General features: G+C 40.3%; 4 protein-coding genes across 12 annotated transcripts in view; 1 reads left to right on the top strand and 3 right to left on the bottom strand.

Annotated features, from left to right (window-relative positions):
• Window positions 1-13,872: 13,872 nt before the first annotated feature.
• acot7 (acyl-CoA thioesterase 7) lies at window positions 13,873-119,362 on the bottom strand. Of its 4 annotated transcripts, none has more exons than XM_072682269.1 (10): window positions 118,906-119,362; window positions 107,761-107,878; window positions 104,096-104,252; window positions 88,907-88,998; window positions 83,523-83,637; window positions 82,581-82,595; window positions 82,232-82,318; window positions 48,911-49,027; window positions 40,526-40,710; window positions 13,873-14,323 (listed from the first exon to the last, which is right to left on the bottom strand). In XM_072682269.1, the coding sequence occupies exons 1-10, from the start codon at window positions 118,956-118,958 to the stop codon at window positions 14,225-14,227; spliced, it is 1,038 nt and encodes a 345-aa protein (XP_072538370.1). In that variant the 5' UTR covers window positions 118,959-119,362; the 3' UTR covers window positions 13,873-14,224. The 4 variants fall into 4 exon arrangements, with proteins under 4 accessions (XP_072538370.1, XP_072538369.1, XP_072538372.1 ...); XM_072682268.1 differs by lacking the exon at window positions 118,906-119,362 and adding an exon at window positions 117,877-117,950; XM_072682271.1 differs by lacking the exon at window positions 118,906-119,362 and adding an exon at window positions 109,564-109,671.
• A 1,238-nt stretch (window positions 119,363-120,600) lies between these two features.
• Window positions 120,601-121,604, bottom strand: LOC140557641 (transcription factor HES-2-like). The gene is made up of 3 exons (XM_072682278.1): window positions 121,449-121,604; window positions 121,151-121,238; window positions 120,601-121,015 (listed from the first exon to the last, which is right to left on the bottom strand). Exons 1-3 carry the CDS (start codon window positions 121,602-121,604, stop codon window positions 120,708-120,710), a joined length of 552 nt encoding a protein of 183 aa, XP_072538379.1. The 3' UTR covers window positions 120,601-120,707.
• A 13,128-nt stretch (window positions 121,605-134,732) lies between these two features.
• On the bottom strand, window positions 134,733-135,528 carry hes2.1 (hes family bHLH transcription factor 2, tandem duplicate 1). Its single transcript, XM_072681046.1, has 3 exons — window positions 135,439-135,528; window positions 135,245-135,340; window positions 134,733-135,131 (listed from the first exon to the last, which is right to left on the bottom strand). Exons 1-3 carry the CDS (start codon window positions 135,526-135,528, stop codon window positions 134,733-134,735), a joined length of 585 nt encoding a protein of 194 aa, XP_072537147.1.
• A 15,298-nt stretch (window positions 135,529-150,826) lies between these two features.
• espn (espin) overlaps window positions 150,827-205,938 on the top strand; it is a 55,194-nt gene continuing 82 nt past the window's right edge. The window contains exons 1-15 of one of the 6 annotated variants that reach the window (XM_072682261.1): window positions 150,827-151,755; window positions 156,641-156,834; window positions 166,290-166,476; window positions 167,273-167,455; window positions 170,517-170,648; window positions 171,038-171,058; window positions 172,499-172,730; window positions 174,176-174,447; window positions 183,133-183,291; window positions 185,680-185,917; window positions 192,094-192,239; window positions 193,285-193,686; window positions 201,982-202,062; window positions 202,709-202,728; window positions 203,931-205,938. The exon at window positions 203,931-205,938 is cut by the window's right edge and continues 82 nt beyond it. In XM_072682261.1, the coding sequence (XP_072538362.1) occupies window positions 151,462-151,755; window positions 156,641-156,834; window positions 166,290-166,476; window positions 167,273-167,455; window positions 170,517-170,648; window positions 171,038-171,058; window positions 172,499-172,730; window positions 174,176-174,447; window positions 183,133-183,291; window positions 185,680-185,917; window positions 192,094-192,239; window positions 193,285-193,686; window positions 201,982-202,062; window positions 202,709-202,728; window positions 203,931-204,078 (2,709 nt within the window). In that variant the 5' untranslated portion in view covers window positions 150,827-151,461 and the 3' untranslated portion in view covers window positions 204,079-205,938. Of the gene's footprint in view, window positions 151,756-156,640; window positions 156,835-166,289; window positions 166,477-167,272; window positions 167,456-170,516; window positions 170,649-171,037; window positions 171,059-172,498; window positions 172,731-174,172; window positions 174,448-183,132; window positions 183,292-185,679; window positions 185,918-192,093; window positions 192,240-193,284; window positions 193,687-201,981; window positions 202,063-202,708; window positions 202,729-203,930 lie in introns of all 6 variants that reach the window. The other 5 variants (XM_072682260.1, XM_072682265.1, XM_072682262.1 and 2 more) reach the window with 5 other exon arrangements.

Raw genomic sequence — 205,938 nt, 5'->3', positions numbered from 1 at the left:
GATCAGTTATTCATTTTTCAGGAGATACTGTATTTGTAAGGAGTTGTGAGGCGCTGCACTTCAAAGGACAATAGGTGGGTTTCCAAAACTGAAGCTGAAAAAATGATTCTAAGAGACTGAGGAAGTGGGACTCCTAACAACCATGCAAGACAAGGTTGGGGCAGCTGTGGCCTAAAGGTTAGAGAAGGAGGCTAGAAGGTCACTGGTTTGATCCCCAGGACCTCCACAGATGAGGTGCCCTTCAGCAAGGCCCTCCCAACCCCCACACCTGCTTCCTAGGTGCAGAGGATGAGGATTCTGCCTACAGTTCTCGGTGTGTGTTCTCACTGCCCTCATCACTGGTGTGTGTTAAATGAGGAGGCTGAATTGTAATTCTACTGTAATCTTAAGCTTTCATCTTTGGGAGAGAGGAGAACATCAAGCTCCATGCTTGCTCTAGCTCTGGTGTAGCAATTTTGGAGGACCAAGTAAAAGACAGGAGTGGAGACCACTGGGTAAACAATTATACATGTCTCAGGTCCTCTCTGGCAACAGTAACTACAGCTGGTCCCTGCAAACTGTGGCTTCGTTGGCTCCTTTCAAATTTCACATTTATTTTGACCCATCTAAGAAATCTAGGAAAAGACTGGGCATATACATTGTCTATATATACTATATAGACAAAAGTATTGGGACAACTGCTCATTCTTTGTTATTAAAAAAATCCTGATCCTGCTTTTGTTGGCGTAACTGTCTCTACTGTCCAGGGATGGCTTTCTACTAGTTTTTTTGGAGCACTGATGTGATGATTTGATTGCATTCAAGATTGTTAGTGAGGTCAGTAGTTGGATGATGACCACCTTAACTCTATCCCCCAACTCCCCAGCTCATCACAAAAGTATTGGATGAAGCGCCACCGTCATTCCAGAGAACACAGTTCCACTGCTCCACAGCTCAATGCTGGGTTGACGTTATACCCTTCTAGCCCACACCTGGCATTAGGTTCATGTTTATCTGCTCCAGATAGTCCTATTCTATTGGCAGTACTTATTTACAGGGATAGACAAGCTGTGTGTGTGCATTTGCAGTTCTGTGTCAGCAGTTGGTGCAATTTAGTAGCTGAATGCATTCATTAGAAGGGGTGTCCACAAACCTTTTGTAGTATACATATATTGTATGTCACCTATACAGTATTTTCATACCACACAAATATATCTATGGGATATTTCAGATATTGTAATATATGTCATATATTTGATATATATGTGTGTGTGTGTGTGTGTGTGTGTGTGTGTGTGTGTATTTTGCTGTATAACAGATTTCTGTATGGACTAGCAGCACAATGTGAGACATCATTCTTGCCATGGGAGGTGAGGGATCTATGCATCTTGCATAGTTAGCATATAGCAAGAAGCAGCACGTTCCAAAAGATCATGCATGCTCTTCATCCTCTTCACTGATTCCTCATTACGCTCATCAGCGGGATCAGAACTCAGCTCCTGAACTGGACACAGAAGATTGAAGTGCAGCCTGTGTGAAGCTCTACCAGATGATAATACTAAGCACTCTTGACAATGAAGATGCCAAAAAAGGTACTTTGCTCAAAGCCACAGAAGAACCACTTACGGTGTCCTGAAGAGCCTTTCAGTGGATGGCTTCGTCAATGAGATGTGAGGGTGATGGAAGCTCCATTAAATGTAAAGATTCAATGAAGACCCCCTTAAACTGGCAGAGAACTTTTACATTATGTAAAGTTTCCTTTTTATTTAACGGGAATATTTTAAAGGAAACCAGTGAAATGACTGCTCACGGTAACCTACCCAACACTGCAGATGCATCGGATGGAGATCAGGCTGAAATATGCTGGAGGAGAACTTCTTTAATGTGAATCTCACTTCCACACACAATCCACACGCACTCCTCTTTTACACTGCATGTTTCCATTGACATTGTAGCACTGTTACGTAACTCAACTTCTTCACGAGTTGGTGAATGCATGAATAAAGCTTCCCTGGAGGCTGCGGTTGCAGCCAGTGAGAAAAATACGCAAAGGACCCACTCAATGAACTGGGGCGCGAGAGCCAGCGATTTTAAATAGCAGCTCAATTATATTGAGCTTATTAATATCAGCTTGAGCAGCGTCAATCTTTCACCAGTGCTGATTAGTTTAGTGCAGTATTTTGAGGCATAATTCACAAAAGAGAAATCCTATTGAGAGCCTATTAATGTCTTAAGTAGTGACGGATTCAAGACACCCAAGAATTTAAGATATGCATTTTTATAATATTTATTTACGTTAATTTCTTGAATCAATACTTATGCAGCTATGCTAGCAATGCAACCCAGTATTAGTATTTACACTGTTACGCATTACTTAGTAGGTGGTAATGCTGTAGATAGACCTAGGCTATAATAAGTGGCTACACCGCCAAATAACTTATGTACAGTTGTTTGAACTGATGATTTTGGGATCTGCATTTGTTTAAAAATGGCTCCAATAGACATTCCTGATTTGTATAAATCTACAATCATCCTCCTCGTGTCTGCGCTGAGCTCCTTGAACTTTCCCATTGTACTGCGTGTGGCACAGAGAAGCTGCCAGCTGTAGTCAATCATGAGCAGGATGTTAAGAGGCCTCCGCCTGGGCAGGATAATGGACACTTCAAGAAAATTTCAGCACCACTGAATACTTAATAATGTGAGTGGAAGTATGTATACTTTCAGCCGTACTATCTACATATAGACGATGTACACTGCATGTCCAAATGTTTGTGGACACCCCTTCTAACGAATGCATTCAGCCACTCTAAGTTGCACCCATTGCTGACACACATGTGCAAATGTGCACACACCCACAGCCAGTACAGTCCCTGTATAGAAGTACTGCCAATAGAATAGGACTCTCTAGAGCAGATTAATATGAACCTATTGGCATCATGCCTAATGCCAGGCTTGCAAGTAGCAAGATAAACTCTTTTCTTAATATCCTTGATTTTGGAAGAAACAAGGAATGAACAGGTGTCCCAATAGTTTTGTCAATATAGTGTATGTAACAGACAATCACACAAACTCATGTTTCATGTATTTCATTTGTGCTTTTAGCTTTTCAAAAACACATTTAATGATGTTAAGGTCTGGACTCTGGGGTTTTTCTTCACCAGCAAGTTCCACAGTTTGACTAAATCAAATGTTCTTATTTCCTTTTCTCCACAAAGGCTTCTTGATCAACTCCACAGCATTGAGTTTCTCCTGTCCTTCAAAGATAACAATGTTTTAAATGGATTTATGAAATATGTGATGTTTGGGATGCCTGAAGTTCCATCTCCTCCCAAACTAACATCCTATAAAGGACCATCTCTACCTTCCATGACCCATGGCAAAGCTTCCCTTTAACTCAGTCATACCTCTCATTCCTAACTCCACTTATCAAGAGGGATCTGGCCATCTAGCTCATAGCAGAAGCTACCTGACCTTGAACCAGCCCACGTTCTCAGAGTTCTGTCCCTTTTACATTCATACATTCTCCTTACATACCATATATATACTGAGGGCATGGTCTGAACTCGCAAATAGCTGTTTATCTGATGTTTATCTCATGATATCATCAGTTGTACTCAGTCTCCTATATTATCATCATCTTTTGTGATGTGTAATAGCCCCCCCCCCCCCCCCGGCATGCACATTACTCTCAAAGTTAATTAAAAATATGAAAGCACTTAGGTGGTCCTTTTTTCATTTCAGTTAAGGAGCAGAGCGCTCCACATTGAAGTAGGCCGAGGAGCATTTAGTAGCGCATTAGCATTCGCCAGCATTTGTGGAAAGGTGTGCTGCTGCACCTCCATCAGCCTCCTGAGGTTTGAAGGAGGTTGGTGGTTGCGATGGTGAGAAAAGAAATAATGGGCTATGCAGCATCCACCCAGGCTCACTTAATGATCCCAAGGCAGAGGCATTTATGTTTAAAACACCATCCAGCTTCCAACACATGCTGCTCATTTGCTGCCTGATATATAGATCCCATCCCTTCACAGGTGCCACAGGTACCAGATAATCAGTGTTGTGAGGTGGGTCCTCCATGTCAGTTTAATGTTTTAATGTTATGGCTGATCGCTATATAGACTGAGAGTGTTGTTCTGCACTTCTTCACAGAGCTTTGTGCAGAATAGGACTATATGAGTCTGAAAGCCAGCGACTGTGGAAGCCAACAGCTCTGGAAGCCTGGCTGCACAAGTGTTACATAATAACACAGAGGCGCCCCCTGTGATTCACACAGATATGTATGTATATGTTGCATGAATGGACTCAATGTCATTCATGGTAAGGAACAAAGACAGACCAGTAGTGTTCAACGCTGTTTTAGCATTTCATGAAGTAATACCTTAAGACAGATGTGAATCAAAATATTACACTATTAACCAAGTATTAAAACAAATTTATGATAAAGAAGGGAATATCATATTAGCATCATTTTAATCTATTAGAAACATTTTATCTGCAACCAAATTTGCTTAATATTGTTGATAAAGGTTGATTCCAAACGTCAAATGGTATGTTTTGTTCACATGCATTTGATGAAAATTTTGCTAAATGCTTCACAGAGAACAACCTTTTGTACATTTCAGTGCAAAATGACGGTTTATTTTCATTTTTACATATTAAAAAATAAAAGTATGCAAAAAGTATGGCACATTTTATGTCGCTGCTGTCCAATGAAAAACAAATTCTGGATGACTTGACCAATAGAAATGCTCTAAATGACTTAGAATAAACTCTTTACATTGACTTCCATTTAAAGTGAAGAACATTTTTGCCTTTTGGAGATAGCGACAATATGTTATATTTATTATTTTTTTTTAATCTTAATAAAAAAAAACATTCAGCAAATGCATAGAAACTGTGCTCTAAAATGTGTTTACTTTGTTTTTAAGGGTTTAACTTGTTTAAATAATATTCTTGTTTTTTTTTTATTTTTTTGTTGAAAAAAACAAACTGTGTTATTTGAACAGGGGGATCCAAACTTTTGCATTCAACAATAAACGCACTGATAAGGAGCCAACGTTAATGCTTTGTGTGTTTCTAACTTAATTTAGCTGGACTGGCGCCCTGTCCAGGGGGTATTCCTGCATTGCGCCCACTGATTCCGGGTAGAACCGCAACTCTGACCAGGAAAAAGCGGACAAGAAGATGAGCAGATGGACGGATAACTGGATTTATGAAGAGGGCAGTTGAAGTCCTGCATTGTAATTGGCTGACCCACTCTTACAACTGCTTTCATAAAGCAGCAACTAAATACATTATGACGGAAAAACTCCACCAGTGTTCCATAAATGATGTTTATTATGGTATTTGTGCATTGCAAAGCCACCATAGCAACACCATGACAACCACTTAGAAACCACCTGGGATACCATAGCAAATGCCTTACAAACCTCCTAACAATAGCCTAGCAGCATCATACCAACCAGCTTGCAACACTGTAGCAATCCCTTTGAATAGCACAGCAACTACCTAGCAACAACCTTACAACCACTAAGCAACTCCATAGCAACCACAATACCATAATAACAGCCTAGCAACTACCTGGAAGTGGGAACAACATAATTTTCTCACTCCATCGCATGAATCTTCTCATCTAGCCAAAATGTTGACAGAGAACCCCTAAGAATTGCAGCAAAGTTCACTTAATAACACTCAAAAACCAATTTCCGTATCCCACAATAGTGACGAAGCAAAGGTGGAACAAAGGTGGAATGATCTTCCAAAGGTCATCACTCACAGAGATATTGCTATGATTGAAACAGCCTTTTAAAGCAGGTGGTGGCGTATCCCTTAAACTGCAACTCTGCAGCTTTTGGACTGCAGACTTGAATCACACCAGACAACCCATTTCACCGCTGTGCAATAAAAAACAAAACAAAAACATGTATCTACATTTTGGTCTGTTTTTAGTTTTCTCCATGGTTTGAACCCTGCAGCTGCTCTTTGTACACTGTGTACATGATTCTGGATGAATGGACCAATAGAAATGCTCTAAATTATTTGAAATAAGCTCTTTTCAAAGTTAAGAGCCTTTTCCTGTAAAGTCACCATTTTGAAGATACATGCTTTTTTTCCATTGGACAGCGATGAATTGCACTGAGAGGACGACTAGATAGGTTTTCCTAAGACTGGAAAAATTCAGGCCTTCACCACCTTAAATTGTTTTCAGCTGCCTGCTGCCTTGCTGCTGGCCTGTTGTGTGCATTTGTACCAGACAGTGATACAAGGTTTTCGTTACTTTTTCAAAAAGAGCAAAATACAAAAAACATTGTACATCTCTCTCTCTCTCTCTCTCTCTCTCTCTCTCTCTCTCTCTCTCACACACACACACACACACACACACACACACACAAAGAGAAAATCCATTTAGAAGGTATAGGGTATTGCAGTAGATGAAGAACTAAGTCTCAGGGCTCTTAATCATGGGGACATTCAGAGAGTATATGAACACTATAAGTATCCAAAGCTACAGTTAGACCACCTGAATGTAGAACATAAGTGTATGCCTGAGCATAGATGTAGTGTATAATAATAATAATAATATATTAGTATATAATAATAATAACATTAAAAGGCCCACCTTCCTACATTTTTCCTACATTTGAATATATGGCATGTGACTGGCGCTAGAATAGTGTGAGGAGTGTTAGGAGCCTTGACAAGGACAATTACTGCTATCATGTGTTGTGCTAATCCAGCCGGGGGAATCAAACCCTAGTCTACCGGGAAAGGAAAGGCGGTGCTGTTACCCGCTATGCTCAAGCAGCCCTCTTGCAGTTTGTGTTGCCTCCCTGAGCTTCACTTATACTGTTTGTTCTACGTACCAAAAATGTTCATTAATGCTTGTTCACATTAAGACTCACATTAAGATACACTCCTGATAACGTCAGCATGAATGGGCGGGGCTAAAGTTCTGTATGATGAAATATGGAAATGTGCTAGATTTATAAAACAGCACATCATTGCTGTCCAATGAAAAACATGCATCTCCAAAAAGATGCTTTCACAGGAAAGCAAAGATACTCTTAGAGCATTTTTATTGGTCCATTGTTACAGGGCTACAGGGTTCAGACCATGGAGACAGATGTTTTTCATTAGACATCAGCGATATAAAAAGGTAAGCTTGGTTGATGCTTTACCCAGTTCTCCACAGTTCCACACTCCTGTGTGTGTTTGTGTGTGAGACGGGTGCAGTTTCAGGAAAGCTGCCAACACAGCAGAGGAAAAATGAAAGGCTATTAGTAGTGTAATGATTCGGCTGTATGCTATTACTGGTAGATCCTTAGCTGATGACAGCTCACTCATAATTCCAGGGCCACCGCTGTCATTAGGAAAGAAAGAGAAAGGGGCGGCAGTAATGAAGGACATTTACATCCTGCAAGTTCACAGAGTACAGCATTAAGCAACATTAGCATTTCAGTCATTCTCATAGGTGTCCATTACTAGGAAACTACACTCTGCAAAATGGCATCCAGGCATCATAAAGGGCTCTTTGGAGCAATAACATGGAAAAGGACCATCAGAGCTAATTAATTTAGTTAGGAATTTAGTTTATTTAGTTAGTTTGTTTCGAAATAAAACGTTTGACATCATTTAAGGTTTGAACCTTAACAATAAAAAAAGTAAAAAACTGTGAAAAACTTTTGTCCATTTTTTCTGATTTCCTCAAATGTCAGGTGATGCATCAGACAACAAAGGACTTTTATTTTGACATGCTTTTTAAAATTATATTTTGGGATAATATTTTGTTTTGATATCCTTTCACAAATATTATATAATATTATAATTTGTACATTTTCAGGCTGGTTCAGTTTACCATGTCAGTTATAAAACACCACTGTTTTTATAATATTGTAATTTTAAAAGGTTTATTTAGTAAAATGTGTCTCAGGACTAATATTTATTATGACTATTAAGACTAGTTTTATTTATTTATTATTTTTTTTATTTAAAAAGTAAACAATATGTATAATGTAATTATTTTTGTTTGCCTAGAAGAGACATTTTCTTGTACTGATGCTCTGAGGATGCTCTGAGGATGTACATCTAACAAGTACATGTGCTGCCGAGAGAAGATGTACTTATAGATAAGCTGAGGTTGTGTTTTCTTGCTTGGTACGAAGACATACTGTGGCATTAATGTGTGTGTCAAGGTCTATATCGATAGCATGTCGACTCGCCCAGCATCACTATCACTGTGTTAGCGTGCCGGCCGTTAACAGCACTACCACAACAACAGCTATCGTGGAGTTAACATCGCTACCGCACAGACGTCCGCCTAGGCCAGCATTGCTTATGCTATGTTCATAAGGTCCTTGGCTCTTTACATCTAAAAACTAGTAAATATGTGGTCTACGCATTAAGACTCTGAGGGCAAGGTGTGAGTGTAAATGGTGAAATTGACGATCTTGTTTAAAAATGGAAAAAGCTATTTAACAGCGTCAGCATCAATGTAGATTCTGGCAGATACAAAAATGCACATTTACATTTAAATGTATTGGAAATTATTCATAATTAGAAATTATGTAATTAACCCTATTAATGTTACCTTATACACTTTTAATTTTACTTTAAATTTCTGAATGTTGACTATCTGCTTTCTTTACCTGCTTTTTTCCCCATTCATTTTCATCTCATTGTGTTGCAGGTGGAGGTGTTATGTGTGATCTTGTTAAATACATGTTCCTCAGCTGGAGAGAATAAGATGGAGATTATTCGGTATGCTGATATTCTGTAAAATATCACACAGAAAAGCACATATGTTATAGATGATGGGAATTTTGCTCTGCTGTGCAAGCCAGGTGACCTGTGAATGAAATTTAGAGGGGAAAAAAACGGTGGCAGAAGGCAGCCACCCCATATCCTTGCCTGGGGCAAAGTATAAAGTCCTCTTCTCTGCTTTGCTCTGTGGAGCTCTGGGGAACTCTTCGGAAGCTCCAGCAGCAGAACCAGGCAGCCACACACACATACACATATACACACACACACCGCCCCACCACTCCACCCTGTAGAGACTCCGAGGATATCCTCTCACCTAGATTCACTTTCATGTTGACATTTCCGTAGCGGAGCCACCATTTTCCCATCAGTCCCCTACAAAGCTTTAAAACACAGCCTCAGATGGATGAGCTCTCCTAGGTTTGCTTGAGTATATTTAGCCTCGGAGTTTCCCCCTGTCTCCAATAGCTTCTATTTTTAAGTGTTGGTATTTGGTATTTAGCAGTTAGTCAAGTAGCCTTTGGGGCATATATGTGTGTGTATTTAGCTGGAGAGTGTGTATTTCCCATTATTGGCTTGTGAGATAACGGAGATAATATACTACTTTTGTTAATAATAAAAGCAAGCTCCTGCATAACAGTTAACATGCTAGTGAGATCATCCTAGCAGTTTAATCATTGTTATTAGCAATGTTGCCATTTTTGCCTGAAATGGTCTTGGGATCAAGTAGCTATGGAGCTCTCAGACGCTCTCTAATGCTAACTGGTCTCCATTAGCCACCATTTATTATATTTATTATTGTTGGTATTTTTGTTTGAAGTAGTCCTTTAATTAGCCATCGCTTTAAACGACTCATTTTCCTTGCTGTAACAAATACCTTTAATCCAGAAATGCTGATCAACTCGAGTGAGTGTGGGACACCTGAAGTGGTCTTACAAGTAGCTATGGACAACTTGCACAGCGTAGCATGACGTATATCATTTGTTTACCTCTGTTTGTTTGAATTCATTTTGGACATATTTAGCATCACGTTTTTTTTTTTGGCCATTTAAATCACTTGTGTTTAGCCCCTGAATGAAAACAGGCTAGTCGTTGTTACAGAAAGGGGATATTGGGCTACGTCATGCTACAGGCTACATGCTACAAGTCTCACAAGGATGTTTCAGAAGCTTCAGAGGTTCTCTACTAAAGACACTTGCGAATCTGAGGAAAACTTCAACCATATATGTGAATAAAACTGCAAATAATGAATGAAATCCTGTGCTAGTGTAGTGATTAATGTAGTCCTTCAAGTAGCCATTGCTTCAGGTGACACATTTGACCTGGCTGTAGGGGTTTGGTGTTGTATGTTGACACCAGAAATGGTAATTTTGCTAATAATGAACACAAGAGAGTGTGGGACAATTAGCATGCCATGGAGATCATGCTAACTGGTCTCTATTAACCTCCATTTATTATTAGCAATGTCCGTATTTCTGGTTGAGGTAGTCCTAGTAGTAACAGTGAAGCGTGAAACTGTGAGACTGCCGTTGATGTACAACAACCAAACACTGGTCTATGACTAATAAATGTTTCATGCCATGAAGTAAGTGAACTGTCATTTTTGTCTCGCAACATTAGCACAGACAAATTGGGTGCTTTTGCAGAAACAGCAATTATATTGTCTAAATTCTCTCCAATTAGTTTCAAGCAGAGCTCTTCAAACCAGTCCCCAAGGATCTTCAGACAGTCCATATTACATTACATTGTATTTCCCTTCTCAAAACACATCAGTCAGCTCATCGACCACTATAGATTCTTTATTACCAGGCCAAGGTGGCTCTAGCTCGTCGAGTCGATCGTATTGAGTTTATACGTCAAACTAATTGCCATATTTCTCCGACAACAGAAGCACAAATATGACTTCTGTATTTGTGGGAAAACTTAGCGGCTCGGGCGCAGCCTGGATGATGTCATCCATGACTTTGCCGGCTAGTTTATTTTCATCCAATCACATGGTCTGTTTTCCCAGCTCATCCGAATTACTCTCTCACCCCAATTCCCTTTTGTCCAATCCTATGAGGGTACTATGAAGTTCACTCCGGGATATAAATAGCCCGATTCCTTCCCTTTGATTGAGCTGGAGAGGTTCTATTTAAAGACAAGGGAAGATGCATGTGCTTATCAGGGGTGACACGCAACTCACAAAAGGTTCATATTATGTGCTTCGGCGTTACTGTTTCCAAATGCTATTTTTATTTTGCTATATTATGTCTCACTGTTGTTGCCCTCAGGCAAAGTACTCACACTGTGTTGCTGAAAGAATAGGAATCTGATGTATATGTACTTGTGGTAATATTAAAAATCATTAGTATTATAAACAGTGTTTCATATACAGTGACTGAACATTTCCAACCAGTCCACTTTCATTTGTTATGTCATTAAAAAAAATGTCCTAGAATGTAAACTCTATTTTCCTTGGCGTCGCTGAATAATGAGAGTTCGGTATATGGACGTGACATACAGCGAATCTCAAATACAGTTGTTTCCTCCTTCAAAAGAAAATCCAGTATAATCAAATCAGGGTTAAAAATCAGTCTTGTATCCAACGTGACTTGTTATATATGCCCCCAAAATCTGACATACACCCAGCCCACTAGCAAAAGCCCGAACCAAAGCTGGTGAAGCGCTAAAACACGACGGTACTGGAACAGCATGATGTTGATGATAATGGAGAGCGACACATCACCTCCAGACTCTATGTATGACAATATGGGTTGCTATGTGAACCAGGCCTCATGACCGCAGCTTTTCCTGTGCCAGTGTCCATAGAAGGGAGCCGCAGAGGCAAACGTGGATCCCCTCTAAAAGCCTAGAGTGTACTCTCCAGAAAACCAAAACTGGACTACCTCAGCTGATTACTAAACTGGAGATTAAAAACACATTAGAAAGTTAAGCACTAGTCAAAAGTCAAACATGAGGCAGCGAGTGGAGGCAAGGCTAAAAGCTGACCTGGCTACAACCTCTTTAGCTTGCAGCACACAGCACTGAGAGGACACCATGAGAGGACAGCAACATCACAGTGTTTCTGTTCAAACATGGCTATAATGTTTGGGTTCTAAGCAGAGCTTATTGTTTTATGTGTTTTATTTGGAGGTGAAATAACAGGGTTGTTAATAAGTTTGTAGAGCCACATATTTTCTGGCCCAATTAAAGTCACATACTTAATATTTATATTTAAGAATACTAACAAAAATGCATTATTTGGCATCTATAATCTATTTAGTTTTTTCTGCTGTATCTGTAGCATGCAGTAATTTCCCTGTACTGAAGACCAAAGAAACACTCACAAGCTAACATGCAGTTATTTCAGATAGAGATTTGGTTAAAAAATGCATGAGTGCTCCTTTAATGTCCTCTGAGAAGACCTAAAATGACTAATAACAAACAAATCCCTTTTATATACCCAAGGGGTATGTAAGAATTGACTACAAGTATTATGTTGTTGACTGTACAAACAGAGATTTTCAGCCTGCCAGAACATCTACACAAGTCTGTTTATCAGGCTAATCCGATACTATGGGAATTAATGAAACATCTCATCACAGGGCAGCAGTGTACACACACTGAGGTGCGGACGTATTTACTACTACCTTCCAAAACCTCCAAAGTTCTCTGACTGAATTCTAGGCAGGGCCTGGCCCCCATCCATTCCTTTTTTTTTTTTTTTTACATAATTCTCTAAAATGTCCCTCGCCCTGACTGACATCAGCTTGAGCTATTGAGCTACTTCTAGGGATTCGCATGCAGTAATTTGCCCAGTTCTGTCGCTGGGGGTTGGGGGTTGAAAAACTGCGCTTCATCAATCATCGGCTGTGGCAGAAGGATGAGTCAGCGGAGCTGCATGTTAAGTTATGATCTCTGTGACTGGCAGCGCAATGGGAGTGATGCTGATGGACTAGCTAGCGGATAGGCCCCGGTGATAATGCTCTGAAAAGAGACAGCAGCAGACAGGGGCTCTGTTATGTTTTATTACATTTGTACATCGAGTTCACACCCTTCACTCCGACTGCTGCTGTTCTAGCCAGACAGAACGAGGGAAATCTAACTGGCTTTCTCAGAACTAGTACATAATCATTACCATTAGCTTATTATTGTAACTGCAGTCTTCATTAATAACGGTGCCCAACAGGGTTATTTGGAGTAACTCTACTCTAAAATACCTTTCAGTGGATAATTTAAAAGGATGCATTTTCATAAATGACATGTGACTGAGTGTGAAGAAACTTTTTAAAGTTAAACTGTGTTTTTTTGCACTAGAACTTCTAGTTCTTAGAAGTCTCCAAGCCAAGAACCAATCACTATTTAAGCAATAATAAATGGGGGAGTGCTGTAACAGATTAGTACACCGATGCCAGTATCTCACGGTATAGCACAAACTTCGAGTTCATACTACGGTCACGTTATTGCTGTTTACTGCTAGATTCTAAGAGAAAGAAGACAGCTGGTTGGTTGACCAACATTCCAGCAGGTAGAATAGTCCCATTCTATCAGTCCCCCCACTGCTACAACAATGCCATCAGACTACGCAACCAACGCGCCTGGAGGGAAGCACCGCTTACCCAGCTTCAGCGCATCAGCCTGCAGACGGCAGACGCCATTGCTAGGTATGTGTGTATGTGTGTCTGAGTAAGACTTTACACATCTCCTCCGAAACGGGCGAAGCCAGCCATTGACTCTTTTCGCCTTCAGAGGAAAGTGTTGGGTCTCCAGCTCCACCAGCACCAGCTAACAGACGTCTGAGACGAGAGAGAGAGAGAGAGAGAGCGCCATCTACCCACCCGGAAAGAGCACGGCTAACTGTGCTCTCACAGATTTCAAATTAGCGCATTAGACCGCTGAGCCATTTAGAGCCCACAATGCTACAGCTTTAAACTGCTATGAAATCAACACTCTATTGTAGAATTACATAGAATAGAGTAAAATGTAGAGTAAAATGGGTGTACTTCAGTTTTCATGGTATTTTAAGTTCATTTGTTGGCAACTGCTTCACACTAGATTTTCCATCGATTCCACTGTGTTCCAGACAAATTTTCACCATCATCACGGGAAACAGATTTAGTCAGGTTTAGTCAATAAAGAATTTCTATGCCACACAGGTGACGTTTACGTGCGCAAGATTTTATTAGTGCATCATGTTAATTTCCATTTTTCCACACAGAACGATCAAAGCGCTTCATAAATAAATCTCTTTAGAGTTCAAATAAGCTTTACATTATAGAATATTCTGTTTCATCAAACCTCCACATACACAAAGTGCTTTGGTATGCAGCAGTCAAACATCTGAAGTCAAAACAATGGTTCAAGTCAAGTAAAACTACATAAATGTTCCCCTTCCAACCAGTCAGCTACAAGTAAAAGAGTAAGTTATTTAAACATGACGTAGGACGATATTTTCCTATTCCGGAATACTCCTCTACAATACCACAGGATGTTCTGCTTGTGAGACGTGTCATTGTTTCTGCTCCTTATCCGCCAGCCTCTTTGCCTTGTTCTGAAGGTACCGCGCCTTTCCTTCTTCAAACCGCTTCTGCTCGTCTTCACCTTCCAGCTACAGAGAGAGAGAGAGAGAGAGAGAGAGAGAGAGAGAGAGAGAGAGATGACTCATTTTAGCACACAGAACAGTCAGACAGATGTGAGACCTTTCACTGCCTGCTTGATGAAGTTTCCGGGAACACTTCATCTGAAGGTCAGCTTATAAGGTATTTATAAATCAAGTTAATAGATAAAGTGTGAACTGCATTTATAAAGGTGATGGAATAAAGTGCATTCATAGACACACTTTATTAGAAACACCTCCATTTACTGGCCACCTTATTAGAAACACCAACCATGCACTTCAACACACTGGCGACTGTATCAGAAACACCTACCATGCGCTTCCTCTCACTGGCCACTTTATTAGAAACACTTAGACTGCACTGCCTCTAACTGGCCACTTTATTAGAAACACCTAGACTGTGCTTCTTCTAACTGGCCACTTTTTTAAAAACATGTACCATGTACTTCCTCTCACTGGCCACTTTATTGGAAACACCTAAACTGCGCTTCCTCTAACTGGCCATTTTATTAGATATACCTAGACCGCGCTTCTGCTAACTGGCCACTTTATTAGAAACACCTATTGCATTTCCACTCACTGACCACTTTGTAAGAAACCGCTGTTATGCACAATAAACAAGCCACTTTATTAGAAACACCATGCACTTCAACACATGGGACACTTTATTAGAAACGTGTATTTTGTACTTTATTACTGGCCACTTTATTAGAAACACATACCATGCACTTAAACACACTAGCCAATTTATTAGAAGCACATCTACGCACTTGCACTTGGCCAATTTAATAGTAAATGACCTACAGCACTTTTATTGACTCGCCACTTTATCAGAAACACTTTCCATGCACTTTTACTCACTGGCCACTTTATTAGAAACACCTACCATGCACTTTAACACACTAGCCAATTGATAACGTCCACTTGGCCAATTTATTAGTAAATTACCTACAGCACTTCTATTTACTGGTCACTTAATTAGAAATACCTACTATGGTTGTTGACTCACTGACCAATTTATTTAGAAACACCTATCATGCCTTTTTTCACTCACTGGCCACTTCATTAAAAACACTTTCCCACCACACTTTCACTCCATGTACCTCAACACACTGGCCATTTTACTTTACTTTATTACAAACATCTGTAAGTGCATATAAGCGTGTTAGAAAAGTGTTCCAAGCAGTGATTCTCAGTGGTAAACTGACTGTATGCTATAGATGCTGTAGATGAAGAACAGATCTTAAAACTCTAGAGTATCTCCTGAAGCATCCTTAGTCTATTGTGCTGTATTTTGATCATGGATTTCCATCAGTTCTGCAGCCTGCAGAGAAGCTCTGCCACATAATCTCATACAGAACCTTAGAGAGACATACAGTGAGTGTCATTAATTATTACTAGCCCTAGCCTCTGGAGTAAAATCAGATGGCGAGCTTCGTCTACTTTCCCACCTGTGTGAAGAACACCTGTCAGCTTGAGTTGAATGTGTATGTGTGTGTATTTGTGTGTGTGTGTGTGAGCATCAGCTGCATCCTCACTCTGTGTAGTCAACATGGTGCTAATTAAACCGCAAGGAATTTGACTGGAAGAAACATGTCAAACACGTCACTTTCACTGCGCTGCCACAGTGCGGCTCTGAGGCCGAGGTGTAGATTTCCTCTCAGCCGCAGGAGTGAAGGAAAATTCCCAAAGGCACTAAGGAAAAATTCCAGCTTTTGGCTCCCCCATTAACTGCTTTATTCATTCCACATATAACGTATTTAACATAATTCCCTGTGTTTGCCTCTGGCATAACCAACAACAGGGCTGGAAAACATTTTCCGAAACCCTAAAATGTTCAGAACAGTCTTGACTCACTTAATTTTTACCCTCATAACTGACACAGACCCAGTGCACTACTGAAAGCCCTACTCTAAGCTGGTGAAGCAGTAAAATGTGATGGCGACTTCGGAGGGGATACTGTGTTGTTGATACTGGAGAATTGCACATCACCACCAGATTTGTGAACCAGGCCTTCTGCTGTGGCTTTTCTTATGCCAGCGCTTAAACTTGATCCACAACAAAGCGTAAGCCAGGGAGAACAAACAGAAATTCATGCTAGGCTAAAAGCTAACATAGCCGTTTACTATCTCTTCTCTTTATCGTCTGCTCGTTCAGAAACAAACCTTTCCCTTTTCCCTTTCGTTAAAAGTTAAATCAGCATTTCAGCACAGTTTCCTTCTGGGGCAAGATAACAGGGTTGTAAATAGGCTTGTAAAATCGCATCTGAGCCTTTTTGCTATAGAGACAAAAAGTATTGGGACACCTGCTCAATCATTGTTTCTTTTCAAATTAGACTGTCTCTACTGTCCAAGGACAGCTTTCTACTAGATTTCTAGAGCATTGCTGTGAGGATTTGATTGAATTGAGCGACAAAGGAGTTAGTGAGGTCAGGATGTTGAATGATCACCACCCCACCTCACTCCTGACTCTCCAACCTATGTCAAAGGTATAGGATTAGACCATCGTTTCAGAGAACACAGTTCCACTGCTCCACAACTCAGTGCTGGGGGGGGCTTTATCCCCTTTAAGCCCACACCTGGCATTAGACAGGTTCCAATAACTTCATGTTTATCTGCTCCAGGGAGTCCTATTATACAAACATAAGCTAGTTTGTTCAGCTAAGGTGTTCAGTGTTAAAATGACCATGATTTATTGGCTGTATCTGTTCTTTTACACACAACAAGCTCACAAAGTCGCGTATATCTGGCTATACTGTGCTTTGTGGCAGCCCCCGCTGGACTCCACGAATCCACATCCTCTATCTCGCCCCCTCAATGAGAGCAGTGGCCATTAATTTAGAAAATCAACCCACTGAAAATGAGCTTTTTCTTAGAGAGATAATGGATGATGGGGTGAATGCATTCAGACTGAATTACAGTGGTATTTGTTTTGGTTTGTTCAAAGAACACTGGGAACTAAAATGAACTGGAAACAATAAGTTACATATAAAGAGTTTCCTTTAATCACATCTACAATCCAACCCTCCAAAAAACAGACTACTTTAAGCACAGCAAGACATGCCAACAGTTTCCTGTTGTTCCACTAAGCTACCAATTACACAACTGTAGTTCTCCAACTGAGCACATTTTATGTTGAAATGAATGATTAGACTCAGGAGGAAGCCACTTTTGGCAAATTATGTGAACATAAGTCTATATGTATGCACAAAAGACTTAAACTGCTGTGGAACTGCATCAGAGATCATACATGCATGCAGACATCCCACAGCCATGCTTTCCTGAGATGTAAGCCACATGTGTGGGCATGCACATACACACACACACACAAACACATTACGCATGCACGAATTCATGTTAAATAAACCATACATGTGGGTGCACACACTCTTGTTTACTGTTCAGTCATTCACATTGGAATTCAGTCATTCGCTTTCATTCTGAGCTGTTCGCTGGTTAACTAGCTCATCATCATCATCGCTAACCACCAGTTTCCTATCATGCCTACAAATGTTAAATCTCAACATAAACAAGAGAAAGCATGCAGTCATCTCCTCTCTGGTTTGATGTAGTAATGACCTCTGGCATAACCAACAACAGTGCTGAAAAACAGGCCAATTCCAAAACCCTAAAATGTTCAGAACAGTCTTGACTCACTCAATTTTTACCCTCATAACTGACATAGACCCAGTGCACTGAGCTCAAAATGGACGAGAGACTCAAAGGCTTTCTCACTGGGAACCTAAGGCCCATTGATGCGATCCATGGAGGCCCCACCTTACAACTTACAGGACTTAAAGGATCTGCTGCTGACATCTTGGTGCCGGATACCACAGGAGGCCTTCAGAGATCTAGTCAAAGTTTAGTTTGTTGTGGCGGCACAAGGGGGACTTATTCAGTATTAGTCAGGTGGGGCTAATGTTTACATTACATTACATTAATGGCATTTAGCTGACGCTCTTATCCAGAGCGACTTACAAAGTTACTTGTATCACAGAGGTGGGCCAACGTAGTGCTAGGAGTCTTGTCCAAGGACTCTTATTGGTGTAGCACAGCATAGTCACCCCGACTGGGAATCAAACCCCAGTCTCCCACATGGTGTGGTAGCTCAGTGGTAGGTAGTGGTGTTATCTGTTGCGCCACACCAACCACTGTTATGTAATGTTATGGCTGATTGGTGTGTGGTGTAGGGTAAAGGGTGTGGACAGCTCAACAACGGCTGCAACAGAAAGTCTGAATGGACCAGAGACTTAAAAGACTTGCTTCACTCGCATTTAGCAGGCTGAAGATTCTCCATGAGGGGGCGCTGTTAGTCCTCAAATCTTTTTTTATCTTATTTTAAATCAATACTGGCAATCATAGGAATAACCGAATAGACTCATTAATTAAATAGATGCTAAAAGCTTAGTTTAAGGTGCCCTAGTATGGAAAACTGCAATGTCCTTTTTTATTTAACTCTAATGAGGGTCCTCCTTTAAAAGCAAATCCCATGTTATCTAGAAAGCGGAATACTCTGTAGAGGCAGAAAAGACCTAGCTAAGGCCGGCCGGTGCGGTACTCCGCACTGAAGGACTGCATGGCAGATCACGAAAGCAGAAGTGACTGAAGGAGCTACAAGCTATCCCAGCCAACTGGCTACAATCTCTACAGCTAGCTAAATGCACACTGTGTGTAATGGACACCAAAAATACATATATCCAAAAATATATAATAATTGGTATCAGTTTTGGTTAACACTTAAAATTTCAGTATTGGTCAGGGAAAAGAAAAAGAGGTGTTATGCCAGCTCTACTTGGAACACTAATATAAATCATATTTCCTTCTGTTCTTCGGTAAAACATCTAATTCAGGAAACCTCACAGTTTTACAAGCTGAAAGCTGCAGTAGCATCAGTAGATGTTAGTTCCCAGCTGCCCTCTGCACCGTGGCTATTTTCATCATTGGCTATAGGTCACCAAGCAGTCATGCACAGCAGTGGCAGATGGTAGGAAACCTTCGGGAAAGAACTGTGCAATGACAACAGAAGCAGACTGGCTGATGAGGACATTGGCTAAGAATCTGTATCACAGAGGAACATGCTACAGTAATACTGTGCTTTAAATAAACACAGTACATTGCTATTGTTTAGCTGGTTGCTACATTTAAAGGTATTTATTAATAGGGATTTCACATATGATTTGGGCTGCTTTTTGAAAATGTCAACAATAAAGGTTTGAGTGTTGATGAGTGCTAACATTACAAGGAGGGGATGTGTAGGGACTGACGTTACTACTAAGAAATGCTGTCATCAACATCAACCAAAAAATAAAGTTGCCACATCTACACCGGTCAGCCATAACATCACCACTGACAGGGGAAAAACATTGATTATCTTCATCTACAGTGGCATCTGTCAAGGGGTGGGATACATCAGGCAGCAAGCGAACAGTCAGTTCCTGAAGGTGATGTGTTGGAGCGGCATTATCGCATATTATGTCCCACACATCGGATTTTGGCCCGTCTAATGCAGAGACGCAATTGGCTAAAATCTTATTAGGATACTTATCAGCTACTATTTACATGAAGTGACCAGGTGTAAACGGGGCCTAAGTTTTACATCAATTAAAGTTATAGCAAAAGGTGAACTTTATCTGATTCGCTAGCATCCATCCTTTGCTCAGAACTCACCAGACAGCATAACAACATCTTTTTATGGGCCATTTAAATTCAGGCCAGACCGGATGACCATGGACTAGATCTCACGTTAGTCGGTGCTCGTGGGTGGTTGGCTTTTATGATCAGGACGACACTTACAAATGTACTAATAAGGCATGGTATGGGCTGGAGCTGTTGAACGCTATTTACAAGCTGATGCAAGTCAACAAACGGGCTGATGTAAATTCACAGTGAGCTTCAACGGTAAGCCGTTTAATCAGCGAAGGGTAGAACAAAGGCAACTGAATCAGGAATAGGCTTAGTGGGCAACACTGGTGAAGGTTAAAAGGGTAAAAACGAATAACAGTAAATCTAGTAAATACCATCAGGGAGACGGAATGCTGCTGCTTCCTGTGGAGGTCTCCCATACCCTCAAAATTTATTTATATATTCATCTCAGGCTGGATATGAAATCCAGACGCTTTTAATGCGTGAGAAACAGCCAGCTGCAGAAAAGAAAAAGAGAAGCTCCCCTTCCCCCATTTTTCTTGCGAGCAGTATCATCTGACCTTGAAGGAACTCCTTCCGGGGTCACTGGCTGCCCTGCTGGGATGAGTTAAGGGAGGAATGTGTGTGCGTATGTGTGTGTGTGTGTGTGTGTGTGTGTGTGTATGTGTTGAGGGGTAGGGCGACCATGCTCCATGCTTGTCTTGAACAAATTGAATTAAGTTGAAGGGGCACCCTGTGCTTTAGTCAGAGAGGACAGCTGGCACCAGGCCAAAATGACCGGCTTTCACAAAGGCTGTGAGAGCGGGAGACCCAATCAGATGGGAGCACCGATGGGAGGGGGGGAATAATAGCTGTTAAGAGCCGCTATTAAATCCAAATGAAAGTGAAATTGCCCATCTGATACTGTACGCAGATAAAGGTAGCGAGCAATCAATGCTAAGTAGCTCTGTAGTTCTTTATTTCCTTCTCCGAAGGAGTGACCGTACCACCAGCTGACATTGCTCACCATTAGCAAGGTTAATAACTCCCACCCCTAGAGGTCTCACAGTTGACTATGGAATTTAACCTACTACCCAAAATTATACACAGTGGGCCAAGACTGATGAAAGGAGTAACACCGCTAAGCCACAGCACAGTATTTAATTCCTCCTCATAAACGTACAGTGACGTTTTTCAGTGCTTTGCTCTCTCTTTACCACTGCAGTGTTTTTAAAAAATATGCATATTAATGCAGCGTTCCATTTGAACTGGGATGTTGAGTCTTTTCTGAGTTTCAAGTAGGAAATTTTAACTGAAGGGTCTCCACGGATTTTCTACTTTGAAGGTCAGGATAGCCTCACCAACCAACATCAACAGTTGTAAAAGAAGTGGTATCATTCAGTTCATTAGCACCTCTATCCATGAGTCTCATTAAATCAGTCGTTCACACACAGTTCTGTCCTACTTCTATTTGTGGACGTGTTTCCATGGTGTTTGGATGGGTAAAATCCAGCATAATCAACTGCTAACAACATTAACCTGGGACATACAAAGTGAGACATATTTTGGTTAGATTCACCATAATACACAGGTAAGAGATTGTCAAACCAGTGGTAAACAGTGCTGAACTCTGCTGCTTAACACTGCTTACTGTTTTATTGCAAATGTGAAGTAGCGTCCAATACTGAAAGTTTAACTATAACATGGTCAACTCTAGTGTAATGTCATTCCCAACTTCCAAGTCAAAGTGGACTGGGTCCATTTCCAAGAATACAACCCAGTATTGCTAGAAATGTCAATAATTCTATATAATTTTTTTTTTTTTTGGGGGGGGGGGGGGGGGGGGGCAGAATCAGTGTACAGCATACAGCATACATCTTTGTAACAGACAAAACAAGAATTTGGTGAACATGTTTTCATTTTTTGACTGGGATTGTATTAATTCAGTGGTGCTGAAAGTTTCAAAATGTTGTACCTCGCCAAGGTAATGGCCTCTTAACTTCCTGCTGGTGATCATGATTGAAGCAACTGGGAAAGTCCAAGGAGCTCAGAGCAGATCTTGAAGAAGACCCAATCTGTCTCCTCAACCCAATCGAAAATATATGTGGACTGTGCACATTGAAAATTGAGTCTGCAACAAAAAACACGCTTGCCACACCTGAAAATCCTCTTTTATTAATGCAAGAATGTGTGCAACTCTACTTCCTTCTAACATTCATCATGGGAAATGGTGGTGGCTTTAATCAAATTGGCCCAGTACATCTACTGTACACTGACCGTCAAATGTCTGAAGTCACCATATTCTAAAATGTTAAAACAGCTGTTTGCTAATACTTTGGGTGTATTTGTCAAAACACAGCTTAGTGTTCAAATCTCCTCCTTAGTATGAAGAGAGAGATTTGTCTATAAAGTTTTCTATTCAAAAAGCACATTATGATTTTTTTCCCAACCAAATGTGGCTTAAAGGTAAAGGTGCACGTTTTTGTCACTGTACAGTGTACACGTAAATATGTCCTCACATTTAACCCATCTGGTAGTGAACACACACTCACACACACATGTGTTAGGGGCAGTGAGTACACACACACACCCAGAGCGGTGGGCAGCCAACTCCAGCGCCTGGGGAGCAGAGAGGGTAAAGGACCTTGCTCAAGGGCCCAACAGTGGCAGCTTGCCGAGCCTGGGAATCGAACCCACAACCCTGTTATCGAAATCCCGGCGCTCTAACCGCTGAGCCACCACCACTTTTGGAGCATTTCTACTATTCCATTCTACATGTATTTTCTATTTTTTATTTCAAATTTTGATCAGCAAATAGGAAGATATTATTCCATGAGTTTATCGCATCACAGTGACAATATCCTAACGAGTTGTGACATATGGCATGATTTCTATAGTAGTCCTGGTGGAAAAACTGACAAAATGTCATCTTAAAATAACCCAGTTTGTCTGTTACAGGTTAAGCTGACAGGGAAAAGCTGCTCATTTGTATAGCATTAGCATAACATTAGGTAAAAAGTATGTGTCCACAAACTTTAGACACATTTGACATGACGATGGGAGTTTCTCTGTAAACCTGCAAGTCAGCAGATAAAATCTGATTTGTAATGGCCCACAAGCTCCATGAATACAACCTATTTAATCTAAGCTGACACTCATGAGATTGTGTCAGCAGCAGCCACAATGGTGTTTTACTGTGGTGATGGAACGTTAGCCTCTGTTAAAGCATGTTAAAGCTGCTTTCCCTACATTCAGCTTTGTGACGCAGCATATTTTCGGGTAGGCAGTAGGGCAGGCAACTAACCTCACTTTGACCTTTGAGCGATCCGATTCTATTATGAATCTTCAACAAATGATTCAATGTATCAATAATTTCTGCAGGATTTGATACAATTCCAGTAAATTAGTAAATACACAAATGAGAAAAAGACACTCTGCTAGAACTCTGGGACATACACACCCGTAACATTGAGTTTCCATTATATCAACAATCTGCATTTCTGTAATTACAGACTGTAGTCCATCTGTTGCTGTGCATACTCTTGTTAGCCTCTTTTCACCCTGTGGAAAAACTGACAAAACGTCATCTTAAAATAACCCAGCTTGTCTTTTACAGGTTAAGCTGACAGGGAAAACCTGCTCAATTGTATAACATTAGCAAAACATTAGGTAAAAACTATGAGTCCACAAACTTTAGACACATTTGCATTTCTGTAATTACAGACTGTAGTTCATCTGTTGCTGTGCATACTCTTGTTAGCCTCTTTTCACCCTATTCTTCAAGATTTGGACCCCAAAGGACCACCACAGAGCAGGTAGTATTTGGGTGGTGGGTCATCCTCAGCACTGCAGTGACACTGAAATGGTGGAGGTGTTGGCATGTTACTGTGTGTTACACTGGTACAGTGATTGGATCAGAAGTGCGGTCTTATGCATAGTGTTGATAATGGTGAAATAATGGTAAATCTGGTAAATAAAGGCAAAATGGATTATAAAACTACTGTAAAAAAGTATCAGGTATCAGACAATGTCTTTGTAACTCTTTCCTGTAATTATTAAGTACCTTTTAGAGGTGTCTGATTGCGATAATCATCCCCGTAAACAACCAGTGCACGTCAATGTTTCTCTAGAACAGAGCATTTAAAGTTAAAATACTCTGAATGTCTTTGTTTACACCTTAATTGTTTAATTGCAGAGAATTTCTGGGAAAAAGTGGGAATTGTAAGGTCACTCTGGATTAGAGCATCTGCCAAATGCCATAAATGTAAATGGCTAACAAGATAGACCTTTTCAGGATTGTTATATTCAAAAATAGGCTGAGAAATTCTGCCAGTTGATTATAATCAATCAAGAAGCACTAGTATATTATTATACTCCCAGTAGGCAGGACTTCTGCTGAGGCTGTGACTAAAAACTACAAACTGCAACGGGATGCCGTGCTCAGGATGCTAAGCTGCCGTGTGGGCGCACAGCGAGATGCCTAATTTTCGCCGGATGGCACACGTTTTAAATCAGCAAGGATCACCTGACCTGGCCACGAGCACACACGTTCACGCCAGAGAGAGCTGACGCCGAGTGGCCTGACTATTAATTAGAGAAATGGATGTGGTCTGGGAGGGGTCCTGTGGAGGACATAATCATCTCTTGCCGCAAAGCCCCCGAGCCTTTTGGCTCCTTAATTACACAAATTACACCGGAAGCCGCTTTCAATGAACCAACAGCCGCAAAGTGGCATCTTTATGCAATCAGAGAGGCAATTAATCCAGCACTAGCGCACAGTTTTCTGGACAGAAATGCGGCCATTCTGAGCCGTTCTGTCATTAGCGAAGGACACATTACATAATGTGATGATCATGCAATTTAAAAGACTGAGGAGGTCAGTCAGCTTGACTTCGCTGGAGGTTGGTAAATGGGTGTGCATTAGGGCTGCTTTGGCATTTGTAACACAGATATCGCGTAAAGGCCAGAGCACACCGACCAAACTTTATAAGACAAACCCCAACATTTTAATGTTGGCAAAATAACTGTCCGTAGCACACGGGTCAAACAACACCCATCAAAACGGCAGATCTTCAATATTAGAAAAATGGGAAATGATGATGAACTGAACGGTTTTAGTCTATCATGTCTGGATTTCCTCGTTATCCTCTGAGAAAATTACAAATTGAATTACCTACTGTTTTACGTTGAACTCAGCGATCGTCTGATGATTACACAACTCTATATTAATACCCAATCTTACCATAGCGTCTTGTGCCACTGGTCATTCAGGCAAACTCTGGTCCTTAAGATGGTTAAGCCACCTGGCCACTGAGCTCAGTGATGTCCAGTGTTCTGGAAACAGCTGAGCTGACTGTGTCTCTAAATCACTGACATCCGCCATGACTGGAGGAACACGCTCAGCTTGCCTTTTTTTGGGATCTCCAAAGGACCTAATGCTCAGAAAATGCTCCCTAATTTTTGTTATTTAATAATTTTTCTTAAATTGACTTCACTTCAAGGGTTCTGAGTGGTCTTCAAGGGGGCTTAGTGGTCTAATGCGATGCCGATTTGGCCAATTCAAATCCAGAGCCATGCCGCTTTGCCATCAGCCGGCAGAGAGAAAGTCAGAGGGAGCACAGTTGGCCGTGCTCTATCCAGGTGGATATATGGCGCTTTCTCCCCCTTATCACTCTTAAGCCATGTTTGCCTACACAGGTGTCTGTGAGCTGGTAAGGTGACATGCTGGGTCCTCAGTTCCACCTGCAGACGGCACTCTCTAAGCTGCCTGGCAATGCAGCATTGCTGGCAGTTTCGAAAAGTGGTGGTTGGAGTAACTGTCTCTACTGTCAAGGGCACGCTTTCTACTAGATTTTGAAGCACTGCTATGAGGATTTGATTGCATTTAGCAACAAGAGCGTTCACCAAAAGTGGGATGGAGCACCATCAGTCCACACAAGATCGACAGCGTTTTCTCCCCTCATTACTCTTAAGCGATTTTGGCCGGCACAGGCGTCTGTCGGTAGAGCCGAAGACCCGGCATGTGTGTCGGCTGCCCGGCAATGCAGCATTGGCGACAATTTGAAAAAAAGTGATGGCTGGCTTTGCGTGTATCGGAGCAGACATGTGTAAGTCCTTACCCTCCTAGTGTTGGGAGAATTGCTAGTGCTAGGGGAGAGCTATGAACGAGTGGGTTAACTGACAGTACCAAATTGCGAAAATTGCAACATAAGAGCACACAAAAGGCACTACACAGTCAGACAGGCGAAGCAAAATAGAATTTCTAGAAAATCTTTTCCCTAAAAAGGCTGCCGAAGGGGACCAATTAGACTAATTATCTAAGTTTGTAAGAAAGACATGTTAATTACATTTTTAAAAGTAGGCCAATAAAAGAATCAAGAGCTGCTCCCTCTTGAATTCAGTGATACCGTAAAATGTGCTGCAGGATGTAGCATTCAGATGGTTGTTAAACGGAATAGGTCAGTAATCTCACAAGAGTAGATGTCTAGTTGCTTTCAAGCCCACTGCATCAGGTACAATCCGTTCCAGAATAAAACAACGTATGTTTGACATGACACCCCAGGATCTGTATAATATTATCTGAATGCTCCTCATGGTCCATTTAAAGACTCCCTATCTGTGACAGACAATTAAAAAGACTCCGCTAGCAGTTGCGGTCCTCCTGCTGATAGGGCTACCGACGCTGTCATACAAATTAAAAACACAGTTTCCTGTTGTCTCACGGTGTCTCAGTTAACTTGTTATTGGGTGACCTTTGCAGACCTACTCAGACAGCATCAGGGTGTTACGGCAGAATGCGCCGTTCGGGCAGCTCCACTGGGGTTGAAAATTTGCTTTCCTCTAACTTTCTCCTTGGCCTACCCAGCTTGTACTGACATTTGTGAACATGACAGCTGCTTGATTTTTTTGTACCATATTTCCCACCGAATGCAGCCTTCACTTGCACAGGGTGTCCATGTATATGAATAGGATGTTCATGCACAAATATATGCACAAAAGTATTGAAACACTTTCTCATGCACGGTTCCTTCTGCTCCTTTTGGAGAATTGTTCTGAGGAATTTATTGTATTTAGCAACAAAAACGTTACCCAACTTATCCCAAAAGTGGGATAGAGCATCCATCTGTCCAGAGAACACAGTTCCACTGCTCCACAGTTCAATGTTATTCTTTATACCCCTCTAGCCCATGTCTGGCATTAGGCATGTCTGTTCCAGTTCTATTCTACTGGCAACAGTTCTCTACACTGACTAGACAAGCTATGTGTGTGCACTTGCACATCTGTGTCAGCACTGGATGCAACTTAACGTAACAGAATGAATGTTCTCTGGAATGCTGGTACTCCATCCAATACTTTTGGGATGAGGTGGGGTGAACATCCTGACTTCACTAACACTCTTGTCCCTGAATGCAATCATACTCCTCACAGCAATGCTCCTCCAAAATCTAGTAGAAAGTCTTCCCTTTTTAATACCCTTAATTTCAGAAGAAACAATTTATGAAGGGGCTTATTTATGATTATTATTTATGGTGGACAGGCTGTTCTTTGCTCAGACTTTCTGAACATATCATGCCCTGACAGTCACAGTCATCCGAGGAAAAGCTGATCTTGTGTTTTTCTATATCGCACGAATGCAGAGCATCAGACTCACTGAATGTATGCTTTCACCTGCAGTTTCCCCATCTCATTCACTGTACAGTTTCCCAAAGATCATCTGGAACACGAGCCAGTTAGGGGTCTTGACTGAAGCTACTGACAGACGTGCCAAATACTCTTGTTATATCCCAGTCATTCCAATCGTTCCTCCATCTTGCTCTAATATTGAGCTGCGCTTGCTCAGCATGCTTATACATGTCACAAAGCATGGTAGGATGTTAACCTGCTTTACGTTAACGGGGCCCTAGAGTATCAAACTGGATTTTCCATTAGGTTCAGTACATGGAGCTGACATACTGTGAGCCTCAAACTTTCGACCTCCAAAATCTAAATCTGGCATGGAAAACAGGCCAATTCCAAAACCCCAAAACGGTTATTTAAGTCTAGTCTCATTATATTTACAGCCCCAAAATTGACAAAAACCCAGCTCACTAGCGAAATCCCTAGTCAAAGGTAGCAAAGTGTGGTATAACAGTATAACGAGATGCTGATGCAGAATGTGATGTTTCTGAAACTGGAAAGGAGCATATTACCAACGGGCTTCACCATCATGCCCGTTGGTAATATGGTGGTTGGTGTGGCGCAACAGATAACACCACTACCTGCCACAGAGTTACCACACCATGTGGGAGACTGGGGTTCGATTCCCGGGCTGGGTGACTATGCTGCGCTACACCAATAAGAGTCCTTGGGCAAGACTCCTAACACTACACTGACCCACCTCTGTAATATGAGTTACCTTGTAAGTCGCTCTGGATAAGAGCGTCAGCTAAATGCCATAAATGTAAATGTAATGTAAATGCCCACTCCCTCTAATGTCCACTGCCCTTGGTACTTCAGTTGACCACCAGAATGGAGCTAAACACACATCACCAGCTTATTTGACCAGTAACACTCAAGAAAGCCAAACCTGGGGAAGCGAGTTGGCGCAAGGCTAAAAGTTAACCTGGCTACAATCTCTTCAGCTTGTATGTTCTGTGAGCTCTCGCCAGTGCTGTAAAACAGCCAAAGGCAAAGTAACAGGGTGGTAAACAGGCTTTCTAAAATACTCAGTCAATGCCTTGGCACCTGTAATTGTAATTTTTCCCCAATGCTCTGTATGGCTTGTCCCAACAGCAGCTATGGAAGAACAAATTTGTGGAAGGAACGCGGTCAATTAAAAAGTGTTATGAAATTTCCATGTTAATCAGCCACTCCACAGAGCGAAAACACACTGTGTTGAGGAGCTGATTTACCTCATCAAGGTGTTCTTGCACATGGCTAAAACTCCTTTATTGAATACAGTAGCTTCATGTGACAATGCTTACACACTTACCATGAGGTGCTAGCTTGCACAGTGATGGAGAAATGCCAGAAAGTCTGGACTGTCTTGGCACTGGCCGCTGCTGGAGCAGACAGGGGCCTCAATTGCGTGCCAAATGCCAATCTCCTCACAGTGGCACTAAATAGTCAATGGCGGCATACAATGGAAAATAGGCACCTGGACGTGAGCCCAGGGACATGCAGCCATTGCTTCAAACCTTGTTTGAATAAACCAAGTACTGTTTGGTCTGTGCGTTGGGCTGCTTCTATCTTTCATTACTTCATTTCTGAAAATTGTGGCCATGACTGTATATAGCAGCTTCACTACTGATTACTGACAATGAATCTAGTAATCTGAGTTTTTTTTTTTTTTAAAAGGCCAAACACAAACAGACTTCACTTAAGAGTAACAAACGATGTATAGCACTGTATGGATTCCAAAGTATTGAGGAAAAATACCTATAATACCACTTGTTGGCAACCCCCTTTAAAAAAAAAGTGCATTAAACATGTGCCCCCATCAGATAGACAGCACTTCAAGCTTTTAATCAAGCTCCACTCTCGCTTCAGATCTGAAAAAGTCCTCAAGTGTATTGTCCGTCCTTCCACTGTTAGAAGACAACCCAACAATGTGGGTCTGAAAGGACGTTGAGCTGATAAAGAAGCTCTTACTGAGAAAATGGTCTGACCAGCCCAGAGTTCAGACCTTTCTGTGAAGTGATGTGAGCTTCACTCTTGTAGTAGTGTTTTGGTACAGTATTGTTTATTGATCTATTTTTTCCATAGACAATGGACCATGTGCATAGTGTTATACTGTGCTTCTGGATCCAGATTATCTTCATCTACAGCGACATCTGTCAGGGGGTGGCTATATTAGCCAGCAGGTAAACATTCAGTTGAAGGTGATGTGTTAAAAGCAGAAACAGTGGTCAAGCATAAGAATTTGAGCAACTTTGACAGGAAATCAAACTGTGACGGCTTGCCAACTGGGTCAGAGCATCTCCAAAAGTCTTGTGGGTTTTTTGTTTCTGGTATGCAGTGGTCAGTACCTACCAATAGCGCTCCAAGAAAGGACAACTGGTGAACTGGTAACAGGGTCACGTAGACACCTAATGGTCACCTCATTGATGTGATCCATGAAGTCACTACCTCACAACTTACAGGACCTAAAGAATCTGCTGCTAATGTCTTGGTGCCAGATACCACAGGACACCTTTAGAGGTTGTGTGAGGTCAATGCCTCGAATGGTCAGACCTGTAGTGGCAGCACAAAGGGACCTACACAATATGAGACAATGGTGGTAAGGTTATGGCTGATCAGTGTGTGTGTGTGTGTATGTGTGTATATATATATATATATATGCAGCATCCATATTGCATTGTTCTATATACACACAAGGCATTGCATAGATGTTTTGCACCTATAATTATAAGCTGCGGTAGTGGCAGCGGCGCAATACACGAAGCGAGGGGATCAGCGCCCACTTTAACCTCATAGTGTACACACGCTACATGAGCCGTGCCTAAAAATAAACATGAATTTCACATTGCCAGCCCAGAGGTTGCTACGGTAACGCAACTTGTTTTGTGCGGCAGGGACCGCGCTAATGGGCCCGGAAAAAAGACGGCGACTGAAAGGAAAGAATAAAATCTCCAGTATTCCCCTTTATCTCGTCTCGCTCCAGTATCCCGCCTTGTTCCTCGGGAAGCTGTCCCGAAGAGAGGAGCCTCTATTGTTGACGGCGGACGCAAAAAAAAGAAGAAAAAAAAAAGGCCAACATGTCCCTTTTCAGTGATCCTTACTGTGTTTTTGTGCTCCGCCATTGTGTGTAGCGTGGCATTCAAGGCCACCTGGGATAGGCCTAGACCTCGCTCCATCCCTCCATCGCTCCCTCACTCCACTGCTCTCCTCCCTCCTCTGACAACCCCCCCACCCCCTCACACACTTCTGTGAAGGACTAAATCAGGAAAGCCTAAAAATAGACGCAGATCTTTCATTCGGGAGGGGATGAAGAAGAAGAAAAAAAAATCTCAGGTCAAAAAATAGCACAGCCTTGTCGATATACTATTTATAACCCGCAACACACTTTCCGACGGCCACATATGAAAAGTCCATTTACGTGAAGGGTGCTCAGCCAGCCGCCACGGAAAGGGGACCTCGGCGGAATACGCTTTTAGATAGTTATTTTTACACCAATCGCGTGTTTCGGGAGTCTGCACATGCATTGCTGAGCAGCGCACGCAGATGGCTTTAAGTGTGTGGTGTTTTAATAATGCACAGTATGGGCATTCTGGATTTCAATCAGGCTGGGGAGGATGCTAGCACCTACAGAGCCGACCTTCTGTCACTGGCATCTCTGCTGGATTTATGTCGGTATAAGGTCAAAACTTTGACGGAGAAGCCTTTTATTCAAGGGTGTCCTCTTCAAGCCAGACTGCATTAACTATAGAGCATTAAAGCATCTTCAGCGCTTCATTATTCTTCGCAAGAGATACATGATTAAAAATAATAAAAGTAATACAAATTACTGACCTGCGCTAATCAGCAAGATCAGCTGATTAAAGGCTAAAAATAAAATGCTGCCTATAGCAAGATCAAAAGGGCGGTAGCTGCTCTTTTATTTTTTTGGGAATTTCCAAACAAATGAAAGGTATTTGTTATTATAAATTATTGGCATCCTCAAAATTGGAAGAAATAGATTTAAACCATGTTATGCATATTAATTTGTATTTGTGGCAAGTAACAGATTCTGACAATACAGAAATCACATGTTTTAGGGGTTGTATACACTTTTCTTAATACCATACAGCCATACAATCTCAAAGTAATACTCAGGTGGTAATATGGTATTATTAGGAAGAGAGTGTGCTAGGGTAGCGTAAGCTCTGCAAATAACGCAGATGCTTCTGCGCTAACGTGGATTCCATACAGTCTCATTCTGTTATTTTAACCCAAAAACAATCAAATAAAAAGTTCACTTTGCTCACAGGATGACAGACTAAATGACACAGTGAATACTGTGCGCATTTTATAAACATTAAAATGTCAGTCTGACAACAAATCCAAATGTTAAACTGCTCTGAAGGAGAGAAAACTAATTCACGTCCTTATGTTTTAGATCTGCAGCCCATTTACTAGCATCCCAGCTATCTTTGCTTAGCTAGCTCAGCTACAGCGTCACTGAGTATCAGACAGCCCAGTGCAGCTACTCTGCTGGCTAACTGCTGAGCTTCCAACACAAGTGTACTAGATAGAAACAGTGTGATGTTGAAACAGCTCCAGAATTGATACATGCTTGTCAAGAAACAATAAAGGAACGGGTCACACCTGGCCATAAAACTGCTCATCATTTAGTTGTCCAATTACTTTTGCCTTCTACATCTTAATTACTTAATTTCAATCCAAAGAATCTGTCACTGTCCAAAGTTAAATGGGCCTGACTGTACGACTTCTGTTTTTGGTTTAGTATCTTCACCACATTTTACTGACAAGGTTATGTACTGAAGTAACTCGGTTACTTTCTTTTCCTGAAACCACAGCTACTGAAAGAGAAAGCTCATTAAGTCTGAACTTTTTTTGAAACATGCCTAAACTACTAGCAGCAATCCTGCTGTGCTCCTGTAACGTTTGGCTAATTTACCTTTAATGCTACGGCACAGTCGTTTGGACCACCGTCTATAAATGTGTTATTTTTACTAATCAAATTCTGCTCTAAGCTCTGGTAGAAGAGATACTATCAAATGAAATATCTGAACCCTCCTCCTGCTCCCCTACACTACAGGCAGTAAAGTATGCAGTACGCATATTAACGAGACCACTACATGCCCTCCAAGCGCCTGTATCAAACTGATGAACCAAAATACAAGGAGAAACAAGGTAAAAAAGCAGCTACTTCTGCCTCTTAGTCTTTAATACTTCATATAGAACAGCATACATATATATAGTCCAACTGTTGTTGCACAAATTTATCAGCCCCCCCTTTGCCCATGTCCACCAATAGGAAGGAACCACAGGCAAGATATTATCTGGGAACAGCAGTGACTCCAACAAGGCCATGGCATGTTAGTGTGTTGTGCTGGTACGAGTGTATCAGGCATTTCAGCACTGCTTGGTTTTTTAACACTTACCGGTTATTTGCCTGTTGGTATACACTGGGCCAGACTCCACTACTAATATAATTAGGGGGCAAAATTTTGGTTACAGTTACACGTAATGGCACTGACAGTCACTGATATTCAGCACACCGCTACTTGTTTACTGTTGTGGTAGTTCTGTGGTACTACCAGAATAAGAGTCATGTATTCTAATAAATCAATATTAAAAGACTAGTAAATGACTTTTTCAAAAGGACACTAAATTATGTTTTTATTCTGATTAGCTGAGATAAATGCTTAATTCAAACACCAGAATGAGTCTTTAAATATATGAGTCAATTAACTGAATGCGTGTATGAGCTTCTTACTGGGACATTTAGCACCAGGTTCATCCATGGAAGTTTTTTTTTTGCATGACAGTGTGGTTTGTTAATCAGTAAATGCCAGGGCCCTATGGGCCTACGGCCACCATTAACAATATTCTTAACACCCTCTTGACTAACCTTTGTTATGATAAATCTGGTGGTGTGTTTTCATAAATCTGGTTCTCTGTGTTTACAGGTATTCAATTAGAAACAGTAGAACAATGCACAGTTTCTGTCAGGCATCCTACAACCCTTTATCAGTGGCTTCAATGGTATCCGAGCACTTTTTACTGGATGTTTTTGATGGGCTGGCTATTCCTGACCCAGCAGTGACACTGACACATTTAAAACCCCTTAAAATGTGTCTAATAAACTCGCACCACCACCACCTCAAACACTACCATGCCACTGTGATGTAAGTCCCACTGCTGTGCTGAGAATGGAGGCAAATAACATCTGGACAGTGGACGTCCTATAGTGTCCCTCTGCCACTGATTCATACTTCGTACTTCAGTTGCCCTTTTACTGTTTAAGATAAGATAAGATAAGATAATCCTTTATTAGTCCCACAGTGGGGAAATCCTCGGTGTCACAGCAGAAAGGGATAGCAAGACACTCAGTTACAAAAACGTCGATAAATTACACTATATACACAAAATAAATAATAGAAGTAAAAAAAGCAATAACAATATTATTTACAGGTTATTTGTTATTTACAGGTAATTGCAAATGACTCTTAATTGCACGTGTGTGTGTGGGGGGGGGGGTATTGCACATTGTATTGTAACACATTGTATTTTCGTTACTGTTTACTCTGCTATAACAAACCAATAAGGTTCCAACTCATTTCTATAGCCTTATTGATCTGAATTCTGTTGTGTTCTGGTGTTTCTTACAATTGCACACCAAAAGTTCAGCGAAAAAATAAAGGCATATTTTATATAGTGATAGAAAACTCAAATAATAACCTATAGAAAACTCTAATTGTATATTAATATGTATAAAATAAGCAGCACTGCTAATGGTGCTGGGACAAACAGAAAGGCTACTGTGAGAGCTACTGCAAACGTGGAGATATCAGAACAGCTACATCTGCTCATCATACTGTCCAACCAAAGAAACTGACTAAATCTAAACTTGCCATGCTCTGATAGGAGACCACAGTGCACATTTTAAAAGTACTGATTCGCATGCTTCACATTCTCACCAGAACCCCCTAACCCCCAAAACATGCAGACTATGGCTTTAAAATGTATCAAATATAAACATCCATCAATGCAGCAAAACATAAATAATACAAATACTGATACATTTATTACATTTATTAAATAATAATCTAATAACATTGTTTGCATTTATTGTAATAGTGGTGTTGCTAAACAAATGTACACATACTGCACTGATAAACAGCCTTTTCTATATAATTTTAAAATAGAAAGTGCCCTAAAGTTACAGTGTATAGGACTGTATATAGAAATAAGGCAATACGGCACCACAGACGAAAGAGAACACAGAAGCAGAATCAGACTGACACATAGAGGGGAGGGGGTCTATAATGAAAACAAGTACTGCTGAAGCCCCTGGGACATTTCAGGAAGTAAAGCTGTATAGGATTTATGCTCCAGTACTGACCCAGGAACAACTGCGCTGCAGAGAAGAAGACATATTGACTTGATTTCCAGGAAGGCATGTTACTCTTAAGGATGGATTTCACCTTCTGGAAGACGGAAAGGCTAAACCTATATCAGCATTCAACTGTAATTACCAGCCGTGACCTTCAGAAGCTACTGCGACTGCATTTTAAAACCGGGGAAAAAAACGTACCTTGAAGCATGGGAATGATTTCAGCTGTCTCGATTTATAGGAGAGACTGAGGGGGTGTAATTAACCTCACAGTTGAGTGTCCTACCCACTTCACCATTATCAAGCCATTAACTTTCACTTTGAATTCTCTTGCCATTTATACAGAGCTATATAGGCATCCCTATACCATCCCGTATATGCCAAACCTTACGTGAGTAGTGTAATCATAAACACAGTCATTAGTAAAAAAAAAACAAAAAAACAGCAAGGGTTTAAATACCATGTATTTAACCACAAATGATACACTAAATGTGTTCAACACTGCAAAAACATCTTTAGTATCCAAGTATATGAAACTCTGAACAAAGTAGCTACAGCTTACTAGGGACTTTTTGTATGATACCTTATATAAAACACACAGCAAAGTTTGGATTAAAAGATAAATAAAAATAATTTAAAAAACAAGACAAATCACAGAAATATCTGGGTGTTGCCATACAATTCTAATAAACACACTTGAAAAATGAATGAAACATGCTCTACACGGTCAGTTCTAGAATTAGGGGGACACTACATGTCTTTTGTTATTTGTCCAAAGATGAATCTCTATTAAATCGGTTTTAAATAACAATAATAACAATAGACTTTTTCAATTAGATAATACATGGTGTGTGTTTTAGGCATATTACAACATATTCACAAAATATATACTAAATAACCCCCAAAATTAATTTGATTTTTTTTTTTTGTTGTTGTTTTTTTTGCTAATTTGAATGGAATGTATGAAGCAGGAGGTGAAGACAGTTGGTAATGTCTGGGATTACCAACTGTCTTCACCTCCTGCTTCATACATTCCATTCAAATTAGCAAAAAAAACAACAAACAAAAAAAAAAAATCAAATTAATTTTGTCTAATTTAATTAGTCCAATTTTCAGTTTTTTTTTGTGCTAACTCTAAATCAAATTCATCAGTTGCAAAGAATAACAATTTTCTGTATAATAATGTACAGTGTGATTTTAGCAATTAAAAAAAATATTTTATGTCTGTCTTAAAGTCCATGGTTAAGCACATTGCTTCTGCTATAAAACAAATATTCAAAATAATCCAGTGATGTCACTTCCTCTGCCGTGAAACATGTTGAAGGCAGTGAGGCATGTCAAACAAATTTTCTCATTATTTTGTACTAAAAGTTGAGGATACAATTTTTTTTTTCCATCAGATCTATTAGTGATATTGAGTAAATTCTAATTCAATATAAAAATTAAATGTTAAAAAAATGTTTGTAGTCACGGGGTATCTAGTTTAAGGTTAATACATGGAGTTAAGGCTCAAAATAGTAGAGGATTTTCAACTTTGTTACTGTCCGCCTGTCTGTGGTTTAAATGGTTAAACAGTTAACAGTATATAGAGTTGACAACGCATTAAAACCTTCCATACTTTAAATGTAGCTGCAATCCTAGGATGGGCAACATATAAACACATGGTTGTGTTTTAGATCCTAGAAGCCTTAAAAAACAGTATAGGCTACCCAAGATTCTAGCCTACCTAAACATTTTTTGATTTATTGATTGTTAACATTATTTATGGGCCATATTTTGTATGCTGTGCACCCATAAGAGCAAGATTAACCCTAATTAGACAGACAACACACATGTTCTACATGTTCCATGAAGTAACTGAGTGTAGATCATCACTGTAAATCTCTGACCTTCTAATTCTAATGATTCAAATACAGAAAATACACAAATATGGCTGGAGAACGTATTCATATACTAGAGGGAAAATATGAGTGCATACTATACTATACTGATAGCTGAATATTACTAATGACAGATTATTAATGAATTAATTTGCCATTTTCATTTACTCAGCCTGAATGCTAAATTGTGACATTCATTTACATTTTTAATTATGAACCTTCCTGTCAATCAAGACAAGAAGACAGCAGACAGCAGCTCTTTTCAACATTGGTCCTTAGTGAATGGCATAATGCTTCCAGCACGGCCAAACTACGCTTATATGATTGTCTTTCCATGTTCTCACGTTACTCTCGCTTTCTGAGAACCATTACTTCAAATGAAACTGCTGGTATGCTCTTAGCCACTTGACCACAGTGTTGCTAAAGAGACAGAAAGGTAAAATTACAGAAATCTAAACTAAACATGCAGTACACCAAAGACTGTGGCATCGAACAAGAAGAAATTGTCATGAATAGTGACACCTTGGAATCATGCCCACGAGGTCAGCAGACTGGGCCACGAACCTTTGAATGTGTTGCTAAGTCCTTGTAGCTATGTATCAAGTTAATGGCTGCCATAATTCACTAAGAGCAGTAGTGCTTGGAGAAAGCACAGCCTTGAACCAGTATGGTGGAAAATAAAAGAGTCAGGTTGGAAAGGTTTTCACTTTCTCCAGACATGTGCATCACTGCCAACAAATCAGTTACACTGCTCCTTACTAGAGCCGTAGACCATAGAGTAAAATATATCCAGCTCCAAAGCAAAGCAAAGTAAAGAAATGAATCATTTGAATCCTAGGTTTTCTATTCAGTTATTAATCCTCATTCAGAAACTATTGTGTCTTTTTTTATTTTTTAGATTTAGTATATCTTATGGCATCCCACCGGGTTCTATTTTAGGGCCTATGAAACTGATTATGAAAACTTATGAAACTTAATTATGACTTAGTGTGAAATACAGGGTCCAAGTGGCTAAACAAGCTTTTAGGTAGATAAGGCTGGATCACTATATCACTTCAGAAATGTGAAGGATTAGACTGGGAGTGTTGTTGGCCAATATGTCTATTCTATACTGGTATACTGGTACTACTGGTATTTATAGTAATAGCAGTATTGATAGATTTAGTTAACTACAATCTACAATACATATGGCTTGGGGTCGCTTTGAAAGAATAATTGAAAATATGTCAAAAGTATATAAACATTAAGTTTCCTGTCTGGAAATCTGGATTTTGTCAGGTTAGCGTTTATAATACTGTCGTCCCAGAATGGGTGAGCGTTAGCCTGTTTAATCAGCTTCTATTAAACAGACAGAATGTAAAACAAACAAAAAAAAAAACGTTAAGGTCTTTCACAAAAGCCTTACATGTACATACTGTACCTTACACTGAGGTAATATATACCATTATTAATGTATACCAATTCACATTATAGCAAAAGTATTTATTGCTATACTTTTATTAATGGTATTTGTCTGTTATATATATGTAGAATTGGTCAATTGATCAAAATATTTTCTTGACATAGTCTGGATATCTGTCTAGTTTGGCAAATGAATGTCTAATTATGTAATGCTGTTAAATCAGGTGATGGAGTTGAACAAATCCACATGCTGGCTGGGGGCGTCCAGAAACCTGAAACCAAGCTTTGCTCTTCAAACCAGCTCTCAGATCTCAACTACTTTCTTTATTAAAGTATGAAAAATTCTTAGAACTCTTGACTGTATTTATGTTTCCCTGCATCCTTTCAAATGCAATATGGTTTTTAGAATCTCTTAAAGCCAGAATTAATGGTTTTAAATAATAATAATAATAATAATGTGCTTATGTGTCCAAAATCTGTGCAGTATTGTAGTACTGTAGTACAATAATGTGCAAACAACTGTGACAATATTTTGGCCATATCTCCTAGCCCAAAGTCTAGGTAACATGAAAGTACAGATGCACTTGTCCATTACCCCAGTATAAGCCTGCAGTCATATTAAAACATTCTCTCTAATACTGGAAGACTTACTGTAACTGTAATGTCATTTGGACCATTTCCATTGGCACATACAAAGGCCATCTTGCATTTTTTTAATGGTAGAGTACGGAGATATAATGTCTTGATACGACCGCAGTTAACTATTCCTACAGGTTAACAACATGGACAAATGTACAGGGACACCGGCTCATTCAAATTTTCTTCAAACTCTCTTAAAAAAAAAAGAGAGTTTATCCTTCTTTTGTTGGAGTAACTGTCTCTACTGTCCAGGGAAGAAGACTTTCTAGTAGATTTTGGAGGAGCGTTGCTATGAGGATTGAAATGTATTCACAGACAAGGGTGTTCGTGTGGTCTGGATGTTGGATGATCATCACCCCAGTGCATCCCTAACTCCCCATCTCATTCCAAATATATCAGATGGAGCGCCAACCCTCCTCCCAGTTAACACAGTTCCACTGCTCCACAGCTCATTGCTGGGGGGCTTTATACCCCTCTAGCCCAAGGGTCTTATATTCTACTGGCAATATTTCTCTACAGGGATTAGACAAGTTTGCCTTTGCACATTTGTATCAGCAATGGGTGCAACTTGTGTAGCTGCATTCATTAAATGGGGGGTCCACAAACATTTTGCCATATAGTGCAGGTTTACTTCTAAAACTCCTACTGACTTTCACGTTGTGAGATCCTCTTGATGAATCATTTGAGAGCTGCAGATGTCTCAGGAAGACGGTGACAACGAGCAGCATGCTAAAGTGTAAATATACCTCTGGGGTGTCTCCAAGTCTGTTATATAACAAAAGGACAGATACTGAGCTTCTTGAGATGCAAACAAATCTACAGGAGCTCTCCCGCAGCTCAGAGCCCATCTGGCGGAGGAACAGTAGGTTCTGAAAATGGGCCTTAACCTAACCACACCCCACCATCTGTAATTCTAACATACAGACCCCACCAGGGTCTAAGTTCTGAAAAATAAAAAACTTCTAGAAAAAACTGACTGGATAAGCTACTTGCCGGGTGAACTGCTGTGAAGGCATTAACTGCAGGAAAACATAGAAAAATACAACAGCCATGCTAACATGTATGCTGCTGCACTAAATAGATACAGGCCTACACTGAAAGCTGTGGCTCTGCTGTTGGACAGATAAGCCTGGTTTTGTTCAAGTGTTCAGTTTGATTCAATGAAAACCTTTGGCCCACAAAACTGACTGATTACCCAGTTGTTAGACGTCGACGAGAATGTGTGTTAAAGTGAGCTGGCAGCTTAAGAATGCTCCCTATGCCTTTTAATTTATTTGGAGTTTTTTTTATCTTTGCAGTCCACAGACACTGCAAAGTACACCGACACCCACCTGAGGTCAGGAAAACTCATATCTATGAGTAGACCAATTCTGTGGCACATTGGCAAGGCAATAAATATATGTTTGAGGTAGAGCACACAACAACACAGTCATTGATATAGCCATTGATATAGACCTATTTCCGTACAGTTGACAAAAGATGTTGCTAATCTTGCAGGAAAAAAAGAGAACCTCCTTTCTTACAAGCTGTAAAAGAACCAGAGCTACGAATCAGTCGAGCATACTTTACACTTTACACTATGCAAAAAAAAAAAGACTTCTCTACTGCCTACCTTCAGCGGGGGCACGGGCAAGGGCTTGTTCTCCTTGTCCAGAGAAATGTAGGTGAAGAAGGCGGTGACTGCCCGGTATTTCCCTTTCTCGGCTTCCACCAGAGGATCGGCGTCCACAAACACTTCGATCTCCATCGACTTGTTGCTAGTGAAGGTCATCCGTCCAGATATTGTGATCACACAACCTGCAGGGGTGCCACAGGGTCAAGCATTAGGCCAATCGATTATTTCACTGTAGGAGCATTTGTTGTCTGAGATTGGGGTGTATGTAGACAATTCCATCTACTGCACCAGAATAGAGGCCTTTTTGTACTAATATGTGCAGCTTGGGACATAAACACCAGCTAATGCTAATAAAATATTATGGCCTTCAGCATGGAGAACCGGTGATTTAGTGCAGCTGGATCGCGACTTGATGTGTGTGTGTGTGTGTGTGTGTGTGTGTGTGTGTGTGGGGGGTGGGGGGTTGTATGTGTGTCCTGGTGACACTGTGTTCACTACCAGGGAAAAAGCAGCCCCTTCGAAAACGCACAATTACTGCTTGCAGCTTCATGTCTGCCGACTTTGATCTTATCATCCAAGGGTTTTTTTCGTCCCTTTTTTGCCCCCAGAGCGTCACTTTGGCTCTTTTATTTTCCATTACACAGGCCCAGCGCTGACTGCCCTGCTTCAGTACCTGCCCTATGAAACACGGCCCTGTAATGGAGGCGCTTCATTATTGCACTGCGCTTGTAATGGATGCTAGATAAAGACACCGTATAAATGTAAATATACTCCTCTAATCAAGTGCTGTGGTACATGAGCAGGGCCTGAGAATTGCTTAGTGGAGAAGACCATGACTCTGCCTTTTTACTAGGGTCATGATCATCTGGCATTCAAAAGACCAAAGAATTGGAGAAGAGCTGATTTTCTGTCATTCTTGATGAATGCAAACATTAGTACCACCTGCCTTACATTTAGTAGGTACCCCTTGTGTCGCCATAACAGATCTGACCATTTGAAGCATGGACTCCACCAGACCTTTGAAGGTGTCCTGTGGTATCTGGTACCAAGACGTTAGCAGCAGATCCTTTAAATCCTGTAAGTTGGGAGTGAGGTGGGTGGTCTCCATTGATTGCAATAATGAGCCTTAGATGACCATGACCCTGTCATCAGTCTACCGGTTGTCCTATCTTGAAGCACGTTTGGTAGGTACTGACCAATGCATACAGGGAACATCCCACAAGACCTGCCTGATGTTTTGGAGATGTTCTGACCCAGTCCTCTAACCATCACAGGCTGGATCTGTGCAAAGAGGCTCAGATCCTTATGCTTGTCCAACTGTCCTGCTTCTAACACCCCTGGACAGATCCCACCCCTAAACAGATGCCACTTTAGATGAAGATGATCAATGATTTTCACTTCAGCTGTCAGTGGTGCTAATGTTATGCCTGATCGATCAGTGTAGTCTTTTTATACAAAATAAGAATTGAGGCAAGATGTTTAATATACATTTTAATACACTAAATGTCCAAATGTTTTGGACACCCCTTGTAATGAATGCATTTAGCTTATTTACGTTGCACCCACTGCTGACACAGATGTGCAAATGAACACACACAACAGCTTGTCTAGTCCCTCTAGAGAAGTACTGCCAATAGAATAGGACTCTCTGGAGCAGATAAACATGGACCTACTGGCACTATTCCTAATGCCTGGTGTGGGCTAGAGGGCTATTTAGGCCCCAGCATTGAGCTGAGGAGCAGTGGGACTGTGTTCTCTGGAATGATGGTAATGCTCCATCCAGTACTTTTGAGAATAGTTGGGGATGATGTGGGGTGGTGATCATCCAACATCCTGACCTTACTAACTCTCTTGCAATCGCTGAATGCAATCAAATCCTCACAGCAATGCTAGAAAGTTATCTGGACAGTTATTCCAGCAAAAGCAGGATAAACTCTTTTTTAAAACCCTTGATTTTGGAAACATTAGTAGGTGACCCAATACTTTTGCCTCTCTAATCTACATTCCTCCCAAGGGAAATGTTCTGTGCTGGATAGTTAAACACTAACTCTTCTGAGACAGCTGTGAAGCCCCTGTTCCCTCCAGATGTTTTTTTTTTATGCATATCTTCCTACCTAAATTATTAAGTAACATTAAGTTTTCCTTTTTCTCTCTTTTGTCTTGCAACAGTTTAGTTTGGATTGCTTTCATAACTGTTCCCCCATGTGTCCCCAATTAAGCTATAATCGGTCGGTAGAGCAGACCTTCTGTGAAAGAGACAGCCTATTAGTTGAGATCAAACAAATATAATAAGGCTCGTCTGGGAAGCAGGAATGCTGTAGTAACTTTTTAAGCATTAGTACAAGCTCAAAACTTTGTTAAACTTTGCTTTTAACAGAGAAAAAAAAAACTTCGATAGCATAGAATAAACATCTAATTTGTCCTGAACTTTCTCAATGTTCTCATCATTACATCACACCTTGTTGCACATCAAGTTTGTATGTGATGTCATACACTAGCCCTAAACAAAAACATTATATACAGCAGTACACCACCCTCAGGTTATCACTATATAAAAGAAGCATGTGCTGCCTTTATTGTTGGATGCACTGTATTGTTTGTTACTGAACGAGCGTAAGCACACATAGAAAGCAAATCAAATGGCTGATTGGATGGCTAGGGAAACGGGTGGACAAATGGAGGATGAGCAGCAGGTTGGATTAGCTTTAGCTCACAAGGTAGCATTGGCTTGCGAAGATTCAGTACATCACCCTCTGAATGTTTTTCTCATCACTATATCTAAGAAGCATGTACTGCTTTTATTATTGGATGCGCTGTATTTTTTTTTATAAAGCTGTGTGGGCAGATCAAACCAGAGGTCAACATTACGAATGGAAGAGAACTGCTTACGTTAGCAGACTGCCCAGTTTAAAAGCATTTACATCGGTTAAGCTCCAAACTTCGCTAAACTTTTTTTTTTTACCAGAGGAAAAAGGTAGCATACTGTACGTGTATTTCAGGTGTCTCTAAGACTGAAATTAGGTACAAAACATGGACTTAGGTTCCCTGGAGAAGTATTAATAGATATGAAAGGTAAAACAGCTGCATTTTTTACCTCAGTACTAAAAGGTTAAAGGGATTTATAAATTGTATGAGTTCCAAGAATTCCAAATAATAAAACACTACCAATCACTTTTTCAGCAATATACCACACACTGTGACCCTTTCTTTACTTTCAACCCACCTCAATAAAGTACACAAACAGCATCCTTAGCTTCAAATAGTCAGCAGGCCTTAATAAAAATAAATAAAGAGAGGGAACGAGTACAGTAAGGGCACAGTAAACCAATGTGCCTCAGTGGAGCCCAGGACAGATGGTTGTATTAAACAGCACAGTCACCCAGTCTCTCACTTTCTCTCTCTCTCTCTCTCTCAATCCTCAACTCAAAATTGGAAAGAGAAAGGCTGGAAAGAATACTGACAATTAGGCATGCACCAATATGGTTTAGTCACACCGCTATTGTGGGCCAAAGCTGATGTCCACTATTTTCTTTCTGTCGTACCCAAGTGGCTGTTATTTCCGCCGTTTAATCCACTTCTCTCTATTAACAATGTGACGCCGCACTGAATGTTGTTTACCTGATGTGTAATGAACAATATCTACCTAAGCCAAAAAAATAAATATTATCTATAGACAGTTTTTTCAAACGGTCTATAGCCTCTGAAATAGCCGCTTGGGGGGGCTGGGGAAAGAGGTTAAGCAATTATCTGACTTTAACGATATCATTTCAATATCTGCATGCGTTCTCACAAAAAATCCCCTAATTCACATTTTGAAATATGGTCTTATGTGATGGTTTGGTGTTCTTTATTAATAATTTTTAAATATCTTTTGATCAAAGGAGAATGGGTCTCCCTTTTAAGTCTTCTCCCAAGGCTGGAGGTTCTTCTTTCAACTCTGGGGGAGTTTTTCTTGCCACTGTCGCATTTGGCTTGCTTACCGGGAGGTCTTAGGTTCTTATGTCTTTTTTTATGTTGTTGATCTCTTGTCCTTTTACTGATTACTGATTCTGTAAAGCTGCTTCGTGAAAAAGCACCAGTTGTTAAAAAGCGCTATACAACTTAACTCTAATAGCTACCAAGGCTAACAGATTAGCTGATCCAGAACATGATCTTAAATCAGCCCTTGGATTATCTTAATTAGCTAGCAAACAGGCGTTCACAGTAGGACACATTAGTCATTCTTTATATTTAGCCATTAGCTATTTAGCTAATATTATTAAGCCATGACTTAAGAAAGGACTTTCTTGGGTTGAAACTTTGTAGAGTTGTAAGGTTTTATTGTGATTTTATTGTGAAGAGTACACATGCGTATCCACCATAGACAGGATGTCATGGCTGGGGGATTTCAAGTAGGCCTAAGTTGTGTGTTGGACGGAAAGGTGATGACTGGATCATATAGGCTATTAAGACTATTTATTGGCCTTGCTAAATGAGGAAATGGTGATGTGTTAATGTACATTAACTCTCTGTAGTTGCAAAATTTGAGAGGTAGTCCCACCCATACACACACCATTCCCATTGCCATGGTCCTACAACTTAGGCCTACTGGAAACCTTCCAGCTACAACATACTAACTACAGTGAATCCCAAAATTATGGTCACCCCGATCAAATGTGTTTAAGATGACGGCCAGCACACATTCAAGCAGAGCTCAAACTATTTATAACAAGACAAGTTGTAATGTGTGTGATCTTTTTCTGCCATCTCTGCTCAAAATATAGCCCTGATTCAACCCCGATGTTAATCAAGTTAAGTGTTTGGTTCAGTCTTCTGCTGTCGAACGTAGCGGATACTTTATTTATGTATGCAAATGAAACAAATTTGGCTTTATTACAAAAAAGAAGAAAAAATAAACATGACTGTCTGATAAATGGTTGTACTGATACTGAAGTCATTTTCTTTTTATGCCTGCAAATGAGGAAAGCAATAATGGCATGTTCCCACTGGCAGACTCCACTCTGACATAAACCAGCAGTCGGCACAAGAAAGCACGGGTGAAGCCAATCTCCGAAGCGCCCCGCGGGTCCTAAAATATCAACAGCATTGATGGCTGTTCCTGCTGCCGCTGCCATGCATAACCACAGTGTGATTTAATTTGCTGTTTACTGAACCCTAGAAACTAATTTATACAGCACCTCCCCGTTCCAAGCAAAGTTCAAGATAAACAGCCATTCCAGCTGATATGCTTAACAGCAAAGTACTTGAGCGCAGTGTGACATCTGTGCAGTGATGATGTCATGCTTGCTATAACGGCTGGTGAGACCACTCCGGTAAACCAGGCTGGTTTGAGGAAAAGCTTGCTGCTGCAATGCAAGAGGGTTCTGAGCAAAGTCAATAATTCACAATGATAAAAAGCTTTCGCACGTTTACGTCAATCTTTTTTTATACCTATGACACTCTTCTAAAGATGCGGATGTGAACGAGACATTAAAGTCGTCGTCAGTCTCTTTTTTGCATTTCAAATCCGACGTCTGAACGCCTGTGGCCGAGCATCAATCAAATGACCATGTCAGCCGTTTGAGCCATTTGATTATCTGGGCTAAATCGAAGATGAACGTGATCACAGATGTCTCCAGACATGAGCAATGCAAGGCTGGAGAAAGTAAGTGTCTCAATTATTAATGGGATCAATTATTCATCTTCGCTCACTGGCTCGCTGCGAAACAATAGCCGGTTCTGGAGGCCTTGTGTGTCGAAGGCAGGGGAAATAGCAGTTCGGCTTACAGGCTACTGCAGTGAAAGGCAAATTCATCCAAATATCCTGACATATGGACCACTAGGAATACTCCAGATCTACTACACTGACTTCCATTAAGAGTTAAGAAGGTTTTTTGGCTCTTGTGAAACAATAGTCGGTTTTGGAGGCCTTGTGTGTCGAAAAGGAAGGCAGGGGAAATGGCTGTTCGGCTTACAGGCTACTGCATCTCACATCAAATTAGTCAGCCATTGTAGCAATACTGCATTTCTAGTCCTGACTATACTGACTGGTTCTGTTTTATACTGTATTGTAGGGTTATCACTATTAATTATTAGAATTCTGTCTTTAAAGGTGCCAAACAGTGCATATGTTAAGTATTTTAACCCATTCTTTAATTAATAGTAAAATAGTAAAACGCTCAGATGCAGTTTAACAAGCCTATTTACAACCCTGTTATGTTGCTTCACCTTGACGATGGGAAAAAAGAATTTAGAAGTTCTCTGCTTTTACTGGCTGGATTTGGGCACTGCGGCGGCTCACAGCCGCATAGCATCGCCTTCCCGAGCCTATCTTAGCACTGCATTGTAAATTAAATTAATAAATGAAACACTCAAATTATTCCCTAGTCCTCACAGATAGTGTTGCTGTCCTCTCAGGGTCCTCTCAGTGCAGTGTGTGGATAGCTAGCTGAAGACATTGTACCTGGTCAGCCCTTCTCTTTTGTTGGCCAAGTGTTTTAAAAAAAAAAGCTTTTAGCCTTTTAGCCACTCTCCTGGCTGCCAAGACAGTCCTTCATTTTGTTTGCAAGCTGCGAAGTGATAAATCAGTGGCACAGTACCTTGGCTTTCCTGTGACGCTGCAACACAGTCCATCGGCTTCCCTAAGCGGACACCATTGGAGACAGTACTGTTCTGTAACAGTTTCGTGGTTTGGGAAGTCTGTCATGTCGGAGGAGACAACAATATTTGAGGCTGACAATTGAGGTTTCTTGTACTTGGGTGCTATGGTATCTCAGGTGGTTGCTACTGTGTTGCTAAGCAGTTGCGAGGTGGTTGCTATGCAGTCACTAGGTGGCAACTACAAATTCATCAGCTGATTCACCTGCACCAAGGGCCTACGCTACTGAGGTCCTACTGATTTTCCGGCTCTAACATGCCTACTAAACCTGGAAATTAGCAGATAAGCGGAATCTAGTAAACTTGAGCAAGAAAAGCACAGAACTCTGCAGTAATATGATCCTCTAGGACTTAACTCTATACCCCTGACCTGTAGGCTGAAAATGTTGTACTGGGAGCACACTGAACATCAGTGCTGAAATGACTTCTTCTCGAGTACTACTAATAATTATCCATTGCCTTATGGAAACTGCTGCTATCTATGATCTTTTTCTCATCTTTGGGGGGAGGCTGGCTGAACAGAGAGCGATCAGATAACAATCTCATCCTGTACAGGTGGAAGAAAATAGCAGCAACGCTCTGTCAATTCAGTGGGTGGCGTACTTTACGTCTATTTAATTTTCCACTGCTCTGTTTGCTTTGTTTATCTAGGCAATTTCTTAAGGGCACTGTCAGTACTCGTATATACCTTTACCCATCAAAGCAGTCCTGGAAGCATCTTAGATTTCGTCTCTGGAAACATGATACTCCAATCTGGCATTTTGTAACGTAGGATATTGCTGGGTCGTCTGAAATATAAATATAACCAGCGCTCGCTATGGATTAGCCGAGCAGCTCATTTAACCGGTTGCTGTCTCCCAGCGCTGAAGCTCAGGAAGAACCTTATATGGAAGCTGACAACTAGGCTCCAGCCAGTATGACAGTCCAGGGTGGTCATTTAGATCCATCAGTTTTAGACATTCCATGTGAGACATTAACATGGAAAGGACGATGTGGTGGAACACATGGATGGAATCCTTCACTTTGTTAGTGTGTGTATATCGTCACTGTCAGACAAAAACAAAACAATAATCTTAATTTTTACTGTTTTTCACTCCAATACTCTAAAACTATTTGAAATAGAATCTTGTTACAATGACTTCCATTTCCCCGCCTCTCCTGTACAGTTGTAATTTTGGATATACAAGGTTTTTGTGAGACAACAACAGGGTATGAATCTCTATAAATTATAGGGCCTGGCCCACATAAGATATTTTTCACTAATACCTTTGTAATGACACATTAACAATACATGTAACAACTATGTATGATGTAATCGCTGCTACACAGGGACTACAGTACTATAACTTATGTAATTACACATGAATCAATCATGCGCTGTGAAGATTTGACTGCATTCGGCCACAAAAGCATCAGTTAGGTCAGGATGTTGGATGATTACTACCCTACCTCATCCCAAACTCCCCAAAACATCTCAAAAGTATTGGATGGAGCACCAACCATCATTCCAGAGAACACAGTTCCACTGCTCCACAGCTCAATATTGGGGGGCTTTACACCCCTGTAGCCCACGCCTGGTATTAGCATGGTGCCAATAGGTTCATGTTTATCTGCTCCAGAGAGTCCTGATCTATTGACAAAACTTCTCTACAAGGACTAATCATCATATCAGTCATGCCTGAAAACATGCTGCTATACACATTATTAGTGGGTTATCATAATGTGCTTATCTATTTTCTTTTTCACCTTTCTTGATCTTGCGGTGGAAGTTGATGGCATCCACAGATGCAGTCACAATGTTGGTCTTGCAGTGACGAGCGGCCACAATACCCGCTACCTCATCCATCAGCTTCATGGTCACACCTGGGAATAAAGGAAAACTCTTTAGACTAGATGAAAAAAGGGGAGGAAACATTAATACATTAATGAAACTTCGTGACCAAACAGAAGCTTAGAGATTGTGATGGCTGTTGCATCTAGCTTTTAATGTTTAAAAAAAAGAAAGAAAAAGTAATCTTTACAAACGGCAGGCCAATGAGCCATCTCGATCAGCATAAACATGTCAATTAACTTCGTAATGACTTTAATTATAAGCAAACTGAGTTTCCATTCTATACGGTAATTGCCCAGACTTCCATGTGGAGCACCCATTTCATGCGTATTCCCAGCTGACATACCACATTAATCTAAGGCATGAATATGGAACTACTTGAGTGATGTGATGTTAATTACACAACTTCTGGCCACACAGCAACATCAAATTAAATGCAAGAATTAAAATGGAAACTTTCTTAGCTAAAAGAATACTGATATTTAGGAGGATTTTCCTTAGTCCACAGTAGCGAAAAGGGTTCTCTGACTCAACAATAGTGGAACCCTGAAAAAAAAGTTTTTTTTTTTGTTTTTTTTACAGAATCATCGTCAAGACGTTTCCCATCATAGTGAAAGTGCCATAGAACCATTTAAACAATCCAATGGTCTACTGGTCTACAATGCTCTACAGTTGTCAGGGTTTTTGAGTCTTTTCCAATAAAGAGTGTAGTGTAAACCTTCTGGCAAGAGACACAAAATGTCTTTAGTCTATTTGAATGGGATTAGTGTATCAGGGTCTATAATAAAAAATGTATACATGTATCCACAATGATAGCAACTGTAGCTGGCAATACAATCACGACAGGATGAGCGAATCTAGTACCATAATATTTGCATCACGTGATCACACATTTGAAGAGATGTTGGCTCTTTCAGAACAGGGCTAAAATTTAACTTTTACACTTTTTTAGCCTGGGATTAGGACAGAATTATATTTACATGGGTTCCTGGCTTTTTCTCTTTTGCGGTCTTTCAAAATTCCTCTGCAATTTTATTTATGTCTGGATTGGCTGTATCTGTGTTTTTCTTTCTGATAATCCTTCTGTTGGGGGAAAAAGGTATTTTGGCCGCTGCTATGCATCATATTCAGTCGAGCATATATATGAGATTGTCCAGTACACAGTAAACATTTTCCAAATCTAAATGAAACCTTGCAGAATCAAAGAAAATGTGGAAGATCTTGTTGGTGAAACTTTGAATTCGCCTAGAACTGAAATAAGAGCCAGGTTTCTTCAACTAAGTGAGTTCAAATCTCACTTATTATGTGGTGATTTTATTTCTGTCCTGATGCCAGAGCTTTGTTATAGAGGAGATGTCATTTTTTATTATGGACATCCCCAATAATAATAATAATCCAATCTGACAAGGGCTTAAGACACAATTTCACAGAAACAAAAACAAATGTAGCGCATCAGCAAAGATACACTATACCAAAATAACAGGACACTCTGGAGCAGCCTAAAGTCTAAAGTCACCATGCCCAAAATGCTGGTTGCATAGAGCTAAAGTATCATGCCCAATGCATGTTGCTTAAGTATAGAGCCCCACAGCAAAGGCCTATGGAGCAGTGGAACTGACTTCTCCACAGTTTTGGAGCTCAAGCGAATACCTCTAGGATAAGTTTGAGTGGTATTTTTGCTTCGCTAATGCTCACGTACACAAATTTCATTAAATCCTCAAAGCAATGGTGCAAAATCAAATGCAAGGCCTCTGCAGAAGAGTAGCGGCTCATACTGCGACAAAGTGGAAGCAAACTCTATAAATACATATAGTGTGCATTTGGTGTCCAAGGTTGGCTGCTGTGATAGAAAAGTAGACAATTAGTCCCATTTCAGTACTGAGTAAAAGTGCAGACTAGCTCGTCAGCTTTTGGACACTGCCCAGTTTTTAGATGAGTGACAACAAGTGGGACGAGGAGAAAAATGGCAGAAATACACAGCAGTGCGATGTTCTCGCAGTGACAACGCTGCTGGCTTTGCTACAGTGGCAAATGAAAACATTTACATTGGCCCAACATCAGTGCAGAAACACCACTGCCTGAGTCATCTACTTTTTCATTATCTCCTGTCAGGAAAGCTGTTAAATCAGTGCCAATCTGGCCTGACGCATCCACAGAGTTTGATTTCTGAGCCACTGCTCATGTGACACGGTTCCAATTTCCAAAAGCCACCGCTTCACTTTCTATCTTTGTAGCTTCACTTTGTATCATTTATTCTCAACCCCAGCCTGGTGTTATCAATTTCACAGCATAGTGCTGGGCTTACGGAGTTGATATATCACCCATAGGCTTCTAAGCTTCATGACTGTCTTCAAATGACAAGTAAGCAGTGGTAGATGTTATCATTTGGTCGGGGCATGTCCTACTCTGTGGAGTAGAAGAATAATCCACTAAACAATCAATCGCCTGATCTCTCGGGGAGGACAGGCTGTGGGGGGGCTAAAGACTCGGATTAGTAAACCACTATCCAGATTCATATTCGACTGGCCAAAGGCTGAAGGTTGATGAGGATTTTATGAATAATTACTGGAAAACTGTGAAGCCAGAAATGGCCAAGGGTTATTATTATTATCTACATTTCTTGTCGGCCCGCGTTGGGCAGGCTCCTTTCTGGCCCTTCAGTGTTCTAATCAATGCCATCAATGAGGAAAGAAGCCGTAAAACGAGAAACACTTGCAGTCCATGTCCAGTACAAATTTTCCCCGGACAGAGCTGTGAATCACACACAGACAATTTGTACCCTTAGCTAGTTGAAACATTGGGTTACTAAAAAAAAACATGTGTGCAAAAGTAATGGCACAATAAATACTTTGGCCGCATCCCAATTGTGTACTACACACTAATACTATGAGGCACATTATTTAATAGTGTGGGCATTAATAGCTGCACTATTAATAGTCAATAGTGTGAGTATTAATGCGGTGTGGGTTTGGCAACTTACACAAGTACACACAGTAGTTTGTAACTTGTTTTGTACTAACAGAAAGTGATGAAGCGTCGCTATGCCAACATACATCACTGCTACATACATCCCCAGCCCCTTCTTCCGCTGCACATCCTTTTCGCCATTTTTCCCCTAATTTTTCCAGCCATGAGTAGTAGCTCCACCATGCACTGTGGGATAACAGTGACCACTGTAACCACACTCAAAAAAAAAACGATTGATTCTGAGTAAGTAACTTGGACGTTTGAGGACACTCAACTTTGACTCTTTTATCTATACTACATTACTAACACTAATTTTTAAGTATTAGTATGAAATTGGGACACAACATTTTTTTCCCCAATATATTAGATTCAGAAAGTAACTAAACTAAAATATGCAGAGAAATACCATATTTAAGTTTAAATAATTAGTTTAATAAAATAATTAGCCACTATATATATATATATATATATATACACACACACACACACACACGTATGGACATTCTGTGATTATTAGCTTACTGCACTAAGCTAATGACCACCCGCATTTGGAATGTTGGCATGTCTCATGTATTTCTGCCTGTTACCATTAAAGGCAAACATGATTTGCTCAGAATAGCTGCCATGCTAAAGAGCTGTCAGAGATTTGGAAATAATGTTATACATTTAAAATCTTTATTAAAGCACACACACACACACACACACACACACACACACATATATATATATATATATATATATATATATATATATATATATATATATATATATATATATATATATGCACAACTCTGGCATGACGAACTGGGCTGAAACCCTTCACATTTTCTACAATATAAAGTGCGTCCTTTCCACCAAGTTTACCATGCACTACTGTGCAGACATTTAGACACCTAGGCACAGTAAGAGTGTCTTTGTTTGATCACATTAGAACAGATGAAGGTAAACATTAATAAAATAAAAAAAAGAGATAGAGCTCCTTTCTCCTGGACGCCCCAAGCCAGCTCAGCGTGGATGTGTTCAATTCCATCATCGGCTCACCTGATTTACCATCATTAAGCGCTGATTTACCAAACCAGGTGTTTGATAAACAACTATAAATAACACTAGACTCCCATGAGAAGAGCTTAGATGATGTTTAAATGAACACAGTGATGGAAAACCACAACTTTTTATATTAATGTTGAATTTTATTGAATTATTAGTGCTTTGCTGAGTACATAGACACTTACTGTCCAGAGAAGGAGCTTTTTATATTCTAAAAGTGTCTAAAACCTTTGCCCAGTACTGGATATTGCTACTATCAGTTTCAAACTTATACGCACACTGCCAAACTACAGCTTTAGCACCATCAGCAAGGCTGTCTCTAGTGCATACTTTCACTTACAATCAGGCAAAGGCCAGAACACACTTTTATCAACTGTAATTGACCTACTTTTATAGGTTTTGAGTTCTACAGCAGTAAATAAAGGTAAGGTCCACCTGGACCTATAGAAGTCTACGCTGTAGCATCACAGTCTATGTCACTGTGAAAAGTACGATTCCTTTTATTAACTAAACACTGTTCGGATGCTCGGTCATGCTATTTTTACACTCCATTCATGCAAACCAGAGTTCAGTCATGGCCCAGTAGCTGACATGGGAATTTGCAGATCCACTGGGATGGCAGGGTTTGGACGAAGCAACCACAGACAGGAATAAACTCACCAGCTGAAAATGCTCTAGGTTTGCCCTAGATGGGCAAATAATGCGGCACATCTTATGGATGGCTCTTCCGGGGATCTTCAAGCATTCCAGAGCCTGAATAGATCGCATCATTATTAAAAGGAGGAGGAGGATGGAGGTTTTGGGCAGGGGTTTACCGGATCTTCCATGCAGCGCATGTAGGCTGTGGTATACTGTATGTGCCAAAGAAACCTAGAGGAACACACTGCCCGTGCCATTAACGTGTTCAGAGACTGCCAGCGCATACACACTAGCCTGCTGACTGCTTAATGCCGCTCCCGGCTAGCTTTCCTGCAGCAGCTCCAATGGCCAGAGGGAACCATTTTACTGGAACCTCTAGAATCAACAAGATCTCAAAATCCCAAGACATTTGTAACAACATTTACATGAAGACATTTGGACATACATATCAACTGACCAGATGTAGCCTGACCTTTGCATATGACTGTTTATAGTTGCTTAGTCTGATGTGTAGCTGTATATGTTGACAGTGTTGACAGAGTCTTCTTTGAAGAAAATAATGTCCCTCTAAGTTGTAAAACAGTCCTACGTAGGCACAGATTGCTAGACAGTCTCCCAAATACTTGGGAGAAGGCATTTTTCAGAGGAAACGCCTGGATCACAGTGTCGAGTTTCAAAATTGAGGTTCCATCTCTGACACATTTCCTAGGCTAAAAGCAGCACATTAGATTACTGCATCCAAATACAGCAGAAAAGCTCTACGGGCAGCCTAGTAGTAAAACCAGCTACGACAGAAGGCTGCTGCAGCATGAATACATCTGTATTCACACCAAAGCATCAGAGTAATAACCTTCTAGTCTAAATAATAACAACCAAAGGCAAAAAAGAAAGAAAAGAATGATGGCGTTATAACTCCATATGCAGTATTTTACACGTATTCTGCATTCAGAAAGAGTCAGCAGGCTTGTGTGGATACCATCCTCATATCAGTGAAATATTGGCCTCCTTGCACTTTTATTAAAGGACAGAAAAGAGTAAATGCTTATCTTGTTACGACAAAGTGGCCTGCCGGCAGTATTTCCTCACCTCTCAGGACAGACTCCGTAAACAACCTGACTAGTAGTGTTGCATGCTCAAACCACCTTTATGATCCTTATCTGATCTCAAATCACATTTATTAAGTGGTTTAATTAGGCAGTTTTTATTAAGAATCTAGCAATTTGAATACTAAGCTAATGCTAATGCTAGGACGAATCTATAAGTTCGCATGTTAAGGTAATGCTAAGGCAAAGGAAGAATCTAGCAATCTGAATGCTAAGCTAATGCAAAGGCAAAGGAAGAATCTAGCAATCTGAATACTAAGCTAATGCTAATGCTAGGACGAATCTATAAGTTTGCATGTTAAGGTAATGCTAAGGCAAAGGAAGAATCTAGCAATTTGAATACTAAGCTAATGCAAAGGCAAAGGAAGAATCTAGCAATCTGAATACTAAGCTAATGCTAATGCTAGGACGAATCTATAAGTTCGCATGTTAAGGTAATGCTAAGGCAAAGGAAGAATCTAGCAATCTGAATGCTAAGCTAATGCTAAGGCAAAGGAAGAATCTAGCAATCTGAATACTAAGCTAATGCTAAGGAAGAAACTAGCATTAGCAATTTGAATGCTAAGCTAATGCTAAGGCAAAGGAAGAATCTAGCAGTTTAAATGCTAAGCTAAACATTAGGGTAAGGGAATAAACTAGCGATTTAAATCAGAAGCTAAAGTGATTAAACAGTTTAAATGATTTTGATGAGTTGATAACTAAGTGGGGTAAAAGCAAAGGAACAAGCAGGCAGTTTAGATGCTAAGCTAAATACTAAGGCGAGGGAGGAAATGAGCACTGAGGATTTACTGCTAGACATTACACTCCATTGTCAACAGATTATATAGTAAAACTGCATGTCCTTAAGCCGAGAGTTAGTCTTGTACTGAACTGAAGGATGTTTTTTTAAGCCAGTAGTGGCTGCTCTGGGTTTAAGTGAAGTAATCAAGACGAAAGAAAAAGAGAAAGTCATTTTTGTTATATGCTAAACGCCCTGAGCTTCATATGGTCAGTTATTGTGTTGATGAGGGAATAAGAGACACATGCTGAACCAGTGACTAATGAAGCAGCCACAGAGCATTAACTCTCAGTTAATCGCCTCTTGCAGGGAAATGTGGTTACCTTAATGAGGGACAAATGCTGCTAAAACTGCTGGAGGCAAGATACTCAAAAGTTAGAGCTTCAGACCTTTTGGTACTGAAGGCAGACCGCATGTCTGTGAAAAAAAAAGTTTTGTGAAGAACTTTAAGTTCCAAGTCTTTCAATGTCTCAGACCCTTCCTCCAGCGTCTTTCTTCCTCACGGGTCTGGTACAAAAGGTCTGTAACTGAGTGGGTTTTACGGGACTAAAAGTAGGATGGTAGGTATGACCAGTAAAAAGAAAAAAAATGCTTAATTTTAATCTTATTTTAAGCTTAATGCTATAGAAAGATCCCCTTAATGCTAAAAATACTCCAGTTGAAGTGCTAAGCTGAACGCAAAAGAAGAATCTAGCAGTTGTGCTAAAAGTACTAAAAGGTAAAGGTACTGAAGATATACCCTTGAGGGATACCGCACCAGTCTAGCAGTTTAAACGCTAAGCTTAATGCTACAGTAAAGGTAGAATCCTCTGGTTAAAGTGCTAATCTAAACGTTAAAGCAAAAAGGTACTGAAGATACCACACCAGTGACTTGAAAGGTAACCAGCTTAGGTCATTTCTAGAACCTTTGGCAAAGCAACCATCCTTCATTATGCATCATTAGAACAAAATGGAGCATTATATGCTAAAGATCTGCATATTAATCCACCCAAATCTTATACTAAAAGTACTATACAGTAGTAAAGTAGCAAAGGAAGAATCTAGCAGTTGAAATGCTAAGCTTAATGCTAAAGAATCTAGCAGTTTAACAGTGAGGTGAAGGTACTGAAGATACACCCTTAGAGGGATACCACATCAGTGACTTGAGGGGTACCAACACAGTTCCTTTCTAGAACCTTTTTTAAAATTGGCAAAGCAACAACCCTTCATGCACTGTTAGCAGAAATGGTGCAATCTATGCCAAAGTAAAGGTAGATTCATGTTAAGGTAGTATTCATGTTATGTATACAATTGGTACCCCTGGATTTGAAAGATACGCTCATGTCTTTATCCAGAGCCACTACCTCTTCACCACCATTTACATTTACATTTACAGCATTTAGCGGGATGCTCTTATCCAGAGCGACTTACAAAAGTGCTTCACTGTTTACTCAAGAAACCAATAGATAGTTTGAATAGATAAAAAATTCAAAAGATACCTCTAATACCGGAAGATGTAAGTTTTCAGTCTGCGTTTGAAGACAGTGAGCGACACCCAGGGGAAGTTTGTTCCACCACTTCGGTCACGGGACAGAAAAAAGCCTGGACGCTCATCTTCTGTGGATTTTACGGGATGGCGGGTCAAGCCGAGCCGTACATGAGGGCTCTTGGTGCAGATCAGCTTTTGACCATTGCCATCAAGTACGGGGGGGCTGGTCCATTCTTGGCTTTGTAGGCCACCATGCTTTCTCTGGATTCAGACAATTTGGGTAATGTTAGCTTATGTCCCTCAACCTCCCATCTTCAGAGCCAAGATTCGTTATTAAATTATGGATATTACATGGAAAGCCTCTTTATGCTATCCAGGCATGCTCTCTAAGTTAGCGAAACTTCTGCTCCTTCACCATCGAGGCCAAGCAGAAAACGCAGGGTCTTGTTCGGGCCTCGGCAAGAACAATGACAGATGTTTCGAGTCTTCCCACGTTTTGTTTGTCACACAAAGCGGGGCGTCACAGTGAGACTGCAATGACCTCACCATCTGCTTGGCTTCGCTCTCCTCCACCGAATACAGATTGCACAGTGTTCGGGACCACTTGCTCACGAACTCACTGCAGGCTGCCTTCGCTCCGCATACATTAAGATAAAAAAATCAATACCTTCACTGTACAAATCTGCTAGACTGTTCCAAAGGTCATGTCTCCTGTGAAACTGCATATGTGAGTCTTTTTCTATGCAAAAAGTTACACAGTGCGTGATGTTCTCTTCTAGATAGAAACATTGAACTTTTGCTCATAATGAAAGACTGCAAGGTGCAAGACAAGGCCTGCAATCTTCAACAAACCAAGAAAGATGTTAGCTTTATGTACAGAACATGGCATCCACAGAAGTCTAAATATGAGGCATAAAACACAGAGCAGCTGCATTATACCTTCCTTTACTTATTTCATATTGTCTTCTGTTAGTTTTAGCTAACATTGCATTTGAATTGTTTATAATGGAAAGATGTTCGTTATGGACCGTAATATCATAATAAGTTTTTAAAGTAGTACTAGTCTTAGGGCTAGGCGATATATTGTTCAATATAGTTCTTCACCATGATATTGATATTTTCAATATCTTTAATATTTTTAATAGAAAATAATATTATATATTTAATGCAAATTATCTGTTTTTATTTTATTTTTCTAATTTGTGTGCTAGTGTCATTCACTGGGTGCTCCAGATTGTTATTGTTGATTTTTGTAATTCATAGAAAATAACATTTCTTTCCTGGAAATGTAAATGTGGATTGTGTCTGTTTAAACGTACTCATAAAAATGTTAATATAAAAAAAATATGATACATTTAGAAATTATTGTAACATAAAATTACACAGAAAATAGGTTCTACCTTTCTGCATTTAATGTTCTGAACTAACTGAACCTACAATTTGTTTTTTTTATATAATAGAATTTTAAATACTTAAAACTTAATTAAATTACATTTCAACACTAGTTTTAACTTCAAGTTAAAGCTAATTTTTTCAGAGTATATATAAATTATTATAGCCCATAGTCCAGCACTTTTATACTGCATTATACACTATTATACTTCTTCTTTAAGGACAGCTTACATGTCATGGCAGGTTTGGAATTCATATTATGTTTGTAACATGAGCTAATGTGTACTTTTTTTTAGTATGATGCATTATATATATATATATATATATTGTAATAATATGAATTTGTATGACACTTTAAAATTGAATAGTTATTTTAAAAAAGTAAAGTGTTAAAAAAAGATATTTACAGAACGATGCTATAAGATCTATTATTGTACAAACACAACACATTGTCCTTAACCAGGCAGAAAGCTATACCACTCCAAACCATGTACTAAAATTATTCAAGTTATTCCAAATGCTTCAAGGCAAATGTTAGCAGGCACCTGCTCATCTCATCTATTGTTCACGTGAAATCAATAGTATTAACTGGATGTGGCTGCATTCAGCCACAAGAGCATTGGTGAGGTCAGGCAGATACTTCTAGATTACAAACACCAACTCTAGTGTTGGTCATTGAGCAGTTTCCGATGATTTCACGTTTTTTAATAAATGCTTTTCAGCAGTGATTATTTATAATCCATGTGTGCAGAATTGGTGCGCCATGAACAAGCTGAATTCAACATTATTCCAACAGTTGTAAAAACAAACATATTTACATTAATGTCTTGTGAGGTTTCCTGGCAACACTCCAAAGCAATGGTAAACTTGACGAAAGCCAAAAATCAATTCCCTGTTTGCTTGTACACAGATTGGATCACAAAGACCCAAATTTCCCCAAATCTAACCCATTGCGAATAACCTCTCCAGTAGATTGAGGCACAGCAGTAACTCTTCAGTCGGAGACCAGCCAATATCAGAAACCACAGTGTTCTCATTATAGACACAGGACAGCCCACGGAGAGCTCATCAGATTCTGTACTGAGATCAACTGGCAGGCCTGACACTCATCCTGGACCTGGGAAAGCATCTGTGCCTCTCCAAGCAGTCAGGAACTCATCTTGAGATTCCTGGAGAATTTCAAGCGAGAAGAATCTCAACTTGTTTGGATTCGAGGAGCTTTTATTCCTTTTGTATTCAGCCTTCAGGCTGATGTGCTCCACATGGCCATGAAATCCATTAACGGTCGAAAAGATATATCTGTCTTCAACTGATTCAAGCACTTCATTCTCTCATGTGGGAAAATCTGTCCAAAAAAAAAAAAAAAAAACCCACTGTTGTGAGCTTTCACAGGTAAAATTAAAACGCAATCTTTCACACCTCATGTCTTAAAACCGGACGAAGGGGATATTTTACTGATGTTTAAAACCTCAGATGTTGAAAGAAAGGATGAAAAAGTCTTGGGGTTTCAGTGCGAGAATAAGAAGGAACTAAATTAGGCATTTGAGGCCTGAGGTACATACATGAAAAGCCCAAGACTAGCCTTGGCGTGATTGCAATCTAACGGCACAATTCCCAATTAGCTCAAAAAGCTTTTTCCCAACAAAGTATTGAACAAGGGAATTCAATTCTTTGGGAGACAATAACAAGCTGAGTCAATTATGGTAGGTGCTTTTCCGTTGGGCAGTACAGTGTAGCACGGTACCCCTACAAATCTGCAATGCCTCATTTTGTTGTCATTTCCACTGCCAAGCAACTCAGGCTGTACTTAAGTACCTGCAAATTTGGTTAACCAACATGGGGAAGTACCAATTGTACCAAACCAACATGTGGAGCTAGATGCCTAATTAGGTTCAATACGAAGCGAATCGAAAAACTGTTGCACAGATAAACATCCATATCACTTTCAAACAGAGAATTGTGACTCCATCTAGTCACTATAGTTTCTGCCATTATTGAAGGGGGTCTACCAGCAACATGCTTTTGAGACAAGACCACCAATTTAACCCTGTTTTTTTTTTTTTGTTTTTTTTAAAGAGAAGCATGCACAACTAACACAGGCAGAAATTTACTCAACTGACTAGAATACCACCAAGTCCATCTACAGCAAGTGGTGCTGGAACAAGGCCAAGAGGGACTGCCAACAATTCTACAGTGGACGTTTCTCTTTTCTCTGTTGTGGTCAGGGACAAGCTTTTACTCTCTGAAGGCCATCACACAGAGGATGAGGAGGAGCTTCTTCACACTGGACATTTGGGACCTGAATCAGGACACTAACTAGGACTACCTCACATACATTAATACATCACGCACAAGATATTTCACTTCAATATAGATGATATATTAAAATATATAATCTAGCTTTAATCTATAAGTATGTATATTTATGTCCTGCTCAAACGGCAAAGCATTTTTTGCACTTCACTCTTTTGCACACTACCATCTCTTACATTACAATTTTACAATGCAAACTTCAATACCCTGTCCAAGTCCAGCAACCTTAAACTGTACAAAGGTAAGGAGTAAACCCGGCCAAGGTGGGTGAAAATAACTAAATAAAAATAAGAATATTGTATAAAAATAAAGGGAACAAGTCAGTGGTTCATGACAAACTTTAAGGCGACCACCACTGTAATCCACAGATCGCTGGTTCGAATCTCAGGTCATGTTGCCTGCCATCAGCAGCCGGTGCCTGAAAGAGCACAAGGCACTAGGTGGCTTTATACATAATGCTAACACATTCACTCTTATCTGCTTCAGCGAGTCCTATTCTATTGGCAATACTTTACTCTACAGGGACAAGACAAGAAGCTGTGTTCGGCAACTTAAAGTATCTGAGTGCATTAATTAGAAGGAGCCTCCAAATACTTGCACAGTATCAGTGCAACCTAGCCTAAGTGAATGTTTTTATAAGAAACGCCACCCGTTTGACAGAGCTTTGACTGCTTGTTTTGTAAAGACATGCCTTTGCTTTAGTGGGGACCGTGTGAGCTGTACCCAAGGGGAGTCTCATCTCGAAGTGAGATTCCCTCAATTTACACGTGCCTCCCAAAAAAAAAAAACGGCTCTCAAAGCGTCTCTCGACAATTTGTGGCGGATGCTTCCCCACCATTCACAGATGCTGGGCTGGTGTCACCTCCAGAAGTGCTGCTGGGTTAAAAAATGGGAGTGGGGAGATAAAAAAAGGCACGGCAAGCACTCTGTGCACTAGATGGATGAAGCCATTTTGCAACTGAACAGGCGAATTTGGTGGAGGGAGAGCGGCCTCCACCTGCAGCCTTCTAGAAATGATCTGTCATGTCTGGACTCGTCTGATTTAGCAGGGAGTCCATTCTAAAAAGGAGCTCCAGCAGATTTGTCACCCGAGCCACAAGTCTGCAGCCCAAATGCCAAGCCCACACCAGGGAGTAGAGCAGTTTTTAGCTACAATAGAACACTTTCACCATTTAAACACTGCAAAAATGCTGCTATATCTGTGGGACTGTCTGATAGCATCTTGCCCTCCACACACTGAATGCCAGCCATGCGTCTGGCAGCTGCTTCATACGCTCACTGTAGGCTAACATCCTGACCTCTGGCCTGGAAATCAAAATGAATCAGACATTTCGTTTTTGGTTCCTGAGTAGTACGTGAATCAGTGCTGAGGCCTACAGACAGCGCTGAAAATGTCTATTTTCAGGGATTATTTGGGTTGGTGGCTACGAAGCCTTTGCGTACATCTGCTGTCATAACAGAAGTCACATTCTTTTTTTTTACATCGTTTGAAAATGGCACTGAAAACATTGTGATGGAAGGATCTGAACCAATGGACAAATTCAAATGGACCAAGGGAAGCATTGGCATTGAATAATCTTCTCCTCACTGTCACTGTTCTAGACTCACTGTATGACATGTGTCTGAGTGATGCTAAGGACAGTACTGCAACAGGATCTGTGACTGTAGCCCTCTCGTTCAAGTGATGCTCTTAACAAAACCAATGTTATTTCCAATTCCTGCCAGGCCGTCAATCTGAAGGCTGGCATATCTTCACCAACCCACCACATCCCCAACTCTCTAGTTCATCCCTACAAGCATTGGATGGATGGAGCATAATCATTCCAGAGAACACAGCACAATTCTGGGGGCTTTATACCCATCTAGCCCATGCCTGGTATTAGACATGGTGCCAATAGGTTTAACATGTGTGTCTGCAATGGGTGTAACTTGAAGTAGCTGAATGCATTCACTTGGACATATAGTGGAGACAGTGCCTAGACAAGGGCATCCCTCAAAACCCAAGACTGGGACATGGCAAGAAAGCCACAAAAGCTCAAATTTGGACAAAAATAACTACACAACACCACAAAACTTTTTTAATCACAATTAAATAGTAGACATTTTGACATTCTGTCCTAATTTGAATATGCTCTCTCTTCTGCGTCCTTACTTTCCTAGGTCTCTGCATTCAGAAGGAACTCATCTCCAAAGATGTTTTACATGTTTTTTGAGGATATAATAAAAGACTTGGCTAGCACAGGATGTACTCCCTCAAATAAAACTGTAGAATCCAAAATGTGTTGCATATAAAAACCCAGCTTTTAAAGGAGAGGCTGCCCGGATTTACAAAATGTGTTTATTTGCTTGACTTAAAAGTAGTCACTGGGATGATATATCACTTTATATTGAGATTATTAACACTACCTCCTTGCTTCTGCACTCCTCGTCCATCATAACAGCTCCACTTATCAAATAGGAGAACTGTGTAGTACTATAATTACAGACTGTAGTCCATCTGCTTCTCTACATACTCTGTTAGCCTCCTTTCACCCTGCTCTTCAATGGTCAGGAATCCACAGAACCACCACAGAGCAGGTATTATTTGGGTGGTGGGTCATTCTCAGCACTGCAGTGACACTTACTGACATGGTGGTGGCGTGTTAAGTGTGTGTTGCGCTGGCATGAGTGGATCAGACTGCTGGCTGGAGTTTGCTTCTTTAGTTTTATACTGAAGCTACAAGGATATTACCTAATGGAAGTTGACAACAGAACACAAAGCAGACTTCAACATAGCTGTCACTTCTGTTTTAGCTAAAGAAAAGAACTTTAGACTTATCTGGTTAACTAGGGTAAGAATGGGAAAGTGTGCAAATGAGACTTTTTGCCTAACTACTCTTAACTATTACTATTTAAGGACAATAGCCACTAGTTCTAGTTCCTACTGGACAGATGGTTCTTTTAAAATCATCATTTTACATCAAGCGCAGCAGTCTGAAGCAATCATGCTCCTGCTCGAGGTTCGAGAGCCTGGAAAAGGACAATGGGAATCCAAACAATGAATCACTGGCATTTGACGTTTCATAAAGATGAGATGACACTGTCAGGTGTTGAACTGTGTTATTTAAATTTATGAAAGCCCCCTCCCGCACCACCCCCTACATCTATCTCTGGCTGCTAACGGTAGGGTGAAAAAAAGTCTCTCATTGAGTCACTCGGGTCCTTGCTTCGAGTCCTTGAATTACAGTAAAATTCGTTTGGGCCAGCAGTCTCTTTGAATTCTGTAAACTGTAAACCTGGAGAAGTTTGCCTAAACTTCATTTATTTACATTTACATTTACGGCATTTAGCAGACGCTCTTATCCAGAGCGACTTACAAGGTAACTCGTATTACAGAGGTGGGTCAGTGTAGTGTTAGTCTTGCCCAAGGACTCTTATTGGCATAGCGCAGCATAGTCACCCAGACTGGGAATCGAACCCCAGTCTCCCACATGGTGTGGTAGCTCACTGGCAGGTAGTGGTGTTATCTGTTGTGCCACACCAACCACATTTATTGTATTAAGTTTTTAAATTAAGCTTCAAATTTAAGCAAATTCAATATATTAGAGTAGAAACACTCATAGGACCCTATCTTATCTATTTTTATTATTGTGTATATTGTACACTGTCCGAAAACAGGTACCGAACCTCGCTTGTGACTGGGATGGTGCTTTTAAAGGGACACCTTCAGTAGTAAGAGAACATAAGAACATCCTTTTTTTTTAGAAATACGTGCACCTTTTTTAAGTGTAGTACAGTCATTTGCAGTCTTCATAAGCTGCATTTGTTCAATTGTATAAAAAAAAGATACAAATTTGCACCTTTTCCCTTGTGAAAGTAAATGCTGTGAACCTTTAAAGGGCCCACACATCATAACAGTTTTCTTGTTTTTTTATGTTTTTCCTCCTGAGATCCACTTATAACATTTGTATGGGTTTCTGTATAAAATCAATTCCCTTCTACACACTCATTTTCTAGCCTCTCTTTATCCCTTAGAAGTAAACAAGCTGTTTTTGCCACTGTGCCTTTTACATACTGTATGTAAATGTTCTCTTTCTGACTGGCTCTCTGTCCTGTGTCGAGCTTTATTCCACAAGCAGTCTGAAACACCCTGTATAAAGCAAACATGATCAACCTTAAACTACACCACTGTGAACTCACTGGGAGCTCACTGATGGTTTCAATATTTTAGAAGGTACATTGCAAATGCAATATGTCTAAAATTCTGCGGCTGTTACGGTCTTATGGCATTTTCACACCTAAAAGTCTGGCATGAGTTCTGAACCAAGGTTCATGTTTTTTGGGCTCATTTGTGCTTCCTTTCTAGGTTCTTCTTTCCAGTATTAATTCTTGAACTACTTACTGAACTCTATGGGTGTGAAGACATCAGAGATGCTGTGGTTGAGAATTAGAATGATTGCTGGTAGGCTAGTGAGTAATAGTGATTAGCATTAAGCTAGCCATCTGTAGACTTAAGGCCAATGTACGCTTACAGGTAGTACTTACAGGTAGACTAAGAGTGAACTAGCTAGCTAACTAAACAGTGTTCCAGGCATGAACGTGAAGCCCCAACCTGACCTGTATCCGACAGTTTGGGAGTTCTCTCCATCAGGCTTGATTGGTAATTATAAATTCAACCCAAAATTGCAGCTATAGACTCGGGGAAGGGAACGACAGTGCTCACATGCTCTCGCTCTCTCTTTTTCTCTCTGCCTCTCTAGCTAGCCACATACCAAACTTCTTTTTCTTCTTTTATTGTTTAAGGGGCGATGACAGCCTGCTTCAACTTCCTGTTCTTGATCGGAAAGTCCAAGAACCATCCAAAGAAGCATTTTCACACCGCAAACAAACCAAACTACGGTTCAGTTTGATCGGTAGTCCGAGGCACCCTTTCGCATCTGCTATTTTAGTTCTGAACAAACCGAAGGCTGAAGACTGAAGGCCTGGACCAAGCAAGGTAAATATGAAAGCACCCTAAAATGTACCCTCCAAAGCTCAAAAATGGATCTTTACGTGGGTATATTCTTGATTTCCTTTCCTTTATGTAATGTTTATAATGACAACACACTGCACTTTTACATTTTCAGGCCTACAAAAAGCCACCGTGCTCAGTATTATGGCTGCGCACGGCAAGCTGCAATGCTACAGTCGCTCCAGCCCTGCTCTTACTCAGCCAGGCACTGAGTGACTGCAAAGGGCAGCGCTCCCTCTGTTCGGAGACCAAGCCGAGGACAGGCAAGGCCAGGGCAGCCTAAGGGGGCCTCGACTGCACAATGAAAGAGTGACGCTCTGGTCCCGAGCCCCGGCGAGCTGAGAGAAAGAGAAAAAGAGCTGGGCGCACAATGGAGGGGAAAAGGGCAATTAGAACGCCACTCCCGGAAGAGCCCAGTTCGCTGAAGGCACCCGGCTCAGTGATTAGATTCCTTGTGACGATTAGTCTTAAATCTTCTTCCACAATACACTGATCCAAGTGACCACTGAAAATAACAGTTTGGGGAACAGTCTAATTTGCTTAATACAGAATCTTATATAATTGTGAATACTGGGGGGGGCTCAGGGGACTCTGCGTCTGTGTGTAACACTAAAAGAGAAGGACCTAGGCATTTTATCCACAGCAGCAGGATCTCAGAAATGCAGCTATGAATAGAGCTATGCTACTAATGTAACTAACAAGTAACTGAAGATTATGCCGAGCTGGAATGTTGGATTGTCCGAGTTCCAAGTAGGAAACGCCCCCACAAGTGGGACTGTACCATACCATAACATTGCATAGCATAGCTTTGTTTTTAGCACTGTAAGAACAACATTGCAATTCGTTGTGTAAGTACTCTTACCGAATAGTGCTGCTATTGTGTCGGCATGCTGCACTGTAATGTGCCGACTTTGCACTAAGGTTAGCTTTTAGCCTAGTACAGATACCCGTTCACATTCCACGCTTCAGTTCCAAGTGCCCTAATTTTGACTCATGGCCACAGTCACAAGGCCTGATTCAGCGCAACTTTACGCAGCTGTTTTCCGATATCTCTCTAGTGGTGAGGCATCAAAAAACACCACCACATTCTTCCAAAGCGGTCGTTGCGTTTTATCGCTTTGCCTGCTTTGAGTAGGGCTAGCAGGGCTCCTGTAACCATACAACATATCACACAGCATCAAACGTTATCATAACATATCTTACTGTATTCTACTATTATGACTAGCTACCATGTCTTAGCTTGTGGCTTGAGGCTTACATATTAGCAAGTAGCTAAAGTGTAGGAGCTGGAACACTGCAAAGTCCAAAGTACATCTTTTTGTTTTACGGATATTTCGGATATATTGACTTCTGGAATGCTGCATGGTGAAAATGGGAAAGCTGGAAAACGGAAACATCAGCATATTAACACGAGGCAGATTTTCAAATGATAAATAGAAGGATCTCATGGAAATGCCACCACTGTATCATATCGAATATGAATGCTAATTAGCACAGTAAGCTTCCCTTACTTTTGCACACCATGTGTAAAACTGTCCCCTTCCTCTGCTCCTCTTTTTTGCATTTGTCAAATTTTCCACTCCAATTCAGTCGGTTTTAACAGCAGGCCTATGCACCGAAACAAGAGTGCTCATGGCTTGCAAAGAACCTTTGCTGCCACTCTACTACTCAAAAATGCACACCCCCTCCTCTGCCTGCATCTCCCCCCACTCTTCCCCTTCTGTGCCAGTGTTTTAATCATAGCGGTATAATCAAAAGACCTGAACCGAACTGCTTAGTAATGAAACGTTGCCATGGCAACAGGTTCTGGGTTATTGTAGCCGATGGGCCGAAGAGGAGTGCGTTTTATGTATATTCGTACATTGTCTTAATGCTTCCGGCTGCTTGCATGGGGCCTGCTGGAACAACTTTATTTGCATCTGCAGTATAAAGCAGCAGTGCGCAGACTCATGATCTGCCGAACCACCTGGGAGTCATTAACGAGGCTCTAAAACAAGCTTGAATCAATCACACACTCCAGAATTTTTAGACAACCAAGAGATAAATGACCTAATAGGGGAAACTCAAACCAAACAATCTGCTAGGAATAACAAATGGCAGGAGCAAGCTATCATGGCTGGATTTGCATGAAGCTAATTGGTGGCTAATCACCTTCATTTATTGTTAGAATCCTTTTGTTTTCTTTAAAGAGGCCAAAAAGTAGTCAGGTTTATGAAAGAGTGGGAATTAGGGTAATCAAACATCCTCACAGGCCAACTTTGGACCACACTTTAGGCAGCCCTGTTTTAAAACCCTGGTTTGCGGTGCTTACGGGCAAGTAGCTTGCATTAAATCTTTCATATTAAATAGGGGGTGTTAATCATGCCTGAATCGTTTTATTCAGGTTCCTACCAGACAAAGTAGGGGGCGCTAATTATTGCAGAACCATTTTAATTGGGTTTCCTACCAAACACAGTAGGGGGCGCTAATTAATGTAGAACCCTTTTATTGGGTTTCCTACCAAACACAGTAGGGGGCGCTAATTATTGTAGAACCCTTTTATTGGGTTTCCTACCAAACACAGTATGAGGCGCTAATGTTGTCAGAACAGTTTTTTTCAGGTTCCTACCAAACACAATAGGGGGTGCTAATGATTGTCGATTGTAGAACCATTTTATTGGGTTTCCTACCAGATACAGTAGGGGGGCGCTAATGATTGCAGAACTGTTTTGTTCAGGTTCCTACCAGATACAGTACGGGACGCTAATTATTGCAGAACTGTTTTATTCAGGTTCCTACCAGATACAGTAGGGGGCGCTAATGTTTTCAGGACTATTTTTTCCGGGTTCCTTGCCAAACACCCTAGGAGGCACTGTATAAGATTAAGTAGTACTAAGTAATAAAACAAGCTGTAAATGCATCTGTGCAATTATATACTACAGGTCCAAATGTTTGTGGACACCCCTTCTAATGAATGCATTCAGCTACTTTAAATGGCACCCATTGCGGACACAGATGTGCAAATGCTAGGTGTAAGCTAGAGGGGTATAAAGCCCCCCAGCATTGAGCTGTGGAGCAGTGGAACAGTGTTCTCTGGAATGATGGATGGCGCTACATCCGATACTTTTAGGGATTACTTGGGGAGTTGGGGATGAGGCGAGGTGGTGATCCTCCTGATGCTCTTGCCAATGAATGCAATCATATCCTCACAGCAAAGCTCCTCCACAATCTAGTGGATAGCCTTCTTCCCTGGACATTAGAGACAGTTACTCCATCAAAAGCAGGATGGACTCTTTTTAATACCCTTGATTTCAGAAGAAACAATGAGTGCGTCCCAATATGGCAACAGATCCCACAAACGTCATGACACGCCTTCGTGTGTAATAGGCCTTTCTGTGTTTGTTGAGGGCCAAATATTAGAAAGTTGAGTTAATGGTCTTTTTGAGCACGGCTGAGCCAAATCAAACGCCCTCAGGCCAACCTTGGACCACACTTTGGGCAGCCCTGTTTAAACACTTGATTTTTTTTTTGCTGGGAACGAGTTCACTTATCCCTTTTGCCCTCTACTTTCAGAGTCCAATGAAAGTGCCGTATTTGCAAAGAGATTCAGAAAAACACACACTCACTCTCTCTCTCTCACACACACACACACACACACTGCAGTAATGATGGATGTAGCTTGCCTGCGTACTATAATCATTTGTGGAGGAGCCAGGCCAGAGAAAATCCAGATGCGTTTATGCCCCCATTTGTTTAAGGTTTAAGGACACCCCGCCTGTCCAAACAGTCTCTATCTCTGGCCAAGCAATTTCTCCCCTCAAACACACACATTTATACACGCACACACAAACACACACTCAAGCTTCTGTGTATGGGAGCAAATCCAGTGTAAGCTATTGATGGCGCTGTCTAAGAGCTGCTGGAACAGGCATGCTTTTAGAAGTTCTGGCTCCAGTGTTCTAGTGCAGCGTTGTACTTTCCACTATAAGTCAGCCTCTGCCGGGGCAGATCAGCAAAGAGGTTAGAGAGGAGTGAGGGAAGGCCAAAGTGGTCTTAAACAGTGCTTAGATCACTTGTTAAAGTGTGCGGTAATAACACAGCGTATTATGAGATTGAGAAACACAGATAAACTCCTGCTGTCCTTCTTATTACCACACTCTGCTTTTCTGGTCTTTTTTCAGTGAGTTGTAGAAGTAGAAGCCATGTAGAACCCAATGCAAAGGTCTCATACTGTACATTTTCAGCTCTTTTATCCTGTTCTCTCTGAAGACCTGAAGACACCTGAAACCACTGGAAGCTGCAATTTGCTTCCCTACAAGTCCTCAAGTCCATCCTCAAGTCCAATAACCTTGCAATCATCTCCAATTACAACACTCCTTATCACTTCAGCATGAATGGGCGGCCATATGTAAATCGGTTCATGGTTTTGACATCACAAACATTATAAATATTTATCACTGGTTTTGACCAGAGGAGGATGGGTCTTGCTTCCTCCCAAGGTTTCTTCATCCAGCTTTGATGGAGCTTTTTCTTGCCAATGTCACAAACATTATACATTTTTATAAGTGGTTTTGAACAGAGGAGGATGTCCCACCCCCCAGCCTTGTGGGGAATGACATGCACTTAAAAAAACAAAGATGCTACAAAAGGTTCTGTGAGCGAAGCCATAGAAGAACCACTTTTGGCTGCACAAAGAGCCATGGACATTTTAACCCGTTCGCAAGTATGTTCCCAACCTGTGGAAGCCATGTGTTCAGGCGTGAGGCAACAATCAGCTTTAATTCTACTGGTTCAACGTATCGTCTGTTGATTAGTCTTCCACAACATACAGCGCATCCCTAAAATGCAGAATTTCCCCTTACACAGGAATTACAGGATCCTACAGAACTCTGAGCGGACCGTTACAGGTAGCCAGGATTTCATTTGCAAAAGGGTTAAAACACTCCCATAGCTCACAAAGAAAGTCTGACAGCTTCTTCTTGCTCTTTAGCGCTCTTGGTTCAGCTGGTGCTCATCATCCAGTTACATGCCTTGATTTCTATTTCATCCCTTGTGCATTTGGACAGACTGCAAATGAGCAGAAGCAAACATCGTTAGCTTAAACTGAGGCGTTCCACCCCCCATGTAAATGCAGTGCTAAGGCAAAAGCAAAGGCGTGCGATGGCTTTGGAAATGCTGTGTACAGTGGGGGTGTGGGAGACGCTGTGCTGTTGGCTCTAGCGTAACTTTATAATGAAGGGTAGACATGATCCTGCATGTCATGCCTACACACGGAGCCTATTTTTAGCAGCCTGTCACTTAGGCAGGTCGCATTTGAGCGGGGAATGTTTTTAAACGCTCGCTTGTCCTACACAAGTCTGCTCGTGCGCGCTCCAGCGTGGACTCGGATAGCTCCATGCTCGATTATTTATTTATTTATTTTAATCACTTCGGTTTCATTTCTACTTGGATTCTGCTTTCTTCCTAGTCTTTAGCGATCAACCTCTGTTTCCACAGAAACGGACCAAACCCCCCCCCCCCCCCCCAATCTACCCCATGAGGACAACAAGAAAAGGACAAAGAGTGGGAGGAAAAAGGAGAGAGAGAAGAAAAGGAAAGTAAGGCAAGAAGGGAACAAAGAAGGGGAGGGTCTTCCCTCCTAGACTGATTCCACTCTGACTGAGATCCATACAGTATTCTGAGCCAAAGGTTTCAGATATGTACGCAAGACTGCTAACTAACTACATCCATCAAAGACCCCGTTTCCACCTGGTCACGTCATGTGACTAGTATCTGGATAGTATCCTGAGAGATTTTTGCCACATGCATTTACGCTCGGTAGTCAAACCCATCTCTGGTTAGTCTGGAAAGAGTGGTTTTGTATGTAAACTGTCTGTTTTCATCTATTATTAATATACATATTTTGATATTTGCATGAAAATAAGAAAAATATCACACCAGGCAGACCAGCCGGCCTGGGTTCAGGTTCATTTTCCCCATACATCGGGCTGCGTCAGGCTCGGGTTTGTTTTGAAGGTGATTTCCTTTTATGTAAGCTCTTACAAATAAAGGTTCTGCAAATGGTTCTTTGACATGGATCTCTGTTTCAAACATGGTTCTACATGGGACCAAAAGTAGTTCTCTTTGCATATCCCAGCTTCGAAAGCCAGTGTCAGAGCGCAGGGTCAACCATGATACGGCTCCCCTGTAGCAGAGAAGGCTATGGGCCTTGCTCAAGAGCCCAACAGTGGCAGCTTAGCAGACCTGGGTATCAAACCCAAAACCCACAACCCTGTGACCAATAGTCCAGAGCTCTAACCACTGATCCACCCCTGCCCACAATGTGGATGAATGTGGCTCAAGTCTGACATTTAGGCTTCTGAGATTTGTGCCACTTCAACTCCGTAATATCAACGTAGCCATAGAGACGGCATATGAAGGAAGAAGAAAAAAAAGAAAAGAGGCTGAGAGTATTAGCGAGACGAGGATGACAAAGGGACAGGAAGACGAAGTGAGCGGAAGATGGACGGGCTGATTCGTTTCCAAAGAGGTGTGTCACTCGCTTTCATTGTCCGAGCAGCCGTGCTGCTGGCTTTGTGTCCGGTAACAGGCTGCCAAGGGCCAGACACAAACCTAAAGACCACCCCCCCCTTCAGACGTACGCCTGCTCTCTCTGTGATCCTTTAGAAAAGCATTCAGGACGTTCAGGAGCTTCCATTTACTTTGATCCTTTACAGTGGGGCAAGAGACAGAGAGATAGAGGGGGAGAAAGAGAGAGGGAGAAAGAGTGAGAGACATACAGACAGGGAGTGAGGAACGGAATGAGAAACAGAAGCAAAGACAGTAGTTTGTGTGTGTGTGTGTCTGTTTGTGTGTGTGTGCGTGTGCCAGATGTCCTTGCGTAGAAGACCCAGCTGTGAGAAAAGGCTCAGGGGGGGAAATGTGTTATTTTCTCCAGCACTGGCCTGCTCATAGCCCCCATTGAGCTGTCTTTCAATCACAGCACCACCCCACACTTCAGCCTGCAAAACAAGCTCTTCCTCCTCCTCTTCCACTCAAAATCCACAAACGGACATCAGTCCACATGTCATTTGTACAAAAGGCACAGCATTAACATTAGCAGACCCTCGTAGCACAGGGCAGATTCAAGTGCTGTGAACTGATGCTCCATTGACACACATTCAGAGGCTCAAATCTGAGCGTGGAAGGTTGCTTGACTGGCGCTGGAGTGACAGTAATCAAGAATGTTAGCTTACTAGCTAAGCTAGTACTCTAGCACCACAACCAGCACTACTCCACTGTCCTAGTTAGGGTTATTTAAATCAAACAGCTACTAAATACACAGATCAGCCATAAATTTAAAACTACTGACAGGTAAAGTGCGTAACATTAATTATCTGGTTACAGGGGTGGTATCTACATATTAGGCAGCAATGAACAGTCAGTTCCCGAAGTTGACGTGCTAGAAGCAAGAAAAATGGGCAAGTGTAAGGATCTGAGCCACTGGGTCAGAAAATCTCCAAAGCATCAGTAAGTCAGTAAGGCTTGTGGGGTGTTCCTGGTATGGTCAGTATCTAGTGCTCCACCACCATGTTACACTGCCCAACCCTACTATATACATAACTGTATGTCCCATGTTTATGAGCCTATATTGGCAATGTTTTTGGAGTATATTTATTTTATTTGACAAAACAAGCGCTCTACTAAACTCGTCTGGATATTAAAGGCATGTTAACATCATCAAACATTTGAATTCTCCTATAATGATTTTATATATTGATCTTTACCAGTGTCACTTAATCACAACCCTATCTCACAGTGGGGAAAAAGCCTACATGGACTGAATAGGGAGGATGCTGATTAGCTGTTAGTCATCTACAGCTACACGTTTAGACACTTCAAAGGTTGTATCTATGTGAGAAACGATGGGAAATCTTCATAAACCGCTGCAATGACCTTGAAGTGGATACATCTCATTGTACTGTACTGGTGATGCTAAGTGGCTGATATGGAGTTGCTAAACAGTTGTTGCGGTGTCCCTGGTGTTTGCTATGGCCCTGATAAATGATTCATATGGTATTTCATGTGGTTGCCATGATGTTGCTAGGGTGGCTGCTGAGCAGTCGCTATGGTGTCTCATGCGGTTGCTCAGGTATTGCCTATTCCTATAATTAGTTTATCTATTGATCATTAACAGTGTTACAATAATAGGTATCTTAACGTTCGGCACTGACGTTCAGCCCTGCACTTCCTCACAGCCCTGTAGCACAGAGAGGAAAAAAGGCTACATGGACTTTGAGCTTAATGCTTATGAATGATGAGCGGTTAGTCATCTACAGCTATAAGTTTAGACCCTTCAGAGGAATTCATGTGAGAAATGAAGGGAAGACTATTCTCATAAACCTCTAAAGTGTTTTATATAATATGGCGAGTGAGCTCATAGACGGTTGGTCAAAACAGCAGCAGGGTTTTTCAGCTGTCGTTCTCAAACTGCAGTATTCACATCAACTTCCTCCTCAACTCTACTCCCATCCTCTTTCCACCACTGTAAAAATCAAATGTAATGTAACATAAAAAAAACATGATTCTAATAAACTTCTAAAATTCTGCAAAAATGGGATCGAATCGGTAAATCGATCGATCGAATTGGTAAAAGCCCAAACCACACAACCAGACCAAACCTGTTGGAGTCAGAATAGTGCTGACAACTTGAGAACTTTGCTATATGCTCTCATAATAAAAGTTTATTATTAAAAATTATAATTATTATTATTGTAACCCTAAATGCATAGAAAACTCAGATTTAAATTCCCTGTGGCTTAAAAAGAACTCAAAAAGACTTTGGTCAAGCTTAATAATAGGTTTAACTGGTACAAACCAGGCCAGGTGTTCTAGGGTAGAACACTGGGACCAAACTATGGTAGTCCCACCCTAATGAACAGTCACGTAATATGTTTAAACTTCATATTAGCTTTCACCTCAACTTTACTCCCGTCCTCTTTCCACTACCCTAAAAATCTAATAATGTTGCTGCCCTCCTTTGCATGCAGCCATTAATTCAATTACCTCGAAATGGCTTCATTTGTCTCTGACCAGTCTTCAGCAAGGGCAAATTAATTAGCAGGGATTGATTTGAGCCAACATCGTTAGGGCGTTCTAGAACATCTTTAGCTGAAAAACACTGGGAGGAGGAAAGAGTGGGGAAGATGATAAGAAGGAGCATTTGCAGTTGATGGATTTGGCCCAGCCAGCAGGCAAGGTGTCTTCTCCCCTTGATATACCCAGCTTTTTTTGACGGCACTAATATGTCGGTATAATTGAGCCATTCTTTTTCTCTGCAACGGATCAGCCAAGACAGCGTTTGGGCCTTTAAGTTTGCATCTTTAATACCAACCGATCAGACATTTTCCTCAAAGCACACTGGCTACTGTGGTGTCTGGAATTATATGACATTTCTAAAAATGGCCAAAAAATGTCTGAAAATGCTGGAGGCCGAAATACTTGACCATTTGTACTTGGTACAGACAAAATAAATGAATTATAAAAAAGACTAATTATGTCATGAAGCTGAAAACAGCAGTAAGAGTCATCTTTAAGCATGAATTTTGTCCACTTTTTGGGAATTTTGGGTCAGTAAACTGCTCTAGTCCAGAATTAAAGTGGCAAACTCAAACTCAAAAAAACTTCCGCTCATCATCTCAACTCATCGACTATGTCTGGTAGATGAAAAGTATGCATTTGAACGGCTAAACTACCCCTTTAACCTTTACATATTACTTTCATATGAGTTACAGAATCATTTATACCAGTAACAGAATCATTTTTAGCAGCATTTTTAGCAGCATTTATAGCATAGATACTGAATCATTTCTAATTAGCTACTGAATAATAATCAGTAATAGAAAATAATTAAAAAATAATTCATAGTTGATACAGAATTATTGATAATAGATACTGAATCCATTGTTATATGTTCTGAATCATATATAGCACTTTGTGAATTATAAACAGACGAGGCACTTTTATAGCAGCCAGTTCAAATAGGCACTGCATCATTTTTTAGCTGTTGTTGAATCATTTATAATAGATACAAAATTATTTATACTATACACTGAATCATCAGTCGTGAATAGCACTTTCTGAATCATTAACAGAAGGCACAAAATCATTTATAATTAGATACCGACTCATTCATAGAAGACACAGAATCATTGACAGCAGTCAGTGAATCATTTATCGTAGTTTCTGAATCATTTAAAATACACATATAATTGTTTCAGATACTGAAACAATTACACAGATACTGAATACTGAATTATTCATTGCATTAACCAAATCATTAATAATAAATATAGAACCATTTATAGTAGATACTGAGTCATTTATAGAGGTTACTGAATCATTTATAGTAGAAACTGAGTCATTTATAATAGATACTAAATAATTTATCTCAATAACTGAATCATTTAGAGTAGTTACCACATAAGGGTTCAAGGGCTAAAGGGCCTCAACAGTGGCAGCTTAACGGACATGGATATCGAACAAACAACCATGTGATTAAAAAAAAACCTGGTGCTCCAGCCATCAAGCCATGACTGCCCTCCATAAGTCGAAGTTGGACATAGTAAACCACTCTAAAGGTCTTAAGTAAGGGGGAGTTACAGGGGAAAAAGCCTAAGTCTCTAAACACATCACTGATGACAAATTAGGCAATACAGGGTTAACGATGCCTATGCTCAAATATAGCAGGACAGAGCAGAGAAGTTCTCCATATGGAGATGGGAAAGTGTGACACAAACTGTAAAAGAAATGCCACACACTAAACTCCTCAGAGCTCACAGGCTAGCTTCACAGCAGTGAGAATTCACGCTCACCACAATAGCACAAGACGGAGAGCTGCTTTCCGAATTATTACCACTCTAGGTAAACATGAACTGCAATGGCTACGAGAAAATAGCTGTGTTGTGTGTCAGCTTGAACTCTTGAACACATACTTCATATGTGAGAGATCATTTATGAAAAATGTAACCTAAAGGTATAACACTTAAAGACATATTTTAAACAAAAAGGATTTCGTTTTTTTTAGGGATTTTCTTACTGTTAAAAATGTTAAAACCATTAAAAATGATAAAACCATCATTAAAAAAAACAATAACACTTGAATATCACAATATTATGCTTTTAAATAATGTATCAATTGTCAAAAACACAGTATAGATTTTTTGTTAATAGTTTACATGCAAAGATTCGTGGCAGACAGTGGTTCACTTTGTGTTGTGTTCAAATCCAGACGGCTATACGGCAGTTATACTCCATAGTCTTCAGACTCCACTGTTCTGACTGGATAAAAAGTCCAATTTTCTTTTACTCAGATTTCATGTATATAATGGTGCGATTTTTTATTCTTATTTTATTATATATTTTAAGTTATTGTAAATTTCGATTTATAAAAATCACAATATATGGCAATTGTGGTACATATTGTAGCTCCCTAAAATGTATTGTAGCTAGCTAAAATGTGTCAAAAGTCATTAATGTCATTAATTAGTGAGGGTATGGAATGTAAGTTAACAAACGTTTTAGTAGGGCTGTGTGGTGGCCAGAACCAGGCGATGTAACATACTACGACACAGGCGTTACGACTCAATATACTGTGATTATTTTAACAATAATAATCACCATTTTAGAAAATCTATCCCTAGTATAAAAACACACCCCCATATGCATACAATATGAGTAAAAGAAAAGTTGACTTTTTATCTAATCAGATCAGTGGGATCTGAAGACACTGTAAAACTTTGTAAATATCACGATACTGCAATATTTTGATATTTTCGTACATCCCTGCTTCTTAGCATGATCTCATTTAGCATGTACTGGTTTCCATTTATTATTTACAACATGTAAGCAAGTAAAGTGTCAAACTGTGATGACTGACCCCTTAACCTTTACGGATCTGCCAGCAGGTCCAGACCTCCGTTCTTCACTCCTATAACATGTATGTAAGTGATGAGCTTTACATACTGAATGACAAGCATTCTGCTCCCCCTTAAGCCATTATCTTAGCTGTAAAGCTTTCTGACAAAGGCTAGCCCTTTGTTGTAAAAACAACAATAGCTAGGGCTTGTGCTGTCAAGACTACAGCAAGACAACAAGTACTAGGTCCACCGCCCCTCAGAAGTTTACACATACACATCCACCCTAAAACCAGCAGCTACGAGTGCATACCATAAACAGAGTAATACTGCTCTTGAAAGACTGCTGAGCCGTTGTACATTTAAAGGACAAATGGAGTCGTTTGGCTGTCTACATCTTTTATCTGCCAAACGCTTAGATTTAGAGAAGCTTTTCAAAGCCCTAATCTATGTGTCAGTGCTGTTTGCTTCTTACAGTACTATGCCCTTAAGAAATGCAACTCTCAAAAAAGCCTGAGCATCGAGCAGTGACTGCTGAAGGAAACGTTTGTTGCTATTTTCGGTGGCATACACAGATGCGAGACCCTTCTCACTGGTAATGGCTGGGGTGCTATCCTACCTCCCAAGACAAAAATCAGCAAGTTAGTGATACAGTATATGAATATATACAAAGATATTACTAGGAAGGCTGTAGTCTGCACCCTCTGCTGCAGAAACAGCTTCTACTCTTCAGGCCAGGGTTTACACCAGATACACTAGATGCTGGAACATCTGCTGTGGGGATTTGACTGCATTCCACTACAAGTGCATTAGTGAGGTCAGGTACCAATGACGGATGAATAGGTCTGGATCACAAATGCTACAAATGCCAGGTCAAATGTACCGGATAGAGCTCCATCAGTCCACAGAACACAGTTGCACTGCTCCAAAGCTCAATTCAGAGGGTTGTATAGTCCTCCAGTCAAAGCTTGGCATTGGGCATGGTATCTTTAACTCAGGTAAGGAAGATCCAGAGAGGCTCCTTCTACTAGCAAGCAGTGCTTTGTTAGCAATGGATGTGTGAATGGAAGTGTCAGAATTCACCAATTGGGAAGGGTGTCTGAATACTTTTGGATAGATATAATGTATGTTTTTTCCACAAGAACACCAAGTCAAACCTCTACACTACCACAAACTCTTTGCCAGCTAAAAAAAAAACTCTGTTGCTTGCTGTAGAGAATACCACCCTATTTCCCATTCAACAATGGGAAGGGCATCTTTGTTTACTTTGTGTAGAACCTCTGGTGCAACAGAGGACTTATTGATATGGATATGGACTTCCATCTGAACAACAGTGTTACCAACACAGCACCAAAAGCCCAGTGTGCTGCGGAACACCATCTAATTTATATCCGCCGCCTACCAAAGAAGAGGACTTGAAGGAGCCTCAGCTGGTTGAACTTGAAAACATCTACCCAAACAGTTCACACATCTGCTCTTACCATTTTGTGAAGGGGAAACCAACACCAGAACATCCTGACCCAGGGAAATAGCTTGATTATGAAGCTCAGGTGAAGCAGATATGTTGAAACCGAGCCATTTCTCTGGGTCAGGATGTTGTGGTGTTGGTTTCCCCTCCCCAAAAATGTTAAGATCAGACGTGTGGTTGTTTGGAAGGTAGGGCCTTCAACCATAGACGCAGGTCATGTTCTTCGTTGTATATGGTGGCCTACAGAACTGCCATCTTTTTGTGTTGTGTTGGAAAGCTAGTTAGCTCTGCTCTAAGCAGCTCTAAATGAGCTGTAGCCTACCTCAGACGGCTCACCTCAAATACAATATGACCACAAGCCATTTGATACAAAATGACTGTAAGTTCTACTCAAAAGAGGAAGATGCAACTCTTGAAAGTGGCAAAGTGGCAAAATATAGCGGCCATAGAAACATAGACTTCTTTGCCTGGGAATTGGTCTAGATATATAATGACAGACAGAAGTTACACATAATAATAATAATAAGAAGAAAAAGACAGAGAAGAAGTAGAAGAAGAAGAAGAAGAAGAGGATTAACGCTAACTAACAACATCCGTGTGATCGATAAACCAGCTGGGATTGTCGAGGCACTGTTATTCTTTCCCTATTCCTCTTCAGTATCTTCAGTATGGGGGGGTGGGGGGGGGTGAAATCCTAAAAGAGCACAGACATCAATGCTGCTTTTCTAGCTCTGCTTTTGAAGCTCTTTTATTTGAAACAAGATAGTTGTTCAGTTTTTGGTTTTTTTTTTTAAGGCATTTACTTCAATGCTTTGTTAATAAAACAGAATCGAGCAGAACAACATAACAACAAACTCCACTGGCAATTTACTCTAGCTCACAATGGACACAATAGAGAAACAGGCTGCTTTGATCACACTAACCTACATCTTACATGCCTCAGCTTTGATATGTCCAATTATCAATACTAAATTCTGCCTGAAATCGATCGAATAATAAATCTATGTCTGGTCTTCATCCACAGCTTGTGCGACCTCTATGCAACATTCTAAACTGACCACACGGTGCTGAAATACGATCACGTGAACGAACTTGAATGGTATTGATTGACCTTTAGGAGTTTATGAGTTATTCTTGATGTCTTCCATTTGAGACATGACTCCTCCATCCATCGCTCTATTTCCTGTCTAATTCCCCTCCTGTCTCTTTTGGAAATATATTCTCCCATGCACAGCTCTCTGCTGTCCTTGGTTCTGCTCTTACCAAAAATATCAAAAATGTGTGTTGTAGCGCATGCTTGGAATTATCCTTTGGAATTATTCGGATTTCACATAAAAAATGTGGTCTGACTGTAATCTACACCACTAATATAGATAAACACAATCAAACTAAACCTATTACCAAACTGTAAAGCTGTGTTTGTGTTTTTATTGAGAACATTGCCTAAATATCCACAGTGCAAATATCTGTTGACTTTAACAGTCTGCCTTTAGCAGCAAACAACGGTCTAGCTTTGAGCTTTCCTCCCCAATTTGGACTGCCAATTACCAAACACCCCCACCCCCACCCCCGCCTCTTTGCATTGCAACATTAGTGAGGGCGGACCAACACGTCCCCTCTGACGTGTGCACACTCAAGCCTCTCATTTGCCAATGCAACATCACTGGGCAACCAACCGGGCAACCAAAGCGCTGCATACCCAGTTTAGACCGCACCAGCCTGTAGAGCGTCATCTACCCTGGAGAAAGCAAGGCCAGCAGCATGACTAGGATTCGAACCAGCGATCCTCTGATCATAGTGGGGCCCCCTGCTTCAAGCTTCTTTATAACTAACCTAAAAAGAAACTGACCTGTCTTTATTTATTGGGCAAAGCACCAGCAAATCCCATACTTTTAATCTCCAACACTACACTCTAACACCCTTTTAGTCAGTTAGCTCTTGGAGAACTAATTACCACAGATATTCACTTACTTTTTCTAGCCTGCACTGTGGATGTTTACTGAGTGTGCTAGATAAAAGTCATTAACAGTACAACTGTTTGTATGTTATCAGTTTAAGCAGTAGATGATGTGCAAATGCATTGAAATTCTGCAAGTGTTGATTCAGCTGCACCAATTTTGGAGGTTTAGAACGGATTAGAAAGATATTCAAAAGGATGCACTCATTTCAAAATTCCTGGACCGTTTTGAAACACTAAAATAATAGAAAATATAGCCGCAAGCGGTGATTCCCAGGGGTCCAAGCACGTATCAGCCCATGGAGGCCCAATTTGTCTGGAACACAGTTTTAATTGTCTATATTCCACTACAGGGCAAACAGCTCCTTTCAGTCACATCTGTCTATTCAGCATAATCTGTAAAAACAACTCGACAATTTTTATTGGTCAAATCAATCTGAGATTTTATGATGTATCTTCTAAACCATCAACCTTGAAATAAATGGTTGTAAAGTCAGATATACACCCCTGCTAGGCAACAAATCTGTCCAATTAGAAGATAAATATTCAGCATTCATTTACATTCTGTTTTGTTTCTCTCTCTCTCTCTCTCTCTCTCTCTCATTAGGGATGCTGTGTGTGCATGGCTGGGCTGCTGCTGATGTTGTTGTGTTTATGTAACTCATTCAGGTCAGCGACTTGGACTTCTCGCTCTGTGCGTGTGAGAGGAGGTTACAGGACATGACATGAAGGTCCCACTCCAATACTCTTCATCTGAATTCCTCTCTATGCTGAACTACAGTGCTTTGCTCCCATTTCTTTAATCCTATTCCAGTAATTCTTCTCCTTCTCCTTCATATTTCTTCAAATTAAAACACATGTTCTAAAAAAAGAATCCAGATAACAGCAGCATCTTCCATGGTTACTTTAATTCATAGCCATGTTACTTTAAAATATATGTTCTAAACCTGGACATATGGTTCTTGGAATCCCTTTTTTGTAGGACCCTTTAGGTTCTTTAATAAATTGTTCATTTAGATGTTTTTTAGGTAATCATCAGTTTGTTCCACTGCCCTGAAACAACATATTTTAAAGGCGTATAATCAAGAGTTTTTAATTCCAAGGTCCACTGATATTTACTAGTCTTACATTGATGATTCTGGAGCACATTCCTCACCACAGCTCTACACCCACTGGTAGCGCTCTTGTCTTTAAGAATATCCAGGGAAGGTTGAATATAAGTAGCATTAAAAGTTCCTTACCGCCATGTACAAAGCCATGCAGAGTGCAGTCTGAAGGGCCAATCAGGTGGATGAGACTCGACTGGCTGAATCCAACAGTATAGGGCTCTACAGCACGAACACACACAGCCATGAAACAATTACTGTAAGTTTCAGCATTTTTCCCAATTAGAACAGATTCTGTGTTTTCCCTACTAAATCATTAAGTCTGTCTTCAAGATACACGAGATATACTGTCAAGATACTTCAATAGTGGAAAAAACACTGCTGAGGAACTCATTAACAGAACAATGAGCAAACCATTTGCATCAAAGATAGAGGTGGAAAATGTTCATTTTGAAGCTTAAGCTAGATGCTAAATTGTGTTTACCTTTTGTGTGTCTTTCTGCAAGCGTCCATAAAAAAGAAAAAAAAAAGAGAAACACTTAGAACTTTATCTGAACTGCTAAACAATATATGGTAATGATTTGGTAATACATTTAGTTCGCTGCTGTCCAGTGAAAAACATATATCTCCATTTTTGTCTGTGTTTAGTTTTCTCCAGGTTTGAACCCTGTAGCTGCTCCCTGTACACTGTGTAAATAATTCTGGATGAATGGACCAATAAACTCTCATTTTATATTGACTTCCATTCAAAGTTAAGACTATTGTTGCCTTCTCCTGTGAAGTCACTATTTTGGAGATACATGTTTTTTTACCGCACAGCTATGATATGTAATAGCTGTGTAGCTTTATGGACCACCTGCTTCATAGGTGTTGTATTGAATAGAACCAGGAAAATATTATTGTTAATGTATGTCTATGCAAGAAGTAATTATGGAGGTACCTCTTAAACTTCACATAACTGCCAACACATACATTATCGCTTTCCGCCTTCCTATAAGGTTAAATCTACTCTGCCAGTTTGTATTGTTTTTAATGCAATTATTGCAATAATAAAGTTGTTATAACAGCAGCAATATTTATCTCTTATTTAAACAAAATACCCTACATAACTCTCTACATAACAATTATGTACTAGAAAAAATGTTTTCACAGATCCTTCTTTCAGTTCTTTATAAAATGTAAAACAGTCTGATGTAATGAAGTTGAGAACAGTTATAACCAAACAATATCTATAAACATGTTTCCATAGTGATCCAAACTGTGATACATATAGAGAATGCTTTCTATAAAAGAGATGATAGACAGAACAAAAAAGCAAGATATGAGGTGCGTCTATTATATTAAAAGCATACTGTCAACAGAAATATTGTAATAGATACACAGGTATTCATTACATTTCCATAGTAAGTGTAATGAAGGTTATTACCAGGAAGAGAGACTGGTGTAATGACCTCTCCGTTCCTCTCTTTTGTCTCCATTCTTTCAAGTTTCTGAGCCTCATACCTCTTCTTACCCATCTCTTCAAGTTCAGTGCTGGTGTACTGAAATGGGACACACAAGCACACAGCTTTCATCACCAAACACTCAGCAACATTTTAAGACAGCCTTCCAAATGGCCACCAGCAAGCAAACACATGGATAGCCATATCTTAGTACGCATATATATATATATATATATATATATATATATATATATATATATGCTTATACCTGACATATCCAGTAACAAACATAATATTTATTTAGGATATCAGGTACACTATTTGTTTCTTTAAGTAAGTAATGTGAGCTCAAAGATGGTAGTGTGCTTAACGTGCACAAGAGCTTAATAGGTTTGTTTACCCCAATGTGCATATTATATTACTTTAAGAGTGGCAATTTAAAAAGCATACATACAGGCCCTTAGTAAAATTATATGTAAAACTGCATACATCATTGTATGTAACCTAAAGAATGAAGTTACGTCGCCCAAGTTGCTATACATTCTGCTCATTGTCAAAAAAATTTCTGCTGTTTCATGATGTTTTTGCTTGCTAAATATTGTTGTTATTGGACAAAAACATTGTATCTCAATTTTGTGAAACTGGCAGTTGTTCATTGTTCTAGCATCAGAATATCAAGATGTAAATCTTCATTTGATAGAATGCAATGCTAGAACTGACAAACCAGAAACAGTAAAACTTAATACAGGTAGAACACGTTAATTTTAAGACAAAAACAGAGGCTATTAGTTTTAATCCCTATTTCATGGCATTAGCACAGAGGCCGCTACTTAATCTAGTACCTAAATTGAACAATATTGTTCCCACATAGTTGACACATCAAATACAGTCACTAAACATCACTGTATGACATACAGGCAAGTGAGCAGTTCCTGTCGTCTGCCAGTGGATGTTTAATATAAGATAATGAAGAGGAGCTGAAATCGGCAGTGCATTATTCACCACAGCGCATTGCATAATGCCATCCTACAGCACAACCAACCCCCATCATGCAGTCCAACAGTCACTAAGGAGCTGAGAGTAAGTGTCCAGCCTGTGTCCTGAAGACTGCTATGACCTTGCACTCATGCCTCACTCATACTGTGAGCAATGCTGACAGGACAAAACCCCGACGTATGCTCTCAAGGAGGCCACTGAAACCATGCCATCTCTCTGCTATCATATATCCAGACCTGAATTCGGAAGGACAGTTACGCACTGAAGCGCAGAACCGAGACTATGACACTTCAGAATAAGGCGGACCACTGCCGACAGCTTATCAATTATACATTCCTTGGCCTCAAAATGACATTACGGGCTAAAGAAATATGGTGCTTTGAATTGACATGAATAAAACGTGTCAAACGGTGGCACATTAATAAGGGTGTTACATCAACACAGTTCCTGCCAAAAGAAGTAAACTGAAAGACAGCAACTGAGTTGATGTAGGATGTTTTATTCATGTTCGACCATCCAACACGTTTTATTAATGTGAATTCAAAGCAGCAATGCTGTCGGGACACTATTCTTGTCGTTTACCTAGCACTACAGCATATAAAAAAAATTAACTCAACCTTAAAAGATTAAGTAATGGATTATAGTGTTTTTAAGTTAGTTGACTCATTTTTTTTACTTCTGCATCTCAATACATATTGTTGAGCCTAAAAACATCAATAAATGAGCTGAAACTGATTTTCTTGAAATTTGTCAGAGCTCCCCCTAGTCCCCAGTCTGGCAGGCTTCCGACAATGGAGCCCTGACACTATGTTGGAATTTCGCCATCACCTTACTTCAACGGTCCACTGCAGATGCCTTATAGATGCTCACCTGCCACTCAACCTTAACCTAAACATTGAATCTAACCATAAATCTAATCCTGAGGGAAGGGAAAGGGTATAGTTAGGGATAATGTTAGGGTTGGATGTAGAGTTACATTCAATAAACAATCACTTACATTCAATTTCAGTTCAGTTGCATTTCAGAGACATTTAGTTGAGTGTTAGCTGGATGTCAGGTGAGCATCTACAAACCATCTACAATAGACCATCCAGGTAAATTGATACCATGATTTCTCATACTTCATGAGCAGCAGTTACGACTTGTGGTCCTCTTTGTATTTTTAATTTTGAAGTATGGTGTTATTCCACGACCACGTCCATAAAATAAATAAATAAATTATATATATATATATATATATATATATATATATATATATATATATATATATATATAGTAGGTATACAAAATCTGACATCAACATAAGCCTCTTGTAAGGTCCCCAGGTGTTCCAGCAGCATTTTGATGATTGTGGTTCACTACAGTGTAACAGGTCTATTTGTATGATAAAAAAAAGCATCTGGCTCAACCGTGGTAGTGGAGGTATTGTCATACTAGCTGTCACTTTCAAACAGTACATAAATGGATGCGGCTGCCAGCTTGTAGTCAAAAGCAGAGGAGCGGTTCTTGATGCAAGATGAGACTTTAATGATGGTTACAGGAAGAATGTAGCACATCACACCCTGCTGCGTATTGGGCTGCAGAGCCGTAGACCGGTTAGAGTGAACATGCTGACCCCTGTCCATTTGTAAGATAAAAAGCATCTCGTTCAACCATCTCTTACAGCATGGAGCAGTAGGAGACCTCTGTATTAGAAGGCCTGTTGCTGTTTGGCAGATAAAGAGAGGGATTTAACAGATTTTATGAGGGACAATTAAAGATTAAATAAAATGAAATAAATAAGTGGGACAAAGACCCCTCAAGCATTGGGCCGCTGTGAAATTACTCTACATGAATACACAGTTCTGAGTAAATGTACTTTTCCACTCTTTCTTGGGCACAGAACTGTACATGGCTTCACAGCTCTAGAGTGGCGCAACTGTTTAACTGCCTGCTTGTAAAGGCAGGAGCTCATAAGGTTTGAATCCCATCAACATCACATCCCTTCATGGTCAGGAGTCTGAGAATAGGAAGGGCTCCCCTCATGCAATCGAGGGGGTCCTAACCTACGGATGGAAGTAAACAGTAAACAAACTGAGGGGGACCAAACTGAAATCATGAGCAATTAGGAGTGTTAGGAGAACTCCTAACTGCGGCTGCCAGCCTGTAGATAAAAGGAGAGGAGCAGGTATCGATGTAAGATGAGGCTTTAATGATGGTTATAGGAGGAATGTAGCACATCACACCCTGCTGTTTATTGAACCTCGTAGCTGTAGACCAGTTACACTGACTATGCTGACCCCTGTCCACTGCCAAAAGTGCTTCTAATGTGTCCTCAACAATTACAAGACTGATGTGGTTTACGTTCCCCACCGTTTCACTCAGGTCAGAAAAACGTAGGAGGCAGAATCCCATTTTTCATAGAGTTAAAGCTACTCCAATCAGCATAACCGTAAGCTAGCAAGCTAGTTAATCTGTTTATCTCTCTGCCTGTCTGCTTTCTGTCCGTCTGTCCCCCAACCAGCCATGCCAGCATTAAATGGTTGTATTCCTGGGATGCAGACGCGGCAGTACAGTGATTAAAAACCTTAACTTAATTAAGCCTCGGCACCCAAACGCTGGACAAGGCGTTTTTTTGGCAAGCCAACACAGTGCAGCCTACAGCTGTACCTGCATAATATGTAGAGCTTATTGTGCTCATTTCTAATTCCATGCGCAAAAAAGTAGTTCCATAACGAATGAGTTATAGCTATGTAACGGTAACTTCTATTACCAAAGAATAGCCCCATCAGTTTGTACAGGGGTCCCTGTAGTTACTAATTATTTGCTAATTATGTTACGGGGTTAAGCCCTGTATGCAGGTTGAGCCCTGTACGCAGGTTGAGCCCTGTACACAGGGATGTTCTCAGTTAAGTACTCCTACACACACAAATGATGCAAAAATCAGCTAGAATCTATATTAATGCCTTAGATTATTGAGAAAAACAAAATGATACTAACAGTTACTATTTTCGATGTATAAATGTATAGTAGTGTGATAATGTGGTTGGTGTGGCGCAACAGATAACACCACTACCTGCCAGTGAGACTGGGGTTCGATTCGTGGTCTGGGTGACTGTGGGTGCTGTGCTACACCAATAAGAGTCCTTGGGCAAGACTCTTAACACTACATTGGCCCACCTCTATAATACGAGTAACCTCGTAAGTCGCTCTGGATAAGAGCATCAGCTAAATGCCAGAAATGTAAATGTAAATGTAAAATACTCATTTTATTCATTATTATTCCTCCATTTTTATCTATAATATATGCCACAGATAACTCAAAAAGTAATAATAATAATAATAGTGGCTATTTATGATGTATAATTGTATAGGTGTTTGATCATACAGATTCTATTTATTAACATTCCTTCATTTTTATCCATTTTTATGTGGTGGCGTAACAAAAATGGGGGTCGGTGAGCAGATTTGCCAGCTCTGTCTTTTTAATTGTAGTCAATTCGTCAGTGTAGTTATCAGCAAATATCAGCACAGTTATAATGCTACTCAACCAATCAGATGATGAGGTCGGCACTAACTATTCTATAAGAACCTATAAGATCCTTCACACTTACGCTCATTTCTCTACTACAATGGTTCTTTACATAACCAAAGGACATTGCTCAAAAGGAACCCTTTGTTGCACCTTTATTTTTAAAGATTGTGAGAGCGTTGGGCAGAAGGATGTCAATCAGGAGAGCTCATTAGAATTGTAAAACCACACAGACAGTTCTTAGACAGGCCTGAAGCAGTGTTTTATTGTATTTCTGCCTCACTTTTTTTCACCAATCTTGCTGAATGTTTAATACAGCACTCAATTTTAACATCTCACAAACACTTTTAATATTTACACTGTCTTCCCTGGTGGTCTAAGAAGTAAGCATTTTCATTAGAAATCGAGTATCTACATTTATTTTTGGTTTGTTTGTTTCCTGAAGGCAACAGAAGATAGAGTACTTAAAAGCCTCCAACCAGAGACCATATTTACCCTTTTATTTCTTTCTTCTGTTTGCTTTCCATCTTATAACTAGTCTTGGTCTTTCGTCTCTAAATATTACAGCCGTGGGGAATCCTCTTGCAAGTCTAATTCTTAATTGATATCTCTCAGGTCAAAACAAATTGTGTGTTTTTGAAACTTTGAAACTGTAATTTTAGAATATTACATGACCTACTTTGTAACAAAGTGAGTTTAGTATTCATATTTAGTCTTCATTTCTGTGCTCTTGTGAGTGTACACCATGTACGAATGGTCTGTAAAGTTAAAATATATATAAAAAAATAATAGAAAGCTGTAATCAGAATGTTAGTGAAGGGTAATATGGCAAAGCTAGCTCAGAACAACAATGGATCTTACCTCAATTGGTGGGACTTCAATAATTTTGTCCACATTCCGAAGAGAAAGTGGGACATACCACAGCGTTGCCTTGTTGGTCACCTTCTTGGCACCTGAAAACGAAATGTATTAGTTACAAAGATGTCTCCTTTGGGCACAAAAACACTTACATTTTATCTATTTTTATAGACAACAATATGTCATGCACCAAGTATGTATTTTCTCTTCAAAAGTCAGGATTACTACTCAAAGTCTTCCAGTCAGATTTTTGCAAAAATACCCCAAACAAAAACCAAATATATAAAAACCACAAAATATGTAATGACCTGATTCATACTCTTAATAGATTCACCAAAAGCATTTGACACAGTCAGTCATGATACCTTATTGTTCCTTCTGGCAAGTAATGGATTGTATGACAGTGCTATCGGTTGGTTTAAACATTACTTCAGTAACACAACATTTTGATGGGGTACTGTCTGAGAACCTGGTTGTCAATGCTGGTGGTGCCTCAAGGTGCCATTTTAGGTCCCCTGTTGTTTACCATATATATAGCAACAACCTAAGCAAAAACATATAGAAGCATTTGCGATTGCGATCAGCACTGGTTCATAAGATTAGTTCTTAATGATCAAAAAATCTAAATATATATTCTCCACAATTTTGACACAGTGATAACTTGCATCACAAATTTCCATACTGTCTGGTAAAACAAGAGAATTAGTTTCACCTTAAATTGCATGTTGATAATATCTGTACGCATGTGTATGTGTAGGTCTCTATTTGTTGTTATTTAGCTTGTAGTCTGTACTCTGTTGTATTGGCCAGGGCACACTTAGTAAAATTTATTTTAATCTTAGTGTGACTACCGTGGTAAGGTAAAATAAAAAAAATAAAATAAATAAAAATAAGTAAAAAGTGTGTATTCTAGTGTTTATTATTCAGGCACACAATTTGCATGGATAGAGAACAAAATTACACTCATAGTACAGAAGCACATTGTTTTAAAATAATTGCCTTTTATTTTAATAGTAATCTGACCAATAACTTAAAAAAACAAATTGACACTTTGCATATTTTACTAACACTTATACTTACATAGAGTTTACATTTTGCAAGTAAGCTTAGAAATCTGTGTGTATTTTTCTGATGCGTGCAGTGCTCAGGTAATCCACCAGGGGGCAGAAAACATGTATCTTATTTTATTTTCGTAAGTATGAAACTATTAATATATATTTATATGTGTGTGTGTGTGTGTTTGTTATTAGTAATTATTTTAAATGATCAATTATTTAATTATCACACTGATGTTGCAGAGGTCTCAATATTGAGGTCAACTAAAATATGCATTAATTATGATACACTTGGCTTTAAGGTGCTAACATATCTTGGCTGATCAACTACATTCGGGGTGCAGGGAATCTTACGGAAATGAGATTTTCCATAATGCGTGTTGAAAATGATTCCTCCCAGCTCTCTTTATTCTAAGCCATCATTTAAAGTCCAAAAAAAAGGACACTGATTCCGAAATGAATGACCCACGCTCAATAAAAGCTATTCTGACTTTGTAGAGGGCTGTCCTGAGCCACTCAGAAACAAACCCATCTTCCAATAAATTGTCCGCAAAGTGGGTTGCTGGCTGCTTAGTGTTACTTTAGTTGTCATGGAGACTTCCAGCATCTCCAACCGAAGCTCGCTTGCTCGCTCGCTCGCTCTCTCCAAAGTGCAAGTGAGGCTATTTTGGGTAGGCTGCATTTATGTGGCACTGGAGCGATTTCAGGGAGAGAAAGCGACGTGCGAGTGCTGCTGAACACTGTTATGAACCTTTCACAGTCAATGATGGAAAGATTTAAAAATCCACACTGAACTGTCAGAACGAAACAGAGACTTTGCTTCCAGGCAGTGTTTGTTGTTCCGGGCAACCTGTTTTGGCTATAAGTAGAATACATGTACTACTATAATTAGCTGCAACTAAAATAGGAGACAAAGTAAATTATGTAGAAAGCTTATTTAATTTCAAATTCAACTCAAATGTTCTGGTAGTCCTGTTGCCAGGGCCAGATAGTACACCCAGTAGAAACCAAGCTTTTAGTTTAGAAACAAACAAACTATTTTAGTTTATTTTAGTTTTAATTTCGAAATTATTAAGTCTAATTTTAAGTCATGTATTTTTAAGGTTTTAATATTTTAGAGCTCATATTAATGGCTAGCATCCCTAAACACAAAATAAAAATTGTTATATTTAATAACACTTTAATATCTGAAATTATAGAAGGATTGTGTCTCTTTTTTCCTTGAAATGCATTTTTAATTTATTTATTTATTCAATTTAAAATGCTGACAATTTCACTGATATAACATTTGTCTAACTAATCAGATACAGTGCAGTGTGTGCATTTAATATGGTTTCACCGCAACTGAGGTTGAACTTAGAACTTAGAGTACTTGGGTGAAGTGCAATGGAGAGTATTGTGGTCTCCATATTGACTTTTGTATTTAGTAGCTCCAGGACCAAGGTTGGGAAACACTGCTCTACACTTTCAGAACTCACCTTGATGGAACACTTGTTGCAAGCCCAGCTCTCCAAAGAATGTTAATGTGAGAAAAAAACACCAGCGTGGTTTGCCGAAAGACGGGGTGACACTACGAAAATAGGACTGGGCTTACAGTCAGTCAACACGGAGCAAATTATTTCTGAACCCAGTCTGACTGTACAGAATCAGCGGAAAGTGAGAGATGGGTTCTGACAGGCCGCGTTTGGGAATAGCATTTGCATTTTTACACTCCGTTCAAGGCACCCAGACGAGGCCGGTTGCCGTGGCAACCACGCAGGGATCCTTGTCGCTACCATGGTGAGAGAATGGCTCCTCTAATTGGTTCCCGCGGCAGCTTGTCTTCTGCTTCCACATATGAGGGATATTTACATGTCTACGGCTAGCAAAGATTGGCCTGCTAAAAATAGCCCGCACGCCGGACAGATGGAAATTAGATAGCGGCGTGCGCCGTCGGGCTTCTACCCCGCTACTCCAAACGAACGCGATAAGGAGAGCGTTTCCAAACCTCTTCCGGATGGAGCGGTGACCTTTGGCGTGGAGATGTCGAGCAGGGAAAGTTTGAGAAACAGATAACTTTTTAGTCTTGTGACGCCTCAACCAATCTCCAGAAGCTGGGGGTTCTTGGAAATGGAGAAAAAGACTAATCTAGCTCTGCAGCATTGACTAAGAGCGTAATTAGATGAGCCGAAGACCCACTGGAGAGAAGGTGTAGTTCTCATTGGCTGCCTCCATGACATCATCATCTCCCTTTACTTATTGCTCTCAAATATTAAAGCGAGCTGATTTTTCTTCTCTTTAAGGGGCCTCTGTGAAGTGAAAGATACAAGAGCCATTTTCTCCGATGTTAGGCCACTGGCCTCTGGTGGTCTCAGAGGTAAAATATTAGTATGAGAATAAAAAAAAAATTTAATAAAAAAGTATGTGAATCTAATCAGGCTGGAAATGCTCAGATGTGGTTTTACAAACATATTTGTCACCCTGTTATCCAACCTGCTATCAAACAAAATGATAAAAATTATGCTTTTACTGGCTGCTTTACATCACGAGGACAGCCCACAGCTTCACAGCCTAGCCTAGTCTAGCCATAGTCTAGCTTTGATAGTTTCTGCTAGATAGCATTGCTGTCTTTTCTGGATACTCTCTACAAGGTGTTCAGTTAGCAAGCCTGGAGAGTGGAGAGTACTTGGCTGGCCCTTTCCCCCCTTCTTTGACCGGCCTAGCATTAGGTTATAGCCTTCTGGCTGCTGCGTGCCACTATCCCTCAGCAACATGTTGCCTTGGCATCCATGCGGCACGTTGCAGTCCATCTGGCTTCAATTAGTATAGAATAGAATAGAATGCCTACAGTGGCGTTTGCTGTGGTTGGCCCTTCTCCATTCTCTGGTCAGCCTAACATTAGCTTTTAGCATTTTTAGCCTCACTTCTATATTCATCTGAAGTAGCTGTTGCCTTTATCTTCGAATATCTTAATGTAGTGGACTGGGTGTATATACATTTGAGATAAAAAAAAAAACAGGTGAAGACTGTTACATAACAGTCTTGGGGTTTTGGAATTGGCTCGTTTTATAGCTCTGTTTGGTTTATTCCGAATTTTTTTTTTATCATTATTTTTTTTATTTAGAATGAACAGACAACAGTGTTTGAGGTTCAGGGTTTAGCATTCCAATGTACTTACTGTATTCAACAAGGTAAATACATTTTCCATTCTGGGGCACCTTTAAGAATAATTAGTGGATAACACGGCTACAGATTTAGGGGTTAAATCACAGTCTACAGATAAAAACGCTTTAGCCTAGTGAATAGCAGAGACCCCTCAGGAAGAGTTTGTTGCCAGTAGACTGAGACAATAGTTGGCTTGTTTGATATGTTAGGACATCGCATCACCATCTCAGAGTTTCCATTACGCTTGCCAACAATGTGCACGCTGTTTTCAATTTTGCAACAATGCTCAACAATGACGCGCTTATGGTTTCCAGCAATGGGAACGTTTTCAGATGGTGCGGTTCAAGTACAGTTTGTTTACAGATCGTCTTGCTTTCTAAGGTGTACACACATACACACACGCGCACACACACACATACACTCGCCCCAAAGGCTAAAATCAGTGTCAGTGTCTGCTGATCTTGCAGAGTTTGCAGTACAGCAGTAATTAGCACAAGCTCTGCTGAACCTGAATATCTTTCTTTGGTCATTAGGGAGATGTGTTTACTGTGTGTTTACTGTGTGCGCTCACGTGTGCGAGCCTAATGCGATTGGAACACTTGACTTGTGGTGGTCTTTGTGACATATGGTGTGTGTGAGAGTTTGTAAACGCTCCCTCAAAATGCTCTTTGGACGTGCTCTCTGAAAAAAGATTTAATTAATTCCTGTTTTAATTAAGCTCTGTCCAGAAGCCACAGTCAGCTCCACATGTGGGCATCTGTTACTCTAATCTCACATGCAGTTCTCCACTTTCAATGGCCATAATGCTTTTTCATGTCCTGCTTTATTTAAGTGAGTACTGCAATATATACAATATATAGTACGACATACAGTTTATTACATTATACGCAGTGTTATGTAACAAATCTGTGTATACATATATAACACGTTCCAGTTAAAAAATATTTTAAAAAGTTAAAAACATAAAAAAATACATTTGTAGTATATCATTTTGCAGATCAGCATTAGCATATTCAGTGATCACTATTTGTATTAAATAGTTACTCACACTAGGATTATAATTCTAATACATCTGGAAGACCTATTTAATCTGTGTTCACCTCCCATATCAATAGCAATGCCCCCAACAGTATGAGTGATGTGGGAAGGAGTGCCATCAACCCACCCTGCAGATCGCTGGTTCGAATCCCGGTCATGCGGCTAGCCGTTTGGCAGCCGGGGCCCCGAGAGAGCACAACTGGCCTCCACAGTGGGTAGATGGCACTATCTCCCCACATCACTCCGGTGCAATGCTGGACGGACCTGGCGTCTGCTGGCCGATGCATCAGAGCCAGGCTCCACAGCGCTTTCCTCCGAGCGTGTTGGTTCCCTGTACGATCGGCAGCAGTGCGGAAAAAGAGATGATGGCTGACTGCGTATATGTCTGAGGACGCGTGCTTTGGTCTTCATCCTCCTAGTGTCGTGAGCATTGCATGTGATAGGGGGAGAATATGTTTGGGTTGGGTTTTGCGAAAATTCCCAATAACAAATTCAGAAAAATGTAAAAGCGTCTTTTTCTCCTTATTCTAGATACACTTATACACTTAAATACTGGAGTCTGTACCTCAGAATTCTTAGCTAGACTATACTTTATAGTCTTTCCTCTGTATATTTTTAAAGTAACCATAGATTACAATTGTCTCTATGTCTGATAATGTTAATTATCAGCCCACAGCTTATAACTGGCAAGACAAATTCCTTGTGAGTGATGGGCCATTAAAACCAGTTCTCATTGTACTTCTCATTGTGACCGCACACAAACCTAAATGCTGTGCTTCATGCCACTTAGAAAGCAAATGTGAGACTACAAGCATGCTTGAGTGTGCATTCGTGCATAAATGCGTACACTCGTATGCGTTCACAGTTTTGTGTGTGCATGTATGTGTAAAAGAGTGAGAGCGAAAGAGGGAGAGAGAATGAGAGCGCGAGAGAGCGGCAGAGAGCTAGCTCAAATGTGTCCTTGCATTTTGTGACTTTGTATGTGTGCACAGCTCGTAGTTGTTTGTGTGTGTGTCTGTGTGTATGTGTATGTGTGGAAGGAAAACTAAGAGAAATAGATGGGGGCTGGGGGGGGCAAGCTGCCCTGCGGTAACAATCATCACGGCCCCTGCGTTCGGAGCCAGGAGACCCCTGAGGAGTGTGAGTGAGACGAGGCTGACAAGATTGGCCCTGACTGTGTATGTGTGCATATGTGTATGTGTGTGTGCACGTTTGGAACTGGGAAAGGAGTCATGTGATGGCCCTAAGCCCAGCCCCAGCTCTCACACACAGTGCGCACAAAGCCCTCGACAGCAAGGTTTGTGTGTCATTCCAAGAGACAGGGCTCCATGGGCATTTTTCTCAGCAATCAACAATACAGTTGCTTTACATTCAATAAACATATATATATATATATATATATATATATATATATATATATATATTAGTGCTTAAGCAAATACTCCAGAATTTTTCGTCTTAATATGTATCTACCACAAGTGTAGCATATGAACAGCTACCATGGATAAGAAGCTCACAGCGTTTCCCTGTACTTAGTAAAACAACACAAAATTCACTAACTAAAAATACACTTATAACTTATGTCGGAATGGAAAACTGTCATAGCATAAAAACACACCATCATATCCATAAAATCTGAGTAACAACAAAGTTGAGATCAGTGGGATCTGAAGACAGGGTTCAACACTGCCATCTAGCGGTCAGGGTTTAAACACAACACTAAATGTACCACTGTCTGCCACCAATATTTGCACGTAAATTATTTATTAAAAACTGATACTTTGGCTCAGAGTGGTCCGGCGGACAAAGGCACTGCCACTATGCCGCTGGTTCGAATCCTGGGTCATGCTGCCTGTCATCAGTGGCCAGAGCCCAAGAGAGCACAACTGGGAGGTAGATGCCGATTTCTTCCCCTTATCATTCCTAAAGCAACACTGGCTGGCTGGGGACCATGTCGGCTGCCCAGCAATTCGTTCGAAAAAGCTGGCAGCTGGTTGCAGTAGCGTTGTAGGAGGCATGCGTCTCACCCTCCCCATCTCTCTTTTGGGTGATGCTGGCCAGCACAGGTGTCAGCTTTCCACTGCATCAGAGCTGGATACCTGGCACTTTCACCCGAGCGCACTGGTTGCCTGGTAAAGCTGCATTGGCAGCAGTTCGAAAGTGTCGGAGGGGGCATGTGTCAGTCCTCACCCTCCCAGTGTTGGGAAGGAAAGGAGGAAAATTAGGTAAAAATAAAAATTATACAATGAAACAAAATCGATAAATCGATACATTTTTGAGAATCGATACTATTATTAGTATTAAACCAAATAATATCACAATACTTTGATTAATCCATATATTTTCTTACACCCCTTGTGTCTAAAACAGAATAGAAAAGGATAGAAAGAACAGGAAGAAGAAAAATCCTATCAATCCCAAAAGGCTTGAAGTGCTTGGACCCCTAAAAAAGCTAATGGGCAGATGCTGAAGCAGCTTCCCACTTGTTTTCTATTATAATGTGTACATGTTTCGGATCAGTGGATTTTCTGTTCCTTCAGAAAGTACACAGATGTGTTTATTGTCTGTGGCAATCAACTGAAAGCAACAGATCATGATTAGATTGAGAAATGCTGGATATTCCCTTAAAGGACCTCTTAAGGACAGTTGACTCATTCTCTGAATGCTGCCGAGCCACTTGTTTGTTAGACTTTACTTGTATAGCAGGCATATTGAGCTCTTGAGAGTGGACTAGTAGAGCCATTACAGCCAATAACAGGACGTAGAGTCTACCGGATCTACAGGCGAGCATAGCATGAGGCCATACACTAGTCAGCACATGCAAACCTGTTCTTTTCTTTCTAACTTCCTGTATGAATATGTACGCACATATTTGCAAAAGGCCGCAATATTTCATACTTTAATTACTAAAACAAAATAAAATAAAATAAACTTGAGGAGATGCTAGAAGCGTATGCTAGTGCTAGCGCCTAATATGCAGGAAAGCAAAGGGAGTCTGTGTGTGCAGGTGCTGCTCAGCAACTGTGGCCTGCGTGTGTGAAGTGTGATGCTAAGCTAACATGACAGCGGCACATAAAGTCTGCTCCCGTTCCTCGCGCTCCCCTCTGGCACAGCGGGAACCTTTAAAGGGGCAATGCTGACACAAAACGGGACCACCCCGTAACACAGCACTGGAAAGCCCAATGACAATTTTAGAGCCCATTATTAATACTATAGGCTACACGTATGGCCAACTGAGGTATGGTGGGAAAGGTCTGATCACTGAAAGCATCAATGCAGTATTTGCATGTCTGGAAGACCTGGATCAGAACCCAAGTCATGGGTTTATTGTGCTATGTCCCGATCAAATCATAATCATCTAAGCTACGTTGCATGAGAACCTACAGGAATACCGCAGAATTTTTAACAAAATCTCCACAAGCCAGATCTTCATTGTTCTGTTAATGGCTAAAGATGATTATTCTGACGCATTTTCCTGCACTTAGGAAAAGAGAACAGGGAACCTGCTGACTCAAAAACAGCCCATTGGCTCCTATTTTAAGAGGGCAGGTCTGATGCAATCGGCCATCGGCTTCTATAATAGCAGGCTTTGTTTCGAGGGCTTCTGTTCCTCTACAGGAAACTACGTCATTTATGTTGCTGAAAAATGCAGAGGTCTAAGTGAATCAGTAAAAGCTGTTTTATAGAAGGACACCTGCAGTGTTGCATACTGAAACAGTACACTTTGTAAAACCTCTGTGAATTTACAGCAGAAGTCCTGCATTCCTTAATTTAATAGCAGATTGCAGAAACAAGTTGTACATTCTGGGTCAAATTTCCTGGTATTAAGCATTTGTTACTTTCTGCAAACCAGTTTTGTTTTTCTTGATGAGTTATTTTTACCCCCAAAGATAAGTCTAAATGCATTTGACAGTTTTTTTTTTGTTCTGATGCTGTTTTGTGTCTTAGGTGACATGTTCTTCCCATTCTTTTACATTAAAACAGGCAGTGTTGCTCTCATAATGACCGTTACTACATTATCTAAATTAGGCAAAAACAGTGTTCATGAAAGGAAAAAACATTGTGGCCAACCTCAAATTTGCCCAAGACCACCCTGGTTGTTCCACAATACTTCTGGGGAAAAGGTTAATGGACAACTCAGACAAAAGTGGAACTTTTAGTACAAATGCACAAAGCTACGTTTAGAGGGAAAAAGAGCCTCATCACCTCAACACCAAAACCCAACTGTGAAGCCTGGTGAAGGGAGCATCAGGAGTTGGGACTTCTTTGCTGCCTCAGGGCATGGATACCTTGCAAACATTGAAGGAACAATGAATTGTAGGTGTATCAAAACATTTTACAGGTAAATCTAAGAGCAGCAGTGACCTCAAGCTGAGGAGATGTTGGGTAATGCAACAGGACAATGACCCAAGCACACAAGTAAATTAATTAAAGAAAAAGAAGAAGATTTATGTTTTGGAATGGAGCCCCGACCTTAACTCTATTGGGATGCTATGGCGTGACCTGAAGGGGGCCATGTTGATAAACTGAAACACATTTGCAGGGAGGAATGGCCCAGATCCTATTTGGGATCTTGGATATTGCTGTTTAATCGAGGTGATCAATAAAAGATAAACTGCTTATTTGTCATTTAGTTGGAATGTGTTTGTCTATAGCTGTACTTATAATAAAGTAATGATAATGATCAAACCAAATTTTATTTCATCTTTAACATTTAAAAGACCATTTGACAAATGTAGAGTAACCTTTTTCCTATTGTCTTCAAATCAATGTTTACTCATTTGTTTTATTGTGATATTTGTGCTTAGGAGTTAACATGGATACATGAACTTTATAAATAAATGTATTTATTAATCTTACATACTTATACATGAAAATATGCCCACAAACATACACAAAACATATATACATACACACACTTACAGGTTTTTGTTTTGTTATATTGAACACAGAAATCCAGGTCCTCCAAAAGGCTTTTTTTTTTTTTTTGCAACAGAAGCTAGATTTGGCATGTTTATAAGTTGTACTGTACAACGTAGCAAAACTGAGGGTTCTCAGACAGCAGTGGGTGTACATTAAAGCAATGTAGTAATCTATTGGATTTAGAAATACAGTGAAGCACTGTAAGCAAGCATACTGCAAATACACATTAGTGCCTGTAAAATGACAGTCATTTTTAATGTGTAATGAAATGGATAATGTTATTGTATAATTTACTAAATGCTTCTCAACTATCTAAGGTTTTCACAATTTACTTATCTTCACTGTTCCTGCTGACTTCAGCTGTGTGATTAAGAGGACGGGGAACGGATTTCAATCAAAAGTGTTATGACTTTCTATCTGAGGTCTGGATCTTGTTTAGGCAGTGGAAAATCCATAAATTACAATCTGGCACTCGGGCCTGATAGAAAGGCCATTTTCAAAGGACACTGTATTCCACTGTTGCTTAATGTCTGTCAAATGTCTCCATCAGTGAGCGAGCCAATATCTTATTATAGCCAGAATGCAAAACAAGACCATTTTAGTATTTTCTGCAGTAGACTTAGACTCGCTTGCCAAAAAAAGGGTGTAATTATTCACAAAATTCGGAATTTAAATCAACGCGATATGGTTGTGTCTCAGTTTAATAGATTGAAAAGTGCATTTCCTGAAGTAAACACAGAATGGTTGCACAGCTTAAGTGGTTTCCACTTCCAGGCAGTTGCAAGGCTGTTGTTATGTGGTTGCTAGGCTATTGCTATGTGGCCACTATGGTGTTGGTAGGTGGTTGCTATGGCAGCGCTAGGTGGCTGCTAGGTGGTTGCCTTAACGTTGCTAGATGGTTGCTATTGTGTTGCTAAGTCGTTACTGTGGTATCCCAGGTGGTTGCTGTGGTGTTCATAAGTGATTAAGAGGTTGCTAGGTGGTCGCTATGTGCTCTTCCTCCTTCCTCTCATTATTAGGAACACTAGCACGTGTTTAAAACATTTTTGTGGATAGAATAGTGGCAACCAGCATCACCCTGCAAACGGCAAGGCACTCCACAGTGATTCCAGTGATGCCATGGCAACAAATGTTCCTGCCGGTTGTGTACGGCTATGAGGCACGGAACAATGTTTGGTGGTTGCTAGGTGGTTGCTATGATGTTGTTAAGTTGTTAGTATGGTGTCCCAGGTGGTTGCCACGGTATCCCAAGCTGTTTCTGTGGTGTTCCTAAGTGGCTGTTATCATATCCAGGGTGGTAGTTACTCTGGTGTTGCTAAGTGGTTGCTATGATAGCCCCGGTTGGTTGCTATAGTTTTGCTAAGAGGCCGCTAGGTGGCTGCTATGTGCTCATTCTCCCTCCTCTCATTATTAGGAACACTAGCATATGTTTAAAACACTTTCAGGATATAATAGTGGCAAACACCATCCCCTTGCACACAGCCCACTCACTCCACAGAGATTCCAGCGATGCCAAGGCAACAAAAGTCGCTTGTGTACGGCTATGAGGCATGGAACAACTTTTGGTGGTGAGTAAGTGGTTGCTATGATATCCTGGGTGGCTGCTATGGTGTTCTTAAGTAGCTGCTATCATATCTCAGGTGGTTGCTCTGGTGTCGCCAAGTGGTTGCAATGATCGACATGGGGGTTGCTATGGTTTTGAGGTTTAGAGGTTGCTAGGTTTAGAGGTTGCTAGGTGGTTGCTATGTGGTTATTCTTCTTTCTCTCATTATAAGAAACACCAGCATGTCTTTAAAACACTTTCAGGATATGCACACAGCCAGTCACCGCACAGTGATTCCAGGGATGCCATGGCAACAAACGCTCCTGTCGGTTGTGTACAGCTATGAGGCATGGAGCAACGTTTTTTCAGCTGTAACATGTAAACGAAGGATAAAGATAGGCTGGATAATGGTTGTGTAATAATGAATGATGACTACTGTTGGTATATAAATCCATCCTAAGGTCCAAGGTAGATCTACATAAAACCCAACAGAAATACAGGGTTGGGGCCCTAGAAACTAAGTACCCAACATGCTCCAGTCTTACCGCTCTATTCCCCTGTGTACTGAATCGGGAGGCTCATACTAAATACGCTGCATTATCCCCATTTAGGGAATACTCCACTCCCAACTCTGCTAATAATGACTGAACGCTAGTTTGTATTGTGCTGCTCCAGCTCGTTTTTCTTCACCGCTGGTCTTTGCTTCCCTCTCTTCTCGCAAACAAAAGAAAGCAGTCCTTTCATCTCCCATGACATCATTCATCTTAACTTGGAAGGACCCTCTAAGGTGTGTCTTCGTCACTGCCTGTTCTTTCTAATGCAATCGACTCTGTAGCCCGCACTAAGCCCTGCTTCCTTGACAACTCTGTTGCTGTGGTAACACCATGCACCTCGGGGATGCCTCTTTTGTTTTGTCCCGATCTGTTTTCCGCTTTCCCTTTCCTTCTCTTTACCTGCCACTGATTCATTATCTCCCCTCAAAGATGTATCTCTCAAGGTAAGCATTTGCCATTTCTATAGCCCTTGCTCATGCTTTTCAACGGGTCTATGTTTAGAATCGCATCAGATTCAGAGTCGGCCAGAGATCTGAGATTGTAGAGAGTTCCAGCAGAACTGCTGGCATGTTTGTTCATAATGTTCTGGCCCCCTCCTGAGATAAGGCCTGCCTAAGGACTGAACGTGTCTTCGAGTCGAGACAAATGGGGGCTGAAACACTGGTATTGCCATGAATTTCAAGCTATGGTGTACAGAATAAAACTAGCATTGGGTCAGATATGAGTCTTTATATATTCTGCTCTGTTTTGCTGAAGCTTTCTAAAGCTAAAGAAGAGCCGAAATGTTGAGTCATTTTATGTGAAGCAGCAAAAGCATCTGTCTTCCATTCAGATTCTGAAAACGTCGGGAAATTGGAAACAAAACAGCATCAATGACCAACTGCTTTGGGGGTATTTCTTAAATCCAGTGATTCATCCACTTCAGTCCACAGATGCCTATGTAGTACTGTACAAGACTACCAGTCAGCCAAGGCTTCTGATTTCTAGCACTAGTGATGTTCTGCCATTCAGGCTGGTCAAGCCAAACTGTACACTCTTAAAAATAAAGATGCTACAAGGAGTTATTTGAGCGATGCCACTGATAGATGTGTACCTTTCCAGACACTTCTTCAAACTTTTAAAAGGTTCTTCACACACATCGCCTTTACAAATATTGTTCCTCTAAGGCAACGCTCAAAGAACCCTTTGTAGCACCTTTTGACATTTTAAAGAGTGCACCTGCATCAAAGCAAATGTCTTCTGCTTCACAAGTGCCTTCACAAAGCAGCACACAAGCGCCTTCATCTTGATTACCTTCAGAACATTCAAAAGCTGATTGGAACTAAAGATTTGATCACATTCCTTCTTGAAAAGAATTTAAAACATGACAAGACTGGTGCTGTAAACAACCTTTTGTTATTGACATCTGCACAACATGGACAAATGTATTGGGACACATCTCTTAATCATTAAATGTATAAAAAGATGTATAAAACCAAGCACCTAGCCATGCAGTCCACCTTTACACACATTAGCAAAATAATCTGTGGTTCTAAAGAGCTCACTGGATTCCAGTGTGGTACTGTAATAGGAGTCACAGATTAAGCAAGTCAGTTGGTGAAATTTTAACTGTGAGTGGTATTACTGAAAAGTGGAAGCGTTTAGGAACCGCAGCAACGCAACGTTACCGAGCAGGGTCATTGAGTGCAGAGGAGCAGAGTGCATAAAAGATGCCAACGCTCTCCAAATCTGCTCTGGCATAAACATTCGCAAGAAAATTGCGAGCAAAGAGCTTTTAAGACATGGGTTTCCATGGCTAAGCAGCTGCATGCAAGTCTTACATCTTAAAGCACAAGGAATGGTGTAAAGCACACCACCACTGGATTCTGGAGCACTTGAAACATGTTCTGAGGAGTTATGAATCACGCCTCCCTATTGGTCAGTCTGACAGACGGTCATGGTTTGGCGAATGCAAGGAGATTATTCCCTGTCTGACTGCACTGTGCCAAGTGTAAAGTTTGGTGGAGGAGGGATAATGCTATGGGGTTGTTTTTCAGGGGTTGGCCTATAGGCCCCTTAGGTCCAGTGAAGGGAAATTTTTCATACTTCCAACTTTGTAGAGTACACAAAGCAAGGTGCATGAAGAAATGGTTGAGTGAGTTTTGTGAAGAAGAAGCTGGCCCGCGCGAAGCCCTGACCTTAACCCCATCCAACACCTATGGGATGAACTAAAATAAAGACTGCGAGCCAGGCCCTTTCGTCCAGCATCAGCATTGGGCATAATAATGGGATGTCACAAGAGCTCCTTTAGGTGTAATGTGTAGGTGTCCCAATACTTTTGTCAATATGGTGTAGTAAACGCTTTCCAAAAGAAAACAGCCAGGTCAAAGTCTGGTCTGACTCGATAAGATTCACATTCTTTCAGACCCGCAGCACAGAGTGGTCTTCTGTCAGATAGCCACAAATACCTGTGGATTCTTTCAGATCTGAAGAGAGAGTGGAGCTTTTCTCTTAAAGGTTCTCTTTTCTCTTAAAGATAAAGGCTTATCTGATAGGGACAGTTTTTCTGGTCTACCAGGTTTTTGAGAGCATTCTTTGTGGGTTTTACTAATCTATTTTCTTTGGACCTTCTACTTTCTCATGCAAAATAATTATCCTGTATCCAAACTCCTCAGTAATCTATACTGCAAAAAATCCTCCAAAACCTCTAAAACAGAATCTTTACAAGAGAAGGAAAAACCTTCTTCACTTTCTACTGGTTCACTCATCATGCAATTTTGACACAATGAGCATCCGCCTGATTCTAAGTCAGAAATTGAAAAAAAAGTCCAGTCTTAAACTAAATTGCACAGCCATTAAAATTTTAGTCCAAGCTTAGTCTTATTCCTGGTCTGAAAAACCAGCCTATAATGTACAGGATATGCAATAGGACTAGCATTCTGAGAATCGGACTAACCTGTAAGTATGTTTTCAGACAGGACATTGACCTGCACCTCCACGGAGTGCTTGGAAGTGTAGGTGATTTCAGCGCTCACGTGTGCCACCTCGCCGATGAACATGGGGTACAAGAAATCAGTGCGTTCCACTCGAGCCAAGGCAGCCACACAGCGATCCTGCATGGACGAAAGAAGAAGTCTTAGCATCCCTTCTGAGACTTCTCAGGTTATTTTGTTTATGTCTTCTTGATTCCATATAGAGGGTATATAAGCCCTAAAAGAACCACTTTTGGTTCCATTAAGAAGCATGTTCGCCCTTTTAAGGTCTAAAGAACCATCACTTGAAGCAAAGGCTCTGTACTAATTTAAAGGTAATTCTTCACACTCTCTATTCTTAACAGGGCTCTTTGTGGAACCAAAAGTGTCTGGATCTTGTACGGCCTCCCTCAAAAGAACCATTTGCGGCACTTTTATTTTGAAGAGTATGAAGCTGGTTTGTACAATTTATAATTATGTGCTGTCCTCTAGTGGCCAAATATGAGCATGACATTTTCAAGCCAGCAAATTTAGTATTAGATTTAGTATTACTTGAGCCATTTTAAGGGCCACTGTTGATTGCCTAAACACAGCTATAAGTCTTCTTCCTGGAAATTTAACACATCGAGTGCCACCAACACCAAAGCAGTGTAAAAACGCCCTTATAAACGTAACTGGAATCCCCCTAATGCAACATACTATTCATTCATATTCACATTAGCTTACTTCCTCAGCTTTCAGTCTTGCAGAATAGCCTACTCTGACTATCTCCTCTAAGGATAATAATCATACCTTACTCTAACCCATATTTCCTTGCACATAGCCCTAATCTACACTCGTTAGCTAATCAAACATATGAAGAAGAGCCTCTGCACCTTCAGAATAAATGTTCAGTCCAATTGGGAAGCTGCCCATTCTTTGAAAGGATAGAGACGGTAGGCATGTTCTACACTGCCTGCAAACTGTTCTCAAGGGGTCTCATTTGAACTGTTACGCCAATCAGAAGTTAAATGCTAATTAAGGAAGGTTCGAAAAAATGTAGCAGCAAGCCAACTGACATGACTCTCCTCCCTGACTGGGCTAATTTAGCTTCCTTATCAACCATGAATTCCCCACCCTAAATGGTGCACTCTGAAGGCTCTTGTCCAGATTTTTTTGGGAAATAAAAGGCTCTGGACTAGGTATGCATTCAAGCAGTAGATGATAAAATGGGATTTCCTGACACTAGCTTTGAACATTTGTAATAACTTATCATATTAGTCATTACTCATTTTTGTAATTTTACGATTAATACAGGGCAGATTACAATATTGTAAACTAGATTTCAATGTGTTTTTAGACGTTTTACTCAATATTTCACTATTTTTTATACAAAAATAAATGTTTCCACCTCATGATCAGCACTTTATAAAGACATGGCATTCTATCACCTACATCCTTAAAAAGTGGGTTCTTCAAAGTGGGTTCCTCAAGGGTCCATTAGCAAAGGCACTTGTTTTATTTTGAACCATGGCAAATGGTTATATGCTTCAATGGTTCTTTGCAGGGTTAAATGGTTCTCTGGAGTGTTCTATATAATACTGAAAAAAGGTTCTCTGACTCCTACCAATAGTGGAACCATTTTGATTATACATTGAATCTTTCAACAAACATTTCTTTAAAAAAAAAGAAAAAGCATTTAACTTGACCAAAAACCATTTAAACATTCAAATGAATCTTTGTGCCATCATGTTCTACATGGAACCACTGCCTTTACTAAAGAATTCTTAAATAACATTTTTCAGAGTGTATGATTGAGAATCCTTTGCATATCGTCGCTGTCCAATGAAAAATGGTGACTTTACAGGAGAAGGAAAAAATTCTTAACTTTGAATAAAAGTCAATGTAAAATAAGAGTTTATTCCAGGTAATTTAGAGCATTTCTATTGGTCCATTCATCCATGATTACTTATACAGTGTACAGAGAGCAGCTACAGGGTTTTAAACCATGGAGAAAAGCTAAAAACTGACAAAAATGGAGATACATGGATTTCATTGGACAGCAGCAAAATGGTTTTTAAAAGATTCTTGCTTCTAGACAGCACTATATTAACTATTAATAATTTTAGGTTGTTGTTTTTTTGAATTCTTAATAAGACTAAGAATCATTATAATCAGTTTATGCATTTATCTGCAAATACAAATTTATTTTATTGAAAACACTAAATCCAAACTTGATTTCTCAACTGGACGAAGCCATAACTATCATATTAGCAATTAACTTTTCTTGTTTCCCACTAAAAAATGTGAATATACACAAAGAACAATAATTTAATACATATATCTACAACCAAATAAGATTTATTTAATTGAAATCCCAAATCCAAACCTTTACACAGGTTGAAAACAAAGAAACTTATTATTATTTTTACTTTTGTAATTCTACTTGACATCTACTTGCTTACTTAGCTCCCCAGTGAAGTGCGACTCCACACGCTAACTATGCTACTGCTACCAACCATTGAGGTTCTGCACTTTTTATTACTACACATGAGTCAGCACTATGCTCTCACCAGTATAAATGATCACATAACTATGTGTACTTTGTGTTTTTACTGCTTATGGTTGGTGAGCAGGCTAACATCTGAATGTTAACTGCACCAAAATAGAGAATTACTTTAAGGGCAGAGCTTCAGGCCACGCTCATTTTGCAGAACTCTAGTGTGACTAGTGGGACTGTGGCTTTGGTTTATGGTTCTATGGATCACAGTTCTAATTTTGCTGCGAAAGGCACTGGCACAAAATCGTTCGCAGCAGCAAATCAAATTGAAGCCAATGTAATTACACTGAAAATTCGTTGACAAAAAGCTCATGCACATGTACAGTACATACAGATGTTCATGTTCATTAAGCTCCTAAAAAATACTGTTAATAAAGCCTACCATATTCATTTTGGATTAAATTAAAGCCTCTAATTCGGCTATGTGTTGAGCAGCTTAATCTAAATAAACTGTTTCCCATGTATTATTTTCTGCTGGCCACAGCACATCCAATGACTTTCAAGCCAGGTGATTCTGATGACTTTGTCACTTCCTCTTTACCCCGTTACCTCCTCTGCAAACTACTTCTTCACAGGATGAGCAGTGAGGACAGTCTTGCATTATCACACTGACAGAGTTCCTGTCATCACTGTCACTTTTCACGACTACCAAACCACGTGCTCAGAGTTGGATAAAATATCAAGCCTGTGTGGATTTCACTGGCGAGAGTCAAATCCATCTGAAACCCATATGCACTTCCGTTTTACTATGTAGAAAACAAAGCTACAGTATATGTCCAAATGTTTTTGGACACTCCTTCTAATGAATGCCATTTAGCTACTTTAAGTTGCACCCATTGCTGACGCAGGTGTGCAAACACACAAAAATACAACTTTACAGTCTAGTATCTGTAGAGAAGTACTGCCAGTAGAATAGGACACTCTGGAGCAGATAAACATATTGAAACTCATATTTTGGCGCGTTGGAGTGAGGTGGGGTGAGATGGGGTGGTCATCCAACCTCCTGACCTCACTACAGCTCTTGCCTCTGAATGCAAATCCTTACATAAAGGTTCCAAGGCTAAAATATCGTGGGTCATGACCCGCAGGGTCCATAAGAAAGTAACTCACCCCTGTCTGAGTGTTGCAGTGGCGCGTTCCTATGATGCACCCAGCTTCCTCAATCATTTTCAGGATTGTGCCACCATGGACATTACCCACGATGTTGGCGTCATCAGGACCCATGATCCTGAGGAGAACATAAGAATCAATGGTTAAGCCAAGTCAGGTCAGGTCAGGTCAGGACTCTCATATAATACAGATTCTTTGATCTCAATGGAACTTCCTGGTAAAATTTAAAAATAAAAGTTTTTTAACCAAACAAAATGGACACGAGTGAGGAAATCCTGCATTCCACAAGCTGAGCTTCAAAGGGATGAGTCAGAAGACCAGCTCTGAAGCTCTGAGCTGTTTTGTGTTGCCTTCTAATTTCATCATTAGCTACAGAACGTAAATTAGAAACAGCAGAGCGGATCTCAGCACACTGAGAAAGTTCTAGTACAGCGATTTACTGTACAACTGGTATTTTCCTTGCCTGGCCATGCCCAGTCTGGGAGCAGCAGAAGAGTGGCAGGCAGAGCGGAACCACCTGGGGCAGTGGAGAATTTCTCCAAATGTCTGCATATATTTTTTATTGGTTGTATAAAAGTCATTCTGAAGTGGTCTAAAGTGGAAAGTTCCATTCTAGAGATAGGTACCACATCAGGTTTTTTACTGTGGTGACGATAGAAACCAGATGACTGAAGCGTTTAATGTTCCTAAAAGCTTCCTCAACATTACAACAAGAAATGGATATGAAATATGAATGGAGAACCATCTAAATGCATAAAGGCACATTTGTCTGGTACAGTGGTTTTTCATATACAAACAAAATTTCTACAACCATTCAAATAAGGGTTCCACTATTGTAACAACTCAAACAACCCTTTATCAGCACCACAAAGAGCCATTAAAAACCGAGAAGAAATGTAGTCTCACTGGTCATTCTGGACAGTAGACAAAGTGGCTAAATGGCTACATTTGAGGAGCTGGCGAAAGCGTAACACTTGGTTCCATCACCGCTGTCAACCAGAATGACATCCTAGTCAGGACTGAGATGTGAACACACACATCTACTACAGTCTTTTATATATATGCCTAATGCCCCCCAGCATTGAGCTGTGGCGCTCCATCCAGTACTTTTTCCTGGAGAGTAGAGACTAATAAGTCTTGAATGAGCAATGAATGTGCAGGTGTCCCAATTCATCTGTCCATATAGTGTACTTGCTAGACAAAGTGAAATCTGCTTTGATGAACCTAGTCATGCTTCTCAAGGTCACAAAACAGGAATACCTAGTCGGTCCTGGGATAAGAACCCACAACATTCCTGATGCTGGCTTACTTCTGTTCCCACAACCAAGGTAGTAAGGTTCTTCTAGCTACTACTATACTTTGCATAGAGAATACAAAGTAAAGGCCTGGTAGCTACACATGTACGTAGTAAATTGGAGAGGGGAATGGCTACACTCATACTTGCTACACAACACTGACTCTATTTTGATAAACCCAATAATACCCAACCGTCTGCTGGTCTAACAAGTTCATTAGCAGCAGAACAAGGCCAGTTAACATTTTTAGCATACTTGGTCTTGGGTAACCTGAGCATCGTCTAAAGTATAAACAGTACACTTTGAATTAAAAACAACTTTTAACTCAAAGCAGACGTCTCATGACTAGAATCTGAGTCAAATACGAGACACCCGGTACACTGGAAAGGTAATAAGCTCTTACTAACCAGCAGAAAACACAAGAAACTAACATGCTGTGAAGAGAAAGGCAGCACACGTGTGAGCAGTATCACTTCTGTTTACATGGTTTCCGATACATATACAGTACCTGCTTAGCTGAAAAACAGAAGCCATGTGTGAGGTATCAGGTGCTGGACGAGAGACTAGGAAGAAGCTGTCTGAAGCAAGCGTGTCTGAGCCAAAGAAAGCTCATTAATTCATCTCTCCCTCTACTAGGCACCGTCAGCCATGACATCATCACTTCCTGCACCACTAGCACGGCTCCCGACCTGACTGGCCCACCCAGATTCAGGCCACAGTGCCTCTTAGCCAATCGGAGCGGCCCAGCAGCAGGGGTTGCTGTGGCAACCTTTTGAGTGAAAAGAAAAGCACAGGAAGTGTATCTGAAAGAGCCTGGTGCAATGTTAGCATATGCTTATGATAAGAGGAGTGGAGACTGATTTCCTTAACCACACGTTGCAATTAAGCCACTGAAGTCGAGCGAAGGCAGTTGCATCATTTCACTGCTATTGTGACAGTGACGGACAGTGCAGTGAAAACAGTGAGGACGGTGACGCAGGTTATTACAAGCACAGCTGAAAACCCTGAACCCCACTTACTACTTAATAAGCAGTAACTATTCAGTGGCTACTATTTAATAGTCATTATTTAGCATCTACTAATTATTCAATCAGTAGTAATTATTTAGTATCTACTACATACTTAATAATTAGTAATTATTTAGTGTATTTACACATTATTCAATGAGTAGTAAGTATTCTGCATTTACTACTTAAGTCATTATTTAGTATCTACTGCTTATGCAATGAGTAGTAATTTAGAATCTATTTAATTAGTAGTCATTATTTAGTATCTACTAATTATTCAATGAGTTGTAATTATTCAGTATCTACTAACTATTAAATACATAGTACTTATTCAGTATTTACTATTTTTTCAATAAGTAGTAATTATTAAGCACCTACCAATTATTCAATAAGTAGTAATTTCAGTATCTACTATATAATTTACTGTATAATATTCAGTATATCCTTACTTCTTTCTATGTACTCATTACTCAATTTATGCATGCTATTTTTTTAGTATCTAATTAGTCAATACATATACATTATTCAGTACCTTCTAGTTCAGAATCAGAATCAGAATCTCTTTATTTCACCAAGTATGTTACACATACAAGGAATTTGTCTTGGTGAGAGCAACACGTATGACAAGTAACAAAAAACACAGAACACAGTCTTAAACTAAAGGAAAATGACACTAAACAATAAATAGGGTAGGGGATAAATTAAAAAAGTAAAAAGTACTAAAGGTAATAAAGAGCTAATATTTACAGAAAAGAACATCTGTACAGTGTGCAAATAGACATAGTGCGAATAGGCAGAGTGCAAAATAGCTGTTTGGTACAGTTCAGTTGTATGTTTTGAGGTTTACAGTGGGAGGTGTTCACTGTGGTTGAGGAGCGCTACAGCTCTGGGGAAGAAGCTGTTAGCATGACGTGTTGTGCTGGTTTTGATGGACCGCAGTCTTCTACCAGAGGGGAGTGTCTGGAAGAGGAGGTGTCCAGGATGTGAGGGGTCAGATGTAATCTTGCCAGCCCACTTCCTCACCCTGCTGGTGTAGATCTGCTGAAGTGATGGCAGGTTACATCCAATGATCCTCTCTGCTGTCCTGATGATGCGCTGGAGTTTGGCTCTTTCTTGTGAGGTGGAGGAACCAAACCAGATAGTTATGGAGGTTGTGTGAATGGACTCGATCGCTGTGTCATCAGGGTCTGTGGCAGGTTGAATTTCTTGAGCTGTCTCAAGAAGAACATTCGTTGTTGAGCTTTCTTGGTGATAGAGAGGGTGTTTTCCTCCCATTTCAAGTCTCTGGAGATGGTGGTGCCCAGGAACTTGAGTGACTCCACCATGGATACTGCAGTGTTGTTGATGTGGAGGGGGGGAAGGGTGGGTGGACTGCGTCGGAAGTCCACCACCATCTCTACAGTCTTTTCTGTGTTTAGCAGCAGGTGGTTGTTGCTGCACCAGAACACCAGCTGCTCAATTTCCTTACTGTAGGCAGACTCATCACTGTTGGCTATGAGGCCCACCAGAGTGGAGTCATCTGCAAATTTCAGGATCTTTACAGCTGGATCTTTGGAGACACAGTCATTAGTGTACAGGCTGAAGAGAAGGGGTGAAAGAACACAACCCTGTGGGACTCCAGTACTGAGTGTCCGGAGGTCTGAAGTGTGCTTCCCCAGCCGTACCTGCTGTCTCCTGTCTGTCAGAAAATCCACGATCCACCGACACATGGAGTCTGGCACTGACAGCTGGGAGAGTTTGGCCTGAAGAAGCTGCGGCACAACAGTGTTAAAAGCCGAGCTAAAGTCCACAAACAAAACCCTAGCATAGTTTCCATGGCTGTCGAGATGTTGCAGGATAAAGTGCAGGGTCAGGTTGACCACATCATCGACAGACCTGTTTGCTCGGTACGCAAACTGCAAGGGGTCCAGCAGGGGGTCTGTGATGGACTTCAGGTGGGCTAGGATCAGGCGTTCAAAGACCTTCATGACTACAGAGGTCAGGGCGACAGGCCTGTAGTCATTCTGTAGTTATTCTGTACCTACTTATTAGTCAATACGTATTTATTAATTTAGTTAATTTATTCAATAACTACTGCTTACTTAGTGTCTATTGATTATTCAGTATTTACTAATTATCAGAATCTACTATCACACTTACATATACCTTGTCATTTGAAGTATATGCCCACATAAAGGCCTTTAAATGGGCGAAAGGGTTAATATGGTGTAAAGCTTTGGTGTTAGTTCACACAGGACTGTTTTAGTAATCACACTGCCATTTTTCAGAGGCAGACCAGGATAAACCTCATCCTAGGTCAATATAGAATGTGTAAGCTTTTGCCAACTACGGTTGGGTGTTTCCTCCTTCAGCTAGAGTGAGTTAACTCAGACCAGATGGCAATCATCTGGCATACTGAGCTGATCATTAACAAGAAATTCATGACATTTCTGCCTCTTCCTATTTATCACACCCGAAAACAGGTTTACATTCTTTCAAGCAGATCACAGATCATCACAGATCCTGTACATAATGTACAGACAAGTGCTCCTCAACTCATTCTCCTGAATAGGTGGGAGAACTGGCACACTGCTTCTAAGGCCAGTACATACTTACACTTACAACCAAATTAGAACCAAACACCATAATAACCACATAAGGCCTTTAGGGGGGCTCTGGAATGTTGAAGTGTACTTTCTTTGGCATAGCTGAATAAGAAGAGTCCAGAGTTCAGAACATGGAACTGACACAGCATGAACCTCAAACACTGTTAAAAAAAGAAAAGATAATACAGTATATCCAAAAAAGGACAGGAAAACGGGCCAATTCCAAAATCAAACTCCAAAAAGTGTCCGCCAAAGAAGTGCTCAAACCCGGCACACAATGAATCAAAAGCCAGGGGGAGCTGTTAAGGATTGGCACTAGCCATCTCCTTTTTTTAATGTCCGCTCTCTAAAAAACAAACTGGTTCCCTTTTAGGTTAAACCTTTTTTTTCTTCTTCTCAGTAAGACTTCAGAAAGTCGAACCCGGGAAAGCAGGCAGGGGCAAGGCTAAAAGCTAAAAAGCTTACAAACTACAACCTCTTCAGCCTGCCAACAGCACATCATGCTGAGAGGAATAATGCAAAGTTTTATTAACATCGGATGTCGGAGCTGGGAATGACACCACACCAGAGTTATCAGCGTTCCAGTTAACCATTCCCATAACATTTAATAACATTTGTGATGGGCATTTATCCCATCCGTGCAGTGAACACACACATACACACTAGTGAAACACACACAGTGTGTGGACAGTGAGCACACGTGCCCGGAGCGGTGGGCAGCCATTGCTGCGGCGCCCGGGGAGCAAAGAGGATGAAGGGCCTTTCTCAAGGGCCCAACAGTGGCAGCTTGCCGAGCCCAGGTATCGAACCCATAACCCGGTCATCAATAGCCCAGAGCTCTAACCGCTGAGCCACCACTGCCCGTAACTGTACACTATTTCTAAACATTTCCAAAACCAGTTAGCTGAAGACTCTGGAGTATACCACAACTGGTTGGCCAATTCTTCACCAGTGTTTTACGATGAATCTAACCAAAATATGTAGCACTGTTTATGTCCCAAGTTAGTATTGTTAGCATTCAGTAAGATTTTAGAACATGAACCTCAAACACTGTTGTTTAAAAGAAAATCCAGCCTAACCAAAACAGGACAGGAATACGGGCCAATTCCATAACCCAAGTGTCCGCCAAAGGGGCGCTCAAACACGACAAACAATAAAGCGAAAGCAAGGGCAACAATTAAGTATTCGCACTAGCCTAAAAGCTAACGCTAGCCAACGTTAGCTTTTACCATCTCCTCTCTTTTATGTCCGCTCTCTCAAAACCAAACTGGACACACGTCACGTTATGTTTTTTTCCCTACGAAGACTCAAGAAAGTCAACCGCGAGGAAGCAAGTGGGGGCAAGGCTACAAGCTAAAAAGCTAAAAACCTTACAAGATACAACCTCTTCAGCTTGCCAACAGCGCAGCACGCTGAGAGGACACAACTGAGAGGAATAATGCTGAGTGTTATTAATGTTGGATGTCGGAGCAGGGAATGATGCCACACCCGAGTTAACAGCGTTCCAGTTCCAGTAACTGTACACTATTTCTAAACATTTCCAAAACCAGTTAGCTGAAGACTTCAAAGTTCACCACAACCGGTTTGATAATTCTTTGCCAGTGTTTTACGGCGAATCTAACCAAAATATGTCCCACTGATAACCACAATATGTTTAGCATTCGGCGTTCCAGTTGAAATTTCTTTCTTGAGATCTTGGAAAATTTGACATCCCAGTTCAAATGGAACGCAGCAAAAGTACAGTGCTTTTTTACAGTGTTAATACACGAGCCCTCTGTAAAAGGAAAACCTGTGTGTTTTACTCTGAGGCAAAATAACAGGGTTGTAGGAAGGCTTGCTTTTCGCCCCAACCAATCAATAAATGTTTTATTTGGCTCATCTAACCCCTTAAACAGCCTAGGGCCCATCGGCTGGCCCGAAAGTGTTACCAAAGAATAGCCCCACCAGTGTGTACAGATGTCCCTGTAGTTACTGAATAATACGCCTTAGCGTGTAAAAAGCCTTTCTGCGTTGAGGGGCTAAGCCAGCTGATCTGATCGCTGTACACGACAAACAATGTTCAAGTCGTTTGTAAGATCACTCTTTGATAGTAAAGCTTTCGGTTTCAATCAACACCTCCCATCACCTTTCAGGATTTGTACCTGATGTATTCCTACCTGAGTATATTGCAGTGGAGAAAGCATCTCAAGCGTTTCAGAAAAATCCTGACATGCAGCATCTCGTAGCAGAAGATCGGTCGGAAATTAAACCCTGGTGACCAACACCTGAAGTTACTCAGGCTCAATATATGCACTTGACGTAACAACATCTGCCTGGTCCAGGCCACCTGGTGAATTCAGTATCCGTGCAACGACTGCGAGGGCAGAAAATGTGTGTCCAGGCCAAACAAATACACTGTTCATGCTGTTCTGTCTGTGCACCGTTTCTGTAACATACTGATAGAAAACTGAATCAGTTCGTGAAAAGGCCTAAAATACAGAGTAAATATGGCCTCATCGAAGCAGTACTGCAGCAATTTACTCATAATTCTATATTCAGGCTGCTGCTATCTAATACATGAGCAAATAATTACTGGACACAGTACATGACGTTAATCTCATGGTAGCTTATTTAGCTCAACGACAGCACAGCGCAACCTCAACACAATCTGCCGATATATCGAGCGGAATCTAAAGGATCTTAGTTCAGCTGAAAGTAGCAGCAACTCAGCATGTTGGATCACTGAGCCACAGATTTTAAGGTTGTCAAGTATATTGTTGCTGCTGCCATCATTAAATGGTCAAGCCAGCATCAGTTTGAATACTATCTCTCTCATAGAGTGATGAGCTAGATCATTTTTTTTATCTGGTTACGCATTTGGAAAATAATGGTATTAAATTATTATTATTATCTGTTAGAAAATATATAATCTTTAGGAGGTAACTCTTTCCTGCAAGTTGCAAGATGGTTTCCCCACCAAATACATTAAACTGAGAGAACATTTCTGGTTCCTTAGAGATGTTTAAATGCTTGTGCTTGTGACCATACTGTATTACCCACTCTCTGACCAAGATCCAAAATGACCACCTCACAAAGAAAACTATCTACACTGTAAAAAGCATAAATCCTTGACCAACTTTTGGAGGTCCTTTAATTTGAAACTGTGGAGGAACGTTCAAAAAAAGGGTTTTAAAAGAAAAATGTTCCTTGAAGGTTCCTCTACAGTTTCAAATTAAAGAACCCCTAAAAGTTCCTCAAGGAAGTTATACTTTTCACAGTGTAAACAAGCCCTCAACAAGCGATTTCGGACAACACTACAAAATGGCAAAACCCCAAAGTAGTGCACGATATAGGGAATAGGGCAGCATTTCAGACACTGCTCTGGATTGACTGAATTAGGTTTGTTAGATGTCGGTTAGAGGTGAAACCTGCAGAAAGGTGGCTCTCCAGGTGGAAGGTTGGAGACCACTGCTGCAAAAGATGATGTATACGTCGTTGGTCAGTGTTTGGTTGGTTTGGCATACCTTTCTTTTATGACATTTCACACAAATGCTGTCAGGTGGAAGGAAGTGAAGTACACCTGTCAGGCCTTCAGGCAGTTTTAATGTAAATCAAGCACTACTCACTACTCTGTTGTTGCGCCTTGAGCCTTTATTGAGAGACATTCCTGGCTTACAACGTGCTACACATGTGGGCTATATTAAAAAAAGGGTAATACCATCATTATTCCCTAATGATGTTGCCACACAGGTGGAAGTATGGCCTACAAATTCGAAAAGCAGACTTGGGAACAGAATATTGGTTGTTTGATCCCCTGGACTGGCAGGAAGTGGTGGAGTGGGGAGTGAAAAAACAGTGCTTTCTTCTTCCCCAACATTCCTAGCTGAAGTACCCTTGAGGAAGACACCTATGGCGGCCCACTTCTCCAGCCGAATGCTCACTACCCTAATTCACTAGTGTGTGTGTGTCTGTGTGTGTTTGTTTACAGATGGGTTAAATGTGGAGGCTACATTCTATTGGACCGCTGTGCAGTGGCTGTAAAGGAACGATCTTAATCTTAAGGTTTGATAGTAGTAGCGTGCTGGTAGTTATACATACATCATTTCTGGAATCTTGTCTTAATAGACATTCTGTCTCCAGATTCAGCTTTTACAGGCTGTATCCCAATCGGGATCCTGCCCATTTTAATGTTTACCCTGCCTATAAGCTACTTGACAAGTCCTTCCTGAGTTGGAAGTATTGAGTTAGAGCAGAAAAGGGAGTCCTCCAGGATCAGGGTTGGGAACCACTGCTCTACACAGCACACTGAATATGAAAAAACTGCACTGGGACCTTTACCGTGACCTGTGACGGTGCAATGACATCTATGTGAACATCAAATAAAGCACTGGAGGATTCATAGCGTGACGTAGGGTAGTGGGAGCTTGTGAAATCTGGTGAAGCTGCAGCTCTGACAGTTCTTAACAGTATATCCAGGCTTGAAAGCTGCGCTCTAGGCCTAGGGTGAGTCATTCTGTAGCGTTCCTAGAGTAGAAAGGGTTCTGGGCCTTGCTCATTAAACCTAAACCCCTGTGATCAATAACCCAGCGCTCCAACCACTGAGCCTGTACTACCCCAGAGGTTATCAATCAATCTGTAAGCTGTTTTGAACTACATGCACTATATGTCCAAATGTTTCTGGACTTTCTGGCTAATAATTGCACACAGCTACTTTAATTTGCACTCATTGCTGACATAAATGTGCATGTGTGCGATGTACTGCCAACAGAATGGGACTCTCTGGAGCAGATAAACATAAACCAATTGGCACTATGCCGAACACCAGAGCTGTGGGGCAGTGGAACTGCTTCTTCTGGAATGATTTTGCTCCATCCAATCATTTTGGGATGAATTGGGCAGTTGGGGACTTGAGGATGTCGCTGAATGCAATCAAATCCACACAGGAATGCTCATAAAAAAAATCTAGCAGAAAGCCTTCCCTGGACAGTAGACACAGTTACTCCAACAAAAGCAGGACAAACTCTTTTATTTAGAGCCACTGATTTCAGAAGGACCGGTGAATGAGCAGGTGTCCGAATACTTTTGTCCATATAGTGTAAAAGTTAGGCTACATTCCACTGCAGCTGCACCTTTTGACCCCGCCCCCTTTGGTTGGCCAAACAAAGGTCAGGTTAAGTCCAGTACTCGCAGGAAGTACTTGGACATCGTGACGTATCGTTAGAAGTGCATCTAATTATGTAAAATACATACCTAGATGCGACTACCGACAGACGGGACACCATTTTGCTGACAGGAAGACGAAACATTTCCAAGAGAATGCACACGTGTTCCGCTGGATGACGTCAGGCGCGCTGACGCAGTACGCAGCGAGCTAAGGTGGACGCTGGCGGAAAACGGGTGGGGAACAAAAACAACAGCTTTGTGTCGTCGCCCTCTAGCGGCGGCCGCTTGACACAGCACTGCTGTTCTGAGTCCCCACCCGTATACCGCCAACATCCACCTTAGCTCGCTGCGATTGGCTAGATTCTAACGGCTAGCCAATTGCAGCGCGGAGCAGAGATATTATCAGCCAATTGCCGCTTAGGAGGCGGGATTTGTCTGAATACAGGCGCTTTAAAAAACAAACATGCACCGGTGATGCTGCGCTCGGTTTTTTTTTGTCCCCAATAGCTACCTTTTATTTTACAGTTATTAGTTATGACTCTTTATTTATTTATTTAGTGGTATTTTTCTTATTTTGTGCTGGCCTGGTTTTTAGGGTCGTTGTTTTAGTGTTCGAGGACATCCCGTCATGCACAAGCCTTCCTCACACATTTCACCTCTGTGGACCTCTGAAACGTGCCCGGTGCTCTCTGCTAAAGCTGAATCGCCCTCTGTATAACCTTGCTGGGTGTCTCCTCATCATGCCTCAGCCCCAGCATCACTCGTTGAGGTCATCACATACGACATACGACATGCTCGGTAATGCCTGGTGTGGAAATGCACCGGCAAACCGGCTTAAACGCAGTTCCTCCCCCCCCCCCTAATGGCTCCTATACACTGCAGTCCAGCATGGCTGTGTCCGCTGAACATGCTGTAGGTTAGGTATGTAGCTAGCTAGACAGCGGGCTCGCTCTCTATCTAGCTAGCTAGTCCGTTTGTAGCCGCAGGTGCTGGGGGTTAGACTCTCCAGCATGTCCGCGGTGCGCGCTCCAGACGTAGGCTAAGCTGGGTGAATAACAGCCTCTCGCTGAAGGAAAGCCCCGACACAATGTCCGAGCGAGCCGGGGATAATCTTACCTGCAGATCTGGATGGACGGGGAGATTGGTGGAGGACCGGCGGCAGACATCATGGGCAGCTCGTGTCGACCCCCGGATCAGTAATGATGATGATGAGGCAGGCGGAAAGAGCTGCTGCAGCCCGGCTAGCTTTTGCTCAAGCCTGGACCAAATGTTTTTTTTATTTTTTTAAGGACGAATCGATTTACCACACACACACACACACACACACACACACACACTCACTCTCTGACAGGACAGTCGGACACCCGAGCGCTGCAGTGAATTATTCAGGAAAGCCGGCGACCGTTAGAACCGTTTATTAATTCGAATTTGAAGCCGTTCTAGAGCGTGCTGCTGTCGTCACGACTGCGTTCCGGTCTGTAGCTAGTAGAGAAAAGGCGGGCTGGTGTTTGGGTGCAGTTCTAGTGATTCAGGCTTTTATTTTTAAGTCGTTTTAAGGCGTTTTGAACGAGAAGTACTGAGAAGTTCCTTGTCGAATGAGGCCTAAATGTTTCACATGTGATAAGACTCTTATTTCGTTCGAGCGTGCATACCCCAATCTGACCACACGGTGGCAGCAGAGACCGCGCTTCACCAGCCTGCACTCCTGAGCTCATATTTTGGTCTCCTCAGTCCAGGCGGTGGCCTTCACTGCGCTGATCAGCGGTGATACTCGGAGAGCTTTATAGCCTAGATCATATAGAGGAGGATAGATGATAGACTCGTGCTGGTACTGACAAATACTTGTTCAATTATTACAACGACTTAATGCTTTAAGAATGACCAGTAAGATTATATGTCTCTTCATGTGTTTTTATACTGTAAATAATACAGGACCAAATAGTGCATCTAAAAAAAACAAGCAAGCTTTATTTGGGGCCTATTTTGTCTTATAACCCCCTGTTGGATGTTAGAAGTAGCAGCCTTCTGCATTTGGAAATGGCCAAAACCAGCAAACAGGGCACTGATATACCAGCCCAGCTTTTTAATATTGGCATTAGCCAATTTTCACATGAGTTCCCAGATCTTTTAGACAAGACAGCCATATTAACCCATCTGTGCAGTGAACACACATATACACACCAGTGATGAAACACACACAGTGTGACAGTATGCAGCCATTGCTGCTCAAGGGCCCAACAGTGGTGGCTCAGCAAGCTGCCCCCTTTTTTATGATTGCATTTACCCCCAGCAGCTGTGCTGTTTTTGGACAATGGCAGGGCCTAACAGACCTCAGTATTGTGGCATGGGGTACTTTTTGTGTTGCCAGCACTAGTCATGGGATCCTTCCTGGGTTAAACCTCACAATCATTGGAGACACAATCATTGGGTAGCCCATTCCTTTTATTCAAAAGTACTGAGTAACATATACAGCGATATAACAGCACATCCCTCACAAAGAGACTTTACAATCCAAACACATCGTGCTTACATACGACCAATCTGCACAAACCCAGAATACTGAAGTCCAACGTGCAAATGTCTTACATTGAACAACCCGTGGGGTTTTACATAGGCGTTTTCCACAGCCCCCACCCATTTAACCCCCCCTCGAAGAGGACCAAACAGAACCGCGTTATTTACAGGTTACGCGCAGGATCTAGAAGAAAAACGACCGTTTCGGACGAACCCGACGAGACCGGCTAAGCAAAGTAGCACAAGTATATAATACTCAGGGAAATGAGACTCGCTTGGTCCTGACAGGACATCGAATCAACGTGTTCGAAGACGAAGGCAGACTGGGTCACACCAGCTGCGCCTATTTACAGCCACTATGTACAGTTTTGCTGGAAGAAGGTGAAGAAGGTGTCCCGGCTGAACTACCAGGGCCTCCACACGAGGGCGCCAGAGATCGGTGCGCCGACTCTCGACTGACTTTCGCCTCTGGAGACGCTAGCCTGGAGGCTGCGGAGGCGCTGCTGCTGCTGCTGCTGCTGCTGGGTCTGCGGGGCCGCGGGGCTGCTGTGGCCGCTGCAGTGCTGGCACGACGGGCTGGCGGAGAGCATCGCCCGCTGCATGAACTCGGTCACCCGGAGACCTGCCTCTCGGTCCAGGCCGGTGTGCGGGAGGAGCGCCGAGACGCGCTGAAGACAGGCTTTATAGCCTTCTTTGTAGCTGTCTTTATCATCTGAGGAGAGACAAATAGCAAATGCTGCTTAGATTCTGATGTTAAATGTTTTATTCATTTATTACTTACTACTATTAAACTAATGTTCAATGCACGCATTAAATAATATTCTTATATCTAGAATATTGGATGTACCTTTTTTCGGAGTGTCTGGGATATCAGTCAGGAATCTGACGGTCATTTCCAGAATATCAGCTTTCTCCAGCTTGGAATAGCGACATTTCTGCAAGAAAACGAAGTAACCGTGAGCTGAAATCGAAAACTACGTTTCCCACAATCCACAGCAGACTGAAAAGGTGTTTGGCTGCGTTCAAAACCGCACACTCTAATACTAGTGTGTCCAAATAGTGCACAAGCATCCGCGGTGTGTGGTTTAGGACGCAGCCTTTGTTAATAAATAAAGAACAGGAATCAGCTCAAACTCTCAACTCACCTCTTTTCCCACCAAGGGGAGAATGAGGGTCTTCAGCTGGTGCAGGCTGTCGTTGATTCGCGCTCGCCTTCTCTTCTCTACCAGCGGTTTGAGGGTCTTTCTCAGCTCGAGCGCCTCTTTCCTCATGGCGACAGTGCTGGGCGCGTGGGGAGTCATGTTGAGTTCGCAGCGGTTGAAGCTTGTGCCGGTGAAGCTGCTGCGCGCGCCTTATATCCGTGCAGAGCGCGTCTCGCGCCGCCCACCACGCGCTCGGGGGCGCTGAAGTTTGGGCGAGAACAATAGAGGTAGCGTTTGAAGTCTGTACACGTCACCGGTTTGCAAGCGTGCTTTTGAAATTGGCGTTAGAGTGAACCGCTTTTATGACTAATGCGTTAATTCGGTTTAGTTTAGTTAAGTGAATTGTAATAGTTTTATTTATTGTATGTTGTTTGTTTTAACGCACGTGCTATTTAGACATTTTCCAGAGTAAACAGTAAAAGTTAGACGATTTTTAAGCCTTGTTTTTTATTCCATTGTATTTTATCTTTTTTTTTTAATAAAACAATTATCATAAACACTTCAGATCTCCACAGTTTAGGGTTTTGTGTTACAGTGCACTGATTTGTGTGCTTTTAAACCAGTAGAAATATGCGTTATAATATGCTTTCCAATCTCCAAAAAAAATTTTCATTTTCTTTGTCTTCATATTTCCAAGCTCTTTGTCTCATTGCAAACCATTTAGACCCCAAATCTTACCAATGTGTGTCCTCTATGCTTGAACTGAGCTATTTGAGTTATTTAAACGTTATACGTTTTAATATAAATAACATAAATAACAAATCAATTTTAAATATATATAATCTTTACATTTTCCTGTACTGGGGAAGATGGGGGGGGGGGGGGGGGCAAGAAAAAAAGGAGGGAAAGCCACTGAAAGGGCTTTGAAAGATGGGGGTGTTATCCAACTTTACGGTGGGATTGTAGGGAGGGGGGATGTTTGCACGCGCATCTATAATTTAAATTAAAAGCACAGATCCCCAAGCCACGCTACGTTTGAACCAACATCTGCTTGCAAACGTCGATCAACAATAGTTTCAATAGTTTCTCTGACGTGTGTGTATGACGACGTTCAGGGATCGTTCACCTGCAGCCGTGGTGCGCGCGCGCGGTGAGGGGGAGAAGGCGTGGGGGATGCTGGCGAAGTGTGTGTGTGTGTGTGTGTGTGTGTGTGTATGGGGGGGGAAGCTTTCTTTTTGCACTAGACATACTCTCATATCTGTCACGAACAGACTGCGTCATTTGAATGCATTAGGATTGCATTTGCGTGGGAAGAAAAGGCGCGTTTCGATGTTGGTGCGTTTTGGGTGCTTGGGATTTTACGCACGACGCACACAGCAAACTGGAGCGTCGTTCGATGTAAAAGATAAAAGATGAGGGAAGGGGTGGTCTGAAGGGTCTGTTGATGAAAAGCACTGCCTTTGTGCACCTGTGTTGCGTTGCTTTGTTCACTATGATGGAAGGAACCACTTGCTGGGTCTCATCTAAAGTACATCATTTAGTTTGTCTGAATTAAGGAGAAGATCTTTTTTGTTTTTACAGACGTTTCAGCCTCGTTAAGGATTAAGATGGATATGGCATCGGTGGGGAGCTAAGAGGAGTTGCGGTGTGTGTGTGTGTGTGGGGGGGGGGGGGGGTGAAATGGAAAACCGTCACATATTTTCAGTTCTGGTCCCCAGTGGCCCCAGTGGGATCCACGCGTCCAGCACGCGCCACGGGCCCACCAGATGGCCTCCTCCGTGTTCAACACCCCCCTCTACCCTCCCCTCCCACCTCCGCGTGCCCGTCGTCTCACGAAGTTTTTTGTGCACGTATAGTTCTTCAGTTTTTTTTTTTTTTTCCTTTTCAAAAAAAATATTTGGCGTCATCTGAGGCATTGGGTTTCAGACGAGGAGACAAAAGCAGAGGCGCTTTGCGTTTGGGTTGGGGGGCTTTTGCGCAACGCGATTGGCTGGGAATGTTTATGAGGAGGAATGGGGGAATATGAGATTGGCGTCGCGTGTGCGTCATTAGCAAGCTTTGGAAGCAGATGTTGTTTGGAGAATTGAAAGAGGGGGATTTATATTGAAATAATGATAAAGATTCTCAGATTTGGGGTGAATAGGGACATTTCTGGTTCTTTCCAGTTTGCTAGATCCAAAACGAGTGTAAACACATATGGGATAGAAATAAGAAATAAGAACCTAGAAATTGCTGTAATTTCTGCAAGTAAGCCACAAAATATCCAATATATTTGATTAAAAATAAGTAGAAACATCTAAAGAATGCCATCATACTCCAATATTAATAACATCATATTTGCTCTTAATTCTGTAGATATTGAACACATTTAACCCTTTATAGAGCGAATGCATTGTGTACATGCATCTAGAAGCGTTTCTTTGTCGTATTGGTTGAGAAGGGCACTCCTACAATTGACCTTTTTTAGAGGACATGAATCCATGGACAATGGACCTTGAAGACAGTAAGGCTTGTATATATGGATATCTGCACTAAGAGACCCATTGCTTAAAGTATTTTCTTTAATTATCTGCTATTTTAAATATCTCTAAATGTTTTTATTTGCTTATAAAAAGCAACACGTCTCCAAGCTTGCAGTAGCACCGCTAGGAGGCGACAGGCTAGCTCGCCTCCTACGAGCCAGCAGAAGCGCGTAACAGATCCTCCCCGCACGCGCCCCCAAAGCTCCCCAAGGGGCCCGTAATGACCGAGAACCGTGAGAGCGAGAACTTTTTTTTTTTTTGTGGAGATGAACGGCGTTCGGTTGGGCCTCTCTTTTGTCCTCTAAAGCTCTGATTAGCGTGGGGTGACCCATCTGCGCGCGCCGAACGGGACAGGCAGCTTTTGTTCAAGGTTTCTGCTGTATGTTGAGAAGGTCCATACAAGTATAGCGCACACACACAGCAGGACAGCATGTAGCCTAGCTGCAGGACTGTATGGATTCAACAAAGAAGATTCCAGAAGCTCGTCTCCTCAAGCCCTTATCAGTGCATAGCTTCTTCTACTGGTTTCCATCAAAATAAAGGTTCCAAAAAGGTTCTGGACATGGACGCATGGTTACATGAAAGTATTACATTGGTGAAGGACTTTATTTTCCACTACGTGGAGCTGGATTTAACTAAATAAAGGTTTTCAAACTCATATGTGAAATCCACTGGTCTTTAGGGAACCATAAGTGGTTATGCTCCAGACACTTGGCTCCAGAGAACCCCTTGGCTCAGTGCCTTTGCTTGAATGGCACTCGGCACTCTTTCAAATATAGGCGTTTCGAAGGGTTTCTTGGAGTGATGCTACAGAAGGACCATGAATGATTCCCTAAAGAACATTTTTAAGAGATGTGTGATTGGTAAAGATTCTTTTTTTATCAAGTGTAGGTTCTTCAAAGCTTTGAAAGGTTCTTCACAAACACATCTGTATTATAAAATATGGCACCAAATGCCACTCTTACCTTGAAGCAATTGTGCAAATTGGCTTCAAAATCAGTGGTTTTAGTAAAACCTCTTTTTGTTATATGTAAATAAGACCCACACCGTCCCCCATCGCTGAGAGGAAAATGCTTTGGAACAACTCAAAAACCACCAAGGTACAGACATTTACTGGAAGCTGCTGGACCACCAGCAAAAGTTTTACTTTGCCCCGGACCAAAACGATGCCATACAGGAAGACGCCCCAGCTCTAAACCATAAGTGGCTTGACAAAAGCTAACCACATGAACAAAGAAAAAGTCTTCTGGAGGCAAATAGTTATGATCAGAAGGGACAAAGATGTTTAGAGGAGTAAAGATCATCAAGAGACAATCATCCCCAAGAACACTGCACCAGCTGTTAAGCATGGTGGTGGGAGCATTATGCTCGGGGGCTGTTTTGCTGCAGGTGGAACTGGTACAATACTCATAGTAGATGGAATGACGAAGAAGAAAGACTGCTACTAATTCTTTGGCATCATTTCAAACCAGCAGCTAGACGGTTGAAACTTTGAGATAAATGGGAGTTCCAACGGGACAATGAGCCCAAACACATATCGAAGGTGGTTGAGGAATGGATAAAGCCGGCTACCATAGAGCTTTGGGAACCGCCTTACCAAAGTGCTGACCTCCACCATATTGGAGATATGTGGACTGTGCCAGGGACTAGCACAACTAGCAAATTTCATTTAACTCCACAAAGAAGAATTCTACCAAAAGTATATAGTCAAGGTGCAATCTGCTAAGTGGCACCTAATTGTGCAAGTAGTGCACAATTTGTACTTTGCAAGTACTTGCACAATTGCACTGTGCAATAGTGCAAGTACTAAATTCTCTGCTGCTCCACCTCCCACTTTACAGGACTCAAAAGATCTGCTGTAACGTCCTGGTGTCAGATATCACAGGGCACCTTCAGAGATTGGCTTGCAGCATGCCAACAGCATATTTGTCAGTTGGCCCTATTGTTTTGGCTCATATATACATATATTTTTTACTTTGTGGGAAAAGTGACAAAATAGGACAGCAGTATATTTAACACAGGGGAAGAGGAAAGGGGTTCACAAAGGAACACAGCAGGGGCTTGGTTTGGAGGTCAGTTAAAGCAAGCATTGAAATCCCCCCCCCCCCCCCCACAGCAGTGTTTCTCAAGTTCAAGTTTCAAGTATCAAGTTTATTTGTCATCTGCACAACATGTCAGGACATTTATGCATTGAAATGCTTGTGGTGAGGCTCGGGTTTATGATCTACAGGAGGACAAACTGTATATAAACTAAACATATTAAAAATAAAGTTATATAAAAAAGTATTGTAAATAAATACAGAATATACAAAGACAGAAGGGATTTACATGTACATGTGGGACAGGTATAGTCTGTTGTATAAAGTGACTTAGTAATGTTGCCCATAGCAGTGATATATATATAGTATTAATAATAAAGTGACCGAGTGCAGTGGTGTTGGTGAAAGGTTCACATCTTGTTCAGGAACCTGATGGCTTGTGGGTAGAAACTGTTCATTAGCCGGTTTGTTCTGGCCTAGATGCTGCGGTGCCTCCAGCCTGATGGCAGTAAGGTGAACAGGCCGTGTGCTGGGTGGCTACAGTCCATCAGTCCAACCCTGGTTCTGGAGGCACTATTTGAGCAGGTTGTGAACGACCTGATTAGTTGAATCAGGTGTGTTGGTTTGCTGGAAAGCACTAAAATGCGCAGGGCAGGGTGCCTCCAGGACCAGGGTTGAGAGAAATGGTTTTACAGGGCACATTTCATAAAAAAATTTGTTGTTACATTTTTTTCAATTACAAGTAATTTTTGGATGTTACATGTAAACACTATAAAAAGCATATGGATCAGCCCACATATGGATTTTTTAATCAGCTATTTTAAATATTTTTTTATATTTACAGTACAAATCAAAAGTTTCGATACAAACTCTCATCAGAAAAGGATGACCAAGAGTTACCTCTGTAGCACAGGATAAGTTCAACAGCCTCAGAGTATTTTGGTTTGTTTAACACTTTTACTTTTACTAACGCTTACAACATGATTCTTACAACATGATTCCTTGTGTGTCCCTTCATAGTCTGGATGACTTCAGTATTAATTTACAATGTTTTTTTTTTACATTGTAAAATAATAAAAACATTGAACGAGAAGGTGTGTCCAAACTTTGGACTGGTACTGTATATAAACATTTATACAACAGTTTGTATTTGAGACGTAAGCTGATGAATGACAGTGAAACTAAACAGACTAAGACAAGAAGACACAATAACAAAAAGTGTGTAATTAGTTGGTCTGTGTAAGAAGCTGGAAGAGGAACGTCAGGCTGTGCAGTGAGTATACAGTGAGGGTTGTTTATGTGACGTAGCAAATAGCTGCTTGTTAAGGAACTATAACTTTGCTGTAGGAAATGTTATCATAATAGCATCAAAAATACCACATTTACGGCTCAATTTAGTTATTTCATACTTTATTTATTTATTACGGCATAATTACAGCCAATCAAATCTGAGCTCAATACTAACACAGGAGGGAAAACTTTTAATATACCAAGATCCTAAAGCTTTAATTCTTTTGGGGTTCCTGTGAAATTAAACCTCTTGACCGTTCATGAGACAGGAAACTGTCCTTTTTGTTAGCAGCTAGTTGTTATATCTCATTACTGTGGCCTTACAATCCATACAAGGACCACCAGACATCAGCCAGTAATATTAGAGCAATAAGTGAAGTGTGTTTCAGACCTGTAGGCCAATTAGCAGACAAAATGAGATATGAAAAGGAAAGTAAAATGTATGTATTGGTAATGATTTGGTCTTTGTGCAGTGACAGTTGTTTCTGTTAACGTCTCATCATGTAGTGTGCTTTACATTTATCAAACATGATGTACCATGAAGTTCATTTGTACTGTTTTTTTTTTTGCCAGTGATTTGGTTGCATTCAGTGACAAGTGAGTTCAGAATGTTGGATGATCACCACCTCACCTCATCCTCATCTCCCTAAGTATTGGATGGAGCACCATTATTCCAGAAAACACAATTCTAAACAGCTCAATGGGGGCTTTATACCCCTCTAACCCATACCTGACATTAGGTTCATAGGTTAATCTGCTCCAGAGAGTCATATTCTTTGGTAAATTCCTCTCCACAAGTACTAGACAACCTGTGTGCATCTCCAAGTAGCCAAATACATTTATTAGAAGGGGTGTCCATAATCATTATGCATATTCTGAAACAATGTTTAACCTACTATGGACCTTGTTTTTCCTCTTGGTCTTCTCAATCAAAACCTTGGATCTTCTTCACCTAATACATTTAAGACTATGTCATAGGAATTCATGAATACTGCTATATGTTCTTAATTCTTCTTCTTTTTCTTTCATTCTTTCCAACTTATAACATCTTTCCATACCTCTGTTTGCCATTGCCTCACATTCTGTATTCTCAGACCCCCTGAACCATAATCCTGTGTCAGCTTTGTAACTGGATTTTGGAGGCACGCTGTATCAGATGTAGTGGGGGAGGGGTGATGTCTGCTATCTTATGGATGCAATAGGCTTACATTCAACAAAGAAGCCATTCAGTACATTTTACTCTGGAAACGTACAGAAACCAAGAAAACTGCCTTTGTTATGAACAGTATTGATATTTTCATTTGAAAGGCCATTTCACATCCATGACATAACAAATTTCATGAACATAAAAAGATAAAGTTGCATGCGACAATCAAATAAAACAACAAAAGAACAACAAATTAAGGGAGAAAAGGAGGCAAGAAAAGAAAGAGAAAATCAAGACAAAGATAAGACAAAGGAAACAAATGGAAAAAATGGAAAAATAGATACAAGGGTGCTATCTTGAGAAAAGCAAGATGTTGGTAGGGTAAACCACATGGGTGAAATGCTTAATAAATATCATAAAGTTAATAAAACAGTGATATTGTATATGTACAATAAATAGCAGTGGACCAAGGATGGAACCTTGGGGAGCCTCCCAATAGAAACAAATGATTGACTGGTCCCGTGTCGCAGGTGAGCCTTAATGGGGTGACACAAGGAGTCAAAAGCTGCTCCCAGTTGCAGTACAATGAAAAGTGTCTTACAGTCTGTAGGATTTAGTAAATTATTAATAACTATGAACAGGCCTGTTTAGGAGCAGTGTATATGCTAAAATCCAGGCTCATTCAGCCAAACAAGGATGTCTGGAGGCAGTAAATAGATGGATCAAGTGGAGTCAATGAGGGTTGGAGGCAAGGTCTGCAAGAAGGTAGATCTTCAAAAGTAGTATTTTTAAACACACCTATTATTAGCTTCCAACAGGGATTGTATGCAAAATTAAAATGTAGATGACTTGTTTCTTCAGTAGCATTTAGTTTAATTTTGTTTTGCAATAGACATTTCAACTGCTAAATGGATACATTATGTTTGCATTGCAACATTGTGGACAATATAGGTTTCCAATATTTCATACCAGTGTGTATTTTATACCGTACCATTGGATTTCAATTTTGTGAAATGAGTACATGTAGTATTCAATAAATCAGTAGTTGTGAAAGTGGTGTAAAGGTTCTTTATTGCGGTGTCAGGAGAGAAAAGCCTGGACTGGGATAACCAGCTGCTGTTCCCCACCCCCATCAAAGCAGGGGGCTGTCAGACGCTTGGTGTTTGGCTAGTGGACAAGCTTGGGTATGGTAGAGTTTTTATTATTACTGGAACAGAGAGAGACACGTTTCCTTTGAACAAACTCTAAAATTCTACATTCATAACCAAAAGATCAAACATGCAGATAATGTAGAGCAGGGCATGCAATCCAATAAGTATACAAATTTAATATTGCATGGAGTTCTTTAAACTCATTCTTTAAACTCATGCATTGCACATTAGAAGGTTCAATTGGGAACATAAAGTGGTGCTTCTATGGCATTGCTTCAAATAACATTTTTGGTACTTTTATGTTAAAGAGCTTAGCCTACAGCATACATTTTACACACTCTGAACATTAACATGCATGCCATTCCAGTTTCAGGCTTTTAATGATTATATAATATGAAAAACATATGATAAAGTTAGAACATCCAATGAAAACCTTTTTTTTATATATATCTTATTTAAACATATGGGCATTTGGTCTTCACTTAGACTTCACACTAGTGAGAGCTGAATGTAATATAACTAAACATAAAAACGATGAAATATCTTTTGTAAAATGTAATTAATAAAAATAATATTTTCCTGTGAGGAACAAAAGTTAGGACACCCCCACATTTCGTACTACTTGAAATGCCTAAACTTAGAATCAGGTGCACCACATTAGCTGCAGATGATTGTCAGTCATCATTAGAGGGGCTTTTTGAGGATGCTGTCTCATTTAGACCACCAACATTTAGTTTGGTTTACTGTTGATTGTTAAAGAGCTTTCTGAGACCTTCTGAGAGAAGGTTGTAGATGCATATGAGTTTGGGAAGGGTTTTAAAAAGATCTCAAAACACTTAGAAATCAGTCGTTCCACTGTCCACTGAGTAATTTGCAAGTGCAACAACTGCCAACATGGCCAGGTCAGGCTATCTTAGCAAGTTCAGTCCAACAGCAGATCACAACATGCGGAAAGAAGTCTTCAACAATCCTAAAATGTCATTACAGGATCTACAGGTAGTTCCTGCCACAGTTCAGCATCTACCATCAGAAAGAGACCACACATTTTTGCTGTTCATGGGAGTTGTGCAAGGAGGGAAATTGCTGTAACATCAAAAACATCAGAACAAAACTTCCAGACTTCCTAGACCAAGACCAGGACATCTGGAACAATGTGCTTTGGACAAATGAATCCAAAGTTGAATTATTTGGACAACGCATTTGAACACAAGAACTCTTATCAACTGTGAAGTATGGAGATGAAAATGTTATGGTTTAGAGCTGATTTTCTTCAGTAGGGCCTGGAGAGCTCTCCAACATAGAATCATCTAGGAATTCTTTGTTGTATCAGAGTGGGCTTGGAGAAAATGTGAGACCATCTTTGAAACGTTGCACAGCTGAAAGAACTCTGCACAGAGGAGTAGGAAAAACTTTCTCCCAGTGATATCAGAGACTGGAAGATCCTTATAGGAAATGTCAACTACTATTATTTCAGCCAAGGGGGGAAATACCAGCTATTAGGGCATACTCACAAGAAAAAAATCATTTCCATTAATTACATTTTACCTTTTTTTAATTTTTAAAAGCCATTTTTCAGTTTAATTGGTTTAGTTACAATACCTCTATCTCTTAATATTGTTTAAACCATCGACCTGGTTTAAGGTTATGCTAAAGAATTCTGAGGTTCTTCTTCATTGTTACATCCACTTCCATCCAAGATGCCTCAAGTCTACTCCTCCTAACATACGCTATATGTCCAAATGGCTGTAGACACCCCTTTTAATCAATGCATTCAGCTACTTTTTGCAGCACCAATTGCTGACACAGATGTGCAAATGCATACACACACACACAGCTTGTGTAGCAGCTGAGTATTGCCAATAAATTGCCAATCCTACTGGCACCATGCCTAATGTCAGGCGTGGGTTAGAGGGCTATAAAGTTTTCCAGTATTGTGCTGTCGAGCAGGGGAACTGTGTTATCTGGAATGATGGTGGTGCTCTATCCAACACTTTTAGGATGAGTTAGGGAGTTGGGGATGAGGTGGAGTGGTGATCGTTCACCATGCTGACCTCACTAAAGCCTTTGTTGCAAATTCTTACAGAAAGGCTCCAAAAGTAGAGACAGTATAGCCATCTCTGTAATTAAAATGTACACACTGCTACTATATTACATAAAATGCATTTCTTTTAATGTATCAATCCACCATTCTCCCCATATTTTAAAGGTGCACTGTACAGCGAAATGGGTCCTCCGCATTTAACCCATCTGTGGTAGTGAACACACACACACACACACACACACACACACACACACACACACACACACACACACACACACACACACACACACAGCCAACTCCAGCACCCAGGGAGCAGAGAGGGTAAAGGGCCTTGCTCAAGGGCCCAACAGTGGCAGCTTGCCAAGCCTGGGAATCGAACCCACAACCTTGTTATCGATATTTCCGCGCTCTAATCGCTGAGCCGCCACTGCCCCTATGCATACAGCATGAGCAATGTCAAGTTAGGTCAAGCCACATTTTTGTGTAGTGCTTTTTACAATCTGATACTGTCCCAAAGCAACTTTACAGAAATCTGGAAAAAAGAAGAAATGTCACTGGCAACTATGGCAAGGTACAAAGTCCCTTAAAGCTGGAGAAAGACTTAAAGACTGACTCTTCAAACTGGAGACAACCTCAAGACTTACAGGGGATAGGCCGACCCTCTTCTGGAGAATAAATTACTAATAAATGGTATAGTATAAGCTTATTAGTCTATTGTAATGCATGTGTGTACTAATGTGTTCATTGATGTGCTCAGCAGTAGTAATAGTTCTAATAATGATGAATCAATGCTGGTACATCAGGATGACACAGAGATGTAGCTTGAAAGTGTGGTGGACAGGCTTTGCATCTTCTTTATATAATTATGTACAGTTCCCACTCCCTAGCTAGAGCTCCAGTGTCACATAATTCTACAAGGGGTAAAGACTTGCAGGAGAACTTGGAGGAGTTTCTATGGCCACACCATAGAAAGCAAAGAAAGCAAGCAATTGTGCTCTCTGGGACTTCCATATATGATTGGCTGTGGGGGGATTAAACCAGAGATCTCCCTTATAGAACCAGCAGTTAGATGACTGCCCCACCCAGGAGCCCTCATTTTCTTGACAAAGGCAAAAACAATAGCCATGGTAGTCCTACACTCAATGGTTCTTTAAGCAATGCCATGGAGGAACATTTTGATTACAATAAAGAACATTTTGTTTACATAGAGGATTTTTTGATTACATAAAGAACCAAGTTTAAATAGAGTTATGCATGTGTGAAGAACCTTTAAATTGGTTTCATCAAATAAATGCTTTAAAAGTTTATTCACATTCACACATTATTTTCCATCTATTTTACAAACCTGGTTCTATATGAGACCAAACATGGTTATTTTATGGCAGTGCTTAAAGAAACACTTGAAGCACCTTCATTTTTAAGAGTGTAGAATTCATCATTTACTGAATGGTGTTACCATATGGCATCAATCGCTCCTCTTTTGTTGTTTGATCCAATATATGTGTTCTTCGGTTTTACACACGATGGCCAATTAATATTCACTACAGCATTTTATACAGTATTACATTTTTTGAACTTTTGATGAAAGTTAGTACCAGCTGATATTTTATCAATTTTATATAAAATGATTAAATGTAATTGCTGTTATGTGGCACCTCCATACACATGGCACTGCAATCTCCAATATAATGGGAGTCATGTTAAATATTGCACATTCTGCCTCTGTGTAAGAGTATATGTCGCTGCTGTCCAATGAAAGACATGTATCTCCATTTTTGCCCATTTGTAGTTTTCTAAAATCCAAAAATGGTTTGAACTCTGTAGCCGCTCTGTACTCTGTGATGCTGAATAGACCAATAAAAACTACTTGGAATAAACAAAAGTTAAGATAATTGTTGCCTTCTCCTTTAAAGTCACCATTTTGGAGATTAAAGTTTTTTGTTGGACAGTTTTTCGTTATGGTTTCTGTGTTCCTAAACCATGTATGTTGTATGTATTGTTATTATTAGGCCATTAAGCATGAAAATGATTTTTTATGATGAATGTGACTTTATATAGCTTATTCTCGTTCTAGCTTTTTGGATGGTGGTCAGTCCAGTCCCGTAAATGACCATAAAACAAATAAACGTTTGAGTTTTATGTGTAAATCTAATTGCCACACGATTGTCAAAGCCAGGAAGGCACAGCTGTTTTCAACGCGTATTAATCCTCAGCACATTTCGTATTAGTCTACTGTGACGTAACAAACGACGCCGAACTGCAACAATGGAACCTGAAAGCATTAACCGCTTTGATCTTTTTGTTTTGCACTATTCTAATAGCGGTCTTCGAGAAAACTCTCTTTGTAGTTGGGGGTGCGTTGGTGGGGGGGGGGGGGTTCTCAGCCAAACTTCCCGCGTAAACTGATGGATCATTCTCTATTGACCATTCTGAGTGGTATACATTAGTTTCGATATCCAGATCTATTCACGGCTTTCACGCACGTTTTTTTCGTTTTTTTTTGTGTGGTTATACGTCACAATGAAAATCCATATTATAATTATGTCATTTTTTATGTATTTTTTTTTCAAATGTCTATATTGCATTGCCTCTGTTACTGGTTCCTGGTTCATCAGTTACTTGAAGGAAACACCACCCACAACAAGTTTCAACGTTCATTAGCGTTTATTTTGTCGTTTTCAGCGTCACAATAACTTATCATCACGTCACAATCAAAACGTTCAACACACAGTGTTTACTGCTCCTTTGCACAGACCAAATATACAAAAGTCAATCGTGCAAACCTCACCAAAAATACATTATAACCCTTGGGGTTTACAATTGTGTTGTTTACAACCCATTTTCCTTGAAACCCCGGAGAGGATTGCATCAAGTCACTTACATGGTACCATCTATAGACCCATGCATGATCTGTGCTCATGGGCTTATTTCACCCATTATTTGTTCAGTACAGCCAAGCCTTTCAGCAAAATACAGCCAACAATACACACCTCGAGGTAATCTCTCTAACAGGCTTCACATACTTGTGCTGTAGTCTATACTAAGAACATCAAAGTCAAAAAGTTAAATGAATCGAGTCTTTCAGCTGGGCTCCAGTCTACCAGGGTCTCCACATGTTGCTGGTGAGGGCCTGTGGAGCGGGCTGAGGGCGGCTGGAGCTGGGCGCAGGAGCTGCGCTAGCCTGGAGGCTGCGGAGGCGCTGCTGGTGCTGCTGCTGCTGCTGGGTCTGCGGGGCCGCGGGGCTGCTGTGGCCGCTGCAGTGCTGGCACGACGGGCTGGCGGAGAGCATCGCCCGCTGCATGAACTCGGTCACCCGGAGACCTGCCTCTCGGTCCAGGCCGGTGTGCGGGAGGAGCGCCGAGACGCGCTGAAGACAGGCTTTATAGCCTTCTTTGTAGCTGTCTTTAACTGGAGAGGAGGAGGATGGAAGATCTCGGAGAAATCTCACGGTCATTTCGAGAACATCTGCTTTCTCGAGCTTTGAATAGCGTGAGGTCTGCAAATATAGGAAAGAAGCTGTTAGATCTCCATTCCGACCCAATGAATCCATGAACTTCTACAAACGCGTGCAAACGCATGACTTTCTGATCTTAAAGCTGGTCTACTTACATCTTTGCCCACCAGAGGAACAATGAGCGCCTTCAGCTTGTTGAGGCTGTCGTTGATGCGAGCGCGCCTTCTTTTCTCCATTAGTGGTTTGAGAGTCTGCGAAACAGAAGCAAAACAACGATTAGACTCTGTGCAAAAGCAAAGCTTTAAGCCGTTGTAAGTAAGGATCTCTGGTTCTGTAAAACGGTCCTCACCTTTCTCAGTTCGTTGGCCTCTTTTCTCTGGGCCACCGTCATTGGCGAGCTGTATGAGTGGCTGGAGGTGCTGAGAATGCTGGGAGTCATGATTGGACCTTGGTCTGGCTGTGTGCTCGTAGGATGCACAAGTGCGCTTTGTGGCTGGAGTGCCCGAGCTGTGGCTTTTATGGGGGTCTCCGGCTTGGAGGGAGCGTTGCTTTGCTTCCTCCCACCCGTATCCAGGCCCACTCGTGCGCAGGGATTGGCTGGCGGTCTCCGCTCCTGCGCCAGGATTGGTTATTCGCAAGCTGTCCGCGCGCAAAACGCTGGAATACGGGTGGGGTGTGAAAACGCTTCGTGTGTATTCCCACTGGAGGTCAACGACCATCTGTTGAGTGATGTTTGAGTTTATTCAGGACTGCTGGCACGCGCCGTGCCTGATTCTTTGGACTACATTGGACTACTATAGTCCAGGCTACAGGCTACGAGCGATGAAATAAAAGGCAAATTCCACCAATTTTTCAAAGTTTCTACAAAATACAATGGTGATCAATGTAAACAAACTTAGTGGTCTGGTGTTAATTGGTGTATTGTAGAAAGACATGACTAATTCATGATTATTTACAATGGTGGTGATAGTAATGGGGATAGTGATGTCTGCAACACAAATATATTTTATTTATCATTAAAAGTTATTATAGGTCATATTTATTCATCTTCAATACCACCAGCATACCTACACGAGTCTTCTGGCTTTTATACGTATGGTTAATAATGGTGCCTTAGTTTAATGTTGCATGACGCTTCTCAGACCTCTGGTTCCTTTCACCATCACTATGAACAATCCTGGCAATTTCACCAGAAAGGAGCATTTCACATCAAAACTTTCAGGATGACTTTGTGTAGATCGTAATCTTTAAACTATGTACAAATTTTGGATTTCTCCTTTAAGACGCTTAATGATACATGTATGTGGTTGGTGTGGCGCAACAGATAACACCACTACCTGCCACTGAGTTACCACACTATGTGGGAGGCTGGGGTTCGAATCCCGGTCTGGGTGATTGTGCTGCGCTACATCGATAAGAGTCCTTGGGCAAGACTCCTAACACTGCATTGGCCCTCCTCTGTAATACAGGTAACCTTGTAAGTCGCTCTGGATAAGAGCGTCTGCTAAATGCCATAAATGTAAATGCAAATAAATGTATGTTAAACGTGTGTACTCAGTACAGTTTCTATTGCTTTAATCATATTACGTATCATAATATGTCACAGTATATTGTGTATATCTTTCAATGTGTTTGTATGTGTATATAAATAACATATCTAAATACATAAATACATAATGCTTTCAGTTTAGTAGTCATTTATCATATAATTCATATGTAGGCCTATGGTTTCTACTGACTGGTCTACGGTTGTGTTGTAAGAGAAATGTGTTATTGTTAAGAAGTCATGTTATATATAAACAGACATTATGGGCCGTAGAGACACTTTAGCTGGTGCTTAGTGGTGTATAAAAACAGCAAAATGCTTCACATATATTGTTCTATAATATTCTATAACATGTGCAATTCAATAAAACAGAATAGCTGTTTTAATCTCCATACAGCCCTACCACCCAGTACGTCATGATGTCCCATAATACCTGAATCCACGCTGCTATAATAAACAATAGCTGAATAGCTCGATATGGCTGTAGAACAGAGCTGGGGGTGGTGTCAGGTTTCTCGATTTCCATGTAGCTATACCCAAGCCAAGCTAGGAGGCTGAACACACACACGCTTAAACTTTACAAACAGGGACTGGATGCAAACGAGGCTGTGTTTAATGACGTTCAGCTCCCATATGAACACCGGGGTCCAAACAAATGTGTGTGTGTGTGTGGGGGGGGGGGGGGGTGTTGGGGGAAGGGACCAGGGTCTACCGAACAACACAAAACTCAATATGCCCCAAGCCGAGTCTTAAAAGGCTAGCTTTGTGCAAGGAGAAGAGTTATGGCTATGCTTCTGTACTTTGGCGATTGTGCGCTTTGGTGCGTTTGGCGCATTTTTGCGCACAGTTCTGAAGCACATATTCACATATGAGCTGATTCTCTGAAGGCTTGTATGAACCAGTTGACTCAGAGCCCTCAATAGGTTTTGTCAAATGCAAATATGCAAGTCTCACGCGCTCGGCACGAGCCATGAAAAGTAACAGATGGACGTCTGTGACCTCGACCAAAGCGCGCCACCGTTACCATCACCACCATCACCACCACCCCCACAAATCTGTCCCGCCAAACCTTTTTGGAGTCCGGACTGTCTTATCAACATCATTATGTTTTTAGCTTACTATTTTTTTCTAAATGCTGTTGTAGCGTCCAAGCGGCATTAGCCAGCACTGGGGAGGGGATGGTGACGCACGAAGCTATGGCTTGTCTAGATGGCTTCTTTCTGCATAATCGCTCTATTACGAAGCCTTTTTAATCAAGCTTGGGTCTACACCTCTCTTTGTTACCAACTCTAGTGGCACATTTATTAAAACGTGGATTCATGCAGAACACGCCGCTATGTTGTTGCAAGTGGCCGTTATTACACTTATCTTTCAATTGTATAGAATCGTGTATGTATATAATCGTATATCTCAGTAATTATTAATACATAATAGTAATATATAAAAAAACTATAATATTCGTTTTAGCAGTACCCAAAAAACGCACAGGGGACAGCTTACAATTGGGTGGTTCGCGCTGTGCACGCGTCATGCCATTCACCAGTGGAGTGATTAAGCTGCAGCCTCTCCCTGCTCCACTCCTGGTGAAGGATAATTTCGGTTGAGTCTGTCTTTGTGTATATTTACGGCGTGGGGGTCCCATCTGTGCTCGCTTCAAAAAAGAGGACAGAATCTGAATCGAAGCTGCTGCGAATCTGAAGGAGTTAGATTACAGCTATTTCACAGATTCAGCCTTTTCCACATTTAGAGGAAATACATGGACTGCCTACATTAAACATGCAAGTTGTATTTCTTTCAAGAGGTCTAATCTTTCATTAGGTTCCCTTAGTCAGTTAGTTATCAATTATTTATTCAGTCTTCTTGAGCCTAAGGCCACCCCCAGTCACTACAGTATGAAAGTCTGGCTCACAATGCCTGAATCTGCTTGACTAGAGGTTGGCTAAATCTTTTGAATGCCACCGATTTTTAAACCAGTGAGCCCATAATGTTAAACAATAATTTAACCAGTGAAAAGTCAAGAAAGTAGTTGATGGTGGTTCGATGTGGAATGGTTCATTGTAGAAATATGTAATGCCAGATAGGAACTAAGGGGTTGCGATATCTACAACACAAATATCTGTTTTATGTTCAGTCAAACACAATCAATGACCCTATATGTCTCTTTGTTTTGTTTTGTTTTTTTTGTAATATTGATCACAGTAAAGTAGTGGAAAATCTGAAAAAAAAATTTGCCTTGGGGACTATCTGCCTTACAGCATGAATAAAAAAAGAAAAAAATATTATTTAAAAATATAAATTATAATATATATTAGTTTTAGGCCATAGCCTCATCTCCAAATGATTATAAAATGATGTCTCGGATATCAGGCAACATACTTCTAATGATTCCATATTATAAGGTTCTGTCAGGAAGCTTTCAGAGGCAATAAACGTCAGATCACCACCACTGTGAATTATTTTCCTTGAATGAACCATTCAATCATTGAAATCATTTTCAGAACTAATGACGTAATTCCCCTTAAAGTTACACAAGCCATTGCAAAGTTAAGCACTTACACCTTATTAACATCCACTAACTGGGTGAAAGATTCTGGAGTGGCCGTCACTTTGTCTAACATGAACCCCAAATAAAATCTTTGGTGGAATTTGAAAAAGGCAGTTGTATCACGTAAACCCAAGATTGTTAGCAAACTGAAGGCCACTGCCCAGGAGTAATGGGCGAAGATTCCTCAGAAATACTGCCAGAAGCTGATTCTCTGGCAACCTACAGAAGCTGATTCTCTGGCAAACAACCTAGGCCATGATGCTACCACCACCATGCTTGAAATTTGGCACAGCGTTCTTGTGGCCAAACAACCAATAATGATGTACTTCCCCTTAAAGTTAGAAGCTGATTCTCTGGCTATGACTCAAATTTGCAGCAGGTCATAACAGCAAAAGACTGCTCTACTAATATTAAAGAGGCTTGTCATAAAAGGGGTTGAATAATTCGGAGACTGCAGTCGTCATTAAAAGTGGCATTTTGTGTTGAATTTAAAGAAATCACAGTGTTGTATTAACTGTGTTGAGCTATTTAAATTGGTCAGCTGAAAATATGTACATTTTGCTAATAAACCTAATTTGCAATGGGGGTTGAGTGATTTCAGTTGCAACTGGAAACTGTGTTCTTTTTCTGGGATGAAATTAACCTACATGGTCAAAAACATTTAATTTCTAATATTTTGTTCAGTGGCCCAAGTTGCTCCTTGAACAGATGCTTTTGGTAGCCATCAACAGGCTTCTGGCAGAATTAGTAAACTTCAACTAAGTTGGTTGGTTTATTCCTGGCACAATTCACATATTTACACTCTATCCATTCCACAACCACCTTTAATGTGTGTTTCAGGTCATTGTCTAGATGGAACATTGTGTTCAACCACCTAGCTGATAATTTGAGTTTACACTGAAGGAGGTAGTCTTCCTTCTTCATTATTCTATTCACTTTGTGCAATGTACCAGTTCCATCAGCAGCAAAACAACCTAGGGCATGATGCTACCACGACCATGCTTACAATTTGGCACAGCGTTCTTGTGGCCAAACAACTCACATCTGTATCACATCTGACCATAAAGCCTTCCCTCCAGAAGGTTTTTTCTTTGTCTATGTTGTTAGCTGTAAAGTTTAGCCAAGCTTGAGGGTATTACTGTTGGAGTGGGGCTTATTCACATGACTACAGTGACTGGTGTTCAAGTAGCTTCCAATTCAGGCAGGTCTGTGCCTTGATATTTCTAGCATTGTTCTCAGCTGAGGGAGACAACCGAGGCACGATATTGATGATATTGGAAACTGCAGTTGCTCTGAAATTGCTCCAAGAGAGATTCTTAACTTGTGTAAATCTACGATCATTCTTCACAGATCTGCACAAAGCTCCTTGGACTTTTCCATTCTACTAGGTGCTTTTCAATCCAATCCAGTTTTTATATGGTCGTTCAACAAATATACATAACTATAAATGCACAACAAATAAGTATATTTAATTCTTGCATACAAGTGACTGTGTCAATGACTGCCTGGTGTCTGGAACCCATGAACATCACCAATTTTGCTCTATTGTACACTTGTACACGGGTGAAACGGCAATAAAAACTTTTTGACTTGATCTTCAGTTTTGTCTTCAGTAAACGAAACACTTCTTGGTTGAAATCAGGTGACTGGCACTTACAGATAGAATTAAAAATTTTCAATCTTTATTACAAATTGAGTTTATAATCAAAAATGTTAGGCTGTTTGCAATAAACCAATCAAACAATTACAATTTCAATAGCTCAACACAACTAAAATAACAAGTGCTTACTCCAAATTCAACAAAGAATGCCACTTTGCAGTCATAGAATTATTCAACCATCTAAATAGAATCCCCAATAAGAGCACATATTTACAAATCAGGTGGCAAAACAAGGGCATAATTAGTATTAGGTGTGTTTGAGATAAAACACATCAAATACCTGAACGGGCTAGGAGGTTTGTTGACTGTGACACGTTTGGTTGCATGTTAGAAATATGGCTGTATTGTGGTCAAAAGACTTGTCTAAATATGTCAGAGAAGTGATCACTGCCTTGCAGAAACAAGGAAAAGGATCCAAAGTCAAGAGAGCAAAGGTGCCAAATGTTCCTAGAGATACACATGGAGGCATTGTTTGTTAGTTCAAAGTTAAAGGAACACTGGCTTTGCAATATCTGGAGGAGGAAGAATGAAGCATACACTGAAAAGAACACCCTTTCTACAGTGAAGCATTGCAGTGGCTCAGTGATGCTCTGGGGTTGCTTTGCTTCCTCTGGCCCTGGAAACCTGTAGCATGTGGAGGTCATGATGGTTTTAATCAATTATCAGCAAATCCTAAGAAAAAACCTCATGGCTTCTGTGAGGAAGCTGAAGTTTGGGCGTCACTAGGCCTTCCAACAGGACAACTATCCCAAGCTTACCTCACCAAGTACACCCAGGCTTGGTTTCAGAAGATGTAATTGAAAAAGTCCTGGAAGGCTGTCACATTGTCTGGCATGAATGAAAGTTTTTGGTGGGATTTGATAAAGGTGGTTGCAGCTCGCAAACCCGAGAATATCAGTGAACTGGACACCATTGCCCATGATTTCTCAGGAACGCTACCAGAAGCTGATGTCTGGCTATGCATCACAATTGCAGCAGGTCAGAACAACAAAAGGGTTTTTCTAAATATTAAAGATGCTTGCCATGAAGGGGTTGAATAATCCTGAGACTGCAGTCATCAGTAAAAGTGGAATTTTCTGTTATATTTGGAGAAAACAAATTAAAATTATAATTGCTGTGTTGAGGTATTTAAATTCTTCTTGGTTTATTGTACACAACTGAAAGCTTGTAACTTTGCCTAACAAACCTTATTTGCAATGGAGGTTGAATAATTTTGATTGGAACTGTACATACATTCCATCTCTGCCTTAAGAAGCTCCAGAATTTCTTTTACAGTATGTGTAGGGCCATTATCCAGCTAGTGCCATCCTATCAAAATCTTAAAATTGGCAAAGAACCTTTATATCAAGTGAAAAGTTCTTTAAGCCTCACATCTTTTAATTTTTTTGCGTATAGTGTATATTGTCCTTTAAAGAAACTTTATAAAAAAAAGGGTTTAATATAACAATGAAATGGTTCTCTATCTGTTTGGTACTTTATTAAACCTCTTTTTTGCCATTCTTTGTTGTGATTACTCCTTACGTTTAAGGTTCTGTTGACCAAACATACACTTATTTAGCATATGTGTGTATTTTTTCAACCAGTTTGCCTCGGCTACACATACTTGTTAAGTAACATCACTAAAAAAACTGATTAAAATCAAAAGAGAGTGCTCACCAAAGCTTTAACATCTGTCAAACTGGTGGTGCAGATGCGATGTACAACATTTGCAGACAATTGTTGGCTGTTTATCACATTTCCAATTCCCAATAAGGGAATGTACATTTGCTGCAGAGCTTCCCAAGCTGAAACTAACGCTGTTTGCTGAGCATCTGTTACAGTGTTCATCTGTGATGTGGTGTAATGGTGTTTGGGTGGTAAAGACATGGACTGTATGGGTGTATGGCGTCCTATTCACGCCAAGCTAGCTCGTATGCGTACATGTGTGTGCGTGTGTTGAGGGTGGGGGATGGGGGACTACTTGTAAATCGAGAGTTTCATGATCATTTACAACAAAAGAAGTCGATCGAAGTTTTATTTTACGTTTATCACCGCGGATCTGACGACCCCAAAGAGGCAATAATCAATGAACGTTGTACATTTATATAGAATTATATTATATTTAATATTATAATTATATTTAACTATTTTTTAAGGTATCCCTCATTCCTGTTCTCTTACAGCCCTTTCTGTAGCTTGCTCTCAGCCAGTGTGGAATTTCTAACAACTCTAAATTGTGCCTATATCTAAGCAATTCATAGCATTTCATGGTGTTTTCCTGTCTCGTTAATTTGCAACCCAAACGAAGCTCAGGAGAGGATCAAGCCCTCTTGCGTTGCACCAAAACACGCGGTGTGAACGAAACTTGGTTTTAATTAAGGGTGGAGAAAAAGCCCCACGCCAAACACCAAGCCCAATACAGTGAACATCTGGCGAGGACACTTTACGCACAAACACTTCGCGCTGCGCTCTCGATGACGTGGAGCAATGCTGGACCCTTCTCCGCCAATAAGTGCTTCTCAGGACCAGAGCAGGACTTCGCTCTCCAGTCCGCTCAGCAGAACACTGGACGCGTAGCTTCAGACTAGTGTTATTATTGTTGTCAGTAAGTCTGATTTTAAAGTACGACCTTTACGTTTTGGGGTTTTGTTGTTTTTCGTTTTTCCACGTTTCGTTTTTTTTTTTCCTGTTCACCTTCACCTCGAGGTGGTCCTCGGTAATCTATGAGGGTCTTTGTCTTCGTGTATCGCGGTTTGCAGGTTCGCAGTCCTGCTCGCTCTTGAGCGCGTGCCTGACAGACACAAAAGGCGCGTTTTTTGAAACTCGTCAGCGGGGTCCCTGGGGGGCTCGCTCGCGCTGATATTGAGAGCACGAGAACGGCACGAGCCTAGGAGACAATAGAGCAGATGGCTTCTCAATTAGAATAAATTATAGAGACGAGAGGACAGCTAACTCGTGCTCGGTTCATTCTTAGGTGTAGTGCTAACTACTAAAACGGTGTTAAATAAGGATGTCTACTCTTAGGAAAAGTAAGAAAAACAACTAGCCAGGTTTAGAAATTGCTAGCCATTGTGTGGGAATTCAATAATCGCAGCTTTTATCGGCAACAAAATATTTATCAGGGAACAAAAAACATATAATATTATTTTTATTATTCCAAATGGTCCCATGATCCACTGTAATTGTCTTAAATGATAATACAGAAATAGCATATTGTATTGTGTTTGCATTGAGAAATAAATTGCTGGTGTAAGCACAGTGTTTTTACTAATATTTACTAATGTTTTGTTATAATGTTCATACAGGCTCAGCAGACGCGCTGCCTACAGGCTTACGGATTGATGGAGCAGGCTAAGGAAAAGTGGAGATGGTCCCCGCCCACAAAGCGCGTGCCCTCAGCTCATTTGCGCTCGAGCAAAAGGGCGCTCGATACAAGCGCACGCGCCTGATTCCTCTGTGCCACGCGGTTCCTATCAGTGCTGCAGGAGCGCTGCCGGGAGAAGAAGCACATGCTCGGTGAGTCCCATCAGATTCAGCAGTGTCTATATTTCATGATTTTCTGTGTGCATTTGTGCTCCAGTGTAAACCTGCATTAGCCAACGCTCTTAAAAGAAACTGTTCTCTGAGTGAAGACATTGAAAAAGCTTTTTTTGCTCTATGTGTGAGTGTGAAAACCCTTTCAATGGGCAAAATAACTACTTCTAATTTAAAGCATCTTCACAAAAAGTCACACCAAAAGTGTGTCTTCTATTACATTGCTCAAAGAAACCTTTGTAGCACCTCTATAAGTTTAAATGAAGAGTGTGTGTAAGCTTTGGCAAATTGTTCATTTATATTTGTATTTTCATGTTTGTAAGATTCACTAATGTTGTGTATCTACATTTACGTTGCCATTAACCTAGTTTGAGTGAATGCCAACCATTTGAAGCAGCAAATCGTTTTTACGGAGTAAAGTTATATACATTTTAGCCTAAAAGTACCAGAGATGTGATCACATGATCTGTAGAGCTACTAAATGACTGTAATTTGCATGGCTGCCTAAAACCTTTGTACAGTAGAGTATGTTTCCACAACTTATTCGCACATTACAATAACAATGGCTTTAATTAGGACTTCCAGGACTGAAGATCTTATTCAGTAATTTTATATATGGATTCATAGCAAACTGCCTATGAATAATTTACCAAATTATTCCACAAGGAGATTCATTGTTGGAAGAAACGAGGCAGCGGCGTGAGAAACTTCAACCATGAATGTTCCCATACAGTCCAGCCCAGCCCAGCCCAGCCCATTTCAGCCCAGCCCAGCCTATCTCAGCCAAGCCCCAGCCCCAGCAAAGACCCACATCTGGTAGGTTTCTAAGAAAGTCATAATATGGCCTAGATGTAAGATGTATTATTTCTTCACTTCATTAGGCTGATTTAGTCTCTGTCACAGTCCGTCACTGTTATTGTGTTTAATTGTCCTGAACCAAACCATTCAGCTCAGTCAGACATAGGCTATGTGTGCAGAACTAAAGTAGGCAACAAAGTGAACAGAACTGAACCTCTAAATTTTAGGCATATTATTCGGCCATTAGTCTAAAGGCTTATTAACCAGTTACTCTTTTGAATGATGAAGTAACTAATATGAAGCTAATATGTAAATGACATGGTTCTAAAAGTAAGGAATAAATAAGTCAGTTAACATCACATAACACTGAAGAATGATGTGTTAACTGACTTCTGGTGTTTGTGTTAATATATTATTGCTGTTATTCGGCCCCATAGATACATATTCTTTATCAGCATATTACATGAAAGTGTATTTTAGTATAGAATATAAATACCATAGACCCATAGAATGTCATAATATTTCAGGCCACAAATTCTTTCTTGCAAATGGACGGCTTGTCTTTTTCAGAACTCCCCCTTACAAGCACACATTCTGTAGTCTAAGCTAAGCCCCAAACAGGTTACAGTCACAGATAAGATAGACAGAACCTGCTGCTGTAAATTTACTACATATTTTAGGCCATGTCTTTCACATTTGGTGCACCTGGAAGGTTTTTGGACACTATCTTAACAAATTCAGGCCAGTTCATTAGTGGGTTAAGGACAGGTACGCTGTTGGTGTATGGTGTAAAGAAATGTACACATATTTATAGGCTGTTTGAACTGGTAAAAGACAATGAGGGCTGGTTAGATGTGGCATGAGTGCACAACACCACATTTGCTATGTTTTAGACATCAAGAATTTAGATTACAATGATTGTCTATAGCATGCTTTTAAATTAAATCCAAGAGGCATCTGCCTTTTTAAAACTGTAGTCCAAAACACACTGAAGCAAATATTCCCTTGCACTGAAAATGCACAGGCTAATCCTAAATGCCAGAACAATAAAAGACAACACTGAAGTTTCAGCAGAGGGCTATAAATCCAGCGTGAAAAGAATAGTCTTAGTTAGCTAAATGTACTCGAAAGAAATGCGGCTTCAACATAATAATACCACTGTACCGTAAACATCCTGTTTTTCTCTATTATTTATTATTATTTATTATTAAGTATCTCTATTTTTTTTTTTCTGATGAATGGACCAATAAAAATGCTCTAAAATGTCTTGGAATAAAGTTCTTCCACACTGACGACTGTTTTACATGCTCCTTTTGGAGATACAAAGGTTTGTGACAGCAGCAATATATTATTAATAAATATTAAACTGAACATTTTCATGTTGAACTGCAGTTTTCACCTGGATTTTAAAACATGTTCAAAAAATGTTAATAAAAGTCTAACCTGAACTGATTCTCATCCAGCAGTTACCATACATAGCTTAGCTTAGTCACTGTTTAATGTAGATCTGTAGTTTATCAACCATGCATTTTGCTCCACACGCGAAAAGATGAAGCTTGATTGTAATGTTTTATAAATTAAATGTGTGTATGTGTGTGTGTGTGTGTATGAGAGTGTGTGAGAATGAGTGAGTGTGTGAGAGAGAGAAATAAAGATTCTTTGTCCCTTTCTGAGTAAGGTGTCTTTTTAACACCACACACACAAACACACACACGAAATAAAGTACTTTCCCACTGTTGTCCGGGTTGCCTGATTTCACCTGATTTGAACACTTTTAACAGCTCAGATATGGCCAGCTGAAAATAACAGTGATGGCTATTGGGTTCAGAATGTGTGCTTGTCTGTGCATTGATAGACAAAGGTGCATACATGTCAACACAATGTCAAAGACAAGAAGCTGCAAGCAAACATACCATAACTGTGTGCAGTCAATACATAACATGCCACGGGATAATATAATATAATATAATATAATATAATATAATATAATATAATAGTGGCTATATGAGAACTGTTGTTATGTGGCCTCAGTGCAGTGAAACGGCAATAATGAGAGGCACGAGCGAGTGGCAGATGGGCTAAACAGCAGCAGCAGAGCTGTGGTCAAGTGTAAAGGAACGATTAGCTCAGGAATTCAAACATATAAACATATATATCAGATATATGTTTTTATAATGTTTAAGGACAAATGCTTTAATCACTAAGCAGTTTTCTGACTCCTCATCTCTATCCAGAATACCTAGCTTATACTCATGATAGCAGCTACGTAGCCCAGAGTCTCTGTATTTTATAAATATAATATAAGTTATTTATCCAAAAGCGGGGGAAATGACCTATTTCTGTGTATGTTTATTCTGTGGATGATTTTTATTCGCAAAGGCTGGCTAACGTGTGTAGCTTTATGGCGTATTTCAGGTTTAGGTCTCACGTCTGAATTACACTAGCTTTCCGTTTTTTGTCTAATAGTTGTTGTTTTTTTTCTATAAGAAACGTTTTCCCGCCTTTATTTATCTATGTTTACCTTGTAGAGAGTTCATGTCTGCTCTTTAAACCCCTCTCCCCAGGAAACAGCTCTGTTTTGTCTTGGTCTCTCCTCTGTATGGCAGCAGATGGCTGCCACAATAGCCGCTTCGGTTGGCCTTTCCTGAAGGGAATAATTGGAGGGAAATTTGAATAACTGTCGCGCGCCCGGCGCGTGCCACTTATATCCCTGTATTATTTTCCCAGGGTTTGAACGACGCTCAGTGAAGCCTCGCGGGCTCTTTTTTTTCCACCCGTTGTGCGACAAAGACCCTCCCTCCCGCGCGCGGATTGGCTCGAGGTCACATCCACAGGCTGTCGAGGCGTTCTAGAACGGCCGGTTGCCTGTGGATGTCAGCAGTCAGCCAATGCCGAAGAAGGAGGGCGGGGCTTGCCGGAATACGTGTGGGAACCAATGTCCTTCGGGGAGACGGACCGTTAGGTTCTCGTGCCTGCGCTCGTCTGGGAACTCTCACACGACTCGGGTCGCACGGAGCTGAACACGTCAGTTAGGAGACAAAGAGCCTGGCTCTGAGGCTTGCTGTTAAACAGGATGAACTCATGGTGTGGAGGAGGGGTTTTAAAAGCAAGTGGGGAATACAGGTTTAGCAGGGTTTCGTAGTTTACTTCTGTCACATATAAAACATATCAATAATATCGATTCGACATTAAATATTATAGTACAAATATTCTAAAACACGAACCTGACGATATATATGTTTGTTTACACTGAGAGATGATGTATTTTGCGAAGCATCTGAGAACCCCGGTGAAATAACACATGTTGATTGATTGATTTTTTAAGTGTAAATAAGTAAATAAATATTTTGCAGGAAAGTAAAAAAATATAAACATGTTCTGCACATTTGGAAAAGTGTTTTTTTTTATTTAACGTACAAAAAACAACGTATTTTAACGTGACATTACTTCTCCAGATGCCACGACTAATATTTAATAAATTAAGCAATAATTCTGTATTTCAATATGCTGAAATTATCACTTAAAAAATCAGAAACACACACAAGTTTTTTTGCGTTATACTGTATATAATATTGCATAATAAATTGTACATATCAATTATTTTTATAAAAGCCAATATCAAATTGTACTCTAAAAGGATGCAGCGTTAAACTGAATTTATCATAATCAATGTTTAAAGGTAAGCACGCGCTCATGGTAATAACACCGCGGATTTCCTATAGTCAGTCTGTGGGGACTTGTTGCGCTCAGCCCCCGAGGGATACCATCAGCACCCTACCCCCAGCATACGCCTGGCGCGTGCAGATCGGTTAAACGGATGAGGATGGGGATGGGGGCGGGGTGTTAGCGTGGCACGCGCCGGGCACGAGGCTGAACCCTCAAGGGAATCGGCCGCAGAAAAGGCGCTCGAGCGGAAAATCTGGCTGAGTGGCATATGGAGAGCGCGCGATGTGATCGGTGTAGAGAGTGAAAAAATGCGTGTTTCCGTCATTTAAACTCGCAGAAATATAAAGCTGATAGAATAAAAGCAACGTTAATAGCGTTAAAGCAATGCCGCTGCGTTTCAGTTTAATATTTCTGCTCACGTTTGAGTGATTTAAGTAAAAAAGTATTAATCTTCTTTACGTTTTTAATCATTTAATTTATTATAAAATGATAGAAATTGTACAACAGCGAATCCTGTAAAAGTAAACGTACCAACGAGGTTACATTAATGAAAGAATCTGATTAAAATACTGAGTGACTCACAGAAGAGTGTATAAAAGACTCATTTCCACGGTCAAAACGCTGTAAATTCTACTTGATGTTTAAACACATGCTTTCTGTAAATTACCAGCAAATAGCCTGGATAAATCATGGGTTAATCAGATGCATTCAAAGGGAAGTTACTGTGCACGAAATAATAGTAAATAACTGCAAATAAATAATAATAACAAATATACCTAATATATAAGTTTACTACACCTACTGGTGAATTCCTACAGGGTGTCTTTCTTTTCCTTTACAGTGCAGACTAAGTGTGACCACTTTCTAATTAAATAAATAAACATTCATATTAATCAGAGTAGGATTTAAAATGTGTTAGGTCCTATTTTTTTCTATTTGGATCATTCTGATCTAATCATTAGAAAGCTAAATTAAAAAAAGACAAAAGCGAGGTGTGATCAACAGCAACCTGCAACACAGAATTACAGTTAACCTAAAAAAAGGATTATAAATTAAATATCTAGTTGAATTTAGATTATTTGCAGTGTAAAAACTGCTCATGACTTAAAAAAACAAAATGGGTTAAAATTGCAGGTAAACTTGTAAGTATATGGAGCTTAGTTGTTAGTCTAGTCTACCCCCGTTTACAGTAACTAGATGGCTCTTAAAGACCGTGTCTGTCTCACTAAACTTTTATTTATTTATTACTTTATTTTATTTTATTTTATTTAAAAAACACTCTGCAAAGCTAAGATTTACCGATTCCATTATTTACCCCTTTTTGCTTCATCATACAGGCATTGTTCCAACGCTCATAAATAAAGGTTATGCTCGTCTGCCATCTATTGGTGATACGCGGTAGAGTCGACTCGACTCGACTCCCACACCATTATTATTCCCAAACGTCCCGCAGTCCTTCCTAAATAATACAGTGCTGCCAACGTTTACCGTTTACTCGGGGTGAGATTCGGAACCTGAACCGCCTTGCCTTCAGAACAATGCTGCGGCCGGTTCAGACTGGGTTTGACCAATGAAATATGGAAGGCCGGTGTAGGAAACTTAAATTGATTCATCAGCCAAATTCACTTTATTTTAATAAGGGAACGAGTGGTCATTAAAATGCGTGAGAAGTGGCAAAGCGCCAACTGCGTAAGATCCGGCATCTCTGCTATAATATAGCTAGCTACTTGCCTGAAACACGAGTGGGAAATGTCAAAAGCCACAGTTTACACCACATTCCCACAGCTAAAGCACACGTTATTACAGTGTAATAAGCCAGTAGCAGACCAAGCGCTGAAACGCTGAGGCGACTCAAAGGCCTGGTCTAAAACGAGCAGGCTGCTCGACACAGGTGCGCCATTTGGAGGAGACTGTCTGTAGTTACCGTGCGCTGTGCCTTTAACGTTTGAGCCGATTTGAGTGGAGCCGAGAAGCAGCCAAAGCAGCTCTCCTCCTCCCCTTGATGGATTATTCAACAAGTGGTTGAGGCAGGCGGGGAAGGTGGCTGAGGTAACCCGGGCACATCATAAACTAAGCTTTTTAAGGTAGTTCGCGTCGCTGGAAATGTAGACGAACTTCGCGGGGAGGAGAAGAAAGTTGGGCCACGGTGAGAGAAACGGGGGAGCGCGAGCGACAGGTGCAGAGAGGTGCGCGAGGAGGATCAGCGCCCAACGGATAGCTATCTAGCTAACCTCACAGGTTTCTAACAGGGACGAAATGGACCGTAAGCAGTTTTGTCTTCGGGCGGTGGCTAAGCTGTACTGGCTTCTTCGTGTCTTCACTGTGAAATCCCTGTTTTATCACTGAGGACGGTTTTTTAAACGAAAAAAACATGAGTAAGGGCTTCGTCACCGTGTAACCTGACTGACACACCGCCCGTTATGTCCGTGCTGGCGTCATCTTTAACCTGTCGACATGTTAGCTCACGTTTGTACCTGAGGAGGGCCACAGAAAAGGGATGGTAAGACGTAAAACCCGTCGCCACACGCTTTTCTGAATAAATTATAGCTGGCTACAACTTGTAAGAGGCGTCGCGGCGGTGAGTTTTTACAGCTTAATGGTGAACGAGCCGGGCTCTTTTCGGGGGTGTTGAGTGGCTATCGTCATGGTGGCGGAGAGGACCCTTCTCGCCGCCCGGCAAGGCGACATTCAGACTCTGAAGGTGCAGTTAGCGGAGAAAGTTCTGGGCAGGGATGTGAAGGACGTGCTCGGAGCCACCCCGGTGCACCACGCCGCTCGGGCGGGAAGGTTAACGTGTCTCCGGTTCCTTGTGGAAGAAGCGGGTTTGCCGGCGGACAGCGTGGCCAACAACGGCGCCACTCCGGCTCACGACGCCGCAGCCACGGGGAACCTGGCCTGCCTACAGTGGCTCCTAACGCAAGGAGGCTGTCGAGCTTCGGTGAGTATGTGAGGCTGAGGTGGTCGTCTTTTTTTAAAGGTAGTACTAGTAAGTCGATGCACAGGTAAAAAAAAATAAAAATCTGTCAACTTTTGTCAAACTCTTGATTACATTCACCTACCTTAAATATAGTCGCTTAATTAAGACATGTTTGTGTCCAATGTTTTGCACTGAGGTAACGAGCCTAACGAAGCTAGCTAGCTAACTGGTAGATAATGCAAGTTGTGCCTCATTGGGCAAACTGATACCCTAATCTATCACACATGGTCTTAAACTATTTCAAGTTATTAAAATCATTAACATAAATAGACTGACTTATAATTTCTGACACTGCAGTCCATAGTGTTACATTAAAATGGATCAGCCTGTGAATGAGATTTAACTAGGATACTGTTATCCATTGATTTGAATAAATCTAGCTAGCCTTCAAGGTGGCTACTGCTGTTTTTGACTATGTGACATAGAAGTGATTCTGTCGATATTAAAAATAATGTATTATACAGACAGAAACCACATACGGTAGTATGATTGAGATTACGTAACAACTCAGTACAGTTATCAGTGTACTATTGGTTTAAATACAACCAAATCTTGACCTGCAGCCAGGCCTCATACTGCACTGTCACTTACAAAATGACACATCCATCTGTCCGTCCACGGTGGAACAAATGCTGCCTAATGCTGACGCTGTTAAGTCCCTTCTCATTATTAGGATGGGCCTTGTCACACTCATTCAACCTTCAGCCCATGGTCAAAGGGTTTACTCACCTGTACGCGTTAGGTTGGCTTCATCAGTCTGAACTCTTCCCGTGGAATATTCTAGAGGATGTAGCCTAATATTTACGCTTTAATGGCAAGAGGCAGGTTTCTGAGTGTCACGCGCAGCTCAGTTCAGTTTACGGCTTATCCAAAAACACTAATTTCCCATTTAACAAAAATATTGCATTAACTGTTTAGGAAGTACAGAGGTTGAGTAACAGATGTGAACCGTTCCCTTATTGTCTAATGATAAATTTATGAGATAAACCTTCTGAAGTTGATTACAAATGTTGAATTTGTATTTGGTAGCCTTTCCTGAGAACCTTCCTGAGAGGTGGCACCATGCCTAAGGGCAGGCGTGGGCTAGAGGGGTATAAAGCCCCCTAGCATTGGAACTGTGATCAAATCCTCACAGCAATGTCCAACATTTTGTAGAAAGCCTTTTCTGGACGTTAGAGACTGTTACTCCAAAAATGCAGAATAAGAACTCTTTGTAATACACTTGATTTCAGAGGAAACAATCCTAATACTTTTGTCTATATAGCATAATATTACATCATCTGTCAAACATGGTGAGGGCACTGTTATATCATGGGCGTATATAACTGCCAGTGGAACTGGGTCAGTGGTGTTTTGTTGATGATTTGACTGCTGAAAGAAGTAGCAGGAAGAATTCTGGACTGTAAATTGCTACACTGTGCTCGGATTCAGTCAAATTACATTACAAATTACAGTACAGTGATTTATCAGTCAGCTCTGTTATCGTTACACTGTTTAAACCATTTAAACCACGTACAGAGTTACTGACATATTTCATCATCTCTAGTTGAGCTAACCTCAAACTGGATTCCATACGGCACATCTACAAACAGAATATTAAGAATTTTCAACACTATCGACACAATATTGTTTATTACATATTAAATGAGCGATTCATTCAATATTACAGCAAGAGATCTGATCCACAAATTAAACTGTTGGTGTATCCTCAAAATGTATATGAAATAGTAGCACTTTCCCACCATAGGGAAGTGACATCACAGAGTGCAAGTATTTTATTAGAACTGTTTCTAACAGATTTTATGCAGTTTTATATAAATAAAATAGAGGTAACATAATTGACCTGAACATTGGGACAAACTATATTTGTACTGAATTACTAAAATTACATTGACATATTTTCACAAATAATAGCTATCTATATTATTATAAAAAGAAAAATACTGAAAATTAGGCTTTATTTATTTTATTTATTTATTTATTTAATTAGGCTATTTCTTGTTAATGCAAGCTGAATGTATAAATCAGGAGGTGAAGACTGTAAATACTGTGCGGGATGGGAATCATTTAGTTAGTATTTTGTGTATGAAATAGACATCAATCATTATTAATAAGGATAATTTAACAAAATGAGTATAAATCTTTAAAACGGATTCAATAAAGATTCCATAAAAATAACAAAAGCTTTATCTGGGAGATGTGAAATGGACCCCAAATTATAGAATTAGCCAATTGCATTATTATAGATGTCACAATCTTGGTACCTATTAAAACTACTGTAAAGAAACAGAGTTGAGACATTTTTCTATTCTGGGAAAATTAGAAAAATCTCTGGACCTCCCTTTTTATTTAAAATATTCGGGAAAGTGTTCAGTCATATAATTCCATACAGCAAGGCCTTAGGTTTCTGCACCTCTCACTGGTATTAAGAGTAAGATAAGATAAGATACTTATGAGAAATAAGAGTTAAATCAGGTTGAACCATAAAACCAGAAATGTCCTGCATGGCAAAACTCCAGTGTTAAATTCACTCTTACAGTGTGTACAGCCAGGCTTAAAGGAACACTTTGAGGGTTAGGTTTTAGGTGTTAATTCAACACTAGGGATTTTCTGTGTGAAAAGGCTGTGCACATGTTGAATAGGTGTAATCCTAAACCGAACAGCGTGGTTTTGTTATGTGTTGTTTTCCATAATGAACAAAAAGAAAGAAAGGTAGACAGTATTCTCTCATTTCTCTGAAGTAGGTCTGGCTGCTGGAAGCAGGCTTTAAATAGGCTAGTGTGATGGACATTCTTCTAAGGATTAGCGATACTCTGCGGCCACACTAAGAATGAGCAGAACAAAGGCATCCAGGAAGTTATGTTCACAGTTCACAAACTACGAGACAGCCTGTTTCGATTGTACCTCTCTCAACATCACCTCTTATCTCCAGCGATGAGCCGGACCAGTGCTTTTACAGTGCCATATCGTTCTTTACTTCCTTTCCTTATGGACACCGGCACAACAAGGGGGCTGTTTTTGATGCGCCCTCTGATTTGAATATCTTAGAAAGGCTGGTCTATTTGCATGATTCCTCTGTTGGAACATTGCCCTCTACTGAGCTTCCTGATTCAGCCCTCAGAAGATCACTGATTGTTTTTTGTGGAAGGGGAAAGAGAATCACAGGGTGATCCTTCATCAGGCTGCGATCGGGACACAGCACAAATATTACATATCTATGGATTTGGATGTAGTAAGTTATACAATTAATTACATTCCTATGCGATTTACATTCCGTATCAGAATTGATTTCTTCCTGCAATACAAGATGGGACTGATATGATATGACACTATTTTTCTGACAACAATAGTAATACATTATAAATTATCTCTTTCGTTTACAAACTTTCATGTTGTTTGAAGCACCTTTATTTTTAAGAGTGTATGTGGTATGCTTTGTTTGGAGTGAAAAATGCTCAGATGGTTACAGCCCTGTTAGTTTGTCCCAGAATGAAAGACATTGATTATCTTTTTCTGCTGCGTGTGAATATAATGAATCCATTATACAGTTTTGGTGCTTTGGAATTGCGTGTTTCACAGATGTGTATTCCTGACATGGGTTTTGCTTTTGGAAAAAGACAAAACAGGTTTACACTATGTAACTTTCATTATTCAGCTATGCCAAGGATAAATCCAATTTAACATTCTAGGGCTCATTTCTAGACAATATATTATAATAATAATAATAATAGCAATAAAAATAGCAGTGTTGTATTTCATTTTCCAACTTATTGTTAGTCATTTGATATTAGTCAAATAACAACTAATACAATGTAATGGTTTAATAAGGGCCCAGTGAGTCACTAAATGGTCTGAATTTGGGGTTCAGCACTCAAACACAAACATCCTAAAGCAGCTAATACTAAACTACAGTATGCATATCAGCATAAGAAGACAAAACATCATTTTACTTATCTCTACTAAATGCTTTTTACTCAAATGTAAAAAGGGTGGTGCCTGTGATAGGGAACATGTAACCAGAGCACCCATTTTCTTGTTCCATTCGTTTTTGTGTTTCATTCTTTTCTCCACTTATTCACTAACCTGGGTTTTGTCCCCTGGATATTGAAAGTGGCAGGTTGTACTTTGTTTTATGTAAAATAAACCTTGGAAGGCTAAATTACTAAATTGCTTGAGTTATATGAGCTGCCACCCAAATGACTGAAGAAAACATTTTGCATTGCTATTAATCAGTGTTGAATGCTTCTGTATCAGATGATCGAAGAATGATCACAGTGATTCTGCCATACAGTTACCTGATATTCTTTTCTTCAGTGTTTTTTGTAAATTAATTAAAACCACAACATTTGAAAAAAATACAAAGGATTCATATTAGTATGTATTTGTATTAGTATACATTTGTTTAAAAAAAAATCATTTTATGTTTGTTTACTTCGGCCAGTTATATAATATAATACAATACAGATTCTTATATCACTCATACACCATCGCTTTCACATGAAAACTTTGTTTTTCTATTTATTTTTGAAAATGGGAACTACTCTTTACACCTTCACATTCAGTATGAAATTGTCTAAAATGACTTGAAATCCTTGACCATTGAACACATTAGCCTTTTACATCTCATGCTTGCCCAAAGTTACCATTTCAGAGATGTAGGGTTGTGTTGTGGCCGCAGCAATGCAGTCTTTGAGCACATGCTGTGAGTAGATTCTAATTATTACAGATTGATTCAGCTTGTAAGTCACACACTCACTTGTAACTAACTCTCCCAGAGATTAGTGCAGTAAACGGTATTTAAAGTCCTGCCAAACTGCAATCTGTTATGTCTTTCTCGTATTTGCAGGATAAAGACAGCTCAGGAGCCACCGTCCTCCACCTGGCTTCTCGCTTCAGCCATCATGAAATCACTGACTGGCTACTCAAGAGTGGAGAGGGAAATCCCAGCATTGCCACAGATACGGGAGCTCTGCCTGTTCACTACGCTGCTGCTAAAGGGGACTTGCCCTCACTCAGACTACTACTGGGACACAGCCCACAGTAAGATAATTTAGGTTTACAGCTTGTCTACTATGAAACATCATAAATCTTTTCTTTTCATTAATAGATGTAATCCCACAAATTAATTAGAATTAAAGTAGGTCATCATGTGATATCCGTTTAAAAAAATCCCCAAAAAATTGTAAACACAATTCAGGTTCATTAGGGTTCACTAACCCTACATTTTACCGCACACCTATACCATAGCAACAGCTTAGCAACCAACAGCTATACCATAGCAACATCATAGCATCACTACTAGAAAACCGTAACAGCCAGTGAGAACTATCAATTAAAACCAATAATGGATGAAATGGAGTGATATTAGGTCTAGGGGACTTAATCTTTTAGACTCCATAGACCTTAAAAGACCTTAGTGCTCAAAGGACAAGTTTCCCAGACCCAAATAAATGGGAGGTTTAGTGATGATATGCCATTGCCATTGAAATTGAGTCTGAGACTAAGCTTAATTTCTGTCCATGAAACCATCCCAAAGTGTCTGCTCAAAGCCGACCAAAGATCAACAAAGGATTTTCTTCCATTAATGGTGCCAGGGCACTTGACTCTAGGAACCTGGCAACAAGCCTTAACCTCCTGTCCCCTTGTTCTAGTGACTTTGCCTGGTTTTGAGGCTACACTGTACAACTAGATTAAAGAACCTTGTTCACAGAGAGCTTTCTACAGTATCTAACAGCACATATGGGTTATAATAGAGCCCCAAGACAGAAGCTTGTCAGGCAGATTTCCTGAAAAGATGCAGCTCTGTTTCAGTATCTAGTAGCACATACGTAAGAACAGAAGCACATCCAAATTCTCCTTGCTTTATGAGAGAAAACCACACCTTCAGTGACTGTAGTGTGAAAAGTGACACTGGATACCATTAAAGGACGAGGAAGTCTGAGAAAGTAGCCCGGAGGTCTAGGCGGCATCCCTTTCAGCTAGAAGGGTTTCATTGTTTCCCACAAGTCTAAAACAAACTCGGGGGAGTGCTGTTAGGGGGGTGAGGGACATTTGTTGACTATATAATGCTGTAATGTAAACTCATCTTAGCATTTGTTTGCTTATTTGGTTATTCAAATAAGACATTAAAAAGGGGGAATGTAAATCCTTCTATGCTTTAGATTCAACGCAGCTCATAGACTTGGCTGAAGGTTTAGGTAAAAGAGTGATGCTTTGCTTTAGTGACACTGTGTGCCCTTATTGATTAATTATCATATCAAATATTGTCACTGGACTTTGTTGAAATGGGATAAAGCAGAATTTATGGATGTCCACATATTCATATTCGACATAGAGAAAAACAGCAGCTTTGCAGTGAGCTGTCGCTCATTCCCTCTCATTTGCCCCACACACAAGTTTACACCTACTGTTGCTAATCAGCTCTGTCTCAGAGGGCCCCTATCCCTTGGGCCTAACCCTGAGATATGGCTCTGATGGCCTTGTTATTGTGTTTTTTCTATACACACCAGTGCACATGCACATGCTTAATGAATGTTCCCAAGCATTTCATGCAAATTGCAACTCAGGAGGCAATCTTGTTTATTCTAAGGTCTTGTTGTAACTCCATTCACAAACCGGAAATATAATTTATATGCCCTATTCAGGTCTTCAAACCAGTTTGCTTGGCTCCCAGCTGTTTTATTCTAACACAAAGCCTCAGGTGTGTTGGAAACAAATAAATTTAACAATATATAATGTCAATAAAACAACATATGCTTCAATGTTGGTGCTTTCCACTGGGCAGTGCAAGAAAGTGCCGTACCCTCGTCTGGTACCAAACAGTGGTAATGAGTAGGAGAGGTACTGTAGCTTTGTGAGCCTCTGTGCAGCACAGTCAGCATCCATACGCATTCATCACTCAGTCAAATTGCTTTTAACAGCTGAGTACACAGTTGTGTTTAGTAAGGAAATGCTAATCATAAGGACATGCTAATCAGTTTAATTGCTGTATGAAAAAGTCAGCTAAAGAATGACACAGAACACTGGAGCAAGAACAGAAAAGTCATTTTTAAAATATGTTGGGTTTATAATCCATACTGCCAATCAGCTTCAAAATTCTGCTTAAATACGGTCTGGCTTTCCTGGCAGTGGAATCAACGACAGATTGAAGCATTACCTTCAAAAAAGTGCTATATGACTACATAATAATCATAATAATTGTTAATAACATCTCATTGGAAATACAATCAGTTAAGTTAAACTATTCTGGCCCCCGAATTGTTGTTGGGCATAGTAAAAGAGAGCAGTGTGTGGAATTTGAGCTTTTTGTATAAATAATATTTGTACCACTATATTAAATAGGTACAGTGCTGCCTTTATTGTTGAAAGCACTGTATTGTCCAAGAGCATGCATTCAGACTGCTAAGGGCTTACTATTGACTTATTATTGCTATTTACATTTACATTTACTGCAGGCATCTAGCTGATGCCTTTATCCAAAGCGGCTTACAAGATTACTCGTATTCCAGAGTTTGGCCAATGTAGTGTTGTAGAGTCCTGCCCAAGGATGGTTATTGGTGCAGTGCAACATAAATATCCAGACTGGGAATTGAACCCTAGTCTTCCACATGGTGTGGTAGCTTATTAGCGGAAAGCGGTGTTCCTGGTTGCGGCACACCAGACATTATTAATTATCATTAATGACTCATTTTAAAGACACTTATCTGAACAGTTAGCCTTTGATTTAAAGTTGTCCATCTATCTCTCTATCCATTCCTCCATCTATCGACATACATTTACCGTTAATTCAGTAGACTTTGATCTTAAGGCAGCAGTCTAGATCGGTGCATGCTGATTACCACAAAGCCATTGGAATAAGTTACTTATTACTCATTTATGAGAGTGTCATCTTTAGTAAAGGGACATTTTCATAGCCACATTATTCAGATGATGTAAACAGTTGCCTTTTGTCTGCATGGTGGAGAAACATCAGCATTGACAAATTAGGCTTTAAAAAAGAAATAAGTAAATAAAACAAACGCAAGTTATATACAACCATGTACTTGAACCATGGTAAGTCTCAGAACTTTGGTAGCTATGTATGAATCTTTGTATACAAATATTTTGAAAAAGCATTAAGAAAACTCTCATAAGGGAGCCTTTTTGAAAATATTGTTTGCTTTACATATGCACAGAAATGTTTTAGTAGACAGCAGGGGCTGCATTACAATGCAATTTAGCTTGTAAAGACTTAAAACATCACCTTTTGCATTAGGGCTTCACATGTGCAGTAGATCTTCTAATAAATGCATTCAGCTACTTTAACTTGTACCCGTTGCTGACACAGATGTGCAAATGCACATATACACACACAGCTTGTCTAGTCCCTGTAGATAAGTATTGCCAATAGAGATGGGACTCTCTGGAATAGACAAACGTGAACCTATTGGCACCATGCCTAATGCCAGGCATGTGCTAGAGGGGTATAAAGCCCCCCAACAGCAGTGGAACTGTGTTCTCTTGAACAATGGTTCTCTACCAATACTTTTGGGGTGATTTGTTGATGAGATGGGGTGGTGATCATCCAACATCCTGACCTCACTAACGCTCTTGTTTGCTGAATGCAATCAAATCCTTACAACAGTGCTTTAAAATCCAGTGTAAAACCTTCCCAGGACAGTAGAGACAGATACCCTTGATTTTGGAAACAAGTAGTAGAGTGATGTAGAGTTTGTATAATGTGATTGGTATGGTGTAGTGGCAGAACACGTAACAAACTAGACTTTGATTCCCTGGCCAGGCAAGCACACCACGCTGCACTAGTAAGACACAGCAGTCTCGATTGGAATCTTGTCTCTTAGAAGTAGAGAAACCTTGGTGCGCATCTAGATAGCAAGTTGAGTATGAATGGACTGTGTAGCACGTCAGCCTTTATTGTGATCTGTGAGGGTGCTCAGATCAATCACACAGCAAAGCAGCTGTGCAAGCATGATATCAAAATATGATAGAGTTCCACTGATCTGTGGTGGCACTGCACCTTGTTTGACTAAAATGCAATGATAGTATTTTACAGCAATTTTGTGTGCAGTGAATTTGGTGGTATGAATTTTGCCATGTCCTTGCATAGGGCAGGGTGAGCATTTTGTAAGATGTTTATCACAGACAAGCACCATCAAAGACTAACCTTACCTCCCCTGTACTGAAGCCTTCTCTGTGGGTGATCCCTTGCTTATTCTGCAGTTAGACAGATGCAAAGCTCCTGAAAGTTTAATAAGGAAGAAAGCTGTGCTTGTGCTCGATAGCCGGGTCCCATTCAGTATTGTGTGCTACTGGTCACCATAGTGATCGGTAGCCTAATGAGGTAAACAAATACTGTTGAATAGAGGCCTGCCTTCTGCTGGACCTCTGCATTGTGTTGATAGGGTTGTTTTTGGAGGGAGGAGATAACACCCCTGTGGCAGAATCAGCATTGCTTTGTTGAAATATGGCACGTTGTTGATTTTGACTGTCACCTGTTGTTACATGGCTTAATGACCCTCATTAAGGTTATAGGGTTTGTGTTGTCATTCGAGAGCGAGAGTTTTTAATACATGGTTCACTGCTATAGTGTCGTGTTTTGGCTTTGAGTTTCAGGCGGTGGCACCACACAACTCCATTAAGACTCATTAAGATGGTGCAACTGAGGTAACACCGTACTAAAGTGTAGTATAGATGCTTTTGGATCAGATTTTGAAGTTGAATTGCAATTGCAATGTTTTGTATATATTGTACCTTTATTGTTCACATGATGCTACAGTGAAATGCTGTAACACATTGGTGTAATACCCCAAATATTACCTCGATTTTGAGACAGGACATTAGCAAGGTCAGGCACTGATATTCAATGATTAGTTCTGGATTGAAGGCCCTGGATAGAGCTCATTCACTCCAGAGAACAGATCCAAATGCTGGGGTGCATTTACAGATGAGTGTCTTCGTTCTGGTGCTGACCAGATACAATTTCCTAGTGATGTGGCAAGCAACGGATAAACAGAAGGCTAACATGACCAGATATTAGCTCAGCTGAGCCTGAACACAGAACGCTACACAGTGCTATACAGTCAAATTGAGATTTGTCAAAAGGCTAATTTGTCTCATCTTGCTTCCTCGCTATCTGTTCAGGACGGCCAGACGTACCGGCTATTACCAACCGGCATTCAAGCCAACTGTTCAATGGTGTGGAATGTGTCCTTCATTAAGATATCAGTGTCCTTTTGTGAAAGGGGGAATGGGACCTGGGACAGATGTAGATAAAGCACTTGGACAATGAGCCAGCGATTTATGAGAGCGAATTGGATTGGGGTATTGTTCGCACGTATCCTGCCACCACAGGCTGTGGCCAACATGTTATGGCTCTTCACTGATAAAGCTAATGACATAAACACAACAAGAGGAGGATGGCCATAAAACACAGCCAAGACACAAAACACCACACAGAGGTCGGGGAGTTATGCAATCAATTAGTGAAGATTAAGGGCTTTGGTTGGGCTTAAAAAACGGCATGGGTCAAAAGGAGGAGGACAGAAACAAAACATCCAAAGCCTTTGAGCTCAGTTTACAATATAGTTAGCAGCAATTTAGTCCAACACCTTCTTAAATGAGAAGAGCTGTGTCTGTATGATACGTATGAAAACCAGTGGGAATGGACTGGCCATGAATTTTTAAGGCCGATTCTTATCTTATTAACCAAAAATGGCAGGTGGTTGATTTTTTGAGTCACCCTTTTTAAAACTGGAATTTCACATTGTGATGGCAAAATGAACACATAAAACACACTTAATTCCAGTACTTTCCGTTGGCAAAGTCATAATAAAGTAACGTTATTTTCTATTTAATGGACCAAACTAGCATTTTGAGGAAGTTTAGCAGTTTATTTAACCCTCTGCAGTCTTGAGGGCATTTTACTGATTTTTGCATGTCTTCTTAAATTTGCCTTAAATGCACTTGCATAAGACACAAAATGTTCAGAATGACTCTCTATTATAAGACCTGATGTGACCCAGAGCACTGTGTGAATAGATACTCCACTAAACCTGAAATTCTTCATATTTCTTGTAAATCATACCTTAACTCATGTAGATAAATTGTTCTGGTGCTTGAAATGAGTAGCAGAGTCTTAGCTTCATAGCATAGTGAAATGTATAAATAAAATAGCATACAAATGGTGAGAGGTAGAAGACGAGTATCTGAGTGTCTGTTGGTCATTTTTACACAAATACTACAATTACAAGTGAGGGTCAGATGATGAACACAAATTTACCAGTTAGACACAATCTGAGGCAGAAGACAAGTTTCTGAGTATCCACTGATCAGTTTCACATAGATGTATGCACGAACCCAGCAATTGCAGATGAGAGGAATTTTGGTTCTGGTGCTTCACTAAATCACGCTCTTGTGCCATGTGAAAGGAATGCTAACATTGCTAACAAATGAAAGCTTGTAAAAGCTAGCCATCATCACACAAACAAGCTACGTAGTGGTCCCCATTAGGTTTTATAAAGTTTTTTTTAAATGTTAACATACTGCACTTAGCCTACATGGCAGACATCCAACCCCAAACAAATAGCAGTCATATTAGTGTCAGTTGAGTCATGCTTCATGTTAACATGTTAAGGGACAAATCAGAAACACCCTCATGTTTTTCCTCCAGGCATCAGACACGTCCGTGCTGTATGCATGCATTGGTCAAAGAGTGAAAGAGTGCCTGTCCTTTGAAGAAAAGGTCAAGTGGGACTTTGTTGGCTGAAGTACCTTCTGTTTCTTCACCTATTCATCCTCTTGCTACTGCTTATGTTACTGAAGAGACAAACTTTTTCACCCAGGCCTGAATTATTCACACAGCAAGAGCCATCAAGACAAATAGGCAGGGGAGTCACCAGACCTATTGGAAATAATGATGAAATTAACTTAGAAGATGAAGACATGGACACACATGCTTCAGCGATTTTTGAAGCAGAGCTAAAGTGATTGCCGTTGATGGTAGCATATCATTTCTTAGCAAAGGTAAAGCATCTCGAATAAGTGCTGTGTGCTTTTTTTTGTTTCAGTTTACAGAGTTTCAGTTTTCAGAGTTTCAGTTTTCATGTTTGTTCTGTTCGCTTGTCTAAGCACATCTGTGTGTGTGCGGGAAGGTAGTGGAGTGGGTCTGGGCTTAAGCCGCTTTCTCTCCTAGCCAGTACACAGGTGACTGAGCCTGTTGGGTTACACTCATCAATGATTCACATGTCTGACCACTTCCTAATGACAGAGCCCCTGAATAAGCCCTCTTCCTGTTTGAAATATTCAGCATCTCTTTGTTTTCATTTGGAACGCTCTTCACTCCTGGCCGGATGTGTGTGTGTGGTGTTTTTGTTTTTTGTGGTCTTTTTTTGACTCATTCTTGAACCTTGGAATAAGCAATATGATAAAACCTTATCATATTCACACACATATCATGCAAATTGTTAGTATTTACAGAACGCTGAACATCTACAGTCAAAGGTTTACATAAACTAATCATGTATGTGAATTACTTCCTTTTTCATTATTCCATTACAATGTACCAGTTCCACTGGTAGCAAAACAGCCCCAGTGTGTAAAATGCATAACAGCTGGTATGGTGTTCTTGGGGTTGATTGCCTGCCCTGTACTCCTTTAATCATACCTCTGGCCATTGTGGCCAAACTGCTCAATCGTCTCATCTGTTTGTAACATTTCCCTCTAGAAGGCGATTTTGTCCATGTGGTCAACTGCAAAGTTTAGTTGAGTTGAAAGGTGTCAGTTTTCAAGCAGGGGCTGCTTTCTTAAAAGACAGCCTCTCAGTTCATGGCAGTGTAAAACTTGCTTGACTGTAGACACTGTAGCATGACACTCGTGCTCCAGCAGCTTCAGTTTAGGTCTTCTTTCAGACCTGGCAAAATAGCTACACCCCACAAAACCTATCTTTAAACTAATTATCTTGGATGTAGTTGGATATAATCAGTTAATATGTAGTTGTTTGGAAGTAAGGCCTCTTTTTTCCACTGCAGGGCCAAATGGTTATTAAGGCCATGCCATAACGTTCCAGGCCGGTGTGGACCCATTAGACCGGTTACGGTTTATTTTTCCATTTGCCAAATCAGGACCAGGACATGCATGACATCTCGTAATGATTGTACCACAGTCGCTGTTGTTGGATGTGTCTGATCTCACAGTCCTAATTTCACAGTGTCAAACCGTGTCCATGTGGAAAATCCAACCGGAACGGTTACTCTCTGTGTTCGGAACCGTTCGGCCCCACAGCAGAAAAGAGGCCTAAGATTCCCAACTTGTGGCAATCTGCAGTAATCCTTCTCAGATCTCCACTGAGCTCCTTGGACTTTCCAACTGTGCTCTGTTGGTCAACCCAATGAGTGCTGTCACACAAACCCTTTTTTATGTGGGCTAGCAGCTGTAGTCAATCATGATCACTAACAGGGTGGCTTTGGCAAGTTAAGACATTCTTTCAACTTTCAGCACCACTGCGTATATAATATATTTTTGACAAATGAACATGTACCATTAAAAGTACAACCTATAAACCATTACAGCTAGTGTAAAAGAACAACTACATAAACTGTACAGAAACAAGTAGGTGAATAGATTTCAGTCCATTATACCATTTAAACCCCCCACTCTACACCCTGTTTGGCACAGAATGGATTATTTCCTCAACGTCAGGTTGTAGAACTAGACCTCTGCTGATTTTAGCTCTGCTCATTTAATCCTCTATGTGTGTGTGTGTGAGAGAGAGAGAAGTGTGTTTGAATGTTTACATGTGTGTGAGTGGGTGTAAAAGGGAGTTGTCAAAGTTGGACGTGAGTCAAGGGAAAGCCACCTCTCCCCTCCTCTCCTTGTCACTTCATTTTGTCTTCCCACTCTATATGTGTCTGCCACTTGTTCAGTCCTGGCTGACACTGAAACCAATGGAGCACTGCTAATCCTCTTAGTGGACTCATTGCTAACTTGTCAGTCTGTGTCCAAATAAAGCCTCTCCTTATGGGATTTAGAGGGGAGGCTCTTGCTCACTCCTTGAACTCCTGCTGCTATAAGGGGAGGAGCAGGGATGACCCTTAGCACTGGATGATGCCCCCTCTAGGAACATGCGCCACCACAGAGTGAAGAACAAGGGTTTAGGACTTGGCAAACAACATCACTGCTTTAGCATATTAATTTATTTATTTACTAAATTCTGAAACAGTATATCAGCTGCAATGACAGCCGAATTTGGTACATCCTCTGGGACTGGACGAGGCAGTTAATCTCTGTAACGGTTATAGTTCTATCATTCCTCTGATTACATGTTTCCAAGCAATGTAGTTACCTGGACACTGAGGCTAAACATAACAGAGAAACCATTAACTGGCAGAGAGGATATTATTTACTCTCGTTGCCCTGTATGATTCAGTGGTCTGCTTTTGAACTTTTCAGAATGTAACTCTCCACTTAATGATTTTTTTTCTTCATTTTGTGCTTCTCAGTGTTGTCAATTTCCAAACCAAGAATGGTGCCACACCTCTATACCTTGCATGTCAGGAAGGCCACCTGGAGGTCGTCCAATACCTGGTAAAGGACTGCGGGGCAGAGCCAAGTATTAGAGCCAATGATGGAATGACACCTCTGCATGCTGCTGCCCAGATGGGACACAATACTGTCATTGTTTGGCTGGTGAGTTTGAGGAATCTCCAGATTTTCTGAAATATGTACTGTATATGATACTACTGTGTCATAAGAAAGTTTTGAAAGTTCCTCTTCAGTCATTTTACCTGTTAAGATTTGGTGGTGACAGTAAATCGTTTTAAATTTGGAAAACATTTTTCAACCTGTTGAAATGATGATGAAACTTACTCCATCACTGAAAATGCATTTTTGACCTTCACGCCATTTGTCCATCACCTACTTGTTCAATCCTGTTAACCTTCTTAAACACAAAGAACCCACATGCGGATGTACACCTCCACAGTCTAACATTTGTCATATTCATGCTGTTACTGCACGCATATGTTACGTGCATGTAACTTGGTGGAGAATGCTAGATACCTCTTGCAAGAACTGCGTAATGCTGCGTAACCCGAGACTTGTTTTTGTACCTTAGATAACATAGTACTTTTATGTCCACTTGTCAACAAGCGCATGTGTACAGCTGTCCACACGGGGGCAATCATAACATGGTGTGCGTTTACAGCAGTGGTGTTAAAGTGGATTACACTCCAATTACGCAAAACAGTAGGGAAGAAATACCTATTATCGCATAATGCTCTTTTAAGTTACTTGTTTCACAGTACTTTTGACAAACTCACACTGATTATTATTAGTTTATTTACTACAAGCTATAAAGACAGACAACCTTATTTGCGTATATGTCCTAATTAAAGTGCCTTGTTCCCTCTGGCCTACTCATATTCCTTCCTACTGCTTCATACTTCCTGCTGCCTACACTTAGACCTGCTTTGTCTCTGTGCAGATGAGCTTCACAGATATCAGCTTGTCTGACCGGGACAACGATGGTGCCACTGCCATGCACTTTGCCGCCAGCCGAGGCCATGCCAAGGTCCTCAGCTGGCTCCTCCTCCACGGTGGGGAGATTATAACGGATGGCTGGGGCGGGACCCCCCTCCACGACGCAGCTGAGAATGGAGAGCTGGAGGTAGGTGGTCCCCAAATTCAATGTGAGAGCGAACTATGTGATACACTCTTTTTCAGGCATAGTCTGTGATGTCATTAAGGTTGCTGTGGTTGTTGGTATTAGAATCACAGTGACTTACATGACAACTCAGAAACCTAAGACCAAATTACACGGTAGCTCTGACACCGAATATGTCTGCTGGAAGATGCAACAATAACATAGAATATGTGGAGGCTGAAGGTGTGCGAAAGTTACATTTTTTTGTGGCTTCAGTAACATCTGAAGTCATTGAGAAAGCAGAAAAATAAAGCACAAGAGTATCAGTAACAAAAACAACAACAAAAACTGGAAAACACTGAGAACAACAGGGCCAAACACTATGAATTAACAGGCAGAATAACAGAGCAACCAAACACAAGTACTCAACAGTGCTATACAACAAACAGGTTGGATAAGGACATATACAAAATAAATAGCGAGTAGCTACAAGCTAAAGACAAGTGATATACATAATAAGTGTCTAAACAGACAGGACAAGAGTTGAGACCAAAAGGACCAGAGCCTGGCAATTACCAGACAATATAATATTATAATATAGTATTTTATGCCAGTTAGGACATTACTAGCCAGTTTCTTGGACACTGATTAATTCTGATCTTGAACTAAAATTCAGAACCTATAATGATTTATCATATAAAATGTTTTCCATTTTCATCACCTAAAAGTCTAGACTTAATACAGGCTTAAAGTTAGTTATAGTTTGGCAAGAATTCAAATAAACATAATTGTCCCCAGATACAGTCACTTTAACATGTGCTTCTTTAGTTTACAATGGGACACACTAGCTAACATTGTTCTGTAAATACAGAACAAAATCTCAATTTATTCCATAAAAAAATCAAATAAACAAGTTTAAATTGGAATTAAAAATGGCTGGCACCATTCAAATACTGGGAAGTGTTTTTGTAATAGACTAGAGTAAGTCATACTGTCAAATAAAGATCTGGATGCAAATCTAATAAAAGATGGTTTTTGGTGTGTATTTACAGAGATGAGATTGGTCACAATCTAAGTTTAGTGTTTGTTAGCAAATTCTGCACCAAACAGTTTCTTCTGCCTGAAAAAAACAGCTCTAAATGTGCATTCTCATAGCAAGCTGTGAAGCAGGATGTAGGCTTTGGTCACAGAGCAAAAGGTTTTGGTCAATCCCGATGCAAAGTGGAAAACCATAATTTGCATGACTCAGGCATTGCCAGCAAACAGTGACAGCAAAGATTGCCATTAAAGGAAATGCATGTGGCTTGTCATGCTCTTATTAGCTGTCATGACACAGCAGTAAATTGCTATTGTTAACATCCCTTTAGCATTATTAATACTTCTGTAGAATATATCAGTATTGTTTATAATAGCATTATAATATTGAAAGGACAGATGCAACATTATTACCATATGTGGTTTGTAAAAATATGATTTTCTATATTTATGTATGTCTCCATAAATGGGATCTGATGTGATTCATCAAGAATGTCATAATTATTAAGAACAGTCTTATTTAATTAACAACAAATCACATTTTACTGTATCACTGTATTTCTTTGTTAAACAAATGGACTATATTGTTTATACAAGGACACTGATATAAATATTTTGTTATAATTTGGAAGTATTTCAGAATATTAGTCATTCGAATCTACATTTGTAGCTGTATGGTCATTCTCCTCAGGTCTATACTAAGCTCCTTGGTCTTTGCCATTGTACTGTTGGTCAATCCAAGGAGTGCTGTCAAACAAACCCCTATTTATGTGGGCACAGAGGAGCTACAAGCTGTAGTCAATCATGACATTAAGCACATTAAGTAGCCTTTGTCCTTGGAATGGGTATAGACATTTGCTCTCTTCTTTCATCCCCACTGAATTATTAATTGTAATAGTAAATAGTTGTATAATGTATATTTTTGAGCCTTGTTGATTTCAGAAAACAAACTTATGCACCAGCTTTTTCTGTCACAGATTTAAAGCTCATAACATTAATGTTCCTTGATGAGTTTTAGTGAACTTTCTACTACAACTGTAAATATGTAATGTAAATGTGTTTAAATGCATTTAGGCATGAAATGTTTAGCAGTTACATAAGAGGCTGACTTTTATTTGGACTTCTTATTTGAAAAAAACATATAATTTAGGATATGAAAACTGTGTGACAAAAACTGTGTAGACAGCCAGTTCAAAACACAGGGCAAACTAAACAGTACTGCAGTGCTATTCACCAGTAACATTATCCCTGAAAGCTGTTCTAGAGAGAGAAAAAGAGAGGGGGCAGACTCTTATTGTCTCTGTTTCACTCCCCCTGAGTTTTAACGCAGGACAGCTGTCATCATGAATGTGTTCTTTGAAGCCCTTCAAGACTGGATCTTTTGAATTTGGCTGACATATTCTTTAGCTCTCTTTCATAGACTGGCATATGGCTGAGAGGTTGTCACTGGAATTAGTGCATTTTTATAGCAAAGCCTACCTATAGTAGAGGTAGTCAATTTTTGATTTTAATGGTTATGGTTAGGCTCTGGTTAGCGCTCCAATGTACTGAAACATACATGCTAAGGGTGTCTCAATCTGTTTATTGGCTTCCGATTTAGAGACTTTTCTTGAAATTACTGTTTTATGTGTTTAATATCTTAGAATCTGGTCTAATTCACCTCCCTGACCAATCAGCTCCTTTAAAACACTGCAGTCAAATCACTTCCTGTGTGTGTGTAGTGGTACACACTCTGGACTGATATTTGTTGTTGTTTGTCGACTGCTGATGTAAAATAACTGGTTTGTAGTGGGTGAATATGCTATGATCTATAGCATGTGTGCATTAGCATTAGCATTAGCCTCCACTCGGCTCTGGACGTGCTCTTCAGTGCTGTAAAATAGTTTCACACTCTTTTTCTTACTTTATCTCTTACTGAGTTTTAGGATTAAAACAGCCTCAACCCGATCCATTAAAATATGCCTGGATCGATCCCAATCCACCTCTCCTTCCTCTCTCTTTCTCTCTCTCTCTCTCTCTCTCGCTTCATTTCTCGTTTCATTCTCCACAGTGCTGTCAGATTCTGGTGGTGAACGGGGTGGACCTAGGCATTCGGGACCAGGATGGCTTCACTGCAGCAGACCTGGCTGAATATAACGGTCATCCGCAGTGTGCCAAGTACCTCCGCACAGTTGAAAACATGGTGAGTACACTGAATTTATTACCTGCTCTGAAAACTTTGTGGCATAAAGTCTGGGTAATGTCTGGTAGAAATGATGCAGACATTAGCCTTCACACATATAACTCTTCTGGGTAATGTACAGAAAAGATCTGGATTACTGTGCATATTTGAAAGGGGCTTAAGAATACCCATAGGAAAGTAAACTATTGAACATAACACTAATAGTGAATACTAAACACTGCACTTTTATTTTTGCACAAACAGGCTTTGCTAGTTACAGCTACTTTGTCTTTTACTGTTATGTTTCTTACTGGCTTAAAACATCAGTAATCAGTTATGATGCCATTTACAATGTAGAGATGCATGTGTGTGTATATTAAGTGTATATTTAATGAATTAATCCTTTGCAGAGGGCTGTTTGCAACATTTTGGTAAGCAGACACTATTACTACTATGTAATAGTGTTACCACACATTCAATCAGAGTAATATTTTTTCACTAACTTACTAATACTTCAATGTCAGATCTCTGCCAACTAATCTGAAAGCCTCATATGACAAACAACTGACTAACAATTAATGGAAGGTTCACACTACACGATTTCATGAGTCATGAGATTGTTGATACCGATCACTACTGTGAACAGACTGCGAACAGTTAGGAATAACAGTGGGAGTTCTACAGTGCGGTGGAGCAGTAGATGGTTCTCACATTGTTGTAATGGCTCTATCAGAAATATGACAGGCTGTTTAAACCACAAGGGAACAAACGCTTTAATACTGCTCTCATCTACTAGGTAATAAGCAAGAACAGGGTGCTTGCCTGACAGAACATGATCCCAGAAAACAACTTGTATTAAAAGATCCATCTCTGACCACCTCCGAAGGTGGTTTGAGTGATCAGATCCTGAACTATACACCTGGCTTTTCACGTGGACAAGTGAAATGTGATCTGAAAATGATTTGAATGTGTTCTGATTAGCAAAAACTCATGTTAATGCCACATGTAAACAGGTCCAAATATTTGTTGAGGGCTTGCGAGGCATCTGCAAGCTCTCTGATCGTGTTTTTCAGCAGTTGTCAGTTAGCCCCGAAAATCCTGTAGTGTGAACCAATCAATAAACTAACACTAAGCGCTGCATAGCTTTAATGGCTAACATATGTAGCATTCAACATTTACCACCCAAGACCAACATCCAACAGTAAAACGCCCCTAAAAGCCATTGAACAAACCAACATAAACAATGAATCGGTGTGCCGTCCCTGTGTTTGAATGAAGAACGTTCTTTTCCTATTGACTCTTTTCTCTGGACAATGACAACTACAGACATTACAATGCTGGTGTTTGTGGCAGAATATTTGGTCGCTGTGCTTGGGGCTTGAAAGGGAACCCTGACTGTGAGCCTTAATATGATGTACATGTCCAGTTCTATTCAAATAACTTGTATAAACAAAGCAGTATACTTTATTTATTATTAACAACACGCAAAATCACTTTTCTAGTAGAAACAGTTACACAGTTTTCTGTGTAACTGCGTGAGTCTAGTGTAGTTATACGACCATCACAGTGCGGCAATTGCGGACATCCAGTAGAGGGATTTTCTGCCTTTTTCATTTGCTTTTGGTTTGTACATCATATTTGAACAATATTGGACATGTATTTTATCTTAACAGTCAGGGTTCCCTTAAACACTGCAGAGGTGTAGCATGAAGCTGCTTTTAGCTCAGAAGCTAAATCAATAGCTAAATGATTCTGTAGAACTACAAACCATTATACAACAAATTGTATTAATACAACCAACGTATAGACAGTGCAGAAGCTCACTTAAACTGTACTATTAAGGAGTGTTTACTTTCCTGGTTTCCTCTCAGAGTGTGGAACATCGCGTCTTGTCAAGAGATCCCTCAGCGGATTTGGAGTATAAGCAGCCTGACTCTGGCCTCTCCTCACCGAATGCCACGCTCAACCCAGCGGTGCCGCCTGTTGCCCACTTCGACATGGGCTCTCCTTCCAGCTCACTGTCCAACTATGACTCGGCCAACTCCAGTCAATCCAGCACGGGGGAGAAGAAGAGCAGCTCCCCACCTTCACGAGTAGCAGCTGGTGAGGAAGGCATGCTTACTTTCAGACCCACACACAGACTCAGTTATGCATGCATACACCTTATACCCAAGTTATGCATACATTTACATTTACGGCATTGAGCAGACGCTCTTATTCAGAGCGACTTACAAAGTGCTTCACTGTTTACCCAAGAAAGCCTTAGCTAGTTAGCATAGACTAATAGTTCAAAGATACCTTTAAGCTTAGACATTACTAAACACATACATACACACACATACACATACAAACACATGCATACACACAGGCACACTGTCAAGGTGGTAGTAGAGACATTACCTGCTAGAACTGCACTATGTGGTTAAAGCATTCGTTTATGTATTCATAAGTTATATTGCGATTGCAGAACACTTTGCAGTATGTAAGAAATGTCACACATTGTTGGATCAATGGTGTTTGAGATAATTCTGTAGTTTTGGTTGGAGATTAGCCTGCATTATTTTACCAAAAGAATTCACTTTTGGATTATATTAACTTTGGGTCATCCAGACACCCACAGATCTTCATTATTTGCATCTTACACAGCCTTCTGCTACATCAGAACAAATAATATATATGGGTCGGCTCTGCTACTCACACATGCGGCCACAAAAAAAGCATATGTGATGTCACATCCTGCTAATAATTACACCATTCAACAAAAAATACTTCTTCTGAGTACCATCATCAGAAATGTTGTCACCTGATGAAGCAATATATGTACTACACACAAAATTGTTTGCCTTGTAGAATATTGCTGCTTCTTGTGTATGTCCATCTTGCCATCAATTAAGTATGTTGCATGAATCTGACCCCTAGTTGTTCCCTGAATTCCTGTGTGTTTTGAGAAAGGCCATCTCAAACCCATAACCTCCAGGGACAACATCCTTGGCTGTTCAATGTAGCATGCATGCACTATTGTCTTAACAATGGTGGGAAAAGTTTTGTTCACTGAGCTGGAAGAGCCTCAGTACAACTGTTGCCATGGTGTTGTCAGGGCCACCTGCTGCGAGCTGAGCCAGCAGTGCCCTCCAGTGGAAAGATGAAGAACTGTCTCTTGTCCTTCACCCTATACACCTGAGTAAGGTCCTTGTTAGGCCACACCTCAGTGTCATTTTTATTACAAACAGTGAATTCTAAGATTAATAGCTGGATAAAAAAGCCTTGGTATTATACTCAATATACTCAGTGGGACTATACTCAACAATCATGAACTTTAAGATTTACTTAAAGTACAACTAGGCAAAAGAAAGGTTAATTATGTAGCAGTCTATTTAGATTAAACACACTCTGCCATTAGGCTTAGTCCATTTAGACAGTACTGTCAGTGGAATTAATAAGCGATTTATTATATAACCCATTTATTTGTTAAAGAAAGTTAGAGAAATTAGACTGACATTCTGTTTTAAGTTTAGACCATTCTGACAATTTGTGTTTTGTCAAAGTAGGCCCAGAGTCAACCATCAGTGACATGGAGACGTACATGGAAATGCTGAATCCTGATGTGACTGATGGGGTCCACAAGAAAGAGGAGCCAGCACAGCTTCCACCTCCTCCCACTTTCCCTCCACCTCCACCTCCGCCTCCCCCAAACACCGTCCCACCGCCTCCACCAACTTACCCCGCACCACATCCGCCTGAAGAGCAAGGGTCGGTGGAGTTTCTGAAGGTGAAGAGCAACCTTCGTCACGTGGATAATGACACAGGAAAAAAAAAAGAGGTAAATTTTACATTCTATATTTCTTATACAGAATTCAGTTACTTATATTAATGATATTGTCTCCATCTAAAGAAAAAAGAAGGAGTACATTTTAAAGCCACTATCAAGAACTTCAGAATTACCAAATAGCAGCCTTGAGTCTCGGGTTACCTCAGAGCACCCAGTGTAAACATACAAAAAAATGTGTCTTATGATCATCTTCCCAAAGTGCAGTAAATGTCTGCTGTATTTCAACAGTTTTGCTCTTCTCTTGATGTGCACTGGGAGGTGCTAAATGTGGGTCAGGTATATGTCAGCATACCCTTGACCAAAAACAAGGCAAACATGGCTCAGCCCTCTATTCTAGTCAAAGCAACCTAGTGGGCTGAAGTTAAAGCTAAACCTGACGGGCTAAAGCTTCCATAGCCCATTCCATCCATCATTTTTACTGCGAAATTTAGTGGCTGGGTGCCAGGACAAACAGAAGGTCCTAATGCAGCACCATGACCATGGCCGGGGAGATTCGTTACGTAGCTGTGCCCTGCTAAAACCACTCCCCCAGTTGCAGTCCCCCAAGCTTGTATATATATATATATATATATATATATATATATATATATATATATATATATATATGAGCTGGTAACTTGGTTACAAATATCAAAACCTCAGTAAACCCTGAATATCAGTAAAATCACATTCGCAATTCATAACACAACTTCTCTGTTTCAAGACAGAGAAAAAAAAAAGTGTGCTTTGCCATAGTAACGTAAACATAATTATGTTTGCCAGTGATAGAGGCCTGTTGGTCATGAATGTTCATTAGAATACTAAGACCACACCCAGACCATTCTCAGAGAGGTCTGATGAGAGCATTTTGACGATTTGTGAGTCGCGTTTAATCATATTTCTGATCTGTGTTTCCAGTTTTAAATTCCTTTAATGCTTTGGCAATTCTTTGGGCTTGGGCAATTTGTAGTTTCTTATTTTACCTGTCTGTTCAGCTGTACAACTGTGGCTAACCAATGGAAGGGGATGGCATGCCTTCATAATTCTCATTTCTGAAACAAACAAAACATGTGAAGATCAGCATATATGAAGGGTTCTGTTTAAAGCTTATGTTCATTTTATTCAGTTGTTATAGTCATTCATTGCCATGGGGAGCACTCTGAAACAAAGCTCAGTTCAGTTCTTAGAAAACATATGAGCTGGAAACCATGGCTCTATAGTGAAAGAGCACTAGACAGAATTAAGTGTGCTATCTAGAATCTAGCTTATTAGCTAAATTAGATCTAAATGAACCTTTTTATAAAGCTTAGTATATGGAATGACAATGTTACAAGAATAAGATAAGGATCTATACTTAACCTAATGGACAGAAGATAATGAATAAGCATGGATAATATGCCTGGGAGTAATCCAGTAATCTCAAGGGTTTGAATGATGCGTGGTCCTAATACGCTTATCAAACAGGGCTCAATTGAACCCCTGAGGTTTGTTGTATTCAGTGATGTGTTACTGAAACCTTGCTGTGAGGTATATATAGTAGCATGTCTGCAGCACATGGTCATGATACGCTGCGAGAACCCTATGAAGCGTAACATCAAGCATGAACAAGCACAGGAACAATAAGACCACACAATCCTGATAAGCGTTAGAGTGAAGAGTATCTTTTATTTTAAATGGTGGGACTTTATTAACCCAATGTTTCACATCAGTATAACATAACAGTATATGTGTATGTATATATATATATATATATATATATATATATATATATATATATATATAAATATATAAATTCTAAATGTATATTAAATGTATAGTAAGTATGTGGTACATTTATATGTATTTAGTTTTATTAGTAGATTATGCACCAACGTGGATACAATTATCATTAGCAATTTCACTTTCTGACTGGTTAAATGAGTGGATGACTGACTGACTGGATGACTGATGGACTTTGTTGAAACTCACATGCGCAAGGACTGCCTCTTGTTTGCTTAAAAGACACTTTTTCATACTGACGGTCTGAGGGCTACATTTAGCCACAAAGCTAACAAGTATATGTGCTGCCGAGAGTATTGTCCAGGGAAGTGGAATTAAGACAATCTCTGGATTACGACTTCAGATATTGGAATATTCTTTAGAAAAAATACAAATTGGTGTACTGGTGGTCCTCAGAGAACACAAATGGTGTGGACAGTCAGTCTAGCAAAGGGGCTTATGCCTGACTTGTGGGAGAAGTCCAGTCGAACCTCGAGGCCCATCTCTCCCCTATATTCAGTAATCAACACAAAGGCTCATAATGAAGCTTTTGTGTTCTGTCTTAATGAGGGCTTCCATTATCAGAGCACACTCAATGCTTCTGCTGATGTGCTGTATGATGGACCTGACATTAATTTAACTAAATAACTATGCCAGCACTCCCTCACAAATGAGCTCTTGGGTCATCTGAGGGAAATAAACTGTGCTATGCTGAAGTAGTTTTTTTAGGGCTGATATCAGCAGAAAATATTTGGATAAGAACAAAAGAGCTCAAGCCAATTATGTAACAAATTTAGCCTGAGATTGTGTGATGTCGTGTTGTTAGCTGTACGTTTCTTCCTGTTTGACCATCATATATTTTTAGATATTTAAGTGAAATCTTCAATTAAACACAGCTCATTTTAAAGCTTACTAATTTCTTTTTTGAAAAAAAAAAATCAGCCTGATATAATACCCATCTGAGAAAATCTTTTTGGGATGAGTTGGGAAGTTGGAGATGAGGTAGGGTAGTGATAATCCAATATCCTGACCTCATTAATGCTGAATGCAATCAGATTCTTACAGCAATGCTCCAAAACCTAGTGAAAAGCCACAGTTACTCCAACAAAAGCATAAGAAAATATATATTGTTAATTTTGGAAAAAAGAATAAAAGAGCAGGTGTCCCAATACTTTTGTCCATATGTGTTTAAAGGTGATCTAGTCTCAAACAAATGAAAACCATTATTTTTTTAATTGACAGTAATGTTGTCAGCTCACATACTTAACTATAAATATCCATAAATAGATCAGAGGAAAATCTAATGTAATAATATATGTTATTGCACATTTAATGTAGTCCATGGCTGTCTAATTTAGATAAATAAATTAAATGAATAAATTCTACATATTCTATGACTTCAGCTGCAGTACATTTTCCCACCATGTCAGTTTGTAGGCCCACCTCCTTGGGTTAATCATTCACTGAAAGAGTGTTTTTGTTTGGCTGTGCATGCAGTCCTATCATAATGCATCTAGGTGTGGTCCGCAGGCTTTCAGTCCTGCTGAAAGAAACCAGAAGATCTAACAATGTGTTTAATTTCTAATGTGTTTAATGATTTTATAGCTACAGTAGGGGCTGGTCACTGTGACCAAAATGTGTGTCACAGTATATTCATTACAGTATTTTATTTTATTAATAATTATTTATTTTTGCCAGTCAACTTTAATTGACTATTTTTTTGTTCTTTTTAAACTAGAATCAGCAAACATGTCCTTATGGGGCTTACTTTAGTACTAATACACATATTTAACAACAAACGTGTATATGAAATATTGTGTGCAAAACAGAACTAATAAAATAAAAACTAAAGAGACAGATAAAGCTGTTATCACTGCCGTCTTTAAAACTGATCTTTTGAAAGTTTATGAACTCAGAAAGACTTTAATTTCTTAGACTAACTGCTTAGCATCTGAGCTGTTTATGATAAATTACTCAGTGCTAAATGTCTCTCTTTTTTGTTGCATAACAGCGTCACAGGGCCATAGGACGAATTTTAAACAGAATGCAGAATGAACCATCATATTGCCCGGCACTAATCAACAATATGGAAACAGGCGTCCTATCACATTTTTTCCACAGATGGTATATCAGTATTTAGCCTGACTCTGATTACATCAGAGTACACAATCTGGAACACAACACTGTGACCAAGTGTATTAATATTAGTTCATACTTTGCAGTAAAAACATTTCCTGGTTTAGTGAGTTGCTGAATCAGAACTGGAGCTGGGAAAATTCTACCGTCCTGCTTATATTGAGATTCTGAGTTTTGTCTCTGAGTTTGACCCTCTGTTGTCCCACCTCCATTTAAAATAGAGCCTCTGATTGGTTCCGCTGCTGACTTAGACTCTGTCACTGTTTGTGGCTACAGGTCAGTGTCAGTGTAGCTTTTATTATTTATTTTTGAATGAAAAAGTCACCACACAAATACATCAGAATACTTATTCTACATTTATTTGGTGTCCCGGAATACAACCTTCATCAGGCCAGTTCCGGCCTGCGGGTCAAATGTGTGGCACCCCTGCTCTAAAGTGTTCCCATTGTCATTAGTTAGCTCTGTGAGAAAGAATCCATTGAGACGGAAGGTTAATTAGTGTAACCCACCTCCCCCTCATATCTCTTGCCATGCACTCACACACTCACACACACACACACCTGCTCCCAGGTGGACAGCCCCAGGCTGGCCCTCATTACCTTTATTAAGTATTAATCACTGTTCTGGCTTTAGGGGGCAGGTAGAGAAACACACCTACGCACATACACACTTTCTCTGTGTGAAATGCATAAAGAAAAACACAGAACTGTGATCACTAGCACACCTCATAGTTGTTGTGTGTCTTTTACTTGCTTGTTAATAAGTGCACACACACGCACACATATACACACATTGAAACTTAAACAAATTAATTGTTTGCCCTAGTGAGGAGGAGAAAGCAGGGGAGCAACAATAAGCATGCTCGAGGAAAAACAATCCACTCTGGCTACTATAGCAACACAGGTGCTCATGACAACCACTTCCTGGCACAGCTCACTGACTCCTGTTTAGCCGAATGGAGCTTACTGGACTTTAGTTTGTTTGGGGTCATCTCATTAATTTGAACCAGTTGACTTTTCAGTCATTAATATGGGGATTAATACCCATTTTAAAATGTAAAGTTTGCTAAGCGAATGTACATGTACTATATATATATATGATGAAACTTATTATATAGAACTGTAACAAATTTGTGAATAATTGTTTGCCTGGTTAAATGGCTCATCCCTTTCTAACTTAAAAAAATGTGGTTCTATGCATCATATAAATGGTCAAGAGAGCATTTTTGCTGAGACTGGGGGGATACACAAGCTGTAAATGCTTAAAAAAGTGCATTGCCTCTTTAAATGAATCTTCTCTTGTAGATGGTTCTTTAAAAAATGTTCAAAATGGTTCGATACATCATCAGAATGGTCGAAGAACCTTTCGTCAGTCCTAAATAGAATCATTGTAACACATAAACCTCCTGTAAAAGGGGGTTCCTCAAGGGTTCTTTAGTAACAGCGGTAGAACCTTGAGTAGAACCCAGGTCAAAGAACCCTTTTTCAGTACCATATAGAACCGTTTTTGCTGAGACTGTGTGGACATTCAAGCTGCGCACAATACAACTGAACAACATTTATACTGTAATCTACAGGCTTCTTTCACCTGTTCTGCTTTCTTACTGGGAAATAATTCCTGATGCTGATCACCAGTGCACTACCATTAGTCCCTCCCAGTATCAACAACGTCAACCTGTTGAACCATTGGTATGAAACGGCCGTTCACATTCACTTGTAATCAGATTCCCGTTCGCCACCAGTGTGCACAACACAGTCGGTAAGCTGGCTGTAGATTTGATACCGGGTGGCCATGCCCTCTGGTCGTGTAACCGGCCTTTGCATGAAAAGCCCCGGCCACTGGAGCTTGTGATTAGTCAGTACATGGACAGTGATGTCACTGTGCGGGGCCAGGATTGGTGCGCGTGTGGCAGGAGGTGGGGAAAGGTAAAACAAGCGGCAGGTAGAGTGTCACACAGCGCAGCGGAATGGGGATCTGGTGACACCTGTGCATCCATCTTCTCAGCCTCTCTGAAACTGACGGGACTACCGGCACAGAGACAGGGTAAGACCCTCAGCTGCACACAGTGTGTCTTTATAGAGGCTTTATTCTTTGATGAGGTGGTATTTGGATTGGGTTTTTTAGAATGTTTTATAGGTTTGATAGTTTGATTCTTCTTGAGAAGGCATGTTAATTGCTTGGATAGTTGGATAGATGCGCTAGGAGGTTCTTTGTGTAAAATGTAGTTTTTTTGCGATAATAAGAAAAGACTTTTGTCCTGTTTCAAACTCAAGGAAGAATAAATCTCTTTCTTCTGTAATTAAAATGAAATCAGAAAGTTTTTAGTATGACCTATGTGACCTATATATCTTTACCGGTAGCCACAGTCACAGTTGCGCAAGAGCAAACCACTGAATAAGCACGCATGATGAGTAATGAAAAATTCAACAGGTTTGAAAGGCATAGGGTTTGGAAGGACACATCTCTGTTGTGCAGAATTCAACGTAGCCTTTCAGGCAGCGATTTCCCTGAGGTATGACAATCACACCATCTGCACTGGACCAGCTCACGTTACGCCAGGACAAGTCTAGAGGAAGGGGCTTAAGTCAACAATGCAAATTGGCCACTGAAAGACCAGAATATAGCATGAAAGGCTAATTTGCCCCTGTGAGTCAGTATTTGTTAATGGGAAAGGTATAGACATCAAGTAGGTCATGTTGCCTCCGGTAGCATCTATAGAATAGTCTGTGTCTATGGAGGCTGACGTCCTGTTTGTTTTTGACTAATGGCTTTTGGTGCTGTTGTAGTTGAATGTGGGTATGGGCAGGGAACAAGCTAATAGAGGGGTAATGTACCATGGCAGCATCATCTGCATTTCTCAATAATCAGCCTGTAGACTTGTTTTGTGGCATAAAAGTAGTTATGTGCACAAGTCACATATTTGGTCTTCTTGTGCTTTCTTTTGGTAGAATTCAAGCATGCTTTCTTGAATAGTAAATAATTAATCTTGCTCAGATGATTAAAAAAAAGCAAACACCAGAATGTGCTGGGTTAGGTACCAAGCACCCACACTATGCTAATATACAAGCTCCTGGTCATGGCTCCTTTTTTATGTATAACTGGCAGTAAATCGTTCCCTGCATTATAATCCCTGTTTGTTTTACTTTTTAATTATTCAGTCTGGTCCGATCAGTCTATTTGTATGTCAACCGCTGCCCCCTTTTCATTTGAGCAGTAGTAATGAACAGCACATAAATAGTTGAGGTGTTGTAAATGTATGAAGGTTTTTTCTTTGTAAGATGCAGTTGTAGTGTAATGTGAAATTGCTAATGCAAATCAAGGGTTTTTTGCATTAGTAAAATCCACCAAGATCAGGAAAAGCAGTGTTGCTTTTTTTCTGGAAGACATGGAAATTTCCAGTAGGTGGAAAGGATGTCTCTGCAGTCCCTTAAAGCATTTAAACTTCATTGAAAAGACTAAGAGTAGTCTACACTAAACAAAAAAGAGCACAAAATTAAATCTTTACTCTACTTGCAGGGCTAGCAATGAATGAAAGCTGGTGGGGAGCATTTAGCATGACCTCAGGTGTCGGATCCTATCCACTCCCTACTAGCTCTCATTTATTATTAGCAACATTAGCATTTTGTGTCAAACTATCCTGTTAATAGGGAAAGCAAAAACTGATCCCAGGCCAGATGAAATCTCACTCAGCAGCGCCTGGGTGACTGGCAGAAGAAGAAAGTGAGAGCCTGCATGCTCAAATGGTGCAGCCCATGTCTGCATACCTTCCGTTAAAATGGTAAAGCTTAGACGACTGTGTTAAAGTTCAGCTCATGGGCCCTGAAAAGTCTTTTTGTTTCTCCTTCAGTCCCAATGGACTGTAAATCTGCACTGGTCATGTGAGGCTTTGCAAAAACTTCAGATAGACTTAGAGAATCATATTACTTGACTATTTTCTTAAAATCAGGATTCTAAAGAGAGATGTTAAATCTTTAGCTTTGTCTGTATTATGAATGTATCCTAAATAAATGATAAATCTTGAATATGACCACTGGATCGATTTGAAGGCCTAAAGTGTTGTAAAGCACAAAAGGCAAGGGAAAAGGGATTGTGCTTTGTTCTTTTCATGTTGTCACATTTTACATGCCTGTTTTTGGTAAACGCACCTGTTGTATATCTGATATCATCAAGCTAAGAATTTCAGAACCTTTCTAAAATCTCTGAGCTGGGTTTTTATTGTTTTTCTTAAAACAGAAGAACTTTTTAAAATGTAGTTTTCACTTTTCACTTTTTCACTCTTCCAAAGCCATTGTTTTTGTGGTGTCACCAACCAACATACACTAGATGGAGAAAAGTACTGGAACACCTGCTCATTCATTGTTTCCTCTAAAATCAAGGGTATTAAAAAAGAGTTTATCCTGCTTATGTTGAAGTAACTGTCTCTACGATCAAGGAACGGCTTTCTACTAGATTTTGGCGCATTGCTCTAAGAATTTGATTGCATTCAGCAACAAAGGCATTAGTGAGGTCAGGATGTTGGATGATCATCACCCCACCTCATCCCGAAAGTATTGGAGCACCATCATTCCAGAGAACACAGTTGCTGAGGGCTTTATATCCTTCTAGCTGGCATTAGGCAAGGTGGCCATAAGTTAATGTTTATCTGTTTCAGAGAGTATTCTATTCTATTAGCAATACTTCTCTACAGGAACTAACCAGACAAGCTGTGTGTATGCATTAGCACATCTGTGTCAGCAGTGACCCAGGCTCTGCTGGTGGTTTTCACCTGGCAATAAATACTAAATTGTCCTTTTCTGTCACCAGTTGACAGCAAGGGAAAACCCAGAGAGACTGAGGCGGGTGGACTCCAACAGGAAGTCGCGAAGCTTCAGTAAGCAGCCCAGCACTGGGGACTATTACAAGACCCTGGGCAACGACACCACAGACCAACGCCCCTGCAGAGCCATGGCACCTAATGAGGAGGTAAGCTACAGATGAATTCAGATTTACTGATTAGACAATATGATATATTTACGGTGTAAATCCCATTTTATTTATTAAAGCTGAACTGTTTTGGACATATACCTTTTTTTAAGTTTGGACCCACTGCAATTCTGCAGTTTTAGACATTTGCTGTTTTTCTCAGTGCAGTACCTCACATTTTATATTTATATCTTACTTAGCTGCTATGCACAGTTTATATTTTATTTATATGTTAGATTAGTTAAGTCACTTTGTTGTAGTCTGTTTAAGAACAGTAAAAGAAATGTATCTGTCCATTTAGGTTAATGTGAGATTCAGAGAGTCTGTTATAATTAAGTTCTTCTGAAATAGGGGCCTAATCTGTAAATAATGAGGAGTATATGAGAAATATCAACACAAAAGCATAGTATTGTAAATGTGTATACAATTGTTATATCAATGTATAACAATATCACAATAGTTCATATGAACTTGAGCATGTTTTAGTACAGGTTTTAAATTATAAGAAAACGTTATGCCAAATATTTTACTGAAATCAGTGTATTTTAAAACAGTACATGATGTTCACATGGTTCACATGGTGCTTTTATTGACATAAAAAATAATTTAAACAATGCTAATTAATGCAAATTATTATGTGAACAATGCAAACAGAGCCGTTAAGTGATGGTAACACAACCTTAACTGTTTCCTATGCATGTAGACATAGCTGCCAGCTGTCTTTGGTCCAAATCAGCCTAGCTCCTCTCTCTCACCTGCCACATTACAGCACAAATCCGTGCAAGGTGTGGCCCAGCGCTGGCATAACCTAGCTTTTAAAGTGCACGTCCATTGCACTGTTCGATAAACACTGGGGGGGTGTTTGCTCAGCTCTCTATCACGTTGCGTAACACTGACAGTTGTGGCCTTGAGCTTTTGTGCTCGCCATCAAGCAGGAACTACGCCCCGTCAGCCTTAGTAGAATGTGAATGCCTGCCTGCCTTTTGTGCAAGTGTAGTATTAAAGTGAAAACAGATCACTATCTAACTCCGTGTGCATGAGTGCTACGCATTAGTGTACTGCTCAATAGAGATATCTGTGCTTTTTAAGCAAATTGGATGTAATATTCATCATATCAGAGCCTTATTGGTCCAGAGTCAGTTTGCTTTATGTTACATTTGCATAACAAAATGATTAAAGTATTTACGTAATGATATTAAATTATATGAATTAATACATAAATTGTATATACATATATATAAGTATGCCACTGATAATTGTTGTTGTTTTAGCAATAACTGACATTTCTAATGTTTAGAATTACAAAAAAAAAACAGTCGAGTATCAGCAGTGCGTGCATTCCCACCCCCAGCCTCGCCACCCCCTTGTTACTGGGTGTAATCTACATTGAGCCAATTAGACACCCAGTAGGTAGTCTGCCCACTCCAGTGGACCAGATGGTGCTTCATGTATCCCTTGGGTAAAGACCCATTAGCAGCGACATGCATAGTGATATAAAACATGAAATAGACCATATGGAGGGGGGTGTCAGAGAAGTAGGGAGGGGCCCTATTGTGGGGTAAGGAGGGAATAACGAGCACGCGTCTCGCATGTGTCTGGCACGCGTCAGAGTGTGGGGTGGTGGGGGCACGCGTCACAGAAGGAGGAGGCCTCCCTTAATTAACTCTGTGACAGTTAGGGGGACTCACTGGGTAAATGATAGCCTCTTGAGACCAGGAGTGTGGAGGATTGTGGGGCTTAGCAGCAACAGATGTCTCCTCATTCCATTGAGCCGGTGGATTGTCTTCCATTCTATTGAACCCCAGTGAGATGTTTAAAGCCAACTGGGGGCTCTTTTGTAGAGGAGGAGGAGCTTCTGATTTTCTGCTAAGAAGTTGTTGTATGCTTAATAATCAATTGCAGTTTAAAGCTAAATATAAGAAAGAAGTTTTTTATTATCTTAAAGATCTTATAATAAAGAATAAAATAATTATTTTGAATACAGTGTTTGAAATGCAGTTTGCAGCAGACCTTATTAACATTAATTGAACTTAAACTTCTTCTAACAAAGTGTTAAGGGCTCTCAAGTGGTGTAGCCGTCTGAGCCTCATGTGTCAGACACAAGGCCCTTGGGTCACATCAGGCCCTTGGCAAAATCAAAAATCAAAATTTGTAATTTTTTTATTTATATATATATATTTTTAAATATTAGCCTATTTCACGATTTGCTTCAGTACAATCACCAGCCTGCACTGCAATGTAAGTTTTTTCTGTAAACCATGGAAAAAGGTATTAGGTAGGAAATCATCAAGATACTAAACTGATAGGCAGTCAACAACTGACTTTGACGGACTGCCCTGTTCATTTTGACGTGATTTGACAGTAAAATCATGGGCCCCCCCTCCACAGGGTTCTGTGTTGTTGGAGGAGCCGGCAGATGCTGCTCCTGCTCCAGAGAACGGAACAGGAACCACTGAGGAGCTGCCCATACCTCCTCCTCCACCTCCTCTACCCAGCAGCAACGCAAACCCCACCCCAACCCCACCTCCTCCACCTCCTCTTCCCGCTGAGATTCCCACACCTCCACAGAGCACGACCACTGCTTCAGGAGCCTCCAGCCAGCGCCGCCTCTCGTCCTCCTCGAGCAGTGAGTACTCTCTGTCTCTCCTCCAGTAACCTTCTACCTCACCTTACCTCCTTTGTTGTCATGGTTTAGTGTTTTGCTGTTAGAAATGTACAGTTGCTGTACAGCCTACTTTCTCCCAAACTGTCCCCATATTCGTAGTCTTGACCCTTCTTAATTCCCTCTTCTGCTTGTTTCTTTTCCGACATGTAGAGCAAGGATGCAGAAAACATATATACTCTCTGAACCTTCAACTTTGTTGTGAAATGATGACAATGGAGGCTTTACTAATTAGTGATGCACCTAAAGTGTGGCCACTAAAATGTTTCACTGTTAATGGACAAATAGGACACTTTTAATTTTTTGTCTAAATGAGTAAAAACACAGGAAATGTTGCCCATAAATGTGATACTGATACTTCTTATTATACTGTTGCATACATTATGAAAAAAAGAGGGTCCCGCTATTGTTGAAGTCACTTTAACAGATGGAGGAACATGCTGCAATATTTTTTGTTGTATATTTACATTGTTTTTATTATTTTCAAGGTTTTGATTAATAGTTATTTATAAGGACTAGGTAATTTTCATTCACATGCATAAAAACAGAAATAAAATAATACATATTTATAATTCATGTAATTAATCCAAGGAAAACATATCAGAGGTTTTAGTTTTTGACCCAGCGTTGTCTTGATGTTCAAAAATGTTCATTTGAATGTGCATTTTTACTTACATATCATCATTATATATCAAACAAGAGTTTTTTTTATTGTTTGCTGTGTTTACCATTATGGGTACAACCTTTTTATTTTCCTAAGTGAATTGACTAAATAGTAGAGGAAGTTCTGCTGGTACGGTTAATGATAGATTTTCTCACTACAAGTTTATATTCAGTTTAGGGCTGCACAATATACCAATTCAGCATTGGCATCGCAATGTGCACATTCCGCAATAATCACATCACAAGACATGCAATGTCACTCAAATTAAACTGAACATCATGCTACATCTCGCTTCATAAAAAAGGAAAATTTGCACTGTTCTCATTTTCCGTGACATATCTACCAAAGTGGGATTTTATCTGCCTAATATTTTACTCAGATCGTCGATACACAAATGGCATTATTAATATCATTACATGTTGGATCACTGGCTGCTGGAGAAATCTGGTGAAAATTACTGTATTTTCTAACATCGCAGTATATACCATAAGTGAAAAAAAAACATCACAATGTCAGTTGTTAGCATAAAGGTGCAATGAAGAGAAGAAACAACAACAACAACAACAAAAAGCTATTCAGGATGCACTGCTGAGGAAAATGCTAATTGTATTTTTAGGGTACTTTGTATACCTAAAAAAATACAAATTTGCATTATTAAGAATAGAACTGGAGCTGTGGAGCTATGAGGTGTTTTAAGGATAAGACACTCTGAAGTGTGTGGCTGCAGTCACACTGTGTAAGCAGCTGGGAATCTATTACTCTAAGGAATCTATTACCATCACATTAAATGGAAGTGAAGCCTCTGGTATGGCCTTATTAAGTAAAAACTTGCTTAAGGAAATCACCCCGGGTGGTGCACATTGCGCAGATTTACAGAGAGCCCATAGCATAATTCCAGCTTGAGTGTCTGTGCCTAGGATTTATATTTTTAAGTGCAGTGGCTGAGAGGTTCCACAGTTGTTCTTTGACCAATATTAATCCTTAGAATTTATTATTGATATTTTGAATTCAATGTGATTACGTAATTATTGTAATAATTACATAATTAGCTACACAAGGAATTTAATTACACCCCATTGTAGTTACATTCTGCATCAAAAGGTTTGGGTCTGCACATGTTTTTCTGTTTGTGTGGAGCTGGCCAGTGATCAGTAACTGTCTGCTACGAATCTGAAGCAACCCAGCGACGATCCTATACTTTAAATTCAATGAAAGCTTCCTGAGTATGCAAGGCATTTGACATAAAGCCCAGTAGACACACTGTGTAAATCTTTTAAAGATTCGCTCTGTTAACATGAGAGCAGTTGGGTTGCTCTTTTCAAATGTCTCTTTACAAATTAATGCGCAGAGTCTACCGTTACCTCGAATTCAGGTTTAGTGTTCTGCCATTTACTTAATTGCTCCTCATCCAGGAGACACCGGACATCTCTCTGGCCATGGGTAGAGTAGGGCATCCTTAGTGAGTACTTCGGATCAGGATTATGTCAGCAAGATACACTGCTTTGTATTGCCTGCATAGCTGTACAGTTACCCTATCCATCCGTGTGCCAGAATGCCTATGTCTGCCTGCAAATCTGTTGTGGCTGCCCAAAGTGAACCTGAGCAGGATGTATACACGGGTGGATTGGCAGCCAACAAAGACTGCCTAGTGCCTAATGCTTCGGAGGCTTGTACGTGCTAAAGGGCATTGTTACGGATAGATGATTCATTGCACTTGAACCGGTTAACATTATGAAGTCAGACTAAATTGGGACTTAAGCAATACTTAAGCAGTTCTGCTATCAAACACTTATAAATAATAATAGAATAGAATAACTAAAACCTGTCTGGAATGTCTGAAAATGTATCTTTGGCTTCACCAGGTTGCACACTGAAAAAAGTAATAAATAAAGCAGTAAAAAAAAACAAAAAAACATATTTGGTGGCAGATAATAATATAATAATAAAGTTCACAAAAGTCCAATCGAGATAAAATAGAGATGGGTGATGATGGTGTGACAGAGCGGGGGCATGTGATGAAGAAGTGTCAGAATTCATTTTAAATTTCTAACTCTACTTTGTATATGACATAGTCTTTCCCTAAATAGCGCAATACTAAAGAGGAAGTAGGGATCCATTTTGGTCACAGCCTGTGTTTTTGTGATTGTCTAAATGGTTGTGAGCTCCGAATGTCACCTCTATTCGTTATTCTTTCATTTTTTATTTTAATTAAATATTTTTAATTGCATTTTATCCCCAGCAGACTTTACAGCCTTTATACACTCCACAAATTTTGTTTCACCCACTAATTAGTGATTTTGTTTGTTTTTTGCCTTTTTTGTGTTTACTCCTCTGCTCTGTCATCCTAACCCATCACCCACCCTCATCCTGACATTCGTTCATTCAACACTTATTTACTGGGCTGCCTGCATCTCTCCGCCTCTCGTTCCATGTATTCTCTTTACTTCTTTGCTCTTTCAATTTCATGAACCTTGACTTTGACTTGACTTTGGTTTCCTTGCTGGTCTCTCTTTTGCCTATCTGCTGCCCACCTTGCTTCCTCTTTTTCTCTATGCAATCGCTCTAAAGGAGGGGATCTTTCCTCCACCTCTGTCGCTCCTGCTCCAGAATCACTCCGGCAAAGGAAGAGTGAGTATTCACCTCTCACCAGCCCACACTTCTCTCCTGCGTGTGTGTTTGTGTGTATTTATATGTGTGTCCTTCCTGTCTAATCATTCACTTCTATCAAGAGAATGCACACTCTAGTAATCCTGATATTTAAATGAAAGAGGAAATTTTATTCTTCTGTTGTCACTTCATTTGTAATAGCCATAAGTATCTTAAAGCATGGTTCTGATTCTGATTCATGAATCTGAATTCATGGATCCCTTGCACATTTATGGTATTTATGGTTTTAAAGAGAAGCTCTTTCTGATATAGGCCAACAGAATCCATTATCTTCCTTAAACTACACTGCAGGATCCTCACAACATCTGTTGTTTGGCTACAGTCAATAAGCTCAAAATGTTTATGGTACTAATTAATATGTCTCAGATCAGTTAATTAGGTGAGCTCCTTTAATAGTTGTTTCCTCCAATGATTTTCCAGTATGTTGTTGATGTGGATTCGTTAACGTTAGTGTTTGAGATCATTTGCAGAAACGCTAATGATAAAGCACTGATAATATGTTATACAAAAAATATGTTATACAAGGAAAGCATGTTTAAGACAGTGATGATACTTGATAAATTCAAACTAGAGATGCTACAGCAATCTTTGTGCGTGTGACTGCTGTTTCAGGCTAGATCTGGTACAGGAAAGCATTCCTGTTTTTTCCTTTAGGATTCCCTCTAATAACCGATTCAGCATTTTCTACTGTTGCCTCCCTGATGAACCAAGTAAAACTACTGGCCAATATTAGCATTTATCAGAAATGTTAGCTTCCTAAAATTGGTATTGCTGTTGGTGGCAATATGTTCGTATCGGTCGTGCCCGTGGATCATAAACAGTCAGTAGGTTTGTCCTCATAGAACGCCTCGGTGACTGAACCCTGCTTTCATCAGCGCTGCCTGCATCAGTCGGGTTTCCACCACGCCCTGTGCATTCACTGGTTTCAGATCTTACCACATCACACACATCTGTCGTGAGGATCCTGGGCACCACTGCTATTAGACTTTGACTAAGTGATACTATGAAGATTTATCAGGACGTTAAGGCTAAAGGTATTGCGTATTGTTTGTCTGAAATGAGCCTTCAAAAGTGGACAGTCGCATGTGACGGTAGCCTACATGTGTATGCTGCATGATTGGTCAATCTGCTTGTCTAAGGCTTACTTAAGCGTGTATGTGGGCGTATGTTTGCGTTCAAGCTGTTAATTAGCAAGAAGTAGTGTGTGTGTGTGTGTGTGTCTCTGGCTTCCCTCTATAGCACTGTTTGACACTTTGTCTTTTCTTCTAATCCTCCTCAGTTCAGCTTAGCGTGCTCTATGAAGTGAGGAGGGGGATATTGTAGGATGGACAGTGAGGGGAAAGTGGAATGAAGAAGAGGTGAAAAGAGGTGATGAGAAGAAGAGGGAACCAAAAAGGAGGGTGCGTGTCGCAGGGACGAAGACCAGTGACAATGGAGAAGGGGGGAGTCTAGGGTTAGAGAGTAGACCTAAAATCCACTTCCAATTTGGCAGCAGTCGACTGTCCAAGTCTATTAGCGCTGATCTCTTTAGAGTCCCACCCCCTCCCTCGACTTTGATGGGCCTGCGCTGACCACACTCGCTTTTTTCAGAAAGAGGGAAAGGGAGCGAGGGAGAGGCGGAGAAGTGGAGAGGAAGGGAGACGCACTGAGAGAGGTAGTTGGTGGTTTGAGCTGTGGAAGTGGAGGCAAGTTTCACAGCTAAACTTTGCTTTATCCTGGCATTAGTTATGAAAGACAGATAGTGTACACCTTCAGGAAGTCGCAGAGGATCTCAATCAACAGGTACAGTGTTCGTTTTTTGAATTTTAAGGGTTTCTTTGCCTTTGCCTTTGCTTTAACCAGATGGAACTATGGAGAGGTTCTAGTGTGGAAGATTGTTGCGCTTCATCATGAAATGTGGAGACTTTACTTTGAATCCAGCACTTTGCCACAGTTTGCAGATTGATTGTTACATGTTTGAGATGGAACACAGTTGTTTTGGTTTTATTGTATGAATCCCACTAAAGAAACTCATCTAATGTAGTAGTTTAGTATTTTAAAGAACCCTGTGAACTTCAAATCTAAAGTGCAACACAGTTGTACATTGTTTTAGGATTTGTAGACAAGTGTCTTTTGTTCGAGACTTGGAAATGTGATTAAAACTTGCAGAGTTGAACTACTTCCGTAAGCAGATTATGATTTAATCTTGCATTTAAACCATTTGGCGTAAAAAGGTATTAATTATCATTTGCACAGCTGTTTTACATTCTTACTCTGGGTTTTATTTTAAAAAGATGACTTTTATATATATTTTATATTTGCAGTTGCTTCCCACTCTGTTATTGTGCATTCTTGTCTTAATCCTTTAGTTTCATTTTAGGTAGTTCTTGCTTTCTTTTGCTCAGGGCATTTACGTTACACATTTTTTAACAAACACTGCATCACTCTGCTAGGACTCTTTTCAACCAATCGGCTTGTGTGCTCGGAAATAACTGTTGTATAATATGTGGTGTGTAACAAAATAATCAGTTTCCATTCAGCTCATGCAATTGAACTGTCTGTGTAAACTGTTGAGATGATCTTTTACAGAGGTTTCTCTTTTCATATGGGACAAGAGTTACACAACAGCTTTAATTTTTTTTTAGATTTTATATACTTTAATATGTAAGTTCAGCTTAACTTAAATGACAATGTAAGACTGATGGGAATCTATGCAAGTGTCTAGTTTGCCTTTTACAGTGTGACTGGGACACTCTCGCTTTTGCTCTTTCTCTCTCTTCGTCTCTCTCCTGCTCTTACCTGTCTCACATTCACTTTGTCTTTGTTTTAGGCACTAAATCCTTCAACATGATGTCCCCCACTGGAGACAACTCTGAGCTTCTGGCCGAAATTAAAGCTGGGAAGAGCCTGAAGCCCACACCTCACAGTAAAGGCTACACAACCGTCTTCTCCAACAGTGGCGGTGGAGGGAACAATGTAGGCGTATTCCTATCTTTACACAAAACACGCACAAATCAATTATGTAGAAGTTATGTAGAAATCCACTACAGAGAACACTCTTTTTTCCCAGTAAGTTAAACTCAGCAATAAATTATGCCCTAAAAGCCATGTAAAATGCTTTTATATAGTTAACTTCAATTAACAGTCCATTTCATTTGAATTGTGTATTTTTAATTAAAATATTTAAATGTATAAATATTTAAATATATACAATAGTGTAGAGATCTTAGGCACATGGATCATTATTTAAAACCATTTATTATTTATCATTTATCTTAACAAATGAGTGCTTTTACTTGTTTAAACACTAAATCACATTAGAACAGATGCAAATAAACATAAATACAGTGAAACGTTTCTCCTGGATGTTCTTAGACATTGCATAGATTTGTTCAATTCCATCATTCCAAACCTGATTTAACATAATTAAGCTTTGGTTTTGTATGATAACTATCAGAGGTTCTATAAAATATTTATTTTCCAACTGAGCATTTCTCAGTAGTGGTATGTTGTCAACAGGTCATTAATGTGTATATGTTGTAGTTGTTGATGGGCTGCATTTATAAAGGTATCAATATTACAATAGTTTACATAGTATATAGATACATAGTATCATGATGTTTGACATTTAAGGTTGTATTAATACAGGTAATTTTTCATTTACAATGCTGTACAAAGATTTCCTTGGGCATGGTGTTTTCTTCTCATAAAATAACAAAAAAAGGAACCTTGCACAGTAAACGTTAAATAGATAAATCATTTGGGAACAGGGATGCTGTTGTTTGAGGGGTATTATATCATGTCATTATGGCTAAACCTAATAAGCATCCTAATATCATCTGTATATGTAATATCAGTATCACATCATACAGCATGTAATATATTGTCTAGCTGTGTTTTAAAGTAATTAAACTTGCCTTAAATTCAAGGTGATGATTTGAACTGAAATGTTGTGTATTACTGCATTCAGTTGTGGGGTCATACATTGTTTATCTAATCCCACTGATATTTCCATTTCTAGGGAGAACGGCCAATGTCGCCACCGCCTCAAAATCAGTCCCAGCCCCAGTCGCAGCCACAACCTCAATCCCAGCCCCAACCTCAGCCCCAGCCCCAGTCCAATGCAGTCCAGTCAACAAAACCCACGTCCCCACCACCTGCCTCACCACCTACGCCCATGTCTCCTACGGCCTGTGGCGGTTCCCCCCGGAACCTGTCCACATCGCAGAGCTGCGATCAGCTGCCCACGGTTGTCAACGGCAATGGTGCATCCGCCCAGACGCGCAAGTCTAGCCTGGTGGATATAGAGGCCCTGGTGCCCACCCATGATGAGCAGGGCAGAGCCATCCCCGAGTGGAAGAGGCAGGTGATGGTGAGGAAGTTGCAAGTGAAGATGCAGGAGGAAGAAGAGAACAAGAAAAAGGTGAGTAAATGGGTTATGCATTTAAAAGTTTCAGGGGAATAAGATGAGAATGTGTCCTCAGTAGTAGCAGCAGGAGAGTATAGTCACTTTAGCAACACTTTAGTTTTCAAAGAAAACTCAATTTAAGTTATTTTATATTTACATAAAGGATCTCAGTTGGTTAATCATTATTTGCTTAAATGTCTATAAATTTGATGTAGAAAAGCAGTTGCTAAGGAAAAGTCACTTTCTCAACTTATTCCTATCTATCCTCCTGTGGTTCCACAGCTCATTTCAGCTGTTTGTGTGCTGCATTTAGCTAATTTGTTTATTTCTTTCTTATTCCGTCCTTATTTGGTACATGTAAATCTCAGTGATTCCAACTTTAGTAACTGCTTGGAGGATAGTGTAGATGTGAAGTTTTGCAGTGGTGTGGTAGTGTGCATTTTATCTTACTGACTGAAAATCTTTTCTGCTTTAACATCATTCAAGACACTTTTTTCCATTCTCATTTATAACTGGAGTTTAGATGTCTGAAATTAGCACTTCTAGAGTTTCAAAAGGTTCAGTAAAAAAACATTGGTCAAATTACTATTACAGTGTGTCAAACCAGATTGCTAATAATGGTTTGATGAAAACCATTCCTTTTGGTGTTGTCTTTAGGTTCTAATTGAGAATGTTCTGTAATTAATTATACACTACATGTCCTTGCCTAGTCCCTGTAGAGAAGTATTGCCTCTCCTTAGCAGATATCCTCTTGGCACCATGCCTAATGCCAGGCGTGGCTTAAAGGGGTATAAAGCCCCCTGCATTGAGCTGTGAAGCAGTGGAACTCCCTGGATTGATGGTGCTCCATCAATGGGATGAGTTGGGTATAAGGGGGGAATGTACATCTTGCCCTCACAAATGTTCTTGACGCTGAATGCACTCAAATTCTCACAGCAATGCTCCACAATTTAGTAGAACGTCTTCCTTAGACAGTAGAGACAGTTACTTAGCAGGGTACACTCTTTTTTATACTCTTGATACATATATATATACTATATATATATATATTAGAATGGGAATTCGGTATTATAATTTGCTCATGCCGGATCCATGTTTAACCATCATTGTTTATCTTTATTATAAGATTAATATATTTATTGGTCAGTATATCTGTGAGCCTTGCGAGTGTGTGGAAGATGTTGCGTACTGGAAAGAGCCTTGAGTTCTCTTTCTGTAACCAGATCAGAATGGTCTTGGTGGTAGAGCATGGTGTGATCATTCATTCAGGTGGCCGTATTGGAGCTGTATGTATCTTTGTGATGTTTACTCGGTGTAGGATCTGAAGGTCAGAGTGTTCCAGGTCTCTGTAAATATTAAGTAAATACACCTGGCTGGTGACTTTGATGACACACTGGTTGAACTGTTTGACATGTATGGTGCAAGACACACTGCAGAGTGATTAATTGTGCCTTGTGCTTGGAGGTCAGTCGAGCAGATTCTGTTGATATAGAGTTGGGTACGGCTACACACTATCTGTAAGATTCTTTTCTATCCTATGCATGTGTTTGCATCATTTGGCTGTTTTTTCAGAGTGTGATGCAGTGTGCACTTTGGGGCTGCTGTGACCATCCCAAGGCAATATTGGGAGTTGTGAGATTATTGAAGTGATAAGTAAGATATTGATAATGGCGATGGTGCATGGCAGCTCTAAGTTTTTACATGGGGATTCAGTGGTGTGATGCAAGGCCCCCTCACACTGCAGCTGATGTCTTGGAATGCAGTTACGTCTTTTTACTCTTCTCCCTTTTTTCCCCCCACAATTCACTTCATGCTTACATTTTCAAAAACCTTGTACTTAGAGAAAAAAGTCCTTCAGAATCACCTGTCATTCCACATATCTGTTTCCATTTCCATTCAAGGATGCTTGACTGTCAAGGATACACTTGTATCAAGTGAACTGGAGTGGTGGAATAGAGGAATTATGTGGAATGATTGGTACTCTTAAAGACTTGGTGCCTAATCCAGACTAAACATTCCAAATAAGTAAACTAGGAGGGGTTCTCCCGGAATTTAATATAAACTGGGTAAAGAATAAAGCTAAAAACTAAATTAAAAATATTTCTATTAATATTTCTAAGCTAAAGATCTAAACTGTACTTAGATCCACAGCCAGTGCAGTTTGATAGAGGTCATACTTCATCTACTCATGTCAATCACAGTAAGGCAGTTACCATTGCACCACTAAATCCATGTAAAGCTTGAACAGTTTGGGGTGAAGAAGCATTGAAAAGCGTGTGTGAGAAGCCTTGGACCTACAGGCTGAAGAACAATCCATCCCTGTTTTTGTCCCTCTTTGTTTCCTCCTCTGACCCTTCCTGCTTTAGTTCGCTGCCAACGGATATTACCAGGCCCAAGACTGGCACTACTCCCATGTGCACAATGCTATACTGGGTCCATTCGGTGAACTGATGACTGAGAATGACCTTATTCGCATTGAAAGGCAGATTGAGAACCTTCAGGTCATGCACAAAGTGACAGAAGTAGAGAAAGAATTGGAGCAGCTTGAAAAGGAGTTGCAGCAACTTCTTCCTGTGTCTGCTGCCCTCAACCACGAGCACTTCTCAGTCAACCCCAAACAGGTTCACGGGCAGGCAGAAGACCTTCCCGCCTGGTGTAGCAAAATCTCTACCCTTCTCAAGAGCATGGCCATCCTCCTTGCTACGTTAGGCGGCAAGGAGATTGACATTCTGGAGATGATTAATCAAGGATTTACTTACGAAGGTCTGAAAGGTGGAAACGATCAGGCGGCTTCTGTTATCTCAGGCAACATCGGGCGATCACAGTCTTTCTCGACCCGAGAGGAGGTGGAGAAAGAGATCAAGCAGTGTGGCGTGTCTGTGAAAAATCTGAAGGCCAATTACGAGATTCAGAGCCAGTCAAGGTACGAGGAAGACAAACTGAACCGAGTGTACAAACGGAAGAGGTCTCTTCCAGTGGTGAGCGAGTGCAGTTATTCCCCCGAGCCCATCCTGGAAGATGAGTTACTCTTCAGTCCCTGTGAGGACCACTCTCAAGCCACTGATGGTTTACCATCAGAACAACATTCAACCTTAGCGTTAGTTGATGAAGCACTTATAACACCATCATGTGCACATTTGACATACACTGGACCTGATGGTGTTCATCAAGCTGGCACAGATAATCTTGCACACCCTCTATCTTGTGAACCTCCACTAAAGGTAGACCACCTTACACGCAGCCTGGAGGTGCAGACAGACCTGAGTTATGTTCAGGAGTCTATCGAAATGCGAAAGGAAAGGATTGTGTTCCTCTTTTTGGAGCACTGGAGAAAGTACACCATGACTGAGTCCTACAGGCCCAAGTACTCGGGTAGAGGGAGGAGTCTGGGCATGGAAAATCCCTCTCAGTACAACAATAATGAGTTTGAGTTGGCTGACGGCTTGCAAACTGACGATGACCAGCTCCTCCTCTTCATGAAACAGAGGCAGGTTGTCGGTAACCTCCTCGGCCACTGGAGGAACATTATGAGCCAGGTACCCACGCGACAGATCCGCAGGCTCAGTCGTGCTCAGATGATCTACTGGCCCGAGCACTTTCTCCCTCACATAAATGGAGCACCGGTCCATTATGACAGTCTGTCCCTTGACCTTTTCATGCTTGGCTACTTCCAGCTGCTTGAGATGAACATGTCTCGCAATGAGCGGAAGTTCCGGCACTTGCTGTGCTACGAGATGTTTGACCGTCTCGGCAGCCACCCTTGGGAGGTGATTCGCCAGTTCCACCGTGAAGTGATGGAAAGCATCGAGCGGGGGAACCGTGACTGGTCAGATGGCTTTGAGGACATCAGGCTAAAATACTTTGGTGACACTGCAGAGGGTGGAGGGTTACTGGCAGCAGCTGAGATCATGCTGCCACCAGAAATACTACAGGAGGTCATTCAACCAGTCCAGAGCACTGCGTCCGATCCACACATACCTGAGACAGCCCCTGCAGTGCCTTCGTCATCAGAACATGACACTGCCGAAAAGACCAGACAAGATTCGATACAGGCCCCTCCATCTGGCATGGCACCGAGCATAGCTGAGGAAACCACAACGCAGGAGCCTGTACAGAACACAGCAGAGAACATTGTACCAGAGTCATCAGCAGATGTTGCTCAGTCTGCCATGCAGGACTGCGCCGAAGTTAAGGTACTGAGTCAGGAGGTAGCAGGACAGAGTGATGCACAGCCGCAGGACGTGGCGCAGGCCACTGTTCAAGTGATGGTTGAATGCCCCCCGTGTGAACCCACGAGCGCTCGCGCTGAAGAACCGAACCAAGTAAAATTTACAGAAGAGCCGAGTGAGGATTCCATAAAGCTTATTTATGAACTGAAAGAGTTCAGTAATGAGGAAATTATCAGATATATTGATCGAAGCTTCGCCTTTTGGAAGGAAAAGGAAGCTGAGTTGTTTGATATCTGACTGATATCTAGAAATTACAAAGGGTGAAATAAAGCTCTGAAATAAGGCATACCAGAGGAAAACGGCTCATTCTGGTTGAAAAGAAACATCGTCTCACCAGGAGATCCTCTCATTGCCTGAGAGTTGCGCAAATACAGAATACCGTTGCCGACTCCAAGACTAGCATCCAACTATGGTTAGGTGGGGAAGGTCTGAGGTGATGAATGGTACAATGTCCTCCCTGATTTTTAAACACTTCAGGTTGGCTATATTGAGTATCATGCTGTATGTAATGTTTGTGCAAATATCAGTAGAATTTCAATTGGTATTTCATGTTTGATTCATACACTACTAAGTAAGTTGCAGTTAAAATGATGGGTCTGATATAGGATTTATTAATAAAGATTTGGCACAGAACGTGTGAGAAATGCATGTAAGCCATATTTTAAAAGCAGGGACAACAAACAGACAGTGAAATGTTTTAAAAAGGTTGAACATTAGTGCGTAGTGGCGATTTGCAGTCAGGGGTGTATACTAGGTCTCTGATAATGCTATTTAAATTTTTAGTGTATTACTTTGACATCATGGACACATTCGTTCTAAGAGCTAGAGTGATTTTTTTTTTTAATTAATGTTTTGGTTTCTAGGTTCTAGGATTTAAATCATTGTTTTGTACCTCTGAAAATGACCACACTTTATCCGAGTTGATCAAACAGTGATCTTCCTGGCTCGGATTCAACTACTGAGATATTAATAAGCAACTTCCCTTTTAGCATAGAAAACCACATCACCCAGCCCTCCACTTACATTATAAAGAAGATGCTAAAAAGCTCACTCAAGTGATAACGGAGCAATAATATTCCATGGGGGATGTTGGAGTCATTGTGAGACAGACTGATGTCAGTAGGAACATGCACATTTAACACACGTTGGTTATTTGATCCTTGTCACAAAAGTCTCAAGTGTTCCTGCTGTGTGTTTAGGGTTACCCAAGGGCACATAAGCTCTTTCTGGGCATCAGCCTTTTCTTTACTGAATCAAATAATTAGCGTCATTGTTTGGGGATTAGCAATACTTCACATATTTTTACTGTTTAGTTAGATGAGCTTTAATCAGCTTTTTGTCAGTATAATTATTTTTGAAAGTTTTTAATAGGGAAGGGAACTTATTGAATGTGGCATCCATGTATTTTTTTGTGGGGAGGGGTGTTTATGGAATGCAATTTTGGATAGGATGTTTTATTTTTCCACAGTTTACTCATGTTTGAAGTGTTTCTTTTTTCAGTAATCAATAAAACATATACCAATGTGTATTTTGTCATTGTTTAAGTACATTACTGCTCATTAAATACTTATAAATAATTAAGATATCACTTCATTCAGAATGTATTGCATTGCACAGCTAAAACAATGATCAGGTACAAAAAAAGATGTGAAGTGAAATAATAGTAAAATACATAACTAATCCAGTTTCCATGACTTGACTTTAATTAGCCAGTGAGATAAACAATGTCTGCACGCTAATGTCTTCAAGGATACTGGAAGTGTATAACATGCAATCTAATTACAGTTAGAATGTAGTAGTCACCTGACAGTAAAAATAACTCACTGGGCTTGCTGAAATAAACCTCTTATGGTCACCTGTTGCCTCAGCTTAGCCCTGTTGCCTCGTGCAAAGTCTAACTAACGTTTTGGCAGCAGTTGGTCAGGGAGCCAGGGAAGTTACATAGCACACAATTATGTGGCCACAGGGTATCCTGTAGGAAGTGGGTACTGTTTAGTCCAGCTGTGAACTTTTTATTGTTTTTCTTTTCCAGTGTGAATGAAGAAGATTTCAAGATTTGCAATGAAAAAAATGTTCTTAGAAGAAACAAGATTTTCAGTGTGCAGTTGCAGTGTAGTGTTACTGTTAAAAAACAAAAAGCACACAAACATAAAAATTTGAAATGCATAGGGTTTTGTGCACCACATGTTTTCAAGCCAGCCACCTGCTGTAGTCTTCTCAGAGCATGTTAGAATTATCGTGATAACTGTATTGACCAGTTTGTCTTGCTTGCTTGATCAATATCCCTATATCTGTTTGACCTTTGGTGCCTTTTCTTTGTTTTTTGATAGGTAGAAAATTGGTTTTCAGCCTCACTCCTGAAGATCCTATACCCTTCACACCTTCACACGGTTGCCATCCATGCGTAAAAAATAATAATAATAATAATAATAGAATAAAAAAAATCTATATATATATATATATATATATATATATGTGTGTGTGTGTTTACCTTACAGGAATAAGGTAAACACAGTTATGTATTCATGAACAGCATACATAAATATACAAGACTTCACAGCAGTTCTAACTAAGTGCATGGATGTAATGTTGAGTCGATTGAATTGACTTTCTTTGAATATTCATCAATCAAGCATGTGAATTTGTTCTCCTCTGGTCACATTTTTTTTTCTCTGGTCCTAATTCCCAGGGGAGTAATTAAATATTAAGGTGTGGATTAGCTTACCTAGATACTGGGGCCCTTGCCAGTGAAATTGCTCCGTGGGAGCAGAGCTAAAGTAAATCAATCCACTTCAAGGGGAAGATGAGACGTTCAAAATGGCCACCTCCTGTGCTGGCCTCTCGTTACGATCTGTACAGCTGCAGAGATAACTCCTCTGTTTGAAGACACCCCATCTCGTCTGTGTATGAGCAGAAAGCCTAACTAGTTTAACAGCCTTTTTTCCCTCCCTTTTTTCAGTATTTCCTTGTGATTGTGATGTTTGGCATAGGCCAGTGAAATACACTAAAATGTGGTCTAAGGAAGTCTGATTCTGAGTTCTTTGGCTTGCAGAGTGAAATGCTTTAGGCTAACATTTATTTTAGAGAGGATTTTACACAAGTCTTTATATAGTGACTAGAAATGTGTGGTGTAATTAAATGTGCTTTGTACAGTGCTTAATTTTTAGAGTGTATCCTATTTACGAATGTTTGTTGAAGATTATATATTTTACGTATTACAATACACATTTAATAAAATACAATGCAGTGTATTGTGTTATCCTGATGAACAGTATACTTTTGACAAGTGTTTTGTGGATATTGGCAGTACTTTGGCAGAACCCTGACTGCATGCTTCATTACAGGAAGCACAATAATCTGTTTAATTGGAAGCAGTGCACAAAAGCTTGAACGAAATATCATGGAGTTTCTAGTAGGAGTCTATCATGATACATATTGTTACATAACATTATGTAACAATTGTACTTAAATATGTAAATAGCAGCTCCAGAATCACATTGATTGTATACTGACTTGTAATGGGGAGAATGGCGTGCCTGTCATTGCCACTTTGGGCCGGAACACTGCTACAGCTCTATGTAACTTTGGTGGAGTTGTACGAGATCTCTCACGAGACCTGCATAAAACAGTATAACCTGAATTAGATCTGTGTAAAATCTTGTAATATTACTCTACGGCCTCAGTCCACATGCTTCTTTCTCTCAGGTTGTCAACAAATACATGTGTAGAGCTGTCCATGAGGGGGAGTCCCACAGCAAAAAAAAATCAAGTCTCACATAATGCTCCTTTAAGTATTAGTATTGAAATAAATATTTTTTGACAGATCATCCCACCCCTAATCCTCCTCTGTTGAAAACATACATCATTAATAGAGTTTACATAAGGCAAAGCTCACAAAATGCACTACTACATGTACCAGTTATGAATCAGGGATTCATGCCACACAAATCACAAGCCTTTATATAATTCTCTATATATATTATAGCTTCACTCAAATGTAGAATGTAGCGTTGCTGGTGAATAGTAGTTGATGTTTTATTGAGCTCATTGGCTGCTCTCTGTCTTTGCCTCTTTCTGACAGGCTGAGGAGGAGGCTGCCCGTCTTGCTTCCATGCCTGCCTGGAGAAGAGACATCATGAAGAAGAAACTGGATGAAGAGAAGTGAGTAAAAAAAACGTCAAGCAGGAGAGATAGTCCTGTCTGACTTAGAATATCTGTATTCTTTCTGTCTTTTTTAGATTAAACTGATTTTCATTCATGTAAACAAGTAATTGCTGGTACTTTCCTTTAAGATTTAATTCTAATCATAAAAATACATACATTGCACATTTAAATGTATGGATATGTATGGGACATTTCTTTGAATTTGCTATGAAAATCAGGTTGTGTTTTGTCAAAATTATGACAGATTAGCAAATTGTGAAAGTAATTCTGATTGCTCTTTTAACATACTGATTGTGGGCAAACTGAACTTTTTCAAGTACTATAGTCACTATAGGATTTAGGAATGCTAAATATCAGCATATTGATATTGCTTATTGTTTAAAAGAAATCATGCTAAACAGGTTTCCTTCTCTAGTCTATTAGCCACATTAGCCTTTACTGCCTTTTTCTTTCCTACAGTGGAGTAGAAGTGGATTGTATAGATTAGTGTGTACCTTGGATGTAAATGTAGTAAACGTCATTTATTTTCTGTTTGTCCCCCAATGTATCTTAAAGTATCTTTGTGTAGTGTTTTCCACATAGGTTAGTGCATGCACTGCAATTCATATACGTATAATCTTCTAATGTCTCTTATCTACACCTGGACGGGCAGGGAACAGAAAAGGTAAGCAATTCAGTAGATGTAGAAGTTTTAGTATTAGTGCTAGTGTTTGACTTGAGTAGTAAGGATTTCTATAATAAAAACTGTAAGATAGTAGCAAGTGTTGTGTGTTTCCAAAAAAATCCCAAAGTGTCTAAAGATGTGCTGACAAATATAGATACAGAGTATAAGGAAGCTATGCAGAACCCTTTTATCAAATAGGCTTTGGTGCACTCAATTTCTGGCAATGCTTGCAAACCTTAAAATGACAGCACATAAAAGAGTATAATGAGTAAGAGTGTATTTGTACAATGTTTAGATCTTTTGTACATCAGTGCTACATGTTTATTATATATATTAAAAATTAGTACATAAGGTACAGTCAGTATTATATAAATTCTAACATTGTCTATTACAACAGTTCTAGTTTGATATCACTTATATTTGTTATCTTTTAATATTATTATTTATTATTGTCTCTTTAACATGTGTTTTAGATGTTTTATTCAATATTGTATTCTCCTGCAGACTAAGCAGATGTTATACAATGCATGCTGCAATTTACATTTTTGTTAGCTGTCTACATTTGATCACTTATCTATGATATTATATATATTAGTTTTCATTAAAGCTTAATGTTGATGCTATACAGCCTTCTTAGTCATTTAAGAGTCAGCTTTCTGGGCATACACTATATGGACAAAAGTATTGGGACATCGGCTCATTTATTGTTTCTTCTGAAATCAAGAATATTAAAAAGAGTTGATCCTGAAGATTTGAGCATTAGCAAGGTTGGGATGTTGGATGATCACGACCCCTCCTTATCCCCAGCTCATCCCAGAAGTGTTGGATGGATAACTATCATTCCAGAGAGCACAGTTCCACTGCTGGGGGGGGCTTGATTAGGTTGCCAATAGGTTAATGTTTATCTGCTCCAGAGAGTCCTTTACTATTGGCAATAGTTTTCTTCAGGAACTTGACAAGCTGTATGTGTGTTGGCATTTGCACTTCTGTGTCAGCAACTGATTTCATTAGAAGGGGTGTCCACAAACATTTGGACACATAGTGTATCTGAAATTGCTCTGGAGTTGTCCAGGACAATACTTTGATCATATTATATGCTCGTAAGCTGGTAAACTGTAGTGTATATGGAGTTACACCTTTATCACAGTGTCCTGCTAATGCTGGACTACACGTTTCTGTGTGGTTTTTCTGTGACCCGGCAGAAAAGAGGAGGAGCGCATGAGGATCGAGAAAGAGACCGAAGAGAAGATGGAGCTGGAACGACTACGGACTCTTGGCTACGACGAGACCAAGTTAGCGCCATGGCAAAGGCAGATCATTCTAAAGAAAGGCGACATAGCGAAACAATAGAGCCGGTCACGCCCATGGTTGTCCCTATTCTGTTTCACACACCTCTCTTTGCTCCCACATCCTGTAGGACATAACCTACAACCCTCCATCTCCATTACATGTACACACAGAGCTCATAAAGTGGATAGCTTTGAGATGGCTTTATAGACTTCAGGGTGAATAACGGATTCATAGTACTTTGGAATAAGAAGTATGTTTGATTGTACAAGGGTCAAAAGCCTATGATCGCATCTATAGATCATTATTTTTCAAAGGAGAACATCCACAGCATCCCAGAGAAAATACATATATCATTTAAATGGATCTAATGCATGTTTAGCAAACGCTTCCTAGCCATGCATGCTTATACCGACTGCAATTTTCCCACATTTCTTAGTTATTTCAAATCTTTTTTTTTTTAATAGTAATATATGTTTAGAAATATTTATCCTGCACACACACATTTCTAATTAGTCGTAACCATTATTAACACAGTTTGGATATAAGCAAAAACAACAACAACAATAGGGCTTCAGCACTAAGTGCTTGGACCCCAGTGATAGCTGAACTGCTATTTCAAATAGAACTGCATATTAACCCTTTCACAAGTAAGTTCTGGCTACCTGTAGTGATTGCCCAGAGTCAGTTCCTTTTCTGTAACTTCTTCAGCATTTAAGGTGCAATTAGTCATGCGCTGTATGCTGTGGGACAGCTAATTAGTAGACTGATTTGATGAATCAGTAGAATTAAATCTGATTGTTGCGTCACTTTTGAAGCTGAATGTTCGGATCGTTGGGACCATACTTGTGAAAGGGTTAACTGCACTGATTTCTTTCAATTAAAGAGTTTTTACCTGCTATATTTTGAAGATTCATAAAATATAGGCGAAATTTATTATACATTAATCATGAATTACACAATGTTCATCCCTTTTCTTTTCCAGTCCAGGAATTCCAGGTGCTTAGTTCATCAATAAATGTAGGTAGTGAAACAAGCCAAGGCCAATGTTCTTAATAATATAATTTTTAATTCATATATTTTACTTTTTTATCCTTAGGGAAAGGGTGAAATTGTTCATTCAGAGAGTTCTGTTCTAAAGAGAGCAAACTAAAGAGTCACTGTTACATTGCAGCTGTGAAAAGCTATAGCAAGTTAATATTAAATATGTAAAGATGAAGTTATTATTCTGGTAAAAACTTGTATACGTGTATAAGTTTTTAAATCAGTTTTGCAGGACTTGAATACCTTTATACCATGACTGAGCTGATAGGGGTAAAAAGTGTTCGGAGTAATATATCAGTCCGAAAAATAGCTGCGGCGGTTTGAATGAACACAGCCAGGTTCTACTGATGCTTTCTTAACGTACACCCCTATTGGGTCTTAAAAAATATACAGATAAACACTTTCAATGCCATCATGTGGCCAAAACATGGAACATGAGGATGCTCATGATGATGATGATGATCATCATCATCGTTTTTTAGAAACTTGATCACTTCTTAGTTTTTCTTCTTAGCGGTGGACCGTAGCTAGTACACTTAGGGTACCTGGACCTTGGAAAAGTGCCGGATGTGTCTTCTGAATGTGCGTGTGTATATATGTGGTGTCTGTCCTGTGTCATGAAATGTGTGATAGATAAACTTGACATGTTTTGAGTGTATATTTTTTTGGAACTGTAAAAAACAATCTGAATATTAAACATCTATATGTGTATTGCATGGTCATCGTTGAGTAATCGTTTGGAAATATTCCACTTAAATCCATTTGATGCCATATTAAAACCGAGATATATGTGAACATCATCATTGCCATTAGAAGATTTTCTATTCATGTGTAATGTATATAGTAACACTGAAAAACTCTTTATTGCCCTTTTGTTCT

This window comes from Salminus brasiliensis, chromosome 6 (genome assembly GCF_030463535.1).
Source record: "Salminus brasiliensis chromosome 6, fSalBra1.hap2, whole genome shotgun sequence".
NCBI lineage: Eukaryota > Metazoa > Chordata > Actinopteri > Characiformes > Bryconidae > Salminus > Salminus brasiliensis.
Note: the sequence above shows the minus strand (reverse complement) of the source record. Positions and strands in the feature narration are given on the sequence as shown.

What these genes read in the sequence shown, in the direction of transcription:
- acot7 (XM_072682268.1), bottom strand. Translation starts at nt 117,932, where the DNA reads ATGTTTCGTCTTCCTGTCAGCAAAATGGTGTCCCGTCTGTCGGTAGTC. An exon ending in CTGTCGGTAGTCGCATCTAG is followed by an intron (nt 107,879 to 117,876) that starts GTATGTATTTTA and finishes TGTTCTCCTCAG; the next exon opens with GATCATGGGTCCTGATGACG. An exon ending in TTGAAGTCCCACCAATTGAG is followed by an intron (nt 83,638 to 88,906) that starts GTAAGATCCATT and finishes GTCCCATTTCAG; the next exon opens with TACACCAGCACTGAACTTGA.
- LOC140557641 (XM_072682278.1), bottom strand. Translation starts at nt 121,604, where the DNA reads ATGACTCCCCACGCGCCCAGCACTGTCGCCATGAGGAAAGAGGCGCTC. An exon ending in TCCCCTTGGTGGGAAAAGAG is followed by an intron (nt 121,239 to 121,448) that starts GTGAGTTGAGAG and finishes GTTTTCTTGCAG; the next exon opens with AAATGTCGCTATTCCAAGCT. An exon ending in CCCAGACACTCCGAAAAAAG is followed by an intron (nt 121,016 to 121,150) that starts GTACATCCAATA and finishes GTCTCTCCTCAG; the next exon opens with ATGATAAAGACAGCTACAAA.
- hes2.1 (XM_072681046.1), bottom strand. Translation starts at nt 135,528, where the DNA reads ATGACTCCCAGCATTCTCAGCACCTCCAGCCACTCATACAGCTCGCCA. An exon ending in AGGCCAACGAACTGAGAAAG is followed by an intron (nt 135,341 to 135,438) that starts GTGAGGACCGTT and finishes TCTGTTTCGCAG; the next exon opens with ACTCTCAAACCACTAATGGA. An exon ending in TTCCTCTGGTGGGCAAAGAT is followed by an intron (nt 135,132 to 135,244) that starts GTAAGTAGACCA and finishes CTATATTTGCAG; the next exon opens with ACCTCACGCTATTCAAAGCT.